Consider the following 288,358-nt stretch of genomic DNA (forward strand, 5'->3'; position numbering starts at 1 on the left):
TATAAGACTTTACCAGAAACAGTTCCACCACTCTACAAAAATTAGTGTAATATGTTTATGGTTTATGCATAACTATCTCTACATTTTTCTGAAAAACATATAGGTTTATAGTAAAAATACATTTTTTACCAAATTTTTAAAGTACTGATACAAAACACTCAAAAATGGCCTGCCAGAGGAAAAAATTACTGCCAGTTTGAAGGTTAAAACAATTGAGAATTTTCTTAAATATCCTCTTAGTTATATTTCAAGTTTCTTTTACATTAAGGAGATGGCATGATAATACTGACAATTATGCTATTTTAAGAAGTATGAGTGCAATGATAATATTTTGTCTAATGTAATTATTGTAAAAGTAATTGTTTTCCCCATAAGCTGTAATGAGTAAAATATCCTTTTTCACAACACAATGTTTTTCTTGTTAATTTCTTGCAAACTTTACACACAATTAAATATTGTTGAGTTATATTTACCACAGGTTAACTGGGAATCATCAGTGTGCATCATTGTATCGTTTATATAGCTATGTATCATAGTCTGACCACATTATTATGTTATATTGTTGCGTAAAAAAGACACGCTAGAAAGTAAATAAAATATAAATTGGACTCCCATTATATATAGACTATGGTACATTGTGTCACATTGTTGAGAAAAATAAATATCTATTACCTTGCCTCCTAATCTTTGAATTATATCTGAAGTAAAGCAGTTTATATGAACTCATTGAGTTATTTAATTAAATAGTAGTGTGTAAAATGTATTAAATCCCAAAGATAATAAACAATTTGTCAGTAACATAAATCATCATTTTAGTTTTTAGTGATGAACATCGATTAAAACTATAATTATGTAAAGTAGAAAACTCATCTAAACGCTTTATTTTACATTAATGAGCTTACTCCACCATAACAAAGTAAAATTTAGTATGAAATTATAAGATGCATTATGTTATTCCAAACAAAGTTACAGCAATATGCAGTGCGTATATTTCATAGGAAGTTGGTCTAGTTTAAAAGATAATTTTTAGGAACAATTCAAACCTTATATAATCTTATTCTCAATAATTATTAATTTTAAATAAACAAAAGCAGGTAAGAAATAAACGCAAAAGAAAAAATCATATACACGAAAATCCACATTCTGACATAAACATTAAACACCAATAATTGTGTTATAAGGTTCCATTCTATAAAAATCGAATTGCTAGTTTGTCTTACAATACTATTGTAGATAATTTGGAGAAAAACAGTAACCCTACATTTAAAAATGGAAAATAGTTACAAAATCACTAATAGTAGCACTAATTTTGTAAGAATTAAGAAATATTCAGAAAGAACTTTAGGACTCCTTAATTGTAGCTCAATGGAATTATCCAACTAAGAATTAACTGTTGCAATCTTTGTGAGCAAATTAATAAACTTTAATTTAGATCCCAACAAACTAAATTTCAAGCAACCCAGAATAATAAATAAATTAGTTGTGTTATAAAATTGCAGATTTTAATGATCAACAGTACACTGTAAAATCTTCAAACCAATCTCAATCAAGTAAAATTTAATTTAATAAAAAATTGTGTTTATAAAAGAACAATTGTACTCAGGTTTATGAAATTTGTTAATTACAGGCCCTCACTATCACTTATACTCAAGTTTTCCCAATAGCAGAACATATATTATTTGCATATAGTAATTATTATTCTATCTGTATAAATTTTACTGAAACATTTATACAACTCTTATATTTCTCAATTATTTACTTAAATAAATACAATAACGGGGTTTGAATCAAAATACAGCTAGAAATATTGAGTTCAAAGTTGTGTCATATATTTATGTAATCCTAAACATCTAAATTCAAGAAACATTAGGAAAAATATTTTTATCTAAAATAATAATTTTTTTGTTCTTTCATTAATATGATGTGTAAAACTTTTCAAATATGTCACAAGATATGTAAAATTTAGTAACCATTAAAAATGTAAATAAATTGGACTGTTTCCATCACTTATCTGTATTATAAAAAAATACACTACTAAGTGGATGATGAAAAAATTATAAAAACTTAAGAAGAGAAAGATGTATAGCCATTCCATCTTGACCATACAAAATAACATGGTAATAATCTAAAGGTGGTTTATCCTTAAGTTGGGTGGTTAAAACACCTATTTGTGCATAACAATCTGTAGAAACCCCATCACAACCCTAACAAAATATCTTAAATTACAGATTATATGTTTGTGGCTCCAATTCCTAAAAATGTTCTTTAAACAGTTTGTTTCTATCACAGCAAGTTTGATATGACAGGTTTTTCAATAACACACAGCAATCTGTGGTTTAGTTAAAATTTTTTAGCTCAGCAATTATATGTTGACATTGTATTTGTTTGAGGAGTTAGCTGGTGGTATAGCATTGAGTTTATAACTGTAGAGTACTGCAGATTCAGTGGCCATGCCTCCTCACTTATATTTAAAATAACCTCTTTGTGAAAAACTTTGATAACTCTGGTATTATAAAAATCAAATAATAAAATTAACTTAATGAACTAAACTTTGATTATTAATATATTTATTTATGTACATTTAACTTGTTTTTGTATTAAAATGTAAAATTACCTGTTACAGTACAGATATAGCTAACTAAAACCACATTGGTTCTCCAGTACTGGATCCGCCCTTGTGCAGAATCTCTAGTTCAATCTTTCCGGGTCAATGTCTGGGCATTTGCACTTACTCATATAAGTTTTAAAATATAAAACTTCTTAAAATTCACAAACTTATCACGGTAAAGACCAAAAATTAACGTTTAATAAGAAATTTACCTAACATCACCCTTAGTTGTTTTATATTTACATAAGTTTAGTTAGGCATTTTTACTGCCAGATTAATATAGTTGTGTCTTTAATATATATTGTTGGATTGAACAGAGAACAAAGTTTATTTATCAGTAGAACCTGTTAACAATGGAACTATTAATTGGTTGTCAACGTATTCATGAGTTGAGAATAAAATAATATTGAAAAAGATAACATTAAGTATTATTTTTGTTATTATTTTGTTAGAATTCAAAGATGTTTTTTTTATATAGCTAATACTTTAACACATCTAATGATTAATTTCTCTTGTATATTTGAAAGTTCATTATATTACATCCAGAACTGCCATCAATATCACTATATAAAAATATTTTAAATTTAATCAGTATCAAATCAGTATACACATTTCAACTTTTCACTAAGCTGTATCCACTATTAATCCATTATTTGAAGAGAATTTTTTCATTTCTGTCTCGTGTAAATTAGATGAATTTAGTATTTGTACATTGAATTAGTTGTAAAAGTATTAGTATTTGTGAATTAATAAAAATTTGAATTATATTTTGAATAATTTATCTTCATTTACTTCCTACAATGTTATTGACATTTCATTACAAGGGTTTGTCAAATATAAACAGAACATGTTCTTTAATCTTTACTTTGTTTAACTAAGTTTATAATATATATTATTTTCTTCATACTCTACCAAGAAATACATTATTTCAATCAGATTGGAAATTTCTTTGATTAATCATTGTAAAGGCTCTTTATTCATTCTTGTAGCCAATGAAGCATAAACACTTCCATAGCATCATTGTTGAAATTTTAGTCTTAAAATGCTTCCATGAAGAGTCTAAAAAGATTAAAATCAGAGAGTTCCAACATTTCCCATCCTAATGTAACCAATTTTTTTACTTTTGGACATTAGTAGTATGAGGTTTAATATTGTTGTGTAATAGAATAATAGAATGACACTTCTTCATTGCATTTTTTACCTTCAAATAATAACTTTGTAGCATTCAGTAAATTACAGTAATATTGTACATTGTTACGCATCAGCCCAATTGTGCATGCTAGATAACTATAAAGATTCACTTCAAACTACAACTTCAATCCTTGGTATTGTACCTCATTACTTTTGCACCACATAAGGTTCCAATATTTATTTCCTTATTGCAAGGCCTTTCGGAATCAATGATTCCATCATCAGGCACTTCATTTATTACCAGTGATAAGTAATAATTATTAATTTAACAAATATTTGATTATTATAAGCATTTATGTTTTTTAATACAAAATATCCCTTCCAGCTCAATCAAGAGAAAGGTAGAATTCACATGTAGTATTCACATGTACATCATCAATGTAGTCAAACATGAAGATGTATTATTAGTTTGGATGTTTAATTTACGCAACACTGATGGGACAATAAGTCTCAATGTTGGCATGTCAGTATAATTGTAACACTTTCATAACCATCCATAACCTTGAAACCTTAAAATACAAAACTTTTTATGAGTACATAAACTTCTTTGGTTTACATGGACTTATTTATTATTAAATACTTGAAATTCACGCATAATTCAAAATTAAGATTCACGCATAATTCAAAATTAAGATTGTAAAAATAATCACTTATAACGGTTTAATTATGTAGAAGAAAAATCATCAAAATTGCTAGGTGCTACATTAGACACCGATCTTAGATGGACTGACCACATAAACAATAAAATAAGTACTGGGATTTACGTTATGAGAAGAATTAAATAGATTGGTGATCTAAATGCAGCGAGGACAGTCTATTGCTCACTTGTGGAGTCCCATCTTAGATATGGACTAGTACTCTGGGGAGGAAAAACTAAAGGTAACCTACAGCAAATTCTTGTCCTTCAAAAGACACCCATAAGTGTGCTGGCAGATCATGGTCCAATGGACAGCTGCAGAGAGTCAAATCCCTCGGGATCCTAACAGTCATTGCACTCCATATACTAGCTGCTGTTCTTCATATTGATAAGATGGAGCTACCTACAGGAAGTAGTGTATATACACACAACACCAGAGATGCATCACAATACATCCTACCCTTCATCGCAAAAGCGTTGTATGAAAAGAAACCATCCTACATTAGACCTAAACTCCACAATGCTCTTCCAGAGTGACTTCGATCTCTCAACAGTAACAAGCTGAAGAAGAAACTTGCAGACCACCCTGTCAATTTGTCACAAGTCCGGGTGTTTTTTAAGATTGTTTCACACAAACAGCGTTAAACTTGCAGGTAGTACTCCTTACTGACTGTTTGACATTGTGGCAAGAATTCATGATGCACTATGCTATTATAATCGAAGAACACAGTGAGCATAACCTTCACGTTCGACTGCACTTGTCGAGCCTTGGCGATCAGCAATCCAGAATGTCTCCACTGATTGAGCATTTGTTTCAATGTCATATCCGTAAACTCATGTTTTGTCACCTGTTGAAACATGTTTCAGTAATTCTGCATTGTCATTGACTTCATTTAGTGACTCCTGAGCAACTTCCATATGCCACTGTTTTTGTTCACAATTCAACAATTTTGGATCAAATTTTGCTGTTTCATGTTTCATATCCAAAACATTCTAAAAACATTTCCTGGCATTAACTAATTCATGTGACAACATGAACTGGCTTTTAATAAATTCTCTTATCATAATTCGGCGATCGTTCATAACCATTCAAGTTCCACTTTTTTCAAGTTTTCACCGATTGTTGATGTGCTGGGGTGTCCAGACCTTTAATATATTCACAGCCATCTTTGAAACGTTTATACGTTCTTTGATTTAATTTATTTAACATATGAAATTTGCTGAGTCTATAAAATATGTCTAACTTTAGCAGTTTTCACTGAAAAAACAAACAAGTAATACAACTTGAAATTTTATTACACAAAAGTATTAACTTTTTCCCTCCATTTTAAAATGCAATGTCTAAAACTTTTCCTCTGCTTAGTGATGGTATATTCCGCACTTCCCCGACCTTTTATACTAACAATAATCAGTAATTTAGAATAGTATGTCTATAATCACTATTCAAACTGCCTATTTCGAATTGGTGCAGTGTCACCAAAAATTGGTGACCGATGCTTCTAGATATTATTGAATGAGGCAACTCATAAACCTCGAAATCAGATTATGATTTCTCATAACCAGTGATAACACAAAAAACAGGCAAAATAATAAATGTAAATTGTTAACCACCCATATCTTTGATTGTATTACACAAGAGATAAATCATCCAACACACAATAAACTGAAGCAAGGAAAAGTGAATGCTCGGACTTCACTCTGTAATGAGAAGACAGGTAGCAAATATTTGAACAGTAACAATCAAAGTTATGTTTTGCAGCTCTAGCGTCTGAGGTCAGAACTAATAAAATTAATCCTCTGAACCTTGGCATACCCCTGTCCATATGAATTATTTACCTCCCGTGTAACTGATATAATCAAAGATATTATGTGGCTCTTCCCAAAGTTGCTAGATTGAATTGATTGCCTATAGATAACAAAACTACTCTGTTTTAATTTTCATAAGACCAAGGAAAGGAAATATAGGATTTGCATGTTGTATTAAGTGCAGTAAACAAAGTTATGTTTTGTATTTGTATTAAAAAATATTATTTATTTTTTATATATGAAGAATTTTCATAAATACATATGACGTTAGTAACAGTGAATTAAATTATTAGAAATAAATAAAACACAACAAGTAGTGCATACACACAAACAACAAAATACTATTTTACACAACAAACTAACCAACAAAAACTTAACAAATTTACAAGAAGTAGCACTAATCATTTAGTTCAACATGAGTGATAAAACAATGTGTAACATCATAAAAAAGAGGATATGATCCATGTTAAATAATGGTAACAAGAAAATGTATAAAAAAAATTACTAAAGCATCTAATTTATGTAGCTGCCACAAGCCAAATGTGGGAAGCATTAGGTCACTAAATAATGTGCTAAATAGGATGTAGGTCTGTGACTTTATGAGCTGAGGCAGTTGCATCAAACAGAAGTTTGCCATCGTTAGACACCACAGAGTTTATGGCTGTTTTGCAGAAGAAACAGTTCTTGCAGTCCATTAGATGATGTGTTATACAGGATCTGTAGAAAACACAATTTATTAGAATTATACACTACAAACACAAGATAATATGTGTAGTATAGTATAACAGTACCACAACTATAATAAGATGTGGAATATATATTTTCATGTGTTGGCTATAGTTTATAGATATTCCCATCCATGAAATATTGGCTGGGTTAAAATCTAAGAATCCAAGACATTATGACGGATTTGTTACAAGTCTGATGTTTCATATCTATACCAGGGGTTCCCAAACTGTGGTACGCGAACCCCCTGGTGGTACGCGAGACGTTGCCAGGGGGTACGTGAGCAGGACCACGCCAGTTTGCTATTATGTTCCGGCTGATGCGAGGGAAATTTCGGGTTGCGGGAAAAGCGAGAAAAGTTTTGTTTTGCGCGACGAGTGGCTACATCACTGACGCTCTCCATCTTCTAGTTTCTTTGTCAGTTTGTCTATCGTCTGCTAGTCTGCAAAGTGTGTGGTTTTAAGCGTGTGTCATACTGCCACATTATTTGTGTTATTTTGTTCATTATTTCATAGACAGTGTTTGTTATAGCGATATGGATAAGTGGTTAAGCAAGTCTTCAAACGTTAAGAAAAAGCAAAGAGTTTCATCATCACTTGAAGAAGGTTATTTTACTCTTGTACCTAGTACGTCTTCATCAAAAGTCAAGGTTCTTCTGTGTGTTCTGCGAAGCCATTAGGTAAACAAACGTGCGTACAAAAAAGGCGTAAATATGATACCAGCTACTTTTCTTATGGATTTACTTATAATGAAGTCCATGACAATAAAGTTAGGCCACATTGTGTAATTTGTTTGGAAACACTTTCTCATCATGCAATGAAACCATCTCTTTTAAAACGTCATTTCCTAACAAAATACGAAAATTACAAAGATAAACCATTAAATTTTTTTCAAAAATAAGGAAGCTTCATTAAAAGGCAGCAAGACAAATATTAATTTTTTACCAGTTTGAATTTAAAAGCGGTTGAGGCTTCCTATACAGTTAGTCTTAGAATTGCTCAAGAGGGCAAACCACATACCATTGGGGAAACATTGATACTGCCAGCAACTAAAGACATTGTGTCAACCATGTTAGGAAAAAATGGGACTAAACAGATTGATTCACTTTCGCTTTCTAACAATACAGTTTTAAGAAGAATAAGTGACATGGCTGCTAATGTAAAGGAAACATTACTCATGAAAATAAAAAAAGCAAATATTTTGCTATTCAAATTGATGAAACAACTGACGTAACTAACATGGCTCAGCTAATATGTTATGTTAGGTACGAAGATGGAAATGCTGTCGGAGAAGACATGTTATTTTGCCAAAACTTGCCTTCACACCGAAATGCAAATGAAATATTTGGAAAATTAGACACATTTATTCGAGAAAACGAGTTGAACTGGGAAAAATGTGTAGGAATTTGCACAGATGGGGCAAATGCAATGGCTGGAGTTCATAAGGGAATTGTTACTCAAGTGCAGCAAGTAAGCCCAAAGGCTAAGTTTATTCATTGTAGTCTTCACCGAGAAGCCTTGGTTACAAAGAGATGTCCAGCAGAGCTGAAAAATGTACTGAATGAAGCAGTGAAGACAGTAAATTTCATTAATGCCAGAGCACTGAACTCACGCCTTTTCCATAATTTATGTGATGAAATGGATAGTATTCACAAAAAATTACTTCTGCACACGGAAGTAAGGTGGTTGTCGAGAGGAAGAGTGATACCTCGAGTTTTTGAACTTCGACATGAAATATTGATTTTTGTATCCGACACAGACTTTCAGTATCGTGACCGTTTTTCAGATGAATTGTGGTTTAGCTTATTGGCTTATTTGGCAGACATATTCAGTATGTTAAATGATGTTAACAGGAAACTAAAAGGAAGCTATAACACCCCATTCCAAGTTATGGACAAAATCAATAGTGTGAAACTAAAACTAAGATTTGCAGAAGGGGAAGCAAAGAAAAGCCAAGTGTTATTGTTCCCATCTCTTGAATCTTTTATTAAAGAAAACAAACTTCTCCTGAGTCAAAAAATTTTGAATGACATATCAGATCATTGTAGCTCCCTCCAAGCTAGCTTCACAAAATACTTTCAAGAAGATCTGAGTTCATACTCGTGGATTAAAAACCCCTTTGCTGAAATTGAGAAAATTGTTCCATCAGCTTTTCTCTGAACCTCAAAGAGGAAATTTTGGAGTTAAACTGCTATTCGGATCTGAAAGAAGTATTTAACAAAACCACTCTTATTGATTTTTGGATCACACGACGCTCAGGGTTTGGTGAAATATATAACATTTGTATTTTAATACATTACGGATCTGTTATTCTTATTGCATTTTATCTTTGAAATTCAGATTTTATCACATATGAGTGATTATAATTGCATATAAAACGAAAATAAAAAAGGCAAACTAATAATGCATGTATAATTTAAAATATATGTGTTATGGGCCAAGGGGTACGCCATAATAAATAGTACAAACTAAGGGGTACGTTACCAAAAAAGTTTGGGAACCGCTGATCTATACCATGTATTATTTTTGGTAAATTACAGATTAATCCATAAAGCGCTTAAGAAAACGTTTCCTAGATACAATTAGAGATTAGAACATTTATATTTTATTTTAGTTATATATTTCATTAGCTTTGAAATGAGATATTAGGACAAGCATGTTTCTTATATTATTAGTATTACAAAAAACACTGTTATAAAACCAATTGCTCACTAATTTTGAGCTTTTTTATAAAAATTACTGTAAGGCCTTTATTTGTATTTTATTTCTTATAAAAATCCTTGTATCAACACTCAATGAAATTGTGTTTACTTTATATATCTCAGAATTTTGAGTGATCTGTATTTCCTAAATAAAGTGTTTTGTCAGAAACTTTCTTCATATACAATTTATTTTTCATTTCAAATTCCCCAATATGCTAATAGTAGAAGTCATTATTTTTACAAATCATTATTTTACATTTCACCTGAAAATGTATTAAAACAATGGACTTTGAGCAACAGATGGATTTGTTACGAATTTTAGGAAAAATGCAAACAGGCCAAAATTAGCTTGGTGCTACTCACTGGCAGGTCCAGGGTTGAAACAATCAAAACCATAAATCACTGGATGTGGAACTTACTTGCAAGATCTATGGTGACAAGGCATGAAGGTGACTGCTAGTGGCATTGCACAACAGATGGGGCACAGCTCCTCCTCGTCAACTTCACTGACCTCACTCATACGAGTCTGCTGATGTGTCAGGAGACTGATCACCTTGTTAACAGTGTCCAACTCCTCAGCACTCACTGCTTGTGGATCTGTAAAACCAATGAGAAAAAATTGTTCATTTGTATTCTGATTAGATTTAACTATTTTCTTTACAGCCAATAACACTATGACCAATAAGTGATTGCTGCCAAATGATGTTTTGTAGTTCATCTTCTTCAAATTGACGAAATAGCTATACCTCTAGAGCATCAAGATAAGAAATACCATTTACAGTTCCTTCTCCAAAAACAAATAGATATGGCACACGAAACATTCAATTTAGGGGTATTTCACTGCAATTGTCGCTTCTTGTGAGGGTTTTCTGAGCCCCAGACACGCACATTGTAAGTATTCACATGTCCACTAAGGTGAAATGTCGATTCACCACTAAAAACAACATGATCCAGAAAATCTTCATCGTCGTGCAACATTTAGTTTGCAAAATTGGCACTTACAGCATAGCCTGCAGCCTATAGAGCATGTAACAACTGCAAACTATAAGGACGTAGTTGTAAGCATTTCTTGAAAACATTCCAAACAGTCCTCCGCGATTTCTACCAAATGGTGGAAAAAACATTGCATCTGCATGAGCACAGATGACAACAAACAAAGCTGTTTGAGTTGCTCTTTGATTTTATATATGAATTATAATTTTAAGTTACATGTAAAAAATAATACAAAGTGTTACAACCCCGATATTCATTTATAAACACCCGGTATATAACTATGTAAAACTACTCTTACTTTTGAGTATTCAAACTTTCTTACCATCATCCAAAGTGCAATAAAATTCATCATTTATATTGTGACTGTTATAAATTTGCAACTGAAATCAATGTACATAACTAAGAAATTGTGTAAACTTTTTCAAATTACAAATTGTATATACTAATTATATTTGTACAAAAAATGCACTGAATAATATCTTAAGTTATATAAATAAATTATGAAGATATATAATTCTATATTGTGTTAACATCTATAGTAAAATAATATTAACTACAACATAATACACACAATTGAATAACACTCACAATTTGCTAGTGAGAAATTCTCCTGGTCGCCTGTTTTTCCTAAGACGTACTTGAATGTATTCAACTGGAAGGCTGGTTCATACAGAAGGCTTTTTATTGCTGGAGACATTACAGTTTTCTCTAGAACAATAATGAGATTTTGTTACAACATGCTCTGTCCTGTAACATTATCTGCCTAAAAATTACCTTATAAATCTACATAATTAGGTTTCATTGTGTATAATTTAACAATCAAATAATAATGTTTATATATTTTTTTAACATTATCTTCCAAAACTATTTCTATAAGTCTTATATTTTATAATTTTTGTATGTATTCCTTTACTAATTTTTACTAAACTCATTAAATTTTAATAAATTAGACACTATTTAAATGTATGCCAGAAAGTTTTCCACTTTATTTTTCTTTAAATTGCACAGTAACTGTTAAAACTCATATTTTACAATAAAAATTATCTCCCAACTGTTACAGGTGTGTAAATACTTTAAAATTCAAGCTTCTCAATTCTGGTTTAAGCATTGTTAAACAAATTAACTTGAAAATATATGAAGCAGCAAGAAGGTATATAACCAAATGTATGTCTAATAATAGATATATAAATGTTATGATAAATTAATTAGTAATAATTATATATTTTTATATCAATTGTACAATTTATAAGACATATAACAAAACATTTTGGCACATCATCAGACCCACATGACTCCTGATGATGTGCTCCTTGAGCACGAAAGGCCTCTCAAAAATAAAAATGTATATTATTGGAGTGTTTGTTTTAAATTTATAACTAATACCAATAAGAACAGAGCTTCTAGAATCTATGTGATTTTCATATCTTTAATTTGAATTAACTGATCTATATCTAATCTTTTGAATAACTATTTCAAAATAAAACAACACCATATTATATATTAAACATCACTAACAGAACAGTTTGGTAGAGTACAAATATTCACCTGGATCTTTCAGATCTTCAGCTAAGAGTGCAACAATAACTCCTACAACAGCTGATAACACCGGGAATTGGTCGATAGAGTCCAAATCGGGTACTTCCAGGGAGATGACATGAGTGAAACAGCCTGTGGGTGATGTTACTCGCAGCAAGATCTGGCTCAGCAGCTGCACAAACAATGTCACCTTTCTTGACTATTTACCTTTATTTGTAAATGGTTTCAAATTTAAATATCTGTATTCCTTAGAAATAAAGAAAAATTCAAGAAAAGAATTAATTCTAAAAAATTTCCTTAAATTATAAACATGCTAATAATTTGACAAATAAGTGTTCAAGAGAGTCTAAAAAATAATGAACATCAGTTGAAAACGAAACAATTGCTTGACTATCTTGTTTGTTTTAATAGCGTTTTAGTACTGTTTTGTTCCAATCGTATAAGTAATTATTTGATGAAATAAGCACTTATTTCTTTAACAGTAGCTTTATTTTATCTGTTCATTACTTCACAGACAGTGGTTTACTAGTACATGTATAAAGGAATATCTGTGAAATCATTAAATTAATAGGCCTTTTTAATCTAGGCTATTAGCTGGTGTTATAATTTTAGGTAAGGATTAAACACATATTTTGGTTTAATAGTGCATTTCACACTCAAAATGTTAATACTTAAATGTTGAAATAAATTTGTTGTGTCCATTTTAGCACATTTCTGTCCATAGATTTTGTTATACTAGACCCACATTTACATGCATAAAACATACACAAAATTGTAGATTTTTTAACTACACAACATTTAGAACATTTGGGCTATTTCAGATTTTAATTTTTATCATTATATGTTTTTGTCAGATAAACCTCCACTACATTTAAAAAATAACTTCAGAACATACTTGACCAGGATAACAGTGTATTCATAATGTCTAATGTTTTATTCACCCCAATAATCTACAGAATTATTTTTGAAAAATGTAGTATAATAAATAAAAATGTATGGCAAATATGTCGTAATATTTTAAAATGATGTGTGCAAAGTACCAAAGAATTGTTCCCATTTAAGGAATTTGCAGTTACTACTTCAAGGATTAAAACTAATCAATTAATTGCATATGGTCAAACCTGACTTAAGCGTTCCAGCAGGTTCTCGGTGCCCTCCCTGGAACTGTCAGTGAACACTGGCAGGCAGATGGTACATATCATCTCCACCACCCGCAGCAGGCTTATCACAAAATCAAAACATGTTGCGCAGATTTTCAGCTGGCGTGCATCAATGATCACCCGCTCTGGCCTCTTCGACAAGTTCTGAATCTGATACAAGTTGTATTAGCTGTTGGGGCTCCTTTATCTTTAAATTTAAATAGCCCATTTGTAAATGTGGCAAGAAAATTTCTTTAATCATAGCGAAATGGAAATTCTGTTCATCATCTTACTTAAAAAAATATAAACAAGAAACACGTTTTAAATTTATTCTGCAAACTTACGAGGGCTTTTTTTAAGTAAGGGCTGTTCTCCCATACACGGTATTAGTTCGCGTTCCTGCCATAACGAGCATGTGCCCCGCCTCCCGGCATTCCTAGCGAACAACTTCACGTCAGTTGCAGCTCTGTAGCTAACCTTTACGCATTACTGTGGATCTTTAAAATGTTTAAGATTATCGAATCACCCGCCACGTGTGAAATTCGGTCGGTGATAAGATTTTTGACTGCAAGAAACATGTCGGCTGCTGACATTCACTGTAAGCTTTGTGAGATGTATGGTGCCAAGGCAATCAGTGAAGGTAAAGTGCGGAGAAACGGGTCAGAGAATTTAAAGATGGCCATGAAGACGTCCATGATGAAGATCGCTCAGGCCATCTGTGATCACGGAAGATTTGGTTACTGCAGTTGACGCAAGAATTCATGAGGACAGACGGTTCACAATAACCACTCTCTTTATGAAATTTCCACAAGTGTCCAGGTCAGTACTGTACAAAATTGTGTCATAAAACCTAAACTTTGAAAAATTGTGCTCAAGATGGGTACTCAAAACTCCTCACTGAGGATCACAAAAAAAGAGATTGAACAGTTCTTTGACTTTCTTGACACGCTACGACGAGGAAGGAGACAACATGTTGAGTCGAATTGTCACAGGCAATGAAACATGGGTATCCCATATCACTCCTGAATCAAAGCAACATCCCATGGAATGGCAGCACACAACATCTCCAGTCAAAGTCAAAGCCAAGCAAACGCTGTCGCAGCACAAAATTATGGCAACTATGTTCTGGGACAGGCGCAGTGTTTTGCTAGTGGACTTTATGCCGCGAGGAATGACGATTAACTCAGAAGCCTACTGTGCAACCCTGGCCAGTCTCCAACACGCCATTCAGAACAAAAGACGCGGCATGCTGACAAACGGAATTCTGCTCCTCCACGACAATGCAAGGCCTCACACCGCTGCTCGGACACAGGAAATGATCAACTCTTTTGGCTGGGAAGTCCTGAATCATCCGCCGTACAGCCCCGACCTTGCTCCGAGCGATTTCCACCTTTTTCGGTACTTGAAAAATCATCTTGGCGGGAAGCGCTACAATGATGACGAAGAAGTCAAGACGGTCGTGAACTCCTGGTTGTCAGAGCAGACGGCAAATTTCTTTGAAGAGGGATTTCAAAACTTAGTTTTAAGATATAAGTGCCTTAAAAAACAAGGAAACTGTGTTGGAAAATAAAGAAAAGTATGTAGATTCTGAAAATATATGTATTTTGAAAAAAATAATTGTCGTTTATTTAAAGAAAATAAAATGGCCCTTACTTAAAAAACAGCCATCGTATTTAATAAGAAACAATGTTTTAAAGATTATTATTCTCCTATAAACCTCAGCGTTAGCTATGCCAGCTTTGGAGTACACTGTTTATTATTAGCAAAATACACTATATTTATCATGACTACACATGATCAGTTCTCTCCGGGATTTGAACCCATGATCTCTCAGTTAGAGAGCCGAGACTATAACTATTAGTCTACAGAGGAGGACTAATAAGAAACAATATTATATCAAAATTATAATTTAAAAGTATACTAAAAATGTATTCAAACATATGAATTATTAACAATTACAGTCAACATAAATATTTATCTCCATGTCCAGTCAAATTAAGAGAAAGATTATAATAGTTCCTGATCATTGTTTTGATGGCTAATTGGTTGGCCTACCAGTAAAAAAACTGAACTGAAATAAAAGTACAATCAAATTATAAAACGTTTATAAAAATATTTACTAGTATCAGAGAACATCAACCTAATGGTTAGATAGATGGTTACCTCTTGCATCATGCTGATAAACTCAGAAAAGGACCAGTTGAGTTGTTTGAGAACTGAATTCAAAAACTCTGTAGCCATTTCTTGGTCGTAATATAATATCTTAGCAATCAACCTTTGATACTTCTCTGATGGACAGGGATCTGTAACAGTATGATTGTATTAATCCTTAGTGAGCAACCTCACAAAACTCTGTAGCCATTTCTTGGTCGTAATATAATATCTTAGCAATCAACCTTTGATACTTCTCTGATGGACAGGGATCTGTAACAGTATGATTGTATTAATCCTTAGTGAGCAACCTCACAAAACTCTGTAGCCATTTCTTGGTCGTAATATAATATCTTAGCAATCAACCTTTGATACTTCTCTGATGGACAGGGATCTGTAACAGTATGATTGTATTAATCCTTAGTGAGCAACCTCACAAAACTCTGTAGCCATTTCTTGGTCGTAATATAATATCTTAGCAATCAACCTTTGATACTTCTCTGATGGACAGGGATCTGTAACAGTATGATTGTATTAATCCTTAGTGAGCAACCTCACAAAACTCTGTAGCCATTTCTTGGTCGTAATATAATATCTTAGCAATCAACCTTTGATACTTCTCTGATGGACAGGGATCTGTAACAGTATGATTGTATTAATCCTTAGTGAGCAACCTCACAAAACTCTGTAGCCATTTCTTGGTCGTAATATAATATCTTAGCAATGAACATTTGATACTTCTCTGATAGACAGGGATCTGTAACAGTATGATTGTATTAATCCTTAGTGAGCAACCTCACAAAACTCTGTAGCCACTTCTTGGTCGTAATATAATATCTTAGCAATGAACATTTGATACTTCTCTGATGGACAGGGATCTGTAACAGTATGATTGTATTAATCCTTAATGAGCAACCTCACAAAACGCTGTGGCAATTTCTTGGTCATTGCACAACATCTATGTAATCAACTACTGGTAAATCTCTGCCAGACAGGGAGAACAGTATAATTCTATTAAGTACTTTAACAGTATATCTATATTAATTTTTCAAGTCACATTAAAATCAAATTTATGAGAATTCATATAAACCATGCAATTATTTGGAATACCAATTGCTTTTTTCAAGTACTTATGTTGTTTAAAGTTTAGTTCTGTACATCAGAAATGCTTTCTTAATAACACAGAATAAATTTAGAAGCATACCTGTACAAGACAGAGTATGAAGTTTGTAAATAAGCCAGATAAATGTGTTTGGTTTTTGGTGATATCCTCTTGAAAACCACATACATGACTCAGTAAGCGCAATAATAAATAAAAATGTTTATTTCTTATTTTATGAACAATATGCTATATGGTTACTGGAATTTAACTTGTGGGTACTTGTCACAGAGATTTATATAAAACTTGAATACTAGTTTACCTATGGATATCAACATTATTTTTTACCTTATACAATAAACAATATTTATTTCTAAATAGGAGTTACAAGTCTACCTTGTTTATTTTTCAAAAATAAAAAATGTTCAACGCCCCAACATATATTTTTTGGTTGTTATTACAGTTACTGATAGTAAAATAGCACAGTATGATTGTAAAAAAGTCATTTTTGTAATACATTTCTTTTAAAAAATTTTAGTGGTTTACATTACTTTTGGTGGTAATACGAACTTTATTGATAAACTAGGTTAGTCTAAATAATAGGAAATTAAATGATCAAAAATAATGTTTTTTATATATATATTGCTGTGATGTACCATCTGTACATAACTTATTTTGAATTGAATAGAAGCACAAGTTAAACCTACATCAAGGGCTATGACTACTAGACAGACATATGAACAAACTGGCTTTTCATCCTTGTGATGTATTTCTTTCTGAGAATGGCTCGACAATATTCAATAATTTGAAATGGGACCTCATAATTGTTTGGGCACTTTCAACTATTGTCACTGAACTTATCTCACAAATAATAATATGTTGACTGCGGCAGATGCACTAATGCGCAGTAGCCTCTACACACAAGACAAGGACACTCTGTATAGAGCCGCAGTGAAGGTGTTAACTACTTGTATTATAGCAGAAGTTATTGTACAATAGTTTAACATGTTGACTGTGGTAGATGCACTAATGCGCAGTAGCCTCTACACACAAGACAAGGACACTCTGTATAGAGCCGCAGTGAAGGTGTTAACTACTTGTATTATAGCAGAAGTTATTGTACAATAGTTTAACATGTTGACTGTGGCAGATGCACTAATGCGCAGTAGCCTCTACACACAAGACAAGAACACTCAGTATAGAGCTGCAGTAAGGGTTTTAAGGAGTTTATTAAACAAAGATAATGTCATTTTCATTTTCTCCCCTCTTTCCCCTTTCCTTATAAAAAATGCCCTTTCCTAATTGCTAAGAACTTCTTGCACCATTTATCACACAAAACTTCAACTTTATTTTCCTCACTCTGCTAAGGAGTAAACCATTCTACAAAAAGTGTTACAACTTCATGATAAGAACATTCAATTTCAACTTTGACCACCACTTCTTCTGCCAAAAAGCTACAAAATAGAAAAGATCTAACAAGTAACACACACCAAAAGATTGATGAATGAGGAGACCAGATTCACTTGACGGTGTCCGAGGCCCCAATTTCCGACTGAGATGAGGAGATTTCTTGTATCGGAAAGCAAAGCCACAGCCTTGCCACATTCTCATCAGGATCCAATTGGTTTGGCCCCAAGGTCGATTATCATATGGCTTTAAGAGCATTCGTATAAATTTATCCTGGCTGCAACATCACACAAATATTTCATTACAAAACTCACATGTTCATGTGAATGAATATTCTCTTACTCTACAAAATAATAGTAAACACATAGTAATAGTAAATAGCATGCTAACTTTGTAAGGTACGTTGTCTCATGTTATTAAAAAATAGTTTGATGCTAACTAATATACCTGAGATCAATCAATAATGACTAGTTAATACTGGTCCCAAAAATATGTTATACATTACTTAAAAATACACTCATCACAAGTGGCAAATCTTGTTAACCCATTGTGGATCGTATTGTTTTGGTGCGCGGGCACCAGCGGGCACGAATTAATTTACAGTCAGCGGCCGAACGAACAGCAATGGTGCGCCACATCGTATCGCTCACTATTGTATACTAGAATATTCAGCTGTGAAGGTATTCGTTCAGATGGAATAAGGACCTGCTGGGGTATCCGTGATGTAGGAACGATACGCGAGCAAGGTTCCGGGGTGGCAGGGATGATGTGAATCATAGTCTAAATAAAGCGGCTCGAGCGAAACGATTACAACATCTGCTCCATTGTCTAGACTAAACCCGCCAATATATACGTCTGCGTCGTTTAGTTGTGTCACTAACCTCAAAAGTATTATAATAACAACTTAGGAAAACACCCAATCAGAAGCGCTAAAAAGCAGAGAGTAAACTCATATGAATGATTTTTCAACTTCGACGTACAACTGCGATCTGTAGGATATTTATAAAACTTTTGAAAACTCTAAACGTAGACCGTTGTTAAACACTCTTAGTAGACAAGTGAAGACGATCGCCCGATCTATCAGACATTAAAAGAACTATTTGGAGGGAAATTTAAAAGCAGACCGCTTTTGCGACCTGAGCTTGTCATCGTGCCATCGTGCATTGTTAAGCCCGGTCACCGCGTGACGAGCCCAGCTCGTCAGTGATCCGCAATGGGTTAATATTACACAACACTTAGAAACTACCTGTCAAGCAAGTAATTCAAAATTGAAGTAATAAAAGTGTTATACAAATTTACCTATACAATGGCATTTTTTCAAGACATTCCATTGTCACTTTCTTGGCAACAAAACCTGCAAGTGCTTCAATGACTGTGTCTTTGCTTGCCAAATTCACTACCCTAGTGTCAGCTAAGAGGTTCACCAGAAACTCAGCCACCTGCGTTAGTATCTTGTTGATACCTGAAACATAAAATACTATGTTATCAGTACTATTTAATTATAAATATGAATTTTACAATTAGAAGACATGTGATAAGGCAGTTGGGTTTGGTTTATACGATTAATAATGCACTAAATTAAATATATTCTATCACTATATACAAGCTGAGTATAAAAATATTGGATTATAAATTAGGGATGGGTCGATACTCAAAACATTCTGTTCCAGACGCGATACTGATTCCAAAATTGTGGCCTCGATTCTTCATTCTCAATTTAATACCCATTCTTGTATCATTTGTAAGCAAAAATATAATAAGCTACACAGTTTTGTTTTATTGCTGTTAAAACAAATCTGATCCGTAGAGATATACACATACATATAAGAATATAGAGGACGTATTTATAGAACTACAAAAATTATGAGACAAACAAAAAATTAGCAAACATCTTTTTGATGAACGCTGAGCAGCAGATGAACAGCAACGCACGAACACAGGATATAAGACAAGAAATAGGAGCTGCAGTAAATATTATTTACTAAACTACTTGTTAATTTCATAATCTATCTATGTCTTGTCATACACAAAATACAAACAATACATATTTTAATGGTAATTGGTGTACTGCCTTTTATAAAGCTGCTATTTATACACAGCAGACTCACAGTGATGCATGATATAAAACACGACTTATAAGCAAAATATTATTTTTTTAATCATAGAATTATTTTATATATCTTACACTCCAAAAAGTGACTGTACAACAACCATAATATTTATAAATGCAAATTATTTTAAAGATTAGGTTTTATTAGTAATTATTTCTTCCTGTAAAGCTTAACATATTTTTACAAATAAAAAATAAATGTATGAGTAAAAGAATTAAACATTGTAATGAAAAAGTACAAGATAGAAATTACGGCCTTGTATAATATTTACCACCTACTTAACCACTATTCACACTTGTTAGCTTTTATCTAAAAGAAAACGTGCAGTATAACCATATATTGTAAATGTATTGTAAAAAAAATAACACCAAACCATATATCCACAAAATCATGAACATTAACTTGAGGTAAAAGGGTCATTTCATTAGGACAATGAACTTACTACTACACATTAAATTTTTTTTAAAGATACGTGTTTGCTTAAAAATTATTTTTGTAGTGTCAAATCTGGAGTAAACTCAAAAGTTCAGCTTGAAATAACAGACTATAATAATTTTAAAAAATGATTGCATTAAATATTCATGCACATTATTAGACACAGTAATTCCTTGCTTTGAGAAACTATCAAATTGAAGTGTATTTAATATGCTTTAATGTATAACAATCACGGACTTGTTTTCACTGGAAAAGAAAATCCAGGGTATAAAAAAGTTCAAATATGTTAGGCTAAAAAATGTGTGCTTAAACATACAACAAATGTCACATTGAAAATATGTACAACAAATGCCTTTAAGGAATTGACTGTACTGGTGGCCACCTTTATATTAACCTCATAACAATTTTTATATTTAAAACACTTTTTCTTACTTATTCTACACCATAGTAATTACCGATGACGGGCACAACCCATCATGCTAAGTTTATTACTTTGTAGTTGAAAAATATTCCTCAATATTTATTATTTAGGAATTCGTCAATACAACAAGGCCTAACCTTCAAACTTGGGAATGGACACGGGAAGCAAATTATGCACATAGTTTTATTTTTAGTGGTAGAGATCTGGTATAAATCCAAAAGGCACCTACATTCTGATCTTTTTGGACCAATGTTTCCAATAACTAATAAATATGCTAATGAGAGTTTGGACACAGACCTAGCTGCTGGGGATAACCATGATGGTCCTTGTCTCTGTAGATAAAATTAGAACTTTTTTAAATGTTATAATATTGATAACCCAAAACCCAGGAATTATTGTCCACAAGAAGCATTGATCACTCCCCAATATGTGACATGTAACACATTTAGCCTAACTACCCTGAAACATACAACATCATGTTTAGATGACTTGGTTTGCAGACTTTTATTATTTGAACAATTCTAACAAACCAAATTTAATGAACTAAAATGTTAAACTATCACACAAGATTGATTTTAGATGTAGCAAGATATCTCAACAAAGATTTAATTTGTAAACTTTACATTTTTCATGAAACTTCATTTCTACATAGACCAAAATGAATTATATGATGGTGAATATCCATGAATGGAATTTGACTGAGGATCATTGAAGGTTATCACTCAGTGGGCTGACACAATTTCTCTTTTATCAGCAGGAGGGATGTAATTGTTTCTTTCATGTATGATTGTCTGTCTGTTTATATATCTCGAGAATGAAATGAACTATATAAAGTAGAGTAAAGATGTCTTATTTTATCAGGCGAAGTTAGTGCTGAGAAGCTCTTTCTAACACTTAACCTGGGAACCAACAACTTAAAGTTGACTTCCGGACCACCTCCAACGGCCCGAACAGGCGGGATGCTTGCAAAGACAGGATCGCTCAGCAGTCACCCATCCAAGCAGCAGCCACGCTCCACGTTACTTGATCTGGTTATCTTGCAATAACCGTTGTACCCACTACACTGAGCTATTGGCAAAACATAGACTTGACATTTTGCAAGTAACCTCAGTAAAGTTTGTTACACGACACATGGTGCAGCGTACATCTACCTTATCATGTAATAGTGAACATCCGCAAAACTCCAGTTATAAGCTCTCTGGTAAAACTTTAAATTATATATAAAATAATGTTAAAGCGTAAACTCTAAAAATATTGACTGGGTCCAAAACACTAAATATTTTATTCAGTGAACTAACCATTTATTTCCTCCAGAGGTGCAGTTGGACTGAAGTAATTTCTGAGTGCTGTACAAATCTCCACCATTGATTCAAGATAGAAGTCTGGCACAAATGCAAACAAGTCTCCCTTCTTGGAGGCCCTCTTCAGGGTCTCAAGAATGGCTTCAAGCAACCAAACCAACTTGTTTCTTCTCTCCTCAGTGTAAACTGTACCTCTTACCCAGGCCATTCCAATACGAGCCTGCTCATCCACCTTGCGCTCCATAGTCTGGAAATATATCATGTCATCAACAAGTCAATATCTGAATGGTCTCAAGTTATACAAATAGTGATAAAATTCAAACAAGCTCCTTTCTATTTTTCTCAGTATAAATAGTATAAAGGACATTACAATACCAGTTTGCTCTCCCACCTTGTACTCCATAGTCTTCAAAAGCAACAAATATACCTTTCTGAAGGCTCCCTTTACTTTCTAAGATTAGTCCTGAGTAAACAAAATAGCATATCATTCCTCTCCTTGATGTTGACTGTACTATGAAGTCTGTCAGAACCTATCTTGAAATCCACCTATTTATCCTATTTAGGTACATGCTTTGCCACGAGTCAGATGTATTTGTGAGATGTGGATATCACCTCCTCTGCACCAAACAAACAGAAATCGCAAATTATTGTTTATCTGGGAATTTGCAATTGTGTACATATTTTTCTTATACAAATATATGTATGTTTAAATCTTAATTCTTTTATCACGGGCATTGAATTTTTTAAGTTTAAATATGTTTTATATGCCATATAAAATATTTACTCATGTTGTTACAAATAAAAGGCATACTCTATGAGCCTATTTTGTAATATATCAAATAAAAATAAAAGGTAAACGATGTGACTTAGTTCTTGAAATATAGCACTTTCACTGAACCTCTGCACATCCCTTTAAATTATTCTTGAATTATTTTTGTGTTATTGGGCAGTCCTCAAAGGTTTAAGAATGGCAGAAATTGGTTTAAAAATTATTTTATTTACATCAAACTTGGAAATCTATTATAATTCAAAATGTGAGAAACAGGAATCAATTTCTCAAGTTTTGGAATTGGATTTGAGATTTGAAAGTTCTGGATTTGACCCTCACTACTGTGAACCGCAGTGATTCTTACGCCATCCTACTCATCCATCTTGCTATCTTGTCTATAACAGTTTGTTAACATATCCAAGTTTCCATTCATAAAGATTTCAAATTGTCAGTTTAATTTATTTTAGTATGCATTAGCAAGAAAAATCCCAGAAATTGTTAGTATTATTTTGTGAGTTTCAAACTCTACTCATTTCCTTTCAAAAAGCATTCTTGAATTAAATTTAATATTGTTAAAAATGACATAATTTTGATGTCTTGAAATTTACCCCAATGGATGCTTCTATTTCAGCTGCAGCCTCAGGACAGCTGTCTTGGGCTAACTTCAATCTTGCCTTCGCCTCGTCTATTGTCTTTATATACTTGTCCATATCATCTCTCAAAGTGCTAACCTGTAACATAATTAAACCATTAAAACTTGTGGTTTCATCAATGTAACTTAGTAGTCAATTAGAGGTGTAAACAAACTGGTTACAAATGATTCCAGCTGGTTTACTAGCTCTATTTTACAAATATTATTATCCCAAAAGAGTACAATATACATTGCAATCAATGAAACTCATGCTCACAAAAATAAAAGAACAGATTGATGATTATTTCACAGGGACTTAAAAGTCTTATCCTTTGGTGCATTTTGGTGTAATCCTTACATCCTTCACATTGTACTTCGTTCATGTTTTAACCAAGAATGTCTGTGGCATTCAATGGAGGAAAAATAATTCATCGGGTTACATCTGGTTTCAATTACACAACATTTTTGGTAACTAAACATGCTGTTGAAAACTAATAAGCAATCAATATATTTCAAAGTCCTATCACTATATTTCTTAATAAAAAAACTTTGCAAAAATCAGCTTTTGATATATGACAGCTGGAAATTTCTTATGTCACTATTTACAACAAAATATATAAGTTATATTGATTGTGTTAACATTTTAATACTTGAAAATAGCTTTTCGATGCTAACATCAAGGAAGTTTCTATTATTGGAAATTATTTCTTTGTTTCATGATGTGATTTGAAGACTTCATTACAGTAAATAGTATCTCTAGTTGGTCTTATTGTTAATTTCATATTTATGTACATTAAGTTTTACATATTGTATTATTTCATAATAAAACTAAAAATCTCAACAGATTGAAATTAAAAAAAAAATTAAACTGCAAAACCTACTAGTACTATAAACAAGACACCACAAAGTCCTAATTTAAGATCAAATGTACAATTATTTCCACTAAACTTATTTCCACACGTAAAACTCATGTACTAGCTGCTGATCTAATGTATTTTTTTCTCCTTTCATATACAGGGGTGCTGAAAAGTCTAAGGACAGGCAAATGACTTTTTAATTGATTATAATGCAAGAATCAAATTTTATATCCAGCTTTGGCCATATTAAACTATTATTTTATGATATGATATTGTGCTTATTGAAAGCGTTCTGTTAAAGTTTGGTAAAGGTCCTTAAATAGAAGCGTAGGTGAAGTTGTACATCACATTAAATACCTTTTTTGTTGGAACATTTTGGAGGAAATCTAATTTCAAAAGGTTAATGCATAACAAAAAAGACAGACACTAAATGTTTAAAAATGCATATTTGCCAAGGCTGCATTTTTTTAATAGGCACCATCACTACAATCCACCATAATTGTTGCTACTGGAGTATACAAACCCACACTGGATGGCTTGAACACATAAACAGCATCCAGAAGTTTGTTTGGATTAGTATTGTGAGGAGGCATGTGGTATGGCCACTCTCTGTACAGAGAAATTTTAACTCTGAAGTGTATGGCTACAGAACCGAATAGTTCCTGCAATCCAATGTGTTTCTGGTGATATCTTCAAAATTGTTTTATTTCAACAAAATGAAGCCTCTCTACACAATGATGTAAATGTAAGACAGTTTTTGGACAATGTCTTTTCCCTAATAATAATAATTATCCTATCGCTATCAGCTTTTCATTCTCCATTCACTCAACATCCAGTGGCAAGTACTGAGCAAACCACTTGAGACCACGTATACAGGCACAAACCCTGTAAAAACTATGATCGTATCGTTGTGCTTGATGTATGAGGAGATTCTGACATCAAGTAGGGATGGTGAGGGGGAAGAGACTGTTCCGCCATTCCCGTGTCATTGACCCTTGAATTTATTATCTGCTGATTTCATAATGTACGTTTTTCAGTGTATTATCACTTTCATTATAATATTATAAAAATATATTACATTAATATTGGTCAGTTAGTATTTGTAAACCTTTCAACACCTACACTCCCCCTCCCAAAAATCTTGCAAATATAGAATTTTATAACTTTAGGACAATTTGTATAATATATAATAATCCCTCTATCATAAGTTAAAAAATATATGATTTTAAAATTAGACCCCAGCCAGGGCAGAGTACAGGTCTGAAATAAGTCAACACTTGAGGGGTTAAGAAATAAAAACTACCATCATCTGTTCCAGACGGCATATAAAAAGTAACTACCTAGTGGAAACAATTGTATATTCACCTTGTGTCAATAAAATTTTATTACTTCATAGTGGCTTCTGTAACTATTTTCTTTTCTATTCACTTCACCCAATGAAAGCAAAGTATGTTGTAAAGTACAAAAAAGGCATGCTTGGTGTACATGAACAAGAACAGGTGATGGCTGTCATCTATATATATATATATATAAAAGAAAGTCGTGTTAGTTACACTATTTATAACTCAAGAACGGCTGAACCGATTTGGCTGAAAATTGGTAGGGAGGTAGCTAAGACCTGGGAGAAGGACATAGGATACTTTTTATGCCGTTCCCGATTCAGGATTCCGCCCCACTGGTCTCTAAAAGTTACAGAAATACCCGTAAGAAATGCATTGCAGCAAACATATGTTATTAAGTGAAAGAGCCTGTTCAAATTTAATCAGCTGTTCTTTGTAAACATATATAATGCGAGAAAAGAAATATATGTTTATATCATTTAATTACTATTTTTAAATTTCTTTACACCTATAGTTTGAAAGCATAGAGTAAAAAAACTGTACCTTGAAAAAAACAATTGCCTGAATTCCAAAATGTAAACAAACAACTGTAAATTTAATTGACACTTTGACAGCTGCCTGTGTCATTTTTCTGGGTTACTCAGTCAAACAAAATGAAATCATGGCTACTGACATATAGATTGTCCTTTCAGTTTTACTTAATAATCAGTCAATCATGAAGTGACTTTTTTTACCTTTGCAATAATCTGTTGGTTTTTAAAAAAGACAAACAACTTATTACTTCGATTGCTTTCGGTTCGGATAACTTTGTTCCGCACGAAATTAAACGATTTGCGAGTGTTAGTGAACATTGAGAGGATTATTATAAAGATGCCGTGACCCAGAAGATCAAATCTGTCTCAACAAAGCCGTAATGCAAGAAGGCTTCGTAACGTTGTGAACAATTCTACTGAAGAAGAACGTGAAATCGGACGACAAGAGCGTCGTGTTGGTATGGCCCGACTTCGTGCTTCTCAATCTCAAGAGCAAAGAGAGGAAGCCCGTGAAACAGCTCGCTTGGCTATGCGAAATCGGCGAGCTAATCGTACTGATCAACAACTAGATCAAGTTCGACACGCAAGAAGGAATACATCAGCTGTTGATTTGAATAGAGCATCATTTAGTTATGATTGCACTTATGATTACAGTTCGCATGTATCTGTACTTATTGGTCCAATGGATGTTGTTTGTGGGCATTGTAGTGCATTGAAGTTTGTTGGAGAGTCGCTTGGATTGTGTTGTCTTAATAGCAAAGTAAAATTGCCAATACTGACTCCCCCTCTTGATCCATCACTAATCACAAAAATAACAATTGGTTGAGTGAGCGAGCAATCTTGGCAGCTAAGAACAAGGATGTGGATGACTTGAACTTTTTAACTCAGAGTCAAATTGATGGTACTCTGCAAACATTCAAATCTATTGATTGTGTAACAAATGAAGATGAGGCCACTAACTATCCAACTGAATTTTTAAACTCTTTGGATGTGCCCGGCTTACCACCCCATAATTTACTTTTGAAGGTTGGTGCAGTAGTCATAATGCTTCGCAATCTAAATCAACCAAAATTATGCAATGGAACGCGTTTGGTTGTAAAAAAATTGATGATAAATGTGATTCACGCGACGATTCTTAAAGGAAAATTTAAAGGTGAGGAAGTTCTTATTCCAAGGATTCCGATGATTCCTACCGATATGCCTTTTGAATTTAAACGAACTCAGTTTCCGATTCGTCTTGCATTTGCCATGACGATCAATAAATCACAAGGCCAATCTTTGAGCGTTTGTGGACTAAATTTAGAAAATCCATGTTTTTCTCATAGACAACTATATGTGGCATGTTCACGTGTCGGCAAACCATCTGCTTTATTCATTCTTGCACCTAATAACAAGACAAAAATGTTGTATATCACAAGGTACTCGACGGAAGAAAGAGAATCAATATTAATAAATTAATGTATCTGTGGCTTTGCTGCTTATTGCGATTTAAATTATTTTAGATAAATTACGAATTGTGTTTTTTATTTTGTTTTTCTATTTAAATTTCAGATTAGTTGTGAAGGAAAAAAATCACATAGGACCTAATTTGATTTATTTTTTACTTTGTCTTTTATTCTGCACATTTCAAGCACCAATGTGGATGCTGTGGACCCTTTAAGGCGGTACGAAGTTCGCCAGGTCAGCTAGTTCCCCATAATGAAACACTCAGTGGAAGCGTACTAAAATTCTTCTTTTACCTCATGAACTTTATGATAATACTTCACTCTACTACTTTTTCACTCTTAATACTTTTATAATATTTATAAAAGTAAAAAAATTAAGAAAATGTATTTTACTGACTTAAGGCTTAATTTAGTTCAGCAGCTTTTGGCAGTAATATTCCTATCAGCACACACTACACCAGGTCAAGCTCCACTGTACCTCCAAGCAACGTGATGGAACCCTAACCCAATTTAAGTACATTTACTACTTGAAAAATTTCTCCAGCAAGAGCATGCACAGTCTGCACATTCCACAAAAAATAGCAGAAACCAGGTGGATAAGTGAATAATGAGAAGTGTCACTGCACCTTAAATATTGTTTCAAAGCTTTTCACACTAAATAGTAATTTACTAAAAGTAAATTACTAAATACACAACATAAACCATACTGTAAACACTACTACTATGTATGTATTGTGAAAACAGCTTCATCCTTTACTTGTGTAATTTACTTAAGTATAGAATAATTAAATGGGTCTGCCGAATAACATCATAAACACCATATTATTAATTTCTAGAAATCTCATTTTTAAGAGCACACTTAAAAAGATAGATAGATCTAGATACGAGGGTCGTCCAGAAAGTAAAGAACGTTTTGTTATAAGTCAATAAAAACAAAAGATAAGAGCATGAAAATTTATTTATAAATACTTATAAACTTACTCTATTTTTCTACAAAATCGCCGGAACTGTCAAGGCACTTGTTGTAGCGTGGCACCAGTTTTTCTATACTGTTCTGCCGCCAAGGAATGAAGCCACGTTTTTACTCCTTCTTTGAGGTCTTCGTCACCCAAAAAGTTTTTTCCGCCTAAAAACACTTTCAACTTTGGAAACAAGTGATAGTCACTCGGAGCCAGATCTGGACTATACGGAGGGTGTCCGAAGATTTGCCATTTGAAAGAATTGAGTTCTGCTTTGGTTCGTGCACTGCAATGAGGCCGAGCATTGTCGTGGATCAGCACCACTTTCGACGACAGCATTCCGCGTCGTTTGTTCTGAATAGCGCGGCGAAGCCGATGCAAGGTCTCGATGTAGGCCTCTGAGTTGATTGTTTCGCCTCTCGGCATGAACTCCACATGGATTAGGCCTTTTCGGTCCCAAAAAACTGTACCATCAATTTCCTGGTGTTCAAATTTGGTTTTTCTTTCCTGTTTTTTGTTGGTGAATTCGAGTGATGCCATTCCATTGACTGGAGCTTTGTCACCGTAAACTGCCTTAATTTGCCTATAAATTTCAATAGGTCGAACATTCTGTGCATTCAGAAACCGTATCACACTACGCAGTTCACACTTGGCGGGATTTTCAATTAACGCCGCCATTTTAAACTTTCACAGGAGACGCAAACGTGACCTCACGGTACCGCTACTCAGCTCACACTGAGGCAGAAGGTGTGGCTAACGAACAAGCTATCTACCGCGGTGGTGGGTGAACTGCGCCGCCCGTGATGCGCAATCGTTCTTTACTTTCTGGACGACCCTCGTATAATGTACAGATAAACCTATTTCTCACTTTTTAAAGCATACCTATAACCACTATAGCAAAGAGATATATAACTTTGATTTTTTTCTACCAGTATAAATACAACACAGCATTCATAACTATATAATACAATTTTATAACTAAATAAATAGGATAGTAAAGGATAACTTTTGTATAAAATATCTTGTTACAAATTATATAAATAACAATGTTAATAGTAAACATTATATTTTGTGTTGTAAATAAAGAAGGAAGTGCGACTAGTAAGGGGTAACCATTAAAAATAGAGCCTACTTAGAGTAGTTATCATTGCCTTCTGAACTTTCATATTGGCAGAAAGACCTGAAATTTAACAACAAAGGTTGTTTATAATAGTTTGATGTGTCACCAACAGGTTCCAGCACTGTTTAGACACCAAAGTGCAATAGAGAATTTACAGTAAAAAAAATCAACAACTTCACATTTATCTAGCACTACTGGACAGGAGAGGGTATCTAGTATTTTAGTTTTGTCCAGTTGTACTGAAATGGGGAGTTGAGAGGTCGACTTGCATGCAGTTAAATACAAGCAGCATGAGAAAATGGTGCTGTCAAGCAGAACCGGACAGGAGAATTGATGAACCATCTATGAAGATGGTTAACAAAAGAGAGCGCAGTGTTAAAAAATATCTTGTTTTTATTATAATTTTGCTTTTTATAAAAGTACTGAAGTTAAAATATCTGCACAGGTGTGAATGGCCACCATCTAGAAACTCTTTATTGGTTAAGACTGGCCAATGAACTCATCCAAACTATATACAAATACTGTTTCTTTACCAAGTTTTGTCTGAATCTATTAACATGTTTATGACGTGAACCTCCTCAGATACACGTTATCTTCAACAACTGCCATCGTGTAACCAATCGGGTACACACCGGGCTTTCGTTAAGCGCGTTGTGCGCCCGATGGAATACACGTTGATATGCATTTCCTTATTGCAATTTTATTGTTTCCATGTCTTGGTTGTTTGTTAAATTTGATTCTGTGCTTAAATAAATACCTCAAGGTATCATGCATCCCTTCAGGCACACGATTGCCTAATTGTTATAGTGACTTAATTTTTTTGGGCACCCATTGGGGTACATGGAGAAAAATTGAAAAAACATATTGAAATAAAATATTTTGTGCAAAATTGTGAAGTCTACGTACTTTTTTGTTATACATAGACGTTTAAAGTAAAATAAATTACGGTTTTTTGCCATAAATAAGGAAAAATTCGACGGCAAATAATAAAGTCTGGAAAAAAGCTGTTTTTAACATGTTAAAAATTAAATTAGTTATTATTTCGTGCTCAAAATAATTTCTAGAAAGTTATTATGGCATACTACTCGAAACTTTGACAAAATCCATCACTGTAAACATTCTAAGATACCAAAAAACACATAATAAAAAAAATTATTGTGAAAATTTCTAGGTGTCAATAAAGATAAATGATTAATGTATATGACATCTATCACAGAGCTTTTGTACTCTAAGGGTATGCATACACAGATAGTGACACAATGCAAAGTGATGCAAAGCTATGAAACAGATGTTAAAAATTGGAGTAAAGTAAACAGAGCATGACACGATGCAATCTGTGTAATTTATTTCATTATGTTAACTATATTTGATAATTTCTCATCTCATCATAATTTGAAACCAATTATTTTTAAGAAAATCAATAAAACGGACAACTTTCTATTAAGAACCATGTAATTCAGAAGCAGAATCCAAATTATTAATTCATTTCAAATCTTGAGAGTATCTTGTTACCTTGTAGAGCTGTTTGTGAGCTGCCAGATGATACAGAAGGATGACACCATCCATCAGTTCCATGAGAGACGTTATGCTGCTGATGTTCCTGGGAGCGACTTCCACTGTGGGGGGCGGCTCGGCTTGTTGCTGTACTGGCCCTACACTAAACCAGCGGGTGAGTTGTGAAGCCACCCCGGAACCCCCATCCACTCCTGTCGTCACCTGGATCTGTAGACCTATAACAAAAATTTAAACAAATATAAATCCATGTTTGTAATAGCCATGAAATTGTAATTCTGTACAAATATATGATATTGCACCTTGCCAACAGTTCCAAATTTCCCTTTAGTACAATTGTCACTACATGTTTTGGGACAAAATTCCCATCACTAGGTGTATAAAAGTGTAAAAGTCAAATGAGGTTAAAAACACATTATAAAACATACAATTCAGTAAATAAAACATATACACGATAATTCACGAAACACATATATGGTAGGCCTACCACACATGCACAAGCAAAATCTATAGTTTTTTATGGATTCAAACCTTGAGGTACTCCAGAAACAGCACTAATGACAAAAAAATCCATGCAAGAAACAGTATGTTTGATGTAAACAGTCTAATCAAGGGAAATGATGAGCCAAAATAATTTAATCTAGATAATAACATCAATGATTCACCCAAATTAACAATTTCTCAAAATCAGTAGAAATAGCATCCACCTCCTCACCCATGCCTAAGTATGAAGTAATCAGAAAAGTTAACAAAATAGAAGTTATAAACCTACAAGGGAAAACTCATGCTGATGATACTAATAAAACTTCCACTTACACATAGACTACTAAATAATGTTAGATACAAGATTCTATCATGTAAAATAAAATCATCTCAAATACCTTGTTGAAATAGAAGCTGGTGTATAATTTTAATTTCTTTACATTTTATCCCGTTTAAACATAGGTATAACCGTAGCCTTTTCCATAATCTAGAGAAAATGGACAAGGCCAATAAAAAATTTTTAGAAAATTAATTTTAGTCTTTATTCATAGACTAAAATTTAGAGTAGAGGCGACATCAGAAATTCTGCACAAGTCTTGAATGTATAAGGATGCATACCATCTGGTCTAACGAACCTTTTTGATTTTAATTTTTGTAGAGCAGACAGAGCCTCAGAGTGGGTGACAGTGACAAGACTCATGGTTACCATCACAGGAGAGAGAAGCACCCGGATACACAACTCCCAGTTGTCCAACTGACATGGAAGCAGCTAACTACCTCTAAATCTCATTAATACATTTTCTAGTCATTGAAAAATTAGTACTGAACAGATTACTGGACCACCTATCTACTAACTAACTACTTACACCTCAGCAGCACAGATTTGTAAAAGAAAAATCAACCTCTACAGCACTCATTAGTCTGAGGGAATTCTTAATTGACCAATTAAGAGGAAGACAACACTGCAACTGCCATACTAATTGACTACAGCAAGGCATTCAAACATGATGGTGTAGAGTGTCCTACACTGGGGTCAGTGTTGTTTATTTATACACAAATGACTTCCCTAAGTTAAGCCAACTATGACATATGCCAATGATACGGTGCTTGTGCTAGAGAAAAAAGACAAAGAACACCTTGAAGTAGCTGCTATTACGCACTAAATATGACAATACATTACTGCCAAGGAAACGATATTCTTGTTAATGAAATTAAAACAAAGAGCTAGTTCTATGAAGAAACAAAGAAACCTCGGCAAGATTACCTGATTTGGAAGAAACTACCATCTTGAAGTACATAGGGATTACAAACAGATGACCATCTTACATGGACTGATGAGATAGATTCCATGTGCAACAAACTCAGTACAGCACTATATGTAATCCGCAGGATAAAATATACATGTGGCACAGCAACAACCCAGATTGCCTACTACACCCTCTATGAATCCCACCTTCAGTATGGAACTGCACCTTGGGGAGGTATTACAGTGAACAACATGCAACGAGTGTCAGTCCACTAAAAGAGAGCAATTCAGATTCTCAAGAATCTCCGAATAAGAGAATAAGGCAAGCCTTTAAAGAACTGAAAATATTCACTGTGATTCATTTTTACATCCTACGAACTGTCACCTTCCTTCATCTTGTAATTTGAAGCAGCAAAAACAGCACACAAAACCACAATTACAACAGACACGCATCCAGCTACCAACTACCTGTGCACAGACTAGTTGCCACAGAGAAGAAACCGACTTATGATGGAGCAAAGCTGTGGAATGCCCACCCAGAGGAGCTGAAGAAGATCGATAAACTACAGTTTAGGCACATCTTAAGAACTGGCTGCTGGAACATCCTTTCTAGCATCTGAGTGAATTTTATTAATGGACTGACAACTTGGAACAGTTGCATTCATATATTATTTGCAGTTGGAATTAATACTTTCCCACTTCTAACCTTACCTTAACAAATAATATGATCCTTTATTATAATTAAAGTATATACTTATAATTATTTGTGATTTAAAAAAAAAACGATTGAATGTCAAAATCATTTCTTTAAAGAGTACTACTTTATTTATATATTTTGTATTAAGTTTTTCCATTACAATCCCTCAAAACTTACTCACAAAAACCATCTGATTTTGTAACAAAACAAACAACCTACATACCTGTAATTCAGCTTATTTGTAGACTTCTGCAATTGAAAGTCTTTATGTCTACTTTTGTAACAATAATACTCAAAATACTTTAAATGTTCCTAGTTTTATTCTTAACCAATGTGCATTCTAAAAATTGCTTTAACCCTTTAACTGCTAGGTTGTCTACTAGCCTAGTAACGCCCACTGCTGGGTTATTTTCGATTCAAACGTTTTAACACAATTTGCACTGAGTTACAATTATATATCATTGAAATGCACTTAATAGTGTTTATAAATATTATGGTGGTTATGGGAGGCGGGTATGGAGTTGGTGGGGGTTGGGTAGGGGGGTAGTAGAAGAGGGGTAGGGGAGGGGTTTGGGGGGGGGGTGGTAAAAAAAAATAATGTAAATTGTAAAATGATTTATTTTTTGAACAAATTTACATCTAACATAATATTATCATGTAATAATGTACCTGTGAATAATAAAAACAATTAGAAATGCTTTATTTCATGGTAATCTGCAAAACATGGAAACGACGCAAAGCGCAACATCACAGTCCTTACACATATATCGAGATTCACGCCTTTTGGGCTCTCTCCGTGACGTGTTCTTGCAGACATGACAGGCCCTCATTGCATCTTTCCTCTTAGCAGTTGGTGGCACTACTGACGGGAAATGTCTTTGAGTAAGTCTCAACGGTGTTTCCCCAGGTGATGGCCGTCCGCCTGTTTTCTTAGCTCGTGGCTCCATATACTTTTCTATAATAGAACGTGTTAGAGCTAAATGAAACTTTTGAAGAGGTGGATTATTACCGGTTTTACATAAAAACAAGGCATGGGAGTTCAAAATTGTCAAAATCCAGGAGGTGGAAAAAAAGTTTTTTTGTACCACCTAGTCGTTCTTCGAACGCATTCTAAGTGAACAATCATCATGTCCGACCGGTCAATAGCTCCCATGTTGACATTGTAGTCCAAAACACAAGAAGGTTTTATGATGTTCTCTTTTGTTCTTGGATCCCTCTTTCCTGTATTCTTCATTTCATGTGAATGCTCAGTTGATAACATATGTACATCTCTTTTATCGGTCCACTTAGTTGCTAAAATTGTGCCATCGTTGAAACATTCTACCTCACCCCACTTGCAACTTTTTCTCAAATTTTGGCATTCCTAACCTTGTAGATTTAACTGTTCCACAGGCATTAGTTTTTCTACTGTGGAGGAAAGCAAACAGGTCTGGGCTAGTATACCAATTATCTAAAAATATGCAGTGCCCTCTGTCAAGATATTGATTTAGTAATGTTGTTACTACAGCTCCGGATATACCTAAATCCTGTGTGTTGTTTATCTCAGTCTCCTTCCCAGTATAAACAATTAAATCTAGCACATAGCCGGTCTCACAGTCACACAAAAGGAACATCTTTAATACCAAAACGACTTCGTTTTGACGGTATATAAACTGTTTGAAGCCGAGTTGGCCTTTGAAAAGAAGGAGACTTTTCATCAATACAGATGTTTCTAAATGGCTCAAAAAGTTGTTTCGGAAAGATTCACGAAATATATCGACAACTTCTTTTATTTTTGAAAGTTTACCGTTTTGAGCAGGAACGTTGTTATCTGAGAAATGAAGCAAACTCATAATGTTCAGATACCGATCTCGGCTAATCATATCTGAGACACACTATTTTTGTGAAGGGGTCATTGGACCAGTACAGTTCTAAATTAACTTTTTTATTGTGTACCATTAGCATAGTAGTTCCCAAAAAAACAAAGAGTTCATTTTTTGTCAAAGGTTTCCAATGATTTATTCGTGATTTGTCAGTAGGCGTCTTAGTTGATACTAAGTAGTCAAAATTGTTTGTTTGTTTCACGAACAATTAGTTCAAACTAATTCATCTGGAAATAAATGCTCGAAACAATCCAATTCCGTGCCATGTATTAGTCAATGCATTACTTACTCCTGAATTAGAGTTATCAAATTTATGAACAATTGGTTCAAACTGACCTGATTTCCAAATGTGTGGATACTTAGTATTTGATAGTTTCTTTTCATTTGAAGGATTTCTGAAACAAGCTTTTCTTTTTCGCATTGGCGGCTTACATTGGTGGTTGTTGTAGGCCTACTACTTGGTCCTGGTTCATCAATGCTGTCTTTGCCATTTACCACTGAATCAATAGTCTTAGTTACTAATATGTCACTGTTTTCAAAAAACTAATTCACAGTCACTAATATTTATAAATTGTTCATTTACTTTCATCATTAGTATCTGGAAGATAATCTGGATCGTCAAAATCGTCGTCCTCCGAATCTAGGTTATAGCCTAGTTCTGAACTCGGTAAATCTAGGAATTGACGAATTCGTTGGTCATCATTGTCTTTAGACATTGTACCAAACCCTAAATAACGTAAATAAGCACTAACAAAACAAATAATAACAATATAACTAACATATGTCAATAAAAACAAACAAATAAGTATAAACGAAGCCGGAACAATCTGCCGACAAACTAATCACGTGTTGGTGTCGACGTGAAACGTAACTCAATATTCGGCCGCAAGATAGTTCCACTATCTGATGTTAGTTGTCATAACAAATGAAGCGTAATGTTGCAGAAGTGACCGATAGATAGCAGCAAACATCAAATATTACGTTCTGATCGGACACGGCACCAACAGAATGCGCCAGATGTCGGAAAAATAACAATCGCGTAGACGCGTGAGTAGCAGTGACGGCACGATTACGATATCGCGTCAACGCGTTTACAGCAGTTAAGAGGTTAACTAATTGATAATGTTTTAAAAGTCATATTTACAACTTATTAACTGTAATATTCTTCCATCTCTAACTTCTTAGAGTAAAATACTGCCACTGACTATAACTACAGGGAGGATTACGAAACCCTTATAACATAAATTCTTGCTTTAAATATAAGAACAAAGTAACCTTGAGGTTGTATTGGTGGTTGTGGAGGAGGTTCAGTCAGGATTCTGTGGTTCTCCCCAAGCTCTCCTATAAGCGGTGCACGGAAAGTCGTGATCAGATGACTCAAGACACCTCCCAGTCGGTCCAAGGAGAAGTAGTCGACAGAACCATCGAAGAACAAAGTGATTGACACATGAGGGGTCTCCCACATGTACTCCTTCCACAGTTCAATCAGCACATTCATGAGACAGTAGAAGTAGCTCAGTGCCACCGGCAGAGGAGTCGGTGCAATGTTCTGGTTGTTCTGTACAGAATCCAATTTACTATAAGTCCTGCATAGTTTGTATTTCAGACTGTACATAAATAAACTGTCAACATTTAAAAACAAATACAAGGAAAATTTATTTACAACCAAACAATGATATTTGCAGTATTAGTTATGTACTAAGTTCATAGAAAACGATCGTGAATCTACTATTCTCATTCAACGGGAAAAGATTTATTTTCAACAAGATGTTTGAGGCATTTATTTTGAAATTTCAAATATAAAAGAAAGGAATAAAGAACATTGTGTGGTATGATAAGAGTAAAAGATATATCTTTGAATAAAATTTTAAAAGATCATAATTAATTATACAAAACAGATAACTTAAAACAGATTTCACATTGTTTGCTGAAAGAGAATGAAGTAGCTACAAATTATGTGCCACATGACCCTCTTCCTATTTGAACATTTCTACCTAAATTCAAGACAGTGTATTCCAAGATGGCCGCCACTTAAGTCGTAACTCATAATAGTTGCATTCCCACTTGCAGACACCCAATACCAGATTCCTCCCAATGTTTGACTTTAAGTGGGGTGTATCCAGACTTTTGCATTACCCTGCCGGTTAGACTTAAGTAAGCATTACTACTAAAACTAAAAAGATATCTTAAAACAAACTTTATGTTTATATTCCAGAGAATATAACAGTTCTAAATGAGGTACCACATGATCCCATTTCTATTTGCAATACCCTATTAAAATACAAAATGGTGGATTCCAAGACGGTCACCATTGATGCCATGTAGGTCTTGAAAATTGCACCCTCACTTCCAGACATTGCATACCATATGTAATTATAATTCTTCACATTATTCAATTTGTGTAAGGATGTATCAAGACTTTGGCCTCAACCTGTATTTTCATTGTGAATGTTGAGTTCAGCTCCAATTCACCTTCCATTTAGTGCAGCGTCTGAAATCTGATGCTGTTACAGATTTGACTCCTGGAATCTGGAGTCCACATCCATCTGAAGAGGTCCAAAAAAAGTCAAAGAGAAGAAGGCTCAAAACAAACTTTTAGCATCTTTTCGGAACCAGAGACACCTAAACTACAAAATCTAGTGTCTCTTAGCGAAAGCTGAAATAGAGCTAATCTCAACATCCACAGTTAATCGACCTTCCCACCATATCTATGTTGTGTAGAAAGAAAGGTTGATCTACCATGCTTTGGGAACATGCCTAAATTGTGCACCTGATGAGACCATCAGAACACCTCTTCATATAAATTGCACTTGATTCAACATTCTCAAGTTAACCCCAATTCATTATTTATTCTCAGTTTTTTAATTCCTTCTCAAACTAACTCATTAGCATCACAATATTTCTGCACTTGACCTCTGTGAATGGATTTAATTAAAAATTCCAGAAATGCAAGGGTTTGCTAAATAATTTATTTTAAATTGGTTTTAATTCAATTTTGATGCCATCACCTGAGATCAGTTTTTAAACAGATGATAGGAAAGACCAACATTAAAGGGTATTTTAAGGGCAATGAAAAGAAAGAATACAATATCAAGGGAGTGTATCTAGTTTAAGAAAAATTATTTTGGACCTAGGTTTCAAGTGGAAGAGGGCAGAAAATAATCGGAAACTCCTCGTAGAAAAGTCAAATATTCGGAATATGAGGTTAAATTATCTGAGAAAAATTCAAGAGTTTCGTGAAGCAGGGCATAACATTGTATATATGGATGAAACTTATTTTCACAACTCTTCTGCGGTCTCCAAAACTTGGACAGAAAGTGAAACCAAAGGCTTAAAGAACCCAATAAGTAAAGGCAAACGGGTGATTGTTCTCTATGCTGGTAGTGAAGATGGGTTCGTTCCTAATGCCTTGGTAATGTTTGAATCTGGAAAGAAGACAGGTGATTATCACCAAGATATGAATTCTAAAAATTATAAGAAATGGGTAGAAGACAAACTTGTTCCAAACCTAGAGAAGAACAGTGTTCTAGTTATTGATAACACGCCCTACCATAATGTACAGTTAAATCTAGCACCAACATTAACTATTTTAAAAAAGGATATGATCAAATGGTTAACTGAGAAAAATATTACTCACAACTCAGCTAAGTTAAAACCTAAACTGTACAACTTAATAAAAATTAACAAGCCATCATTTAAAAGTTTTAAAATAGATCATATATTAAAAGAAGCAGGCCATCATGTTGTAAGGTTACCCCCATACCATCCCGACCTCAACCCAATAGAATTGATATGGGCCACGGTAAAAGAGTATATAAAAAAGAAAAATATTAAATTCTCTACAAAAAGTGTTATGGAAATAGCAAAAGAAAAGTTTGATTCCATTACTAAAGATGATTTCCATTACAATGCCTAGACACGCGCATCAGCCCAATGACTGCAGTAGTGCTAGTAGCTGCCGGCCGCACCTGCCGCCCCGCTCCTCTTACCCACCCCGGCCCACACTTCTCAAACTCCTCACCCCTCCATGCGCGAACCATTTCATGTCTGAGTAATCTATCTGTAAATAGTTTTTGTTTTCCTTTCATTTATCTTTCAACTTTACTGCTCTGAACAGTTATGTACTGTATGCAAGAAGCCAACATGGCACCAACCTTTTATTATTCGTGACATTTGGTTTATCTAGTAGAATCTGTATTATATTCTTTTAGGTTCTCCAACATATTTAAGCAGGTAAAATTATTTTAATCATAAAAATTATATAAATGAAAGATAAAAGAAAAACTTCAAACTTACCCACAAGAAACTCACCAAGCCAGATACGTGGTTGTCCTTCAGAAATAATCGGAACATGTGCAGAAAGTGTAATCTTGACGTTGCTTCGTTTATTGCATTTCCATCAAACTCAGTTAGAAGCAGCTTCAAGAAACTCTCTTGTTGTTTTTGTAATTCTGATTTTAAAATATAATTAAATTAAACCTTTGCATTGTTAAATTAATAATATTTACAGTTAAAATTATACTTTTTTAATTATTATAATAGAAATAGAATACACTTGGCAGTAAAACAGAATAATAATTAACACACACCTATAGAATATTGCTACATCTTTACAATATTATACGCAGGAGTTGAAATATTTCATCAAAGAACACTAATCAGATAGAAAGTCAGCTATGCCTTCATGTGACTCTGAACCGGATTAGTCTCTGACTCACCGCAGGGGGTGCAGTTCCTAAACTCAAAACACAACCCTGAATGTGAGCAATTTGCTAAAGCACGTGCCATTGCAATTGACCACTACCAATTTGCTCAAGTACCTATTTCTGCTACTTAATATTCTGTAGTTCAGAAATTTCGTATTATGCACATTTGCTATTGTCAACGTGTTTTGTTTGTTTCAAGAAAGTAAGAAAGTATTCTAACATCAACAGCGAAAATTCATAGAAACACAGCACTTTGCTAATAGTGCTTGCAACAGCATAGCTAAATAAAACAATGACTGTGCACGATGTTGGGATAAAATTTACAAAATAATATTTAATGAGTATTACCGAATAATATCAACACATTAGTATTAATGTACAGTACCAAACAATACTCAAAAATATTATAATACTAAAGGATATACTATTAGGATGAAAGACAATCTAAAAGTATATGAGCAAATTGCCGCAGTGCATTCCATCATGGAATTAAATGAGTGCGTGTAAGTATTTCCTTTAAACATAACCAAACCAGTCGAAACAAACTTTAAAAGCTTGTAAATAAATTTTAAAATAATACAATTTCCTAACGATTGTATATTGGAAGTTGGCAGTTTAAACAAAAATAAGGGAGGTGCAAAGATTCTTTAAGGATAAAGTCTCTTGGAATCATCCCTTAGTGACAAAACATTTGTCGTACATGTAAAACATGTCAATGGCAATAAAATATTGATTAATTGAAGAACTCCACTCTACCAGAGAGTAAATAACACATCAATCCCTCCTTCTGATTCTAACGTATCCAACTCTTACAGTGCTAATGTCAAGTTTGATTAAACCAAACTTTACAGTTGTAAGCATTTAGAAAAGGTACAGTAAATTTAAATATAATTAGTGTATCACTTTACATTTTCTAAGGCATTTTTATGACTGTAAATGAAATTAACATACATTTTCAGTCGGGAATGGGTGACACTGCATGGACAAAATTGATTTGTGAGTATTATAGTAACAATCTAAAACGGAATAGATTTCTCTATACTATCCCACAACTTTGCTCTAAATATTATAAGACATTACCAAATGTTTTGGAAGTTATAGTCCAACACCACAAAAGATAGCTGTCTCGTTTCTCTTCATCCACTGGAGTTAAGGCTTTGTTATCCATTGGGCCCCACCAAGTGCGAACAACAATATGTTTAAGTGCTTGTGTATCCATCTGTTTCAGATCCATGAATTCAGGAACACTGAAAATCATGTAAAATATCAACAAACAACAAAAACCTTTAAGTATGTTTGCATTAAATCCCAAACTGATGATAATATTTTCTGTATTTAGATGAAAAAGTAACAGATGTTTGGGACTAGCTCGGCAGGTGTTTTTTTATTCAACATGAATACTTAAAACTTTCTCAAATCTCAGCAAACGCCTGCATGCATGCAAGAAACATAGAACAAAATTAATAAAATTTGTTTACAGCAGGATATTTATACTAACCCCTGACTCATTATCCTAACATTTTTTGTTAGGTTTTTAGATTTGAACAAGAGTTGATCATTGATCTCACTGAAAAATTGTTTCAGCACATGAAATACAGCATAGGTTTTAAGTTCAACATAGGTCACTCTTGAACCAAACCATTGATCATTGGTTTTTTTTTATTTATGGTCCTGTTTTGCATTTTTGTGCAAAGATATAAAAGTCACTTTATGGCTTTAATATAAATCAAACACAATATAAATTTCAGATCATCTTGCAAAATGTTATATTAAAGTATAGAGATCAAATTCAGTTAAATTTTATGAAATTGAAAGGCATGTTTTAATTTGAACCGCTTAACCTGTGTGGTGAACTGACAGTTATACCCGTCTACCTGTCTAACGTCTACTAGAGTAAGTAAAAGTATCATTAATGAATCTCAAGGAGTAAAGAACACTTTTTAGTTATATATTTATTCAAAATGTACTTAATCATTAAAAAAGATCTACATTTATTACCTTATTATTCCAATTGCCTTAAAAATACTTTCTTGGCTTTAAAACTGTACATTGCTTGTTTTTTTGTTTTTTTAGAATTTTGGCAATGTTTTATAATTTTTTAAACACAGGTACATGCGAAGTGCTACTTCACATTTAAAGCACTTATAAGCATTTTCTTTTCTTTTACTCTCAACCCATGTTGTATTTGAGCATACAAGCAGCGTTTAGATTTTTTTTTTTTATCGTTCTGTCACTAGAAGTCAGCACCTTAAATCAATGACCAAAGAACTGCAAGAACCAAGAATAGCATATAAACGAACTTGGCATGAGAAAATTACAGGACATTGGTGACAAATCTGGTGATTATATATTCTGTCTAACTAGGAGCCAGCACTTCACAGCAACAAGTACTTTGAACATTTCACAGTCAAAATAGTACTGAAGAACACCACTAGAGAATGTAAACAACCATAGTATAATATATGAAAGCCAGTGATGGACAATTAAAACTGTCATTACTCTTTAAGAACCACTTTCAGCTATTCCTCAACAGGTTAAACATTAGAAACAAAAAAATTAAAACTAATAAAACTTTCAGAGCCACTAATAATTTCATAAAAATGAGTGAACTGGTAATTCATACATTAAATTATTATACTGTTTATGAACAACATGTTTTATTAGTATAACCAATAATGTTATAACCAATCAGCTGTTACGTTGGTTAGTAGATTCAGAATAACTGCCCGTGAGGAACATTTGTGTTTTAGTAATCAACTGTTTACCCATTAGTGCATAGCATCCGATAAATAAGAGGCAGGGTACTTTCATTATATAGTAATGGTAATTTTAGTTTTAAGAATGTTATGTTGGCATTCCTAGTTCGCAGACAATGTAATAAACTCAATGAGCATATGGTTTGCTTTTGTTCCCCTAATCTCACTTTCTCAGATGCAATTATGTCAAGGCATTTACAATCACACATGAATGGTAAGTTTTATTTAAAATTACTACTAATAATGCAATATTTTATATTCAATATTTCTAATTTGTCTTGAAACACTGCATCAGACATATTTTATACCTTATCTCATTGAAACAAGACCGCTATAATGAGATTTATACCTGTAGAGTATATTGAATGCCATATAATTTTACAACACAGCCTCACTTTGTATATCTGCATATCTTTAAATTGTTTAACTGTACTTGGATTGTTACATATTAAAATTATTATTATTATTTAAAACAACAGTAAACAATGGGGATTTAAAAATATAACTTGCAGTTGATAATATTGTTTTAAAACATACCTCTGGAAAGAGCCACATGAGCATTTTTAATACTCATATCTATGTTTGTAAGTTACAATAGCCTGGACATTATTTTTAGTTTATTTTTTAACTATATAAGTTGGTCAATAGTTAGTTTCGACTCTTCTCAAATATTTACATTTGTGTACACTAATTATAAAATAAAAATAATCATGCTTTCTGATTTACAATAAAATTGGTGAAATTCTCATTGAGTTTAAAAATGGTAACAATCGTCCGGAGAGATTGATCTACATTATTAATCCAAATAAGTCTGATCAAACTGATGTTGGTAGCAATAAATCATAACTCCAACAAACCACCATATCTAACAACAGTACCTAAACCATTACAAGAAGTGTGCTCAGTATTTACACACCCAATGCCACCGAAAGCCGTTCTGCAAACTCCCCACAAAAAGCCAAGTTCAAATCTACCACAGTTAATGTAGGACTTCATCCAAAGTGCTTAATGCAATAACCACAATCAGTGAAACAGACTTTTAAGACTTGTTAATTTTACATTTTTTGCATAGTTCCATAAATATGTGTCTATTTAAAACTTATTTTAGTTCAATTTCAAATGTATGATTTATCAGTTTTGTATATCAAATTGTAACTATTAACAGATAATTTCTCAGAAGAATTGCTCAATTAATTCCTCTAATTTGACTATTCTAGTGTAATATTAAGAGTCATACAATCAGAAAATAAAATACTCAAAATGCATAAGATTGATTGGATTCCCTCTAAGCACGCATGTTTCTAACTGAAAATGTTTTACTATTTTTTCCCATGTTTGTAACTAACAATATTTAAACAAAAACCTAATTTAATCTTTAGAACATCATTGACCTCAATCCCTGCAAACTCCATACTTGACCTCCATTAGATTGACTCTTTTTCAATGGTATCACACATTGTATAACTATCGTAAGTGAGCTATCAGCACATTAAGAACATCAAGTCAGAATGGCTTTGTGGTCTAAGGCGCTACTCTTGGAAGTGTGAGTTGGCCTTGGAGGCACCGGTTCGATTTCTCAAGAATCAAGAATATTTTATTGCCATCCCACACAAACGATGCATTGACAAAGTCATAGAGTTTAAAATATGTCCTTAAAACATATATAATATACAATATACAAATAAAAACACATACACAAACCTTAACATAGCCTACATGGTACAGTTATATCCTTAATGCTGAGCATACATGCATGAACTACATGAAAATCCTATTACTTATATTGTAAAGATACATTTCTTCGATAGAATAGAATGCATTTTGCTTCAACCATTTAGACACAGCTATTTTAAAATTATTACATGAAATTTCCCTAACTTCTAATGGTAACTTGTTAAAAAGCTTTATGCCTATATACAGATAACTATTATGGGTTTTGGCTAGCCTAGCATGTTTTTGGTTGATTGAGTCTTGGCTTCTTGTATAATGAGTATGTATTGAGCTTCTTAAGTCAAATTGTTCTAAATTTTCTTTTACATATATCAAACTCTGCAATACAAAAATACAAGGGAGTGTAAGTATATCATATTCTATAAAGTAAGGTTTACACGAGTCACTATTGCTAAGATTAAAAATTTTTCGCACAGCCTTCTTTTGGCACAGAAAAACCTCTCTAGCTCCGCTGGAGTTACCCCAGAGAAGGGTACCATATGTAAGGTGGGAATGAAAGAGGGCAAAATAAGCCTTTAAAACCAAACTAGGACTAGTACAGGATGTCAGTTTTTTTAACAAAAAGATCACTCTCGATAACCGAGTACATAAGGCATCAGTATGTGTTCTCCAGGTGAGCTTAGAATCAAGATAAAGACCTAGTAACTTCACAGACTTATTCTCAGAGTTGGCACCTAGACTAAATATAATATGCTCTGATTTATCCTCATTAACATATAGGCTATTTGCAGAAAACCAGAGATGTGATCTCTCTCTCATATAATTGATCATTACTAGATTAAGTTGAGAAAGTCTATTGGAGCACATCAAGGTAGTGTCGTCTGCATAAAGGACACACTTGTTGGGAAGAAATTTTGGGAGGTCGTTAATAAAAACAGTGAACAAAAAGGGACCCAGGACAGAGCCCTGGGGTACCCCCTTGTCACCCTCTTGAGATCAGACCTCTGGTCACTTATTCTGACATACTGGTACCTGTCAGATAAATAAGAAGTCAAGAGAGACAACTCAACACCTTCCAGCCCATAGTGGTTTAGTTTTTCAATAAGTTCTGAGTGAGGCACCACGTCAAAAGCTTTACTAAGATCTAACAGTAAGGCACTAATCTCTTCTTTACCTTCAAAGCCACCAATGATATAGGAGACAATGCTTTCAACTGCTTTGACAGTGGAGAGACTATGTCTAAATCCATATTGTTCAGAGGAAAGCAAGTGATTGTACTCAAAATAACATTCAACCTGTTGTTTAATTAGGCTTTCAATTACCTTGGATACTACAGGAACCAGCGCAATCGGGCGGTAGTTGTTTACATTAGACCTGTCACCCTTTTTGTAAATTGGCACTGTTACAGTTGTCTTAAGGCATTGTGGAAAAACACCAATCCTGAGCATCCAGTTAATAAGTATTGTTAAAGGATATAAAATTTCACTTAAAACTTTCTTTAAGACAAAGTTTGAAAGTCCAAAAACATCTTCTGATTTTGAGTTACTAAGTTTAAGTACAGTGTTATAAACATCGACAGGGTAAACATCATTCCACTTAAAAGGTAATGTCTGGGGATTTCTTATACCAGAAGATTTCAATATTTCAATAGCACTAGCAGTATTCAGATTGGCCCCATTATTATTTACATTACTACACACATTAATAAAATAGTCATTAAAATCATCAGCAGACAATGGAAGCTTGGACAGAGAAAGATTTTTAGATAACCGCCCAGATTCGGCATTGATTACATTCCAGGCAGCTTTGCATGGGTTTGGAGATTCCAATATGTATCTATCATTTGCACTTCTTTTTGCAATTTCAACCTGTTCTTTATAAAATTTCTTAATTCTTTTATGTCTTTCTAACAAAGTAGGATTATTTTTACTCACTTCATAGCTAATATCCAGTAATAACCTAATTTTCTCTAAAAAAGGAGTGTACCAGTTTTTATTTCTACATCTAAGTTTTCCTTCAGATCTAGTTTTAGTCATTAAAGGACAACAATCATGAAAGTTGTGAGACAAATGCTGCAAAAAGGAATTAAAAGCATTGTCAAGGTCATCAGCACCTAAAATCACATTTGACCAGTTGCTATTAGTTAACCTACACTTAAATCTATTAATATTTACATCGTTCAGCACCCTATAGCTGTATGTTGTTTTTTCACTCACGTTTGGCGGTGAAGGACCTGCAGCAAGAAATTTAGTCTTTAACAGCAGGCCAAGATGATCCGAGAGATGAGGCTGTACAGTTCTACAAGTGTAATCAGTTGGGTGAAGATTGGAGATGAAGTTATCCAGGCAGGACTCAAGACGAGTTGGTTGTAGATTCACACAGAAGCAGTCATAAGATTTGAGGGTATTAATAAAATTTACAGTTTGCAGACTACTACTCCTAGGATCAATATTCAAGTCACCTGCAATAACAGTCTTGCACTTGCGGAATTTAAGGCTACCCGTTATAAAGTTAAGAAGTTGACACAGTCTATCAGTAAAAGCTTCTACAGATGAATCAGGTGTACGATACAGTGTCACAATCAACAAACCAACAGCACTGGACATAATCATAGCAGCCTCAAAAACCTTGCACTCACAGAAAGTGTCAATATTTACTACTTCAAATGGGTGCAGAAAGGAGTTCTTAACAAAAATTGCAGCTCCCCCGTAGGGAGACGGTCTACAGTAACTAGTAATTAGGGAGTATCCTTCAGGTACATATAACCCTAATTCGTCCTGAGTGCACCAATGTTCGTTGACACAAAGCACATCACACAAAGTATTGCGATTAAAAATCTCTAGTAGGTTCAGTTTATTTTTTATTGACTGAAGATTAATATGTACAAGTGTGAGTTCACTCGACAATGTAGTTTGAGCACTGGGAGTTAGCCTATGCCCACTGTCATTAATCAAGTGTGTAGGCCCATGACTTATGTATTGTGTCCATTTTCCTGGCCGGTTTCCAAAAAAGGAGCCTCATGGGCATTTAAGGGATTATTACGTGAGTATTTGAACCGACTCACATAAGTTCCTTCTGGCCAGAAATTTTCAGCATACACCATATTCCACAGAGACAGTGGAATACCAACTTTAAAGGAACTATATCCTGGATACCTATTCCTTAGCTTGGTTACTTCACAATCATTATTGCCCTTCACACCTTCATTTACATATTGTTTAATGTCTACACTTTCCACATTTTCTGCAAATCTAGAAACAAAAATATGTCTTTGTTTTTCAACAACCCTCAATTTATCATTTGTTACAGATGCACAGCCCAATATAAACTTGGTCTTCTTGATAATGGCACTTCTCTGAGGTTGAGTTGAATAATTATTGCGTTTCTTGCGTTTCACTTCAATAAATTCATTGTTTACATCTTCACTACCCAAGTCCTCTTGTTCCCCGTCCGAGAATCCAAGTCCGAGAGCAGACGGAACACCAGCTGCAGGACTGCAATGCGAAATAGACGGCATACGTGGTTTGTCATGTAACCTTGCTTTCTTAGCATTTTTCCTATGACTGACAGGCACAGGTGCCTTCTCAATCCTGTCCTTCATAGACGATATTTTTTTGCTACCGTCCAATGTATTGGGTGACAGCACTGAGTTTGTATTGCCTTGATCAGAAAAATCAGAAATGACCGCTGAAGTCAAAACACGGTCGTAATTTCTAACCTCACTAACCCCGACACTGTTTTCTTGTCGAACAACTTTAGTCGACAAAATTGAGTTTGTGTTTGGCAGAGTAGATTTTAAAACACCAGCGTAAGAAACATTCTCGCCTGACGTTAGGGATTTTTGTGGCCTGGTGTGCATTTATGAGTCACTAGTCTGTAAAGCTGGACGGAGGGCCATTTTAAATTAATGGCTTGGATGGAAGTTGGCAAGATCAGTGTATTCTTATATAAATGTAGCAGACGCAAATAACCTGTTTTGCATTTGTTGTCTTTATTATTACAAAATTATTTACATTTTAGTTATTTTATGTTTTACATGGCATTTATTATTGAAACATGATGATAATAATAGCTTTAAAGAGTTAAAAGTCATTTAAACCATAATAACACCAAACCAATGAATGGGTTAATTTCAGTGATGTTTAAAGAGTTAATTAACACAAAAAATATTTTATGCACAAATGAGTTAGTAAACAAATACTTTCGTAACATTAACATTTGAACTTTGGACATTGGTGAAGCAGAGCCATATAGTTGGATGTTTCTAAACCCCATAAAAGGCACATCTAGAGTGCAAGAGTTTTCTTTTGATACCAAATATACACAAAACAGTTTTGGATACATAAAATTGCTGTACAAAAATCAAGAAATTCTTTTAACAATATAGATAGATGATAAGATTATGAGATATTAGCTTTTGTCTATAAATTACAAATTTTATTTAACACACTTTTATAATGAAGGAATTATTGACTAAATAGGTAGTGAAATTTCATGAAACCAAACATTGTATTTTTTCCTAACTAAACATGTATTTTTTCTAGTAGGCTTCATATTTGTAATTTTGTTTAATACTTATAAGTAAACTAATTTTCAGAAAATTATCCTTTGCTTTAATTCTCTACTAGAATCTAATATCAATTATTTAAAACATTATATTACTGTCAAAGTTAAGTTTTTTAATGGAATGTATAGAAAGGTTGTACATAGTTTATTCAATAAGAAGATAAGAAACCTGAATCCAAATATAGTCTTCTAAACTAAAACTTTTTTAACACTATGATCTAAAATATACGAGATCTGTATGAGTAAATTATTACAACAAACTGTAAACATTAAAACTCACGTTTCACTGTTGTTAAAAAACCATTTTTGAAAAAACGATTGCAGAACCAACTTCATATGAAAAAAAGTGAAACTTTCATCACTTGCCCAAATGAATTTGTTATCATTCATTTTTATATTATAGTAAAATCAAAACATTTACTTGCAAAATAATAATGGAATACGTATTGCATGATTAACCAACTGTAATGAACAAACAAATTGGTGGAATGTCAAGGCCACTGGTTAAAATAAAAAACACATACAAGTGCAACAGGTAAAACTAAGCTGTATCAGTTATAGGCAGGCAAAGAATGAAAACTGCTAGACATGTACATTTTAACTGTAATAGTTGGAACACTGAAAAATCTAGAGAAAAGAAAGAGTATAACATAACTATAACATCAATGTAAGCAAATATGACACTTTTCACATTAAATATGGACTGTCATTCACAGCACTTCTGCACTAACAGTGTTAACAATTTTAATATAATTTAAACTTTTTCCAATACGCCAAACAAACAAAATCCTTAATACTACTACAATAACATCTTCTAACCTTATTTTGAGAAACCCCTGTTGTTTCAGCAGGATACGTCTCATGTAGTTGTTTTGACAAATGTCTGACAACATTTCCAGCACAGCAGTCTGTTTTGGATAATCCAAAGAGTCTGGGGTTTGGTTAAATTGTCGTAAAAGGCACTTGCATAATGCTTGAATCAGTTCTTTTAAATCATCTGGCTAGAACAAATTTTTAATTGATATTATTTTTAAAATGAACAATTACGATGTCTGAGTTATTATGAGGTATGTTTTACTGTGCCATGCAAGTACCGTTTTAACATAAATATTAATAAACAAGTAAACTGTAATAAATTTATTTTTACATGAAAGCCCACACTTTTATCTACTTTTCAACATAGTTTACACCAATTTGTGATTAACCACTTATCACATAGAATAATGATCTTTGGTATAACACCATCACAGAAGTTTGCCACATTTTTTGACATCTATTTGTGTATTTCTTTAAAACACCAGTTTATTCTTTACTAAATATTTATAATTGAAAGAAGATATATTAAAAATGTAGATAAAAAATTTAGGCCAATTTATATGCAATAAATATAACCCTAAATGACTATCCCATTCCTAAGAATTGAAACAGGCCTAGCACTGTACATAAAATGACATGGAAGGATATGAAAGATCATGAGGGTGAGTGAGAACTTATAGATATGTAAGTGACAAAAAAGTATGTTTAGCGTTTTTATTTGTAAAAATAGTAAACATTAAAAAGTGTATATATTCTGTTCCATGTTTTACCAGAAGATATAAACTATTTTATTACCTGTTATTTATACCAACATTTATACTATAATTTTTAAAATATTACAAACCTCAAGGAAAATTCTGAGGACATCACAGAAGAAATTGAACTTCCAGAGCGTCCGCCTGCCACCAGGTAACCCTTGATTGTCCGGACTTTCATTTGCGATTTTGTGTAGGAAAGGCACCAAACAGGCTTCAATTACATAGACTTTACCCAGCAGATTAACAAGGTGAGTCATCAACACCTCACTGAATAACAAAACAGTAGTCGCAAATGACTGCTTTAGCGACGATTGGTCCTCAGCTTTTCCCTGGAAATAATTCATTATTAAATTAGGATTTCAGAAAGTTATAACATTTTAATAAGTTTAAAACTAAAAAGAAACCAAAACAATTTAAATATATTATTTTCTAAAATAAGAGAAGCATTAGCTGTATTTAGAAGTATTTTGATATTTTGTAACAGATCATCAAGCATCAGTGTTCGATATCAATGACAAAGAAAGCCATATGAAGAACAATAAAGTAGGTAATTGGGTTAGTTTGTGGCCCAACAAGACAGGGCCTTATGGGCCTAAATTCGTCTTTTGTTACATTCAAATTCACACAATATTAATTGTCATAAATAATAACATTTTAACAACAACATATTAGAATCCAACACCTGCAAAGTTTACAAGTTTCTAACTTCATTCATATATTATTTGTTGCTAAGCATGAATTTCAAGTATGAAGAAAATGTATATCATTAAAGCTGCTATTTCAAAGAAATGTATCTAATAACTCTTGTGTAGTAGCAAATAACAACCAGGTTTTTTATATTGATTTGAATTTACACTAGCAAAACACCATAACCTACCTTAGGTCTAGACTGATTTGCAGCGGTAATACGTTAAAACCAATGAATTTACACTAACAAAACACCATAACCCACCTTAGGTCTTGACTGATTTGCAGTGGTAATACATTGAAACCAATGAATTTACACAGACAAAAACCATAACCCACCTTAGGTCTAGACTGATTTGCAGTGGTAATACGTTGAAACCAATGAATTTACACTAGGAAAACACCATAACTCACCTTAGGTCTAGACTGATTTGCAGTGGTAATACGTTGAAACCAATGAAACAATTGTTCAGCTCTCAAGACAGCTCCAGTAGGAGGTTGTTGGGCCGGCAAGTAAGGTGATATGGGGTATTTAAAAGGTGTCGAGCCAAAATTAGCCTGAAGTTTCTCTTCATACGCCAGACTGACAGCTGGGTAGTAGGCACAACCCGGACCCAACGGGATGAACGAGAATGCCTCCCCAAGATCCCTGCCATTCCTGGAAATGATATTATTACTCTTAATCATATTCATCACTATGTCATTGTTATTAATCTCACTCTGTGATCAATAATATGACATATACTTAGACTACGAAAACTATAATGATTGAAAATAGTCTAAATCTGTGATCAATAATGACAGTATTCTTATACTATCAAAATTATAAGGACTGAAAACTATTGCTAATACTACATTTACGTTATGAGCAGCACATTACGCACACCACAATATATTCAGTAAAATGTTTTGAAATTAAGAAACATTCAACAAAATTTTTAAACTATTTCATTTAATAAACCTCTCCACAGATCTGTAGTGACTGATTAATCTTTCCATGTAATGATTTACAGATCATTATCATCAATGATAATGTCCCCAGTGTGAAGCAACTTATATATATATATATATATATATATATATATATATATATATATATATATCTTAAGCTGTAAGCTAAGATTTAGATGCTGAGCACTTGGAGCTAGCAAAGGGATGAATATGGGATCATGTAAAAATGATAGAAGGAGATAATTATTTATTCTGTTACTTTTTAACGTAATTATTTACAAATGACAATAAATTGTGAAATCAGTTTAGTTTTAGGTGTAAATTATAACAAATAATACATGTATAGGGTTTATTTTATAACTTATAGGATTAAATAATATTGAATTACTTGTTACTTATTTAATTTATACGTTAAACTATTTGATCATTTTCTTTATAATATGTAATGTAAATATTTGTTTAACTTTTAAATGTGTAAGCATATTTAATTTTTTCATCTTAATTTTCTTATTTGTGCAGGTTAAGTTTGCGAGAGGGCAACTAACGTGACAATCATTTCTTTAAACTAACTAGTTAAGTTAAGAGGTGTAGAAGCTGGCCCCCTCTACAGCCAATGTTTTGCTTTAACATATATATATGTCAAATTTTTTATTATATGAACTTCCAAGTACAGTAATGTATCAATTACAATAAATATATAAGGTTGTATAGGTGTAAGAGTTTTATGTTGTTGGTTAAAACTAAGTACCTTGAAGAAAATGGACCAAGTAGTTGTTATGGTCTATGAATCCCTCCAAAGTGTATATCAGGTGGCTAACATAGAAAAACTGAAGATTCTTCTTCACCAGATCATATTTTTAGATTTGACACGCACCCAACCATTAGACATGTAAATAATACTTATAGCACCGTCATCTAATGAGAAAAGGGACAAAGTCACCATTTTATGCCAATTAGTTACCCTCCATGTAGTTAGCTAATGATGCTTTAACCCTATAAGTGGCGGTCATTTGTGGTCTCAGTGGCAGGCCGTTTTTGGGTAAATTGCCGTGATCGTTAAACTTATTTTTAGAAAATATTATCTAAGTGATAACCTAGCAACATTATATATTTTTGTTTTCCTTATGAACTATAGAATAAGAATAAACATAATATTTGGTGCCTTACCATTATTTTCAGATTAATATCATTGTAGATGTGTAAAAATATTTTTTTAGAAAAAATAATTTTTAAGTTCTACTGCCCGTCACTTTGAAACTACTGGACCTACAATATAATGTCAAATTCACAGAATATACACAATTTTATTCTAAACAAATTACTACCTATGCATTTTTTTCTATTTACAAGAACAAAAAAGTTAGAAGGGAAAAACTAAATCAATGTACAAAATGTTTTTTTTTGTTTTTTTGTTTGTTGTTTTTTTACTCCGAGTCACTAGAGTCACTAGTCACTAGGGCTTGTCTTTTACTCCCAGTAGTGTAGGGCCTATAATAGTGGCTTAGTTTGTCATAGCACAGTATATTTCGTAAATATAAAACAGGAATTGTCTTATCGCAAACCCCTCCCCATCCTCAGACAGAGGTCAAAGTCGAGCGTAGATAACGTGATTACAGAATCTCGCCGCCCGTTCAGCTGGTGCGCCGCATTCTTGTACTTTCGTGTTTTACTGTGTGTGTAATAGATTAGTGATGGATGACACTACGAGAATTTGGGATTTACCCAGGAGGAAGAGGGGACCATTCGTTTTTTACGAGATCGTGACTAGTTGCCTAAATCTAAAATATTCGTGGCGGTCGGCAGTTGCGGCTGAAGGCGGAAATCCACTACACTCACTCATCCTTGATATTGCTGCTTTCTGGGCGTCACAGGAAACCCATTAACAATTAATAATCATTGTAAGTTTGTAATTGAAGAGTTGCTTTTTCGTTCTATAATGTTTTTTTTAATAAATTTATTTGTTTGTGTTCCTCATACTGGTGTAGTCGGTATAATCCCAAAGTACCCCAACATTTTCCATGACGAACGAATAACCTAAACATTTACCGGTAACACAAACAACGCGATAAACAATAAGATACTGATAACCAAAGTCGCCAAACAAAACAGTGACGAGACGAGTAGACAGCTGTTCTCTCGTCTGCCGCCAGGTCAAGCGAAAACCGTCGGAATCATTTAAGCCAGCAAACATTAGTAACATGAATACACACTATACTATATGATATGTATAGGAAATTTCATGGAGAATGCGATAGTTCAAACTAGGCCTAAAAATAATGGATGGTTGCGGAGCAACGGCCTTAAATGTGAAGCGATGGCTGTGACGGCGCTTGCCACTTCGCGGCGGCGTAAATCATACGTCTCAGACGGCGCTTGCCACTTAGAGGGTTAACATATCTGATTATTCACATATCTGACAATTGATTTTTAAGTGTATACAAAAATATATGATCTGAGCAAATTAGCCTTCAGCTCCTGGATTACTATTGAACCTTTATAACAAGGAATCTGAAACATAAAGTCAAAAACGCAGAACAAAGAGGTCTGATTGAACTTAACCTGAGAATACCTGTAGAAGTGCATATTTCCCACATCCAGGTCAATTGTGCAGCCAATGACATCCCCAACTTGCCACGGCTCTCCGTACTCTGCGGTTACAAGATTCCACCTGCGTACTCGATTGCCATCAAACGAGTATGAGTAAACTGTGTCACCTTCAACATTCAGTGATTATAAATTTACAATTCATGATACATTTTAAAATGTTGGAACCCTTTTTTAGCTGAATGATAATTGTACAATCACACAAAAAATTAACAGAAAGAAAATATGGTTGAATCTTTTGGTTTAAATATTTATTATTTATTAGTGTAAAAACTGTAATGCTTTCAATCTTATTTGAATGAAATAAAACAGAGATATTTAGCACATGAAGGATCACACCCATTTCCTGGACATAAGATATCACACAAAAAGGCAATTTGCTCAAACTTACATTTTTTATTATTTGTGATTTTTCCAATGGGAAATTTTTTCTAGTAAACCATATGATTACTTTGAATAACTGTCTCACGGAAATACTAATAATCTACATATACAACTTTACAAAAAACAGACGTACATACCAACACCAGACTCTGGCGAAAACTCTCCCAGTGCCATGGACCATCCTACTTGCATTACCCCTTTGCTCTCCAGGTGCAATTCATACTGCCATTTACCTGTGGACAAAGCAGTATAATGTTGACTGGTATTGTAAGTTCAATGTAAAAGTCACATATATGTGGTCTCAGGTTGGTATTATCACACAACACATCATAAGCACTAACACAGTGACAGCTGAAATTTGCTGTCTATCTGTGTCTGAAGAGACAAAACAACATTGAAACAGCTTCACTAGACAGAGTATCTACTCCTTTGCTCAAACCCGGTTTCCCAAGCAAGCCAAGCCACATGGCAAAGGAATTGTGCCCCTATGCCTTAGCTGCCGATATAAATCATATGCAGTATAGTTTTTGAAGGGAATAATCCGTTTTAACTCTAAGGAGTAATTTACTAAGATTTAATAAGATTATGGAGAAAATCCATCTAGTAAGCAAGAGGAAGGAATCCATCTAGTAATCAATCAAGCACAACCAGGCAAGGAAGGAACTTCCTACTGCATAAGCTACATGTACTGGAACTGCGTCGCCACGTGCTGACAAAGTGAACCCACTGATATACTTGTGTAAGTCCAAAATTGTCATGTTTCTCGGTCATCTCGAGAAATCCTCCATCTCATAAATGTGCAACCTTTGTTGACCACGGTTGTTTCACTCCCACATCGTTGTTTCGTCTCTTCAAACACAGACAGACAGCAGATTTCAGCTATCACTGTGTTACAGTATACTCAGTTGAAGATTGTGTTCTTCACACAGTCGTTGAATACCATCTCAGATAGTATAGGAGACTAAACTCTACTACTAAAACTTTCCTGGCTAAGATGATCTGATAGACACAACTATTCTATCTCTTCACATTATAAAGCATTACAAAATACTTATAGTGACAAATCTTAACATTTATTCATGACCGATTATTCAGAAGCAATGCAAATATAAACCACAGAAATATAAGACAACAGAAACATCAAACTCCAAGAACTAATACCCCTACCAAAGTATTGAATCACACTCTCTTTCAACATCTTTCACTTAGTAGTCACAGTAGTTGTGTAGATAAAAATGTTAACTAGGATGGTTTTTTTTAAGAAAATGCAAACATGCTTTACAAGCTAGAAATGGTGATAACCTGTTAACTAGTTACACTTAGTGTTTTAATACAGGAATTTTGTAAAAAACGTAAAGCCAAATACCAGTTCTGTTAGGGTTATACATATAATTTAACTTTTATATGTATAATAAACAGGAACAAATATACTAGGGATAAAATTATCCAAAGCTGATGGAACCAAGCCTATTTCGGATAGTTGAAATTTCGGATAAGGTGGACTGCTATTCAAAACTTGACAGTTGACACTGATATCTGAAAAGTGATCAATGGTGTCAGACACACGTACATGCCTGCAGCACGAGTTAGCGTTCACTACATATAACCTTAGAATGTAATCAATTCCTAATGGAAATCAAGTTAACAGCATACTAATATATAAAGCAAAGTATAATTTATTCTAATGATGTACTTCGGATAACAGGTACGTGAATTTGTCGCATGGTATGGAAACAAAATTTTAAATTATGTTAAAACACCAAAACAGTGTATTGTAGAAAATTGTTTAACATATCCTGTAATTACTAATATGTATTACAAATGCAAGGCCATACTAATGACATATCATCAAGATATGTTACTGGAGTAATAAAAAAAGTTATACATAATAAGGCAAAACATAAACTGATATTAAACTACTTCTCACATCTGAGAAAACTGTTATTAATGACCAAATATTACTATTTATTGTGACTTATTATGTGTACATTTTCCATTTCTCTATGTTTCTTATCTATTGTTACACACGGGGCAATTCACAAACATAAATTCAGAGGTTTTTGTTTAACATAAAGAGAAAAGTGTTATTTTAAAATGTATAGCTAAAAATTTTATTTTAAAATTGCTGTAGTTTTTAAATTGGCTATTATTTATAACAATAATTTAATAAAACAGATGTAGTATTACTTCATATAGTATAATAGGTAAAGGTGCTTTATAAAATGAAATTTATCACATTGTAAGGTACAAACAACCAAAAACATTAAACATAAAAGAAAGACTGAAGTACTCGACTGATTGACTACTACAGAAACTGAAATGTACCAGGGTAGCAGAGTGAGAGCAATGAGCTGAGCAGGACTAAAATAGCTTGTCAAATATGCACAGGGGGTGTACCCTCTGCCTTTCTACCTCCTCTATGCTATTGTAAAATTGTTAAGATTATATTTACAATGGTGTAAGTTGACATCACTGAATACAATACAATATATACAATATTTGCTAAATATTTTCTAAGTACAATATAGATAGATATCAGATAAAGAAACTCAATGCTTTTCTCTTACCATGTAGGATAAAACAAGACAAAAGTGACATATTTCAAATTACAAGGTAATAGAAGTATTGAGGAAATCCGCTATTATTAATTTGTTAAAAAAACACAAAATTCAACATTTTTAGACCTACAATCTAATCTCTTCCTTGAGTGGAAAAAATTTAACACAAACATTGAGTATAGTATTTTGTTTTTCCAACCAAGGAAAACACATTACTAGTCTCAAAACGCTAACTTTTTTTACTAAGCAGTTTACAATGAAGATGTTTCTTACAATGCAACATTATAGTACAACGATTTGGAAACAAGAAAATACAAGATTTAAGTCATTTGCAACTCAAAAGGAATCCAAACACCCTTCACACAACAGACAATAACATAGAAAAAACAAACAAAATATACATATATCATAAGAAACAGTTTAAACGAAAATCAAAATGAGGAAAATGCTATACGTATATACAAATATTGTAATAAATATTTCATCTGACCAAAAAAAATTTAATTATTAATTATAGTCATTATACAGTTACCAGAGTAAAAGCAGACATTAGCCTTGACAGTGCTGAAGTTGCTCTGTGACTGAGCACGTAGTCTGTCACCACTCATAACCAGTGTCCCCACCTGTGCTGTACTGTCAAAAATCACCTGCAACAAAATTGTCAATGATAATAGTTATTTCACAGTTACCAGAGTAAAAGCAGACATTAGTCTTGACAGTGCTGAAGTTGCTCTGTGACTGAGCACGTAGTCTGTCACCACTCATAAGCAGAGTGCCCACCTGTACTGTGCTGTCAAACCTCACCAACAACAAAATTGTCAATCATAATACTATTTCAGAGTTTTTAGTGTAAAATCAGACATTAGCCTTGACAGTGCTGAAGTTGCTCCAAGCCTAGGCACTTAATCTGTCACTGCTTATTATGCAGTCCCCACATGTGTAGAGTTGTCAAACCTCACAAAGTCTGCATACAGAGTACATCCAATCTGCTAGAACTCCCAGGTGGACTTCCCGGTTTACCATTTGACAAACTCAACAAATTGAGCAATGCATTTGCAGTTAAAAAACACAACCAACATAATTTGACCTACTCATATTATATGTTTTTTCTTATTTTCTATATAAGATATTTTCATACCTATTAAGGCGTCTCATTTCCTATCATGTTCTTCAGGAAGATTTTATAATCATTTTATCTGACCAACAGCCAACAAAGGAGCATGAATTTTGCATTAAATCACAATACATCCAAGCTGGACACTAAAAATTTGATTGGATGATCCAATTACGCTCATGCTCACTTTGACAGCAATTTCTCAAACACTTTAATGATTAAATCCAAGTTACTTTAATTACTGTTTTTTTTTAATGCGAATGAAGTCCCCCAGGCTTTGGATCATCAATGACCAACATTATGGCCCAATTTATGCTTGGCTTAACAATTCAAATGTCTGTGTACAAGTTTGTAGAAAAATTTCAAACACGCATACATTGTTCTTCAAAGTCTTTCACTATCACTTTGACATATACTCACTTTCACGGCTTTGACTCACAACTAACAATTACATAAAAATATGGTAAATACCAGTTTCTTACCTAAACCTTTTACTATATGCATCCACTAGCCATAGTAAGCTCCCTCTACTGGTTTACACACATTTGTAAAATTCTGTTTTTGTAAACAGACCCTTTAAGAGTTATTAAATCATTTGCATACTTCCCCCATGCTTTATACATTGATTAGGAGCAAGTTACCTGAGGAATACCTAGTCGCCCAGGTCTGGTGTCTTTCTCACATGCAGCAACGGATGGTTCAATGGCATCAAGCACTCTGTGTATGTACACATTTGTGTTTTGAAGTCTGGAAATACACAATGTATCATTTAGCACATCACAATTCTTCATTGATGTTTCAACAATCGAAAGAACTTCAATGTATATTAAAGAGAAATTAAATTTGCACTTATTCTGATTGAAAACAATAGTTACTATATTTACACATATCTATGGGTGTGTGGCTTATGCAGGAAAGACCAAAGAAAGATGAAACTCCCTTAACTACCTTTAACAACCTTGGTTTGATTTTAACACCATCTAAACATGGTGACACAGGTTGAGATAGTCCGACTCCCATTTGGCTGTTTGAGTTTAGAAGTGGACCTGAGAAGGTTGATGTGACAGAAAATTAGATAAAAGATTATAAGTAAGATGATTTATATTCTGCTTAATGATGCATATTTTTACATGATTAATCTCCAGTATATTTCCTCTTTAAAACCCAGAACCTTGATCATTCAAGTTGTAAGCTATCAGTAATAGTTGGCATTTAGAATAGAATTTGTTTTATAGTGAATATTAAATCACTTTATTCAGTTACAACAATATCTTAATACAAAAAGCCAGTTAATGAACTGTCAAATTATTTATCAAGGCTTCTATTTTAATCATATCACACAGATATTATCTACTAACAGCTTTTCACGAACTTTGTCTTGCAAGTTTAAATTTATTTAAATATTTCTTTACTGTCATATTACATTATTACAAACCTGACAAAGCCAGAAAAATTGATAATTAAATAAAAACTATTAATACAGGTGCATACTTAATCATTAATAATGAACTGCCAGGACAATTAAATTAAAATTAATTAAAATTTTATTTCTACAATTTACTAAATTAAACCCTTTAAATTTTTATCAATTTCTTTGTATGCTGTCACCAGCTTTCTGAAACTACAGTGACAAGAGAAGCAACATTTTAATTATTAATATCTATCAAATCTTATCAAGTGGCATAGCAATTTCACAAATAATATCTGAACACCTTCAAATGGAAATACAATACAGTATGTAGTAATATGGCCTGGATAAATACTCAGCCGGAAGGTGTGAATTAGGTATTCACCAAATAGTTATTTTAAATACTCAAAAAAAGAGAAATTTTTATTGTAATATTAGTTTTTTAACTTTATATAACTACTTTGATTGTTTTATGAAGTTTTCAGTAAAACAAGGATTGAAACATAGTTGTTATATGTCTTAAATGGAAATTATCAACAATATTTATTCTTCAAAATTAATAAAGTAAAAAAGTACATTCAGGTATTTAAAACTATTTGCCTGGTATTCTCTTCCTTAGTTCTCGAGATGCTTTTCATGTTTTATTTCTTGAACAACAATAAAATGTTAGGGAAACCCTTTTTATGTTTTAATATATACTGTTCAGTATGGTATAGGATTGGTAACATTTTATTGCGGTAGTATTGTACCTGTACACAGCAAAGTACCAGAATTATTAAATAAGAACTTAATTTGTTACATGGTCGGATTACACCAGCCCTCTGTCAATTTTTTTCTTCAGATATCCCTTAGAAAACAAACAGACAGTCAGACAAAAGAAGTATTTTTCCAGGACATTTTGTGATTGTTAAGCAAAATATATAAAATTTTAAAGCCTTTAGTTCAATTCATTCTCGAGATATCACCCTGAGTTATAGATTTTACTAATTCTCAACCAAACCTGATGGAAGGACATGTACCATCTCATGCCTTGTATATATACAAATAAACCATTTCAATTTTGGTTTGGTAAAATTTCTAATACATTTTCAGACAGTGATAGTTAAAGCCTCTGATATCTCTTGTTTTTGTCATGGACATGTCAGCATATCATTTATATTTTTAATCTATATCTGTATATTGTTTTTACATTTTTATACAAATGTTTGACATGATTGTGTATGTGTATTATAATGATGTAAAGAAAATAATAACAAATAAATCGACACAACTGAGTATCAAAAGGACCCAAAAGAAAATAACGAAAGTCTTACCAACCAATCCAATAAAGTAACCCTCATAACATATGTTACTATATATCACATGTTACTATATATCACATGTTACTATATATATCACATGTTACAATATATATCACATGTTACTATATATCACATGTTACTATATATATCACATGTTACAATATATATCACATGTTACTATATATCACATGTTGAAATTAAAAATGGCTGTACTTAAGTTTGTTTAAAAATCTTTGTACCCTATGATTTTTTTCATTGTCATTATGGTTACCCATAAGACCAATCTAAAAATGTTTGTTTTTATGTTCATCCAACCAAATCCAAAACAAATTAAGGTTAATGCAAAATTGTAATTAAAACTTTAAAATCCTTTTATCAAAAGCTTCACTTTAATTTATGGCAAATTTCAACTAAGATGTGGGAGTAGGGTGTGCTTGCTACATTCATAATAAGAATAGGTCTAATAAAAATAGTAATATTTAAAGAAGTGCAGAAGAATCTTAAATTTTTTTTATGTACAGAGTAAATGTAATTTATGAATCTTTCTATAAATACTTAAAATGCATTGTTTACTTCTAAAGCAATATTTCTGAACTGTTTATAGTTTAGACCTATTTTATTCTATTTCCTAATTTTTAACCTTAATGCCACCCCAATTGTAATTTTATTTCTGTTAGTATCACCAAGAACACTTTATAGTGTTTTAACAACTGTGAAAAATGAGTTTCCATACATGTCCCAATGTTTAACTTAATCCAAGACAGAATTTTAAATTAAAATTCAAAATATCCAAGTATTTTTTACAATTGGGTATTTACCTAAATTCATAAAAACCTAGGTATTTTACATTCCTAACAATATGGAGCTTAATTAAATTGTGCAAACAAAATTATATTATTATTCTTTAACAAATTGATTTTCATTTATTTTTATTCTAATTTTTTACAAATTCTCCATGTTCAGACTGTTTATGATTTTGGATTTTTAACTGATCAGTGGTTTCATTCTCTTTGTGCACAACATTTGTTGTGAATAAATACATATACGTAAAAGTGAAGTAAATTATGTCATATATTATCTCTAAGCTTGATAAACTTTCAACCAGTTTTACTTTTTTTTTAATCTGTAATAAATAAATAAGAGAGTTTTTATCATTAAATTTTAATTAATTATGAAACAAGTACATTGAAAAGTTTCTTAGTTATTAACATTTACTACAAAATATCAATTATCAATTTGACATTCTGTTACAGAATTAAATAGAAAGGGAAAATTAATTATCTGTTTGCTTTTAATCTTACATTTTAACTGCTACAGAAATTTGCACAAACAAATTAAATACATTTTTATACATGCTATAAAAAGATATTTTTATTTGTTATGTACTGCTTCAAAACCATGCAAAAATTACTAGTTGAACTATATGATGTACTCCTTTATGATCCAGTCCCAACCAGTATAGTTAGGAAACTCTACTGCATTAATAACTCTTACATTAACTTTTGAGAAACACCCTCGTTCTGTTGACTTGGAACGAAAATTGTCTTTAATCCTTCATCTCCAAAAACATGAGATGCGATGATACCAGCATCAGATTCTGAAATTAACATTTAGTTTCAATTCATGTCTTCTTGAAAATACTCTTTAATACTTACTTTAAACAAATATAAAACACAATTCCTTGTACAATAAATAGTAAGATTAAAATATAGAACTAACTAAAAACTTCTTGCTTTCCAACAAAAAATGGCATGAACTCTGAAAATTACACAAGTTACGTATTATCATCTAAATTAATTACTTACAAACTATTTGCAAAACCACATTTTTTTCCATGAAAATTTAGAATTAGTTACTTCAAATTATGAATTTCTTACAGTTTGTTGAGTATAGATGTACAAAATTATGTAGCTACTACCAATGTGCATGTACAGCCGAGAAACTAACAATCTACTACCTGTGATTTAGTTCAATCTACAATAACTAACTTAAAAACATTTTCGGTCAGTCCCCTAAGTCATAGTACCAAGTTTACAGACACCAAAGCAACAACTAGAAGAAACTAATTATTAAATATGTATACCAAAAGAAACATTATTTTGTTAGGTTGTGAGTCAGTAAGATCGTCTACAGACCTTTTTTAGCTGGCATGATTATTTCATAAGTGCAATCAGCTATTTTATAATCGTTCAGTATAAAATTGTTAGAATCAATATATCATTTTAGTTCTTGGGCTTACATGTCAGTGACATAACCAACATCCATTCTTCTGCCTCACACCACATCAAAACATTTCTTGGGGGATGGCCCGCAAGGAGTCAGAAGGAAATCTTAAGTGACTCCTTGTGGGCCATCTCCTTGACATGACAAATATATGGTAGTTACTTCAAAAAGTACATTTAAAGGTGCAGTAATAATGTACCAAGTTGTATTGCTTTACCTGTAATCGTTCGGGAGTTACCAAGCCAGTGCGGGACTTTTTACACCCTGTATATGTAAAGGTTAAAACCACAGTAGTGGTATCACATCACTTTTAATTTTGCAAGGATTTTTTTATTAAATCATAAATAATATACTATAATAGTACTTCAGCAATTATACGAGTATATTGTACATATTTTTTACTGTAATTATTATAATTGAAATATATATTATCTGTAAAAATTGTGCAGCTTGAATAGAGTTGTAAAACATTTATAGTAATTGGGTGGGACCATTCCACAATCTGGTAATTGGCCTACTCTATGTGGTCTGCTTCTGTTCTGTAGAAGAGCCGATATGAATTTCAAATCATGTTGAGTTATTCAATTTTTTTAACATCTTTTCAGGCATTGTACCTAACAAAAAGTAATACATTCAAATTACAAGAATTGCTTTTTCTCTCCTATATAATAATTATTACTCTCAATTATAATATATGTAATTAATTAAATAGTAGTTAAATAAAGAATTTTGCGTATTTAAATTATTAAAATACTACAAAATACTTTTTTTTTGTTTGCAAAATATTAGACTTTTAAGAGAATTTTTAATCTTACCTAACAGCTGATTGTGTAGCTCAAGATTAACTGTCCTCTTTCCAGTCGAGACAGGTTCTTTCTTTTTCATAATTACTTTGAGTACAGTTTACAGAATAACTTAAGGATTTACAAGTCTTGTCGTTAACTACAAAAGAATTTACAGTATGTTATTCTTCACACACCATAACATAATTCATGCCAGTCAGTTGTACCTGAAAATTTCAAAACAATATGTTATAAAATCGCAACAAAAAATGTGTAAACAACTATTTAGAGTAGCAACTTTCAGGGAGTTTTGTATGCTGTCATTGGCCTCACATCAGATGAAGAAGAAGTGCAACAATTGTGGTAAAAGTGGGATACTAACAAGAAACTCAATGCCGCTACTTCCTGTGGCCTCGCAACGCGTCATCTGAAACAATGAGACAGAAAGCAATAGTAGAGAGGGAAGGTTTATTGAGGCTTCATACATGTAATTAGCAGACCTACTGCTAAGACAACCTTCGGTTAAGGTTATAGTCCACTTTCAGTGCCAATATTTAAAAAAAAGAACCAACTAGGAAACCTAAAAAATGTTAACTTTCAAACGAACCTCAACCAACAAAATTCCTACACACACCATGACACTAAGGTCTAGGACCAAAACAGAGACGGAGGAAATTCACTTTAGCATTGAAGTAAATGGCACATTCAGGGGAATGTCTAAACTTCAATTTATCAAGAATTCGGTATGTTAAAGTTTCAGTTTAATGATTTTATTTTATTTATCAGTGCAAAGAACTGATGTACAGTACCATATTTTTCATGTCGAGACTTGAAATCCCACTACCGACACTTTCTGTTGTTGCCAGTAGTGAATCACCTCTCCACAATCAGTTTTATTTAGATGTTACCATGATTCAAGTGAATTTAAGTTAACTCCTTGAACTGCATTTGTTAGTTTTTCAAATTGTGACATTATTTTGGGAAAAAAATGCTATGGCAAAAATATTGCATTTATATAACTTTTTTAATTATTATTTTACATTCCCATTTATACTGTAATACTGTATTTCACGTTAAAATTAATAAATTTAATTTATATACAAATACTTGTTATAATTTCTTACAACATATTTTTCAATAAAGTATTCATAATCAAGCCTACATTATTAATGTATTTGTTATGGACCTCTATATATCGAAGTCTGCTGAGTTAACCTTGATATAATGAATAACACAACGATTGTAAACCTCTATATATCGAAGTCTGCCTCAAATAGCCTTGATATTTCAAACCTCATTATATTGAAAATCTCGATATATCGAAGTTTTGTATTTCCTCTTGAGGTTCGATATATTGAAGTTCCAATGTACATTTAATAAATAAAATACCATGCATAGTACCATTCATCAATAAAATTATTACTTTTGGGTAAACTTATCTAAGCGGCCTAGACTTGTTGTTTGGTTGTTTTTATCTAAAATTCTGATTCTTTTTATCTGAGTGAATAATTCAATATTACAATCTTTAACTTAACTTACAAGTTTAACTTATTAATTACATTTAATAACTCTAGTGAAATTATAACACATATTCTAATATTAATTTAATTTTGTAAGGCCTTTCAGAATTGAGTATTCCATCGTCAGACAACTTCACAAAATTATTACTTATTATGTTGCATCTGAAATTTTCATTAACTTGTTATCTTGAACAATTGCTCAGTAAATAGCTAGCTCTACTAGCTATCTTATTCACTTTCAACAATCAAATAATTGCCAAAAAAAAGGACCCAAATAGGAGCAATTACACTCTACATTTTATTCACTATCTAATGAACTGAATACAAATTCTAATACTAGGTTACTTGTTTAAATTTGATAATGGGAGTTTTTATGGTAGCCTGATTCTATATTTTGAATCTATTATAGCTGGTAATTTATTCTAGGAAAAGAGGAGGGTTACTTATTTATTTATAAACACTGAAATAAAGGTAGATAAACAATTAAAATATTAGGAACTAACGTGTAGCCTATTTACTAAAAATAATATTGAACCAATTACCTTGTTGAACAGTATTATAAATAGTATATATCATAAATTTATTGCATATTATTATTCACGATATTATAGCAATTATCTTATATTACTGTAGATATTGAAATTTAATATAAATGTATGTCAATGAGACCGCCTGTTTAACAATCTAAGTAATGTTGTTATATGAGGAACATCAATAAACCTCTGATGACAGTACCTCCTGATAAAATGTACTTCAATTCTCCGGCACTAACCAACAACCAACGAGCAACTGAATGAACAGCTGCCTGCCAACTACAATCAGCTGTGATTTTGATACAGTTCAGTCAGCTAACAATCAAAGTTAACAACAATATATGCCAAAGAGTAACAACAATATTGAATGTATATTTAATTATTCAGTTAACCCTTTCAGCCTCAACAGGACGACGTGTTCCAGCAACTATTTAAAACCTCTCTACGAATAATGTAGAGGTTGAAGTCAGCAGACAGCGCAGAGCGACTGGTTTATTCGCTGTGTTGGTCTATATTACGAGTTGATATTTTATTTGGTATATAATTAAAAAGGATATTTTATTTATAATATGGCTAGTTATATTTAGACAATTAAGTAATAGGACATTTATTTTTCAGACTTTAAGCTCTTTAGTGTATTTCAAATTTGGATATCTTCAACACAAGTGTAGGCTTTAAATTTATGTTACCATGTTAGTATAATTTTGTTGTTATTCGTAGGACACCTCAGCCTACCAAAACGTAAGAACATTGAAAGAGCCATTATACGCGATGTGTACAAAAAAATTATGGTTGCCTGTAAAGTCGGTTTTACGGGCGAAGATTTTACGTGACAACGTCTTTTTCTCGGTAGAATATTTATTGATATGAATATTATTAAATTGCACAATAGGAACAAGGAATTGAATGAAAATAAGAATTGCACAAATTTTAACTATAGAAATATATTTTGTTTACTAAAACATTGTACATAATTTGAAATTAATTAAAATTTGTTATTGTAAATGGTAAAGTTAAATAAAACATTTACTAAAATTGGAATTTGAAATTCTTGCTAAACACAGTTAAATTCTAACTCCGCGCGTGGTGATTGGTCGGTTTAGTTCGTTTGTTTGGTCGCACTGTTATGACAGGTTAGAGGTTATAATTTGTTATTTTAAATGTTTGACTAGCAATACGCGCTGTTTCTTCTCAATCGACTGAATTACGATTGATTGCAGAGTGATTTAAACTAATAATTTACTTAACACTATCAACATTTGTCAATAGTATGACATAACCTATAAACTCAATTTCTCAACTTTTGAGTCAATCTAACAATTAATCAATCAATCATAGTTTACGATAATGAAATATCAGTGTACAATTATTTACCTTTATTGTTGTAAATGACGAATCTAAGCACTCCACATTTTCACGAATAAACATAGTTATCTGCTTTATCCCGTGCGGCGGACCCACAGTTATCTGCTTTATCCCGTGCGGCGGACCCACTGGACGGGCATCGTAACGTTACCGGGCGTTACACTTTTTCATGAGTGACTCCGAGCCGCAACCTAATTTAAGACGTTGTCACGTCAAAATTGGTCTTTTCCCCTGGTAAACTGTGTAATTTAACCACTGTGCAGGATTCAAATTAGATAACCGGTGTCAAATAACACGAAGCACTGTAACGGACTGTTTTTAGCTAAACCGTAATCACAGGTCAACATTTATTATAGGATTACAAATAAACCAGTGAAATGTGTAGTGTTTTAAATATATAATCCATTCTTGTAATGGATCGACCGCTTCATGGAGTATATAGTAAATTCGCTTAATATGAATTTTCAATTTGTGAAAGAATGAAACTACATGGTTAAAAACTCAAGCTTGCCATAAGCAGTCGAATCAGATAAAAATGAATAGTACAGTACACCAGTACAGTAACGTTTTTGAGCATTTTATTTTAGTTAGTAGGTTATGTCATTACTGTTTTGTTTGAATGGTTAGGATATTAAGACTATTGACGCTTAATATTTTCTAAGATGTGTAATAAAATACTTGTGAAATTCGTACTTAATTCGAATTCTAACGTTTGGGGTGGTTCTTATTCTAGTGCTAACAGAAATTTCAATTTCATGGTGAAAAGTGTCCCTAACCTCAATTACCACTCCTCATCAAGAAATATGTGCCTTCTTATTCAAAGAAAACCTCTCCTTTCAAATGGTTATCACAATCCAATGATACCAATAAAAAGCTTAATGCTTACAGGATTGCCGATCTTAGGGTGTAGATCTTACTGTTCAAATAAAGAACAAGATTTACCAAAAATAATGAACCTTCCACAAGTTGTATGGCCCAGTGTGTTCAAGACTGTTAGAAACTGGATCTTATCAAATTTTATAATAATGCGATACTTCGATCATGAATTTAATCTACCTGACTTTGTTGCCGGATCAAAGCAGGTGAGATCCTCTAATCTGTATGGGTATACTGACCTAAACAATTCATTTTATTTTTATCCCAGAAGTAAACAAGCCTAACCTGTCCTGTGAATAATATTTTCCATCGATTTATAACTAATCCAGCTTGATATCAATGGATAACTCCATTTGTGAAATGGAGGAAAGAATTCTCCCCATGAGTTACCAGGAGCCAAACCCACATCTTAAAGCCACTTAAACAAATTTCGTCTCGTCTGAGAAATATCTCACATATTTTCCTCGTATTCATCACCATTTTCAAAATCTCAGAAATTAGTTACTTCTTGTTGTTTATTGTTTACATTAAAATTGCTATAACTAATAAGTTGAAATCATATGCTAAGTTAAATAAATTGTAATATTGAATTATTCCTTCAGATAAAAACAATTGAACCAATCGATAATTGTAATTGAAAAACGAGTGTAGGCCACTTATTGAAGTCTATCCCAATGTAACAATACAATGTTGTAGAGTACGATAAGCGGGCCTGGTTTTTTATATCGATTAGTATAATCATTGATACCTAATATTTGTTGGTACTTTGGGATTATACCGACCACACCCAGACATGAATCGTTATTTCACATTTCGTTTCTACTGATTACTAGATTAGCGTAGAACAATATTTCGTCAATATAAAACAGGAATTGTCTTATCGCAAACACCTCCCCATCCTCAGACAGAGGTCAAAGTCGAGCGTCTAGTAGATAACGTGATTGCAGAGTCTCGCCGCCCGTTCAGCTGGTGCATCGCTTTGTTGTACTTCCGTGTTTTACCTCTACATTTCTCCAAACACAAAAATTCAACAAAAACAAACATTTACCAAACTAAACTTTTTATTAAAAAAACACTCAAAACTTGTTTTTATTCTTGATCACATTCCGCCACCCAAAATGCGAGTGCCTCCGGCCATCAGCGCGGGCTTCGACAGCACCTTCGGTGCTGCCCCGCGCTGATGTCGACGAAAGAAAAACATCCCTCGAGATAGTACCTATCAGTAAAATATCAAATTCTAGAGGGGCTAATCAGAAATATAAATTGAATTGTAATGGAAAGGCAATGATGTACCGTGCAAATCACGTGATGCCGCGCGGCCTGCCGTAATCAGGATTCTCGAGAAAGATAAGATAACAGCGACAACAATACCGATCACAATACCTGGAAATGCTTGTAAGTTTGTAATTTTGTAATTGAAGAGTTGTTTTTTCGTTCTATCATGTTTGTTTCTATAAATTTCTATTTTTGTGTTCTTCATACTGGTGTGGTCGGTATAATCCCAAAGTACCTATTTGTTTATTGAGTACTAGACAATCAACATTAAAATATTTATAACAATATTCATAATTAACCCTTTAAGTGCCGCAGCGTCTACATAGTAGATGTTGTTAAATGTGCATAAATTCCCGGCATCTACCCAGTAGACGATTTGTATTTAATTAATATCACATATAATTCATTTTTGTTTTGACAAATAACTTATTTCACGGCAATCTACAAGTTTCGAACAATCGATTGTGATTGATTTTTATTGTTCACCGCCCCCTTGTAGTTATTTGCCATCAGAAAAAAAACAGATGACGCAATAGTTGGTCAGCTGCTACTTGTTGCCATTAACTACACAGTTTCGTTTGTTGTGTGTTTACATTGTGCTAGTTTCGTGTGTTTATGCTGAAAACTGTTGTTATTACTATTCTGCAATTGTGTTCAGTAAAACTTACAATGCATTTATAAACTTCTTTTTTCGTGTTTAGTGACGTATATTTTATTGTTGGATTGGTGATGAAGTAAAACGCAAGTTCCAATCAAACTATTGATTTTAGGTGAAGTAAGGTTTTATTGTAGGCCTGTGTATATTTTTATATACTTTTTATATAATTAGTATTTTACAGTCGTCTTACTTCATTGAGTGAAATAGGATAGTTATAATATTGTTTCTAAACTTTTGACAAACTTGAACAAAAATTGCTTTCTGTTGTATTTTGTATATATTGCAGTATCTGGTTAAATATTACTGTAACACACCATATTATGCATGATTTTTGTTCAGTTTTTCATGCTCTTTCATATGGTATAGCTAAAAAAAATTTAAAAAAAATATTGTATAAATAAAATTTTAGTTCAAACTTGAAATTTATTTTTTTTCATTTTTTAGTTTTTTGTTATAACCTATATTCTTTTTGTGTAAATAAAAATAAAATTATAATATTATATAGAAAAAATACCTTGTTTTATAACACACAAACTAAAAAAAATTATTCAAATCGGTTGAATAGTTTTTTTAATATAGTTTTTTCCACACACGCTTGCAAAACAGAAGGAAATGCTCCGGCAATTTATGCGTATGACTTGGGAAAATATGCCGTGGCACTCAAAGGGTTAATAAATGAACCAGAATGATCAAACAAATAATTTATAACCAAAAATAGGAAAACTCATAAATAATTAAGAAATAATAACAAAGCATCAGAATAGAAAAATAAAATGATAACATAACAATATTTAGAATCGAAAATGGAAACTTGTGGAACTATCCATATATGGGTTTCTTCCTGGGTAGCAATTTTTAACTGCTTTCAAGAAATGCTTGAATGTGTCGTCTTCAGAAAACTGTACCTCTCTTCTTCTGTATAAATTTCACAGAGATAATCTGTGTGCAGGTCGGCTAGTATGCCACTTTTCAATGGCCCTCCACAAACTTTTAACTGCTAGATTTAAAAATTATATGTTCCTTCCACCCATGTTAACCACATGTCTTCCTTATATGTTGTTTTTAACCACCCATTGTTATATTTTTGTTTTCTCATTTTGCATTCATCTATTTCCACCACCACTCCAGGACATGCCAAGCTTTTCGTCCTCATTAAATTGTTCATCAATCTATACAAAACAAACCTCCCTACAAATTGACAGCCAGTCAGATATCCTAATTCTTGATGGGCTGTGTAAATCGGAACTGCACTCAAAAATTAAAAAAAATCATAGTTTGCCTGATTTCTGGAAAAAAGTACATGAAATCCAAAAAAGTACTATGTTGCAGTCCAAACTTTGGTCCTTTGAAAAATTGTTCTTCAGTGCATTTTTACATCACAAAATCATCATGAAATTATGCCCAACATCACCTTCACTTTTACAATCTGAACATGATCAAATTTGCTTCTCTCACAATAAAATTGAATTTGTTTCTTTTCCAAAAATTTTATATAATGGGATTTTTGGTACCAGCCCAATGTCTTGAAGCCACAAAAACATCTTTTATCATCTTTTAAAACAATTTTGTTTAGTGTTCTAAAATTGACTGCTAAATTAAACAAAGTCACTTAAGTAAATTTAAAATATTCCTATATTATCTGAAACTGTTTATAGCTGTTGATACAGAGGATTTAAGTTAATTGTTCAAATTATTAATCAATATCTATTGATTATATCAATGGTTATAATTTAGTAATATAGTTTGAAAATTTTATATAAAAAACCGGGTCCACTTATCATACTCAACCCATACAATGTGATAAAGGTGAGAGGTTGTTCTGTAGGAAAATTACTCTCTTAAATTCTAATTTTGTGGTTGCAGTATTAGTAAGCAGCCACCACCACAATTGAATCAGGGTACCAAATTATTGATTAGAAATACCTAAACTATCGAATTGAAAAACATTATAATTAATTATTGTCAACTCATTTTATTTTATTGAATAATAATATTGTTCCAAATTAATTCAAACAAAGTAAACTCATTTGTATGATATTTCAGTTATGGCAACAAGTACAATTATTGATATGTGTTATTTGTCACAAGCTGTCAGACTTGTTTATCTTTCACAATAGTAAAAAGTAACTAAATGCTATACCGTTGTGTTTGTTACATTTTATTAATATACCCATAGTGTAGATAGTTTTTTATTTATTATTAAATTATTAGTTTTTTTAAGATATACTAACCGCTGAACTATACTGAAATTTGAAGTACCTATAACATAATTTGGATTGAAATTTTTGTTTTGGTAGTTTAGATATGCATAAGTATGGATGATTTCATTGTTGTGGTGGGCACTTATTATACTGTAGCCAATTTAGTTTATCATCCAATAATTTTTAAGCTGTTAGAAATATATTAAAATATATGTAGCTAGGTAATTATGTGCGTTTAATTTGTAGGTCAGAGTGTCCTTGACACGTTTACGATGACCGTTGATTTCCAGACTTTTTTATGTGCCGTCAAAATTATTGTTAATAACAACAACCAAAAACTTTTATCATTTTTTTACATTAAACGTATAATGAAAAAGGTATGTGGGCTTTGCAATTTTATATCAAACAAATTATTTCAATCTATTTTTTCAATGTTTTTACAAGTACCTCAAGGGATACCTAAAACATTAATTTAACTAAAAAATTAAGCAATTGTGCACCCGACATGGTACACGATAGTCTGAAGTATTTCTTGCGGGCTCATATTTCACAAATCATCAAGACAGGAAAACAGTAAAAGCATTAATTTATAAGAAATTCTTAAGAATATTAATCCATAACTCACATGTGCCTCATTGGCACAGATATAATACATCATTATGAGTCACCGGTAACTTACGTCACAATGCGAAAAGAATTAAAAATACGCATTATTTCAGAGGCAAAGTTTGCATCTATTTCACTTAACCTCCAATATGAGAAAGTTTACAAATTTTAACAATGCAGAAAATGTGTAAATAATCTTATTTCAATTTGGTTTATATTCACTTCTTATGTTCTATGAGCCAGAATCTTAATACTGTATTACTATTTATTTTGAACTGTGTATGAAACTGGTTTGTAAATGTGTAAATTTGATTATTTTTACATAGTACTTGTTTTAGGCCGTGGAATCGGTCTCGGGGACAATCTCAAGGGGTGATCTGGACAATTTATCGGGACTGGTAACTCCAGATGTTATCACACTGGTAAGAGACAGTTTGACCACCTTCTCGCTTAAACAGAGACAAGAGTTTGCAATAAAATCAGATGACATTTATTTCTGCTTTCCATATGAAGTTGGGGTGATGTTTCCTAATGAAGACAGTGAGTATCCGAATATATACTTATATAATCTACTAATGAAATAATATATCAAATTGGCAGTTAACAATGTTCATTATTTAATTATATATCTACACATGCACAGGTGTACTTGTAATTCTATAGATATTAGACCAGAATTTGACATATTGTCTTTATATGCCAGATTTCACTGAAATAATTATATTTATTGTCTTGCATGACTTCAATTTTAAATCTTAAAAACCTGAATTTCACAATTAGAGCCTAGAATGTTTTTGTATCAAGTTGTACTATATTTATTAAGTCGGTTATCATCATATTTTGCTTAAATCAAATTTTTAGAAATACTTCTGAGAATATCTTGATTTCTTTGTTTAATGGTTTGAAATGATAATAGGATTTCAGACATTTGCCATTGTTATGTTTTACAAAAAGTATAACACTGAAGTTTACACATATAAAGATAGCAAATGTCCAAAATTTTATAAGCCTATCTTCATTTCTGTATAAGAAATGTGTGTTTTAGGGAGAGGAATTTATTTCATAAAGAGATGAAATCATAGCAGTTATTAGAAATGTTTTGAGTGAAAGAGTAAACTAAATCTGTTTATGACTAAAAATAAATTGTAAATATTTCTTTCAAAAATATTTTATTTTCTCTGAGAAGTACCCATGAAGTGGAAAATTACAATTATAATTTCTCAAACCTGTGCATGATTGCACATATAGAGCATGAGAGAAACTACCAAATTTCAGGTTCATTTGTCATTCTTAAAATACAGTGATCAGTCAGTGAATGAGTGGTATTTGGCTTATGACCGGTTTACATAAGGCAGATAACCTACACTGGTTACATGAAATACTGATGTCACATATATCTGGACAACCCATTGCAATAGATGTTGAGATATTGAGGTAAAAGGATTGATCGATACGTCTAGTCTACTGTGCAGGATGACTTCCTTATTGTTAAAGGTGTTAGCAAGTCTAAACACAAGGGAGTATCTTCCAGCTTTATCTGGACGAGGTTGGAACAGAGCTAGCCTCTCCTTCTGAGGTGACATGACTGAGATTCATGGACCACTAACCGTTCTCATACTGGATGTAACATGGGGATAGGTACCCACAATCTTACTCATCCTGAATATCCTGTCACTTTGAAGCAACGCAAAGGTTCTTTTAAGACTAAGTGCACTGAGAGGTTTCCTCAATTTCTTATCATAAGTGAATGTAAAAACTTTGTTTCAGCATTGATTTTTTTAATATATAATAATAACAGTTAAAATAACTGAAAAATGCCTGCTTGAAAAATTTCTTTTTGTACAACGATCCTGTTTAATAACTCTGTAAAAGGTAATTCCACAAGTTTTCATGTTTTACTGAGATAAGATTCCTATCATTACTACATATGGTTGGATTTTTTTTGTGCTTTAAACTTTTTAATCGTAGAAAACACATAATATCATACTTGTAAGAGTTCTGAATCACATCAGCTATTTAAATATCTTTTACTTAATGGCTGGATAGTCTTCACTATTCAAAGATAGGTAATTTCTGGATAGTCCTCATACAACATCAAATATCATCATCTTTATATGAGAGGAGATAATTTAAGTTATTATTACATTTTGCATGAATTGTTTTTCTACTCCTTTTATATTTTAAAACGCTCAAGTTATTGGAAAGTTCTGTGTTTGTAATGAAGTATGCTGTTAGGATACACAGATTAAAAACTAATTGTTTGTGTTATTCCCAGAAAATGATGGTGAAAACCAGAGCAGATTTGTGGAGATCACAATGTGTTATCATGCACTACGGGGTCTGCAAGAACTGAAGGATTCAGGAGCGAATCTACCTGTCAACTTGGGGATGATGCCAGAATATCAGGACAAGCTGTATATTTGCAACTACCGTTTTATACGGGAATTCACAAAAGGTGTTCAGGACGACTGGACTGTTAATGCCATCAATCACTTCAAACCGGTAGTTCACATGTAGCAATAGTGACATTATATTTGTATGTTTAATAAAATCCTTTAGCAGTTTTATTTCACTTTGATTTCCCTTCCAATAGTGTAGAATATAAAAAGTTTGCGTAAATCATGTTCAAGAAAGATTTTATTGCAATTCTGTCGTAGAACCCTGTTTAATCTTCAAGGTTCTAGAGTGTTTTATGGAAAGAGTTTATTGTCTTTAAACATGAATGAACTGTATTGAACTGAATAACCTATTGTGAAATACATATTTACAAGTGTGTTAAATCAGTATAGGGAATAATGTAATAGTTAGTATTATTAAATACTTTCAATATCTCTTCAAATTAACCACTACATCATTCTAAAATATGAAAACTTAACAACATAGACTAAACACCATTAATTCAATTTTTTAGATAAAAAGGTTGATAAATAAATAATTATAAAAACAATAACAAATAAACAAACAGGTATTACATTGTTTAAAATCTTTAGGAATTCGTTTGGATAATATTAATGTTTCATATTAAACATCTGTATATTCAAAATTTAATAGTTAAAAATGTATAGTTTTTTCCAGTTTTTACTAATAATATTTCTATAATATGGTTCTTTCTAGTAGTACAGCTGTGTATCTCTTGCCTAATCATTTGTTGTTAGAATTTCTTTAATTTCAACTAAACAGCAATTTAATGTACAAATTAGGTAGAGTCATTATTTGTTATTCTCTAATAAACAGCTTACATAACACTTTCTAAAACATTTTTATTGCCTTTAGAGCTCTATTTTGCCATATAAGAACTTAAAACACTTTTTTGAATTGGCAATTGCAAAAACATCCCTTTTGTTGAAACCAGGTGGTACAGAGATGATTAATAATTTCTTTTGGTCTTCAAAAAAATTGGAATTTTTTTTATTCTACCAACTTTTTTCATTTTAAAAGGGTTTATTCTACATTATCAAGAAATCTTAATGGGTTTACTGGACTAAAATGTCTAGTAACCCCTAAAGCATCATCACAAACAATTGCATATCACTATTTCCTTATTTGATTTTATTGTGTACATTGCAGTTTACTAAAGTATCACTAATTAGAGGCTTATAGATTAATCTGACAGAGCTTCTGAGGAAGTTGTTCAAATGCCAACTTTCAAGTTGTACTATAATTATAACTTTTATCTTCCCCCATATCAACTCTGGTTATTGCAAACAGCATTTCAAATCCAATCCCAGCATGAAGAAACGGTTTAAAGTTATCAATACTTTTATGTGTCACACAAAAACTATTATTCAAATATTGACAATAATTTGTTCAACTTCTTTAATTATAGCCATAGCAAATATACTTAACTTTTTATTTATTTAGTTATACAATGTAACATTAAATAAATAGGTTTGTTTATGTAGTGAGATGTTTCTGTGGATTAATTTCTATACCATTTGAAAAGTTCTCTGAATATTTTCTATCATAGATATCTATTTTATTTCAATACATGATTATTAACAATACAAGTTTGGTTTTGTTAGCAATGAAAGAGAGGTATTAATTTATTACATTGAATTTATAAGTATATAAAAGAAAATATTTAATTACAATAGGAGAAAATATAAGTTAGGTCAAAAGTTATTTAAGTTGATAGTAACATTTATGAAATTTAATAACACCTGTGTTCTCAGGGTATAGTTGATAGAATTAATGACAAATAAAAAGAATTTATGTCAAATAAAATATTGGATGAGAAATATGTCCATATCAAGCGTGCACATAAAATCCAATAATTAAGATTCAAATTGTAAATTAATAATGTAATATTTTCAAAATGTTTAATAGTATTTAAACAGTGATCGTTTTATATTAATACAGAGTTTAAAATTTAAAAAGTTCAAATTGCTCTTTTCCCAACCTGAGTTTGTATAAATCCAAAATGGTGAAGTTTAATTAATGAAAAGTCTTTCTCACCAATGATGTCTTATTTTCCACAGATCATGTAATGTTAAATTTTATTAATCTTCAATTTGCCAGTTGTTTTCTGTACAAAACTACTGAGTATCCCCAAAAATAACCTAACACACATCTTCCTCTGCTGGTGGTGGTGGAGATCAAGACTGATGGGACTCTTGATGGGACTGATGATATTCAAGAAACAGTTAATGATTCCATTTTCCCAATAATATAAAAGGAAGTTGGCATAGGCTGATCACATCACTGGTTTCTTTTAGTCACTGCAGTGTACAATAACTGGTTGTTATTAGGAAGTAGGTTTGGAGAAATAGGTTATTAGAAATATATAAATATTAATTAAATCGAGATTTGAATAATAAGTTTGATGACTTATTAATTTTATGACTCTGTAATTTAATTAAAATTACAGAGTCTGATAATTAATTAAATGTTGTGCATATGTTAATGTTATAATAGTAGTGTTATTACATATTAATACAATATTGGAGTAAATACTGGCAAGTCAGTAACGTTTTACAACAGATTGGCTCGGTCAAATAAAGTAAAATTCACCAACCAAGAATTATAAAACCAATTTATGCATCAATTAAACTGAAAGAGTACTTATTATGTTCAGAAATAATAATAGTGCATTGTGCCTATGTGTAACCAATTTCTGGAAGTAGTACTATAGCATGGGGTGGTGTCTATAAATCGATAGTTCATCTTCATGTAGTCCAAAAATCCATCTTTAAAAATTTAGCTAGGAGTTGGTTGATACTCTTCAGACCCTTTTTGATGAAATGAAAGTGCTAGATACGAGTATAAGGAAACTTTTCATAAGAACATTAGTCTTGTTCACTTTTAGGAATTCAAACCATGTATTCTTAATTATAACACATGAATATTCTAAAAGAAATGATGTTAGATGTGAAATATAAACACTTAGATACACTAAGATGTAGATTATAATGATTAGTTTTCCAGTCAGGTACAATGTTTTTATTGTACATTGTATTTTATACTTTATTGTGATGTATTGTTTTATGTCTGATTTTGTCCATTCTGTAAAGAAAATTACAATAAAAAGTATTTTAATTCTGATAGATTAGTAAAATCTTGTTCAACGACAAATTCATGTTATCTATAGGAAAATGTCACACGAATTATGTGACATTACTAAAACAAAAGTATTGTGCACACAAACACAGAATATTCATAACTAGAGTAATGGAATGGTTGAGATCCACAGATAGGGTAAATTATATACAGTTGATTACGTCAGAATACAAGTAAAAATGTGTATAAATATTGATCACATGGAAAAGTGACTCAAAAAAACACAAGTGTTGGAACTTTCTTGGCTGAATTTAACTCGACATGGTGAGCGGAAAGGGTTAGTTAATGTACCAACCCACTGAGGTGGTTTAGGCTTCACCATTAGAGACTTAATACTTATAACCAATATGTTTATTAAATATTTGTTTTCCCAAATTTTCAATAAAATATCATATTATAAATTTAATAAAATTTCACATACTTTCTATCAGATACAGTCCAGTTGACTTAATGATGTCCCCTATCAACTTTGGCACCTTATAGAGAGCACTAGTGATATGAATGCCAAATTTAAAAAAATTAAAAACTCAATTCAGCTCTCTATTAGTTTCTACTGAGAAATAAAGTCGAACACTGAAAAACCAAAACAGCATACTATAGTTTTTATCTATCCATTGAAGATAGTTAATTATATAAAATGAATGTCATACATTGTAAAAAAAATATTTTACATAGTCTATTGTATGCAAATATCCCAATACTTTATAAATAGCAATATTTCTTAAATTTTTAGAGTATTTAAGCAGGAAAATACTTTTAAAAGAATCCATAACAGTTTACATAAAATATTAATATATTTCATTCAAATTTAATAAATGTACATATATACTCTTCATAATATTTTTAAAAGAATCCATAACAGTGTACATAAAATATTAATATATTTGATTCAAATTTAATAAATATACATATATACTCTTCACAAAATTTTTAAAAGAATCTATAACAGTGTACATACAATATTAATATATTTGATTCAAATGTAATACATATACATATTTACTCTTAACAAACAATTTAAAATTACAAAATCTTTTTATTTACAATAACATAATCCTCAGGATATATTCATTGGACCCATAGTCATCTTGAATTGTGCTGAATTAACCTGCCTAGTGCTATCAGTATGGAATTGCACTATAATCACAGTCCAGCGAAGAGCTGTAGCTTCAAATCCTTACCTGTAAAATAAGCATTTCATTAACATACACATTGTTGTATTGTTAGTATAGTATTTATTTAACTTCTTATCAGTATTAGTACTGTTTGAAAAATATGTCACAGAGGATTGACATCATAAAGTACTTACTTTTATACATAAGGTCAAACATTTTTGGTATTATTCCTTTACTATGCTAAAATTATAATATACATTCATATATTATTATGAAATATGGCTGAAGACATTGTTAGATTCATTATTTCATCATAGCATTGTTACTATTTTAAATACATGATATTGTTGAGTTGTCTTGATTTATTTTGTTCTATTTGGACAAGAAGCTAAGAAACCTCTCATTACACTAAGCCCTATAAGAGCCTTGTGCTTATTTCTGGAGCGACAGAATATTCAGTATAAGTAAGATTTGGTATAGAGGCAGCCTCCTTTTAAGATCCATGAGGAAGGATTTTGGGCTCTAAATCTCCTAGGGGAGGCCAACCCTGAACCAGCCTCTAATCATAGCAGGGAGAGATGGCAAGCTCTTATGTCTAGGCTAGAATCAGCCTTTAACACTTAGGGAGCCCCAACAGTGATCCTCCATAGTAGACTAGTCCTATCGACATACCCTTGCACCCTAGTATCTCAACATGTGCAGTTAGTGAGCTGCCATTCCTGGAAATCCATACAATTGCCTAGATATAAGTTACACATCCATTTAGCTGTACCCAGTGTGTACATTCAACTGGAATGTACAAAAGTAGCCAGAAGTAAACCCTCCAGGGGGAATTTGTTTGATTGCTTACTGAAGATACAGCAAGCTGTGAGAAAGTTTAAGATTTGAGGTCAAGAGTGAGTGTTTCACAGAGCATGTGATATGAATTTGAGGACATACCGGCTGTTTTAAATGAAGCAGGCCAAGGTGGCAGCTCTCACTTTCTGTCCAAGTCCCAAACAACCGCTAATGTATCTTTAATGAGCAAAGGACACCTACTTTAAAGTAATTAATTTTATTAAGGTAAAATATATATATATATATATATATATATATATATTTACAGAAACAGGTTATTCTCCTCCAAAAAATAAACCACGGTATATTGGTTCAAAACATTTATAAATTTTCGTGTATCTAAGTACACATCTTCAGATAAATATAAATTGTATTTAGAAAAAACAAACATTGTGTGAGTTCTTACCCACTTTTTATGTCATAATTTATGTAAATATTTATACAATTTATATTTATCTGAAGAAGTGTACTTAGATACACGAAAATTTATAAATCTTTTGAACCAATATACCGTGGTTTATTTGTTGGAAGAGAATAATCTGTTTCTGTAAATATATGAGCCATTTGGCACCTAACCTCTCTTTGAAGATCGAAAAAACCTTCTGGTATATATATATATATTACAACCCTACTTTTTCAAGACCTTTATTATTTTGTAAGTCTTGGAACCTCTTTTCACATAATGCTTCCTTCAGTGCACCAAAAAAAATAGAAATCACTATTGTAAATCAGGACTGTAAGGAGGATGAGGCAGTACTTCCAAGCCCATTTTGTCGATGGTTTCACGGATTAGTTGAACAATATGAGAACGTGCATTGTCTTGCTGGAGAATCACATCTCTCCTCTGAGATTCACGACTTTTCTCTCTCATGGCTGTTGGTGACACCTTGTTTTAAAGCAAGTGTGAGTAGTAATGACTTTTCATTGTACACTGCTCTTTGAGATAATAACAAAACTCAAGCTTCAGCGTCGGCATAGATACGTCATCAATTCGACTTTCAAGTGAGGGAGTTGGGACTGCAACTGGTGGACCAGAGTGGTATTCATCAGTCACTGTCACATCCAATTATTGAACAGTTTTAACCACTTGTCAAAATTTCCACTGTTAATGCAACTTTCACCATAAACTTTAGACATTCTACAGTCTATATTTACTGATTTCTTGCCTTTATCAAGTAAAAAACTAATAATAGAACGTTGTTAAACTAAAGTGGAAGCGTACTGAACGGCTGCGCACGCCAATGTGAGAATAGCAGCGCTACCCCCACTACTTATCGCGCCACACCCAAACGGCGGTTACTTCATAGACGACCCTCGTATATATATATATATATATATATACACACGAGGGTCGTCCACAAAGTAACCTCCGTTTTGAAATAAAAAATAAACCAGTTGAGAAACAAAAAGTTTATTATATAAATTTTAAAACTACAGCTTTTCTCTACTTTTATACAAATTCAAGCACTTATCATATCTTTCAACAGTTTTTGAAATTCCGTCTTTAAAAAAATCTGTCGCCTGAGAACGTAGCCAACCTGTCACAACGTTTTGAAGCTCATCACTAGCAAACCTCTGAGATGCAAGCCACCGCTTCATGTACGGGAAAAGATGGAAATCACTGGGAGCCAAGTCCGGGCTGTAAGGGGGGTGGTCAAAAACGTCCCATTTGAACTTTTCCAAAAGTTTTGTTGTTCTTTCAGCTGTATGAGGGCGGGCGTTGTCATGGACAAACACAACACAAGATGTCAGAAGACCTCAACGCTTGTTTTGAATCACTCGTCATAGCCGTTTTAAGGTTTCACAGTAAACTGCAGCTGTAATGGTCGTACCACGCTCCATAAATTCAATGAGCAAGATGCCCTTAGCATCCCAAAAAAACTGTAGCCATCAATTTTCTCGCTGAGAAAGATTGGCGAGCTTTCTTTGGCTTGCTTGGCAAAGCGGTATGACCCCATTGCATTGACTGTTGTTTTGTTTCGGCATTCACATAGGCTACCCAAGTCTCATCTCCTGTAACGATCCTGTTCAAAAATGTTTCTCCTTCATCATACCGAGTAAGAAAGTCTATGACAGAACTCATTCTTTTCATTTTGTGATCATCGGTGAGCACTTTTGGAATCCAACGAGCACAAAACTTGTGATAGCCTAGTCACTATCTCATGCACAAGACTTCGAGAAATTTCAGGAAAATGATCTGAAAGTTGAAATGATTGTGAAGCGACAGTTCTCATGAATTTTCTCATCCACTTTGTTCACCAAGTCATCACTGACGAGAGATGGCCTACCACTCCGGTCTTCATCGTGAACGTTCATTCTTCCATTTTTAAAAAAACAAACCCATTGACGGACTACACCTTCACTCATAATGTTTGGACCATACACCACACTCAATTCACGATGAATTTCAGCTGCTGTGTAACTTTTCGACCACAGAAATCTTATTACACCACGCACTTCACACTTGGCGGGATTTTCTATCACGGCGCTCATGTTTTTACGTTGTAAGCGTACTGAACGGCTGCGCACACCGTTGTGCGAATGGCGGCGCTACCCCCACTACTTATCGTGCCACACCCAAACGGTGGTTACTTTATGGACGACCCTCGTATATATATTATAAGACCCGACACATAATCCTCTCGCCTCGGAGGTTTGGACTATCACCACTAACTCTACTCTCTCAGATCAAATTCAACCATGCTAGAATGGGTGTTGCCCTTTAGGCTTTATTGTAATTTTGTTGGTTCTAATAATAACTCCTCCCCATCCGCATTTCTGAAGTTTTTGGACGATGCCGAATTCTCACAATAGCAGAATATGATGTATGGTGGGACCTGACCTTTGGAATTTCTCCCAGAGGCCTGGGATTTATAATTTTATTTCTGTCCGCACCCCAACATATGCTGTACGTCACATATGTCAAGAGATTTTTCCTGTTTGGTCTTTTGTGCACCACTATTACAAATGCCTATAAAATAGCAAACTGTATAAAATTCGCTAATAAATATGTATAAATTTTACTTTCTAACATACAATTTGACATATAAGAGATTTGTAATAAGCCAATGTGGAATCACAGTATGGTTTCAGAAGTTTATCTAGAATAAACAAATAATAAAAAAGACCCACTCCGGTTCTTTTTTTTGCTGCCACATTGTTTCTGCTGTAATGATTACCATTTACTATTGGCCTGTGGTAAGTTCTCTGTGGTTGGTCATTCATTGCAGATCTATTGTAACCTGTATTCTTTAGTTTAGTTTTTATAATTAGGGTTTTGTTTATATTAAGTGCATCTAGTGATAGTGTGCATAGAGTTTACAGACAATATGGTTTTCTGATTTCTGTCTTATGTGTGTCACAACACTGTGGTATAATTTGTTTATTTTAACCTAGACTGTAGTTAATTGTTAAGTTATTTATCTATCTGAAGAAGAAATGAAATTTCAAATCTCGAAATATAGTGTAACTGATTTTCTTTTTGTATCACTGAACAATGGCAAATATCCGGAAAAATCCTATTTCCACATAACACAAAGCATATAAACATGTGAACCTACAGGTTTTGTAGAGTCAGTGAGATTCCACATTGTTCTGGTGCCAGAGCTGTCCCTTGGTTATGATAGGGCAGTCCACGGTGAACTGGTAGATATCATGAGGACCAGCTACAAACCCATCATCTGCCCGTCTTAGCCCATTAATGCTCACCGTCACAAACAATGATGACTGGAACAGTATATACAATACAACTACGGTTATTTGTCCCCTTAATACTACTTTAACCTAATTAAGGTCATAATAATGAAGTTCTTGTTTAAAAATAATATAAAATACTTAATAGCACTAATTAAACAACAGGACAGTAATACATTTTGCACTCAAGAAATTTTGATAATTCAAGAATAAAACAGATTTTAGCACTCACTGTACAGAACAAGTACTTTAACCCTTTTAATGCCAGACATTTTTTCAGTGACCATTCGAAAAATGCCAACCTGTTTTCAAAAAGTACATGCGAAGAATGCCAGGCCCTTTTTCCATAATTTGACAACTATTTTTTTAAAATGTATAACTTTTTTATTTATTGAAGGAAATTATCCATTGAGGTGTTGTTTTTTATGTCATAATGTGAAGTGTTTGAAACAAATGAGTATTAAAATTTTTACAAATTTATATAATTTATATTTGTAAAAAACAAAAAATAAAAAAAACAAAAACTTAAAAAAAATTTGTTTGAACATATAAAGGTACCTTTATTATTAGCCTTAACTAAAAAGTAGTTACTGGCAATTGTACTATATTTAATTGTTAACACACACACCATATTTGAAGAACTTGCCTTGAAAAATAGTGAAGTTACAGCATTTTATTGAAAACCTTGTAAAGTCCACATTTTACAGTAAAATTCAGTAAGACATATTTTGGTCAGTTTCATTCAAAATCACTTTATTTACACGTGTTGTTTAGCCCAATGTATAAAATTGTTTGTTGAAATAATAAATAAAGTAGTTTACATAAAATTAAAATTAATTATTTACAATATAGATATAGGGTACATAATTTAAAATTTTTTAACACTTGTGTTTGCCGAAGCACAAAGTATGAATCCCCCTCTTTTACTCATGGTCAAATCTATTTACAATAATCACAAAACTAATAATAATATAAGCAAACTGAAATAAACAAAAGAAAAGCACGAATAATTCCCATTAAAAAATAACCTAGCAACAACGTATTACCACAGAAACCAGACGCTCACTGAATGATTGGACGTAAATGAGGTTGAAAACAGCTGATAACGTCATCACATGTTGAGTTTGTATCAATAGTAGTAGTGTCTAGATACAGTATGCAAAGTTTAGTGGCATTTAGTCAATAATTAAAACTACAATATAACAAAAACCGGATGAGCGCCCCCAGCGCACGTCGGCATTTTTCGTAAAACCTAATGACGTGCACTCGCGGCGCACGTCGGCATTTCTCAAATAAACAGTGACGAGCGCTCGCGGCGCACGTCGGCATTAAAAGGGTTAAATATGTATAAACAAATACCTTAACAATCATAGGAACGTTATGTAATTAAAATTTAAATAAGTCATCACAGCACTAGTTTAGTAATAAAGATCATTACTGTGACTAGTTAGAGACAACTATTTAATCCATTGGCCTAGTTGTTGTTTTAAGTCTTTAGGGTACCTTCACTAGTAATTAAAATGTCAAAATTACAGCATTCTATTAAAATAATTGTGGTTTTAGTTGGGATTGTTGTAACTAACTCTATTCAGGTTTTGCTTTTTCATTCAGAATAAAAATATCTACAAATTAATAGCCAATATGTTTAATACTTGTAACTTTTTTGAAAAGTAAAAATGCTTATAAGTGTACAACACATATTCTTTTACTTGGTTTTTGTAAGAAAAAACAATACTGGAAATTCAAATAATTTTGTACACAAAATCAATAATATGAAAAGTAATGAAAAACCCTACATATTACAGCATTTTTTCACATGCAAAGTTATTTTTTATAATTTTTCCTAAGTTTTAAATCAAGAGTTAAACTTAAACAAACTAATTAGGCATATAATATAATGAATTAATTCCCTAAATGTACAATAATGTTTTTTAAATAAACAAATAAATAAATAAATATATATATATATATATATATATACATATTAAATACATAAATACACACACGTCCACACACGCACGTGCACACACACACACACACACGGGAAAGATTGCCATACTTGCAGAATGTTATGTCAACAATGTAAATTTATATAATAATTCAATATTTACCTTACTAAACATTACTATTTACAACACAATACAAAATAGATAGTGTAGCATTCATACAGTTCAGTGTGAATTCTGTGTAAACTGCATAAAACACTAACCAAGTAAATAGCTTATAACTACCCATTTCTCCAACTATAATTTAAAAATACAACAGAAACTATGTGCAAACCAAAAGTTGATTTAAAAAGCTTTAAACTATGTTAAATAAAACGTTAGGTAGAGGACTATTTGTTTTATGATCAAGATAATCATGTATATCTAGAAATAGGATCCATACAAATAAAACGTACGTGTAGGCCAATGACTTAATATGTGGGGGGAGAGGGGTTGAGATAAATAGTTTTAATTAGATAGTTGGATTCCCCTGGTCTGTGCCAGTTCTGAGTTGATCATTGAATGGGAACTGCGGAGACAGAAGGCCCGAACGCACAGGTGCTCCCGGGCAGGACAGACCCGCACGCGACCAAACAGCACAGTAAATGTACATCGTAACTATTCTCTTGAAGGAAACTCATCATATTTTTAATCTGTATTACATACTAGTTCTTTATTTAGTTTAATTTGATCAAATTTGCATATTTTGTCATTTAGACACAATTTCAGACAGTTTACTGTAGGATAGTACACATACAAGTTATTTTTACTTTAATAATATTCTCATTTACAGCATACTAGACTTCACTCAGGGGATTCACACTACAGCACAGTACTTGATGATGCAGGACATCACTAAAATGCACATTGTGCCAAATTCAGAGCTGAGAAAAGCCAGTTTACCAAAAATTTGAGCACAGTCATTTACCAATACCATTTTGTTTATTGTTTTCATTCAACCAATAATTTCAACTCGTACTGGAATATAACTTTATTTTTACCATACCTTTACTTTCTGTATATTGTATACTGTCACTACCCTCTGCCTCACTTTCAACTTAACGTCCTGAAAAAAGAAGCATGTGTGAGTCTTTTAAAATATTACTTAATCATATTTCCAACTATCGTAGTATATAATAATATAGATTTGAAAAATACAGATCATTGCTGTCAAATAAGTCTTTTTAATATTCAATTGAACTTTTAGTATGTGTGTTGTAGTCACTGTATTACCTGTTGCTCTGTAAGTTGACACAATCAGCCAACCATAAATCAAATGCTAATTGTGTATATGGGAGCCAGCTCCTCTTCAATTTTTTTTATTACTTTAAATTTGTTTTTCAATCAAAAAATATTATTAAAATAGCTATGCAGGAAAATATTTTATCCACATGTTTTCATTCTGATTTATGTATTGTTTTTAAGATAGGTGTCCTCAAACAAGTGTATTTTCATTGCATAAATATCACATATGTATATTGTATTGCATTAAAAGTTCCTAAGGCTGGTTACTAGATACAGAAACAACATACTCACAGATGGATTGACCTCCACAGTGAAATTATATGCAAAGTCGTCTGGAAATCTTAAATCAATGGAATTCAGAAAGCAGTTCTTGTGCTTGCTTACATGAATTTTAAAATGTTCATTAGTTTTACTGAAGTATATCTCTTGTTCGTAACTCTGGAAATTGAGCTCAGACCGGAGTTTCTCTTGTAGTTGTGGATTATCTATAACAACAAAAATTTATTCTATTCATGTTTATAAAACAAACTATTGTTCAATTATAGGATTATTATGATCAAATATTGATAAAGAAATACAATTTTACTAATAAAAAAGAAGGAATGAAGCTTAGGGAATAAAGATTTATAAATACATCTAAATTTTATTTATAATTTTATATTTTACTTTCTCCCTATCAATATACAATTTAAACACTAGCAGTTACCTGCGGTTTCACATGCAATTTCGAACGGAAAAACAGGGACACCATGAGTATTCTTTTAAAATAACATTTCAATAATAATCCTTAGATAAGCGGAAGATTTTAATATCATTGGAAGATATTAAAATCTCTTAATCCATAATATATATTTTTTATAGGTACCTTTAAAATTTCTTGAATTTCTCTCCAATATTTCAAGATATTTGATTGTTGAAATGCTTTAACGATTTAACTATTTTGGATCAATGTAGAGAAATCTTAAGAATAAAGGGAGACTAAAGTCGAGGCCTTTAGCTTTTCAGTTAACACACTTATGGTGGAATAAATTATGGCATTTTCCTGTAGTTCCAAAATGTATCTGACTTTGCCAGATGAATAACAACAAACATTTACTATCGCCGATTTAAATGTGTAATACTGTGTTATGAGTAGTAAATGTGTAAATTATTATAGTCATAGTTATAGATCTTTATTCAAAGCTGTAATATTATAAATACAGTCAGAATAGTGTCACAAATACAGATAGACTAATATCATCACAGATACAGGTTAACCTATCTAAAATCTTATGTTAACTTAACATAAATATTGTTAATTTAAACAACTAAAATCAACTCAATTTTTATTTTTGTTTAATGGCCCAAGTCCTCAAAAAATTCTTCAAAAGAATAAAATGATCGTGATATGAGATAATTTTTTAATTTATTTCTAAACAGATTGATTCCTTCAATTTTTTTTACGTCAATAGGAATGTATTGAATAAATCGTGTACCGGCGTATTCAGTTTTCTTTTTAAACAGCTCTAATTTATGATTTTCAAAAATTATACCACTCCTAGTATTATATCTATGAGTGGTATAGTTAGGTATATTTTTAAATTTTGTGTAAGTTATTGTATCGTATATGTATTGACTGTAAACAGTTAAAATTCTTATTTGTGCAAATAAATGTTTAACGGTTGCTTGCCATAGTAAATTTATAATTAACCGTATTGATTTTTTTTTGTAGTATAAGAATTTTTTCATGGTTTTTATTTGAAGTAGCTCCATATACACTGATCCCGTAGCTTACATGGGATTGTATTAAAGAAAAATAAATTTGTTTTAAAGTATCCTGGTTACAAAGGTTTGCCATTTGCCTAAGGGCGTACAGGCCAGATGATGCTTTTTTTATTATGGTTTGTACATGTTGATTCCAGCTTAAATTTTGATCTATTATTAGACCTAGGAAACAAGTTTCCTCTACCTCCATTATATTTTGGTTATTTATCTTAATGTCATATTGAAAATTAAACTTCGATTGGTGTGTTTTGAAGGGTATAAAATGTGTTTTGCCGGGGTTAAGTAACAATTTTTTTTTAGTTAAAAAAGAGTTAATTTTATTCAAACAATTAAGAGATGATGTTTCAATTACCTTAGGATCCTTTCCTTTGACAATTACGCGTGCATCATCAGCGTGTAAACACATTTTGTTTTCCTCTGCTACTGTAGAAAATCCTGTTATATAGCAAATAAATAGTAAGGGACCCAAAATAGAACCTTGTGGTACGCCATACTTTATGAGCTTTTTTCGGATACAAAATTGATTTTGTCTTTATTAATTAAGTATGATAATTCAACGTATTGATTATGGTTACTGATGTAAGAGTGAAACCAATTTATTTCTTTATTTTTTAAGCCTAAATCTTCCAGAACATTTATAAGTTCGTCATGAATTACGCTGTCAAACGCTCTAGTCAAATCCATAAAAATTCCTAAAGGTTTATTACCTTTATCTAATTCCTCTATTAAATTTTGCACAAATATACTTAGTCTTGACTTTGAAAGGTGATTCAAAAGACATTTACTATTTGCTCATTAAGCCCAAGTCCATAAATATAATGGATGATGGAATGTAAGGAAGTTTTCAGAACCATTGGAGTGTAGTCCGGAGGGATTTTCAAAATAGAAATAGGTGTATATGTTAACCTGGGACCCTAAGAATGTCCATGTAAAATGTCAGTACAACCAATATATAGTAGTAGTCTTTACATAATTGAGTAACACATGAACACATAGAGACACTATTAGATTTTTATACAACAGTATAGAAGTATACGAGGTATGGCTATTAAATAACGGGACAGATATTGTAAAAAAATTTATTTTCATTTTAAACATAATTACTTATTATCACCTTCAATATACACCCCTTCTCTATCCCTGCAACGCTCCATGCGAATTTTCCATTGTTGGAAACAATGCTGAAAGTCATCTTCTGTCAACTCTTTCAGGAGTCTTGCCGCTTTTTCTTGAACAGCTTCTACGGATTCAAATCTCGTACCTTTCAATGCAGATTTCACCTTAGGGAAAAGATAAAAGTCGCATGGTGCTAGGTCTGGCGAGTAAGGTGGATGTTCTAACACTGGGATGCTGTACTTGGTCAGGAACCGCTTGACAGATAACGCGGTATGAGCTGGCGCATTGTCTTGGTGCAAAATCCATGATTTGTCCTTCCACATTTCGGGTCGTTTTTTTCTTACTCTTTCACGTAGTTTATTAAGTACCTCAAGATAGTAATGTTGATTAATTGTTTGACCTTCAGGAACCCAGTGAAGGTACACAATCCCACGAATGTCGAAAAAAACAATCATCATTGCTTTAAATTTTGACTTGCTCATTCTTGCTTTTTTGGCTCTCAGTGAAGTTGAGGTCTTCCAATGCATGGATTGGCGCTTCGTTTCCGGATCATAAGTAAAACACCACGATTCATCACATGTTATTATTCTTTCCAATAAATTTGGGTCATTTTCAATGGCATTCAAAGTGCCAGTACAAACATTTTTACGAGCTGCTTGTTGATCAATCATAAGAATTTTTGGTACCATTTTTGCACACACTTTTCGCATGTTCAAATTGTCATGTAAAATTTGCCGTACACATTCTTTATCAATGTCTACAGATTCAGCAACTGCACGAATGCTTAATCGTCGGTCAGACCGAATCAAATTAGCAACTTTTTCGACATTGTCTTCCGTTTTTGATGTTGAAGGATGACCTGGCCGCGAATCATCTTCCACGTCTTGAAAAAAAAGTGGCTGAAATCTGAGAAATTAAGCACTCTTACCTGATACCTAATATGCGCAATGTTATGGCTGGAAATAGATATTTTGAAAAATTCAGAAAACCCGTTTTTACTCAGTAAAATCAAATTGAAGCTTTGAGATTTGCTCATTGAAGATATTATTTTCTCAATAACCAGGCACTCCTAGTTCAGCCAAAATTATTAGTTAGTTATTAGTATATGTCAAAGTGGTGCCTAACAATGTTGAACACCTTAGGACACAATATGAAGATCCGTTCCAATACCAACACGAACATTGGTGACTGTGTTTGTATGCATAGATTACTCATAAGTGATTATTTTCTTACAAAATAATGTCATACAGAATTGCTTCTATTTTTAAGAGAAATTATTAAAATATTTAAAAAAACATTTTTTAATGTAATACAAATAATTCATCCTACATTCTTAGTCCTTTTATATTGTACTAAAAATTCTAATAGTGATTTTAACATATATAAAAATACTAGTAAAATACAAAAAGAGAGGTATTTACTGATAATTATTACATGAATAACCACCAACATGCCCCATGTGTTTAATGAGTTGTTCAAGTTTTTATTTTTATATCAATTACAATCACTATTATACATTTTTAGTACATCTGAATGAGTTTATGAATGTTTGAATGTTGAATAAATTATTTTATTGTTCTCGTCTGTTTTAATAACATAACACTCTTATTAATAATTTAGAAAAAATAAAACTGGCTTATTTTATTTTTTTACATTAATTAGTGTTGCATTACAGTTTAAAAAATTCAAATTCTGTATACCTGTTTACAAAAGGTACAATATTAATTAATAGTAATTATACTGAAAACTGAAATAAGGTAGCAAACAAAATCAGCTTTATAAAAATGTTTATAAATTACATATCACGACTTAATGCATTAATGCAAAACCAATATTACAATAAACTAACAGATCAGTAGTATAAAAAAATCAAAATTCTTAGTAACAAATTTTAAATACTTGAATATTTTTTAAAGTTGCAACTTTAGAATTCACAATTAATAAACTTATCATAATACGTATTTGTATATCTGCACAGTAGACACAAGCTGTGAAACCATGCAACCAAATAGAAGCAAGCTAGTGACAAACATCTATTCATTTTCATGCAGTAGAAGATATTTATTTTGTTTTAGGGGCGCAATCGTAGACATATGAAATCACTTATATTAGTATATACATATGTATGTGTATACAGGGTGTTACAAACCACCCATAAATAATAACAGCATGAGCTATAACTACCAAATAAATTTACCTCCACTAAATTAACTATCAGCTGTGTAATAAAATTAGTTTTAATTGTTTCAATTTACTAAGGGATGTTACTGAAACTAAAGGACATGGATTTGTATCTCGAAAACTTTAAAAGTTAAACATATATTAAGTGATCATAATTTTAAAGCTCGTTTCATGCCCCAAATTTTAAAATTAGTTTTACGTGTTCTTATTTGTTTCACAATGGCAGCCAACATAAAAAATTAGTATGTTTTTTAAATTGTTTCCATCTCTAAAATATACTAATGTTTACTATATATACTATATAAATATAGTGGACTCTTAATAGCCCGACATTTATAGGACTGGGGACGGAAGCTGGATTGTAAAAAACATCAGGCTGCCAATTTTAAGCTCTATTTCATAGAATTTAACTGTAAAACCGTGCACAATAAAATTCTATGTAGGCATATAATGTATTATGACATTCTCTTCAACTGTAAACAATTTTGGAGTTACATTTTAAGAAAAAGTAAAGTTTATTTAAACATTACAAAACAAGTGTTACATACTATCATGGTGATTCGAGTTACAACTGTAAAATGTTACAGACTATCAGGAGTAAACAGTATTTATAAATTTAATAATTTTGTAGGAATAAATTATTGTTTTTGTTAAATAGAGCAAATGTTTACGTTGTTATAGTTTCCAATAAAATATTTTTCAGTTCAATACAAAAATGCTGTGATTACCTTTTTTGATTATGTTATAAACTAGAATGAATTTCAGATGCTCTGAATAATTTGTAGATTGTTTCATTGTCCACTGTTTGTAATGATTTAAAAGAGACACAAACCACAGGCCATCTACTGATGGCGGTATGTATTGTACGGCTTTTGAAACATTACAAAAAAAAAAAAACAAAAGGCTTAAAGAAATACACACATTATGTAGAATATAAAAATGCACATATAATAAAAATGTACAAATTACAGGTGAACATCTAAAGTATTTACCAATAAATCTAGTGAAGTCTTGTGGTTCATCATTGTACGATCTTGTGGATACTGTTCCATGATGTGTCAGATGGTTTGAGGTTCTCTCAAATCACAAAGTGGAGATTGTGAGATTATTGTTCATCCCGTTTGTGTAACAGGCATCCGCATCTGCCATGTCGGGTTCTAATTCTGTTTAACTTAGACCATGTACTGTGTGTCCTACTGTAACCTGGTAGTTTTTGAGTAATATACGGCATATCATAGATTTTATTGAATATTATTTATGAGTCCATACACTTGTGAGATTGAATTAATTTTCCACATCTATCATCTATTTGAGCAGAACCCATTATGCTTGACATCATTGGTATCTTAATTTACATGTAAATTTATATTTTCCATGATCTTTTTGTAAACATTTGTTGTGTGTGAATTTGTGCATCGTTACTTGGGTGGTGGAATGTGGCTTATATTGATAACCATTGTGTAGGAGTTTTGATAACAGCAATCATTCTTATTGTGTTATGTAACCAGGCATCTATTTGTTGTGTATACAGTTAATTAATTACTGTGAATTAAAAATGTATCATTATTATGTACTATTAATGTATATGACCATAGCATAAGATGACAAATGATTTAATGTTATGTAAATCTGGCCCTCAAGGAAATACAAGGAACACAAGGAATTAAACATGTTTTAAATATAAGAATTGTGATAAACAAATAAATTACATCTAAGCATATGTTTACCTTTAACAGGATCTGTAAGACTGCAGTTATCAGCTCCACTAAAAAATATTGTAGGCTGCTGTTGTTTCTCACGGAATTCTAATAACAAACAAGTATTCAAGATTAGTCTTGTAGAGGAAAGGACATTAATCCATGATGTAATATCAAACTTCTAGAAATAATAGGTTGATGTAATACAAGGGTCATTCGGAAAGGAAGATGTCAAGGCAAATGATCACCACTGAATTGGTGGAGTGGCACGATCTGGGTGGTGCTGTGTATGTTCAGTGCGCTTCTGATAGTGTCCTACTGAAGGCCACTAAAATACTGACATTGTACTTTGTTTATTGTCATGGTAAAACATAACGTAACAGGAAACTCCAGCTGTTTAAACTGAAAGTGGTAGTTGGTTGAATTCAAGGGAATTCTACTTAGAAAACTGTTTCTCTTGCACTATAAACTGTAAAAATGGTTGCTTTAATAAAGTTTCAGTTTAAATACCTATAGTCACTTGTTATTGCAAAGTTCCTGAGGAATTGGATTACAGAGAAGTATCAATGAGGACCAACTTTCAACTGAAGATTTGAGGTGGAATTTTGGGTGGATTTAAAGTGTAGACTCTATAGGTTACTGCACTGTATCCTTCAGCTCTACAATAGAGTCCACAGATTTCACTAGCTCAGTAAGAAGTTTGCCCAATAAAGAATCATGCATGCTTGCCGCTTTGTCATTCTTTATGTAAGAATCGATCTTCCTTTAACCATTCGAAACTATCTGTGTGTAATGTGCTTAAATTGAGATTAATGTTTTCATTTGAGCTATTTAGATCCTTGATTATATTCAGGTTTAAAGCCATACATCAATCGAGTTTAAGCCAAGCGTGTTAGCTCAGACTTTAGAAAAATGTTTTCCATTAAAAGTATTATTTTAAAATGCTGCAAGACTGTATTTGAACAGAAACGTGTTTTCCATTTAAAATACAAATACAAATAAAACTACTTCTTGAGTAATTTATATTAATACTTTAAACTCCGCAGCAAAAATATAAGCAAAACAAATTAGGCAACACATCCTACTTTTATGCAATATATTAAAATCAAACAGTGGAATACAAAAAACTTTTAGGATAATGTTTTGGTGTTATTTTGATAATAAAATCAAAAATTTTAGGATCATCAGGAAATTTAAAAATTTGAATTGGTGGTTGTTTAGGCCAAAAACAATTAAGGAAAACTATAATATTGAGTAAAACAATTAGAAGGACAACATAGGTCAAGGAGAAGAGCATTGCAATTTTGTTTCATATAGTAATTTTAAAATTGACATATTATTCCTTAAAATATATCATTTTTATCAAATTTAAGTATGTGGTATGCTTCTAATGATCAAAAAGAACTTATTTAAGACATTTCAGCATTACAGTTCTTTATTTCTTAAATTTAGTGATAACTGTGATCTTAGCTTTATATATTTTTAATCTGCTTAAATGAAGAATTTTTTACATATCTTCTTATAGCACATTTACAGCTTAAGTGAAACCACCAAGGTTCAAGTTCATAAATTTTGTTCTTAAGAAATAACAATGAATGAGTAATTGGTATTTGGCTTACATATATAGAAGTAGAATTTGAAAAACATGTATTAGGAATAATCAGGTTTACGAATAAAACTGAAAACTTGTGAATTAAATAAGATCGAAGAGTATTAAAAATGCTAAAAAGGAATGACAAAATCATAATAACAATATTAAACGTTCAAAAGTAATATACTTAATTGTACAATTAATTTTCTTCTTTTTTTGTTGGAAACAGCCAATATAGGTGTATAACCTTTTATTACCTCTTTGATTGGCCCGAAGTACTTCGATAACAGGTACCTCTTCTGCTAAATGAGATTTTAGTTGGTTGACGAACAATCCGTTTGCATCCTTGTTACTCTCGTAAGCATTCTGATGGTTCCTTGTTGCTGTTCCCAAAACAATGTTACAGTTTCCTAGGTCATGCTCAAACTCTGTCCTTCCAATTGACAAGTCTCTGAAAATATTTTGAAGTTTATAACTCTTAGCTGAGAGGACAGAAAGTTGAGGTCTTGTTGTCAAACTTAGGGAGGTGACGCATATATTTAGTAAATTAAAATAAGCCAACATTAAAAGTTAACCCTTTGACCACCATGAGGTGTACTATAGTGGTTGGTGTGTGTGTGTTACCTGTTTTATATATATATTTTTTTTAAATCACAGTAGATTTAACCCTTCGTACGCTGAAAGCAAGTTGTATAAAATTGCTCTAACGCTCAAATAAAAAAAAAAAATAATTTTTAATTTTTTCAAAGTTATATTTTTTTTAGTTTTATTGGTCTTGCAACTGATGAAAACACATGATGGTTTTTGTATTGCTTTTATTTTATTTACATATGAGTACATATACATGTAAATATACAAGGGAATATAAAGTCCAATAAACTTTTCTGAAAGTAGCAAAAGTTAGCACAACAGAAATTTATATTATTTATACAAAATTAGTTGATAATGAAGAGAACAAATCCATGACAAATATGGAATATATAAAGAACACAAAATGGTACAAAAATAAAAAAAAGGCACACTAATATTGGACTTGCGTGTGGTAAATCTCAAAACATTAATCTGGGTGGAGGGCAGGCTTGGAGTCACATGTTTTACATAGATATATAGTCTCTTTCCTCAAACCCCTCTTCAAACAAACCACACATCTGGCTGATCCCTTTTCCCTTTTCTTGATGAAATGCATTTTTCCATTCAGTCTCTGTTCAGGAGGTCCTTGAGAAGGTCGTCCACGTCTCCTTGGGGTTGGCTGAGCTCTCATCTTGTCTGCCACTAGTGCTCTCACTAAACTCTTTCTAAAACCTAAGTGGCTTAGAGGTTTTCTCTGGCTGTCTTTTTGCACTTGTTTGTACAACAAATACGAGTCAATAATGCAAACCTCTAGAAGCCAGAAAAACATTTTTCTGTACCACTTCTTGGTACGTCGCATGAATTCATAGGAGGATATAAAATGATCACTCTGATCCACAGCCCCCATATGTTTTGTATAATCAACAACATTGGGCTTAGTAACTGGTGGTTTGTTGGGCCATCTGCTTGCTACATCAGTAACATCTGATTTGCTGCCCTTTCCATGTGTGCTAAGCATATGTACAACTCTTTTGTCTCTCCATGACACTACTAGGATATTACCATTTCTTTGAGAAATTATCTCGCCCTTTTTTAGCTTTTTGGTTGTAGCTTTTAGGTTCTGGGGGCATTTGTTTTCTAGTTGGCATTACTGTGCCAGTGAGATATGTGTTCATATTCAATAATTCACTGGCCAATTCGGGACTGGTATAGTACCTATCGGTATATACATGTGAACCACTTGCAGGTGCTCCAGGATTTTTCAAAATTACGGACTGGCAAAGAGACTTCACTATTTGGGTTGTTTTGAGGAGTTCAGATCCAGGTATGACGTCATTTTTGCCAAAATACGGGATAAAATCATAAATGTAGCCATTACAACAGTCCGATAAAACAAAAAGTTTCAGTCCAAACTTTGTTGGTTTTAGAGGATTGTAGATTTTGAAACTAACTGTTCCCTTGAAAGAGATGGTGCTCTCATCAATAGCTACTCTATTACTAGGATAATAAAACAACTGAGTCATATTTCTTACATGTTCAATTACAGGCCTTATTAGGAAATCTTTTTGACCACTGTCTCCTTGTCCTTGATGGTGGTTGAAATGAATATTCCAAAAAATATTCAAGAATTCATCTTTTGAAAAAACGTCCCTATAAAACTGTGTGTGACTCTCCCAATTAGTAGTAAAGTACGATTCAAGTCTTGGCAGTGGCATTGTTCCCATATTTATAACAGTGCCTATGAAAGCTTTCAGATCAACTGAAGATAACTCAGTCCACTTATTCAACCTTGCGTGTGGAGAGTGCCTGTGTGTTTTTTTTTCAAGTTTGCATTGTAGTTGGTTTCAGTACAAATTAGGTTAATCAGATTGTCATTGAAAAATAAATCAAAGTAATCAACAGGTAATGAGTCTGCATTTTTAGATGATGGCAAGTTGGGTCCCTGGTTGACATTGTATACAGGTATAGTTGTTGATGGGCCAGGGTCATTATTTGAAACATTGTCCCATTGATTAGGCCTACCTGGAATATTTCGTTGCACTCCTTCTTCATCACTAATATCCTCTTCCTCATCACTAAAATTGTGCAAAACAGTGTCTTCCAGATCAGATGCAATAATGTTGTCACCGATTTCACTAGAAACAGTAGCGTTCATTGCACCAAGTACAAAATCATCAAAGTCTGAATCATCAGGACTCGCCATAATTATGCAATAAAAATCGATGAGAAATATATATGAACAATATAAAACTATAAATAGTTTATCACATTATCGTTATGGATAACCTCACACAACAGACAGCTAACGCAGTATAGCAGGTTATAAACAATACACAGCGGACGCCGGCAGCTGACTGACACGCTTGAATAGTTCCGCGTAGAGCGTACAGCTTGCTCACTGGCGATGGCGCGGACTGACAAAGTAAACAAAAGCTTCCATTGTGATTGGTCCCAGGTGTTTTGATGAGTCACGCTTCACATCGTGTCATATTAGAACACCGAATACTCACTCTCATGCATTCTGGCGGCAATTTGTGGAACTAACGTAAATATATTGCGTTGTCAGGGGATTCCGTGATCTATTCCGCTTAGAACGTTTCGAGTTAGATTTACTCGGCGGAATATTCCGCTTACAGCGTACGAAGGGTTAAATATTGTTAAACCATATGTTTTGATGTTTTTAAATTGAATCAAACGAGTTAGTATGGCAATTAAAAGTATATCTAATCCTCTAAAATTCTAAACAAAATTTAAGATAGTAGCTCAATATTGACGAAAGTTTTGCTATTTAATAAGTGATTGTATAGAAGAGACCACTTACTTTTTGTTGGTCAAGGCACTATATGATACTGAAATAACTGTTATGACAAAATTAAAATAAATAAGAACTAAACTGAAAATTCAGCTGAATCTTTATCTGAATTTCTGTGATTATACAATTTTCATATATTGCATACCATTTTCTTTTAAAGAGTCAGATAATAAGACTATACAAAGAAATTGAAAATATTGAAATAGTAATAGACATTTTTATTTGAAATAAAAGATGTTTAGGAACAAGTATCCACATACAATTAAAATATTACATCCATGCGAAATTCAGAGGAATATACAAAAAGTACTCTGTATTTTCAGCATATAATATAGACAGAGTAGGTACATTAACACTAAAATCATTAACATAAATGTCACATATTCCATCATTTTAAAATTTCAAAGATCTTCATCCTACATCTGTATACCAATGACTGTGATAGAATGATATATAGTTCAAGTGAAATATAAAACCGGTTTGTTTTGGATGTGTTCAATTGGGTGGTTGCTATACTAATATTATACCATATCAATATGCCAACAATATTCAATTCAATACAACTTTTATAATTATGAGAGTTATTGTGCACAATGACTTTTTTAAATCATCACGACTGTCATGAAAAAACAGGAAATTACATTAACAAGTAGCTTTTCCTGATGAAATTGTAGTAAAATGCCTTCATTGTATTTGTCTATTTTCCTAAACTGGTATAATGGTTACAACAGTCATTAGGAAACCAACATTCCCACCAATCACAATAGAATATATTCTACCTTATACAGATTAAGTGGATGCACCAAAAAATATTGGCATAGGTGAATAACGAAGATTACTTACTCTAAACTATAATAACTAATTACCTTGACTCAATGAGACAACAGTCAAAAAGCATTACCAGAAGCTGGAGTGGATTTCCTTGTGATAATATCTGAGTCAGTTGCTCATCACATAAACAATCGTTAAGTCGAATTTCATCTTTGGGACAGTCAACAGGCATCATAAACTTAGATGCTAACTTAGAGAATCCATGGCCGGCAAAATAGAAAAATGCTGGAAAAATAATATTAATAAGCATACACAACAATAATGGAGAGAGTTCATTTAGTTGTATTAAATTTAGTGTTACTCTTCTTTATTGAGTAAATTACTTAAAAGTTACAGATGTAAAAACACAACTTACCAATCTGTCTCAGAGTTCTGTATTGACAGGGCATTGGTCAGTCCTACATGACAAAGTCTTGAATAGTAGCTGACCTTTATTCATGTACAATAAAGATGATCGAAATTGGTTGTCCATATAATTACAGAACCGTGGGAAAGAATGGCAAGTAAACCTTGGCAATGTTGTTAATCAGTCTAAGAAGCATATTTTACAATGAATAAAATAAAAGTTCTATACAAAAAACCACAAGAGAGTGCAGTTGAGGGAGGAGCCTATTTTGCCCGTGACCTTGGAGCGGCCAACGAGAACTCAGCGACGTTGCCAAACTTGTTTCCCGCTGAAACCACAAGCCGCGCGAGTCCAGCGTTCTTAAAATACTTAACCGTTACGCTCGAAAGAAATGTTAGAGCTGTCTTGAATTAATTAACTACGTATTACAAAATGTAATTTTACGGTCATTTTAAAAAAAAGTACATCTCTGTAGCTTATTTCCATGTTGAGTTACATGGATTGAAATAAATTATTGTATTATATTACTCATATACGAAGATCGTAGGATTAAAATCTTTAGCCGAAATATAAATTAAAAAGAAAACATAAAAATACCGCAAAAACGTTAATTTCCCGTTAATATTCCGTGAAAATGAAGAAGACTCCGAGGTTTTGGCTACGATATTGCCGCCTGAGAGCGAATAAATAATATACAAGTGCAAAGGTAAGAATATTATTAAGTCAATCATGCTTTTTAACGTATATCATTTTAAAATAGTAGGCCCTAAAAGCTATTTAGTGGAAATTGGATTATTTCAAATTTTAAAAATATAATTGATCCATAATTTTAAAATTGATTATATTGTTATATTTTTTTAATTATTTTTAATCAAGCAACACGTCATGCAGTGTCCAATATAAGCAACATGTATATTAATTTTGTGAGTGTTTAGTAATCATTTAAAATCACTGAAAAGATTGTTGTATCGTATGGAAATAAGCAAATACTTTACTCTGACTAACTGACGGGACGATTTGTTTGTTTTAATCGATAGTTAGTTTGTAATAACATTAATAAACTATACAAGTAATTTAAATATAATATAGCTGTCAACACATTTTAAATATTGTTTTTCAATTATAGTGATAAGTTTTAAATGTTCAGTATCAGTGTTAGATGTGACAGCGCAGCTGTTTATCAGCCACAATGCGCCAGCCGTGCCGGGCGGCAGCGGCAGTTGTGTGGCAACGTCGCGCAGGCCAGTCCATTCTATTGGTCGCCGCCAACTGCACTCTCTGGTGGTTCCTTGTATAGGTTTGATATTACTTCACACAGAAGTAAGTTGAGAAAAAATACCTTTGTTAAGTTTAATACTTGTCAAAGTATTGAACTGTACAAGTGTTACAAGTTTTGACAAGTGTTACAATAATTTGTACTACTTGTCAAAGTAGTCAATTCTTTCTTATGCAAAAATATAGGTTTGCACACCCGCAAAAACTTCATAGACTTTTTTATTTAGTCTCTAGACTATTTAAATGTTAAAATATGATTATCTGTAAATACTTATTAAATTCTAGAAGGTATTTATTTATTTATTTATTTTTGCTGTATAAATAAAGCACTTTTCCTTTCTTTTAGTCCTTCAGATTCAATTAATATACGCAAAAAAGGGGTATAGATAAATTCTTAATACCATATGCATTCTCCGGTAGAATTCTGCAAAACCATTTGAAAGCATTGGACATCTCCGAGTATGTCAAGTTTTGCAAGGCTATGACATGAAAGCCTAAATCCTCCAAGATCTCTGCCAAGGTTGCCACATCATTACTGGGAGCATGCAGACCTTGTAGCTCTCTGTCTCTGTAGTCCTCATTACCAATCAACAAAGCTATCTTGGCACTGGCTGCAACATTTACATCAACACGTTAGTAATTTATTCCTCATTCAATAGTTCATTGAGTCCATTATCAAAATTTTCAAATTTTATAAAAAAAAAAAAACATCAAAAAATATTATATGAATTTGCCAATTAAACTTTAATCTGTAATTACTACACTAAATATCCTAGATTTGTATATTGTGTAACATTCGTACAAAGAAAATAGTTTTCTGCATACATAAAGGCATGTGTATATATATATATATATATATATATATATATATATATATACATATATAGATACATATATCTAATAGTCTGACACAAGAAAAGTTGATTTGTAGTTATACTTAAATATTTAAATACATGTTCTTTATTTAAAGCTCATTAATGAAGATTTGAAAAATCAACATAATTTTGAACATGTACTATCAGTAAATGTTACAAAAACTTAAAGACTGGTAAACACAATATTTCCGTTATTTTACTTTTATAATAGCAATTGTCAAAAATCATGTTATTCTTTATACAACATTTAATGATTCTGATATTTTGTGATTTGAAAATGTTTATATTTTAAAAGTTCAACATTCTCCAACACTACTGATCCCAGAAGAGAGGTGGAGATAAATAAAACCTTATTATGTCAAGAGCAATGCTTAAGTTAGACGAAATTTATAAAAATGGTTATCAAAGAATAAAAACTTGTGGTTATTTTGGCACAAACAATAATAACATGATAACAGTCCTAGATCAAATCTGGATGTAAATGTATTCCTAATAATTTCAGAGTCAACATTCCTCAGCCATGACTAATGTGCTGTTTATCTCCAACTGTCTACTAACATCAGACTCTTGATCAACTTTGAAATTATTTTATTCTTGTATCCAGATTCATCTTATTGGTTAGTTCCATGCACACATGCTGAGATGTGATTCAAGCCACACTCTTCTAATACAATGAATGTTGAGTTATCCGATGATCCATGTAGTCAAAAGATTTACAAGACATAAGACTAGATCACATGTACAATTATTCAGCTCCATAAAACTGTGTTTCCTCAGGAAATGTTTCTATAAAACTACATCATCATCATCATCAGCTTGTTCAACAGATTAAAATTGTAGATTAACCAGAAGGCTTTGTCAAGTGAATAAAAATATAAAACATAACAGAACGTACATCACACGACACTATAGTTAAATACAACAATATGATTTACAAGATAATGTAATTAATTACGATTGTGCGCTGACAAAAACAAGGTCATGGCAAGGCGCAGACTAGAGCAGACTGGTTGGATCCTTATTGAATCAACTAGTTTGCTATGCTATGACCATGTTTGTGTCCATAGGCCTATAATTATTTATTTAGTGAACTGTTTCATGTTATTTTTTTTTTCTTTTTTTTTCAAAAAAGGAGAGACCGATCCCCTTTTAAGCCTTATTCTGTCCGTCCTCATCGGCCACTGGCCTGTGCGAGGACCTTATCAAACAGAATAAGGGGGAGAGTCGATACAGTACAAGTTCGATGGTACTGATAAAAAGTGCAACGTCACAGACAGGATTCGAACCTGCGCTATCTCTAACTCATCCTCAAAGTCCAACGTCTTAGACCACTCGGCCATCGGCACTCCCAACAAAAACAAGGTTGTGATATTGTGTGATCTATCATATGTTGTAAGTTTTGTAATGTGTTATATTTAAGTCACCAGACAAAGCCTTTTAATTAATCAAAAGCTTCCACCTAATGAATGAGTACAACCTGTCATACTCAGTCCTGCAACATCGGGCACCTCTGATATCCGGCCAGGTGACAAACAATAAAAGGTTATTCCGACTACTCTAAAATTTATGTATAAAGAATGTGACACAAACAAGCTCAATCACTTTTGGCCCACATGTTGGCTGACAGGATGAGAGTGGTTGAAGAATGGGGCTTATTGACCATTATGAGAATCTCGCTCGCTTTTGAATGTTTGTGATTAAAAATATGTGAATACTAAAGTGAGTCTATTGTTTTAATACTTCAAATACTACAATTATTGTAAGGAATAACAGCAATTAGAATAGACTTCAATATTCATTTTGAAACTTAATTTTGTTTTTTGTATCTATATTTAATTAATTACATTAACTTAACCAACTTACCTATATAGTCAGGAGGGCGATCAAATATCTGGAAAGTATAAAAGGATAATTAGTTTTAATCACAATTTGACAATATCCAACTATCCTACTACAGTTTGAATTAATATTGTTAAATGGCAGGATTGTTTCTAATGGATAGGAAAATCAGGTAAGCTTACCTTGAAAACTTCCTTCCAAGATTTATGTGTTTCTTTAAGTCAGTGGAGCCTAGAAATAATTTTTCAAGGTATTCTTGCTGCTTTTCTTATCCAATAGAAACAGCTATCCTACTTCAGTTTAAATTAATATTGTTAAAAGGCAGGATTGTTTCTAACGGATAGGAAAATCAAACAACAGGATTTTTCCGGATATTTGCCATCGTACAGTGAAAGAAAAATCAGTAACACTAAGTTTCGAGATCTGCAATCTGATCTCTTCTTCAGGTAAATAACTAACCTAATACATAATTACAAACTAGTTAAAATAAACAAATCATACCAAAGCGTTGTGACACGCCTAAATCAGGAATCACAATCACCATGCTCACTAACTCTAAAACATGCACTGCACTTAATAAAAAACTATACACAACACTAATCATTAAAACTGAACTACAGAATACAGGTCACAATACGTCTGCATTCGTCTACCAACCACCTACGACTGTATTTTTATGTATTAAGTTCTTTACACCCGAGGAAGAGAATAGATTTCAATCCTCAAAGGCAGTGTTATAAATTTTTTAATATATAACGATAGCAAATATCCAAAATTCTGTTATTCTTTCAAACCATCTATCATCAATAACAAACTTCAAACAAAAGAAAGGGTTTCTGAGTATTATGATTAATTTTCTATTTGGTTTGGAAGACTTTTGTAAGACAATTTATAGAAAACCAATATTTATTCATCTAGTACCCACAGGTACTCCTGGTGTATGCACTGTCAGTTGCTTACTGTTATTACGAGATACTGGCCACAAGGATATATATATATATATATATATATATATATATATATATATATATATATATAGAGAGAGAGAGAGAGAGGCATATTTTTCTCATAGAAGAATAAAAAACTTTTCACCAGTTATCAACGGATCATCCCTACACTTATCTAAGCCTATGGAGAGAAATTTACTTGCATTCTTAACAAAGCAAGACAAAACAAACCAAAATCATTTTAAATGCTTAAATACAAAGAAAAAAACAAACACACTGCACATGAAACTTCATTTTGTTCAAAGTTGTTTATTCTGTTAATGATTTGCATCATATTTTAAACTATATTATAATGATTTCTACTTACAGACAAATTGCATTTAATGCTGAATGTTTCTCCAGCTTCATTGTACACTCTGCATCGATACACGCCTTCATCTTGTGATCCTATGTTTTTCACCTGTGGAAGAGTGGATACTCTTAAATAATCTTACAATTCCAAAATATGTAAATGAATTTGATTTGTACTATAGGTGGTTTCATGTAGTTTTTTGTATATTTAAAAAAGACATCTTAAACAAAATTGCAAAGATATTTATTTATTGTATTAATATATACAATATTTTGACAATTGAAAATATTTAACAGAAGTCTCGGAACATCTGATGAAAGGGAGATATGACAGCCAAACCTAGGGCTACCATTAACAGAACCAAGCAATACAATGCAACCTCGTTTATCTGGATCTCATTTGTCCATTTATTTTATAAAGTGTAAGATGTCCAATTATTTAAAGAACAAACCAGTTTTTCATTTTAGTTTCATTTGTTTTTTCCGTTAACAGATGCTCAGCATTTAGAATAATGCATACAGCACAATAAAAATTAGGAATGTTATAGTTGGCCTTCAAGATATTAATAATTGTACATTTGAAAGACGTAATTAACTGGCTATAGACTGACGTAGAAATCATATCAGCAGCTTGTTCTTCAAAAGTAACAGAGGATAGTAAAAACATTTCTGACAATGAAGAACCAGAAGTTTCATGACTTATTCTGATGCCATGGAGCACTTAAGCTGTGTTATTATTTCGTGTGACAGTCCGACAATTCGTCACCAGAAATTATTGGCCTTGCTGATCGTATATCCTGGAAGCTGTACACAAAAGTTAAAGAGAAGATACTGGTTTTTTTTTACGAAATAGTAAACAACATTTTATTTATTTGTAAATCTATTTGTTTGATTTACAATTAATCTATGTAAACAAAATAAATTGGCTCTTTTTTATTGTTATATTTGAGAACGTTCTTTATTATGTATAATCTATTGCGTTTTTACTGTGTTTACACATTGTTAATTCAGATCACTTCTGGTCCCAATTCTGAATAAACGAGGTAGTACTCCATTAGTAAGTTCTGTTTTCTGCTTCTAGTTACTAACCTCATTAAAAAGTATAAGTTCATTCTGCCTTTCATTATAACCACGTCTTTAAGTAAGTTACTTGAATCAGAATCAGACAGTAAGATGTGTACAGATGTGTACCTGTATAAAATAGAATTTTTCTCATTTTATGCACATGTTTACATGTACAGAAATTGTTAAACTATACCGGAAAATATCACGAGCATGAACCTTTTACATTAAAAAATATATGCTTAAAATATAAATTATAACTGATATTACATATAACTTAAATTTTGTTTGGTAACCCCCTATGGACACTACTAAGAAATTGTACAGTAAAATAAATGTTACTAATTTTACTGTAAAATTAATGTTACTAATTGTACTGTAAAATACATTTTAATCTTTACATCTTCTAGATCATCACCTGGGGCTCAGATAAATTAACAAACTTGAGTGTACAATTATTGCAAAAAATCAGTGATTGAACCAGTGTTTGATATATTTTATAGAAATCTGGCTATTGAAATCACCCTTATGACGAAATTTCTACGAGAATTTTTGCATTTTCTCCAATTACCCAAAAACCCCAGAACCCAAGACCACCATAATCTGAAAAGATATATACACATATGAGCTTATCTAATATAACATGAGCTTGTAAACATAGTAACTGCCATAATTGTTAATTCGTCAGAATAAACTTGGTATAAATGCAGTATTTGCACACATATTGGATGAGTTCATTAGCCAGTCTTAACTAATAAAATATTTCATTAAGGTAGCCATTCACATTTGTTCAGAAATTTTAACTCATCTACAGTATTTCCCAATATAGACCCAAAACAACATATTCACAACTTTACTCATATTAGATAATTATAAACAAATTCTATTCTTTCACCTTTTTTCTATACCTCTTACAGTTTCAAAGAGGTTATAATATATGTTCTTATTATTCTAGATCTTCAGTGGGCGGAGGAGTAATGATATTATCCAAAACACATCTCAATACTAAAAAATTAATAATTCCTTCAGTTCAGAATTTGTTAATTGACAAAATATTTGAATGCTGTCTGGTTGAGGTATTACTAGAAAATTTTAACTGTGTATTATGCTGTATCTACAGATCCTCAATACCAATGTTTTTCCACAATTTTATGTCAAATTTTGAAGTTTTATGTTCTATTTTAACTAACAAATACAAAAATGTAATATTAACTGGGGACCTGAACATTAATGTTTTAAAAAGAGATAATTATTACAAAGACTTTGTGAGTGTACTTAAATCACACAATTTAGAATATAAAGTTGACTTTCCGACAAGAGTAACATTACAATCAGAGACAGCTATAGATAATATAATTAGTAATATTAAAGATTATGAACAGCAAGTAACAGGACTCATAACACACATCTCAGACCATGATGCTCAATTACTTGAGATTTTTAACTTAAATATAAAAAAGAAAATTTCAAAAAAATATTGCAGGAATTTTAATCCAAATAATATTGTTACCTTTAGTAAATGTTTATCTCAGGAATCCTTTATGGAGGTATATCAGTCAACAATTAACAATAAGTATGAAACCTTTTTAAATATTTTTATGTACCATTTTAGTAATAGTTTCCCAAAACTTATGGTAGATATCAAAGATAAAAAAATTGATCAATGGATCACTGACGAAATAAAATGTAAGAAAAACGAAATCCATCAACTTGAAAAAGAATTTAGAAAAAATAAGGATGAACATTCTAAAGTTTTAATCAAACATTCCAAACAAGAATTAAAAAACTGTATAAATAGGAATAAGAAACATTTTTTTTATAATAAATTAAGTAATTCTAAAAACAAATCTAAAATGACTTGGAATCTGATTAAAACTGAGATAAATAAAGAATCAACTGCAAAGCATAATATTAACATTGAACAAGATGGAATTTTAGTAAAGAACCCTATTCAGATAGCAAATTTATTCAATGATTTCTTTTTATCAGTAGTTGAAAAATCTGTTTTACCAAAGATTCCTCAGGGTAATAGTAACTTACTGTTAGAAGACAATTTTTCAATCCAATCTAGGTTTAAGTTTAAAACCATAACAGAAGAAAATCTTTAAAAAATAGTTAACTCCTTTGAAAATAAATTTTCTGCTGGCAATGATGATATTTCCATTGATATTGTAAAAAAAGTCCTCCCTGTTATATTTAAACCCTTATTGCATGTGATAAACTCTTCTATTATCTCTGGAATATTCCCTGAATCATTAAAAATTGCTAGAGTAGTTCCCATTTTTAAAAAAGGAAATCCTAATGATGTGTCATGCTATCGTCCTGTGTCATTGCTACCCATCTTTTCAAAAATACTTGAAAGAGTTGTTCACTTTCAGTTAGTAGATTATTTAGTAGAACACCAACTCCTAGATAAAGAACAACACGGTTTTCAGTCAGGTCGATCAACAATTACTGCAGGAATTGAGTTCATCCAAACAATAATCGAATCAGTTGATAAAGGGGAAAAAGTTTTAGGTGTATTTTTAGATATGACTAGAGCCTTTGACAGTGTGTCTCATAAAAAACTTTTAAAGTCATTAGAAAAACTAGGGATTACTGGAAAACAATTGGAATGGTTTGAATCTTATCTCAAAAATAGACAGCAGTATGTTGAGATTGAACATTCAATATCAGAATTTTCAGAAAAATACAATTACATCCGCAAGTTCAATTCCCAGAGACGAATAATTAAACATGGTGTGCCGCAGGGGTCTGTCCTGGGACCTCTCTTGTTTCTTTGCTACTTGAAGGGTTTACCTGGAGCGATCCCTGTTGGTAGTACTATTTGTTTGTTTGCTGACGATTCGAATATAACAATATCAGGAGACACTAAAGAAAATTTTGAAGTTTCATCATTTATTACTTTGTCAATTGTCAAAGAATTTTTGGATCATAAAAATCTCCTACTAAACTCAAGTAAATCTAATTTTATATCATTTTGTACAAAACAAACAAGGAATAAAATAAACCCACAAGTAGCTATAAATAACGAAATAATAGAACAAGTTGAAGTAACAAAATTTTTAGGGCTTTTAATTGACGAAAACCTAAGTTGGGATAAGCACACTGATCATGTGGTAGGCAAAATGTCAACAGGCTTATTTGCTCTGAGACAATTGGCAAAGTACTGTAGCTTGGAAACATTAAAAATAATATATTTTTCTTTAGTTCACTCACATCTTGCTTATGGGATAAGCATATATGGAGCAACAAAAAAGGGAAATTTAGATAGAATTTTAATACAACAAAAGAAATCATTAAGAATTATGTGCAAATTAAAAAGAGAAGACTCAGTTAAACCTTTTTTTTGCTAATCTAAAAATATTAACTGTATATGGGCTCTATATTTTAGAAACTATGACTTACGTAAAACAGAACTTTGACCCGATTTTATCTGTAAATAATCATATTCACAACACTCGATTAAATAGACAGGTTGAAACACATCATTTAGATTTTTTTAAGAAAAAAACTAAATATATCAAGACAAAGTTTTTGTATATGCTACCAAGGCATATTTTACTGGAAAATAATTTATCTAAATTCAAATCTAAAGCAAAAGACTACTTAATAAATTTATCTCTTTATTCGCTAGATGAATATTTTCTCAGCTAGAATTAAGCAATTCTGACCTAACTGTTGTAAGGAATCTAGGAGGGGCCATTCTATGTTTGGTATATCATAATATATTTTAATATAAATAAAATCTATATTAAAGTCCTATCTAGTATTAAGTCTTGACCATTTGTAATTTGACGCTATTTATTGTACCTTTGTACATAATATGAATAAAGAATGTTTGAATCTTGAATCTTGAGGTGGCTACTCAAAATTTGAAAAAGGAATGGTTAAATAAGTTATTATGCATTAAAACAAAATTTTGCTTTAATTCTCAGATCATTTACGTTAATGGATGTTCTAACAGGTTTCTCATTAGGTTTTTAGATAGCAACAATATAAACTGTATAACAGAATTGTGGAAATAATGGTGAACATTATAATTACTGTAAATTGTAATCAATTCAAACTAAACTTGGTAATACGCCAGTGATTATACAATACATGAATAAGTTCGTTATCTAGTCTCAAACAATGAAGATTTCTAGAAGACGAGCAATTGCACTTGTACAACATTTTATCTCAGGTATTTCACAGTATAAATCAAAATTGACACTTTTTATAAAATTAACAAGGAATTTCATGAAACATTTATTCTCACACATTTTTCAATAACTATTAAGGTTACAAGACAGTGGCCATTGAAAAAGTTAGTGTATATAATTGGATCATTGTATTACATTATAAGGGAATAAAAACACAAACATAATTTTTAATTGATTCTAATTACAGTCCACGTTTTTACAAACAAATTTATATACTTATAATGTTTTTGTCTTTTTAAGGTTTCAAGATGATGGAATTTCTAAATATTTGAAAATGTTACGAGTATAATAACATTCCAACATTGAGATATATCGTCCCATCAGTTCTGTACAAATTAAACTTCTAAAAACACATCTTCAATTTAACATTTCAAGACAACAACCAAATGTGAAATCTACCTTTCTTCTGATTAAGTCCAAAGGGTTATTTACATACATTTGTTTCATAAACATTGAATGAAAATATTACAGCCCTGAAATATAGGATCAGTCTGGAACTGATAATACGTTCTGACTAATGTAACTTCTTTGTTTGATATGAGAAATATCCAAGCATAGTTTTGTTTAATACAAAGTGTTTACAAGGAACAATGGATTTTAATAGTTCAAATAATAATAAACAGACAGTAAATTGTCAAACAAAAGAGATTAGGAAATATACAGATACAAATGAAATTTATATTCTATTTTAATGAAAGATTAAAGTTAAGATATAAACATATACATTTACAAGACAAATATATATTTGTAACATTTTTAATTAATTTCATTCCTGGATTGAAACATAACAATATAGGTTTAAAAAATACCTTGTTTACAGTCAGAGTTATGATTTATTTATATGTTTCATTATAAACAAGGTGTCCAGAAAAGGGTGTCACAAACTTCTGTTGCCAATTGTACTTATCATTTAAAACAAAATATATACTATAAACATAGGTCGAGAACTGTATTGTTTTTCTGTTAGTTTTGTTTTTCTTTTTACATAAAAATTATTTTCTTTAGAACTAGTAAAGCTACAGATACCAAACTTTGAACATAGGTTGTGATAAATAAGAGCAAAACCCAAACAAATTATTGTATTATCTGCTTTATATTAACAAAATGGCGTATGTTGAAAATGTTTAAAGTCAAATAACAAAAAAAAAAGAAAAGAAAAGAAAACAGTATTGTTATACAAAATTTAGAAAATACCATATATTTTGCAATTTTTATTACAATTTTAACGGTACTTTTTGGATGCAATCTGTTAACACAAAATCGAGCAAGACCATTTGCTCAAGCCAAGAATAACAACCATTTTGTCACTTTAAATGTATCAGCTGTTTTGACATGTTTCAACAAATAAATAAAACTTTTTCAATATCTACTTTTATATTAAGGCAAATTAAGGTAATAATTACATTCTAACCAAAAATTCCGGGAAAAAATAAAGAAAAATGTTCTTGGAGATGTAGTTAAGCTATTTTAAATGGTAATGTAGTTACAGTTAATAAGAGCTGTTTTGAACATTTTCACTTTTCTACATAAAAAACTACAATCCATATCAGAAAATTAAATTAATATGCAGAGGCTGAATAGTAACCAATAAACCTTTACTTGCTGAATTTCATCAAACTCTTACTATTCAATTTGTCTGTTGAGAGCACTTATACAAAAAACCACAAGAGAGTGCAGTTGAGGGAGGAGCCTATTTTGCCCGTGACCTTCGAGCGGCCAACGAGAACTGAGCGACGTTGCCAAACTTGTTCCCCGCTGTAACCACAAGTCGCGCAAGTCCAGCGTTCTTAAAATACTTAACCGTTACGCTCTAAAGAAATGTTAGAGCTGTCTTGAATTAATTAACTACATATTACAAAATGTAATTTTACGGTCATTTTAAAAAAAAGTACATCTCTGTAGCTTATTTCCATGTTGAGTTAAATGGATTGAAATAAATTATTGTATTATATTACTCATATACGAAGATCGTAGGATTAAAATCTTTAGCCGAAATATAAATTAAAAAGAAAACATAAAAATACCGCAAAAACATTAATTTTCCGTAACAGTTAGGTAATGCCATTATCACTGATATATAATAAGGCATTACATGTTTGCATAGTATAATCATGTTATGTTAAATGGATTTTCAATTTGGTAAGAAAGTTATCAAATACATCTGAAATATATGTTCTTTTCCATAAATATACTTATTCAGTACTTAACGGTGGGAATTGTTGCCGCAACGGTTTTGTTACGCACTTTGGTTCTCATAAATTTATAACCATTTGAAAGCATTTTTCCTACCTGGCTATTAATAGTCTTGAATCTGTGTTATGTAAAATTGTTTTCACACGTGGGTGATTTAAATATTTAAACTGGCCATAGTTTAAAAATCATACAGCACAAGTATTTTTATAATATGAATGCACTTTCTTATACAATTCTAAAGTAACGATTTTCTATAACATCCAATGAAATTTGAACACAGTACATAATAGATGATGTCAGACGAGTGAAAATGTGGAGGAAAAGGGTGAAATACCTGTAAACAAAAGCCGCACCAGCCAGCAGTGGTGGTAATACCAGACGGATGAGTCATACTGTTTCCAAGAAACAGCCCCTTCCACAGTTCCCTTCCGGTCTCTGACCGTCAGTCAGCGCCTATTGTCGCTTAATCAGTGGCGGTTGAAAATACTGCATTCTCTTCAATTCCAGTACGAGTATATTATTTTGTGCTGAATTTTACTGTTGATGAACGTTTTCGTGTTTTTAAGTGTTGTTTATTGGTAGCTATTATAAGTGTACCGATTATTTTCTGTGTAGTGTCATTAAATTGTAATATACTTGTTATTGTGATTCCTTATTTGGACTAAATGGAGTGTGATGATGTTTGTTCAATTGCACAGCCATCCGGAAGTAAGAGCGGTAGTGGAAAAACCCTACGTAGTGAAGAACGACGTATTATTTACAACGTTTACAACTTTTTCAAAAAACTGTCGTTGACAAATTTCCGAGAAACTCTAAACTTTAAGCAAAGTGGTAAACTGTGTGCTGAGGCCTGCGGTGTAAGTGAAAGAACCGTTAACAAAATAAGTAAAGAAGCTAAGCTGTCCGAAGAAGATGGACCTTCATCATCAGAAATTAAGTTTTCAATGCCAGGAAAACAAAGAAGTCAAAAATCAAAAATAACAGGCTTTGATGACTTTGAAAAAGATGTTTTGAGACGAACTGTCCTTTCGTACTACGACAGAGGGGAATTTCCCACATCAACAAAAAGAATCACGCAGGATCTCAAACAAAAACTTGATTACAACGGATCGGTAACTTCAACAAATAGGTTATTAAGGCATGTTGGTTTCAGGTATAAGAAAACCAATGATGGTAGAAAGTTTTTATTGGAATGAAATGATATTGTAGCAGCTCGTTTAAAATTTTTGAGAACTATGCAAGAGCTTAGAGAATCTGGTGATTGTAGGCCCATATATTACCTCGATGAAACATGGGTTAATGAAAACCATACTCGAAAATACATATGGTAGGACACGACTGAGTCTGGTGGACTAAAGGTTCCTCTCGGCAAAGGTAGAAGATTAATAATTTGTCATGTCGGTTCGGCAAAAGATGGGTTTTTGCAAGAATGTAAGTGGGTTTTTCGGTCTAAGACATCATCCAGTTCGGACTATCATGATGAAATAAACGCTGAATCGTTTAGAAAATGGTTTAAAAAATTGCTATGCATTTTGGAAGAAGACTCGATCATCGTCATGGACAATGCTCCATACCACTCAGTACTCGCCGAGAAAATTCCAAATTCATCGTGGAGAAAGGAAGAGATTCAAAATTGGCTGTCTCGAAAAAACATACAATACTGTATGAAAGAAACGAAACCAGAACTTATAATGAGGGTTCTCCCATATAAAACCCAACAAAAAACTTGTGAACTCGACGTATTAGCCAATGAAATGGGACATACAGTTGTCAGGCTCCCTCCTTATCACTACCAGTACAATCCCATTGAAATGGTATGGGCTCAAGTGAAGGGAGAGGTAGCACGTAATAATAAGACATTTAAAATAACCGACGTTGAGAAACTTGTTCATGATGCTCTGGACAAAGTGACTAAAGAAGACTGGCAATCAAGAGTTCAGCACGCAGAAGCCTTGCAGCAAGCTGATTTTGAAAAGGAATGTATCCGCACAAGTGTTGTAGAGCAAATAATTACAAACTTAGCAGACAATTCTGACACGAGTAGCAGTGAGGTAGAAAGTGAAAATGAAGAAGACTCTGAGGTTTTGGCTACGATATTGCCGCCTGAGAGCGCATAAATAATATACAAGTGCAAAGGTAAGAATATTATTAAGTCAATCATGCTTTTTAACGTATTTCATTTTAAAATAGTAGGCCCTAAAAGTTATTTAGTAGAAAATTTGATTGTTTCATAATTTAAAAATATAATTCTTCAATAATTTTAAAATTTATTATATTGTTATATTTTTTAATTATTTTTAATCAAGCAACACGTCATGCAGTGTCCAATATAAGCAACATGTATATTAATTTTGTGTGTGTTTAGTAATCGTTTAAAATCACTGAAAAGATTGTTGTATCGTATGGAAATAAGCAAGTACTTTACTCTGACTAACTGACGGGACGATTTGTTTGTTTTAATCGATAGTTAGTTTGTAAACTAAACTACAACCTAGTTTGTTTATTAATACAACTACTATAGTTAGTTGTATTAATAAACTACACAAGTAATTTAAATATAATATAGCAAACTGTCAACGCATTTTAAATATTGTTTTTCAATTATACTGATAAGTTTTAAATGTTCAGTATCAGTATCAAATGTCCGAAGATTTTTATGGTTTATCAAACTATGTATTAAAGCAATGTTACAGTGTTTTGCTATGTCCTCTGGCCTATTTGATAAACTGGATGTTTTTTGAGGGTATCTATCCTAAGTGTCTGAAAATTACCATTACAATACCTGTTTTTAAGAAAGGAGATATTTACTCTCAAAGTAATTATCGTCCAATATCACTAGTCCCAGTTATGTCAAAAGTTGTAGAAGCTATAATTAAGGAACAACTCAATAAGTACTTTTAAATAAATAGATTTCTATCATCAAGTCAATATGGTTTTAGGAAAGGTCTTTCTACCATCAATGCTATAGAAAATATAGTGTCCTATGTATTTCAAGGATTCGAAGAAAAAAATTATACTCATGCAACCTTGTTGGACCTAAGTAAAGCGTTTGAAATTGTGTCTCACGATATTCTTATGACAAAACTTGAATTTTTACGGTATTGTGCAAAATGAGCTAAATCTATTAAGGTCGTACTTGATGGATAGATATCAAATGGTTAAAACTGGTGAACAACAATCAAGCCTGCAAAAAGTATTAAACGGGGTTCCCCAGGGCTCAGTACTTGGGCCATTTCTTTTTATTATTTTTACTAATGACCTCCCAAGTTTCTTATCCAGTAATTGTGCTTTATATGCTGATGACACAACATTGTTAAATGCAGGAAAAGATCTTAATATATTACTCGAAGACAGTGAAACCACATTTAAAAAGTCTTGCATATGGCTTGAAAATAATAAATTATTACTTAATAAAAATAAGACTGAAAGAATTGTTTTTGGGCTTAAAAACACTGAAAATAGATCTGTTAAACTCTTAGGAATAAATCTAGACTGCAAGCTTAGTTGGAATGAACATATAAATCAATTGTGTAAAAAATTGGCTAAAGTTCTTTTCTTATTAAGGAAACTAAAAACATGTACCAGTAGGGAACTTATTTTAAATGCTTACTACTCTTTTTTTCACTGTCACCTATTATACGGTACAACTCTTTGGGGAAACTCCTCTGGGGCTCAACAGGTTTTTATATGGCAAAAGAAGGCGATTAGATGTATAGTGGGAATTGGGGACACTGAATCATGTAGACCGCATTTTATTGATCTGAGTATTCTAACGTTACCCTGTGTGTTCATGTTTCAATCAATTATGTATGTTAAAGACCATTATGCAGAATTTAATTTACGAAGCAGTAAACATATATATAACACCAGAAATAAAAACCTTATTGATGAAGAATTTGTACGTCTAAGTAAGACAAAAAGTAATTACATACATATTGGCATAAAGCTTTTTAACAAATTACCTCTAAATGTAAAGTCTTTGTCTGTAAATAGTTTTAAATTAGTTCTTAAGAAATGGTTTTTAAAAAAAGCTTTTTATAGTTTAGACGAATTCTACAATGTTTCATTAGATGACATAATATTTTAGGTGTAATATTTATATATCATAATTTATTCTCATATTTTGTAATTTTGTATTATTTGTTGTATTTATTGATTGTTAATTTTATTAATTGTTATGTTTGTTAATTGTTATATTTGTTCATTGTTATATATTGTTAATTGTTATATTTAGATTAAGACTTAAGACACATTGACAAACAACAGCTATCTTACATCAAATTTTCACTGAAGTCAAATGTCTGCTATTTTATTTGTATCATTGTGCTACCATTTAATTGACTAATGTGACAAAGCCTATTGTAACATATGTTATTTAACGGCAATAAACGAATTGAATTGAGTGTTAGTTGTGACAGTGCAGCGGTTTATCAGCCACAATGCGCCAGCCGTGCCGGGCGGCAGTGGCAGTTGTGTGGCAACGTCGCGCAGGCCAGTCCATTCTATTGGTCGCCGCCAACTGCACTCTCTGGTTGTTCCTTGTATAGATGGACAGACTAAAACGTTTATAGACTGTTTATAAAATTTAAATTTTATAAACACATGATAAATATATGAAAAAAGAAAATAATATAGTTTTCTAGTAAACTCAACATTTTTCAGCATAGTAGAATATTTACTCATATCCTGCACACTTGATATAAGTATTTTTGCATTTAATTTTTTACTCTACAGTTATTTACATGCACTAACCTCAAGTGCATTGGAAGTTTCATTGTCGAGTACAATGTTTGGCATAAAGCAATCATTTACAGCGTCTTCACTCCGTGGAGGACTACGGTACCACTCATACCTGGAATGTAAAGTAGAGTTAAAATTTAATCTTTTACATTCAAAATATTATTATCTATTTTTTCACCACTTTTTTGGAAAACTTGTAAAATATTAATTCATTTTTCTTAAAGGAATCTCATTTATTTTGTGCTTTTTATACATCAGTATCTTGTTTCATAATAGCAGTACTTTTAGATGCTTAATGACACCGCTGCCTTACCTTGGCTCGGGATAACCCTCGGCCTGCACGGTGAGAAGCAGTGTCTGGCCGCGCAGTACCGAGCGTATTCGAGGTAGGTTACTCAGTAGAATTGGCCGCTTAGACAGCCTATCCACTGTCACCTCAATCGAATTACGCGTAGCAATATGGCCTCGTATTTCCTGTTTCACCACACAATAGTAGACACCTCTTAGCTCCTCACTAGCAATAAATATTTGTATGTTAAAATCGGTGCATTACTTGCATCTTCTGTTGAAATAGTAAAAATATTTTGACAGAAATCGTAAGTGGAATAAATGATTTCATACGTGAATGAAGGTATCGAGAGGAGTGAACTTGTCTGTCCAGGGATTAGCCTGTTATCTCGGTACCACTGATAAGTAGGACGTGGCAGGCCTGAGGCAATGCACGTGAGTTGTAACACCTCACCATTCTCAATTCGAACATCTTCCCCATTTCCTGGCTGAACTTCTATCACCATGGGTTCTATAATTTTCAGAAAGGCACTCAATTTAATAAAGAATTAAAATTAAACTTCTACAAACAAAATTAAACTTCTACAAACATTTAATACAATTGCGTTTTGACTGTAGGCTACATGTATTTTGCAAATTATGTATTGGAAAGTATGTACAAGCTGCAAAAATTATGAAAATGGTCTGTAAATGTAGTGCTGCATAATTACATGTTGTCTTGAGTGTAATATAATATTATTAACAATTCTGAAGATGAATATCTCTTTAGTGCCATATAGGATGTGTCATATGTAGTGATTCAATTCACTATTCAATAAGAAATAACTAGGGTGAAAATAACTAGTCAAGTGTATCTTAATGGCTGAGCTAAGAAATTAAATTAATTTGCATTATGTTTAACATTTATTTAATTATTAGGAGGATCATTGTCAATAATAGCAAACTCGTGACTAACTAAAGGTTCATACACATTTCATAATGCACCATTACATAAACTTGCATCTATACAAAAACTAACTGACTTTATTGTGAGAGAGCTCAACCAGTAACATTTTGACACCATGACTTCAAAATTATGATTAAATGGAAGGAACAAATTTGGTTAACAATTTTTTCCTCACGCAAGCGCTTATTTCAGAATTATTACACGAAAAATCAACAGCTGTTTTTAAAGTCAGTTGTTGTATGTCAATTTGTAAAAAAGATGTTTTCACCTTGTGTCAAAGGGGTACTTACATAATTGTGCGACAGATTTTGCTTCTATTTTAGAATATAACATAATTTTATAAATAATTTGAATTAAAGCTATCAATTTAAATTTTTTCAATTAATTTGGATTTACAATAATGTTTTGTATTCAATTCAATTCGTTTATTGCCGTTAAATAACATACGTTACAATAGGCTTTGTCACATAAATCAATTGAATGGTACTTGATACTTGATACTTGATGTCTTCGTCTTTGACTGATAAAACCAGATAGACTGTGTCAATTTTGTTTAAAAAACTGTTTGCAATTTGTTCAGAACAATTTTGTCAAGTATTTAAAAACTATATACACTATTTACAAAGGTTTATGGTGGCAGGACTAGAACAGTGGGTCATCTTCAAGTTCCTTGAGTGCATAGATAGGCCTACTTGTAAGTCCGGACCATATTGGCTTCCTTGAACTTAATAGTGTTCATATTTCTGATGCTTTCCCGGTAGGCTGTTGTATAGTTTGACCGCTGCTATTGGAAAACTGTTCAACGATTTTGAAAGTCTACATTTTAGGGTGTTTAGGTCTTTTGCATGGCGGTGTTGTAGCCATGGACATCTTGTCTTCTCCCAAACAGAGATTCATTCTCCTTTACGTATATAAGCGAGTTCATTACATATTGGCCTTGAACCGTTAATACCCTGGAGGCGTTTGAAAAATAGGCCTACAATGCTCCAGATGGGTCTGAAGATGTAATGATGCGTAGCGCCTTCTTTTGGAGAACAAGTATTCTGCCTGCATGCTGATGCATGGCCCCAGAGCAGAATACCATAGGCTAGGTGGCTGTGAAAAAAAGTGCGTGGTACACCCGTTACCAGGCACCGCTCTGGGTACCACGTTTCTCAGTTTTCTCAGCAAGAAGATAACCCTGGAGAGTTTTGTGCAGACTTTGTCTATGTGGCAATTCCAATTTAACTTCGGGTCCAGCCAGAAACCGAGTAATTTAACGGCCTCATCACAGTCCTCTATGACATCTCCATTTTTTAGAGTACAGAATATCAGTTGTGTTTTTTCTTCGTTTAATTTTAGTTTGTTTGTGGTGAACCACCTCTTGGCATCTGCTAACAAGTCCTCGGCTTCCTGAAGCACGGAGTGTATCAGCTTTCCTCTGGACAGGAGCGTAGTGTCATCTGCAAACAGCACTGCCCTGCCTCCCAGTCTTAAATCATTCACAAGAATTAAGAAGAGCAAAGGTCCCAGGATGGAACCTTGTGGCACTCCATGCATGACTTCTCTACTTCCTGAAGTAGCCCCACCAAGCGATACCCTCTGTTGTCTATTTTCGAGATAGCTGGAAAATAGTTTTGTGAACTGTTCCTTCGATCCCAGGAATTTAGCTTGCTAATCTTATGCGGCACACAATCGAATGCTCGGCTCAGATCAGCAGAGCGCAAGAGCCATTGATTCGCCAGCCTCGAAAGCTTCCATTATCTTTGATGCTATGGATAATAAGGCAGTGGTTGTAGAACGTCCACTTCTGAAGCCATGTTGGGTGTTGCTGAGCAGATTGTTGGACTCAAAAAAATCAACCAACTGTTTTTTCATTATTGACTCCATGACCTTAGACACCACTGGCAGAACTGAAACTGGCCTGTAATTCGCCAGTTCCATCAGGATTTCCTTTCTTGTAGATGGGACTGTGCGTGCAATCTTCAAAGCATCTGGAAAGATACCTCGACTAAGACACTTGTTTATTACTACTGATAGAGGGTTTGCTACTTCATGGATCACCGCTTTCAAAACAAAGCAAGGAACACCATAGATATCCGGGCTTCTAGAGTTCTTTAGCCTATTTACTATTTTTATAATATCTAGTGGTCGCACCTCTAACCAATGGTCTAATATAGGCTTAGGCCTATTTGCAATATACAGAGGGTTAAAGTCCAATCTCCGGAAGGTTTGTCACTATCTCTTCAACAGCCTCTATGAAGAAATTGTTTATGTTGTCAGGACTTTCTGAGCAGGAAGCATATGGCTTCTTAGGTCTGTGTGAGTTTATAATATCCCAGGCCGCTTTACACATGTTGGAGGATGACCTGATGGTGTGGACGTTGAAGGCCTTCTTAGCTTCTGTTACTTCCAGTCTGTATTGTTTATTTGTTTTACAATATAATGCATAGTACTCATCACGGTCTTTTGGTGAGACTGCTGATTTATAATGATCATTTAGAAGAACTACTAAGTATTTTAAGTCTGCGCAAGTCTGCTGTATACCAAGATTTATCTTTAAAATGACATTTAGTTCCGTTTTCTGGATTTTTTTTTAAAGGTTTTAATGGAAAAAAATATATCAAAATTGTAATTAAAGGTTTGAAGAAATCTATCAAAGGAGTGCTCAGATAAATAGTGATCACCCAATTCAATTGGCCAGTTTACGTTTTTTAGAGCCCTCCTTAGTAAAGGCAGCTGCTCATCCTTGATGACGCGCTTTGTAAAACTATACTTATCATGCCATGAAACTTCTTTGTGTTTACCATTTCCCAAACTTGACTTTATTGTCATAATAACTGCACTATGGTCCGCAATCATAGGTTCAATGACTTCCACCTTATAATCCCAAGAAGAATCAAAATTGTAGCCATGGAATCTAGGCACGCTGTGCCTCTTGTGGGTAGTCTGTTTGAAATGTATAGGCCATGACTAATGAGCATGTTTGTAAAAAATGTTCTCTTCCCGTGATTTTTCTTCCAGGTGTACATTAAAGTCACCACAGACCACAAGTTTTTTTCTTATTTCGAGAAAGAAAAGTAAAACATTTGTCCAGAAGTTTGAATAAACTCATCAAAATCACCATCAGGAGAGCGGTAAAATCGACATGATGATCATTAAAGAGTCCAAGAGCTCAGTAGCGGCAATTTCTAAAGTTAGTTCTTTACAAAATTGTTCAAGGTTAAGTTTTTTATATCTAAGATTATTTTTAACATAAACTGCTGTGCCTCCATTTTTATGTTCCTGTCTACAATAGGCATCCGCCAAAATTAAATCTTCAATTTGGGTGTACACATCAATTTCATCTTTAACTAGCCAATGCTCTGAAATGCACAGTATATTTGGTCTAGTTCCAATATAAAGAAAGATAGAACCTCCATTTTTGTCCTTAAACATTGAACATTTATTGAGGCTATTACCTTGTCTGAGCTATAATTTTTCATAGGCTTTTTTAACTTAGGCCTATGTCTAGTTTTGTTTGGGAGTTTAAGCTAGGAAGAATAATATCACTAGACTGAATGTTAGACAAATGAGAAACTAAGTTACACTGAGAGTTTGTGTGTTTCTGAATAAAAAACGCTTCAGTGTTACATTTCTGGGCCAGCGGGTACAATCCATAACCTTATCTTTATGTAAAAAATCTACTCCTAGCTTGAAGCTCTTGTTTACTCCCTTGTTTTTCAAGTTTTTCAACACTAAAACTAATATTACGAAAGGCTTTACTTACAAAACATTGAACATCCTCTTCACTCGTTCCCATAGCGACTTTTCCCAAATGAAACCAAGCCTTCTTAGCACCGAGAAGGCTTGATGAGACACTATCACCTGTACCGATTATAATAGAGTGTTTCTTTTTGTATTTGGATGACTCTGGGTATGGGCTTACCCTATTTTTGCTTAGGCCTAGATTAGCCTTGCCAAGTCCATTCCTAACCTCACTGTCCCAGCTTTCCTATTTTATTTCTCACATTTTTCCTTCTAGGCCCAACAGCTTGCCAATCTTTATTTAACATATTTTCTGTCTTAGAAGGAGAAACATCGTCACTTGCAACCAAAGAGGTTTCAGATCCCGAGTAGTGTCCGAGTCACTATTTGAGCCTAGACTTACTTCAACATTTTTGTTATTTACATCTTGGCATATTCTATTTGTAAGCCGTTTAGAAGTTCGGGTTTTAACAATATCTACATAAGATGGGGTTTTAATTTTGTCATCGGTAATTTCATTTACATATTCACTAAGATTAGGTTCCATTCCTATTTCTGGATTTATTACGCTGTTCGATGTATTGGAACAACTCTCTTTCCCTGAAACCGTTCTCAGAACGATTTCGGTTCTTTGGATTCCGTTTGTGGATGTTTCAATTTTTGAGTTGGCATGGAAATGTCGCATAATTTCATTTAGCTGTGTCCTAACACATTATTTTCATTTTCAAGTTCACTTAACCTTTTTAGACAAACTTAGGTTATTTTTGGTTATTTCTTCCAATTCCTGTCACTACAACGTTAAGAATCGCGGAGCAGTCAGATTCGTTCGACGGATGCAGATCAGTTCCCGACGCAGACTCGGTACTTTGTTTTGATAACAGCATTTGGAAGGCAAGAAACACAGTACCATTTTATTCCTGGCATACTTGAAAGTTTTTAAAATGGTCGTATTGAGGCCTTTGAAATACTTGCACAAGCAATATGCCACCATTTTTTACAGATTCCATAACACATTATCGCATTATGCCTATCTAACACTGCTTTTGAGCACGAGCCACCACATATACACTTTTCACCTGCCACCATCTTGCAGACGACTTGTAGCACAACGATATAAATAAATAAAATAGTAGTCATTCGACTTCAGTTTAAATTTGATGTAAGATAATTTGTTGTTTATCAATGTGTTTTAATCTAAATATAACAATTAACAATATATAACAATGAACAAATATAACAATTAACAAACATAACAATTAATAAAATTAACAATCAATAAATACAACAAATAATAAAAATTACTATATATGAGAATAAATTATGATATATAAATATTGATCTAGGCCAGCATAATGAGTTAAATTGGTGATAGGTGATATGATCATGCTATACAGTATATTCTTTCTTTGTTTCCAGTTTGTAATAACAGCTAATCTGGACTCAAACTCAACTTCAATTCTTACTAACAGTTTTACATAGGAATCATTGAAAAACACTTGGAATGGTAACATGACTTACCAGCAGGTGTTAACAAAGTCAACTCTTCCAACAAATCAAATTCTCTCAACATGACACAGAACTCATCAAAGGAACACATTCGATCAAACAACTCCTCCAGCACCCAGTTTGCAGGATTCATTCCTCTGGCCATCATATCATTCATTCTGTCTACGTTTAAAAACACTGGAATTCTGAAACAAAACAAATAATATAATAGATAAAACCTTTTGAACCAAGGTAACACAATGTTGGTAGGTTTACAACCTGGAAAAAATGTTTACTTCTTTTATTTTCACATATTCATAATCACTCATAATTTAACCAATAACCACTATTTGGAACCACATTGTGACCACTATTTTTATCACCACTTCTCAGGATTAACATAAATACCATTTTAAATCTCATACGATTTCGGACTATCAGATTTGCCTTTTGAGACTTATGTACAAAAATTATTAAACAAATTGGTATGATTATGAAAAATTTCAAGGTTGTTGAATGTTTCTCCACTTTAATTCCCAAAGGTTAAAAGAGGGCACCAACTTAGTGTTATTCCATATTATTATATAGTGATGTTCACATTGTTTCATTCTTTAGTTTGCTCTTATTCTAATTTTGATTCTTTTTTTCTTTCAGGAAAACAAAACTATTTTAATTCTTCAAAACTTTATAAGTATTAATTTTAAAATACAATATTTATATATTTTCTTCGTGTTAACAGGTTTTGATATTCCTTTCAAATTTATTTATTTATCTATGGGGTATAAGATGACATTCTACATTTAGAAAAATATGCCATAATTATTTGTAGCAACAATACTGTTTCATATAGACATGCAGTTAACATTTGTTAATAATATATTAAGACAGATAATTACATAATTGATTTTAAAAAGGAATGATACATCAATATAAGTTTTTACTTCCTTTCACTGATGCTTACAACATTTAAAGCCTATCACCAATTTAAAATTACATCTAAGAAACACATGGTCTGCAAGGTTTGAAGATAGGTTTTTATCATAACAAAGTGACATTTTGTTTATCAATAGAAGAATTTTTCTGTGTACAGATTTTCCAATACTAATTCCACAGCATATTTTCTTTTACTTATAGCGATAATTAAATAATAAAATAATAAATAAATAATAGTGATAGTTAAAAGTCAAAGTCAAACATTCTTTATTCATAAATTGTACATACATACAATAAATTGTGTATACAATGTTACAAAACTAACATACCATATCAATCAAATTTTTAATTCATAGAAAATCCTTTCTTAGCAAAAATATTTAAATAGTGTTTTGAGCTTGGTAAAATTCCTCAATCGACTACAGAGATAAGTTTATTAAATTTTCCTAAAGCCTTATACTAATTTTGTTTTATTACTCTCATTCTAAATTTGTAAAGGAATGTAATTTAAATACTTGTTGCCAGCATACCTAGTCTTTTTTCAGTACAAATTAAACCTGATATTGTTTACAATTATTTAATTGTTCTTACGGGTATTAACTATTGTTTTTTAAATTAAGTTTTCTTGATTACTTCTTACAAATATTATAGTCTCATAAACCATGAGACAGTAAAAATTGTTAGCTCTCCAAAGTATCTTTTGCCAGATTCTAAATAATTTAAATTTAATACCACCCTCAACACTTTCTTTTGAACTAAAGAAATTCTCCCGTTTTCTTTTTTTGCTCCATAAATGGAGAGACCATATGTAATACAGCGACCACATACTGAGGCCTGTAAGTGAACATGGAAAAAATATGTTTGAGAATTTCTATACTAGAATTGAAAAAGAAGACATTTACTGGTATTGTAATACATGTATGACTAAAGATATCAACAAGTCATCACATTTGGTTAACAAAAGTATATTCAACGAAACTAACAATACAGTTGAGTACATTGATGATGAATATAGGAATACCACATTGGAAACTATTGAATTAAATAAAGAATTGACAAAGGAAGTTGTAAATCTTAATTAAATTATAAAAACCTTGAGTGAAGATTTAGCTCAGGCTAATGAAGAATTTATAAGACAAAAAAATAAAAACTCTCAACTTGAAGAAATGGTGCTAACCAGAGAAGAAGAGGTTATTAAGTTAAGAAGACAAATGGAAGAAATTAAAAGGGTAAACATGAAAACTACAACACTGGAAAAAAGACATAGTCTGCCGCCTTTCCTGAACATTTCTCACAGTTTGAATGTATCAACCTATGCTGAGGTGGCTGTCAAACACTGTCACAACAAAGAAAAATGAGCCGTTCTCAACAGTTGTACTCAAAGGTGTAAATAAGAAAAATACGTCACGTTCTCGCAAAAATTATAATAATATTGAACAAAATGTTTTACTAGAAAATCGTTATGGTGTACTATCGGAAGAGGAAGATGAAACCTTGGAAAAACAACATGATGTAGCTAAATCGGTAAACAAGAAGAAAAAAATTCTTCTGTGTGCAGACAGTCATGGGAAAGGTTTGACATGGAACATAAACAACTGTCAAGATGAGTATGAGGCAGTAGGCTTTGTAAAACCAGGTGGACTAACTAGACAAGTATTAGTCTATCATAATATAGAAGGAGAAAAGTTAACCCAGGACATGTGCTTGTGATAATATCAGGAACCAACGATGTTGCTGTAAATGAGGCTCATGCTGCAGTTGAATGCATTAAAGAGACTCTCGACAAAACTAATGATGCCAAAATAGTCTTGGTTGACTTGCCTCTTAGGTATGATCTAGAAGAGTGGTCTTGTGTCAATGAAGAAATTAAAAAGAATAATAAACTTCTGAAAGAACTTAGTGATAAGTATGTTAATGCTACTCTAGTGGAAGCAAGTAAATCAGCCAGACATCTACATACTCATCATGGCTTACATTTAAATTTTAAAGGAAAACAATGGTTAGCAGAGAGAATAAATTATGCATTGAAGGAAACCAGATCTTTTACATCAACACCGGAACCTCAGCTTCAAAATAATGTTGGAGCAACCTGTTCGGGAAACGAAAATCAAGAAGCACTTCAGTCTCCGATGTGACTGGGCTAGCATTTAGTGTATACCACCAAAACATTCAGTAAATTAGGAATAAGTTAGGAATGTTAGAACTATGGCTCGATAAATTAAGTTGTGACATTTTAACACTAAATGAACACTGGTTAAATGGAGATGAAACCTCTTTGTATGTACCAAAGGGTTATAATTTAGCCAGCTGTTTTTGTAGGCAACTTCCTTATATTCGAGGAGGATGCAGTATTTTTGCTAAACAAGGTATAGATTTTAAAGTTATTAATGTAGATACTTTTTGTTCCAATAATGTTTTTGAAGTCTCAACTATATTTATATCTTCAGTAAATACGGTTGTTGCAACTATTTATCGCACTCCTGATTCAAATATTCATCTTTTTCTTTTTTTACTTGGAAAGTTTCTTAAATTTTTATTTGATAAATATAAAAATAACTTAATTCTAACAGGAGACTTTAACATTGACATAATAAAATAAAATCTTCAAACTGTATCATTCCTTAACTTGTTAAGATCTTATAATTTATATTGTCTTAATACACAGTGTACACGTTACAATGCTTGCCTGGACAATATTATAACGGACAAGCCAAAAAATAGTGTAAAATATCATGTACTACAACCTGACTTGGCCGATCATGATGGTGTTTTTGCTCTATTTTATGATAGTACATCTTTGTATCAAATTAAAGCTCTAAATACAGTACACAAGGTTAAAGTTTTGAATTCTACTGCTTTAGAGAAATATAAAGAAAAGCTGCTGGAGATAAATTGGCAAATTTTGGCCAGGTATGATAATGTTGACGATGCTTTTGCTTATTTTATTAAACTGTTGACAACTTCTTATGAAGAATGCTGCGTTGTAAAAAATTTTAATTCTAACTCAGTTAAAGGCAAACCATTAGTTAAGCAGTTTACACCAGAATTTAAAAAAAATAGGGACTATACTATGTACTTTTATGATGTTTTTAAGAGTGGTAAAGGTACTGTCAATGAAAGGGATCATAAGAGAGCATATGACTCAGCTAAACATGAGTACAAAAAACAAATAAAACAAGCTAAGATATCAGCAAATGAACACTATATTAATAGTTCAACAAATTGTAATATCCTACTACTATTATACACTTTAAATAAATGGTTAAACTTAATTTGTATTCTGATGATTATAGTTAGAAATAACAAATAACTCAGTATGATATAAATGTGAACTTTAATGATGATAAATTAATTGACATACAAGTTTGAATTTTGAAACAAGATGGAGGATACAATAATGGTAAATTTTTAAATACAGTTCTTAAATTTTAGGGCAGGGTGGTTGTGCTGGCTTAATGAAATATAAATATTGGGTTTTTTTTTAATAGAAGATATTGTAATTTTGAAAAATAATTGTTGTTAAATTTTAATTAGATTAATTTTGAATTATTAGCCAAATCGAATGTTCCTGGGTTTTATGTTCTTCCAATGAATCACTATTAAACTTAAAAGGAATTTTCTCACCCAATGTCTGTCTTCTGCTTCTTTGTACTTCAGTGATAATAAGAATTTAATAAAGTAACCTTTCAAATACTGCTGAATAAATGTAACCAGTTTCTTTATAATAATAATCTTGCTTCACTTCTTCCAGATCCCTCTCTCCTCTCCACCTTTCAAATCTCTGTTCTCTTCACTCTTCAACAATCATCCCTGCACACTGTATCACTTAGTTCACTTTATAACCTTTGAATTTTATATGTAATAAGGTGAATTTTGATTAATTTTGATTTTGTATTTATTATTGTTTGTAGTTAAATTTGAGACAATTTATAAATAATTATTCCTTAATTATTATTACTAATAAATTTCTAAATTAAATTAGGCCTAAGTATTGAAATGAATGTGAGATGGGCGTATGAAATGAGTCATTACAAAATAAATGTAAGGCAGCATGGAGGGTAATAAGATCTGAGAGTAATAATGAAGTAAAAATGCATGACGTGCAAATTCCATCTAATGATTTCAATAATTATTTTATTAAAGTTGCCTCCCAAATTAGTAATACAGATATAACCTCTTTAAATTACAGTCACGCTATTGAAATGGTTAACGATTATGTTATAGGACATGGAAGTGTAATACCTCATTTTAAATGGAAATATATTCTTGTAAAGGATGTTTTATATTGTGTCAACAAACTCAGCTCCTCAAATAGTCAAGACTTACATGGTTTTTCTAATACTCTTGTTCAGAATATTATACACATAATAGTAGAGCCTTTAACTATACCTTTATAATTTAATGTTGGAACAAGGTGTATTTCCATTAGCTCTTAAAGTTACAAAAACAATACCTATCTTTAAAAAAGGTGATAAAAAATCTCCAGAAAATTATAGGCCAATATCTCTTGTACCTATATTTAGTAAGATATTTTAGTACTGTATCAAAGAGCAATTATACATTTTTTTCCACCATAACAAACTCCTTTGTAAAGAGCAATTTGGTTTCTTGCCAGGACTAAATACAATCAAGGCTGTAGAAAAAGTTGTTGAAAATATATTGTTTAATTTTGAAGAAAAAAGTATTACATGTGCCACACTAATTGATTTGTCAAAGGCTTTTGATTGTCTTTCTCATGAACTGTTAATAAAGAAGTTACATGTGTACGGAATAAGAAATAAGGAATTAGAGTTGTTTAAGTCATACCTTAGTGATAGGAAACAAATGGTTGTTCAAGGTAATGATAAATCTGAATTAAAAAATGTAAACATTGGGGTCCCTCAAGGTTCTGTACTTGGGCTTTTTTTATTTATAGTTGCAATTAATGATTTTGCTTATAGTATGCCATGTTTTTCTGTTTTATATGCTGACGACACAACATTCATTAATAAACAACATAATCTTAAAAACCTCATAACGGAGCAAGAACACTCTATGAGGATAGCACTTGAGTGGTTTCAGGCAAACTATTTATCAGTAAACAAGAACAAAACTGAACAAATTGTATTCTCTCTAAATAGTGACATATATCGTAATTTTAGGCCGGTAAATTTGCTTGGGCTATATTTGGATAGTACCCTTAGCTGGTCAAGTCATGTCAACCAGCTTTGCACAAAATTATCAAGAGTGGTTTTTTTGCTCCGTAAATTGAGAAATTGTGTAAGTTTAGAGAGTCTCATAAGAGCTTACTATGCATTCTTTCATAGTAACTTAAACTATGGAATAACACTTTGGGGAGGCAGTAATGAATCACAAAGAGCTTTTATATGGCAAAAGAAAACTGTAAGAGTTATAACAAATGTAAGTGATAGGAATTCGTGCTTACCATTTTTTAAAGAACTTAAAATTATGACCTTACCATGTATGTATATTTATAACTGTGTACTGAATGTTAAAGAAAATTTAAGTAATTATCAAAACCGTCAAGATGTACATAATTATAGAACAAGGCAGAGACATATGCTTGACCAATTCTCTATAAGGCTACAGAAAACAAAAATGAGCCATATATACATGAAAATTAAATTATTTAATAAGTTACCTGAAAGTGCATGGGAAGTTAGTATTAATAGGTTTAAAATTATTATAAGCAAATGGCTAAAAGAAAAGTGTTTTTACAGCATTGATGAGTACCTGGTCTGTGATATTAGTGACTTAAGATTTTAATTAATATTAAGTATTTATTATTCTATTTATTATTTTGTTATTTGTGTTTATTTGTTGATTTTTAATTAATATTAAGTATTTATTATTCTATGACAGAATGACAGAGACGACTTAGGACAGAATACTGTGAAGCTAACAGAAATACCAGAGTTGGTACTTAGACGAGCGAAAAGAGACTTCCTAAACGGAAAAACTTACCAAGGGCTGAGAATGACAGAACAGCAAATAACGCAAGAGATTTTTACAGAACAATCCGTTTTTTCAAACAAGGCGTCTCAGCAAAAAGCTATGGCATAAAAGACAAAAATGGACAGTTAGTGATGGAAAAAGAATCAGGGGTTAAAGTGTGGAAAGACTACTTTGAAGAACTCCTGAATTGTGACCACTGTACAAACAGAAGCGTTGACGATGAATTAAATTTACCAACATGTACAACCGGAGGTGATGCCACCCTCTACGCAAAGAAGTAGAAGACGCGGGGGGTTGGTAGCGAAGCTTAAATGCAATAAGGCTCCTGGTGAAGACGGAATTACAAGTGAGATTATTAAAAGTGGAGGAAAATTCCTGATAAAAGAAATACATAAACTTATTACAAAAGTATGGGAAGAGGAAATTATACGGAGGTATGGAGAGAAGCAGTGGTAATTCCTCTGCACAAAAAAGGGGGATAAACAATTATGTTCTAATTATAGAGGAATATCTCTTTTGAACACACCGTCTACAAGATATTTTCAAAAAATATTACTATCAAGATTAAGTCCTTATACTGAAGCAATAATTGATGAACAGCAATCAGGATTTATGAAAGGCAGGTCCACAATAGATCAAATTTTCCTACTTAAACAGGCAATTTCAAAATATTATGAGTTCAACAAAGGCTTCTATGGAATTTTTTATAGACTTCAAGAAAGCTTATGACAGCATAGATAGGAATGCTCTATTCAAGAAGATGGAAAAACATGGAATCCCGCAAAAACTGATTAAGACTGTCAAAAATGTGTATAAGTGACTCAAAGGCCAAAATAAGAATAGATGGAGAAATGTCGGAAAACTTCCTTATCAACACTGGAGTAAGACAGGGAGATGGGATTTCTCCCACTCTCTTCAACTGGCTGTGGAAGAGGCATTACAAAAGTTAAAAGACTACAAAGAGGGGTTAAATTAGGAGTGGACCTGAACATAATGGCATTTGCGGATGATGTAGTGATCTTGTCAGAAAGTTTGGATGACCTCTCCACACTAACAAAAAGTTTTATTAAAGAATGTCAAACAGTAGGCTTAGAGCTAAATGAAGATAAAAACTAAAATTATTCATTTTGGAAGACATGCTGGAAATGTGAGAAACAAACTTAAGCATTGACAAACTACTCGATTGACTGTGTAGAAAGTTTTTAAATATTTGGGTGTAACAATAAACAGCAAAAACGTGGAGGATATAGAGATACAAAGCAAAATTAGCTAATGCAAATAGGTGTCTTGGGGCGTGTACAAGACTCTTTACGTCAAGATTGTTGTCACAATGCTCCAAAATAAGAATTTATAAAACAATCATTCAACCAGTCCTAATGTATGGAAGTGAAACATGGACATTAACGAAAGAAAAAATGAGGGGCGGTTGATTGTTTTTGAGAATAAAGTTCTCCGAAAAATATTTGGACCAATATGTGATGAAGGGGGTGTGGCGAAATAAGAAAAAATAGAGAATTACGCGATGTATACCAAGATCCTGATATTGTGGCTTTGGTGAAGGCAAAGAGAAATTAGCTGGCTAGGACATGTACATCGGAGACAGGAGGGCACAAGGTTTTAAAAAGAGGTCTACCAGGCGTGGGGCGGTACCGACAGGAAGGCGCCCTTTGGGTAGGCCAAAGATAAGATGGTGCGATCAAGTGGTCGAAGATGTGACCCGGTGTGGAGGGTCTGTGGATCTGGCGGAAGACAGGGTGGCGTGGAAGAGGCTCATAGACGAGGCAAAGAATCGACTGAGATTTGTTACGCCCCGGCAGTAAGTAAGTAGTAAGTAAGTATTTATTATTCTATTTATTACCTTGTTATTTGTGTGTATTTGTTGATCTTTTGTTTTAATCTTGTTATGTTGATGTTGTTAATTTATCTTTGTTAAATAATTGTTGTACTGTATATCTGCTTGTTGACAGTTTTTTATGAGTCCATGTTATAAGATAGAGAGTTGTTGTAAGAGTGTGAAAGATTTTTTAAGTTGTAATAATTGACAATAATTGTAAAAATTTGACCATGTCTATTGCACCATTGTTGCCTAATGACAATAAAGATCTGAATCTGAATCTAGACAGTGGTTTTATCCTTCTAATTGAAAATAACCCTGAGTTAATTCTATATATTTAGTTTTTTTATTAAAATTAGGTTTCTATCTTTGAAAAAAATATTTAGACTGTACAGGCTATAGCATCTGCATATTTTCCGACTTCATCAAATATTTTCCCTGATCTATATATTTTAGGTAACACAGGAAGAGAAGAGGTCCAAGATTTGACACTTCAGACACTCCTACTTCAACATTTTGTAATTTAGATTTACATTTTATGAGACGATTTGAATTGTTTATTTGTAATATTTCCACATATTGTTGTCACAAGTATAACAAATGAATCCAATTAATTTATTTTAGTCCCCAACAAACTTAATATTGATAGTAATATCTGATGATTAACATTGTCAAATGCATTTGATAAGTCCAAGAATATTCCAATGATTGTTTTGCATTAGTGTCAATTGATTTAATGATAGATTCGATACAGTTTACAGAGGCAATGATAGTCGATTTACTTTTCCTAAATCCGTGTTATACAGTACAGAGTCTTATATTATTAGTTTCTAAACATGATGATAGTCTGTTGTAAGCAACCTTGTCATATATTTTTCATGTCCTGGAATCAAAGGGACGTTTGACTTAAGGATAATTTTTTATGCATTGGGATAACTTTTGAAATTTAAAGTATTTCAAGAAATTTACCATTCACGAGAGGTTAATTAAATGAACCAGTATTGGCCATAATTGCGATTTGGCATGTTTAATTATAGTAAATGGTATTTCATCAAACCACAAGAGTTTTTGTAATCAAAGGATTCAACTACCTCTTTGAATTCCTTCATGGTGGTTGGAAAAAAATGAAAAATTGTATTACCTATAACTACAGTTATTCTCCAACACGAAACAGTTGACATTGGGGCTTGATGGATTATTTAGACCAAATTAACATCTATATCACCTTTTTAGCCACATTCACAAAGTAATTGTTAAAAATATTACTGAATAAACTGGGATCGTTTAAAATTGAATTATTTTCTAATAATGTTAATTTTTGTCAAGCTTTAGTTGTCTTATTTCCAGTTTCTAATTTTATTATTTTCCAAGTAGTTTTAGCAAAGATTACAAGACCTTTTAATTTTTTCATCAAAAAATTTATTTTTATGCTCTGGTGTATTTTAATAATTTCCAGTTATTTTTTGCTCTTGCAAATTTATTAAAATGTATTAGTTGTTGTTTTTAAGATTTAGGTTGCTTATTTACCCTATGTTTTTATTTCTTACTTTAAAGCTTCTATAAGGAAAGGAGGAATCAAAGTAATATTTGAATATTCTATTAAAAACATTATATTTTCTCCTGAATCAGAATTACATACTTCTCACCAAATTTCCTCTGATAAAATCTTTTTAAAATTGTTTTAAATTTTCTGCTAATTAAATTATCTGTCTGAGATGAATGTTTTACATTTAATAGCTCAATAACTGTCCATCATCATCCGGTATCATGGTAATGACACCACGATAATCACCGATAATCCCAGCTCGTAAGGGATTGACATAAACACAAATTTATCACTATTATTAGGAGGGATTATTGGAGAAAATTAGAAGAGTAGGTCGAAAGTACAACATTAGAACCGTGTTTAAAACACACAATACTCTTAGACAAAGCCTCAGAAAAACAAAACCAAAAAATGGCACAAAAGATTACAAAAACTGTGTTTACAGTATAAAATGTAGTTGGATACAGTATAAACATAAGGATAAAAAATCACAAAGAAAACATAAGAAAGTGTCCAACAGAAAAGTCAAAAATTGCACACCATTGTTGGTCCGAAGACCATCATATAAATTGGGATGAATCCAAAATGATATATCAGGCGCCTCATTTCTTTAAAAGGAAATTAATAGAGGCAACATACATTAAATTAGCAGACCAACCAATCAGTCAACCATCAGTCAAGATTAGGCCACTTTGGTTGCCAATTCTGAAAGAACTAAAAAGAAAACCAAAAGTATCAAACAGATTAGATATTTGTAATAAACCAAGTCTTTTTAAGTCACAGTATGGTTCTAAGAATTTTATCTAGCCCTTAGATAATAAAATAATAACCAATAATAAAAAAAAGGACCCACTACTGTTCTATTCCTTTTTTGCCACCATCTTGTTTCTGCCGTGACGATTGCAATTTGCTATTGGCCTCTGGTCAGTCGTAGGTGGTTGGTCGACGAATGCACCTATTGTGACCTGTGTTTTGTAGTTTAATTTTAATAGTTAGCGTTGTGTTTAGTTTTGTGTTAAGTGCATGTTTAAGACTTGGTGAAGTTGACACACAACATGGTGGTTGTGATTCCTGACTTACGCATGTCACAATGCTCTGGTATGGTTTGTTTATTTTAACCTAGTTTGTAATTATGTGTTAGGTTAGTTATTTACCTGAAGAAGAGATCAGATTGCAGATCTCAAAATGTGATGTTACTGATTTTTTGTATCACTGAACAATGGGAAATGTTCAGAAAAATCCTGTTTCCTTCACAATCATCTATCGTCAAAAACAAACTTTAAACAAAGACTATCACTTATCTTAGGAGTGTTTGGAATGCCATTTACATAAAATATGCTCATGGTGTTTCTATTTTTCAAAATGAAATTACGAGCGAATCCGCAGGTGCTAGTATGCATATAAAATTAACATTGGACAACTTAATTTCATTATATACCAACATTGGTGTGGTTTGAGTACGGAAATTAAATTATATGATGAATATATAGAACAATAAATGATGATATTATACTAAACTCTTAAGTTACCTGTATGTTCTCAGTCCATCAATGATACGATTCCACTTGTCATTTGTATTCAGACTGTTAACTAATTCTCTACGGAGGTGGACGGATAAAACATCTTCCAATAGACGTTCCTCCATCATCATTTATTCTGTAAAAATCAAGCACAAGGTAAAATGTCATACCACAGCTACGGAATAAATGGTATAAAGAAATAGGTATGTTTAAATTTCTAGTCTCTAGTTCTTTAAAAAAGTTATTTTAAAATTTATTTTGAAAATTTCTATAAGACAAACAAAAACAAGATAAAGGAAAAATGGTTTAGAACCAGCGCACATGGGATCCATGCTCTCTGAATCCCCCATTTTCATCAGTAATGCCTATGAGCAGTCATGATCAGACCTCTATAATTTCAATCTGTTATCTAAGTTTCAATCAATGTGTGAACTCGTTTCCCACATCTTTAGTCACTTGTTTTCCCTCATTTCCTCTACTGCTATAATGTAGTTAATGATATGAATCTCTTTGAGGAATAGATAGCAGAAAATGATCATACTTTTAAATTTGTTTCTCTTTTGTTTTCAAAACTGTTATTACATTATGTTATTTTATATGTCTATTGGAAGCAGTTATTGGTAATTTAATGCAAGTAAGTAAGTTTAAATATTTTGGTTCAAGTCAAACCATGGGATTTGGCCTATCATTAATGAAGCCTATCACTAAGGAATCATAGAAAACGTCTTTTGGATGATCTCAAGTCTACCAATGGAACTTGGTAGGAAGATCATACTATGCTGGCGTATTCAAGTAGCTGACGGACAAGTGGCTTGTACAATATTGTTGCTGCACTGGAGCAGACCATAGCTTGTAGTGCTTTTATTTCCAGTAATTTGAAGGCCCTGACACAGATTTCATTAATGTGAGGACAAAACTCAAAAGTATTCATGGTGATGCCAAGATCATCGAAGACATTGAATCTCTTGATAACGGATAACCGAGTCAAAAATGACAGCTGTTCAAAGATGGCTAGAGTTTGCAACTTAGTTTAGTATAAAAAATACACTGATGAGCTTTTTGATTTTAATTTTACTAACCCAAAACTGTTTACAATTGAATCAGTCATTTGAGAAACACCTCATGTCCATTTTTTACCAATAATGAGTTAGACTTGAAATTTGTAGCTGGTGGCAGCACTGTTCTTGCTAATATTATTCTAGTCTAGAACAGCTGTTAAATAACTACACTATGTTTAATAATTAATTGTTGTTGTAGAATAATAAGTTTCATTATTTCTGAGGGGTATTCCCGCAGGCAGTAACCATTCTTGCTATAGTTAGACGTTATTAGTGGCATTCTACTCGTTAGTAAAGACAGACCATAACAGTTTTTTACTCTTAATTTGTTTCAACCTAGTTTTATCTTGTCTTTGTTATGGCACTTAGTGAACGTGAGAGAGTTACCATATTAATGATGCGTGGTTGGGGGGATTTAACACGGTCTCACAGTGAAGTTCAACACCTATTCAATGACTCATTCCCAAACCGAAACCCAATATCAAAATCAACAGTTACGAGAACAATAGACCGTTTTGTAACTCATGGAACTGTCTCTGATCTTCCTAGAAGTGGTCGTCCACCAAGTGCAACCAATCAGGATTCGAGTGTGGAAGTTCTTCAGTCATTCATTGAGAATCCTCATGAAATGCTCAGATCGGCTGCAGGCAATCATGATATGTCCAAAAGCTCTATTCAAAACATTTTGTATAAAAATGGTTTCAAGCCATACAAATTGACATTGCATCAAGAACTAAACGAAGACGATTTTGACAGGAGTCTTGAGTTTTGTGAAATTATGATGACCAAGTTAGATACAAATCAAATCCTTCTAAATGACATTGTATTTTCAGACGAGGCTACATTCATGTTAAATGGCAATGTAAACAAACACAACTGCCGTTACTGGACTGATAGTAATAAGCACTGGATGATAGAAGGTCACACGCAACACCCACAAAAGTTGAATGTCTGCGCCGGCATATTACGTGGAAGAATTGTGGGGCCGTTTTTTATCAACGGAACTTTAGACGTTCTACCTTGACATGCTCAGAAACCGTATAATACCAGCTCTTCGAAATATTGTTGGTGAAAACTTTTGGCTCAAATCTGGTTTCAACAAGACGGAGCACCCGCGCACTACAGGAATATTGTAAGGGATTACTTAAATGATATGTTCCCTCAAAGATGGATCGGAAGGAGAGGTGATATTGAATGGTCCCGCTCGTTCCCCCGAATTAACTCCTTTGGATTTCTTTTTCTGGGGTTATCTTAAAGACAGGGTGTATAAAAGAAAACCACGGGATTTGGAAGAATTGAAGAACAGGATCTTAGAAGAAAGTGGTTGTTTGGAACGTGAGGAAACAGGACTACAACACGCTGTGGAGGCCTTTTATCACCGATTAGCTCACTGTCAAACAACAGAACGCGGCCACTTCGAGCATCTGTTGTGAAAAAGCTCTCTGTAAGTAGTAATCTTCTAATGACTAAATCATTGCAAATAATGAAACTTATTATTCTACAACAACAATTATTAATATAGTTTTATAATCATAGAAATAGTTAGTATTTGGGTCAACAAATTTATAAAATATCTACTGAAAAAGTGTATGTTAGTTAATCTTGATTAGGTTTAAGTTAGTTATCAAGGGTGATTGGCGTACTTTTATATCAATATTTTCATTGGCACAATAATATAAGTATTTATAATATTTACATAATAATTTGACACTATTCTGTACTACATGTGTATACAAATGAATAAAGAATATTTTGAATCTGAATTTGAATTTGAGGTCGGGTTTGCGGCTCTGTACTCTACTAATAAAGACCTTTTATTTGATATGCATATCGACCTATGCTTACATTTAAGATTTTCTTCCGACTCCTAACGGGCCGCTCCCCTGAGGATGTAGCGGATCACTGAATATGTGATAAAAATAGATTTTTATGTCCAGTAACTTTGTGTAAGGTTTTGTAGCTCTATTTTAAATATTTGGAAAAATATTTAACCGACCTTAATTTTTATTCCAGGTTATTATAAGGTTATTTAAGGTTAAATATTTAACTTTTTGGACCCAAACTCTAGCCATTTTTGAACGGCTGTCATTTTTAACTCGGTTATCCGTTTGAGGCAAACAGACACTCTGCCAGAGCCACAGGAAGGACAAGAACTCGCCACTACATCATCTCCCATGGTACAGGAGCAGGAGCAGAGCAGCAACGGATCTTTTAAATACGACTTAAACACGAGTGACAGTGAGACTACCTCTTTCAGCGGCTAGAACTTAAGTGACATTCATCGACCAGTTAACATCCAACTAAGGACTGACCTGAACAAATCGAATGAATCCTTGTCAGCTTCTCCAGGCACCCCTTTAAACTTACTACACAATCACCCGTTAGATACAATGTAAATAACTCTTCTAGGGTCATCTTACCAACAAGTTCTTACCAAAATAATAGTTCAGATAAGACTGTTCAATCCAATAGTTCTACTAAAACCATTCCTTCAGTTCCAAAAAAAACAGTTTTTCAATCTAAAAATAACACAATCTCAATTTTTCATCAAAACATACAGCATTTACCGTCTAGGATCGATGGGCTAAGTTTGACCTTGGAAGAGTTGAAACCTGACTTTGTAGCTTTAAGCGAGCATAAGGTTTCGCAGCACGACATAGAAAGAGTAAATGTCAGTAATTACAAGATTTGTGCTAGTTTTGCGAGGGAAAAATCAGGGGGCGGGGGAGTAATGATCTTAGCAAAAAATAGTATAAAAACTCAGGCGTTTATACAACCTAGATGTGAATCACTGTTACAGGAGAAAGTATTTGAATACTGTATGACTAAATTTAAAACTGAACAAAATTACATTACATTAGTTTGCATTTATAGATCTCCAATAAGATGTAATGAACACAATTTTCTTGAGAAACTAGAATTGTTGTTAAACTGTTTATTAAAAAACAATAGTAATATAATAATTGTAGGTGATTTTAACATAAATGTACTGGTTAGGGATGTATCTTATACCAACTTTGTAAATGTTTTAACTGCTTTCAATCTGAAATACCTGGTTAACTTCCGGACAAGAATAACCGCAACATCCTCAACAGCCATAGATAACTGCATTAGCAACATTCCAAATTTAGTTACTACCGGCATCATAACAGAATTGTCAGACCATGACGCACAAATTACCGAAATAATTAAAAATACCGAAAAAAACAATGTAAATTACAAACAGCTAACTAGAAAAATCAATAAAACAAATAAACAAAATTTTTCCAGAGAAATTGCGGTAGAGTCTTGGATGGAAGTTTACCAGGCTGCAGTCAATTTAAAGTATGAGATATTTCTCAATTTTTTTATGTTCTATTTTAACAGTAATTTCCCTAAAATGTACGTTAGTAAAAATTCTAATAAGTCCAATCAATGGGTGAATCAAAGTATTCTGGAAGGCAAGGAGGAGATCTTACAGCTTAGTAAATTGTTTAGGGAGACAAGGGAGGAGGGAATTAAAAGGGACCTTAGGAAAAAAACGAGAAATCAAAAGTAAAATCATTGAAGCAAAAAAACAATACTATGATAAAAAAAATAGGAAATTCAGATAATTGCATGAAAGATACCTGGGAAATAATTAATAGGGAAGTCGGTAAACAACAAAAAGAAAATCATAATTTTAAGATACATTTGAGAAAGGAAACTGTAAGTGATCCTAAAAAAATATGCACGGCATTTAACGATTTTTTTATTAATACGGTTCAAGAAAAACTAAAAGAAAAATTAGGTAACCTCATAGACGAGTCTGGTACAGATAATATTGCTTTGATAGATAGAGCAAATGAGCTGGGGTTTTCTCAAACCCGTTTTAGATTCACTCCTGTAACCGATGTAGATATTCTGAATATTATTAAATCTTTTAAAAATAAAAGTTCTTCGGGCTTTGATGAAGTACCTGTGAGTCTGATAAAAGAGACAAAAGATTATTTATTAAAACCATTAACACATATCATCAACTCATCTTTAATTTCCGGAATATTTCCAAATCAACTAAAAATTGCTAAAGTGGTTCCAATCTTTAAAAAGGGTAAAATGGAGGAAATAGGAAGCTACAGACCGGTATCTATATTACCAGTCTTCTCAAAAATATACGAAAAAGTGGTGCACAATCAGTTAGTTCATTATCTGGAGGAAAATATGCTGCTGGACAACCAGCATGGTTTCAGAACAGGTAGGTCAACAGTGACGGCAGGAGTTAATTTCGTAGAAACAATTATCAATGCAATAGACAAAAAAGAAAATGTTTTTGGCGTATTTCTGGATATATCTAAAGCCTTTGATAGTATTTCACATGAACGATTATTCAAAATTCTAACTAGACTTGGTATTGAAGGTAAAGAGTTAAAATGGTTCCAGTCATACTTACAAGACCGCTATCAGTATGTTGAAATAAAACATCAACACACAAACTACATTTAAAGCTATAGGTCATCACTAAACAAAATTATGTGTGGCGTCCCACAAGGTTCCATTTTGGGTCCTCTACTGTTTGTGTGTTATTTGACGGGTCTCCCTTCTATATGTGAGGAAAATGCCATTGGTATGATTGTCTATGGAGATGATGCTAATGTTATCTTTTCAGGAAGAAATAAACAGGAAATTGAACACAAAGCAGAAACGGAAATGGCAAAAATAAAACAATTTTTAAATTCAGCTCATTTATTATTAAATACCAGTAAAACCAACTTTAATTCTTTTCACACCAAACAAAATAGACAAACAATAAATCCATTGATAACAATAGAAGATTATTCAGTAGAACAATTAACTAGTACAAAGTTTCTTGGCTTAGTTATAGATAATAATTTAAGTTGGGATGATCATGTAAGCTTTGTGTCAAAAAAGTTATCATCTAGTATTTATGCATTAGGCAGAATGAAACAATACTGTAACCTCACTTCACTTAAAACTATATATTTTTCTTTGTTTGATTCCCATATGTCTTATGGAATAGCAATCTATGACGGAACTTCAAAAAAGAATTTGAATTACTTATTAATATTACAGAAAAAAGCAACTAGAATAATGTTAGGCTTGGCTGGTAAAGAGTCAGTAAAAATGCATTTCCGAAAACTAGGAATTTTAACGGTATTTGATAGGTATATTTTAGAAACAGTTAAATATTGTAAACAAATTAATATTACCACTATATCACAAAGTCACACATATAATACAAGGCATAATTTTATTAGTGATAGACATAATTTGTAACTCTATAAAAAAAAAACAACTTTTGCAGGACTAAAATTTATGCAGTACTTACCTCAAAACATTACCAATGAACAGAATATGACAATATTTATCAGAAAACTAAAGACATTTCTTACCACCATATCTTGCTACTCTTTAGAAGAGTTTTATAATCATAGAAATAGTTAGTATTTGGGTCAACAAATTTATAAAATATCTACTGAAAAAGTGTATGTTAGTTAATCTTGATTAGGTTTAAGTTAGTTATCAAGGGTGATTGGCGTACTTTTATATCAATATTTTCATTGGCACAATAATATAAGTATTTATAATATTTACATAATAATTTGACACTATTCTGTACTACATGTGTATACAAATGAATAAAGAATATTTTGAATCTGAATTTGAATTTGAGGTCGGGTTTGCGGCTCTGTACTCTACTAATAAAGACCTTTTATTTGATATGCATATCGACCTATGCTTACATTTAAGATTTTCTTCTGACTCCAAGCGGGCCACCCCCCTGAGGAAGTAGCGGATCACTGAATATGTGATATAGTAGATTTTTATGCCCAGTAACTTCGTGTAAGGTTTTGTAGCTCTATTTTAAATATTTGGAAAAATATTTAACCGACCCGGGACTTTTTGGACACCCTGTATATAGCGAATAAGTGAAGACCCAACAAAGATCCTTGATACACCTGAAGTTGCACAGAAAGCAGATGGAAGTGTCTGATGATATCTGTTCCATGAAGTAGCTTTTAAACCATTCCAACATCAAGCCAGTAATTCCATAATCCTCAAGCTTGGCCAATAGGTGTCTGTGCAATAGTTGTCTGTGGTTAATCCTATCAAAGAGAGATCAATGTGGACAGCATAAATTTGGCTACTCCTGCCTATAGCTTGTAACACTTGGCTTTGGAATGATAAGAGATTCGTGACTGTTGATCTATCAGAAGTGAAACCATGTTGCTCATCCATAGTGTATTACTTGAAGAGAGGCCTCACAACATTAAGAACCAGGCAGACTTTACTCAATAATAATAATAATAATAATAATGATATCTTTATTGCATTCTTTTAACAATTTTTACATTGTATCACAATTGTCAATAGTTTAAGTCAATTTACACAGTTTCATCTACACATTCACACACCTTCAAACTCACAATTCATACAATCATTTTGACACAATCGCATTGATCTCAGATCCAGCACTCTCAAATATCCCAGCGGTTTATCATGAATTCATCAACAGAGTGGAAAGCTTTGAACACCAAAAGGAGTTTGAGATGCGTTTTAAATTGATTTTGATTATAGGACATTTTGATTTCCTCAATGAGCCTGTTGATTAATCTGACGCCAACCTCTTGCAGTAGATGTTACACTAATGTCAGTTTGCGTTGATGAGTTTGAAAGTTGTCCCTGTCTCTAATTTCATATTGATGAACGTTCCTGCCATGAATTAAGACGCACCTTGATCTGCAGTACTTAATCACCTCAAAAATATAGAGGCAGGGCAAAGTCACCAATCTCAACTCCTTGAAAGATTTCCTACATGGCTCTCTGTAATTCAAATTTTCAATGACAGCCTTTTTTTGGAGTCTAAAGACATACTAAATTTTGTTTTTTGCACAACTTCTCGAGTCTTATTCCACACGCAAAATGAGGATGGATTAGGCCAGAGTAGGCCATTCTTAAAACTTCTAGGGAACAAAATTTTGCTAGATTGCACCGAGCATAGAGAGGCCTAAGGATAGAACCCTGAGGAACAATGTGGGCTATTTTAATTTTGTTTGAAATGATGTTTGAAATCCCCATGTACTGACGTTGATCCTTTAGGTAAGAACCGATCCATAAGTCCGGGAGACCCCGTATGTCACATTTCTCCATCTGATGCAACATCTCGTGGTGCACACAGTTTTATTTATTTATTTATTTATTATTATTTCAACGGCATCCGCCAATATACAATAATTTCACAACATTTTCATGCAACTTAAATATAACATCAACAAAATAAATAACAACTAATTAAATTACAGAAAGTAGTGATTATGCAGTGGAATAATAAATAAGTATTAAGATTTGTGAAATAATGTTACAATAGTGAAAAATCACAAACATCATCTCCAACTGATATTAAGGGGAAAAAAACTCTATCACTCATTACTGTTGCAGTCTCTTTTTAAGGTGTGCGATGCTGTCATAAAACATATCACCATCGGAAGGAATGCTGTTTCCACGCCTATGAAGTCTAGCAATATGACCGTGATAGCTGTAATTGTTTGAGTGGTGGCAGGTTGAAAACATATTCCTGGATCTGGTTCCAGCAGGCACCAAGAGGGATATCCTACTCAGAAGCTCTGGTGAATCGATCGCCCCGTTGATAAGCTTGTGCAGGAAAATAATATCAAACATTCTCCTTCTGCACTCCAGCGTAGGCAGAAGAAATTCCTGCTCAAGTGCGGGGACAGAGACCTCCCGATAGGCTGCACCTCTCCGGACTCCTTGAAGTCTGCAAAATTTGTTTTGAATACTCTGTAGTTTGTGAATATGAGATGCGTAATGAGGGGACCAAACAAGAGTACAATATTCCAGATTAGGCCGAACTAAAGCCTTATACAAGAGCAGTAGTGTCTCGTCACCGAACGTCCGTCTTTGGACAGTCAAAGGCTTTGGACAGATCGAGAAATATGCTAAGCACATGTTATCGCCTATCCAAACCATCGACAACATTGTCCAAGAGGTTGTTCACAGCGTCAATTGTGTATCTGTTTTTTTCCTAATCCAAATTGCTCTGAATTCAGTATTTTGAATTTTTCTAGAAAGCTTTCGTAGAAAAGTTTTTCAAAAATTTTGCTAAAAACTGGAAGAATTGAGAATGGACAATAATTGCTTGTGAGACAAGGATCATCCTTTTTGAAAATTTGGGTGATCTTGGCCGTCTTTAAAAGAGATGGAAAACTTTGTATACTACATTACATGTTGTGTGAAGGAAACAGGATTTTTCCAGACATTTGCCATCGTTCAGTGAAACAAGAAATCAGTAACACTATGTTTCGGGATCTGCTATCTGATCTCTTCTTCAGGTAAATAACTAGCCTAATACATAATTACAAACTAGGATAAAATAAACAAATCATACCAAAGCGTTTTGGCACACCTAAGTCAGGAATCACAACCACCATGTTGTGTGTCAACTTCACTAACTCTAAAAACATGCACTTAATAAAAAAATCTATACACAACACTAATCATTAAAACTGAATTACAGAATACAGGTCACAATACGTCTGCATTATTCTACCAACTACCTACGATTGACCAGAGGCCACTGGCAAATGGCAATCGTCACGGCAGACAGAAACAAGATGGCGGAAATAAAAAGGAAGGAGGACAGGAATGGGCCCTTTTTTATTATTATTATTATTATTGGTTCATGCTAGATAAACTTCTTAAAACCACATTGTGACTCCGCATAGGTTTATTAACTTACAAATATCTGATCCGTTCGTTCCTTTTGGATTTTCTTTTTAGTTAATTTTTTAGAATTGGCAACCAAAGCGGTCTGATGGTTGACTGATTGGTTGATCTGCCAATTTAATGTATGTTGCCTCTATTAATTTCCTTTTGATGAAATGTGGTTCCCAATGTATTATGTTGGCTTCATTTCAATTCATATGATGGTCTTCGGACCAACAATGGATGCAATTTTTTACTTTTCTCTGAGACCCTTTCTTGTGTTTTCTTTGTGCTCTTTTATCCTTAAGTTTAGTGGTCTTTTTGTCTCACCTATGTATTCCCTATTGCAACTACATTTTATACTGTAAACACAGTTTTTGGAATCCTCTGTGCCATTTTTTGGTTTTGTTTTTATAAGGCTTGTCTAAGCTTGTTTTTTATTAAGTGCATGTTTTTAGAGTTAGTGAAGTTGACACACAACATGGTGGTTGTGATTCCTGACTTAGGCATGCCACAACGCTCAAGAGGGTAAGATCAAATAATCTGCCAGCTGCCGATAATACTCAAAACATTTATAATGAGAAGCACAGTACTCAACAAGAACAAAGAAATTAAATTCCAATTTTCAATATTATAAAACACTGATATTATATTTATGATATTCATCCATGTAGGCTACAGTTTTCTTAATGTGGATAAGAAGAATATATTATATTGAAATTATGATAGGCAGCTCCGAGCAATAATGTGACTGTTATCCTAAATGTTAGAAAGAAAATAAATAATAATATATTTCAATTTTGCAACTTAACACTAAGGTGGATCTAAGCTATTCGTGTACTTGGATCGCTACGGGTTTAAAAGCTCCAAAAATGTGGAGCATGTATGGAGCTTTTATGTACTACCATAAAATACTAAAATGTTGTAGGCTGTAGTTCCATAAGTGACCAACAAAACAATTGATTGTAAATATATATAATAGTCTAAGGTGAAATCAAATGAAAATATTGATCTTATCAAACTAAACCTAATACCTCTATTTCCACTTTTTCAATACATTCATGTCGGCTAATTTCTGGATTTTTAAAAATATACCATCAAATTTTCAATAATAATGGAAAAAACTGTAATTTTGCATTACTGTTTACGTTAAACGTCCAGTATGACGAGAAAAGTATGTAGGTTTTGCAATTTTATAAATTTTTCTCTGTGTACCTCAAGGAGTGTCTAAAATATTAAGCAATTGTGCGCCTGACAGGGCACACGATTTTTTTTATTTATTTTTTTTTTTTTTTATTTTTTTTTTTACTTTAGGGTATTGGGGTGGATTCACAGATCCTCACACGTCAACCTGAGCTTATTGTGTGCCCCTTTGATGTTAGAGGGGTAAGCCTATCTTTGTGCCCTTAATTAGGCTAAGAAGCTTTTCCCCGATACTAACATCTGGTTCGTCGCCTGATTGTTTATCACCGAAAAGAGCCCTTCTCCTTGCTCCCAGTCTCTCACAGTCCAGTATTATGTGTTTTGCAGTCTCTTCAGACTTATTGCAGAGTCTACACTCCGAGTCCTCATTTCGTAAACCTAGAGTGTTTAGGTGTTTCCTGAAGTGGCCGTGTCCAGTGATCAAGACAATCACTTGCTTAACCCGATCCCTGCCCAGCCCCATCAGCCATCTGGTGAAGCCGGAGCTAGAATCAGTGAGCAGTCTTTTGCCGAGTGCTTGTCCTTGATGACTCTGCCACCGCAAGCGGGGTGTGTCTTCCTGGACCATTTGTTTATACTTTGGTAAGCGGCTCTGACTTGCTTATACCACAACTCCGGTTCTGGACCGGTGTATGGCATGCTTGCTCCGCTTTTGGCAAGCCTGTCGGCGTATTCGTTGCCACCTATGCCTGTGTGTCCCGGTACCCAACCAAGACGTACAAAGTTGCGTGATCCAAGCTTGCAGAGAGTGTTGAAGCACTCCCACACAAGCTTGGATGAAATGCTGTTGGAGTCAAGAGCTTTAAGAGCTGCCTGACTGTCTGACATTATGCAGATGTTCTTTCCTTGGGACCCTCTGGTGAGGCCTAGGTTGGCACAGGCCAGGATACCATAGATTTCGGCTTGAAATATGGAGCAGTTCCGTCCCAAACTGCCGCAAAGGGCATTTCTAGGGGATTGACTAAACACTCCATATCCAGTTCTGCCCTTAATAAGCGAGCCATCCGTGTACCAGACAAAGCTCTTTCTTATTGTTGGGATGTTATCTTGCGATTTCCACTCATCTCTGGAGTAGAAGTCAACAGAGAATGGCTTATTGAATACAAAACTCCGTTCTCATTATGTCTGAGACCATTTCGAGAATAGTGTTTGGGTTTTACAGCTTCGGTGATGGTGCCGTGGCCCGTTTTAGACGTGCCATTCCTCCACAAGTCAGCAACATTAGCCTATAAGCTGACTTACGCGCTTCAGCTTTTTATATAGACATCAAGAGGTAGAAGTCCTAAAGCCACCTCGAGGGTCGCTGAGGGACTGCTCCTAAATACTCCGGTTGCAAAGATTGTGCCAAGCCTTTGTAAGCTTTCGAGCTTGGCTTTAGCAGTTACCTGATTCACCTTTGTCCACCAGACTAATGAACCATAAGTGATTTGGGGCCTTACAACTTCTTTGTAAAGCCATAGGGCTATATGGGGTTTTATGCCCCATGAGATTCCTGCAAGTTCTCCTGGACGTCATGAGCGCCCACTTTGCTTTGTGCAGGATATTTTTAAGATGATTATTCCACGTAAGCTTATGGTCTAGAGTCAGTCCTAAATATTTTTGACTGTCTTTGACCACTCATTCAGCCTGGAAAGAGACTCTAGGTTCTTTTTCCTAGTGAATGATACAACTACTGTCTTAGAGGGATTACTTTCAGTCCCTCTCCATGACACCAGTTGTGTACATGTTGAAGGTTGGTATTCATGATATCAACAACAACATTTGTATGTTTTCCCTGTACCATAAGGACTATGTCGTCTGCATATCCTTGGACATAGATTCCATTGTTAGTAAGGTCCTCAAGTAGACCATCTACTACTAGATTCCACCACAGTAGAGGTGACAGGATGCCTCCTTGAGGGACATCCCCTTGTAAGGTGCGATCACAAGCGATTCTTCATTGAGATCGGCCCTGATCCGTCTGGAGCACAGCATGGCCCTAAGCAACCGGCACAGAGCTGGCTCGAGGCCACGTCGCTCTGCTCCACTTACCATCGCAGTGAATTTAGCATTGTCAAAAGCTCCTTCAATGTCTATGAAGGTGCACACAATGCCAATTCCTTGGCGCACAAGGCTATCCTCAATCCTACTGACTAGTTGGTGCAGTGCTGATTCACAGGATTTGCCTTGCTGGTATGCATGTTGGTTGCGATGAAGGGGAGTGTTTGAGAGAACTCCCTTTCTCAGGTGCCTCTCCACCAGTCTTTCTAATGTTTTCAGTAGAAACAAAGGGGCACACGATAGTCTTAGGTATTTATTTAATCGTGAGATCAAATTTAACAAACCACCAAGACAGGCAAACAATGAAAATGCAATAAGGAAATGCATAGCAACATGTACCTCAGCGGGCGCACAACACTTTACGAAAGCGCGGTGTGTACCCTGTTGAGTACACAACAGCAATTGTGAAAGATTGTGTGTACACATCCTAGCGAATGTTTTAAATATAATTTGTTTACAAAGCAGAGAAGAGATTATTTGTTCCCGTTGAACAACGTGACAGGGACACCCTGCTCTAGGTAATTAAAGAATGCATTCTGCCAGGTACGACAATTGTTTGCGACTGTTGGAGGGCCTCACGCTGATGGTCACAGGCAGTCATAATTAATTTTTAACTCAAAATTAAGAAAAAACATTGTTCATTTGGGTCAAAATCATTTCAGTATTACTTTTCATTTACGTTTTCCATAGATGGCACTACATCCGATGACGTCATCACGAGGTTGAATCACGGTCACAAAAGGTCACATGATACCCGACGCGGATGCACAACATGGAAATATTGCTCCGTGCGTGAACAGTTGTTCCATTTTTTATGTTATACAACATTGTTATTTCTAATTTCCACCTCGTCAAACCTTATATTATTGTTTTGTTCTGTAGGACAATTCTAATAACGCGAAACTCCTATTTTGCCGCTTTGGCTATTACTTTCATAATTACCATTTATTTTTCAAGCCGATGAGGTCATTTATAAAATGAAGTGTGTTATTTGTAATTTATTCTATATTTTTATTGTTTTTCATAAAAACCTACTTTTAGCTTTCCCTTTTTATTTTGGTTTTTTGGTATTTTTTCTAAGACTTCTTTAGAACTTTTATTTTTTTCCTACTCTTTTTATAGTGAACAAATATTAATTCAAAATATAAAAAGGACATGAATATTGTAATGCAAAAATTTACTTTGTTTAGAGGTTTCAATAATTATGTGCAGAAAAACAAAAAGTGCCTGTCAGTACAGGATTGTCATATGAAAAATATAGAGATAAAATGGGTCACTAATTTTATGAAATACATCAAGCCTAACATGGCTTATGTAATTAATCCTATGTCCACCTAATATGTAACTAATCTTAAATGTAATCTTTAGTATTATAATAATAAAATATATTTTTTCCCCTTCTTTTCCTCCTAAAAACCTATATTTAATTTAGCCGGAAGTAACTTAAAAAAATTAAATTTAATGATTATTCTAAAGAATATATTCTACAATTTTTCAAAATTTACTCCTAAGCTCACCATAAAGCCAAGCTATACAACAAAATATGATTTAATCATTTCCTTCAACTTTGATATAACGTCTTCATGAAGGACCAATACAACTGAACATAGAGCCAAGTGACACTACACAACTCTGGCTGGCAGTCTGCTTCTGCTTGTGCTTAGCTAGCAGTCTGCTACAGTGACATCAGACATGACGTAACAAGTGGTGGAGGGAATATCAGAAATAACTGGTTAGTTCGGTTAATTTAATATAACCGATTAGTCGGTTACTTTTGCTGCTACCAGTTTAATTAGTATTAAGACTAATTTTCCTACCGACTATTGTTCTATAACTGATTGTCCAGACTTAGTTTGTACTTGAATTAGTCGTTTATTCTAATCGGTTATTTTAGTTACGCCAGTCTCGTACTTTAACGATTATGTTTCAGTTAACTTTATTAATTCGTAATTGAAATAAATTATAATATTGCCATTTAAAAAATAATTATATTGCAGCTTATTATAATATAACATTTCAAAATTATATAACTAAAATGAATAAAAGGAAGTAATAATTCGATTATATATTTCGTTTTCAAATCCGGTTAAGCCGGTTCGGAGTTAGTTTGAATTTCTTGAACACTACTTGGGAAATGATAATGTTAAAGTATATGTGGGGTTTTCAGTTTTTTGTCAACTGATCGTTTTTATTTCTTAAATTCATTACATTTTAAGGACTGAATCTACTTGAGCACTTTTTGGCTACCCACAAGTCAAAGGGTCTAGCTGGTATTTAAACCTTGTAAATTACACTTGCTAAACACTAAACGTTCAATTAGAATAGTTGGCTAATAATTTTCAACATACTTATAACACTGAGCTTATTTCGAATGCAGTAGGAAAAACATAGTCCTATTAAAGATAATCGAATGTACTTTGTGTTTAATATCTATGTTATGTAAAGCGTGTATTACCTAGTTTTGTATCATTAAGAACATTATTATGTAGAAAAAATATTTTGCTTGCAATATATAACTACTTGGATTGTAGATATTAATATTCCAGAATATTAATATTTAAATTATTAATGAGACACCCAAAACTATATAAAATATTTTTTTGTTAGTAAGCTCCAAGTGTATATTCAGTACAATTTATTACTAAATTGTTAACTATTAAATATTATCTGGTTTGTCTAAAATAAAAATCACAGTTCTAAATAAAAATAATGGATTTATTTTACACTGGCAAATTAATAAGTTCACAGTTTCTGAATTTTCATCACTCTATTTTCCACAAAGAATTGACAAATTAAAATTTAGTAATTTTAAAAGGTCCTTTGGCAAGAAATCAAAATATTAATAAAATATATCAAACTAAAAATCAGAGCTCTCTTCTAAAATAAAATAAAAAAGTTTCCAAATAAAAATTAGGTACCACTTGGAATTACCTAAAATACAAATGTTCACTTCTAAGATCACTCATAATTCAAAAATAAAAATGTAAACTTCTCTTTCCACTAGTTGAACCTTAACTTTCAAGTCTCTGCAATTCAGATTACAACTCTCTCAAACAATTATTAAAGTTCAATTAATTACCAATTAACAATTCACAATAAAACAGTTCCAATTAAATATTAATAAATTACTAAATTTCCAAATTTCAATTAAAGTTATTGACAAAGTTCAATTTTAATTCACTTTTCTTGCAAGTTTGAACCAAATGTGACTTGTATGATTCTATTATGCTCTATTGTTCATCGAGAATTAATTATGCAGATTGCTCTGTAGTTTCTATGAATTTAATTTTTTCCTATAAAAAAGACAACAAAATTAATTTAATATCAGATCTGGCAGAATATTTCAATGTACAATAAATTTTGTGCTTACCTCAAAGTCCTTCGCTGAAAAAATTAGAAACGCGGCGCACTGTAATCAACTTAATTCACGAAAATTACCAAAAGAAGGGCGAAAATTATGAGCTGGCGCTTATATACTCTCCCTTCCAACCAATTCTAATGGACATCCGATGTGTTTTTTTCATTGGCCCAGCTGTATCCAACTAAGAGAACAATAGCCGTAACAAGACAAGTTCTGATCAATTCAAGGCAGTGAACCGCCTTCATAACAATTTAAAACTACCAGTACTAACTTGCCAAAGGATTACATATTCGTTTTTATCCTAACTTCTCACAATCTAATATTAAATTAAATCCCAATATTTCGTTCCCAAATTTTTAATTTAAAAAAACCAATGTAGCTTTAAAAACGCTACACAATACCGATACTATTTTAAATATTTAAATTAACTTAGTTTGAATTTGTACTATCAAGATCTCTATTTTATTGAGAAGATATTAAATGCTGTGTGTCACTTATATAAGCTATAGTTTTTTTATCTAACCAGTATTTATCAGTAATGCATCAAGTTTAAATTCTTATTACAATTGTTAGATGTATTCTAATACCAAATTATCATTTGTAATTTCGCAATCATTTTATGTACTACTTTTTATGAGCCAATCAAATCTAAATAACCTACTTTGAGACATCTGCTTTGTTATCAGATATCCCCTTTACTGTAAATGCGTTAAAATTAATGTTATGGAACTTCAAAGACTATTTCATTGACCTAGATTTTCTCTCTAGCATTTTCATTGTCCATGAATTTGAAGTCCATAATTAATTGTATAAATTATATATTTTCATTCGACTTAGTAAAATCTCAAAGTGCTTTGTAAAAAAACTCATTTTTATCCATCCTACATTACCCACTCAAAATAAGAATAAATGAAAAGACAAGAAAATACTTCTCTATATCCCTTTTTTATTACCTTTTTGTTTTTGTTTTTTTTACCTTTTCGTTGATTATTTGTTAACTTATATTTATTACTAATTCGCTGTTTTTTTATTACTTATTTTAACACTGTTTGTTATTTAATTATATACCTATGTATACATTATATTAGTGCTATTAATAGTTTATACTCCTTTTAACTTATTACATGTACAAGTGGTGTAATTCCGTTGGAAGAATAAATAAATAAATAATGGCCGTTTTTTCTGATGTTGATGACGTGTCGGCCACTCTTCCATTCTGGTCCAAAAAAGATTGCCAGGTAAGGATTGAACTTACAAGCAGCCACTCCGTTCCTCAAAAGTGGGATTGAGACTGAAACTCTGGAAGCACACCTCAATCATTATACACAACTGGTTTGTGACGTTTGAGAGGAAGCAATATGTTGTGTAATATTTTTAATCGTGCAGTTTAATTGTTCTTTAATGTGTTTTCACCTCGTATTGTATTATGTATATAGGTCCAATGATTTATTATTATAGCACAATAATGGCATGAAAGATAATAACAAAATATTAAACAGTTAAAAGCACCAAGACCTCACTGCATAGCGTGTAGTAATTACAGCTCCTTGTAATTTTTATGGACCTTTCACTGCCCAAGATACTTCATCTGAAACTTCTAGTGCCCAAGAAATACTGCCTGGTTACTAACAATCATAGGCGTATATAAGAGGGCTCAGCAGGCTAAAGCTCCACGACATTTATAAAGATAAACATTAAAATTGTGCCCAGTAGCTTGTTTTAAACTACATATTATTCTTGAGGTCTTACAGCTCAACTATTTCCTAACAAAAGATTTAAACTCATATTGTGGAGGATATTTTATGGTTTCTAAACCACGTACTGTGTAACCTAACATCCCAAGAAATAATTGTTTATATACGCCACTTCTGAAAACTATTCGGAAATAGAAATAACTGGGCACATAATATCAGGTATTTCTTAACTCATAAATGCTTAATTATACAACATACTCTTCTTTATTAAATACTAGCGGGCCCGGCGCGCTTTGCTGCGCATTTCAATAATTTTTTGCAAAAGTTGCCCGCGGCTTCGCACGCAATTTCCCGTTGAAAACAGTACACTATATTCACTTATTCTTTTTCTATCACATTCTAAACATTGCTGAGATAATTGATAGTCGTTCCATCGTGAGCCTCTTGGGCGTATTATGAAGGTATGTACCATATTCCTGCCTCTATCTAGCTGTTACCCACGGCTTCGCACGCAAATCTTAAGAACCGAAGTCCTTATATTACTTAGTAAATTTTTTTTTTTTTTACTATAATAAATTTTAGATTAAATTAGTTATATCTGCGATGCCACGATTGAGCTTGCTTTGTTGTCTCGATCGAGAGAATATGTACACACGGAGTTTTGAGAACCATACTTCTGTCAAAAAAAACAACTAAGGTTGATTTTATAACATTCTTTATATTTGTAGCCAACGTAAGATAGTAATTATGATATCTGCATTACTCTTCTGATCAAGCATGAGCATGGTTTATATTAAATAAATATTGCAGTTAAAGGTGAATTTTTACGTCAAATTTGAATTGTATTATCTGGATAGTAAAGTCTATGTTTAACAGTGATTGCAAAAACAGTTTAAACAAAATTTGTCGTTTCTCTTAAGCTTACTCTATGCTTTAAAACTATAAGTGTAATATATGTTTACAAAGAACAGCTGATTAAAAATTTGAAAAGACGTTAACATATGTTTGCTGCAATGCATTTCTTATGGGTATTTCTGTAACCAGTGGGGCGGAATCCTGAATCGGGAAAGGGATGGGCATAGCTTATAAACCTTCTCCGTGGAAAAATACATATACGTACAAATTTTCATCATGATCGGTCCAATAGTTCACGATTCCATAAAGGACAAACATACAAACATTCATTTTTATATATATATAGATATTCTAATGCTAATGACATTTATTTTTTCGGGTGATTTATTTCCATTGATATCATAACATATGTACTCGTAAAAGGTATTGTGTCAACATATTGTAATTGATTAATGTTTGATGATTTACCATTAAATAATTTGAAAAAGTTTATTTTAAGCGAAGTGGTTGAAAGTATAAAGTCGGTCTATTGTTTTAGCTGTAAGGCATGAAATGCATTTTTATAGTTTTTATTTTGTTCACTCCACCGTTATACAAGAACATTATTACATACGTCTCTTGTATAGAAATTCAATTTACTTTCACAGGAGATGAGAGATTTTGTTCAGTACATATTTCTTGAATTGCAGATGGTGAGAGTGAAAATGTTTACAGATTAAAAATATCACTGTTTATCAGCGCACTCTGTTGTCTATACTACTTATAAGAAACGATTACTAACGCACTTAGTTATTCATATACAAGTGAATATATTTCAAGAAGTACGAAAGTTTTGAAGATTTTTTTTTAAATCCGACATCTTACAAGGTAGAAAACTTGAAATATATTTAGCACCCTAAATAACATAAAGAACTTACATGACTTTGTCACATCATTTGACTATTATAATTACGCTAGCAACGGATAGTTAATGTAAACTGTAGTAAACGTAAATTACTATTTGTTGCATTAATTAAATTATCTCAGCTCTGACGTTAGTAGTATAACAATAAATATCTTCAGCCACATGGTACATTCATTAACGCTACTTTCGGTATAGGTTTTGTTACGTATCAGTCTATGGAAAGTCAAAGGTAGTACCCAACAAGCACCCATAGCAACGAATAAATAAGTAATACAAATATGTTATACTGTATAATATTGCCCTCCAAAGCCAAAGTTAAAAATTGGGTTTTGTTTTGAACCATGAGAGATTAAAAAATATTTTGATTTAAAAGCTGTTTTTGTAACTGTTCCAAAGATATAAATGAATGAAATGACCGTATAAAGTTTTACCGTTTACTAAGCGCTACATCGAGACAGAGAGCATGTGCTTCGTACTAGTAGATTCGATTTTTTGACTGTATATTTTTCAAATACTGTCTACTGGTTTAATACAGAAGTAAAGAAAAGAATGATCTCGTGCAGTTGTTGTTTTCTTCATTTAATGTACTGTAAATACAATAATATTGAGTAAAGACACTGTTTACTACCTGGTAATTGATTTTGTTTAATTAATTATTTATTTCGTCAATTAGTTTGAAATCAATACACAACAACAAAAAGTAAACATTATATACAAAATGAATACATATACATTACAACATAAAACATTTGCCAACTAAAGTCAGTATAATATAACGATATTTATAAGGTGAGTTATAATATAATATTATTCTGAACAAATTATAAAGTATGTCCAATACGTCTAAATTATTCGAGTGAAATATTGATAAAATATGCTCTGAAAATTCAGATTTTGGAGTAGTCCCAATGTACAAAATTGGAATTTTCTACAATTTTCGTTTGCACATTCAAAAATTAAATTGTTAATTCCTTGACTTACTTCCCCCATATTCACAATAAGTTGTAAATTACTATATAATACGTGTCATGTTACGTGTGACAATCACCAGTCTGCAGAATAATCTATATAAATAAAAATGAATTTCCGTTCGTTAGTCTCGCTAAAACTCGAGAACGGCTGAACCGATTTGACTCATTTTGGTCTTGAAATGTTCGGGGAAGTCCAGGGAAGGTTTAAACGATGAGAAAATATGTCAAAATTGCAAGGAAAATACTAAAAACGACAATTTTATTTTCCCATACAAACTGTTCTTACCTGTCAAACGTTTGATTGATGTTTATGTATCGATAATTAGTTTAACAGCTGTAACAAATACAAATGACGAAGAGTCTCAGTATCATATGTTTACTTACTACTGCATGCAATTTTGGGTAAAACAGCTGTCGCCATTATAGGTTTTTTTTTTTTTTTTTTTTTTTTTTTTTTTTTTTTTTTTTTTTTTTTTTTTGACTTTAATTTATTTACAATCTGTTTATATACAACAAACAATAAGTAAATTTGATGATAAATCTTAAGGACATGGTTAATCAAAGTTCATTAACCTTAATTAACATAAACATTTAAGAGATTGTTCATCTTTAAAATCGATCAGCTAAGTTTAAGAAATCATGTCTTTTTAGCCGAAATTGATGGTCACTGTTGTCCAGCAGATTAATAGCCAAGTAGTTAGGATGAGAGTTTAATTTGTTTTGATACTTGATGCAGAACTTTGGAATTTCTTCAGTAACAAAAGGGATATTCGTGTCTCTGTGAATGACTTCATTACGAACATACCATGGGGCCTGTAATATCTTTCGGAGAACTTTAGATTGGAAACGCTGTATAATTTCAATATTTGATGTAGAAGCAACTCCCCACAGTTGAATTCCGTACGTCCAGATGGGCTTTAGAACAGTCTTGTACAACAACAGTTTGCTTTCTATTGATAAATGGGATTTGTTCCCAAAAAAAAAAAAAAACATTATTAGTGCAAGAAAACATTAATATCAGATACTGCTTACAATGCCGATAAGAAAACGACCTAACATAGGTCGTCGAAGTAGATCGAATGTGCGGCGAGCTACCTCACGCGCTAATCGCACTGATGACCAGCAAGAGACTGATAATGATAACAGTCGTATTGGTATGGCACATTTGCGTTCTACAGTAAATCAAAATGAAGTGGATAGATAAAGAATGCAACGAGTTCGGGCACATCGATCACAACAGCAGCGAGCCCGGGAAAAGCAAATTGACCGATTCCGCAAACGCAATGCTCCTGTGAACCTGGAACGAGCAGCATTCTCCTACGATCCAGAAATCGATAATAGTGCTGACAAATACAGTACATCCAAATAACGCTGAATGTTATTATCTTAGATTGTTATTGGTGAATGTTCGTGGTCCGACATCGTTTCAACAATTGAGAACAGTTGATGGACATCTGTGTGCTACTTACCGTGAGGCGTGTCAACTATTACAGTTACTCGAGGATGATTTACATTGGGATAATACGCTCAAGGATTCCATCATATCTTCACCACATCAAATTCGAACATTGTTTGCGATTATAATATCCACATGTTTCCCTTCGAATCCGGAAGATTTGTGGATGAAATATAGGGATGACAAGTCTGAAGATGTGCTACATCGTGTGCGATGTCAAACTTCGAATCCTACACTACAAATTAATGCGGAAATTTACAATTAGACATTGATCATGATAGAATATATTTGTTTATTGATGGCAAATAAAGTACTGTCGTGTTTGGGCCTGACAGCACCCAATATTTTATGTCGAGGATTTTGTTACACATGGTAAAGTATATCTTTATATGTTTACGCACCGCAAAAAAAGACAAAAAATATAGTTTACCAGAAAGCTTTAAATTGATTACCTGTATTGAATGACTTTTGTCCGATATGATAATGATGATAATTTGACAATAAATGTCTTATATTTAATGTATGAAAAAATGTCATTGTTTATCATGTCTGATTCCAGGTGCTGAAACCAACAAAAAAGTAGCTCTATGAATTTTTATTCATACAGATTCGTGATGCTATTAATGCCGTGGCAAATGCAGAAAATGTGGAAAAAAATCACAATTTTGCCGGCCACTTACATTGGAAGCCCGCGCCACATGCACGAATACGCGCAAGATGCGATGTCGTATGTTAGAAAATATGGCCGTCCAGACCTATTTATTACATTCACCTGTAAACCCACAATGGATGGAAATTAAGAAAGAATTGCTACACGGCCAAACACCAATTGATATGCATGACATCACTGCCAGAGTGTTTAAGCAAAAATTAAAATCTTTAATGAATTTCATTATAAAGCATCGTGTGTATGGCCAAGTACGTTGTTGGATGTACTCTGTTGAGTGGCAAAAGCGTGGTCTGCCACATGCGCACATATTAGTTTGGTTAGTTGATAAATTAAGGCCAGAAGACATTGATTCCATAATTTCAGCCGAGATTCCCGATGAAACACTTGACCCAAAATTGCATGCAGTAGTAAGTAAACATATGATACATGGACCTTGCGGAGTTTTCAACAACAACTCCCCCTGTACGGTCGACGGCAAGTGTTCTAAGCGATACCCTAGAGCATTGATTGCTGAAACCATCTCGGGAAATTATGGTTACCCGTTGTATCGTCGGCAATCAGTTGAGGACGGTGGGCGATCTGTAATTGTGAAGATAACAGGACAAAATTTTGATGTAGATAATCGTTGGATTGTGCCGTACTCGCCAATATTGTCCAAAACTTTTGAAACTCACATCAATGTGGAATTTTGTAACTCTGTCAAATTGGTAAAGTACATATGTAAATATGTTAACAAAGGTAGCGACATGGCCAAGAGGTAAGTTAAACGAAGTTCACCGGGTTAGCTAGTATTATTATATTTATCCTGGTTCTTCTTGCTAACGTGAACCATAGAGGTGCATGAGTTACATTTTTTTAATGAAACCATTGACTTCATTTAAACTGGGATTGAAAATTAATTTTTCCTGCTAAAGTTATTTAATCCGAACATGTAAACAAGCAGATAAAGACGTTCGATAGCGGAGCCATCTACAAGATATTTAATTTATGTATAAATATTAATCGTATTCGCAGCATACTTATGTAAATTACGCCAACTTGAAAACCCTGTAATAATTACATTTTGTTTTAGCATTGTTTTCTGTAATAGTTTATATTATTATTAGTATAGAAACTGAAACGAAATAAATTGTATTCAATTTTTTAGAACCTGGGCAACCTTCATGTAAGCAGACAATTTCTTCATCAAATGACCGACCTTAGGGATGTTTATTGATTATTCTAATGCAGTAACTCAAAACAGACCACATTTGAGGATCTGGCTCACAGTGACTTCTTTGCTCTCTGATTACTCATCTTCCAACAAAATATTTAAATTATATTTTATACAATGTTTTGATAATTTGGAACAAATAACATTATAAGTGTAATATTTTGATATGCAATTCTAAATAAGAATTCATTCTTTAAATATTGATAAAAGATTATTAGATTTCCTATATCAATCATTTGTCAGTAATGAACATTGTACAACCACCGAAAATAAGTTTACCTTACGGTGTACTTAAAATATAAAAATGTTTAAACTGTTTTACCTGTTATGCTATCTGGTAGACAGGACTTATTAACGAACTTGCCTACTACCAAGTGTCTATATCTAATCACAAATGGCGATAATTATTACAATTTTAAATATTTTAAAATTAAGTGTATTAGTAACATCATATTCGAAAATCCATCATTTATTTTCTACCAACGGCATCCACCATATTAATAACATTACAACCTATAAATAATGGACAAGCAGTTTTGAATTGTTCTGTGTGTTACTTTTAATTTGTATTTTACGGTATTGCTGTTTATGCAATATAACTTTAATGTTATATTTAAAACATATACATTGAAAGGTATATTGGGTTTGTATTGTATAACATATACATTCCAATATATTTTGCTTAAACCAACATACGAATATCTGTTCAAAACTCTATCTTAAATTAAATAATTGATGTACACAAAATACATTATATTATATCCTATGGATTGCCTTACAAAATAGAATATATTAATGGATATTATTAATATTCATAAAGTAAACTAACAGATATCGTTTTATAGCTTATCAGTTAATTCATTGTATATATAAGTAGAATACAAAGCTAAAAAAGAGTACCAAGTGCGAAACTTAGGTGCATATACAGTTTTTTCTTTGTATACAGTAAAACTGCAACTGAATTTAAAGTTAAATTACTAAAAACAAAAACTGCTTTTTACTTTTTGATTTTATATACTTTTTAAGCAATAGACTAGCTATTTTCTCTAGTTTTTTTAACCATTACTAATCTCTATGTTGTACAAAATAATAATAACTAAATACCTGTTAATTTACCACAATGAGTAAACTTGATAGTGTATATGACAATGAACATGAATTGATAGTTACCCAATAGTAATATAAAAAATTATACATGTAATTAAAATCTTAAAGATAGATCAATACTGAGTAACGCTTGAGTTTGATATGAGATTTCACTGTTGTTGAACAGATTAGAGCCAAAAACTTTATATGGTTATCAATTTAATTAAGTTATTTTCTGCTAAATCAAGTAATCTAGCTTGTAAAATTGGTAATCTGCAAATATTGATGGAAAGTTCTATTTTAAACAAATTAAGTAGGCCTAGGTATTTTCTAAAGTAGTTGTGATTCGAATATTTTAAAATTTAAGTTGTTGGTTGACTCATAGTTCTCTTCTGTAGATCTGACTTCACTTAGTACACCATTCTAGAAGTGAATTTGAGTGGATTTCATTTGAGATTTACCTGTTGTCTCTTACACCAAGTATGAATGTGCCAGATCAGTCTAATCTTTTTGAAGCCCGAAATATCTTACACCTTCAGCTTCTGGAAATATAATATTATTTAGTGAAACATGATGGTAACTTATTTGCTTAATATAAATGTGATGTGGACATATATGATTTAAGATGGAAAACAGTCACGATCCATTGATCTAGTAGGCCTTGAATTGTGTAAGTTTTCTATTGGTGTGTAATGAACTGGGTGGGCTAGCCTAGCCTTGGCAATCTGTCGTTGTGTTGTGGTGGGAGGTGGTTGTGTTCAAGTAGAGCCATTGTGGAATAGTGGAATGTCGCCATGACAGTTTGGTGAAGATTGTTCGGGAATAGTGTTCATTACTTTTATGTTTGTGTGTGTTGTTCGATGTAGTAGTGGTAATTTTATGTTTTATTTTGTAGGTAATGTTTAAGTACATTTAATGCACGGAATTTCTGACAGTGAGAAAAAGAGAATAACCGTAAAAATTCGCAATATGAAAAGAAGCCCAAGCCGTGGTACTCCACCATTGAGAAGCAAAAGGTCCCGTTCAAGCATTGGACGATATGATGATAGTTCGGATGAGAGAATAACGCCAGAGAGAATCCGCCGTAGAAGTCGAGGACGGTCTCCTCCAAGTCCCCGAAGATATCCATCTGATAGTGCTCACAGAGACGAATTTTCAAGATCAAGAGAAGTAGAGAGATCCTATCACAGTTACAAGGTATTGTGTGTTAGTGCTTTACATCCAAAAGCGAGTGATGAAGTTATAAAAGATACACTGTATCGAGAATACAAAAAGTTTGGTGATTTGAGCATCAGAATATCTCATGATTTAGATGAACGTGTTGCTTATGTGTGTTTTCGCAGTTCTGATGATGCAAGAGATGCTAAACATAGTAAGCCTAGAATAATTCTCTTTGATAAAGTCGCGTTGGTAGAGCCTGTGTATGAAAGTAGTCGCAGTTCCACTGATATTTACCGTAGTCGTAGTAGACCTAGATCAAGAAGTCTCAGTCCAGATTATGATCGATATTATCATCGATCACCTGGCCCTGATAGGCATCGTCCTCCCGCCGATAGAAGTTATGAAAGATTATATGGCCCTCCTCCAGTACTTCCTCACAGAGAGTTTAGAAGAGAGGGTCCACCAATGCCTCATCATGATTTCATTAGGGGTCCTCCTATACACCATGGTCCTCCACCTCACATGCCCCCAGGACCCCCCCATCATTATGGCCCTCCAAGGCATATGGTTCATGGATTCAAACCGCCCCCACCTCACTTTGAGAAAACTGAAAACAAGAAGGATAAATTTCCAAATTACCTCCATCATGTCCCTCCAGAAGAGGATCCATTAGCTACCAGAACATTGTTTGCGGGTAATTTGGAGATAAACATTTCAGAAGAAGAGCTACGGAGGATATTTGGTCGCTATGGTAACGTTGAAGATATAGATATTAAAAGACCACTTCCAGGAACTGGAAATGCTTATGCTTTTGTCAGGTACCAGAACTTAGATATGGCTCATAGATCTAAGGTGGAACTCTCAGGCCAATATATTGGGAAATTTCAATGTAAAATTGGTTATGGCAAAGCTACCCCTACCACACGTATTTGGGTAGGTGGTCTTGGGCCTTGGACATCTCTATCACAGTTGGAACGGGAATTTGACCGGTTTGGGGCTATAAAAAAAATAGATTATATCAAGGGAGAAACATGTGCTTATATATTGTATGACTCTATAGATGCTGCTCAAGCTGCTGTAAAGGAAATGAGAGGATTTCCATTAGGAGGTCCTGAAAGGAAACTAAGAGTTGACTTTGCTGACGTAACACCTGGGTTTGGATTTAAACCAAGACCCTTCCCTGATGACATGGGTGCAGGAGGTGATTTCAGAGTCAGAGTTCCTGGAAGAGAAGATTTCCCATACGAACCACCATATGAAGCTTGGGGTGAAGGAGAGTTTGGTTATGGTGCTCCTAGAGGTTTTCGAGGCAGAGGTGGTGGTCCTTGGCAAGATAGAAGAGGAGGTGGAAGAGGGGCGTATAGAGGAGCAGGATATCCTGGTGAAGGATACAATAAAGATGATCCTGAATGGCCTGGGGGACGAAGACCAGATGGTGAATTTGAAAGTAGAACATTTAAACGTGGATCGGGTGAACCTGGTGCAAATAGGTCTACTTCAAGATCACCTCGACGACATTCAGTTGATAGTGATTCAGGATCAGAAGGACGCCCCAATGGTGTTCTTAGTTCGGCTAGAACTTTACCAGAATTAGCACGCAAGTGTGTAGCAATGTGGCAGGGAGCTCTTATTCTGAAAAATTCCCTTTTTCCAGCAAAGTTTCATCTTACTGATGGGGATACTGATATTGTGGAAAGTTTGATGAAAGACGAAGAAGGAAAACATTTACTTCGTATTACGCAACGGCTCCGTCTCGACCCTCCAAAACTAGAAGATGTATCAAAACGTATTGCTACATCAAGCTCTCATGCTATATTTTTAGGACTTTCAGGATCTTCTGCTTCCATATCAGTTGAAGATACGTCAGTTCAAACCCGTCCTCTAAGAAATCTTGTGTCATATCTTAAACAAAAAGAAGCAGCTGGTGTAATTTCTCTTGTTAACAAAGATACTGAAACAACAGGCGTACTCTATGCATTTCCCCCTTGCCCATTTTCAACAGAACTCCTGAAAAGGACAGCACACAATCTCTCAGAAGAAGGATTGAAAGAAGACCATTTGGTTATAGTAGTCGTTCGTGGTGGCACTGCTTAGTTAACTCTAGAAGCGAACAAAAAAGATACAGGTTTGTTCAAGCTATTTTCTTTTGTATTTGTTAAGTTATCTGATACCTCGTATAAAATAGGTACAGTACCTCATTGTTTTCTCAAACTTACCTCTCTCGTTAGCTTATTAGCATTTTGTACATAATAATACAATCTTGTCTTTTAAAATAATGCCTCTTCTACATGCTAGCTAGTTCAGTGAAATTGACGGGTTTTCTTTCTGAACAAAATTTTAGGCTGCAGTGTAATAAGCGGCCACCAACAAAGTCAGCTGATGAGAATCAAATGATTCAAATCATCGATTTTCATGACTTTTCTAAAGACTGAAAGCAATATAGCCAAAATGGTCGAACTAAATAACGTAATAGATATTTTTTCAGAAAACAATATGGATTTCCTAGTTTTCTATTTTGGAAATTAATGTATAAATATTAATATAATTTTCAAATTAAAATACAATATAATCATAACAAAACAATCACTTTTACTTACCTTATATATTTTTAAGGATAAATGTGACTGATTGTGAAACAAAGAAGACACGTATGTCACTGTTCTTGCCACCATTAGTTAATACGAAACACATGATTTTAATTTTAAATTTATTTCCAAACATGATTTTATTTTGAATTAATTTTGAGCAATAATGTTGAACTGAATAAAGTTTTATGCTTTCAAAATCTTTTAAAGTGTTATAGTGAAGCTATACTTTTATATGTAAAACAGATGTATTTGTTTCATATTACATAAAATAACTAAACTTTATTTAAACCACGTTTGAGGAGCGTAGTGCTTAGGATTACTGTAGCCAATCTGAAATGGTATTTCTGCAGGTACTGATGCCGTATAAAGTACATTTATAGTCATAGTTTGTTTGATTTTAACTAAAATGGTACACGATTTTTCATTATATTCATAATGCCAAATTTAGAATGTTCAAAATAAGTTTTCTCAAGATTGTTTTTACATATGTCTTAGGCATACATTGCTAACTATCCGTTTGTGTTTGTTTAACTTACTTTTTTTGCAGCGAAATACTGTTTGATTTCCACATTTAATTCTAGTTTTCATCTTGTAAATACAAACTGGACAATTCAGATTTAAAGGAGCAAGGTCATTATCTTGTAACCGTTTAAAACGTTGCTCAGTGTTAATAAAAACATTTTGTTTGAGCCAATATCTGCATATTCATCGCCATTGTTCTTGTCGTTGTCGCTAGCTTTCTTCCACAGAAACAAAATCACAAAGCTGGTAATGACGTCACTAGGAACAGGTGGTAATGATGTCACTAAGTCTAAATAAAGAAAGCTGGCAATGATTAATTATGAATATCTATAGGTCAAATGTATTATTCAATAGTATGGATATTTAAAATCAATAATCATAATCCGTTTGTGTTAGTGGCTGCTTATTATACTGTAGCCAAATGGTATTTGATTTATGAAGGTTGAAATCACAAATAGTATTACTTTTTAATTTTTTTCATGGAAAATTCATTTTGTAGCAAGTTATATTTGTATACTAATACTTCTTATTATCCATGTATTTCAGCATTAACTACTCCTGATAGCTTATTTTAGCATTCTATCGTCAATACTGCATCAATTGTCCGGAGAGGTGCAGCCTATCGGGAGGTCTCTGTCCCCGCACTTGAGCAGGAATTTCTTCTGCCTACGCTGGAGTGCAGAAGGAGAATGTTTGTTATTATTTTCCTGCACAAGCTTATCAACGGGGCGATCGATTCACCAGAGCTTCTGAGTAGGATATCCCTCTTGATGCCTGCTGGAACCAGATCCAGGAATATGTTTTCAACCTGCCACCACTCAAACAATTACAGCTATCACGGTCCTATTGCTCGACTTCATAGGCGTGGAAACAGCATTCCTTCCGATGGTGATATGTTTTATGACAGCATCGCACACCTTAAAAAGAGACTGCAACAGTAATGAGTGATAGAGTTTTTTTTCCCCTTAATATCAGTTGGAGATGATGTTTGTGATTTTTCACTATTGTAACATTATTTCACAAATCTTAATACTTATTTATTATTCCACTGCATAATCACTACTTTCTGTAATTTAATTAGTTGTTATTTATTTTGTTGATGTTATATTATTCCACTGCATAATCACTACTTTCTGTAATTTAATTAGTTGTTATTTATTTTGTTGATGTTATATTTAAGTTGCATGAAAATGTTGTGAAATTATTGTATATTGGCGGATGCCGTTGAAATAATAATAATAATAATAATAATAAATCAATAACCGTCCCGTTTAGTAGTGCCTTGTAGACAACCATGCTGTCAATTACAACTACCGTGCATTATTCACTAGTCTAATTCCTTCATTTACATTGTTAAATTATGTGTGAGTGTTAATTACATGGAGCAGTTTCAATTTTAAGAAATTAATTTGTAAATATTGAATTGATCAGAGTGGTATCTTTACAGAAGGAATTGTGAGTTGTATGATAATGTGTTGTTTTTAAATTAGGAGGCTGAAGTATAATAAGAGGCCACCACGACAATCTAATCAATTTATTGATTAGAAATATCTAAAGTGATCTAATATTGACCCATAGATATTCATGATTAGTCATTGTCAGCTGTTTTTGTTTTACAGACTAACAATATTGTTTAAAGTTAGGTTAATTCTAACAAAGTAATATCATATTAGTAAAGTAAGGTACAAAATAATGATCTTACTGCTTTAAATCCTATGTATTCAGTTTGAGGAGATGAAAACTAGAATTAAAGGTGGTAATAAAATAGTGTGACTTTGCCAGAAAAGTCTAAACAAACACAGCATTACAAAAAAACTCTCTTGAGGGTACTTTTTAGAACATTCTAAATTTGGTATTATGAATATATTAAAAATTATGAACTATTTTAGTCGGGATCAAACAAACTTTGATAAGTACCTCAAGATGAATTCATGGAATTCAAAATGTACATTGTACACAATAAAATTAATCAAAAAGGGCAAAAGGTGTATTGTATATTACAAACTATGATTTTCTAATAAATGAATGTAGTTTTGACAGCATCAGTACATGTAAAATACCATAGCAGATTGGTTATCACCTGGAGATTAGTTTTATATGGTTATAAAAATATAACTTAAGTATTATTTTCTATAATTTTAAATACCTATATTTCTTTTACATATAAAAATACAGCTTCACTATAATACAATCTTGTTGGACGTTATTGTTCCAAATTAATTCAATCATGCTTATGGTATTTGAGGAATAGCCACAAGTACAATAATGAAGGTTGTGTGTTATTTGTGTCACAAGATGCCAGAATCATTTAAATCCTTCAAAATAGTAAAAATAAATTATATGTTTCACTGTTTTGTGTGTTGATTTTACAAATACACATAGCCTAGATAGTTTTTTTATTAATCATTAAATTATTACTTTTAAAGATATAACAAGAGCCGAAATATACTGTAATTTGAAATACCTAAAATATAATTTGGTTCGACATTTTGCTTTTGGTATTTTTAGATAATTTTGAATATCGATGATTTTATAATCATAAATATCTTATGATTAAAATAATCATAAGATATTGATTCGATTGTCGTGCTGGCTGCTTACAGTATTATACTGGAATTTAGGAAAGTGATTTGGATGTGATCGGAAGTGACCAGGTAGTTTTTTAAAAATAGGTCATATAGTCTATGTATGAAATTAGGAAGTTACTCCTGGGTTAATTGGCTCACTCATTAAATTAATGAAAGTTAATGGTTTGGTATTTTTACATTATGTTTTATTTTTGTTGAAAGTTATGGGTAGATTTTTAGGTTTAATAAATGGGTTTTTAATAAGATTTCTATACAAAATCAGCCTATTGTCTCCTCATAATCACTTGAACATATTTGCATAACTTCACTAAACATGAAGCAAAGAGTTAAAAAAACATTTATTGTTAAAAATTTTATATGTTGCTCCTAAAAACAATAACTTTTCCCAAAAAAATTAATTTGGTACAAAAGTTAACTTATCTTGGCTACGTTCATTGGTCAGCTTGGTATGTCTTTTCATTGTAATATATGGTGGTTGTTCAAACTTCGAAAACGTTTTCGGAGATACTTATAACATTTACTAACCTTTTTGTTATAAACAATTTTTTTAAATCTCAAAACCGTTTTTGAGATGTCAATTACATATTTTAACTTAAATCCTTAAAAATTTGTTTTATCACCAAGTACTGTTGGTAAGAATGCATAAGATAATTGTATGAAATCAAATTATTGGATGTGACTTCTTTCATCAATTATTAGAATATAATGCATAAACAAGTTTAAATATGATATAGAAATGATTCTTTTAAATATCTTGACTAACCAAATACAAATAAATTAATATGACCAATACAGTAAATCATCTGTATCAATTATAAATATATTTTCAAATTGTAAACACAATTTCTTTCAAAAGTGATTTCACCTTTAAAACCAAATGAAACAGTATTGAAAGATGGTTGTATATTTCTTGGTTTCAAGACGTTTGTTTTGGTGTTATGGTTTCTTTATTGTATAAATCCGGCAATCAACAAAAACAGTTTGTGCATCAAACACATTGTTCTTTTAGAGATTTCATTATCAATACAGTTTCAAACCAAAATAATCACTTAAAAATACCAAACAGTAGCCTACACACAGATGCCATGGCATAACGTTTCATTCAAAAGAAATTCATTAAGCCATATGTCATTGAGTCTGAACCCTATAGATTAACAAGAGTCTGAATTATCAACATAATATATTGAAACTGGTGGTCAAATTTCTCTGTACTTTTATTCATCTTTATATATGAAAAATCAAATTCATCTATAACATTGATTTATTATAAAATTGACATTCTTTCATTCATCTTATTAAAAAAAAAAGTATAGTATATACTCTTCTTTCATCCAAGAATGTTTAAGTAATCTTTTTTATAATGTTTACTCAAGCCTAATGTTTACAAAACAATCTAAAATCACTTTTAATGATTTCTTAAAACAGTATACTTCGCCGAAAATGATTACTTTATTAGAATTGAGGTTATATCTCAATTTGTCCATTGATCTTGGGGAATTAGGATTTCTAGGTGGAGGAGTACACCTCCAATCTGAGTATAAAAGGGGGGACGAAACAGGGTTATCAACATTCACATGAAAAAAGAAAAGAAATTTGAGTGGGGAGAATAGTCAACTGCATTTGAGGGTAATTCAAGAGTTTTTTTTTTCAGCAGCTTTTACTTATTTTGGCCATAGTTTTAACTCTATGGTGAAGTTTATTCAATGTTGTAATTTTGGTCTTGTTTTGCCAATGCATAATTTTATTTGGCATTTTTGGGTTGAATTTCTTCATTGGTTCGATTTTGTTTCGTAGTTGATTTAAAGAAACAGACGTCCTTTCTCTTTTGTGGTTCTAGTGATTGAATATATTTGTGCATATTCAATGTAAAAGTTAAGTCTCGTGAGTTAACTTTAAAGTAGAATATTATTGGTGAGAATCGACATAAAAGATTTTGTGTTGGTTTTGTTTTACTTGATAATGGAAATTTCAATTCTTTATGTATTTCCTATTAGGTTTCGGCCATTATCCTCATACGTAGAATAATATGATTAGATGAGTTAATAATATTTTTAGGTCTCAAACATTAGTGATCAGCCATCTGAAAGTTTCCTATTTTACTGATTGGTACTATCTTAAGGTATGTTTTCACTATCAGTACAATATGGGGCAGCTATGAAGCCACAGACTTTGCTGATGGGCGGAGATATTACTATCAGCCCGCTGTTTAACTACTAATTCCTTTTACAAGGTTAAAAATAAATTTTGTACTATCCGAAACTTAACTGTTGTTTTTTAATTGACTTTTTAAGTATTTTACTTCTGAAAAACATTAAATACAATGAAGTGGCTATAGTAAACATTTCAAAAAATGAATTTATTTGAAGCTTTTATTATTGGACAATATTAATGATTGGGTGTATTAAATAAATAAAATATACTAAAGGTAAAGTATTTAATTTTAAGAAAACCTTACAAAATTTATAGTTAGAAAACTTTTATGTATGTGATAAATTAAAAAAAGTACATAAAATGAGTAAGATGGTCAAACTGAGAACTGGCTATAAATAGAAAAACTTCAAGCTTCACTTTCGTTTTTTCAGTCTCGTAACAAATAATTTTAAAAGTAATTTAACTTATTAAATGATTCTAAAATAGTTTCAAACAAAAAGTTATCAAAACACAAAAATCTATTTACATAAGTTTCTTGATCACTAGATCATGATCTCACAAATTATAATCCATTGTCCTTTGTAAGTAATAGTAACATTGACAAAAGACATGTTCAGAATAAAACCAAAGGCAACAAATACTGCAAGTAACACTCATAAATAAGAAATATCAATATCATATTGGTCGAATAATAGCTGAGTTGTTCATTTAGTATTATTACTGATTCTTTATGAGGACATTTTAAAGATGTAATAAAAAAATCTGTAGGTCATATTAATAGACTTCAAAATAGGTGCTACCATCGAGAATATGAGAAACACAATATTGAGCCTGTTGCAGGGTGAGACAAATTTTTAAATATATTATTAGTACTAAAAATGTATAAACCATTTTTTCAGCATAAAGTATTTTTTTAATTTTAAGTTTATCCACATTTTTAATAATTATGCCTTAACGTAACATACTACTGAAAAAATTAAATTTGTTATGCGTATTTTATCATAGTATAATGTGTGGAAGATTCGTGGATCGTGTTGTTAAATATGTTTTTTACAATACTCAGTATGGAAATTTATATTTTGCTTTTTTGTTTACTGTTTTTAAGAATGTTTTGTGATTGTTTCAGAGCTGTAGTTCAGTTTTGTGACGTTGGTGGCTAACTCTTGTGGGACTTGGTGTTAAGTTAAAACGGAATTTACAGAACGCTTTTGTTGCAACTGTCAGTGTTGTGCACTACATGTCATGTTTTTCGAGAAGAATGTGTCGGAGTTGGACTTTTCTTGACCTATTGTTTAGGTCAAACATGTTATAAAAAAAGTGTTGTTCAAGTTATGTTTATGTATATTGTGACAAGTTTCTTTTCTTTTTGATGGTATTCATTTATAAATAATAAAGGTAGACTTTAACTTGTAGACCAATACCTTCTCGTAGCCTATTAATAATCTGTAAATTAAAATGTTTTTAAGTGATTTATTTTGAAGTTTTATCTATTTGAGAGTTATTATATTATTTAAAAGCTTTTTAGATCAACTGTTTCCTCAACAGTGCAGTGTGATGTGTATTTTGCTAGTGTAGGAAGTTGTCAAATAGAAATTGGTTCCAGAAATTGTTGTATATTTATCAAACCCTTCTTCTATAATAACTAGTGTTAGAGTATGTGTGATATTCGTGCTATTTAAAAGTGTGTGTCTAATCTTTTAACATAAATATGAAATATTTTCATGTTATGATTGATTCCATCTATGGATTTATTTTGTGAGCGTGCCAGTGATTTGCTCATCTTTGGTGATTATTAGGTATTTGGTTCTTATTGATAATGTGAGAGTTTTACCCAATGTTAATTGATACGGTTGCCTCATTTAAAATGAATTTTATTACAAGATTTGCTACGTTAGTGGTTTTGTAGACTAACTGTGAATTTTCAACCGGAAGTTAACTAATGTTTCTGTGAGTTATTTTCGGATCTTCTTATAAGAGTATCTTTCATACTTGGTACATGTGCAGTGTTTAGTAATGGCTGGTTATGCTGTATCACTCGTGCTGTGGGTGTCATTGTGTACTCAAAACCTATTCAAATTTGTATGTGACAAACTTCATAAAACGTGCTTTAACAGTTTTTCCTTCAAACTATTGGCCCGGCCTTATAAAAGGTAAGTTTTTAAAATGTACCTTATGTCATAATTATTATATAATTGTTTAGTATTTATAAATGTACTAGGTCTTCATCATTTCTGATGAAATGCTGATTGGTCAAATATATCAGGGCAGTACGATCTGGCTTGAATTAGCAATCAACTTAAGTTGTTATGTAATGTTAACAAGCACGGCCTTGCCTGGCTCAAAAAAATAAAATCCACAAGTATAATTGTAGTACCTACCATTTCTTTTTTATATTAAAACTTTACTCCTTATGTTTAATAAGAAAGAAGAAAAAAATCTACTTTTATTCCCTTATCCTAGTATTTAGTGATTTTGTGTTTGAGCTTGGAAAAATTTTATTTGTATGTTGTCTTAAAAGTTATTGATTAAGAATAGAGAGATATATTGTATAAAAAAAATCTTTCAAAGTATGATGAAGTGTGATGGGGTTACTGAGCCCATTATCACCCTTTTGATGTCCTTTGATTGTTTTGACAGCCTTAGTGCATTAATTATTGTGCATTAGTGTTGGTTTTTTTTACATGTGCTGTTATATCTATATTGTTTCAGAATCATTTTAACACAGTGTGATTGCTAAATAAACTAAAAATTGAAATGTTTGTTGTCATATTTCTTGGGAAACTCTCAACAAGCCTAACAATAAAATTGTTCATTGTCTTTGATGGCTTACTACTCTGATATTTTGTATATATGTTTTTTTATAATATTGTTTGATTCTTGAAGAATAAAATAGATGGCAATTACCATTGATTACTCATAAATTCAATCGTTATTATTTATCTTAGGGAATTCTTTATCAGTGTTCTTAAAAATATTTTGATTTTATAGATCTAATTTATAGTTTTTTCAGGGCAAATTGCTTGTGAAATTCGTGAAATTTTAACACAAAGTTTTAAACTAATTCATCCACACACAAAATTAAGATGAAGGTTGTTATGTAGTAAAGTTGCACTAAACAGTTACATACAACAAATAGAAAAGGAAAGTTTGTTTCGTTATTTGTTTGTTAATGAAGCAGTTTGTTTTATTTACTGTCATTCTTCTATCTAGTTATAAGAAACAATCCAACACTACAGCTTTTCAAAAAATGGAAGGAATAATTATTTTAACTGGAAAATGCAGTTTTACACCAAAATTAGTAGGTATCAGTATCTAAAAATTATTAGTAGTTATTTTTTTTGTCTTTGGAGCAAGGAATAACAAATAGTCCATAATCAAAATTTTTGATAATTTTACTGAATAAAGTAGTCTCATTCATCTTTCCTTTGCCCTACTAGTGGGAGTCATTTTATCAAATAAGAACCAATGTATATGGTGTTATATGTATTTTTCAGGGTGAAAAGAGGTATAACATTTAGGCCTAACTTTGAAACAGACAAAAAAGTTTTTATTTATATTTACATTTAGGGACCATACTTGTGAAATAAAGTTGTGAGAAAATTAGAAAGTAACTGAGATAGCCTTTTTGTTTCAAATTTCGTTTACCTTCAGAAAACATGAACTTCATTTTATATATATATATATATATATATTTCTTGATATATATATTTATCCCTTATAGTGCCAGGGTCTCCCGTAACGGGAGACCTTATATACTTCCGAAAAGTGCCGAGTCTCCCGTACCGAGGGACCCCGTAGTAGTGCGCCGGGTCTCCCGTAACGGGAGACTTCGTATTAATTTATTATATAACAGTGTCATATATTTACTGGTTTACACTACATACTTCTTGGATATCCAAAGTGTACAAAAAAAATAATTTCCTTTGTACTACGGGCAGATGACGTGCTTGTTTTTGTTTTGTGTTCAGCTGTTTTGATGCAACGACGATTGCAGTGGCCGTTGTGTGTTTTTGTTACTTTGTGGCTTTAGAGAAAAAAATCCCCAAAAAAAACAAGTGCTGTTGCTATCTTGACTTAGTAATGCTACTACAACTGATATTCAAAGAAAGGGTAGAAATGAAGTTATAAAGAAACCAGACATCATTCTACAATACAACAAGCACATGGGAGGCGTAGATGTGTCAGACATGATGCTCTATGCCTACTTAGATGAGCGTAAAAGTTTAAAATTTTGGAAGAAAGTGGTATTTCATATCATGTCAAGGATGGTACTCAACGCTTATATTCTGTATGTATGAAATGTGAAACCAACAATAAAAGCTCTACAGAAACCAATGAGCTGTTTTCGATTTACCGAAGTTATTGTAAACAAATTAGGCAATGAATGGCTAAATACTAAGTCAGAAAATAATACTCCCACTGGAAAAAACAATTCTAAAAATATAGGAGTAATAAGACTGCCTGATGAAAAAAAGAGGAGATGTGTCCCGCTTTGCTTTTTCCCGATGAAACAAAGGATTACATCCAGAACCATAAGTGCTATTAAGATACAATTGATAAACCGTGTACATAGTGTAAATAACTTAGTTTAGGATTAGGCCTTATAACTCTAAGGAAAAAGAAAAGAAAAGCGTGTCCCGCTTTGCTTTTTCCCGATGAGACAAAGGATTACATCCTGCATGCATCCAGAACCATAAGTGCTATTAAGATACAATTGATAAACCGTGTACATAGTGTAAATAACTTAGTTTAGGATTAGGCCTTATAACTGTGTTGAACAAAAGTGTAAAATTTTTGAAATCAAACAAAATCTTCAAATTGGCCACAGGAAGTGATTTTTCACATTCACTGGTCTATAATTAATTAACAAGGTATGCTCATCAAAACTATTTAGCATTTCTATTATAAGCTACTTGTTTTACACTTCTTACAGGATATATTAGGAATTGAAGTAAAAAAATGTAGTATTTTTGTTAGAAACATTGTTGCCTAGAGAAGAAAATTTAATTAATCCTTACAAAAAAATTGTAATTGTTTATTATTTTCAGGTAGTTTTAGTTCAAATATAATGTTATATATTATATAAGTTTTGTTTGTTCTTTCACAAAAAAATCATCAAAATTTATGTTGGTAAACCAATGCTTAACAGCATTGTAACTAAATATGGCATAACCAACAATTTGTCATTGTATTTCTTTTTTTTTCAGGAAGGTTTTAATTCAGAATTATGTTATACATATGAATTTTGATTGCTTTTTAATGCTGTAAAAATATTTCTAACTAGATAAAACAAAAATTAGTTTATGTTTTTTTATTTCAAACTTAAAAAAAAGTGTTTATAAAATTTTTTTTAAGCCTATCGATTTTTTATAAAATTTAAAATTTGTACAGTTCTCTGTGTACTCTTTTATGATAGGTAAATTAGAACAGTCTTTTACCAACAAATTTAATAAAGAATCATGAAAATATGTTGATAAACCAATTTTTACAGTGTTTTTACCAAAGTCTTTTTGCTGAAAAATCCCAGCACTTCTTGCATATACCCCATAATTTCACCTGGCACTCTTACAATGTGAAAAATCTTTAGAGCTGTGGCATATATATATATATATATATATATATATTTACATAACCTACTCTGTAACAAACTGTTAACACTATTAGTGGTAATTGACTTTTATCTATTAATGACGTTATGTAGAGTTCAACAGACTTATTTTTTGTCAAACGAATACCACTGGAACACCACTGGATTGGGAAATAATTGAGCTATCGAAAGTTATATACAATTTAAAATATATTCATGTGTATTCAATATATTTCTAAAACTGTTATTTTCAAAACTTAAATACAGTGGTGTAGCTACCGTGGGTGGCACCCGGTGCAGAAGTTGGTGGTGTCACCCCATCGGAAGTAAAAAGCAATAAATTTTATGTGATAAACGTCATGGATATAATATTTTTTTCTTTTTATTATCTAGAATAATACACGTTGAACAGTTCATGCCAACCAAACACAACACACTTCACGAAACAAATGAGAAATGTTGCAACTGAAACGTCAAAGATCACGAGTATGGGACGGGGAATCCCCCACGACAGCGTCAGGCTCTTTAGGGGGAATCCCCGAATTATACATAGAGCTGAGTAAGTGCTAGTGGAGGAATTCCCAAAAAGAAATTTTGTGCTAGCTATTTATTTTTTTGTTTTGTTTGTACATGTTCTTAAAGTTGAAAGACTGGGTGGGTGACACCCCCAATTTGCTACGCCATTGCTTACATACACATCTGTCTTTCATAATTAATGCACATCACTAGTTTTTTTGTTTATACCATTGATATGATTTTATAGAGATGTATATTTATTATAAGAAATAATTATGCTGTAGTATATTTGTTTGACAAAAAATAAGTTTTTTAACACAATATAAACGTCATTAACAGAAAAAAGTCAATTAGCACTAACAGTGTTAACAATTTGCTACAAATTATGTTATTTAAATATATGTCAGATAAAAGGGAATATAATTAAAATCATAAAATTATTCATTTTATGAAAATAATGAAATATAGATGCCATACAACAACATAAAGCCTAACAACAGCTACAGTCACGGCCACCAAATACGGCGGGTGGGTGGATTTGCGCGCTGCTGCCACGTATGGGACCGGTGAAGCGGAGGAAGGTCGAGAATCGGTCGCTCTCAGGCACAAATTGGCAACGCTGTGTGCACAGTGTTGCCTAGTCCAAGCGTCGGGGCGCGCCGGTTGCAGCTTTCACTTTCACTCGCCACCCTGCCAGTGCCAGTGCCAGTCGTATTATACTGTCTGACTAGTTAGTGAGTGTAGTTACATACTGAAAATGGAGAAAGCTGGTAGTTCACGAGAAAATGAAAAAACACCTGTGAAAAGGAGACGATTAGAGGGTATTAAAAAAAGTGATTTAAATAGTCAAACTAAATGTGTTGTAGTTAACGTTCTGAATTTTCTGAAAGGTTTAGCTGATCCTGGTGTTCTTGGAACAATTAACTTCAAGAAAAGTCAAGAACTTACATCAAAAGTGTGTGGATTAAGTCTCCGTTCTGTTCAACGATGTGTCCAGGAACAAAAATTGTCACCAACATGTGATTTCTCATCCCCAAGAAAACGATATTCACGAGAGAAACTTATTGGTTTGTAGGTATTTAGTATTTCAAAATTACATTTTTGTATTTACATTCTAAAATTATATACTGTTATCATCAGCGGACTCTCCTGAAGCCAATAATGCGATTTTCATCTTTGTAACTTGTAAGATGTCATCAGAATCTCAGGAGAAAGCAAACAACATCATGCTCTAAAATGGATACAATTCAGGGATTATTCTATTTCACGATGTTTGCACAATCTGGCAACGGCGCAATTCCACCCACCCGCCTAATTTGGTGGCCCCGACTGTAGTATGAAGTGTGGTGTGTATTTGTTAAAACTTAGCAACAAAAACATGTATCGTATACATTTTTTTCATATGTACATAGTGTTTTGATTTTAAAATACAGCACTATGTAAAATCTGAATAACAAAACTCTGTACCTTATAAAATATTGTAATGACAATTAATTATCAGTAAAAATCATTTAACTGGCAAACGCTGTGTATAAGCAGAAAATTGAAATTTGGGACATAGGTTATTTTGAATAGTTATGGCTTTAAAATGAATTGTCTCACAAAAGAACAATCAGTGTAACTTAATGTTGGTTATTATTTACTTCTTTAAAATTCTGTTATCTTTATATGATAGAACATCTCTATGCAAATAAATGTTTTACTATGATCAGCTGACTGGACCAACTATCTCAATATTTAGTACTAGCTGTTACCCGCGGCTTCGCACGCAATTTTTAGAACTGAAGTCCTCATAAAAAGCAATTATGATGTAATATGATGGGAGTCCTACAAACATTTTAAAACGTAAGTAGGCATACATCAGGTAGATATTATTAAGTTCATGGTAAACAGTATCAGAGTTTAACTTAATTAATATATTATGTTTGGCACGTGTAGGAGCATTTCTAGTTCTAATTAATTACATACATAACGTCACAGCTGAATCTGCCTTGTAATCCCGATCAAGAAAACACAAATCTCGGATTACACAGGTCTCGGAAACCTACTTTGGTCAAAAAGCGTATATTTCCAGTCCTTGTCATATATTTCAGGTCTAAGATATTTCCAGTACCATAGTAGAGTTTGCCTTGTTGTTCTGACGAAGAAAAAAAAATATATATATATACTTACAAAGGACCGAGATGCCTACTTCGATTAAAAAGTGCCTACTTAAGACTGTTTAAATTCACTTATCTACTATGTCACAGGTTAGCTTGCCATATTGCCTCGATTAAAATTCTATATATGTTTGATTATACAGTTCATGGAAATCTATTTTGGTCAAAATCGTGTTAGCATAGTTAAGTTTGCTAGGACTGAAAAGCCTATTATGACCTATGGAGAAGTCCTACCTACTTCTTATGTTATTCCGGTATAAAGGGGAAATCCTTATTAAGGTTATGCAACATTCCAAAATAATCGTTATTAAAGTTTTGCGTTATACTTGTTTTTTGGATTGTAGCCAGGGAAAGAATGAATCGTTAAGGTATGTTAGTATTCATTTCTCTGTTTTTCCGTAAGCCATTGTTAAAATGTAATATCATAATGTCAAGGAAGCCCACCAGTTTAAAGTAACCTATGTGAAAACATTCATAACTTTGTTTATTAAGGTTAGTTTTATAACAGTATTTAATGCATTAGATGATTTTAATTCGTCACTGGAGTAATCTGGAGTAAAATTTATATATTAATGTTTTATTTACTATCTGCATTACACTACCGATGAAGCACTGTTTACTTATTATTGATAAAATTTAGATGTAAACAGATGTTTCAGAAAGTTTGTCGAATTATAGCTGTCAACAGCTGTTTAGTGCCAGTTTAATTTGAATTTTGTACGTTTCGTTCTTATCATAACATTCGAATGTAAACAAACTAATTTTTCAATTTGAATGCCACTTTATTTGGTGAAATGAATGTGTTACGGGTAGTAAAAAGCACTCTAACTTCACCTCACCGGGCGTAAGCAAAACGAACTGCGTGTTCTAGCCAAGAAATAGGGCTACCGGTCGCAGACCGGAGACCCTGAATGTTAATTCAGACCAAAAGCTATACCTGTTCCAAATCCGTATAGCAGTTTCAGTGTGATTAGAGGACAAACCTCTAAATGCCCAAACATTCAAATTTTCGCATTTATAATATTAGTAGAATATCTCAATATTATAGTAGTGTTTTAGTGTCTGAGATTCATTTTTAGTTTGTTTTGGTTTTTATATTGTGTTCAGCCTAGAATTTTCAGTGAATTAAGATAGTTTTAAAACAAGCCTAAAAATAATGCCAGTAAATTTGATGAAAAATATTTAAAATTAAAATATTTTAATGTAACTAAATATATTTTTGATCAGTGCAAAATCTAGCAGTTTTAGTGTTGCATTTCTCTCTCTCTCTCTTGAATTATGATGTTATTTGGACAGCTGATGAAGTGATTGAACTTGTACTTTTTGTCCATAGAACACCATAAATGAGTTATTTTCAAATTAAAATTGTGTTAATTTCACTGCTTGTTTCCAAGTGATAAAAGTTCTGTCTGACAATTGTTAACGTACTTTTCAATATATATTTTTCTCAAATCAATTTTAGAAATATATAAAGAAAACAATTCCAATTACTAGATTAGTTTTTTCAAGTAGGCTATTAGACAAAAGAGTTTTAAAACCATTTTTTACTGTTGACCGGGCAATTGTGTCATATGTATTTTATTAATATTTATCTGTTTTTTAATATCTCAGAATCATATATTTATTGTACATATGAATTTTATTTAGATTTTATATTGTATTACATAGTATGTTTGTAATAAAACTTAAAAGTAATGCACACAAGATTTTATGAAAAGTGGGGATACATCTTGTGTTTGGAACATCTTTGTTTCTATTGTAAAGAAATAATTATCATATTTTACAAACTATACTGATTAAATAACAATAAAAAATAGTTATTTTATAAAAACTTTTCAAGACTCTTGGATTTTAAAGTAAACTTTTACTTTTTATTGAGTTACTATATTATATAGATATGGCTATGATTAACTCAACATTATGGACAGTAAATAGATGATAACGGAAAAATATACTTTAAAACTGACACTGGCAGGTTGTGAAGGGGGGGTGCGTCATTCTTCTTCTTCTATGGGGTGGTCTACTGCCATGAACTTAAGCCTCAAGGGCCTTTTGCGCACCCCGGAAGCACACTATGAGGCCTACCAGTCTATGATTTCAGCAGTTCCACAAACCGCCGAAAACAACCTATCAGGTTCTCCTGAGGAAATTCACCACCCTTGACAAAACTACCAATGATGGCATACCGCTTCCTTGCTATTAGAGAACAATCAAAGAGCAAGTGTTTGGCAGTTTCATCCTGCTCATTACACATTCTACAGAGCGGATCCTCCTGAAGGATGCCGACTCTGTGAAGATGCTTCCTCAGGTGACCATGTCCCGTGATCAGACCTATAACCCGAGAAGACTGATCTATTTAGTGAGAGAAGGTCAGACGCCACTCTGGAGGAAGACAACTGTAGTACCATTCTGCTCATTCTCATGCTCGGATGCAACCTCCACCTTCTCTCATGTTCCGTGCGAACCCATTTCGAGACAGCTCCAAAGGATTCACACCTTGGAACTGCAGAACGGTTGAGAGCCTGTCACAATTGATGCTGAGTCCCGGTTGGCCAGGGCATCAGCTCTTACATTCCCAGGGATCCCCTCATGACCAGGAACCCAACAGTCACATTGTTGATTCTGGCAAGGGAAGAAACGACTTGATAGCAATCCCAGATAAGTTTGGATTTGAACACTCAAGAGTCCAGTGCCCTCAGTGCTGCCTGACTATCCATGAAAATATTGATCGTCTTACTCCTAAATCACAGAGAGATTCTCACGAGCACATTCCATAATGTCTACGACCTCTGCCTGAAAAACTAGGATAAGGACCCATAGGGACCACCAGCTCCTTGCATGTTTTCACCCCCACAATTCCAGTGCCTGTGCTGCTTTTGTTTTAAAGCCATCTGTAAACCATTCAGGGTACCAGTTAGTTTCGTTTCAGGGCCAATGTCAGTGTGGAGCAACCATTCAGTAAACCGAGTCTTAAATATTAAAATTAATGGAGAATTAAAACAAAGAGAACTGAGATTAGTGTAGAGGGCATAAGAAATATAAAATATGTTAGTTATTCAGAATCGTTAACGATGGCTCATATTTTGAGAAGGAAGTTCAGAGATGAATTGAGGAGTGATGGAGAGGTGAGTCTGGATGTAAAAGGACCTCATTTCTGGTCCTGTAAGGCCCTTCATGATCTTTCAAGCATAAATGCATGCAATACATCTGTGCGCCTAGATCAACTTCTGACGAGTGCTAAAATCTATATCCTATCAGACAGTCAACCTTGACTGGTATCTCTCAGTATGTTCACTTTTGTGTCGAAATTGGTCTGGGATTGTCTAATACTAAGTACAGCTCAGGTTATCCATAACAAATTTATTCTGAAGTGGGTTTTGAGGCAGGAGGAGATTGCAGGCAATGAGACGGTGGTGGACAGGTTGGTGTGAGTTGGAACCATGTCACAACTCAAGTTTGGAACTGTTTATTGGCCTTGTTAAGAGTCAAGTCATAAATACTGTTACAAAACGGGTGGCTGCAGTTCTCTTAACTGGCAAAGTTTTTTAGGTCTGAGATAAGGGAAAGCTTGTCGTAGACCTTTTATTGATAAACAGCAAAACTTGGACTCCAGTCTGTTGACTCATAAGATTGGTACCTCTGTTAAATATTTGTCGTTTTTGCAATGAATCCAAGGAGACTGCTATCCACTTCTAATGTGATTGCAAAGTGATTGCCTTAGCTGGGTATATACATCCTTTCAGGGCTTTTCTAAAACCACCTGGGTTGTTATTTTTAGCTCCTGGAGACATCTTGAGGTTTACCAAGAACCTCAAGAAGAGAGCCGAGTTGTCAAGATACCAGGGTTGTTATAATAGATCTCCAGGGTCGCAGTAACAGATGTATTTTCTTACTCAATCAATCCTATTGTATTGTATCATAGTTATCTAAAAAAATCTTATAGACTGTGGCGGCAATGCATTTGTTCATATTCTCACACAACGGTGTGGTACCATCTCATTTAGCTTTAGAGAAGTAGTGGTAGCTTAAACTTTATAGAGATTAATCTGTGCACCCACACGAGCATTACATGGCTGTAATTTACAGTTCAGCAATTTGTAGATAGCGGTATGATTTTAAATTATTTATTAACAACAAAAAGATTCTCTTGTAATCCTGTAGTAATTACATTATTTTGAATAATTACTCTTAAATATTGATTATTTGATATTGTTATGTAATATATTTGTTATTAGTGTTTCGTTTATTTGCCACTAGATGGCATGCGATCTACAGTTGGCAACAGGTTTTTTTTTGCATTAGATGAAATATCTTCTCATTTACTACTACATAATCTGAAATGGAGCGACTAGGCAGTCATCAGTTAAAAGAAGGGGTGGCATTATCCCATGGGAAGGCAAATTTTCAAATCAATTTTTCATATTTTATAAGTTAGTCTAAGAAACCCAGTATTTTCTCCATACCAGATTAAGGTAGCTTTTAATTGTATTAAATTATCTATGTTATTTTTTATTTGTAATGGAGGCTCCAGGCTGTGAGCTGTATAAATTATGTCACTTCTTATGGGACTAGACTAATAGACAAAGTAACATGAATAAAATAAAATAAGTTTGCATAACCCTTTTAAAGCCCATGGATAAAAAAAATTGAACTTAGCATAGTTGTGTATGCTATGTTGGCAGTTTATATACAGGGTGATTCATGAAGTTCTCCCCCCACTTCTACAGCACATTGTACTAGTAAAAATAATGAAAAAAATGTTATATAAACATAGGTCCGAAAATGCTTCGTTAGCGAGTTACAGCTAGCGAAAGATTTCGCCCTGAATTCCTGGGTAAAGAGTAAAATAAAGCCATACTGAACTTTTGGAAAGGTTAATTAAGTAAGAAATATCGTGAATTCTTATGTATTTTTACCTGATAAAGCTAATAAAATAGGTTTCAGAACTGTACCTGTAGCAGTTTTTGAGGGATTTCAGGGTTAAATGCAAAAGATTGGGGCACGAAACAATGTTTTTTTTTAAGTTTGATGTACAATAACTTTGTTAAATTGGTAATAAAATACATAAACTCAACAAACATTAATTGTAGAGAATTTAATTCTGAGAAAATTGATATAATCAAAGTCTAAAATAAAACAGAAATAAGTACCAAACAATCGATTTTATTCAGTTACAATACATTACTAGTTTTAAGCAAAATTAATCAGGTTGGGCCAACCGTACGCACCTTTTTACAATAGATGTTCGAAAATGAGGCCATCATTATCAATACATTTTGCAGCACGTTTGTGTATTGCTTTTGTTGCGTTTCTTAATTTTTCAGGACTTCCCTATATCTGCACAGCTGAATCCATAATACGGGCAATTAATTCCTCACGAGAATTCACTTTTGTCTTGTATACAATGTCTTTCATCCATCCCCAGATGCAATAATCCAATGTGGATAGATCTGGTGATCTTGGTGGCCAAGGGTGAGGCCCTCCACGAGCAATCCAGTGTCCAGGAAATTGATGATTTAAGTAAGCAGAAACGGCACGTGAAAAGTGGGGAGAGGTGCTCCGTCATGCTGGAAGTACAAATTTTGTCTGAGATGTAAAGGAAACATTCTCTAACAGCTGCGGCAAAACTCTTCTTGAAGGAAATGCAAATAGAACATTTAGGCGTCCAGGTAATATGAAAGGTCCAATCAGCCGATTGTGCAAAGGCCACACCAGACATTGACGCTAAATCGGTGTTGAAAGTTCTGTTCCACTACCTCATGTGGATTTTCTTCTGCCCATGAGTGTTCATTGTGCAAGTTATTGACACCATCCGAGAGTGAATTGTGCCTCATCCGTAAACAAAATACGCTTGTAGAGTTGATTAATTAATATTCAAAAAGTTGCAAAACTCCAAGCGAAGCGGACCATCCCCTAGCTGTAGATGTTGAACCTTTTGTTTATGAAACGGATAAAATTATGTTTCGATTAAGTGACCTCCACACCGTTGACTGCGAAACTCCTATCCGCCTAGAAATACGTCGTGTACTTACACCTGGACTGCGATGAACAGCATTAATAACAATATCATCATCAAGTTTGGACAGCTCATTCATAATTGGTTCTATCCTGGTAGTGATCCTGTTTCCCGAAGAGTACGAAAAGTTCCTGAAATTGTTTTGGTATCTGGAATCCTCCTATTAGGGTAACGTAGTTCATATTCTTCTACAGCAGCTCTAGCATTACCATTACAGTAACCTAAAATAAAAAACCATATCAGCGTATTCCTCTGATGTAAATAAGTAAGGCATTTTTTCGCTGAATAAACAATCGAATTATAACTCACAGAAAAATTGCATTTAATAACACGATTCACAGAACCCGATCTCCTGCTGTAGCTTGCAAAACACCACTAATACACATTTCTAACGTAACAGTACAGAATACCATTGTTGATCAGCTGTTATTCGTTGCGTTACCAACTTAGAAATTAATAAAACAAAAAACTGCATTTCGATGATTAGTAAACAATAATGGGAAAATGTTTGCTTCATTTATTTTTCGAAACATTTTGATGTAAATTTTTATTAAAAAAAAAAAAAAAAATATACAACGTAATAAAACATGATATTTTTATTTACAAACAAATTTATTTAACAGTTAATCTTGTTTTCTCAATTTAACTCATCATTAAGGAACAAAACATTTTGTTTTTGTTTTATTTTAACTTAATACCGTACGGTATTTCGTTTACAGTGCTAGTAATGTATTATACTGAATAAAATCGATTTTTTGGTACTTATTTCTGTTTTATTTTAGACTTTGATTATATCAATTTTCTCAGAATTAAATTCTCTACAATTAATGTTTGTTGAGTTTTATGTATTTATTACCAATTTAACACAAAGTTATTGTACATCAAACTTAAAAAAACATTGTTTCGTGCCCCAATTGTTTGCATTTAACCCTGAATCCCTCAAAACCTACTACAGGTACAGTTCTGAAAACCTATTTTATTAGCTTTATCAGGTAAAAATACATAAGAATCCACGATATTTCTTACTTAATTAACCTTTCCAAAAGTTCAGTATGGCTTTATTTTACTCTTTACCCAGGAATTCAGGCGAAATCTTTTCGCTAGCTGTAACTCGCTAACGAAGCGTTTTCGGACCTATGTTTATATAACATTTTTTCATTATTTTCACTAGTACAATGTGCTGTAGAAGTGGGGGGAGAACTTCATGAATCACCCTGTATATAAATGCCAGCATTTGATTTTTTTATGTGTTTTTAGAAAAAATATATTTCCCTTTTAAAGCCCATGGATAAAAAAAATTGAACTTAGCATAGTTGTGTATGCTATGTTGGCAGTTTATATATATAAATGCCAGCATTTGATTTTTTTATGTGTTTTTAGAAAAAATATATTTTAAAATTGTAATAAAACTATTTTTTACAATTACTTTATATAGTTTATAATATGAAAATTATATAGCTGTAAACTCATGATTACCATGAAGTATAAATAATTTTAGTGATAGTCCCCAAAATGTTTGAAAAAATAGTCCATAATAGATACTTATAGTATAATTATTCCTAACAGTTTATTATATTATTTCTCATCACTTTTAATAATTTCCATTATAGTTAAGTCTTTCACCAATTTTGTGTTAAAATTACTGTATCCAGCCATGTATTTAATTTAATTAATGACTACATAAATTTAGAATTATGTTCTTGTTGAATGACATGTAGCAGAACAATATTCCCATAATAACAGATTATCCTTAGTGATTCAAAATATTACCTTTAGAGATCAGTACTCATCAACTCAAGTTAGCAAATCGAACTGAGTTGTTTTAGTATTTCGATTTGAGTTTGAGAAGATTATGATATAATTTTCTAATGGTTTAATCATGCATAAAATGGCCCAATTCGTATTAACTTTTTCAATAAAAAGCTAAAAGTATTAACTTCCTGTAATGTTTTTAATATTTCTGTAAGTTATTTCATATTTATATTGGATTACTTGTCTTAACTAATCAATTTTAGGGTAAACTTTAAGAATCAACATAAGACTTTTCTTTTTAAGCTCACCAAAAGTTGGACAAAATATAGTATTTAGTTTTATACATATAAATTTATTTTATTATTATCAACGCAAAATTTCTCATTCTACATTTTTTTTTAAAGAGATTTCAATTCTAATATTGAAAGTGAGCTTTAGCTGCAGTTAAGTAATTATGTCCCTCCGCCTAATACCTTGAGATTGCAATAACGCTACTGTCATGATAGTTATTTTTAGCAATATTGACCAAAACTATTTTTAGATTTATTGATTAATAAAGAGAGAAAAGATTCTTTATATTATCTTCTTTAAGGTAGGTGTACTACCACAGAATGGATTTCCAGACACATATTCGTGCTACAAAAGAAATCTGTTTTGGTGTCCTGAAATCATTAAGAATGCTTTTCAAAACATGATGATGAAAGGAAATTTAACATTAGTGAGTGCAAAACCAATAAATAGCTAATATGAAGGATGATTTCAGCTATATTAACTATTAATAAATTTGAACATTACCCCCCTCCCCCTCACCATGTAAACTTCCTTGAGAGATAATCCCTCCTAATCTGAACAAATCATAATGGCTGACCAGTAAACTCTTTTAACCCTAACTATGTATGGCGAAAACAAGAGGCTGTAGCTCAAATCTGGTAGTAGAATTAATGAAGTTCTCAATTTCCTCCAAAAATGTTCAGTAACTTTCTCTTGTATCTCCTATGGTTAAGCCACAACGCCCCAAAAGTCAAGACTGGTTAGATCCAGAAAATTAAACAAACTACAGTTTATTTTTAACTCATGGAAAACTTCATCTTAGAATTCAAACTAATCAAATTCCTCCTATCCTCGAATTTGGCTAACACCAAAATAGAGGCCTGGGGATATAGTCCCCCAGCGAGCTGCAAGTGAGTATATATATATATACACACACACAGTTTATCCAAAAATCTGTGACCATCCCTGTCATTTCTAGATGGTTCGACCAATCAAAACAAAAATTAAGGGTAATGGGACTTACTTTTTGGTGTAAGAAAAAATGACGGAGGGCGCTCCTCCTTCCCCACCCTTGGATACAAAGCAACAACCCACGTGTGACACACCATTGATGCAAATCAGAAGTTGCTGTCCATCACCATTTCAAATGCTGGTCACTAAATTGCGGAAAATAAAGTTTTGAGCTATTTACCAATATATTTGCACGAAACTTGGTTTGGGGGTTTTTACAGGTAATGAAATGCGTACCTGATATAAATTTTATAAGTTAGGCACTTTATTACCTAGATGATGGCATCAAACAAGAGGGAAAAGGGGTTATTCTTTGTCTCCCACTTATTTTTTGGTGGATTTAATGAAAATCGACATCTCTGGGTTTTTCTAAAAGTTCTTACCTCTTGTTTTTACATTTAATTTGCATTTGTGATGAATTGTTTAAAAGCTAATGACAAAACTCACCACAAATTGGTAATAAACTAATCGCTTAGACGCTATCCTTCTGTAGATATAAAAAGGAATATATTCAATTTCTGGCAGTGGTGTAGATCTCACATTTTTGAGTCCAACCATTTATTTTGTTAAACTAAAAGTGTTCCTCTTCAGTTTTTTGTTTGTTTTTTTTTTTAGTGGATTTTATCACCCATTTTCTTGGTGTATTATACGACTGATTTGGGCTTCTCTTTAGTAGGCTTCTCCACATTTGGTGATGGGAACCCTGATATACTTGTTTACTGTAGAGAGCATTGTTACTGGGCGATGGTCACATTATTGCACACCAATCATACTTACTCGGTTGCGTACTACCCATTCTCCTTTTTCCATAATTTAGGCAGATATGCCATGTCTTTTCTTTGATCTACCTGCATTGATCAAGGTGTCATGTTCACCATCACCAAAGATGTCATCTAAATGAAGTATACTTCTTCCGTTTTCAGTAATTTGATCACTCTCATAATGTCAAGTATCTAATCTCTTCACTACGAAATGTATTGTGTGCAAAAACACTCGGCAAACTTTAAAAAACTAGCAAATAAGTAGCAAAGTAGGTAACTTGATATAAATTTTTGGATAGTAACTGGGTAAAAATGAGTGATTTTACTCAGCAGTTCCAACGCTCTATAACACTATCAAGCATCTGCATTTAGTGTTTCTTATGTTGTTTCTGATAAGTGGTGTTAGCTGCATACTCAAAAATAAGAGGATTGACAGTTATTTATTCTGCCGATTATTCTTACTACATAAGCTGTCTGGTTGATTGTGATTTATTATTAATTAATTGTTACCTTAATATTATAACAGTCATGATTAATGTACTGCACATGAAAATGGAAAAAAGTGAATTTTGTGTGCTGATTAAACATTACTTTTTTACGTAAAAAATCCATCACTGAGACTAAGGAATGACTTGACAAATACTATGGGGGCTCAGCACCTTCAGTTTCAATGGTTAAGAAGTGGTTTACAGCACTCCGTTTCCGTTGTGGTCGTACCAGCACTAGTGATGCCGAATGTTCTGATTGCCCAAAAGTAGTGATCACGCAGGAAATCATCATAAAATCCATGGAATGATATTGGACGATCAGGGAATGAAAGTGAGTGAGTTGGCTCATGCTGTAGGTATCTCAACTGATTGAATACTTCACATTTTCATGAATATTTAGACATGATAATACTCTCCACGATTGCTCACACTTGACCATACGTGCAATTGTGTTATCACTTGAAACTATTGTTTAGCGATGTTCAGCCGTAATCTGGATAAGTTTTGCCGTCATTTTGTAACCGTGGACGAAACATGGATTCACCACAACACGCCAGAGATCAAGGAACAATCGAAACAGTGGGTTGCTCGGGGTGAACGTGGACCAAAGAAGGCCAATACGAGTCATGTCAGCCAACAAGGTCGTGGACCCAGTATTTTGGGATGCACGGGATGTCATTCACATCGATTACCTTAATTTTTACCAGGTAAAACTATCAACCGTGAATGTTATTCAAAGCTTTTGGACAGATTCGACGTTGATTTGAAACAAAAAAAACGGTTGCATTTGGCAAAGAAGAAAGTTCTGTTCCATCAAGACAATACATGTGTGCACACTTGTCTTGTCACAATGGCAAAGATCCATGAATTGGGCTACGAACTGTTATCCCATCCAACATATTCTCCAGATCTAACCCCCTGCGACTGTTTCCAAACCTAAAGAAATGGCTGGGCGGTTGGAGATTTTGTGTCGAATGACGTCATTACAGAAACAAACGCCTATTTTGAGAGCCTTGAGAAAACCTTTTTTTTTAGGGAATAAAAGAATTAGAAAAACACTGGACTGAATGTATCGAGCTAAAGGGTGATTATATTAAAAAATAAAATAATTATTTGCAAAAAAAAATTTGTTTTATTCAAAAACTCACTGACATCAAACCGCCCTTGATTTTGGATTACTTTTGATACTTCTCAAATGGTTCAAAGAAATTATAAGGCTTCCCTGGACTCTAGACTGGAGAAAGTAATCATTTAAATTAAATTTTTAGCTGCCTGTCAAATCTCTTTATCATGCACAGACCTTTGGTAACAAATCTTCCAGTTCTCCCTTGCTCTTCTACTTTTACCCGTCTCCAATGAAAGCCGCTGACTCTTGAGAGATAGCGATGGCCAGATATATATATATATATATCCACTGGCTACAATTTCATCTCCTAGGCCACAAGAGATACACTAACCTTCCCCTGAATGTTTTGATAGAATACATGTTGTGTAGCAGCCTCTGCATCACATTTTTACACCTCCATGAAAGCAGCATTTAAAATCACAGCAGTATAAAGGAGTTGCACTTCTTAATCTTGTAGTATAGTAACAGTATATTGATTTTCTTACCAGACAATAATTGTAAGATGACAGTTGGATTGATAAACCTATTCCCAATTTTAGACTTTGTTGTATACTCTGCTGCAACTGAGTTTGAGGATAGGAATGTCTTGTATGGTTTTTTGCGGTATCCACATAGTGTACAGGATGTACTTTTCTTAAGTCTTACCTCCATTTTATATACCCATCTTGACTTTACAACCTCAGTCAAAATGGTACAAACACTTATAAATTCCTAGTTAGGACACAACCATGAATTTTTTATAGATAACTGTATACAAGCCTAAACTTGATTTCAGCAGCTCTGAGAAAATGGCATACATACTTTAAGAACAAACGGAGAACGGGTAGTTCGCAGCCGAGAAAATATGACTGCTGTGCATTGGTGTGATTGTTCCCCAGTAACAGTGCTCTCTACATTAGGCCTACACAAGCATATTATGGATTCTGTCACTGAACATGGAAACACTACAGAAAAGTCCAAATCAGTAACAAAATGCACCTAGGACATGGGTGCTGTAGATAAGACGAACATGATGTTTAATGATACAACCAGAAATACAACTAAATAATACAGGAAACTCTTTTTCCACTTGATAGGTATTACAGTACTAAATTACTTCCAAATCCATGGCCTTTATAACAAAAAAAGATAACACTCTCTGACTTCAGAACATTTATAAGACAGCTATTTGAAGTGCTCAGGGGAATGCTGACATGTCAAATGGTGACAATCCACTCTACCTGACAGCCTGCCCGCTCTCTTAACTTAAGGTTAAAAACGGAAAGTTCAAAAGTGGTGTTATGTAATGCTATAGCATGGGAACTGGTGAAAAGAAGAAATGTATAACATTTTAATGCACAGACAGTAGTGTAACGTTGTGTATTAATTCTTATTTTGAAGATTTTCACACAATTCTCCACTATTTGTGTGATTTTAATACATATTTATGACATAAGTTTGTGATACAACAAAATTGTATTTTTTTCTTACTCCTAGGAACTATTTTTATGTTAAAACTGTTATTTCTCTAAAAACACCAGCTAATGATGACGTTCTAAGATGTACCATCATTCAAACTCACTGGTCACGTCTCTGGATGACTCCTGGAAGGGTTATGAGTATTCATAAATGTGTCTAAATAATTTAAGAATTTTGTGAAATTTCTTATCTGTCACTTGTTTTTTAAATAAATAAACTTGGTAATTCATAAAAATTGAAATAGTTTGATTTAATATCCCTCTAATCTTAAAAAGTTACAACCTCGGTTATTTTGCATATTTTATAACAATGCAGTGATAAAAGAAAGCAAGGTTTTTTTCTCCATATGTCTCTGCATTTTGCCTTCTCTTCCTCCCAATCTTCTCGGATCCTTGTTCGCCTGGTCCCACCACCATAACCTTGGTCGTCCAGAGGGGTCTTCTACCTTCCAGGTTATTCTCTAGAACTCTCTTGTGATGTCCACCTTCCTCAAAATGTACCCTACCCAGCTCATCATTCTAGTTTGTAACTCAGCTACAATATTTGGCTCTGTATAAAATTCTTTCAATTCCTGATTGCTTTTGATCCTCCATTCTTCATCGTCAAAGGTCGGTCCATATATTCTCTCAATATTTTGTACTCAAAATCTATTATCTTTTTCAATCTAATTCTAATCTCATTCTAAATTTTAAGTATAGAATGAGATTCCAATTAAGTTAATTAATTAAAATTTGTGGTATTGGGCTATTGTTGTGACTTTGTCTTGTTGTTAATATCAATAAATAAAATATTAATCATTGAAATATTTATCTTATATTTAATTTCAATAGTTTGATATATTCAGATTTTAGTCTAAATATAAATTATTAAAGTTCATTGTAGAATTTAAATTAGTATCATGAGAAATGTTCACTTTTTGATGAAACTGATATTGGTTGTCTGTCATTAACATTTAAAAGTTCTTCACTACAAATTTTCTTATAATTTAACTGGCAAAAATTTATTATAATAAAATCTGTAACACTTGTAATCTTATTAAACATTCAGCTTTTCGTGTTAAAAGGTCAATTTAATATTGGAATTAAAGTTTGGAAATGTGGCCAAAATTAAGTTCTTAAAACAGGCCAAGTTTATTGTAGAAGGATTATGGAGGAAGACCATTTTCACTGCCATTGGGTAAGTTTAATAGAGTTAGTATATTCTTTATAGTAAGAACTAAGTGTTTTTATCATATTCTCCAATTGAGGTGGATAAGAATAAGGACAAACTAGTTAGCAATTTAGTCCTAGTAATATAGAAACATAATAATAAATTAGTTTGAAAACTATGTATGTTATGCTAAAGATATTAAAAAAAACTAAACTGAACAAATGCTTAAAAACTTAAATTATTCATTTAAAATTTTAAGATGTACAAATTCAATACAGAAAGTTGATTGTAGATTAAGTAGCATGGTTTCAATAATTTTTTTTCAATCAATGAATTTTTAATAATTCATTAGTTAAAAAACGAAACATGAACTCGGTAAGATCTGTAGAAACCATTACAATTGTAATGTAGCATTTAGAACACTATTCTAACTAATATTATAACATGTAAAATTCAATAATTTATTAATACAAAATTTAAAGTATGAAACATTTATATAGTTTGAGTTACATGTATTTTTTATTCACATCATTAAAGGACTCATGTGAAATATTATAACTATACAAAGGATAGAAATAGTCTGTAATCATAAAAAGCATTAAAATATCAGTCGCAAAAACTGCTTGTTGCCGTAGTTATACTGAAATTCAAATAGTACATAAATCATATGATTGGTCACTTGCATATGTACTGTAACAAGTGATAACAGCAAGCGATGAGAATTTATGAAATATCTGCTGATCATCGATTCTAGGGTTATAACATCAGATCTTGAACTTGTGCACTGCATCAATTGACAGAATGTTCAAATTTCCAACTTCAGCATGTCTTTTGATTGATTTAATTCTGTTGTCACTTTCAGGATTAACACGTACGAGAGGCAAATAATTCTATTTGTTATACATTTACATAACGATGATAATCAGGTATTAATTGGAGAGCATTTCTCCTGTAGACCTGGAAAAATGTAAGGAAAATGAAGGTGATATTGAAATGAAAATGTCTTAGTTAACTCATTATAGAGTATAAACTGTCTTACTTATGCAACATTTACGACCAAATGAAGAAAACATATTGAAAATACAAATTTTATTTTGAAATGTATCGTTAGAAACTTTAATTATTATTCTGAAACTTTCAAATTTCTAGTTATCATTTAGGAGTGGAAAAACTATATGGTCTACAACGGCAAGCAGACACAGAGTCTGATTGTATTAAGATTTGTTGCCCGTACCCTATTTCAGAGAAACAGAGATAAATCTAAGAAGAGGTGCGGTCTACACTGCCATGACGAGAACTACAAGATTTAAATGTATTAATTACTCTTAATAAGCCTTGTATTGTTGTATTAACCCATACACTCCTAAAGTCTGATTACTGATAAGACGGGTTATAACACATCTACCACCAGAGTAGGAGTTTAATGTTTAAGTACCAAAATCTACTTCATTAGAGTCCCCTTGTAAATGAGTTTATTGTGTTAATGTAAACAATGTTATTGGCTGGGTAAAAGGTTGGAACATTTAATTCTCAAGGTTTGGATTTCGAATTCATTTAATTTTCTCTCAACCAAGAATTATATATATATAACTTCCCCGACTCTTTGGGAACATTTTCCACTACGGCCAATCTCATTGGATGTTAATTAGATTGGAAGGGAAGGATGACGTGTTCCTTTTGTTGGAAAGTAGGGATTTTTGATAAGGAATTAAATATAAGGTAAATTACAAGAGCAATAAATGACAAATCAATTATGGACATTACAAATATTTTCTTATAGGATAAACTTTTCATGACCAGATGACTAGGTTTCTAAGAAACGTTTGTGGAAAAACTTCACCACTTTGCATAAACTGTGCATGCAAAATACTTACACATTTTTCTGTATCACACCATGGCCCTTATTTCATCTTAAACCAATTTATAATAGTTTTTTAAGTTTGTGGACTGTACTTTACAAATTCAATGCAAGTTCAAAAATAAATAATGAGTTGCAGCAACTTGTATCTCCCACTTCAAAAAACGAGGGCAGAATACAATTTACAACATTCAGTTGAATTTGTTCATATCTCAGTTTTGGTTACTTAAAAAGTCAGATACACACTGTCTGTGAAGTAAAAACTTAACAATAATTTAAATTTCAACTGATAAAAATCTTATTTTACTTATAAAATTTAAATTACTATTTTTTTTAACATGAAGATTTTTAAGTTAGATACAGCTTAGATACACATTCAATTGTTACTAAGCTTTAAAGTACATATAATCAAAACCAATAAAAATTGCTTGTTTCATAAATGTTTTGACTAAACCCCTAGTTTTATTAGTGAAAACACTAAAATACCATTTTAAACAATTCAAATGCTATAAAGAGGTTTTTACAAACCATACCTTGCCCCCAAATGTCAGTATCGGTCTATAACCCATGGTTTGCACGTCATATACAAACTTTTGCAAAAATAATTTTTATTTTATTCTGTTGGTCACAAAATGTATATTTCCATTGACAACCAAAATTAATGTTTAAGTAATCAATATACAATATATCCTCCAACACTATAGGAGGGAAAGGAGTAAAACTGATCACATACAGTATAAGGGAACTTGGAATTAATTTTAGGTCTTATAAATTTATTATAATTGAGACCATATCATTAACTCTAAACCTACATTTATTATTGCTTAAGACCTCCCTTTTTATTTGATGGATCACATTTCAGTGATCATGCCAGACCATTGGCAGATTTCAGAAACTTCTAATGCATCAGCTTTCTTTATTAAATTTTGTTTAATACAAAGTGTTATGCAAAGAAATTTTTGTAGTGAATTTCAGTAACCTAGAAATTCATCACTTAACACCTTCGGAGGAAGCCTCTATTGAGATTGAGAGCACACTAGCTGATACGTCAATAATAACAGCAGGGTGGTGGAGGCCTCTATTGAGATTGGGAGCACACTAGCTGATACATCAATAATAACAGCAGGGCGTGATTAACATGAGGTTGACACAGCAGCTTTAATGAAGTTAGCGTAAAGACGGAAAGAGAGGTGGCCAACTTTATATTTAAAACAGAAGCATCAGTCAGAGACGAATTGAAGGAATTCAGTGTAGGCCTACAATTTATTATTGTTATATTTGTCATAAATTTATAATAATTTACGACTAGTTTGAGTTTCATCTAAGAATTATTAGTATTAACCGAAATTTTAGCATTATCAATCTCCCTGGATACACCTCTGAAAAATAGTGACATATTTCATATAGATTATTTCCAATTAAGTCACAAACTTTCTTTTCTTCAGTGCCTATCTCATCGTACCATCTTCCAGCAATGTAAACATTTTTTCTTTACTATTATTTTATTTTTATTATCTTCATTCGTATAATCCCACAAACACGGATACGATTCAACAAGTTCAATGAGCACAACTACATCGTACTTTAACGAAGCACTTTGCAGAGTTAAAGGCGAAGACTGAACTGCGACTGCACAGCAACAGCCATGTTGGGGAACAGCAGCTTGACAACATGTCCCAACACGTCACCAGCACAGCACCGGTGTGAATGTACCCATAACATTATACTGCCAAAGATGCTGTGCTGTTGCCGAGATGTGTAGTGTGAAAACGCATAATAAAAGTTTTAATTTGTAGTTAGGTAAAAACATACAGATTGTTAACATGTCATCAACAATAACTGAGCATTTCAACCTTAATCAGTAAATATTTAGAATGAATGAATCTCTAGATTTTGCCTAATTAGTTTTACTTGTGGAGTAACTCACAAAAAAACCACTGTAAAGACATTGTACAGGGTGATGTCAATGTATCGGAATAGTTCTGTTTTCAACTCATATTTGATAACGAAATTCAAATTAACTCTAATTTAATTTTTCAAAGCTATCTGCCTAATAAAGTGTTCCGTCATTTGTACAATAAATAGCAACTGAAATTAGAGCTATTCCGATAGTTTGAAGTAAAATAATAACAACTTCGCATACGTAATTGTATAAAAACAGTTTATTACAATAAAATAAAAACTTATGATAAATTAAAACTAAATTAGACTATTTTTAACAATAAAAATAGTTATAAACACTTCATATCCTTATACTTAGATCATTTCTGTTACTGCCTTTATGACACTGGAAGTTTTCTGAAATCTCGTTTAGCAAATCTTGAAGTGGGTTTACCAGAAGTATGTGCCAAGAAAGGAATAGGGCCAACAGCTTCATTTACTTGACTGAAGTGCAATGACTCAGGAAGACAAATGTTACCTTTCACTATGCAGTTGATTTGTTTCAACACGTCCCTCGGCATGGGGGTTATCAGATAGATAGTACTAGTATGGTAGTCTATTCCTCGAACGATTCCTGTAAAATTAAAAATGGTTTACTACAGGTGAATTCAAAGTGATAAAAGAGTTACAATTTGTGCAAACAATAAATGTTGCCAACGGGTTGTCAAATAAGGTTTATTTATCATTTTGGTTTTCAAAGCAATAAATTTGTGTAAAAATGCAATGAACATTATTAGGACAACATTTGTTTTCATGTATTAACTCTGTTTCACGACACGAATGTTCACTTGGAGTGGCCAACAACTGAGTCTGCATGCAGTTATATTGTTTGTTTCTCTTTCCCCCTCAGTTTGTTGATAGTCAATGTAAATACATCATGGAAGTTATATCCATTCAAGTAAACATCCCAAGTTGTTTACTCAACTCTTATGAAAAGTTTATAGAGTCTCTACATAAAAATGAAAGTAAGTATTCATGTCAGTGATTCAGCTTTAACTTTTCTAGCTTCTAGAAATTCTTTTTAACTAACTTTGTATATTTATAGAGAACGCTTTAAAAAATTTCAAATGTTCATATTTAAAATCATTCCTAGTTTCTATATTAAATATTTAGGACGCAATGTATTTAAAAAATTGAATATATTTAAATATCAATTCAATATTTTACAAATATGTATATTAAACTAATAGTGTATTGTATGTTTTTGCTGGGATGAATCAGTGTTAATATCCACAGTTATAACCAAATTAGTTGGTTCAGTACTGTCTGTGGATTAAAACTTAAATACTTACACTCATCTAATTAAACCTTGAATTTGCTAATTGTGTCAGCACAGGTGAACCGAAGATTACAACTTTTCTATGGTTAATTATTTTTAGCTGTGATTTTTCATCATAAGGTACATTTCCGATTTGGTATCTTCACTGAGTCCAATGAGGTACATGCAACATACTGCAAATGGCCTAGTACATTTTGTAAAGGTGAATAATATGCCTTACCAGACATTTTGAGTAGTTATGTATTAAATGTGCTACGTTCTCTAACAATTAAAATGATCAGTTTTTGGAATGCTTATCATACTTAAAAGTTTCAAATAATTTTTTTAAACTAATACAATTGTATTTCTTCACAAATTTTAATATCATACAATTAAACAGCGCATAAAAAATAAAACACTACACAGCTTTTACAGAATTTTGTCTTGCTTATACAGTTTATATTTGGAATTTCATGTATTACATGTATAAAAATAATATCCTTTCTAAGTCATTCTGTTAGTTTGAGATTTAAATACTTCTGACTACACATCTAACGTTTGATATAAACACTAACCTTTCATGCAAAAATAAATAATAACAATAGTAGATGCTGCTTATTGTTTTCAGAATACATAAGTTTGTTATTTACAATTTTTGATCGGAATCAGATAATATATTTTCTTGTGGGAATTTAGAATCCATTTTATTAATACTAATCCATTTTATGGTTCAGCAGATGTGAGTTGCTACTTTAGCTTATGCTTTGATGTGCTCTGTTACAATGATTTTTATCTTATTAAATTCATAATTAATACTCAGTGATATACGAACTTATTATGTTATTCAGTTGATATTTATTATTACTTATCCTTTTAGTGCCATTCAATATAATTAATTCCTGTGCCAAAAGTGTGAACCATTTTATTGCTGGCAACAAATTATACACAAGTAAAAATTTTTCGAATATTTCCAATGATGTTGCCATTATGGATGTAGCCATAATGGATGTAGCCATAATATAGATAAGTAGTAAAATAAATAAAACACAAAATAAGAAAGAAAGAAAAGAAAGAAAGAAAATATTTATTTCCCAAAAATAAAACATAGTTAATACATAATAAACAATAACAGATATGTATACAATAAAGTCCTTGACCTGCCAGGGTGTCGACCAGAAAAAAATATGCTATAAGATTTACACTAAGATAATTGAAGCTCACAAAATTAAAATATTAATATTTACATAGACATCAATATAATCTAAAAGTTTAACTTAACTGTTTTCCTAGAATGTACTAAAATTAAAATCCTAAAATAGTAAACATTGTGGTGATAACTTTCTCACTGGAAATCAAAAACATTTGCAAATGGGGTTTTATTAAGAAAATTGGCATATTAAGTTAAAATAACATGACGATGACAGAATACTTTTTTTAATAAAATATTTAATTCTTTTAGTGTTACTGCCCGAATTTGTAAAATAAAAATAAAAAGTACTTGAACTAGTAATATTGAAATACAGTAATTATAATGTTTTATAATCTCAGTATCAAACGATCTATCCGACAATTACATTACCATTAACTCTTTGGGTACCAGTACCAGAGGCTACTGCCTGACCCATGACCGCCCGCACCCCAGAGGTCAGTACTACCGAACACCGTCAAGATCTATGCTTTACGTTCTGCTTCATACTGACCTTAGTTTTAAAATATAAATTTTCTCTTTTTTAGCCTTTTCAGATTTGCTATTGATTAGTGTGAATTAAAAGTGCATTATGTATATAACGTTTAGTAATTACTACAAAAGGAAATTTACATAAATTAATCTCTTTAAACCAAAAATATGTACAAACATTTTTTTTAATCATTCGGAAATACTTTTTTTATTGGTAAAGTTTTTGTATATTATTTACAACTATTTAAGAATAAATCATGAATTGAACTTAAAAAGTAGTGGAGTTCCAGATTTTTACAGATATACAGCACAATTTAGTCAAAAGTGGCTGGCAATTTTAGTTCAAACATGCCTGTGAAGGCTTGGCATTCCTTGTACAAATATAGAAAATCTCACACGGCAGTAAAAAAGTTAATGAATGCTTCAGATATTTCAAAAAATTAATCAAATGCCAATTTGCTTATTACTTTTGATGTTTCTAAAAAATTACTTGTATAACATTTTTTTAAATACAAATAAATACATTTTTACCACTAACATTTCTTATCCAATAGAACAAATTAAATACTATAGTTACCGAATCCAGGGCAGTGAGGAAATTTGTCGCCTTCATTCATAATACAAAGTGCAACCAAATTGCCATTCATTGTTGCACACAACTGAGCTTTTGTGAAGTTGTATTTGTTGGTGATTTTTAGGTTTATCTGGTCCATATTTATCCTAAAAAAAAAAATATTTAAAATGTTTACTAAACACAACTATAAGTGTATTTCTTATTAATTTTATAAAAGCTATTATTAGCAGAGGCTTTCATTGTATATGGCACTATGAACACAAGACTAAATCAACATAACTTATTTTCTCTCTATACAAAGTACTAATTTGGTGGTTTTTTAAATATAAAGTTGAAGGTTATGTGTATATAAGCATATGTACAGATGCAATCAAAAAGCAGACAAGCCTTTAAATCATCTTGTAAATCGTTGTATATACAGGGTGATTCAAAACTAAACGGCAATCTCTCGAGAGCTTATTCTATAGCTAAAAACAAGTAAAAAAGTTCATATAACCATATGCCCGGAAACGCTTCGTTAGCGAGTTACGCCTAGCGAAAGATTTCGCCCAGATTTCAGAACCCTTGGTGAAGTCAGGCCGTATAAAAATGGTAAAGGTAGTACAAAGATACAAATACGATTGTTTTTTATGTTTTTATATCTGACAAATTTATTAAAATTCGTCCCAGAGCTGTAAATGCAATACTTTCAGAGATATCTTACGTAAAACACAAGAATTGGTGCAAAGAAATAACACATTTTTGTGTTTAACGTAAGATTACTTCCATAAATGTTAAATAAAGGTCATTTTTTTCTTAAACAGATTTGTAGAACATTTAATTCTGAAAAGATTCATGTGAATTACTTAGGAAAAAAATTAATAATAGGTATTGAAATTTAGCTTTATTTAAAAATAAAACAGACGCACAAAAATGCATATTCTTATCTGCATAAAATATTAACTAATGTTTAGGTTGTGAGTAACAGCTGATCATTTATTCAACACTTTTTATCGTCATATTTTCTTTGCAAAGGTTGGCAATATCAGCTGATCAACAATTAAGTTCATGAAGTAATATTTGAATAACCTTTATGGAGGTTTTTGTATTGTGGCGTGTGAAGATTGTATTTTGTGAGATCCTGTGATTATTTGGAAATATTTTATACAAGTGTATAAAAGATTGTATTAAATATTTATTTTTAAAATATTTTATTAAATATTTTTATAAAAGTGTATGTAATTATCTTAGTAAATAATGGCAGATAATGTAAATGGTATGTATTCGTTTGAAGAGTGTACGGACATGATACTGATTTACGGCAAAGTTAACAAGAATGGTTTAGCTGCAGTTCAGGAATATCGTGATACTTTTCCACATCGAAGAACACCTGATCGCAAAACATTTGAAGCTGTGGAGAGACGACTTAGAGAAACTGGTAGCTTTAAACCGAAGCGAATAGATACTGGTCGTCAACGTAGCGCAAGGAACTATAATAATGAACAAGCAATAATAAATGCTGTAGAATTATCACCAACCACAAGCACCAGACGATTATCACGTCAGTTAAATATTTGCCAGTCAAGCGTATGGCGGACACTTCATGAAGCACAGTTGTACCCATTCCATATAACACGTGTTCAAGACTTATTACCGCAAGATCTTAATAAACGGAAGATGTTCTGCCGCTGGTTAAGAAGAAATTGTTTACGACATCAGTATTTTCTTCGGCGTATTCTCGTTACTGATGAATCCTGTTTTACTAGAAATGGAATTGTAAATTTTCGTAATACCCATACTTGGGCGTACGACAATCCACATGAAACTGCGATTTATGCATTTATTCTGTTTTGAACAGGAATATCTTCCAAGAGGGTAGGCAGGTTTGTTCTTAAAAAATTTAAGTACGCTACTCCATTAAGTCGATTAGGGAGGAAAAATGGACCAATCAAATTATCACCCAGAACACCAAGCCATACATTGACTGAAAATGTATGTTGAAAATGCCTCGTCGCAGTTTCATGTGGGTTGTTGTACGCCCAAGTATGGGTATTACGAAAATTTACAATTCCATTTCTAGTAAAACAGGATTCATCAGTAACGAGAATACGCCGAAGAAAATACTGATGTCGTAAACAATTTCTTCTTAACCAGCGGCAGAACATCTTCCGTTTATTAAGATCTTGCGGTAATAAGTCTTGAACACGTGTTATATGGAATGGGTACAACTGTGCTTCATGAAGTGTCCGCCATACGCTTGACTGGCAAATATTTAACTGACGTGATAATCGTCTGGTGCTTGTGGTTGGTGATAATTCTACAGCATTTATTATTGCTTGTTCATTATTATAGTTCCTTGCGCTACGTTGACGACCAGTATCTATTCGCTTCGGTTTAAAGCTACCAGTTTCTCTAAGTCGTCTCTCCACAGCTTCAAATGTTTTGCGATCAGGTGTTCTTCGATGTGGAAAAGTATCACGATATTCCTGAACTGCAGCTAAACCATTCTTGTTAACTTTGCCGTAAATCAGTATCATGTCCGTACACTCTTCAAACGAATACATACCATTTACATTATCTGCCATTATTTACTAAGATAATTACATACACTTTTATAAAAATATTTAATAAAATATTTTAAAAATAAATATTTAATACAATATTTTATACACTTGTATAAAATATTTCCAAATAATCACAGGATCTCACAAAATACAATCTTCACACGCCACAATACAAAAACCTCCATAAAGGTTATTCAAATATTACTTCATGAACTTAATTGTTGATCAGCTGATATTGCCAACCTTTGCAAAGAAAATATGATGATAAAAAGTGTTGAATAAATGATCAGCTGTTACTCACAACCTAAACATTAGTTAATATTTTATGCAGATAAGAATATGCATTTTTGTGCGTCTGTTTTATTTTTAAATAAAGCTAAATTTCAATACCTATTATTAATTTTTTTCCTAAGTAATTCACATGAATCTTTTCAGAATTAAATGTTCTACAAATCTGTTTAAGAAAAAAATGACCTTTATTTAACATTTATGGAAGTAATCTTACGTTAAACACAAAAATGTGTTATTTCTTTGCACCAATTCTTGTGTTTTACGTAAGATATCTCTGAAAGTATTGCATTTACAGCTCTGGGACGAATTTTAATAAATTTGTCAGATATAAAAACATAAAAAACAATCGTATTTGTATCTTTGTAATACCTTTACCATTTTTATACGGCCTGACTTCACCAAGGGTTCTGAAATCTGGGCGAAATCTTTCGCTAGGCGTAACTCGCTAACGAAGCGTTTCCGGGCATATGGTTATATGAACTTTTTTACTTGTTTTTAGGTATTAGAATAAGCTCCCGAGAGGTTGCCGTTTAGGTTTGAATCACCCTGTATATATAATATATCTAGCTAACAATTATGTTAGTGAGTTAATGACCCAAAATAGTAACATTCATCTTCTTAATCTCAGTAGGTTTAAAGGTTCTGATTACATAACACATAGTCTAAACTTAAACAATAAAGGTAAGAATAAAATTATGCATAAAATAATAACCAGTATTTCGTGGTGGCACTCTCAAACCAGAATTTACGGAATGAGTCAGAGTAACGGTATTGAGATATCTCTTCTGGCTGAATAACGATAATTGAAAATTTCTGAAATAGAACACATTAGGACAAACTCTTGCATTGAGGTGGTTGTGGACAACATGTCAAATGTCCACAGGCTTTGTAGATTGCATATCCTCAGATTTTGGGGAGCCCAGGCAGAAGAGTGCTTGTAATGCTGGAGGTTTCAGGAATCACTTTGGAAAACCCTTCCCCTATCAATATCCTAGCACTCATTTAGCATGTCAGACAATATTGATGTTGGCACTACCATACACAGTTTACTAACTAAAATAAAGTATGGGAAACCAACAGAAAATGATTATGATTACTTTAGTGGATCCAAGTGATAGGGATTTTCACGGATCTGAATAAGACATTTTATAGTGTCTTACAGACCATGTTAATCTATAAACTTTAAAATTTTGGAATATATGGCTCTACTCTTACATAGTTGCATTCCTATTTAGAAGGTAAAATGCATTATATGGAGCTGAGTTATGCAAAGTATCATCAGTTAATTTCTATTAAATCCAAATTAAATTTAATCATACATTCCACAGGGCTTGATTCTAGGGTCTTTATTGTTCCTTTCTTATCTTACGGGATTGCCTAGAATAATATCTGAAAAATTTTGTAATAATGTGCTTACATATTTTCCCAAATGCAGATGATGCTAATTTTATAATAAAAAAAAATGTTGTTCAGAAATTCAAGCATAGAAAATTCAAAATTTAAGTAGAATAATTACATTTTTTCTAATGGCTACAATATTTACCTAGTTTATCAAAAACTAATGTTATCCAATTCACCACAAAATATAGTATCTCAAAGAAGTAAATGTGTATAAATTTAGAAGGAATTGATACTTAGAAAATAACTGAAGAGAATACGATTTTGAAGAAATAAATAAAACCAAATCTTTTGGTTGAATTATGGATAATGCATTGAGTTAGGATCACCATGTAAAAAGTGTAGCAAAAGCAGTTTCTTTCAGTATTTGCGCCTTCTATAAATTTAAAAATGTTGGCAGGAGTTTAGAAACCTTAAAAAGTAGCAAATATCCAGTCCCATATATCTTTTGGAATTGGTATTTATGGAGTCACCTCTAAAAATATACATGGATTATAAACTTAAAAAATAAGATATACAAACTATGTTAAAGTTTAAATGGCAACATTCTGTAAATGAATCTTTTTAACACCTGAACATACTGCCTATTTATAGTCTTTATATTTATCATTACATTTTTTCACAAAGCAGAATCACTGTATTTTCTTTTTCAATTTTATTTTTATTATCTATCTGTTAAAATAAAATACTTTATTTTGTTATATTTATAGGTAATAAGGTGGAAGGTCGGCATGGCAGTTAAAAGTGTTGAAAGGAGATCAATCAGTCCTTAAAAATTGAGAAAATTTTAAGAGGTTCAGTTTAAATGTTATTATACTATAAATAATACAAAAGCAATCTAAAACTTTAGAGAGGTGTTTACGTAATATTTGATTTTTATTACAAATTCTTTAAAGTTAAGAAAAATCTCCAAAATATCAAGCAATATTCGACTAATTACATACTATATTTGCATACCAATTTTGGCAACATCTGGTTAGTTAGGCATGGCTGATGTTTAAATATTCAAATATATTTATATAATGGCGTTTTTGAAAATACATTTTATCCCTCACATATCAGTATTTTTTGCTACTCTAAAAAAAAATTAGAAATAGATAATGTTATCATATTTTAACGTTTAACGTTTTTGTTATCATAACAAATCAACGAGATGGAGAGAACTCATTGGTACAATCATGGCTGGACCCAGTGGTTTTCTTGGGAGGGAGAGAGACAACTAAGTTTTAGTTTACCATTATCTTTATTTTAACAGGTGATATTGCACTTTGGCACACAAAAAATAAAACGTTAGAAAGAAATTTATTTAATTTTATTTTTAGTACAATGTGACAATAATTAAATTTTTCTTCATAAAACGTCTTTTTCAAAATCTTGGAGGGGGCCATGGCAGCAACAACTGCAGGAAAGGGGAAAATGACATTGGATGTTACTTGTACACAATATGATCAGGAGTTATCCTTATATCTTTTGTGCTCTAAAAGCCTTTGCACTGTAAAATAACTAAAGGACTAAGAGTGTGGCAATGTTATTGTACAGTATTTAGTATCAGCTTGTACTTTTTGCAACATCTGTTGAAATAAAAAAAATCTTTGAATTAAAATTATTAATAAATTTGCCCAAGTTTTTCAACTTTGATGTTTCAAAACTTGATCTGAGGTGCTCTTCATTTGTATTCATTGGCTTTTCACCCACACAACTACTTATTATCAACTAGCTATTACCCGAAGCTTCACACGCAATTTTTTAAATTAAAGTCCATAACATGATGGTAACGATGGTTCCTTATAATATTTTTCAAACGTAAGTAGACATACGATCAGATTCATATTATTTCAGTGTTTATGGATGTACGATAAGAGGTTGAGGGTCTAAACTTGTATAAGTTTTGTGTGCATAGGAGCATTTCTGGTTCAAATTAATTATATTTTTTATGTCGCACCTGAGTTTGCCTTGTTGCCCAATCAAGAAAATGTATACATATGTCTCAAAAACTTACTATGGTAAAGGAAATTGCATATTTCCAGCTCTTGTAATCTACTTCTGGTTTAATACATTTTCAGTGCCATAGTTGAGTTTGCCTCGTTGTCCTGATGAAGGAAACATATTTACCTACTTAGTACTAAAAATACTTTAGAGACCGAAATGGGATTTTTTGCTACTTTAGAGACCAGTGGGGCGTAACCAGGAGGGAATTTTGAAATAATAATATGCGTATATTCATACCAGAGACCTTAAGAATGTCCATGTAACATTTCAGTATAATCAATTGAATTGTTTACGTGTAAAAGCAAAATAAACAAAGGCATGCTCACATTCATAATATTATTAGGATTAGAATTACAAGAATCACTAAACAGCTTTTTTTATTTTATATACATTTAACATTGTTGCTTTATTACAAATTAAATCACAAATTAATAATTAAGATTCATTTTATGCTCTGTATATGGTATTTATAATTAAATTGAAGGCTTATTTAACAATTATAATTTATTGTAACAGCACAGTACCAGACATTTTTTCGGAGTATTAGTAAAAAATGCCTAGGGTTTTTAGAGGTATTATTCACAAATACCAAGCTATTTTAGGCAATTCATGTACAATCATAAAAAAGTAATAATTTTGTTATTTATTAGCTAATTTTCATAATTATATTTGGGTTCAAGCAGATTAATTGTTACAATTTCTACATAGATTTTTTTCTGAATATACGTGCGACCTTTTCCAGCTGAAAGACTAGTGCAAGACACTTAATACATGTGAACTATGCAGTTAATTCAATGTAAAGGGTTTACTTGATTATTTGCTATTGTACTGTATAAGAATTATCATGCTCTCTGTTTTATTTTTACATGACATTTTAGTTTAACAAGTGTCTGTTGGTGGGGGGAGGAGGTTACTAGCAACTGAGAGTTATTCACTTTATACTTGTAAGAAGCAGATTTAGTATACTTACATATATGGCGTAGCTTGTGTCAGACGTAACATTTCAGGACTCAACACCTCACTAAAATATGCAAGTATCACCAAGTTTCTTGCTTCTGCTGGACTCATGCCTCTGAAAATAAAATGTTTGATTCAGAAAACATCCAGGATTAAAATGCAGGGTTTTTCATTACATTTTATGTTTAATTGACATAAAAATCATCATAAGTAGATCTTAAGATAGTTACAGTACCTCTTCAATCATAGAGTATACACTAATTCTTTTGTAAATATAAACCCTGGTAGTGACTATATATTTCTATCCAACAGGATGTTCATTGAATTACAATCTACTGGTAATAGTTTAACTACATTATAATTAATTTGCATAACAAAAAATATAAATTAATTTATTTAAAGTGACTCTTGACCATAGGCTGTTAATTTACTTTTCAGAGTGTCCACAGTCAAAACTGGGCATTTAAAATGCAAAAGAATACAATAAAATTAGTTAAAAAACTACCTCAGAAATATTAAATCTTATAAGTTTTCTGTCAACTATAACTTAATATATATTTGTTGTTTAAAAAAAAACAGCAACGACCAGTAGTACAGTGAGGTTATTTAGTTCAAATCTAAGGTTTTATCATCCAGAGCCATTGTCAATTTGAAGTAAAGGGAAATGGAAGAAGAGAAAGTTTAGGCACAAAATCAATTGAACCATTATTGAAGCATACTAACAAACTTATTCAATGCCTCAAGGAACAGGACAATGCATCACTTTGAGACAAAGCTGGAAAAGAAACAAGAGGAAGGTGGTAGAGTATTGTTTAGATTAGAAAATGTTCCACAATAGTTTTATTTTTGTTATCTTCTTTTAAGTCTAATCCCACTAATATTATAAATGCGAAAGTTTGAATGTTTGGATATTTGGATGTTTTGAGGTTTGTCCTCGAATCACGCTGAAACTGCTATACGGATTGTGCTGAAATTTGGAACAGGTATAGCTTTTGGTCTGAATTAACATTTAGAGTGCTTTTTACCACCCATAACACATTCATTTCACCAAATAAAGTCGAATTCAAATTGAAAAATTAGTTTGTTTACATTCGAATGTTATGATAAGAACTAAACATATTTTGACAGCTATAGTTCGACAAACTTTCTGAAACGTCTGTTTACATTTGAATTTTATCAATAATAAGTAAACAGTGCTTAATTGGTAGTGTTAATGCAGATAGTAAATAAAACATTAATATATAAATTTTACTCCAGATTTTTATTTATTTATTTCCTTCCAACGGTCAAAAACCAATTTACATTTATTAACTTATAATAGATGATTAAATCATACTTAAAACAAAGGGCCAAACCAAACATGCAACTGGACTCCAAATCAGATCTAGGCATAATTAACGTATAATTAATGTAATAAGAAAGTATAAATTATATTAAAAATTAGTGATAATATTAACTTAATACACTACTGTAAGATGTGATACCATGTGGAGAAACAAACAGACAAACAATAACAGTGCAAATAAACTATACAATTATTAACAACAATGAAAGATAAACTTTAAATGAATAACAAGAGTAAAAAAAATATTAACATTAATGACTGATAGTGGTAAATAAAAAACTGAAAAAATAAAAAATATTTAACTTAAATGCATATTTAACTTAAATGCATGCACATTACTGTCTAAGACATGACATATGAATAAATAATAACAGTGCAAATAAACTATATAAAGTAAACAACAATGGGGAAAATACTGTAAATAAATAACAAGAGTAAAATATATATAGGTACCAACAGAGAAAAAAAAAAACTATAAAAACAACAAATGCACGCAATAAATGTAAATATATAACCAAGAGGCACAGTCGTAATTATAAATGTGTAACAAAACACAAGCAGAAACAATAACAGAGCAACACAACAAGAATAATGGGGGAAAGTTATCAGACGATATGTAAGTCATGACAGGCTAGTCTCAACTCTCTCCTGAAGGCATCACAGCTCATATTAAAACAACGGGAGGTTGTTTGCCAGGCGTTGAAGACGTGGAAAAGCACTGTGGAACATGTACTGTGTGGTGTAGTGCCGCCTTGCAAACAGCTGGGGGTGACGAAGATGACGTGATGCCCGGAAGTCCAGCAATTCGAGCAGATCAGGTGCATCAATGACAGAGCAGATCAACTTCTTCAAGAAAAGCAGATCATGAACTATACGTCTTGAATGGAGAGGTTCCAAGTTAAACTGAACTCGAAGGCCATCAGTCGGCACATTACGGTACTCAAAGCCCAGCCGCAGCCCAATCAAACGAATGAAGCGGTTCTGTATGTTCTCAAGCCTATCTATGTGACCAACAAGGTAAGGGTTCCAGACAGTAGAAGAATATTCAAGTATGGGTCGAACAAGGTGGACGTAGAGGATGTTCAGAGCTCGGACAGAAAAAATATCACGACTGGTCCTAATAACAAAATAGAGTGCTGCATTAGCCTTTTTAGAAATGTGATTGATATGCTCATGACAACTTAGGTCGGAAGCAAGTATGACACCCAGATCCTTTATTTTAGAACAACGTGCCAGGGGTTGATTATTAAGGTTATAATGATAAAGAATAGGAGTATCTGACCTAGAGAATGTCACAATAGAGCACTTGGAAATGTTCAGAAGCAAATCATTAACGTCGCACCATTCTGCAAGCAAATCAATACTCTCCTGTAGGGACACACAATCCTTCACAGATGCAATTTCTTTGAAAATTTTAGCGTCATCAGCAAAAAGTAGAACATTTGAACCCACACATTGAACCAGATCATTAATGAAGATTGTGAACAACACTGGCCCCAGTAGGGAACCCTGAGGTACACCAGAAACAGCTGGGAAAGGTTGGGATAGTGAGCACGCCACTCGCACCTGAAGAAAACGGTCCCGTAGATAACATCCCAGCCAACGCAAGAGCGCCCCACCGACACCAACAGCTCTGAGCTTAGCAACAAGGTGGTTGTGACTAACTCGATCAAATGCTTTCAAGAAATCTGTGTAGATGGCATCAACTTGGTGTGAGTTAGAAAACGCTTTGAGGATACTATTTTGAAAATATAAGAGGTTTGAAGTGGTCGAACGCCCTTTGACAAAACCATGTTGTTCAATGTTGATAACATTCTTGAGGCTGAACATCAATCTTCGAAGGACAAGCGATTCAAAGACCTTAGCCAAGGTTGACTGGATAATTATAGGGCGATAGTTCTTAATATCAGAAGGAGATCCAGACTTTAAAATAGGTGTTATATATCCAATCTTTAAATTAGCAGGGAAGATGCCAGCAGCCATAAGAGCGTTGAAATAAACTGTGATATGAGGCGATATTACACCGCTGCAATGCCTCAGGATCATAGGAGAGATATCATCGGGGCCAGCACCCTTGTTTGTGTCGAGCGACTTCAACTCAGCCACCACTTCTTCACAGGTGAATTGACATGAAAATATAGAAATTGTTGCTTCAAGGTTGTACACTGGTGGATTTTGTGACGAGGGCCTGTAGACCGAGGAAAAGAACTTTGCGAACAAATCACAGATACCTTGCGGGTTGTCCGCAGATTCATCATCAAGCTGCATTTTTGAGGGAAGAGACGGTACCCTCTTAGAAGATTTTATATGATTCCAGAAGGCACGAATGTTTCCTTGAATAGACGAGTCAACAATGCGGATGTATGTCGAGTAGCATTCTCTCACCAGTCTTTTGCAGGTAGCACGAGCACCACAGAACTGAAGATAAGTCCGATCATCAAGACTCTGTTTGAAGCGCCTATGTAAAGTCTTCTTTTTGATTATCATCTGTTTGAGATCGGGAGAAAACCAAACAGGGAAGCGCTTGATTCCCATATATTTGGGTGGGCTTGCTTTTCTAATAGTGCAACTTAACTGTGAGCAAAATTCAAAAAAACCTATGGTCAACAGAGTCTGTAACATCAAGTAGAGGGTAATTTAGGCGTTGCACCCATTCAAACACGAAGTTAAGGTCACATTTTCTTATATTGGGAGTAAAGACACCATAATTCAGTTCTTCTTTGGGGCGCACGAAGATTTCCATTTCCAAAGCAGGATGATGGCATTCGGCTGCAAGGAGCGGGTCAGAGGCATTTAGGACGCGTAAGGCTTCAGAAGAGAAGACCAAATCGAGAAGAACACCTCGCTCATTTCTGATGTAGTTATATTGGTTGAGATTTAGGAAGGACATAACATCGTATACAGTCTGTGCAGATAGATCCAAGAGGCAAGAAGAGGGATTAGACCAATCAACATTTGGTAGGTTGAAGTCTCCCACCACCAACCTGATGTTAAAGATAGGATTGGCAACAAAGAGTTCCTCAAGTAGGGAGGAGAATTCAATGTATTGATATGAGTTCAGGTTGGGGGGTGATACACACCGCCCAGGAAGAAAAAGGAGTTATTGAGCTTAATGGTTGTGAAGACACACTCAATACAGCCACTGGACGGGTGGAGCTCCCAAGAATCGAGATCCTTTCTGATTGCCACCAAGACCCCCACCGCCAGTTTTGAGACTCGATAAAGATGATCTATCGCACCTGTATACAGTATAGTTGTCAAATCCAAGTTCAGAATTACTGACATCGGGTGTGAGATTGGTTTCAATTAAAACAACAATATCGTAGATCGAATGACTTAGAGACTGGCGAAGTAATGAAAACTTTGTTCTTAGACCATTAACATTTTGGAAAAGTATGCAGAGTTGGTCTTGACCGTTGAAAATTATGCGTTTTTTGGCTTAGATTTAACAATTGTAGGTATGCCATTGACATATCTGATTGTGATATCGGCCTCACCACTACTCTGCCTGATTTTAAGCTGTTCCCTTCCTGTTAGGGCATTTAAGTGTTTAGTTTCATTGGGTGTTCGATCTCTGGATACTTTTACATCTTGAAGGATACCATCAACAGTTATAAGGCGCTCACTTGAAAAGTTACGAAGTATTTCCGAAGGCGTCACTCTGGCTTTTCAGCATGGCTTTCAGTGGCCGGGCCTTGTTGGAAGCAGCCTTTCCAAGACGAACGGTAGGGAATTTGTAGGAGGTAAGTCCGGGGCAAGTAGCTTCAAAAAGCTTAGTGGTAAGTCTTTCATCATGGGATTTTTTAGCCTCAGTATCTCTGCTGCTAGATTCCGTCAAGTTATAGACCATAACATTGCAAGCTCGCCTGGAACGATCATTCATCTCAGAAATGATGTCCTCGGGTTTTAAAACCTGTGACGCCTTTGCAGTCTCAAGAGCATCGAGGCGCTTTTCCGTACATGCAATTCTATCTTCAAACGCAGTTAACTTAGTGTTAAGAGCATCAATCTTGGTAGGAAGTTCCATTAAGGTGTCCATCTTGGTGGAGAGCTCGGATAGCAATGAGGCAAAACCTGCTATTTGTGATATAAGAATATTAATGGGTTTCTTATTTTCATCTCACAGTCAGACCTAAGACATTCCCACTTAAGACTCTGGTCGGCTGCCAAACGATCATATTCAGCCTTAGATATTTTAACACAGTCCCTATGGAACCATCTACAACAAAAGTCATCGCATTTGATTCCCTGTTGGCGTTCCGTAACCTCTCGAAGACAGACGCCACAAGGGTACTTTATCGGTGTTGCCATTACAGATATAGCAACCCAAGCAGTGGAGATAGCTGATTCAAAAATTCAAAAAACAAAAACAAAACAAATCCACCCCTAGAAAAGAACAAGAGAGCAAATAATAACCCTTCAAAAAAGGCGAAGAGTTGATAGTGATGAAGACAACAATGAAAACTATTGATGATATGCAAATTGCAATAGAAAGTTAAAAGGACAACAATATCCAAAACAACATCCAAAACCCGCCAGCTACTCAATCCACCAGCGGGGGGAGAAAAATTGTTATAGTAATAAAGCGGAATATATGGCAAATGAATAGAAGAATAAAAAAAGATTTGATCTAGAAGGCAGTGGCAGCAGAAAAATTTAACGTAGTGGCTATTATAATATCAAGGCAGTTTTTACAGTTGTTATTGACGTTACAGAGGTTAGGGTTGTTAATTTATGCGGAATAAAAACCAAACCACAGGACAAATTGAGGAACACATCCACGACGGACACTCACAGAATCTGGCAGATGCAAGTAGGCAAACACAAAAAGTACACAAGTTAATATAAACAGACAAATAAATCGGAAAAAGTAACAGAGCCCAATTCAAAGTTGCAGCCAGTTAAGCGATCTTGAGGGGAAAAAAAAAGATTGCGCCAGTGACGAATTAAAATCATCTAATGCATTAAATACTGTTATAAAACTAATCTTAATGAACAAAGTTATGAATGTTTTCACATAGGTTACTTTAAATGGTGGGCTTCCTTGACTTTATATTACATTTTAACAATGGCTTACGGAAAAAAAGAAAAATGAATACTAACATACCTTAACGATTCATTCTTTTCCTGGTTACAGTCCAAAAAACAAGTGTAAGGCAAAACTTTAATAACGATTATTTTGGAATGTTGCATAGCCTTAATAAGAATTTCCCCCTTATACCGGAAGTACATAAGAAGTAGGTAGGACTTCCCCCTAGGTCGTAATAAGCTTTTCAGTCCTAGCAAACTCAACTATATCAACACGATTTTGACCAAAGTAGATTTCTGAGAACTAGATAATCGAACGTATACAAAATTTGATCGAGGCAATATGGCAAGCTAAACTGTGACATAGTAGGTAAGTGAAGAATTTAAATGGTCTTAAGTAGGCACTACTTAACCGAAGTAGGCATCTCGGTTCTACGTAAGTATATACAGGGTGAGTTTTTTAAAGTGATCCAATAGCTAACTTTTTAATTAGACGACTTAGCACCACACTTTAAATTTGGAACTTGCTCAATTTTAAGTTTCACTCAGGGATACACTTTCAAATTTTTTGAAGATGGCCGCCATTTTCCAATATGGCGGTCAACTTTAAAATATTGTATGGAACACCCTGTATTTTATGTTGTTTTTATATTCTACACTACAAAATAAGACATTTTTGCATTTTAGAGTTTTTCTATATCTCATAAACCACTTTCAAATTGAACAGTTATTCATGTTTTTCTGTATTCGAACCTGGCTTTTGTGTTTTCTAGAAGACTGAAAAACATGAATAACTGTTCAATTTGAAAGTGGTTTATGAGATATAGAAAAACTCTAAAATGCAAAAATGTCTTATTTTGTAGTGTAGAATATAAAAACAACATAAAATACAGGGTGTTCCATAAAATATTTTAAAGTTGGCCGCCATATTGGCAAAAATTATGAAAACTTCCAGTCCACGTAGCTCCTGAATCATTAGAGATATTGAAAAACTCTCAAAAGCAAAAATGTATTATTTTGTTGAGTAGAATCTAAAAACAACATAAAATACAGGGTGTTCCATAAGAGATTTTAAAGTTGACCGCCATATTGGAAAATGGCGGCCATCTTCAAAAAATTTGAAAGTGTATCCCTGAGTGAAACTTAAAATTGAGCAAGTTCCAAATTTAAAGTGTGGTGTTAAGTCGTGTAATTAAAAAGTTAGCTATTGGATCACTTTAAAAAACTCACCCTGTATATATCTTCTTCGTCAGAACAACAAGGCAAACTCTACTATAGTACTGGAAATATCTTAGACCTGAAATACATGACAAGGACTGAAAATATACGCTTTTTGACCGAAGTAAGTTTCCGAGACCTGTGTGATCTGAGATTCGTGTTTTCTTGATTGGGATGACAAGGCAGATTCAGCTGTGACGTTATGTATATAATTAATTAGAACCAGAAATGCTCCTACACGTGCCAAACATGATATACCAATTAAGTTAAACTATGATACTATTTACCACGAACTTAAATAATGATCTACCTGATGTATGCCTACTTATGTTTTAAAATTTGTATAGGACTCCCATCATATTACATCATAATTGCTTTTACTAAGTAATATAAGGACTTTGGTTCTCAGATTGCGTGCGAAGCGGCATGTAACAGCTAGTAGTTTTATAAGTTCTTATGAACTTAAAAATGATATACATAAAAAGAGGATTGTAACCACTAATAAATAATTACCTAAGATATGGATGTTTTTTTCAATGATCACCCTATAAACAATATACTAGTGATTTTTTTTTAAGTTACCTTGCTTTTGGTGAGTTATTTCCTTTTTCCTCAGCTCCTGACCCTACTATAAAGAACTTGTAGTCTAGAGGGGTAGCACAGTTACCAAAATTTTGACTGTGCACAAATCCAGGGTCCAACCTCATTGGAAAGTTTAAGTTCCTTTTTTTACTCTCAATTTCAATCACATGTGTTGGTTTAACGTTTTTAATAATGTCACATATCAACTTCACACCAAAACCTGAAAATTACATTACACACAAATTATTCCACATAATTCAATTATTCACACAATATACCTTGTAATGTTGTGTAATAGTTTAAAATATTTATGAATCTGTGGCATTTTCTATAATAATTATTAAGAAAACGTATAAGCGAATTGCTGAGAAAAGTAAATTGTGGCTTAAAATAACTGTAAACAAAGTACAATAAGCATTTTCTCCCTACTAGTCATTTGTACAGGTTGTACTTAATAAGACAGCTAAGTAGCAACTACCATATTAAGTAGAATTCACATAAAGCAAGTGGCGAGCTACTACACTAGCACTTTATACTAACTGCTATTTATCATTTACACAACACTAGGTTACTAGATGTGGTTACACAATATTTCCAGAGACGTTGTAGTTAAACACTAATACAAGATATTTCAATTTCCTCTCATAATAAATTCTTACTTAATTATTATGACAATCACAAATGAGATACAATAGTTGGCAAAACAATAAATGTTGCAAGTGTAATGCAATGTAGTGTATAGACAATGGATGTAAGGTATAAGATGTGTCAATGTTTGTTTACAAACAATGCGTTTAAAATTGTAGTGTGGTATGTAAGAGTAGTGAGGGGATGAGTGTTCAAGATGGCCGCGCGTCGCTTGGGGACGCTACCTTTTGGCGCTACAAATACTAGTCTCTTACACAATGGAAACACAACGTCTTATTTTCCAACACCAAATAAAGTTTATTTCTCCATAGTCTGATGAAAATCCGGCTCGAAGGACCAAAAATTATGTATAATATCCGGTCAGAAGGACCCAAAGATATGTTAGATCCGGCTTGGCGGACCGCAATTATTCAAAGGACCAATAAAATGTCTAATATTTTAAAACTCATACTTCGATAGCTGAGCAGGTGGAGCCCATACATTGATTTTCTAAGGAATAACTCTTAGTCGTTTGGGAAAAATAAAAAATACGAATGAGATCACAAAACATAATATTAGGAAAAAAGGGCACACAATTAGAGCAAAATACAAGTGTTAAAATGATTTTCTTCTTCCGTTAAATTGTCCAAAAATGTCCGAATTAGTTGAGGATTTTTAAATCTTGGTTGAAAAGAAGATTGTCTTTAGTTGCGAAGGACCATAATAAGAATGATGAAACACTGTTACCTTGCACCGTCCATTGTCTGATACCTCGACACACATGAAGTTGGGTTGATTGTAGTTCGACCTGGGTTGATTCCAAGGAACGTTGCGCTAGTGGAGTCCTTGCTGAGGGATGAAGATTCCACCTTCACTTGACACTGTTTTCGGTTCACTCACGAACGTTGCGACAAAGTTACTTTTGGCTCGTTAACCAAATAATGTCCGGCTCGAAGGGACTGTTAACTGCCATAGAACGGCTTACGGTTCACAAGAGAAAAGACAAAGGGACACGGCCCGAACTTGGTTAGAGCTGGTGTTGACGTACAACCTAGCGAGACGGAGTCTTAAGAAGAACTGGAGAGATGCCTTGGGGACCTTTTCTTGTCCGCGTCCTGGACGCCTGATTGGTCGGCAGAAGTCACCTCATACCACGTGACGATCGGACCACTATAGATTTGGAATGCAGGTGGGTGTGTGTGTGTGTGTGTGTGTACAAAGATAAGTGGAAATAGATGGCTTATAATAAAAATGGTATCGGACAATGGTGGGCAAAGAGCAGTTCTAAATAACATACAATTCTAATTATTAGTAAAAACTATATTAATGCGTAAAATTTGATTAATTGATATGACTAAATATGAAAACCTAACAAGATGATTATCAAGCATTAGTAGCATAGTGTATGGGCCATTAGGATATATAACATGAAACACATACATTTTCATCCCTTATTAAGAACAGAACTAGTTATTTTTTCCACTTTAATATTAAGTCTCTATTTAATTGGACCACACTGTTTGTAGGAAACAGTATAGTTAATGTTGTATTGAATTAATGAATATTTATTTCCTCATATAAATACAGATCACACATAAAATTCCTTGCTTTCAACATTACAAAATCTTTAAATGGCTACCATTTTACTAGGATGATCATAAAGAATAATTTTTCCCACCTGAAATGTATGTAACACCACTTCCTACCTTTTGTAAATCCCATTGTATTGATTAGCCATGGAATATTACTGTAGTTTTCTCTTGCAAAATGAATCAGTGATTTGCAACCTTCAATGTAGTTCTCGGGACATTTGGTCACATCTATCTCTCCTAGAAACACAGACCTGAAACAAGTAAATTTTACTAGATGGCAAATTGCAACCCATTTCGTCTCGTAACAGGAGACTAGAACCGTAACAATCATGTTAGAATCTTACATCTCATAGAAATTGTAAAGTCTTTGGTTAAAATGATACAACTTTTAATCCAATTCAAGCAATAATTATTGGAATTATGACGAAAATAGTAAATGATGTTTAATACAAAAGATTACACAAATTCCAGTTCACAAAGGGGTAAAATGCATCACAAATTATGACTTTGCCAGTTCAAAGGTTCAAGTAGTGTTTCAGCACCTATTAAAACGTTTAATAGGCTTCAAGAGGCACAGATACAATTATAAATCCTTTTATTCTAATTAGAAGAATGAGTATATATATATATATTTTAACTCAAGACAAAGTCACAGCGATAATTGAGCTAATATTCGTTTTAGTAAAGCATCTGGAATCTTTAACACACAAGGTGTGGACTATAGATGAGCCGCTTTGAAAGTGACTTACTAAGTGAACAGTGCGGATGGGAATGTGAGTGAGAGAGATATGTGGAGAGGGAGAAGAAGCGCGGGCTCACTTCCCCCTCCATATTCCTTACCAACCAATCAGTCGCCACTTTACCACTCGTAGGGTATGTGTTACATAACAGCTGTTTTACAAACAGTAATTATAACAGCTGTTAACAATAAACATTTGTTAAAATATTTCTTAATTATACTAACATATTAAATAGATGCAATGCACTATTTTTAACATAAATAATAATATTTGTTATTACGTAACAACGAGAATAACAAAACATAGCGTAATGCTCGAAAACACCAACACAGGGAAGCAGATCACCAGCAAGAAATAGATCAGCAGTGAAAGAGGGCGTGGTCAAGCTCCTGCTCCTCCCTTTGCGCAAGTCGCTTTTAATGTGGCTCATCTATAGTTTCCCTTGATTCGCTTTTGATGTATTTTCAAAATATGAGTCTGGAATGTGTGGATCTTAATATCAAGTGCTTGTATTGGGCTGAGCACAACACTCTCAAATTTTACTTGCTGTTTAAATATTATGTGATTTAACTCACACAAGGTGAGGGAACCGATAGAACTTCCTTGATCCATGTTAAATTTAGTATTTAGAGTTTGTCTTTCGCGACCCTGGACTAATGTGGTATCTCGCGTAATTGGATATTCCTATTTTTTTATGTCAGAATGTAAAATGTGCTCTCAACTCTAATGTGCCTTTAGTGTGACGACCCTGTGACAGTCTTTTGGGAGGGTAAGAAATCTCAGCTGTATTGTGCTGTGCATGTGGTAAGTGAAGACGACTTCGGAGAGTGGCATCATTCTTTTATTCAACCCTTTTCTTTCTATGTACACTTCCCCTTCTTTTCCATATTTGTTCTAAACTATCAACAATGTGGATTGGTCTGTCAGGTTGGATTTTAATAAATTAGATATATTCATTGGTCCTTCGAGTTTGTTCTTAACTCTGTCTCAATTTGTAATAATTAATGGTTTTATTTTATTTTACATGTATTAAAATAAATAACTAAATTATTGTTGTATGTTATAAGGGCTTTGATTATTTCCACTTGAAAACTACAATTTTCACTTTCAAAATCTTTTATATTAATCTAGAATATGATTGTTGAATAAACTTCCTGAATGCATAGATAATAAATTTGCTGAACAAATTTTTTTTAATAATGTACTAAACATAGATTTTAAAACTTTGTTATATAAGATAGCTAACTTTGTAATAAATAAATAAATACATACATACATATACATATATATATATATATATATATATATATATACTCGCCTTCAGCTCGCTGGGGGCTACGCCCCCAGGCCCCCTTTTGGGTGTTTGCTAATTGCAGAGATAAGAGGGATTTGGTGACTGGTAAAATTCGGACATGAGGTCATGCCAGGAAATTCCCTGGGGAGGATTTTAATGTTACCGGGGGTTAAGACTTCAGGGGGTTTAGTTTACCCTGGAGGTTATTTGGTCATACCAGGAAATTTCTGGGGGGGGTTAATGTTACCTGGGGTTAATGACACATGGGCTTATTTTAGAAGGTGTTGTGTCTGTGAACATAATAAAAATTCACTTTATCCCTATCAACTATTGACGCTTAGCTAACGTTCAGCCAATTTCTAATGTGGGGTATATTCACTCGTTAACTGGATTAGCGGTATTCAGGGAGAGTTTATGTCCGAGCATTAGATTAGGGATCTTGGAGTTAAAAGAAGACCTATTTTATTGAATTATCCAGATTTAACCAAAGTTTTGAATTTAAGGGCATTTTGCGGCTAAACCGTTAGAGATACGAGAAAAAGTTATTGAACCTTTCTTGTCGAAAATTTAATTATCTCTTTCGATTATGCCATCAGATTTAAGCTACGACCTATAATTTAGGCAGTACAGAGCTTAGGACAAAAGACTGCACTGGGCAGTTTAAAAATATCACGTAAAACCTAAAAAATCAATACTTTAAAACACGTTATGCGGCCAAACCGTTGAGGATAGGGTAAAATGTTACTGAACATTTTTTGTAGATCACGCAATTTCATAAATCATCCTTTTAAAAATTTGTTTTGAGCTACCACCCACAGTTTAGCCGCTATCGAGCCCGAAAGGTAAATTTTTAGGCGAAAATTTCTAAATATTTTCACTTAATCGCGTTTTGCGGCCAAACCAGTGGAGATAGAGTAAAGAGTTACTGGCACATTTTTGTATATCACCTCATTTCCTAACTCCAACGCTTGTCTTATTTCGACCTCCGACCAATGGTTTCGCCGCTATCGAGCCCGAAAACAAAAGTTTCACGTAAAAATTACAAAACAATTGCACATAATCACGTTTTTCGGCCGAACCACTGGAGGTAGAGCAAAAAGTTACTGGACCTTTTCTGTAGATCGCGCAATTTGCTAATTTGATGGGTCAATCAGATTTGAGCTACGACCTACCGTTCGGACACTATCAGGTTCGAAACTTTATTTTAAGCAAAAAAATCTCTGGAATGTCAAACATTCCCGCATTTTGTCGCTTAACCACACGAGATAGGACAAAAAGTCACTAGACCTTTTTTGTAGTTCACTTCATTCCTGACTAACGATTTTTCGTCAGATCGAAGCTAGCTCCAACGGTTCACCCGCTATCAGGCTTACAAGAAATGCCTGCAGGGGTAAAGAATGCGTGATTTTTGAGGAATTTTTTTGAGGGGTTTAAAAGTAAAAAAGTCCGGTTTTCAGACTTTTCCTCCGGGTCATAGTGTGAAAGGAACCTGCGTGCCAAATTTCAAGTTTCCAGCACTTCTAGAACTATGTTAGAATTTGTATCTATATATATCAGTCAGTGAGTCAGTTACACATGCGGCTGTATAGTATATTAGATATAATTCTAAAATTACTCGAAAAGTTTCAGTGAAACTATAATTTATTACTATTGTATTCATAAACAATATTTTTACTGTCAAAAGCAAATAAATTTAAAATCTTAAAACAGTTTATTGTCCTTATGGGCATTCATACTGCACCTTCCTCCTCCTACATTCATCTTCGTCATAAAATATATACTTAATTATCAGAGTGTCTTTAAATTGGTAATTAGCTGGACATTAGTGAAGCCTGTTACTCGAGGAGATGGAAAAATGTAATTTCTATTTATCTACTATCTGTCCACAGCATGATATCTCGGAAACAAACTGACTTATAAACTGGAAAGATTGCATGAGCTTCTTTTCTCTAAAGACAACACATGACACACAAGAACATGACTAATGGGTACTTCCTTACAGTTTTGAATCAGAAAGAATTAAAGTAGGTAAAACACCTGAAAAAATGTATTTTTACTTTAATTAAAAAATAAAAAGATAATGAATACAAATTTTATTTTGCATTACTTCACTTTTTACTTCCCCCTAAAAAAAACCAGAATTTAATACAATTTATTTGATTACTAATTTACTCCTTTCTTGTTATAATCTGAAAGAAAAGTAATGATAAAGAACTAATAAATAATCCTAACACACTTAAATATGGAATCATTTTAATTAAATGCTAAGATCACCAAAGACAGACAAACGTACCTCAATGGTTGTTTTAAATGCGTGTAGTTGGGACCAAAAACAGGATCCTCCACTAACACTGCTGAAATACAACCTCCAATTGTAAATTCACACTGGCCCGGGTCAAAATCAAGAACCAACACACCACTCCATTTTTGTAAACACTTGTTGATCAGATAACGTAGCAAAGTTGACTTCCCAACAGATTTACCTCCGCAGAGGATTGACTTTGGACAATCTGTGAACAAATCATTTGCAACTTGATATACTTTTAGAGCAATTAAATATGCCCAAGAAAATTAAATCAAGCCATATGTTACTGTCTAGAGTATTTTGTAGATTCGTATTGACCATGATAATTATTCTAATTTATAAAAATATTTTATTTTGTAAAATCTACAAAAATTAATTGTTACTACTACTTGTATTTGTTTTATTTCAATTATCTATTTCTATTTTCTATTATTATTATTATAGTTATTTTAATTATACGTTTTTATTCAGAGGTCCATTTTGAGATGATATTGCATGTTTCACACATTTAAATTCTAAAAGTTGTTTCTTCCGAAAGCTAATATTTTTCTTGTATAATTAAAGAGAAACTTAAATCTTAAATTAAATGTTTTAGTGAAATAATTGTTAGTTTAAACGTTGTCTAATACAATTCTTGGTATGGATTGTGTTGCAATAATATAAAAGAAAAGTAACTAACTAATGTATTTTGCTTGGTTGTTTTTGTTTTTAGTATTATTTAGGTCAAAACTAAATATCTATTTCAGATTAAAGTTATTTTTTTAATTTCGAACAATTATCACTATCAAACAATGTGTATAATTAAAAATAGATTCATAAGGAAAGTTTCATCTGCAATTTCATAACAAACTGCTGAGGTCTTCATCCATGTATTCCTCAAGAATCACTTTACAACAAGAATAAAATGAATAGAAACTGACAGTCTACAATAATAATAAAATAAGTAAACAATGTGTAGCTCACCATAAAAAGAACTATAAAATATGTCAAATGTTAATATGAATAGACAGTAGCTGTTATAGCTGACATATATTTGGCCTACTGAGCAAAGACAACAAGCATTTCTTACAATTATTTAGCAATTTCAAATTCAAAATAAATTTAAAAAAATAAAATAAAATTTAGTTTTTTTTTAAATACGTTTAAATTTAGTTTTTAAACGTATATAATAACATTTCAGAACATCTGTTACTTTATGGTTAGCTCTAAAAATCTAAAGGTGGTGTGGATTTCATTTCCCATAATAGCTCTCATTGAATGTCTGGGAGAGCATTGCAAAGTCTTTTAGACTAAAGTACACGCTCTTCTAGTTCAAGCAAATATAGGATTGATTAGGAATTATGGATAGTGATACTATTTGACAGCCAGGCTCTTATGGCCTTTAACTCCACAGAATTAACTTCAAGGCTGGTATGGGAATGCTTTAAGAATGTATCCATTCTAGCTAGCCATAATTCAGCTCGGTTCCTAGACACACCGGTTTTAAGGATAAACGAATTAGCAAGAAATGGCTTAAAGAAGCACTTTCTTGGACCTGAACTGGCTTGTGATACAAACAAGTCAACTGCCTACCAGCTATTATTAAATGGTTCAGAAATAGCAACTGACATCGGTGCAGAGTTTCTCTGAGCAATCATTTGGCAAAAAACTCGTTAGAGGTACTAACATCCAGTTCACGAACAGACTGATGAAGCTAAGAAAAGACCTTCTGATATAGGTCATTTCCCTTATTACTGACAACCATAGGTGTAGACTGTAATCAGTAGGAGTAGATTGCTAACCGCATCATTTTGGATTGTGAGAGGCTTGAGGTTAGTAGAAGAACCCTATTTGGAACCTTACGGCCAGGTGATGAATTTGACATCAGCATTGGGCAGCTCTTGGAATTGCGTTGAAGATTCAGGAGTATGCAGGCCCTACTAGTGGAACTTGTGGTGCATAATAAATGACCCGTTGGGAACTAAGAGTCCATAATACACCTCTCTTTAATCTAATCTTCTGGTTTACACTTGTATTACAAAATTTAGGCTAAATGTCACTAAATATAAAAAGCTCCAGATTAGATTTATTAGCTCAAGATTTATTGGTTCATATATCTGTAATAAAAACACTATTCTGATAACTATGGGGATACAAGAACTTATTATTGTAAAGGAAAGAATAGCCAATACGGATCTAATGGGGTTGAATGTAATGAACAAAGTGGGGAATGCAGAGTGGAAGTTTAAACTATTATTCTTTGACCACTTTTTCCTACAAGCCCAGCAACATGGTTCTGTTATGTGTGATGGGTAGATGTCTCTAGCCACATCTGACATCAGTCATGTTTAATAGGAGACACCCATTTCAACAATTCTTTCTTCATTGTAATAACTCAAGAAAATCTGGACCTGTATCATGAAATATTTCTAGGTCTACTTGAGGTCAGTTTTGGGCATTAGGAAGAATCCCTATATATGCAATTCATCTCTCTCCTTATAGGTCAAGGAGTGGCATATTATCTAACAATTTAATCTGGATGGTAATGTGTTCCTTGATATTCCTGATAGGTCTATTAGAAAAGTATCTAACCTCTATTTGTTAGCCAATTATTACAAAACCGATCTTCTCTGACTGAATATGAGGATGGAGAAGGACACTTCAGAGACAGCTACCAGGAATGAACTGCACTCTGTTTAGTGAGTCTAGTGAGTCACAACACTTGTATTTTGTGTGTTATTGCATTTGTTTGCAACATGTTTTGCTATGACTGAAGTCTTCAGCAAAGGGCACAAGGTATAGCAAGAAATTCAGCCATTCTGCTTTATAGATAACAATAAGAATATTTTTATTGTCGTTCAGGCTTACAAATGCATTAACAAAGCCTTGACATTAGTATCAATACTATGAAGAATGCCCATATTATATGCAAATTATCTATCCCTCAAGTAGATACATTGCACATTGTATACTAAAGACATTGTTGAAGTTCATTAAACTCCCAATAACGACAAGAGAGTCAGTGATAGTGCAAGTAGTGATCTACAGGATGCCCCTACTTATGCAAGTAAGGCTAAAAATAATTCTAAGCAGTACATGGCCTGCAGGCCTAAGCCTAACCTACATCAATGTAGTAATAATTCTGATGCAGACAATGAAGGCTTCTGCACTGTGTCCTATAAAGGTAGACGGCAAGTTAAACCATTACTTAATCATAAAGAAAAGACCACAAGCAAGAAACCTAATAAACTTATATCTGGTAAAAATAATAGCAATCAACTCTTAGCTGTGACTAGGCAGTCTTGGGTATATATCACCAGGCTCCAAATATCTGTAAGTGAAAATGATATTATAAGTCACCTTGAGGCCAACTTAAACTCCAAAAATTTTAACTGTGAAAAGCTACAAACACGACATAATTCCTACAATTCATTTAAAATAGGAATCCCTCCAGAACTTGAAAATGAAGTAATGAATCCTGAATTATGGCCAACTGGAATTTTAATCGGAAAGTATTTCCCTCCTAGGCCTAATAAAAATCACCAGAATGTAAATACTACCAGTAAACCCAATGAAAATGTTTTTTTTAGATCCAGTGACAAAAACGACTCAGAACTAAGTATGGCTGGCACACCAACTAAAATAGAAAGGCTTGTGCATTTTTCAAAGTATTGTGTGCTTGCAATAGTCTTTCTTAATATACAAGGAGTCAGTGATAAACTTCCACTTTTGGAAGATCTTGCAATGCAGGAGCAGTATGATTTCATCTGTCTTTCAGAACATTGGTTGCAGAGCGGGGAGATTGATTTCTGCTGTTTAAGTGGGTATAATCTAACTACTAGCTACACACGAACAGTCTTTGGCAGGGGTGGTACTCTCATCTTTGCTAGGGATGTATATGATTTTAAGCCTATAGACCTCTCTAGTTTTAGCCTTGAAAAAACTCTGGTAGTGTGCGCTTTTGAAATCGACTCACTTCAGCTCATAATTATTTCTATTTACCGTACACCAGAAAGCAACGAATGGGTCTTTCTTGAAAGCATAGAAAAAATTCTCCTCTATCTCAAGAAATGGATTAATTATAAAATAGTCATTGGAGGAGATGTGAACGCCCAGTTTGACGTCACCAAGGACAAAAAAATCAGTAGTAGATTTTCTCAATGTTCTTCGGCAGTTTAATTTCTACCACCACAACTACCAACCTACTAGAGGAGAAGCCTGTGTGGATACTGTGTTTTCAAACATAAACAAAAATGACATTTTTTTGCCATACTGTGCCCTGTTATTTCTCACATCATGATGGCTTAGTGTTTCGGTTTTTGTCTGAACAGTCTATTGGACCTGATAAGACTGATGATATTTTTGTTCTACGCAGATTATTTTCAAAACAGAAACTAGACCTCTTCAAGGTAAAAATCAGTAAAATCAATTGGCATAATCAACTTTTTCTGTACAATTGGACTACACATGAAAATGTAGTTAATAATCCTTTTACACTGTTTTTTGAAAGTATACAGACCGCTTTTGAACAATGTTTCCCTCTCTGTAAGTATAAAACTAAACCCAAATATGTTAATAAGTCAAATCAATCATGGTATACATCAGATCTTGTCAGGGTCAAGTTAAACTTGCATATTATAATTTTAAAATAAATCAGAACAACCTCAACAAACTAGCCTATAAGGATTTAGTACATAAATACAAGAAAACAATAAAAGAAGCTAAGCTTAATCACAATGCTAACTTAATTGAAAAATCTAACAATAAATGCATGACAGCTTGGAACCTAATTAGGCCTAACCTAAAATCTAAGTCCAACCATAGCTGTATTCCTTTACACTCCAGTGTTCTTAATGACTTTTTTATTGAATCTGTCAGTTCCATCAGAAATAACATTGTAAAACCTGAGACTACTTTTGAGCAATTTCTTAATTTAAAACAAATAGATCAACCTAATTTTAACTTTAAACTTGTAACTTGTTATGATGGTCATGGTCATCAAAAAGATGAAAAACTCCAAATCTCAAGATTACTATGGTTTCTTAAATTGGTTGATCAAAGAAATAGTACATTATATTGTAACACCTCTTACTTCCAGTATTAACGTTTGCCTTCAAGGAGGTATTTTTCCTGGATACCTAAAAATTTCCAAAATCTCTCCAAAATTTAAAAAGGGGGATAAATACAACCCAGGCAACTATCGGCCTATCTGTCTGGTACCTATCCTGTCCAAGGTACTTGAACACATTGTACACAATCAGGTAAACCACTATTTTGAGTCTTGGTCACTCTTTAATGAACAACAATTTGGCTTCAGAAGTGGACAGTCTTGCATGGATGCAATTGGGGCCATGGAACAGGATATTAGAAACGCCTTTGAAAATAAAAACTTTGCTTGGGCCTCCAGGCATTTGACTGCGTGGACCATGGCACTTTGCTTCATAAGCTTAGTTTCTATGGGATAAAAAATAAAACTCTTGAATTTTTCAACAGTTATCTCCATAATCGAAGGCAAGCGGTATATACAGGGGGTGTATGGTCCTCTATCGCTACTAGCAACTGTGGTGTTCCACAAGGCTCGGTCCTTGGACCCCTTCTGTTCATTATAGCCACTAATGACTTACCATATTGTCTAAGAAGTAATGTATACCTATATGCAGATGACACTACATTACTTACATGCAATAGAGACCTAAATCAACTTGAAAACATGGCTAATCATTCACTTAAAACTGTTTCCGAGTGGTTCTCTGCAAACTCGCTCTTATTAAATGAGGAGAAAACCCAAACTATTATTTTTGGACTGAGATCAGTACCTCCAATAAATAATTTTAACACTAGCAAAGAGGATAAGTTCCTTGGAGTTTGGATTGACCAAAGTTTGAGCTGGAAAAAACAAATAGAGCATCTTTGTACTAGGCTAAGTAGACTAATATTTCTTTTTCGTAGGCTAAGTGACATTTTACCTGATGACTATGTTAAGACAGTGTACTTCTCATTCTTTCAATCTGTTCTCAGCTATGGAATTGTTTTTTGGGGGAATAGCCCACACCTAAATAATGTTCTAGTCATACAAAAAAAGGTTTTAAGAGTTATAGCTAAAGTTAACCATAGAGAACACTGCTTGCCTATTTTTATTAAGTTTAAGATTTTAACTGTTGTTAATTTATACATATTTAATATCCTGTTAACTAGTTTTAAGAACCCCTGCTTACATGTAAAAAGGGCTGAGGTACACAACTTCAACACCCGAAATAAAAACAATTTTGATGTACCTTTTGTTAGACTTGGAAAAAATCAATCTAGTCATAGGATAGTGGGTATAAAAATGTTAAATAAGCTGCCTAAGGAAGTGCTTAATCTTACTTTTAAACAATTTAAAATAAAACTCCAAAATTGGATAATAAGTAATCCTTTTTATCATGTAAAAGAATTTTTTGACTTTCCTGCTGCTGAAATCTGTAAGTAAATAACCTAAGGTTTTCACTTCTCTCACTGCCTGTACATTGTTATTTAGTTATAATTTACCAAATAATTAAGGATGTTTTCTTAAATTTCAACCACAAAACTTTCATATTTGTGTACTTTCAATCTCAATTTTATAGTTCCTTCTGACAATTGTGAACAACATGTTTCCTGTTTTTGACTATACCTCAAAGTCAAAGTCAAAGTCAAAGTCTTTATTGCACATTACATTTGAACATTATTACAATTTGTAATACAAACAGGTGCATTGTCATAATTTTATAAACAATGTTAAATTTAAAAGTAAAACAGTGAAATTTCCTAAAAGTAAGACAGAAGTATTCAACATACACACTTATTATGCTTGTGCATGTTCTGGGATGTTTATATAAATTTATTTATTTAAAATATAATTGTCTTGTCATTTAATATCTCATCTGTACTATAATAGGCTTTTTTCAATAATATTTTTTTAATACATTTATGAAATTGAGCTTCTTCAAGATGTTTTAATGGTGTTGGCAAACTATTGTACACACAAATACCTATAAATATAAAGGACTTTTCTCTAATAAGGTAGTTTTATGAATTGGAAACAACAAAAGATCCTTATGTCTGGTGTTATAGGTATGCTGGTTTGTGTATGAACTATAAAGATTTGGATGTTTGTGGACCAGATTTAAAATGTCCAATATGTATAAACATGGCAGTGTAAGTATTTTTGCTTTTTTAAATATAGGACGGCAGCTTTCTCTGAAGTTTGCTCCCATCATTGCTCTTACCACTGCTTTTTGTGCTATGAAAACTTTTTCAAAATCAGGAGATGATCTCCATATTACTATAACATACTTAAGAATTGGCTGAATATATGCAAAGTATATAATTTTACACGTGTTTATAGATACGGATTCTACCAAAATCTTCATTGCAAATCGGAACGAACTCAATTTGTTTACAAGGTGGTTTACATGGCATTTCCAATTTAAGTTTTTGTCAATTTTGATACCTAAAAATTTGTGAGAGTCCACTAGATTTAATTCAGAATTTTCTAAGAAGCTATTACCATTGTTACTAGGTCTGAAATTTATTATATTGGTTTTAGTTTGATTTAACAGAAGTCCAGTAGAATTAAACCAATTTTCTAACAACTGAAGAGTTCTTGTTATAGATTCCTCCATATTGAAAAAGTTTTTTTCTGTAATAAGAACATTTGTATCATCTGCAAATAAAATAAATTGTTTGTTTGGTATGTCGATTGGTAAATTAGTAATATATATAAGAAAAAGGGTATGCCCTAAAATAGAGCCTTGAGGGACACCATAAAGAATATTTTCCCAATCTGATGTGACTCTATGCGAATTCTCATTGATAATGGTTCTTTGTTTCCTGTTATTTAGATATGATTGCAGATAATCCAAAGCTAGACCCCTAATTCCAATTTGATATAATTTTGAGAGGAGCAATTTATGATTTACGCAATCAAAGGCTTTTGATAAGTCACAAAATATACCTGCGGTATACTTTGACTGATCCAAGGAAGTTGAAACACTATTTACAAACGAAACCATAGCTAACTCTGTATTCATGCATGTAAATCTGTGCCTTATGGGTAATAAAGACTGATTCTTGACTATAGTTATACAACAGAATACTATTTAGTAATTTTATTTGAATAGTGATGTGAAGAAGTTAGCCATCCCAAAGCTCGGAAGTAGATAGTCTATGACAGTGGGCTTGACGACAGTAAGAAGTTCATTCCATAATATTTTTAAGAACACAGAAATCAACATGTTAGTCTGTCATTTTAATCTCTGGAGTTGCGGTAACATCAGATGCAATTCAGTAAATTAGAGTCGCATTCGCTTGAAGCTAGAGGCGAGTTGTTGTGGAACAGAACATTCTTAACCATAGAACTGCCATGGAATATAGTTGACTCGACCAGCTACAGTAGGTATCGTAAATAAGCTATCTGCACATTTAAGACATCACGTCAGGATGGCTGTGTGGTCTAAAGCAATACTCTTGAACATAGGATTTAGCCTTGGAGTCTCTGGTTCAATTTCCACTCCTACCTGACATTAGGGATTTTCTGGCTGGTGTGTCACTTATGAGTCACTAGTTTATGGTAAAGCTGGTGGGAAGGCCCACCTTAAATTAATGGCTTGGGTGGAAGTTGACGGGATCAGCGATTTTCTTATAAGTGTACCAGACCAAAAACATTCACATTTACATTTTGTATCTTTACTATTTAAAAATCCCACTTTAATTTGATGTTTATTTTATTAGGCTATTTTTTTTTTTTTTTTTTTTTTTAAGGAGAGGCCGATCCCCTTTTAAGCTTTATTCTGTCCGTCCTCATGGGCAACTGGCCTGTGCGAGGATCTTATCAAATAGAATAAGGGGGAGAGTTGATACAGTATGAGGTTGGGTGTACTGATAAAAAGTGCAACGTTCACAGACAGGATTTGAAACTGCGCTATCTCTAACTCAGACCCAAAGTCCAACGACTTAGACCACTCGGCCATCGGCACTCCCGATTATTATTGAATCATTACCATAATAATAGCTTTAAATATTTTAAACCACAATAACACCCCAACTGTAATATGCAAAAGTCCGTATTCACAGCAGCAAAAAATATGTCGTAAATTACAACTGTGCCATTTCGAGGGTTAAAGAGGGGGCAATGTAATGTGCGTGGGTCACAGAGAGGGACATTGATATTTAACAGCATGGGCAATAATAAACATATATTGAAGCATTGATTTATAGACCAGCAATTGTAAATAAAAACGTGGCAATTTTGTTGTAAATCGTAAATTAAAAAGTGTCACATTAATAATTAGCGGTAAATATTAAGATCAGCGACTACCGCTCTAATCGCCGTAATTTTTTGCATACTAACACAGGTTAACGTAATTTCACCGAAAAAAATAGTCCCGATTATCGCTAATATATAAAAACCAGTTTTTCGGCAGTACAATGTTGGCAATACAAAACACTTAAATAACAAGATTTTCGACTATCAAACTAAAAACAATGGCCGACCATGGTTGTTTTGATGAGTTGACAGTAGTCACGTGACAAACAGGAAAGTTTCCGATTGGCCCGGCGGATCACGTGACCTATAGGACGGCTTCGATAGACCGCCAGACGTAAACAAACAAACCCACATGGACAAGGAATAATTAGTGAAGTTATTGAAATGGCGTGCAATGGTTCTTGTCACACGCTAAAAAGAACCTAGCTTCCCTATTCAAAACTCAGATCACGCGATGCTTGCCCGCTGCGCAGCGCCTTGCTCTTTTAGAAAAAAAATTAACTCGAGCTTGCAAAGTCCAAGCCCTGATCACGCCATGACTGCTTACACACACAAAACTCAGACAGAACTAACGCAGGTTTCATTACAGGCAAAAGATAAGCGGCGCGCGTTTATCACTGATAAGATAAGACGAGTTTATACTAGGGGTAGTACCTGGACTACTGCCCTACGAACTAATAACACCAAAAAAACGAATAAATGCACTGTCAGTCAGGTTTTCTCCTAATTTTATTTTTTTCAAATTTTTTTGGGGGGGGAGTAAATGGCTACGGCGATAATCGAGACTATTTTTTTCAGTGAAATTACGTTAACCTGTGTTAGTATGTAAAAAATTACGGCGATCGGAGTGGTAGTCACTGATCTTAAGATTTACCGCTATCAGTTTTATTATGGCAAACCACTAGAAGCCTAAATATTACTTGGCAATTAAATCCAACTAATAAAGGATTGAGATGTACACAAAAACTATATATAGTAAAGTAGTAATAAAGTAGCTGAATTTAACAGATTTCTGTGTTTAAAGTAAAATTACCCACCTCTCTATAAACTAATTAATTAATATTAAATAAACTAGGCTATATCTTACCATTTAATGTAATATTCTCAACTGCTACAGACCATTCTGAAACTTCTATGAATTGCTTTAATCCAATTCTATTCAAATTTGCTTCAAATATGCAATCAACTTTCAGTTCAACATTATGGCAAGGCCTTTCTTCATCGTTCAGCAAATCGTCAGGAGGAAAAATGGAGAAAGAGTGGTGATTTTCGAAAAAATTAGGCCAAACAGAGGAACTTAAATAAGTTCTGTTTCTATTAATAACAATAAGTGTACATGTTTCAGATTGTCTCAACACTTGTCTTGACTTTTCTTCTGATAAACCTAATTGGATTAACTGATCAAATGACAAGTTTTGTGTATTTTGAGGAAATGATTCACTATACTTTTTTGATTTTATACATAAGTGACATGATCCTTGTGGAGAGAATATAACTCGCTTTTTTATTTTTGTATCAAATTTATAACCTAAAATTTCAAGACTTCCTTTCAACAATTCTAACTCGATAATGCCAAGAATATAAAAATAACACTCTGGCTCGATGACAACAAGAAACCTAAACCCATTGAGTTCGTAAATGTTTGCTACAGTATTTTTCTTGTTTATAGAGTTTACTTCAAGTGAGTATTCTTTCACATTGCGTTTATGAGAACTTGTCTCATTGTCAAAAGTTGTAACTTTATTTGTTGGTAATTTTTCATTACTATTTAAAGGTTGAACTTCCTCTGGATTTACTGACGATACTGTACTCCTGGTTGCATTGTTGTGGTTTAAACCATTATCCTCAGTGAGACTAGAGGTATCTTTTTCAGCGCCGAACATTAGACTTTTAAGAGGAATAACAGAATTGTTATTGTGTTTATTATAAAATTCAGTTCTCCACACATTATCAACCTTACTGACTGATGACATTTTAACAATTGACACTTGACCAAGTAAATTGGATTCACAATTTTCTAAATCTGTTTTTGAAGTACTTACTTTGTGAAATTTTATCTTGGGCCTATGTCCTTTATTTGTAGAACTACTAACAGCTATAGGTTTGTTTTCTTCCTTATATTCTGCTGTACCTTCAACACTATTTGTTATTTCCCATCTTTGATTTGGGACTTTATCTTTAACTAATCTCTTCAACTTCTTTTTAGTTGCCACTTTATATTTTCTTTTCTTGAATTTCAAAATCGGTGAAGATACTAATTGATTTATTTTAACACTTTTAGAATTCTTAATTTTCATTTTCCTTGATTTATTTTAACACTTTTAGAATTCTTAATTTTCATTTTCCTAATTCTAAAATACTCAAATAAAACGATATTGATTATATTTTATATTTATAACCTTAAATTCCAAACTTAACCAACGATATCTCTAAAAATAATTAATTATTAAAGATTTTCTAAAATTATGATGACAACACAGGCTAAAACGCCAGAATTAAGCTCAAATAAATAACTGGAATAAAATAAATAATTTAAAACGAATAGTCACTTCAAATTAATACTATAAAGGCATGATTTGAATAACCCCAAACCCCAAACTCATACAATACAACAAGCATGGTTTGTTGGACTTTGTTGACGAGCTCCTCACGCCTGAGTTTTAATGGGGCGATCAAGCCAGGCGGAGAGTAAGAGTGGGGACAGAGCCGAGCAGTACCGATAAATCCCGAAAATTCCTGACAAACTCTGTACATGCGGCTGATAGCGACCTCAGTTCGGAACGGTTCTGATTTCTATTATCTTACGAATTATACAAAAAACCACAAGAGAGTGCAGTTGAGGGAGGAGGAGCCTATTTTGCCCGTGACCTTGGAGCGGCCAACGAGAACTGAGCGACGTTGCCAAACTTGTTCACCGCTGTAACCACAAGCCGCGCGAGTCCAGCGTTCTTAAAATACTTAACTGTTACGCTCGAAAGAAATGTTAGAGCTGTCTTGAATTAATTAACTACGTATTACAAAATGTAATTTTAAGGTCATTTTAAAAAAAAGTACATTTCTGTAGCTTATTTCCATGTTGAGTTAAATGGATTGAAATAAATTATTGTATTATATTACTCATATACGAAGATCGTAGGATTAAAATCTTTAGCCGAAATATAAATTAAAAAGAAAACATAAAAATACCGCAAAAAACGTTAATTTCCCGTATTTAATAGTTAGATAATGCCATTATCACTGATATATAATAAGGCATTACATGTTTGCATAGTATAATCATGTTATGTTAAATGGATTTTCAATTTGGTAAGAAAGTTATCAAATACAACTGAAATATAATATATTTCATATTTATTTAAAATGTATAATATATTCATAAAGAACATATTATGTTCTTTTCCATAAATATACTTATTCAGTACATAACGGTGGGAATTGTTGCCGCAACGGTTTTTGTTACGCACTTCGGTTCTCATAAATTTATAACCATGTGAAAGCATTTTTCCTACCTGGCTATTAATAGTCTTGAATCTGTGTTATGTAAAATTGTTTTCACACGTGGGTGATTTAAATATTTAAACTGGCCATAGTTGAAAAATCATTCAGCACAAGTATTTTTATAATATGAATGCACTTTCTTATAAAATTCTAAAGTAAGTTTTAAAATAGTAGGCCCTAAAAGTTATTTAGTGGAAAATTTGATTACTTCATAATTTAAAAATATAATTGTTCGATAATTTTAAAATTGATTATATTGTTAAATTTTTTAAATTATTTTTAATCAAGCAACACGTCATGCAGTGTCCACTATAAGCAACATGTATATATTAATTTTGTGTGTGTTTAGTAATCGTTTAAAATCACTGAAAAGATTGTTGTATCGTATGGAAATAAGCAAGTACTTGACTCTGACTAACTGACGGGACGATTTGTTTGTTTTAATCGATAGTTAGTTTGTAATAATATTAATAAACTATACAAGTAATTTAAATATAATATAGCAAACTGTCAACGCATTTTAAATATTGTTTTTCAATTATACTGATAAGTTTTAAATGTTCAGTATCAGTGTTATTTGTGATAGCGCAGCAGTTTATCAGCCACAATGCGCCAGCCGTGCCGGGCGGCAGCGGCAGTTGTGTGGCAACGTCGCGCGCAGGCCAGTCCATTTTATTGGTCGCCGCCAACTGCACTCTCTGGTGGTTCCTTGTATAATGAGTCGTTTTATATCCGAATTGATGAGTCGTTTTATATCCGAATTAATGAGTCGTTTTATATCCGAACATATCTGCAAAACATAGAAATTATATCGAATTAATTATACGAGATTAATATTGAACTTTCTTTATAACTCCAAAGACACTTTACACTACAAAATAAACCAGCTAAATGAAAATGTGGTTCCTGTTATTGTAACTCTAGTGGTTATTCTGTGGTTATTTAAAACTCTGGTATTTATACGTTTTAATCTGAAAGCAATTTCATCTTTACAGTACCCATTACAAAATCAATTTCTCCAACTTACCTTTGGAAGTTATTAGCCGTTGATTAACATAACATTTAATAAACACTTCAAATTATTTAGTTTAAACATATATATAGTACACACTCCACACACACCACACCACTGCTACTGTCCCATGAGACGTTCTGAAAATTATTGATTGTTAGTTCTGAGCTATTTATAATTTTGGAGGGAAGACCAGTCCATTTTGGGATGAAACGGAAGTGGCTGGATAGTTTTGATAAGTCAAGCCAGCGTTTCTACGCCAGGTGCAGGGTTGCAGTATTGGTTGACTCATTTCTGTGGCATGTCCTTTGATATCTTATCGTATTTTCTTTTCAGAACTTTAGTATTTGAAACACTTTGTTAAGTATTCATATTTTAATAACTTCAAATTATTACGATCAAGTTTTAACTTATAGCAATAGCAATAGATTTCTCTGTCTGTTTGTTGGATATATCGAGAATGAATAAGCTATAGACTTGAAATTGTGCATGCAACTTCGACCAAGCCTGATAAGTGCCATGTGTCGTCTGGCGTACGCGATTATAATGATGATCTGATCTATAGTACATGGCAATTATCGAATAATTTCTAATAGTAATGTAACCTACAAATTATATTTATTTGATTAAGGCAGTTGGAAAATGTAATGAACCAAATATAATGTTACGAAACAATTTTATTGGTTTACATTTTAATACAAAAGATGCAATTAAAAAACTCAACTTAATTGTTGATTTTGTTTTTGGAGACCCTGAAGATCATTCTTTAACTACTATGCTAAGTGCTAAGTAGGGCTCTTTTTAATCCTCCTGGATGTTTAATCCACCCTCGAATGTTTTATAGCTACGCCACTGAATGTAACGAGGTTACTTTGTTACATTAGACTTCCTTACGTCTTTTTTGGTCTTTCGATACTCCGTTGTATTGGTTAATTTGTATGTAGACAAGAGTAATTGCCTGCCATTAATTACGTTGTAAAATCAAGGTTCAATGAAATAAATTTAATTGCGCTGCAATTATTGTTTAATTAATTATTATTTAATTGATTGCCTGCAATTTAATTGTGCTGCATCCTGCAACATCCAGCTTTGAAAATGTAATTTAAATATATGTATGCTGTACTAAACTACGGAAAGGGGTTTGAAAATACTGTGATACATTTTAATAGGTTTGCCAGGTACTGAACTAAATTAAATTCAGAGGAGTACAGAGCGAGAACGCGCGGACTGCTCATTCCACTATTCTAATACACGGGCTATCTGTAGTTGGTAGGAGGGGCCCCTCCATCCCCACTCTTTCTCTCCGCCTGGCTTGATCGCCCCATTAAAACTCAGGCGTGAGGAGCTCGTACTTTGTTGTGTGTGACTATGTGTAAGACAGACGAAACTGATCATGTGGTTTTTTTCTCGATTTAGCTCAGAATGCTAAAAGGCGTCGGGGAAACTCATGCTGCCTCGTAGTACAGATATTTTATTGTGGTTGTCCCTTTATTATTACAAAGTCACTGAAAATTTTATTTATTTAATAAAATATTTAATTTTTTGAAAGATTAGTGGTATGTACATATATGTTTCGACTATTCTAAATGTTTTGTATTTTATGTTAATTAGATTAAAGAAGGAATAAGATTAAAAGATTATAGACGGGATAAAGGATATTGTGAAGGTGTTTGGTTGCTTCTCGCCAGGGGTCTTTCAGGCATTCCTATCCCGAAAAGGAGAGCCTCGAATATACATAAACAACCCATTTCCAGGATACATACATGTATAGTGTAGTGTTAGATAGGCTTAAATTTAAATGTATTTTTTAATTAGGTTTAAAAATTTATTAATTTCTTTGTATACTTGAATATTGTTGGATTGTAAAATTTTGATCAAATTCTGATATCTGTTTGCAAAATTGTTTATAACTTGTTTAAAATTTTGATTTCTTGCATATTTGTATTCGGGGCAAATAAAAAAAAGTGTTCTAATGTTTCTTCCTGACCTAGAGTACATTTCAAACATAGAGGTGTGAAGTATTGTCCTATTCTAAAAAGATTACTATTTATTTTTGCATGACCGAATCTTAATATACATATATTTTTTAGGTACTTTGGGATTATACCGACCACACCCGGACATGAATCGTTATTTGACATTTTGCTTCTATTGATTACTAGATTAGCGTAGAACAATATTTCGTCAATATAAAACAGGAATTGTCTTATCGCAAACCCCTCCCCATCCTCAGACAGAGGTCAAAGTCGAGCGGTCTAGTAGATAACGTGATTGCAGAGTCTCGCCGCCCGTTCAGCTGGTGCGTCGCTTTGTTGTACTTCCGTGTGTACCTTCGGTGCTGCCCCGCGCTGATGTCAACGAAAGAAAAACATCCCTCGAGATAGTACCTATTAGTAAAATATCAAATTTTAGAGGGGCTGATCAGAAATATAAATTGAATTGTAATGGAAAGGCAATTATGTACCGTGCAAAAAACTTAAATAATCATGTGATGCACGCGGCCTGCTGTAATCGCGATTCTCGAGAAAGATAAGATAACAGCGACACAAATACCGATCACAATACCTGGAAATGCTTGTAAGTTTGTAATTTTGTAATTAAAGAGTTGTTTTTTCGTTCTATTATGTTTGTTTCTATAAATTTATATTTTTGTGTTCTTCATATTGGTGTGGTCGGTATAATCCCAAATACCGAAACTGATGGCATTTGGACATATTATTAGCCAGCTACATTAAATTCTCGAGACGTCCGGTATATCGGACGTTGGGCATTTTAGCTAGACCACCTCTGTCCGATATATCGGACGCCGGGGCTAAAAGGGTTAAGAGTGCAAGGGCTCACAAAGTGTTTGAGGCGAATGAGAGAATTATATTATGTTCCTTTGAATCTTAAACATTTTTGATCGAGATCCAGTCTCAGACTCTTTTGTCAGAGTGAGATGGCCAAACACATTCCGTATTCAAAACTGCCTTTATACCTGTTGTTTTTGTTAAGTTTGTAGTTTTTATTACTAGATTTTGTATCTATGAGGTTAAAGGCTGACCCGACAAATCACGAATTTGACGTTATTAACGTATTCTGCTCATCCTCCTGAACAAAAGTATATTATATGGTTTTAGTGGGCCCAAATGACAAATGGCGTTGTTTTAAGGAGTATATTCATAAATAGTTAATTTTTAATATTTTAATGCTCTAATTATGTGCTGTGTGTCTACACATCCTCCATAGGCATGAGATTGGCTGCTGTTGTAGAACACTGATAGAATAAGAGTGTTGATAAGCTGCAGCCTGAGGTTGCAAGGATCTGAACCGTTACAACCTCCTTAACTTCACCAGAGCGCACTGGTAGAAGAAAGTCACGTGATCTGTGAACGAAAGGTCGTTGTACCCAACACCCTAAGATTTTTCACTGAGTGTGTAACTTCCAGGCTCTCGCCATCAAACATTACTTGTCCATAGTTCTTGCCCTTACAAGTTGCAGCACATGAGGTGCTGCTATATGGAGCACTGAACGCTAACTAATATTGAGCTTGAGGCCTTGATTGACTGACCACAATTTTGTACTATTAAGATCGTAATTGTTCTCTGAAATGGCAACAACCAATTAATTAGGCGCATAAGAAAGATGCAATTGCACATCATCTGCAATGCATGGGGGGGCTCAGCCAGGCAAGTCTGCTGTGTGGAGCGTGAACAGGACTGGTCCCAAGCAACTGTCCTGAGGGACAACTCTAGTTTTCACTTGCGGCGAAGACAGCCCAGTCACCTGCAGCCTGTCTACCAGGTAAGAACGCACCCAGCAGATTGCACTCCCCGAAACCCAAAGTAGTGCATTTTTTCCAGTAGTATTGAGTGATCTATTTAGTCAAAAGCCCGAGAGTAATCAAACACGACAAGTGTGCTACACCTACCCTTATCACTTGCCTCAAATAGGTCAATAAACATATTTAAAAAGGCTCTTCAAGTGCTGTGGTACCTGCTAAACCCCGATTGTAGCTTCGGAAAGTACACTCTCTTTCTTCATATCCTCTGTTATTTGGCGTTCAACAATGTTTTCAATAATTGCCGAGGCAGACAAAACAGAGATAGGTCAGTTGTTCAACGCTGGTTGGCTTCTGGAATTTTGGTAGTGAGTGGGAAAATGTATACACCAAATATTCTTGGAACGGCGAGTATGGTTACGTAATTCATTTATTGTTAATTTAAAATTGATTGAGTTTGATTTAGACAGAACAGCCACAATCAGCTTCAATCGAGATAATTTTATAATTTACGCTTGTTACTCATGGCTTCAGTACAAATAAGTCATCTTCAGTTATAAAAATTTCAGGTTTAATATCACTGACTTCATTAGATATCTCATCAATATTGTTCAATTTCTCATTATCATCATCCAGTTGGCCGAAGATAGGAGCCATCTGAGAAGAAAGGTTTTGTAGAGGCAGACAGGAATACTCAAAGCAATAAGTTATGTAATAATGTGAATTTTATTCTCGTTATTGTTTCGACTAAGGTGGTGATATTAAGATTTTGACATGTTGAAACAGTTTCCATAGAGCCATCGCTGCTAATAGTTCCCATCACATTATATGCCACATTCAGTATCGAAGACCAATCTAACACAAATTACCATTCTGTAGTTTTATGTATATCAATAATAGATGTATGTGCTCTCTCAACAGCAGCTAATAGTTTTGAAACAAAATTACAGATCAAGTCACTGTCAGCTACTTAATCTACCAAGAGTTCAATGAAACATGTTTGTTTACAATAATAAGCTAAAGATTTAGAGAACAGTCGATTTTGTGCGAAGATCACTCCTTTATGGTAGCAGATGATGAACACATATGATACAGATTACAGAAGGAACAGGCAAAATTTGTTGAAATTTTTATTTGAATATTTGTTAGAAACCATGACAGGGCCGCAAAAAAGTAAAGACATAAAACTGATTTAAATTACATATAGTTTTCAATCACATTCCATGGAATAATTAATTAAGGATTTGGCACCAATTAAATCAGGCGTTCCTCAAGGAAGCGTTCTTGGCATTTTTTCTCTGTATGTACAACGGACATACCAACTTCGATTGACGATCACTACGTTTTTCAAAAGACACTGCTATACTTTCATACCATAGAGATGCTGCATCTGCTTCTGAAATCTACAAAACGTTCTTGATAATGTTGCCTTGTCGTTGAAAAAGTGACGGGCATGTGTCAATGAAAGTAAACCAATCCATGTTACGTTCTCGTTAAGACATGAAGAGTTTCCTCAATTCAGCCTTAACAATGTAATTCCAGAAGCTCCAAAGTGTTCAATATCTGTATAGGGGTTGCACTTTGATAGAAGGCTGAAATTATGTCATCACATATGGACCAAAATAAAACAACTAAATCTAAATTCACGTGAGTTGAATTGAATTTTTGGCGAAAAGTCCCATCTGCCAGTGGAAAAAATTGCTCTTGTTCAAATAAATTTTAAAACGATGTGGACTTACGGCATGCAACTGTGGGGTATTGCCAGCAACTGCAATATACAAATCATTCATAGGTTTCTGTCAAAAGTTTTAAGACAAATTGTAGAAGCAAGTTGTACATTTCAAATTAAATTTTGCATGACGATTTAAATGTTCATACAGTTAAGTAATACAAGAAATCACTAAATTCAGCACGAAATATTGAGGCAAATTAAATAATCGTCCTAATCATCTGACAGTAAATTTATTGGACAAGAGCCTGACTAAGACCAGACCAAAGATGTCACATACTGGACCATCCTGACCGGTCTCAATTAAAACAACCACCATAATTTTGATAATTGATGCTGTTGTGCATCTAGATTAATAACTTTTTGGGTACTTTGGGATTATACCGACCACACCAGTATGAAGAACACAAAAATAGAAATTTATAGAAACAAACATGATAGAACGAAAAAAACAACTCTTCAATTACAAAATTACAAACTTACAAGCATTTCCAGGTATTGTGATCGGTATTGTTGTCGCTGTTATCTTATCTTTCTCGAGAATCCTGATTACGGCAGGCCGCGCGGCATCACGTGATTTGCACGGTACATCATTGCCTTTCCATTACAATTCAATTTATATTTCTGATTAGCCCCTCTAGAATTTGATATTTTACTGATAGGTACTATCTCGAGGGATGTTTTTCTTTCGTCGACATCAGCGCGGGCAGCACCGAAGGTACACACGAAGGTGAACGGGCTGTCGCAAAGTTATCTACTAGACCGCGCTGACCTTCGGATGGCCGGAGGCACTCGCATTTTGGGTGGCGGAATGTGATCAAGAATAAAAACAAGTTTTGAGTGTTTTTTTAATAAAAAGTTTAGTTTGGTAAATGTTTGTTTTTGTTGAATTTTTGTGTTTGGAGAAATGTAGAGGTAAAACACGGAAGTACAACAAAGCGATGCACCAGCTGAACGGGCGGCGAGACTCTGCAATCACGTTATCTACTAGACGCTCGACTTTGACCTCTGTCTGAGGATGGGGAGGTGTTTGCGATAAGACAATTCCTGTTTTATATTGACGAAATATTGTTCTACGCTAATCTAGTAATCAGTAGAAACGAAATGTGAAATAACGATTCATGTCTGGGTGTGGTCGGTATAATCCCAAAGTACCACTTTTTGTAATGTCATATAATAATATACATACAAAAGTATTTACTTGATGTTTGTTGTAACAGATTGTAAATTAACTATTGTTACAATACAAAATTGACACATATAAATCATAAAATAGGTCGTATTTTATATGCTAGTCAACGAAACTTAAAATAACAATGAATTCTTTAAAGGTATCATCAAAATGTTCTTTAAAGGTATATCAAAATGTTGTTCTGATCAATAAAGTTATAAAGCACGTTCAATACCAACAAGTTATTTGAGTAAAATTATAACAAAATATGCATTGCGAATTCAACTTTTAAAGTAGCTAATGTACAATATATACAATTTATATGCAAGTGGTCCTGTGGGTGAGGTGTAAATACTGCTTCATTTCAAATTATATCACTTGTCGAAACTAATCTAACGCCTGGCCATCGGCGTATGAAATTATTGGTAGTATGTTTGTTTCAAAACCAATTGTTAAGTTAAAGGAGAAGGTCTTTTTAGTAAATGACATGTTTGATTACCTAATTTCTTAACTTGTATATATAGATAACAAAGGTTAGTCCTTAAAATTAAAAAAAATACAACGGCCTCATAGAAGGCGAAAATAAAAATACTTTGATGGGCGAGGTATTTAAAGTTTATTACAACCAATTTAGTAAACAAATCATTTGGCAAGTGATATAAAATTTTAACCCCTGTATATTGTGTATCGAAAAGCTCAATTACTTAACACACAATTATGGTAATGGAATATGGAACTAAGTGTAACTATTTGGATTTCTGTAGTAATAGGTCTATGTACACTCTCAATTAATATTAATTATTTATAGTAATAAAAAACATCGTTTTATCAAAAGGCAGCGAAATTGCCGATAATAAAGCATTGGCCAAATTGGTTATGAATGTAATTGTTGTAAGTTAAAAAAACCCTCTGGATTTTGTTCTAATTTTACAGAAAATGAGCCAGAAGCCTTATGAAAATATAGGAAGATATTTTTGAAGTAGTAGATGTAGTCTTCACATTCGGATTTCGAGATACATATATCACAAATAGCGACATACTGGATCAATAAATTGTTAGTATCTTTTGCCATGAGGATTATTTTTATCTTAAATTGGATTTTTCAAAATCGCATTGTATTTTATTGTGTCACAATGTGCCCTGGATACTTTAACCCCTTAATGTACTTCAAGGCAAAAACTTATTCAGTTGTCGGGATGCTGAAACTGAAGACATTTTGTTATTACTGCATTCTGCCTGTCCGGTGCAGTTCTTACAGAACTGTGCGGTTCTTTAGTTCAGAAGTACCTGCCTATACATGTATTAGTTTGTTGACTAGTACATTTTGAATCTTCCGCTAGTATAGTAGACAAACGTAACAAATGTTGAATAACTTTACAAGTCTCCAACATTTTCGCAAATAGCAAAATTAGTTAAATCTATGCTATGTTAACAGTATTCGCCTCTGTCCAAGTAAGAAATGTCACAAATAAATAGAATTTATTGTAATCTGTGCAAGAAATAAATAACAATTCTCGCAGCATTAACTTCGTTGAAGAATCGCGTCAACGCGATCATAGAAGAATTAATTGTGACGTTGAGGGATTATTTGATTTTTAACTAAGGGGTTTAAGACTCTAAGTGATAAATTAACGATGTATGGAACACATTAATCATAATTTGTTGGAGTGTGGTGCGACGAATATAGCTACAGGCTACTTGATCTACAGAAATATTGGAAATTTCTCAATCTGAAATTTCAAGGAATGCCGTTAACACAACATAAAAATCAAATAACAAATCGTTATGATCGATGGTGTGTGTGTGTGATGTGTATCGTTGATGTGATGATATCTACGTTCTGTTCAATGGAGTTGCGGCAGTCCTTGGCTTCTATGTTTTGATTAAAGTCATATCTATGGCTCACCGCTCAATATTTTACTCCCAGATACTTTCTCAGTTACCCGTCACTTATGTGGGCGCATCATCAATGAAAGATGGATTGCAGCCACCATGCAAAAGAGGAGATTGAACCCAGCGGAGGCGTCAGGGTCTACACAGTGTCCAGCCTAGTTTACTTCAAGATCATCTGAGACCAAGCTGCTGGTGGCAAAAAGCGTGTCTTAAAGTTAAAGTATAAATTTTAAAAGATTTCTTGATATCGAAGTAATGATCAGTAAATTTAATATTAATCCATGTAGGATATTAATTAGTTACAACATTAATCAACCACTACACAAATGTTCCCGTAGCACAGTTTTTAATATTTTCAGCACTGTTCGAGCCACTCTACATAGCTAAGGCCCAAGGGACCAATACGTCCTCTTCTGTAGACTGATGGTCATAATCTCGGCTCACCTGAGAGATCATGCGTCCAAATCCCGAGAAGGGCCCCAATCATGTTTAAATATAATAAATATGGTGAAGAATAATAAACAGTGTACATCGAAGCCATAGCTAACTGAGGCTTAAAATTAAAAAAAAACAAAGGTTGTTCAATCGATCCCATTTTTTTAATTAGACAATAATTCTGTCCACAGTTGTAATTTTATATTAAGTTTTGTCTTTTTTAGTTTCGGAACGAATTTCCTTCCTCTTTGGTAATAGCCTGTATGGAGATTAGACTTGTCTTAACATAACCTTCAAAATCTGATTCTGATTGACGTTTTTGTGCATGTATTTTGAGTGTTTTCTGCATAGGCTGAAATATATATTTACAAAAACCACTTGCAATCTCCATGCTGAATTTATTACTTCAATAAATACCAGTTTATTGTAGTAAAATGTCATGAACTTCTTAAAAAATTATAATTCTTTGATATTTTTATTTTAGAAATTTGACTTTCTTTTTTAAAGGAATGGCTCAAGAAGATGTTGATTCTTTTAATAAATTATTTAATCTTCAGAAGCAACTTTCTCTTGCAAGAACAGAAATTAACAATTTAAGGTAATTATTACTTTGTTTTGTATTGTAGCCTAATGTAAAATTTAATTTTCATTAATCCCACAACTGGCGGTCATTTCATCCTGTAGTGTCATAGTACAAGGTATTAAAAAAAAATGTATAAAATAGAAATTAGAAGCAATATATAAGTGTATAACATATTTGTTCATAATTATAAAAAATGAATATTTGCATTAATTAAATTAGACAATACAAATATTTTATTTTAACATTTTTAAAGAAAGACATATTTTACAAAAAGAATTTTTGAAATTTGGGTGGGGGGAGGAACTATGCCTTTCAAATCAAGTTATCGTCAGAAAAATGTAAATGTGAGATAGCCATTTTGTGTCAAATTTCATCTAGTTTCAGAAAACATAAACTTTATATACATATATGAAACCATTATTAAGCTATAAAACAAAAAGCGGTTATGTGGATAAATTTTGAAAACGAGTCTATAAGTAAGAGTTTGCTAATACAAGTTTTGCTATTACAATTCTACATGAATATGTGTCATATGCATATTTTCTTACTGAATATAAAATAAGCTATACAGCAACAATGAAATAAGTTCCATAACTCATTTTTTTAAAAGTTACTTTTTTCAGTATTTAAAAATTGTACAAAAAATTTTCATGCGGTAAAGTATAAGATAATTTTAAAAGTTTGAACTTTTAAAATTTATGGTTTATAACTGATGTTTTGTAGTTTTAGAAAACCATAAACTATATCTAAATGTATAAAATAATACCAAATATACAAAAAAATGCAATTTTTCGCTCCAGTTAGAAAAATTTAAATTCTTGACATACACTGTTACTAAATTAGCCAATTTTCTTTTTACATCAGCCTGAACATTGCTGAATTAGAATGAATATTAACATTACCGTGGATAATATAAAAGTGAAAAACAAAACTATGTGAAATGAATTTTAGCCAAACAAACTCCAATATCCTACTCAAAGCCGATAATTTATAAAATTTCAGTGAAAAGACATTTCTTTATTGTCAAATTTATTTATTGCACGAATACAATACCCAACAACACACTACACATTTAATACGACACTAAACACGAATAATACTAATGATGTGAAAGTTAACAATGCCGTCAAGTACGTACACAACAAACAGCTGATGTTTTCATTTACATTCTTAATAATCAACTTTTTACGTCACAACCATAATAACAAAGAGGGATAAAACTTTAGTTTTCGTTAGCGTTTTAATTCCCGAATCCAATGGTGCATGAATCAAATGTATGATGTTATCACTGGATGTATAAGAAGTGATAATGTGAGGGAATGTTTGAGCAACAAAATTATGTGAGTTAACACTACAAAAACAGCAAAAGGCAAAATATTGTTTTTATTAACACCATGAAGGTTAAGCACTTTTTCTGTGGGTGGTCTTAAGATCTACGCTGTGAACTTTTTTCGAAGTTACTTCAGGCTAAGCTCAGATTTGTCAGCACATAAAAGTGATTTGCATTATGTTGATGTGCTGAAACTAGTGATGGGAGAATTGAATACTTAAAAGAATCAAATACAGTGTACATTCGAAAACACTTTGTATTTGATTACTTTATATGCGCTGAGTATTTCTAACAGACAAGGCTAGACGTGTCTTACTTCCTTCTCGAAATATATTATTTCTTGTTCATTTGGAATTGTCCATGTGAAAAAAGTTGGGATAATCCTTTGCCTTTTTGTACCCCCTCAGAACATGTCGTAGTCATGATTTATGAACTTCAGAAGTAATATCTTTGTTTACCTGCTACTGCAGTTCTTGTTGTTCTTGTATAAATATATTGAAGCCAAAAACAAACCTTAATCAAATTTTGTTATTACATAACAACATAAATAAAACATCCATGTTGTCTTTATTATTTACAAATGTATTCATTAATTGAGTAGTTGAACAATTATACATATTTTTAAGTTTGAACATTTGTAATGATTTATTCCAAATTGTGAATCTTCCCTTATTTATTATTTTCAAAGTTCAGATATGCTATATATTCATTTAAATCCCTCCAATGAATACTTATACATGAATACGAATACAGTTGTTGAGTATTATTTTTGTATACTATTAATTAGTCTGAATGATTGAAAATTGTAGGTTTGAATTCAATTCTCCTAGATAAATTGTATTCACTTCAAAAGTATTTAAATTCATTTTGAGGTATTCAAATATGTGAATACCCAGGTTGTATTTGAATACTATTCAATTAGAACTGTATTCTATTCTCCCATTACTAGCTGAAACAAAACTCTTTGATACTAGAGGCAGTGTATGAAAAGATTATCTAGATCCTAGCTCATTTGCGATACGTTATGAAAACCTGAACGTATTTTAAATTTATCTTCGACACATTGAAGTAACATATTAGCCTACAAAATTATAATACAATCCCTTCCACTGTAATATTCTGCAGTGTTTATTCAAATTTGAAATTTGTAAGTACAACATTGTAAGTTAGTTATGAATAGTTGTTTATTTTGTTTAGAGCATTGTTATAAGATGTAAGTTTAAAATTAATTCTAAGCTCGGTTTTAAAATAAGAAATCCATAAAATGATGTAGTACTTTTTAATAGTAGAGTTTCAACCATCTGCTTCCTATTTATTTTCGTCTGCAAAATACTTTAAGAAAGAGTCAGAAATTTCCCGTGGGCTCACTGGAAATGTACTTAAAAGTTTCAGATCAAAAACTTAAAAATAACTCAGTAAGACCACTTTATGATTGCTATTAATGTCAAATTACAGGCTTTATTACACCTGATTGTTAGTTGAGAATGTTTACATTTTGAGTTTGTTTATGTTTTGTATAAATTGATGAATAAAATGTTTATTGTAAACAAAGAAATTATTTTAGTAATTCTTTAGTGGTGATGATGAGTAGACAGCATGATAAATACAGACATAAAAGTGAGATGTATGACTCATTTCAAACAAAAGTGGAAAAGTTTACATGTGATGGATTGATGAATCAACAAACGGGAAGATTATGAAGCCTACTTTCTGTTGCTGTGTAAGGTATAGGGAGGACTCTCACAGAGCAGAAGAAGGTAGAAGAGACCTCTTACTAGCTTATGTAGGTAGGACTTGGATCGTTGAGAAAAGTCTCAAATTTTCTACTTCCATTGAAAATACATCAGGCCTCCTGGGATGAGGTTCGCGGGTTTAGGTCAGTGTAAGACACATAGAGCCATTGACTGGTCCAGCTAGGTTAATGTGTACTCTTTCCCAAATCTTTCGTGGTACATTTCAAGGATCTAATGGATCTCTTCATGTTATCTCGATTCTCTTGGCAAAGAGTTTACTTTTTTATGAACATCTAAATATCATGATCGATGTTATGCCACCACACATAGACATAGTATTGTACAACTGATCTAAACAACCTTTGGAAGATCTCGTGAATTTCCAAACATTCGTTGTAGTGGTTTGTGGTCAGTCACTAGTGTTAATTTCTGACCGTAGGTGTATTGGTGAAATTTCCTAACCCCAAGTACAATAGCCAAAGCTTTGCTATCAATGTTAGAATATTGTTTTTCGGTAGGCTTAAGAATACGACTTGTATAAGCATCAGTTTTTCATCTCCATTTTCATACCTGTGCATAAGTACACATCCAAGGCCCATTTTCCGAGGCATCGCAGACCATTAACAGAGGTTTCAATTTATCGTATGGTACCACTGTATCTTTGCTGGACAATATTGTTTTTTGCTTCATAAAAACCTTTTCCTCTTTTTCGGTCCATCCCCACCTTGAGTTTGTACCTGTTAGCTTATGTAGACCACTACAAATAGCACAAAGTTTTGGGATGAATTTTTCATAGTAATTTAGAGACCCCAAGAACGATCTTAGCTGCTTAGTATTTGTCTGTGACGGAGCACCTCGTATTGCCTGTGTCTTTTCTTCTGTCGGATGTGTACAGTTTTGGTCGATTTTATGTCCTAAATAAGTTACAGACTTCTCAAAACATTTACTCAACATTGCTTTTAAACCAACCTCTTTCATTCTTCGTAACATTTCTCTCAAATTCCTGATATGTTCATTTCTATCGTTTCCTGTTACTATGATATCGTCTAGCAGAACTCTTACCTGAGATAAACCTTTTAAAGCTTTTTCATGTACCTCTGGAAAATACCTGGACTTGATGACAAGCCGAAAGGTAACTAGGTACAGGTGTGTACCTGTAGTATCCATTGTGGGTGGCTATTACTAGATATTTTCTGTCTTCCTCCGCAACTTGCATGTGGAGGTACGCATCTGTAAATCTATGATGGAGAATTTCTTACCCCCTACAATTTTACTTGTGAGTTCTTCAAAAGTTGGAATAAGAGCACTCTCTGATACTAAATTTGGATTCAGTGTTAACACAGAAATCTCCACATACCCGCACAGAACCCTTATTCTTCTCTATATTAACTATTGGAGTGGCCCATGATACAGGCGTTTCGGCGGGATTCACTTCCTCCTTCTTAAAAAGTCGTGATAGTTCATTGTCAATTCTGGGTAGAGAGAAAGGAACTCTGGGGGCTGGAAAATGCTTAGGTATCGCATCATCCTTTACATGGATTTTTGCTTGGTATCCTTTAATTCTTCCTAACCCCTCTGAAAATACATAATTGAATTCCTTAACAATCTCTTGAACTCTAGGAAAGAGTTCACATTGACCTAGCTGGATCAGTCAATGGCTCTATGTGGCTTGTAGGTATTGATGCTCTCTCTAAGTGAGCAGAAGTTGACTGCTTGAAGACGAAAACATCTACAGTAATCATTACAAGCATGGTTCAGTAGATAGGGACTACTAAATGAAATAGTCACTGATAATGTACCCCAGTTTGTTTCAAATAAGATTTAAAACTTTTTCAAAAGAAATGCAATAAACTAGATTAAGACTACTCCTTACCATCCAAAAAGTAATGAACTTGTGCAATGACTTATCAGAACCTTAAAAAGGAGATACTACTCGGCGAAAAATGAAGTAGGAGATGGTACATTAGCTCCCCAAAGAGTACCCTTTAGCTACAGATATTCCCCTCAAAAAACCACCGGAAAGGCTCCTTCTGAAATTTTTTTAGGACGTAGAATGCCCACGGTATTTGACAATATGAAACCTAATCTTAGAAGGAAAATTGAAGCAAAACTTTGGAGGGATCTAACTAGAGATACCCAAAAAGACCCTAGAGTCTTTGAAGAGGGAGAAGAAATTTCAATAAAGAATGAACATGGCAGCGGTAGGTCGGCTGGAGTTGTGGGAAAATGAAGTACGAAGTTGTTGCTGGTGGAATTGTAAAAAGGAAGCATTTAGACCAATTGAGAAAACGTGTGGGTGCCATGGATGAACAGGCAACGATCCAATGTTAATGGCGATGACAATTATTAAGGGGGGAAAAGTGCAGGATTGCTATTAATGTCAAATCACAGGTTTTATTACAAGCTGGTTGTTAGTTGAGAATGTTTACATTTTAAGTTTGTTTATGTTTTGTTTAAATTGATGAATAAAATATTTGTTGTTAAAAAGAAGTTATTTTAGTAATTCTTTAATCATCACCTGTCAGACTGTCACATGTACCATATATTCCAAACTGCAGTAGGGGTAAAATTCATCTTGAGAAACATCTACGGTAAACAATGCCAAAGGGTTAATTATATAACTGTGGCAACTATAGAGTTGTTATACCATCAATGTTGTACAAGTTAATCTTCACAACTAACAATGTATTTTCAATGTGTTATTTTAAGATGATAACAACACCTGAAATATGCTTTCTCGTCTGACTGTGCTAGAAGGGATATTTGACTCTTCGAATCATATTTAATCACAGTCGTCTAATACACCATTTTGTGAAGTAATATATATAGTAGCAAATATTTTTATAAAGGTTGAAGTTGTTTACTTCTCTTAATGTTTTATTATTACTAAGTAAGCTGTTGAGTTTAGAAGCAAAACCTTCAGACGTTAGTATTTTATTCAAGCACTGTAAAAATACATTTTTGCAGAGATCAGGTAAATATTTGTTACCCGTCAGATCACATATTTGCTTCATCACATAGCTAAAATATTTTGATTTTAACATGTGTTAATCAAACTTTGAATAAGTTATATATTATCATCTATTTTTCTCTATCTGTCATTGAAAAAATACTGTTACTTTGTTACAGGAGAGAAATCAAGAGCTTAAAATTTTCACAATCTAAAGAGATAAGCCATGTTAAAACAATGTTGGAGTCTTGGAAGTGCTCTTCATGTCAACCATCTGAAGAGTTGCCTCAGAATTGTGAGGCAGCAGCAGTTTCTGAGAATGGCGGGACTTCAGACAACCAAGAGAGAAACATTGAACTGCAGCCTATAGGGATTATTAGCACAGGATTTGTTCAGAAACGAGCAATACCGAGGCAACCCAATGTTAACTCTAATAGTCTTGGGAAGGTTTCTCTTTTCAACTACATTTTTACCAACCCTGAACACTCATTAGAAGGTTTAGATGGCTTTTCACATATGTGGTAAGTAGGGCTTACTATATATTTTTCTATATTTAATTTAAGAATGTTGTAATTTTTTGAAAAAGTTTAACTTTCTTACTCTGCACTTATTTTGTAGTTTTAAATGTGTTTAGAGAATTTAACACACATTTTAGCTTTACAAATACTGGACTGCTGTGACACCCATGAAGATAGTCAATTTTACCAAAATGTAGTAGTTAAGAAAAATACCTGTAATTATCTGAAAAGATAAGTTTATGGGTTTAGCTTTGTTTTATTCATTATAAAGTGGTAAGTGGACACATATATTTTGCCCAAATATAAAAATATAATCCCAAAAAAGAAATAAAAGTAAAAAATTCAGTGAGCAATACATTTTGAATTTCAAGTCTGTGTAACAGTATATCAACAAAAATACTTGCGTAATTACATACAATATTTTGAATAAAAACATTGATAATGATTAAATAAGACATCACTTTGGTAGGGCCACAAATGTATATGAAAATGATAAGGTTTGTAAAAGAGCTGTAAAGATTATTTGTGTATATGACATACTAACATAGAACTAAATAAATGTTATAAATAGTACTAAATGTTATATAAGCTGCTTTTGAACAAAAATATTGTTCAAAATAGAAAATAGACTAGTAGTATAGCTCTGTTTTATAATCATCCACCCCAAGTATGTAATGTGTAAGGAAATTATCATGGCAATAGGTTTGAGAGTAACATTTTTACAAAATATAAAAATTATTGATCTATTTATTCTTGTTACATGTTTTCGTATAGCAAGCTATCTGTTAGATAAATTGAGGATGGAGCCTTTACCAATTTTACAGATGCAAATGCTGACCAGTGTTTCACACTGTCTGCATCATTGTTGTCAGCATAACTTATAACTCAAATACGAGGGCTGTTCAGAAAGTAACCTCCGGTTGGTCACAGTGCGGGTAGTGGAGGGGAGTAGCGCGCCATCTGTGCATTCACGCACTAAGCAGGTCAGCCGGCATCAAGCTGTAGTCGAGTGAACATCGTACCTGCGCTAGTTTAGTTTTTGTGGCAGTTTGAAATGTGTGCTGCAATAGAAAATACCGCCAAATGTGAAGTGCGTGCTGTTATACGGTTTTTTACAGCCAAAGGATACTCTGCAGCAGCTATTCATCGTGAGCTTTGTGCCGTGTACGGACCACAAGTTATGAGTGAAGGAGTTGTCCGTGAATGGGTACGTTTATTTAAAAGTGGACGAGAAAACGTTCATGATGAAGAGAGGAGTGGTAGACCATCCTTGGTGACTGACGAACTCGTTCAGACAGTTGATGCAAAAGTTCGTGAAAATCGACGTTTCACAATGGCGGAGTTGTCTACTGATTTTCCACAGATTTCTAAGACTCTTTTGTACGAGATAGTGACAGCAAGATTGGGTTACCGTAAGTTATGTGCACGATGGGTGCCCAAAATTCTTACCGACCACCACAAAACTCAAAGAATGGCCTCTGCATTAGACTTTCTGTCACGTTATGCGGACGAAGGAGAACCATTGTTAAACAGAATCGTGACCGGTGACGAAACCTGGATTAAGTACGTAAACCCTGAGACAAAAGAACAATCAAAGATGTGGGCACATTCAGATTCGCCTACCAAACCAAAAAAAGCCCGGCAAGATTTTTCTGCCAGAAAACTGATGGCAACGGTGTTTTGGGATGCCAAAGGGGTGTTGTTGGTTGAATTCATGGAACGTGGGACGACCATTAATCAAGACGTGTACTGTGAAACACTAAAAACATTACGACGGGCTATACAGAACAAACGCCGTGGTATGCTGACTTCCGGTATCGTTTTTTTGCACGATAACGCCCGTCCTCACTCTGCTTGCAGAACAACAGCCCTTCTTAAGTCCTTCAAGTGGGACGTTTTCAACCATCCACCTTACAGCCCAGATCTGGCGCCAAGCGACTATCACCTCTTCATGCATATGAAGAAATGGCTCGGGTCCCAGCGGTTTGATGACGACGAAGAGCTCAAAGATGCGGTCACAGGCTGGCTCAAGGCACAGGCGGGTGATTTTTATGCAGAAGGAATTTCAAAGCTTGTGAAGAGATACGATAAGTGCCTCAATCGTGATGGAGACTATGTCGAAAAATAGTGCAAAGATGTAGTTGTAAGATGTATATATTAAAATATTTTTACTTAACTTGGTGTATTTTTTTCAATCGACCGGAGGTTACTTTCTGAACAGCCCTCGTAACAACTTGGGACACATATTTGGATGCATTATAATTATGTAGGTGAGCAAATAGAAATAACAATACTCTCTACAAAGAGGCCAGATTGCAAGAATACAATTGTGAAAGCAATGTTCTGACTCAGTGTGAACTTGGAAACAGATGTAATTTACGACACCGGCTATGTAAGCCTATGAATTTTAGATTTAACCAACACTAGAGAATACACTGTGTGAAATATTTCTCTTTTCAAGGATACTATTCTACTTCCATCAGAATCAGTCCAATCATATCAGAGCCAAAGTTGCTCCCCCAAGACTGAACGGTAGTCGTGTTGGAGTGTTCGGAACAAGGTCTCCGCATCGACCCTGTCCTATTGGCCTCTCACTGGTTCAAATCAACAAAGTTGAAGGTAGGGGAGTAAAAGTAATTTCTGTATTTTAGTATTGATATTATTTTCTAAACATTATTGATATTGAAACAAAATAACACAACGCACATATCAAAGAAGATTGTTGAACCCTTTTAGCCCCGGCGTCCGATATATCGGACAGAGGTGGTCTAGCTAAAATGTCCAACGTCCGATATACCGGACGTCTCGAGAATTTAATGTAGCTGGCTAATAATATGTCCAAATGCCATCAGTTTCGGTATAGTAGTCGGTGAAGAAACGGGCTACATGCAAAAACAATAAACCTTCCAATTGGCATCGTATTTCGTCGTCATTGAGCGTAGTTTATTTGTCGATGTCAGTTGTCAGACGACTTCAGTTGCATTGTTGTTGTATGCTGACTTATAACCTCAATTAGTTTGCGTGATTGAAAGCGGTTGTTTTTCGTGTGATTTATTGTATTATTAGTAAAAAAACATGAGTAAACGTCGTAGAGAAAAGTTACCAGTGAGTGAAAACACTTTGATAAACACTGGTACTTTGGGATTATACCGACCACACCCATACATGAATCGTTATTTGACATTTTGCTTCTACTGATTACTAGATTAGCGTAGTAGAAACAATATTTCGTCAATATAAAACAGGAATTGTCTTATCGCAAACCCCTCCCCATCCTCAGACAGAGGTCAAAGTCGAGCGTTCTAGTAGATAAGTGATTGCAGAGTCCCGCCGCGCGGCCTGCCGTAATCGGGATTCTCGAGAAAGATAAGATAACAGCGACAAAAATACTGATCACAATACCTGGAAATGCTTGTTGATTAATGGAATGTTAGTTCTGTTACTCAACTACATCGTTTTATAACGTTCTAAGTTCATTGAAAAAGGTTTAAGCGTTGGGGGCATATAACGGAATCTGACCCCATTCCCAAAGTACCATAAAATGTATATATTGTAAATATTATTTCTTTTACTTTTTTGAAAAATTAAACAAGTTTTAGTCTTACAAACCATTACAATTAGTTTGTGTTATTTTACAATTGTTATTATTTCAAAAGTGCAAAAACAAGTAAACATATCTGTATACTTCTACTGACGTGTATGTGGAAATATATATGAAGAAGTGCTTATGCAGCAATACAATTAATTGGATATATCTCCTGCATTTATCAAGGAAAGTTCTTAAAATTTTGTGTGTGTAGTAAGAAATATGTGTACAACAAAATTGCTTCATTTTTCAGGGGCTACAATTTTTTTTTTCTACCGTTTATGTATGTCCAAACTATAAAAAATAAAAAAAATTTTATGTATAAATACGCTAAAAAAAACAAATCATTCTGTAAAAGTACTTTTTAACTATTACATCTAAGAGTACACTTATTTGTGAACAATTTAAAACAAAAACCTAAAAATTATCTTCAAAAATAAGAAAACTAGATGAATTTTCCCTCAATTCTGCACTACGGTCCCTTATCGCCATGGGCTTTCTGGCAAGTCCATGGAAAAATGGCTGGGGTTAAAAGGGTTAATTATAATAGGAATTTTAGTTACAAATGCCATAAACAACCTACATAAATAACAATGCCACGTCACTAATAACAATAGCAATGCTAGAATAGTGTAGAATTATCATCATTGATTAACAGAATATAAGTGACTAATATTTTCAGAGTAATCTGTAATTATTATTCTTTGATGTTTAACAACGACAGGATTAAAATCATGAATGAAAGAAAAATATTGTGTGCGGTGTAAGCATAACATTTAGTTCTTCTCTTCCAACAGGCTGTGGTTGGTATTTTGAAATTTTCTCCCTTTAATGATACATAGTCCTGTATGATCTGAGATGCTGGTTTTTACATTGATTTCTTCTTTTCTGATATTGCAGCATACACAGTCGATGGATGTTTTTGATGTTGGTGCTATACAAGTAGCAAGAAGGTTTTTCATATGGAGGTTGTAGTTTGTCAGGGTCTCGATCATCAGTAGTGTTGTGTTGTTTTTAATTCTTCAGGCAGTCAATATTTTGCTCATCATACATCATATAGGCTACCATTGTGGAAAAAATTCAAAATTTAGAGAATTCCGATGAGGTTGACCTTAACCCTTTGGCTGTTTGCCTTTTTTTTTAATCTTGACATAAACTGTTAGGTTTTTAGCATGGGTCATACCCAGAACTGTTCAGCTCAAAATGGTCTTTTTGCAGGGATTTTCTTAAAAATGTGTAACTTCTTTAAAAATCAAGATATTTGCTTGAAACTTGTTGTGTTCTGTAGAACATAAGGCCGTGCTTTAGAAAAAAATACCTCATGTCAATTAAATTCAATATATTTTTTATAATATGTATTATTTTTTATTTATTTTGTTATTTTATTTTATTTTTTTAGTTTGGAACTATAAAACATATATTTGTTTTAAGGAGGGTGAATTGACAGTATAATATCCTAAAAGTACATTTAATTATGAATAGACCGTGAAAATCTTAAGTAATTTGGATAAAAACTGTTCAAGTTGTAGTAAAAATAAGTAAATAGTTACTTACATGAGTTTGATGCAATTTTCACCAGCTACTTATCAAGTTTCTTTGTCAATAATAAATAAAGTACATTACTGCAAGTGTACAAAAGCTCATTATTTATAGAAAGGACAAACAAATGTTTCACACTATTTACATTATTTACACTTTTTTACTTTTTAGTGACACACGTGCTTGACGAGGCATTCCGCGTGAACGCCCTGCCCACACTTTACACACACTGTGCGCGATCTACGTTTTTTTCCTTCAGGATGGTTGTCACCTGAACACATTCTACAGAGTTTTTCCTTCTTCTCTGGGAGCTTCCTAAGTCCAAAATTAGCTGAAGGGCCATCTCCACCGCCTTGAAGATTATGGGGTACAGATTTGACAGCCATCCATTCTGAGGCAAGTTCTCCCACAATTTCCTTCATGAAATCAGCTCTACGTAGCCGCAGTTCGGTGGTATTCAATTTGTATAGGATGAATGCGTTTAGCACCATGCAGCCCAAAACATTAAATATAACCTTTTTTGCATGCTTCATAGTTCTACGTTCATCCATATATACATACAACATTTGGTCAGTGGAATCGATACCACCCATACCACGGTTGTATTGATGGGCAATTTTAGTTTTAGTCTTTATAAGGAGACGACCACTTCTTCTAATAGAGTATGTCTCAGAAGCAGCCTGGCAGTCAGTTGATAGGATTAAAAATTGAGAGGAGTTGCTTTTTTTTCCCTATGCGCCATAATGAGCATTGGGCCTTTCCTTACATAGGTCTTTTGACCAACAGCATACTTTCCCAATAACTGTTTAGGTATACCTTTCCTGTCTTTCCTAATAGTTCCAGTAACAAAAGTTTGGTGACTGTACAAAGTTCTAGCAAGTGCAATTGAAGTAAAAAAGTTGTCAAGAAACATATGGTGCCCTTTTCCCAAACAATTTGCCATTCTTAGCAAGGTCATTACAACTGTGCCTCCCAAACCCGTCTCAACAACTCTTTCATTTTCTTCTGATCTTTGAGCTCCTTTATAACAGTAAAAAGATACACAGTAGCGTGTTATTGAATCGCAAAGGACCCACAATTTAATACCCCACTTGTGGTGTTTTTTTTTTGGCAGGTACTGAGTAAGTCCAATTCGTTTTTTAGTTCCCACCAAAGACTCATCTACAGATAGGGCTTTAGTTGGCTTGTAATGAAGCTTGAACAGCCGGTTTGCATGGTCGATTATAGGTTGAAACCTACCACAAGGGTCATACCCAGGATTTCCGTGAGGGACTAGTTTAGTGACATCTACAATGTGGAAAAATTTTAATAACAAAATGAATCTATTTGAAGTCATCACTTTGCCAAAAAATGGAGTGGATTGTGTGAAATGGGTATCCCAATAGCTGGCAATACTAGGCTTGTTGATCATGCCCATGTTCAGTATGATTGCCAAAAAAGCTTTCATCTCAGCTAGGGTAACATCTACCCACTTTCTGACTCGACTGAAAGGCGATAAGGTCTGCTCATTGTCAGCAATGTAGTTCCTAGCATACCTGTTTGTCTCAGTAACAAAAACATTCAAAATTGCAGTTGTAAAAAACAGTTTTATGTACTCTATAGGTTTCGAGTTTTGTGGAGGGCAGTGTTTAGGTCCACTTACTTCAGAAAATGTAAATTAGTGATTGTAAGGTGGATCATTGCCTTCCTCTACTTCGTCCCAACTACTATCATCATCGTCAGCTGGATCATTTTGTGGAACATTTTGATTATCAGTTGTATCGTTTTGTGGGACATTTTGACTAGCCCCAGTTCTTTCCAAACTAACTGTACAACGCCTACGACGCTTTGGAACTGATAGATTTGGCCTATGCCTAGGCGGAGTTTCATCTACCTCAGAGTCAGATGATGACACATCAGGCTGGTTACGGCTGCTAATTGGTAATTTTATTTTACCTCGTTGAAGTCCTGTTGAGGTTGATGGTTGATAAGGATCATAATTAGGATCCTCGTCCGTGTCATCTATGAAATCATTGCTAGATTGTTGATCAGAATCACTGCTATCTACATTAGAAGAATGTTCGGAGTCACTGTCACTTCGGAAATTCAAACCAGCAGTTTGAACAATGTTTATCAGAGTGTTCTCACTAACGGGAGATTTAGATCGTTTTCCACTCATTATTATAACACTTCACAGAGATAATGTAAACAGCGCACAATAACCTCAAAAGAACAGACAGGCAACCGCGAAAACAACAAAAGGTACCAAGCGAGCGATTCGTGTTGGCACTGCCAGTGCAAGCCCGCCCACCCGCCCGCCAAGGCCACTCGAATCGCGGCAATGGTCTTGGATTCATTACAGCGGATGTATGTAAAAAGAGCATAAACACTTATTTTCTTGTATAGCATGTATTCCTCTACTGATTGATATATAGTTACGCTAGTTTATTTAAAAAAAATACATTAAAACAAATTGATTGCGAAACAACGATATATCGTTCTGAAACAGTTTTCAGAAAAACTACCAACAACGATATATCGTTGTGAAACAGTTTTCGGTAAAACTATCTACAACGATATATCGTTGTGAAACAGCCAAAGGGTTAATCTGTCTCTAACTCTTACGGCTGAAGCAGGAAATGCCCTTCTGCAAGAGAATCTACAATTAAAAGCAGAAAAGGCCCAACTCCTTGAAAAGTGCACAAGACTCGAGGCAAAGTTGGCAGATACTACAGAAGAATTAGAGGAAGTGGACCAAATTAAGGAAAAATGTCAAAGTAAAGTTGAGAATCTGTACCAAGAACTGGCAAACTTGCAAAACCAACTAGACAGATAAAAACAAAATCAAACTCAACTACATCAGTTTTTTGAAGAACACAACATTAATCAACGTAAAATCATTGATAGCTATGAGATCAAGATTGCCAACCTAGCTAACACCATAAAATTACTCAGTACCAAGCTAGAATCAATGACAAACAACACAGAAATCCACCAAGTCCCACACAGAGATGTCGATACACAAACAAGTCCACCCACTAGAGATGTTTCCTTGCCACTGGCAATCACTTGTAAACCGACTGACGATCAACCAAGCAACCATTCCCTAATACAGGATTATGACCTATCTAAAAGCCCGACAAGATCAAGTTGAGAACTCTATTAAAATACTACAGAACCAGTTGCAGAATCATGCAGATGGACTCCAGCCCAGGCCAGCAAAGCACATACCGTCTAACAAAAATAAAATCACAACTCCAAACAACCACTTCAGTGTTTCCCTACAAGTTGCTAAAAATAGAGTGTGTAAGCAAAACAAAAAAGCTGCTCACATACCAGCAGTTAGTCCCCACTATATAGAGCCAACCGAGACTACACCAGTGTCTTCTGCAGAAAATGTCCAGAAAATGTCTAAAAACCCACCTTTGAACTCAAAGCAAAGGGCCAAGGATGAGACCTGTGAAGAGTTCTTCTCTAAACACATTGTGTTTTTCAAGAACCACATGCTCAAGCACTATGGCTACTTGAGTTCACCTGCTGCATTACCACACCTTAAAGATCCAGATCAACCATCCTTCACCTCAGTCGAACTGACACCTCCAACAACGTACTCTACCACAAATGACCTGCTACAACACCCAAAACATTTTTTAGACCACTACTTAATAAACAGCAAATTAAAGTAGCTAGGTCCCAGGCCACTACTTCAAAAACCAAAACAACTCCCATCACCATCTTCCACCAGAATGTTCAAGGCTTAAGAAAAAAGATAGAAAGAATAAATCACTTAATGAGTGACCTCGAACCTACTTTTCTGGTACTTACTGAGCATGGACTGAGCACAGAGGAGTTATTACTTACTAAAATCAGTGGGTATAATCTAATAACACACTTCAGTCGAAAAGAACACAGATCGGGGGGAGTTGCAATATACATCCAAGAATTTGCTAATACAGAGGTAGAAGAAGTAAATATCTCAAACCAAAGCATAGAGTTGATCATGGAAACGGCATTAGTAAAAATAAAAATAAAAAATAAAACACTTTACTTACTGGGTATTTACCGCTCTCCAGGAGGACAGACCAGACTGGCTGTTGATGTTTTATCTGAAATACTTGCCTCTTTTCAAGCAGAAAGCAAAGTCCTTGTTTTAATGGGTGACATTAATGTAGATAGGCTGACTGAAAATGCAGACAACATATACCTCGAAAATGAACTACAGACCTTTGGAGCAAGACGACTACCACTTCCAGCGACAAGAATCACCAACTACTCACAAACATCTATAGACTGTATTTGTACCAATATACAGGAGGATTTCATTGAATTTACAGTAGTTGAAGCTGGAATAGCAGATCACACAGGCCAAACATGCACTGTCACAATAGAAAAAGATGTACCTTTTATAAAAGAAACTACACAAAAAAGAATTTTTTCCAGAAAAAACCTAGACAGCCTAAAAGATGAACTCTCCAAAGAAAACTGGGACAGAGTTCATAGTGCTCCCGATGCTGAAGAAGCATACAATGCCTTTCTTACAACTGTAAGACTAAAATTGGATCATACATGCCCCTGTAAAAAGGTAAGAGCAAAGCGGAAAGGACAGAAAACCATTCAATATGATGAAGAAGCCAAAACACTAAAACAAGATTTTCTCGCCGCTCTACACAGATACCAGATCACTGGAAGTGAAAACGACAAAAAAATCAATGGTAGACAGAAAGAAAAACTATGATCTGAAGCTAAGAAATCTAAAGCGAAACACTGTAACAGAGTACATTACAAGTGCTGATAATAAGTCTAAGGCTATCTGGGAAGTAATTAACACAGAAAAACAATGTAAACAGAGGGAGGAACCAAATCTGCAACTAGAGATAGACGGAAACCTCGTAGTTCAGAGCCCTGCGGACATCGTTGAACAATTGAACAAATACTTTGTTGAAATAGCAGATGCAACTTTAGAAAGAAATAGAAACCAATTTAAAAATAAAACAATAACACATCCAATGATCCTACCACCTAGCAATATCCAGCCATTAATTCTAACACCTACAACAACTGAAGAAGTTTTAAAAACAATAGCCTCATTAAAATCCAAGTTCTCAAGTGGAGTGGATGAGATTCCATCAAAAGCTGTAAAGCACTGTGCCAAACAACTAGCAGCTCCTCTTGTCAGTATAATAAACAATACTTTCAATGTAGGTCAGTTTCCTTCTGCTCTAAAGATAGCTAAAATATACCCAAAACACAAAAAAGGCTCATACACTAAACAGGAAAACTACCGACCTATTTCATTAATCTCAACCTTTTCAAAAATAATAGAGAAGATCACACTTTCAAGAATGATGGCCCACCTGGAAAGATATGATCTAATTGCGAAAAACCAGCATGGATTTCTCAAAGGCAGGTCTACGAACACAGCTCTATCCACCTTAATTGAGCACACTATTGACCATCTGGAGGCTCGCAGGTACGTTTCAGCAGTACTGCTAGATTATAGCAAAGCTTTTGACTGCCTTGGTCATGACCTTATTCTGAAAAAACTGTCAACGCTGGGAGTAGAGGGAGTGGCTAGGGAGTGGGTGGTCGGTTACTTGAAGGGCCGCAGTCAATTAGTTGAAATTCAACAAAACATAAATGGAAAAAGATGTACATATCGATCCAAACAGCTCCCAGTCACCAGAGGAGTGCCCCAAGGCTCAGTGCTGGGACCCTTCTTATTCATTCTCTTTACAAATGACTTTTCCAGCTTCATCAGTAAGGAAAATGTGGAACCTATAATGTATGCAGATGATACAACTCTTCTGTTTACACATAACACTCCACAAGGATTACACTCAGATATCCTATCATCAACAGATAAAGCACTTCAATACTGTCTTCAAAATGATTTGGCCATCAACCCCTTAAAAACAACACAGATAAATTTTAGCAGAAAACAGGAGCAACTCCCAGAAATTCCAGAAATTACAGTAGAAAAAAACTATAAACTTCTAGGTCTAACAATTGATGCGGAACTTTCTTGGAACGATCACATACACAACTTGTCTAAAAAGCTTTCGTCTGGAATTTATGTGGTGAAGAGAATGATGTGGATAGGAGGTCTAGAAACAGCTAAAACAACATATTATGCTGTGATTGAGTCACATATAAGGTATGGATTGATCTCATGGGGAGGAACATCTGAAGGAAATCTTAACAAAATCCTAGTTCTCCAGAAAAAGGCTGTCAGGGCACTCGCAGGACTAAACTACAATGATAGCTGCAGGGAAGCTTTTAAATCCCTAAAGCTTCTAACTGCTCCAGCACTCTACATCCATGCCGTAGTCATGTATGCAAAGGAACTAGACCTTCCTAGGAATGAGGATTTTCACTCCTATTATACTAGAAGAGCAAACGACTACAGTCTTCCTGCCCATCACACAACCCAATACAGCAAGAAACCCTCATATATTGGTCGCAAAATTATCAACTCCCTTCCATTTTACCTGAAGACTACGCCAGTGAACAAACTAAAGAAAACACTCTGGGACTTTCTAGTGGAACGACCAGTGTACTCAATCAAGGAATTTTTAGATCAACTGGGACGCAAGCTATTATTATTACAAAATCATCCAGTTCTGAACAAAATCTGAAAGTTTGTAAAGCAAGAAATTCTTTTTTACTACTGTGAGGCCATTGTATTTCTTAATGAAATTACAAATAAAGATATTTGTCTATTGTCTATTGTCTATTTATGTGCCCATTAGAATGATAGGGTGTTGCTGGGACTGTAGGTTTTCTAGAACTTAAGCTAGCACTTCTAGAACAGACTCAAAAGTTATTATCTGGTCTGTAAGTACTTTCTGTACTAAAAAATTAACTTGCCCACTTTGAGTTTAATGGCAGCCAATTCGCACACCAGTTCTAGCTAGAGATCATCAATGGTGATGATCGCCTCACTGTTTTCCTTAAGATGTTCTCTCATGTAGATGGCTACTCCGCTCTCTAGAACATTCGAGTTTTGTTACATGTTCTCTTCTGTGAAATTTAATAGTATCTAAAATGTTTGTTTAGATCCCTTTGATTTTTCTTTGTGCAGTGTTGTGTTGGTGATGGTTTCTTCTAGATTAAGCTCAGAGGATGGGAGAGCAATGTGGCCTTGTACTCTGTGTAAATGATGATATAATTCCTGTTTGTTCTGAGATTGATTGGAGATCAATGCAGTCTGTACTGTATTGCTTCTTAAGGTTTCCTCCTCTCTCTATATTGTAATGTTTTTTCATCTTTCTTTAAAAAAGTTATATAATTTATTAAGAATTCCTCATAACAAACCTTCTTCACTGCTCTTTTGATTCTGAGTTTATTGATGGAGAGTTGCTAAAGCTGCATTAGTTTTAGTCTGCCAGGTACATTGGAGATAGTGGATTCTGATTTCAAGGATGATAAAGGTGTATTGTCTGTTAAGGTCATTGTTTCTGTCAAGGTGTTCAGATTTTGTTTGCAGGTTTGGCTGGTTCCTGAGGTCAGAGATTGGCTGGATTCTGTCTATTGAAGTGCTACTCAAAAAGATGGCGGACACTGAAGATAAACTAGGAAAGTGCTCCCTTAATTTGTGAAGTTTTGGGTGGGTTAAACCAACAATGCACCTCCTAACTACTCACCACATGACCAAGACATCTGTAACACACTATAAAGCTGCTAATCACCATTGTGTGATTAACAGCTTTATAGTGTGTTACAAACACACAAGTCTACAAGTCTAAAAACAATAGACATGTATAAACACAAGAAGAATTTTTATCTACTGAAATTTTTCTCTTATATAACACATTCTCATCTACTAACACTGCCAAACTTCAAGGTGGACTTTATAATAATAATAATAGTCATAAAATAAAAAAAACTTATATTTCTATATTATTGTTCTGACTAGCGTGAATACCACTGTTATTATGTTTAACTACTATATTACAGTCTAGTTATAATACAATAGTTCACACCTTCACTGTTGCTCTATACCAAGTGATTCTGACCAGCTATAAATGGGTCTTATGAAATAATGCTACTACCACTGTCATTGTTTTAAACTACTGCATAACCACTGAGTAATCTTGAATAGTTGTACTTAGTCTGACGTTCTAGTGCATCTTCTACATAGAACTAGACTGATCCTAGAGACTTTAAATTTGGCACATAGACTGCTTCTATTAGTTCAAGAGAACTCTATTGATTTTGAGGTCAGAAGTTCAAAGTTAAAGGTAAAAATCAAATTTTAGCATATAATTTTGGTCTTATGGGTAACTACAATGGCTATGTGAAAATCGCAGAACAGCTTTTTAAACAATTTTAGTACAATCAAATGGCATAGTGACACCCATAGAGGAGTTGCTCTGTTGGATTTGTTAGTAAGACTTGTTGATACATTCTGTTTGGTTTGTTTCGATTTACTCCATTTTATCATATGTTTTGATATGACTTAGGGTTCTGGCAAAATTCTTCTGTCTGTTTGTGTATCTGCTGGATGTTTTAAGAACTAATCGAGCTGTGGACTTGAAATTTTTCATGTAACTTCGTTTCTACTTAGGCAATGTCATATGTAATGATAGGACATGACCCTCTATAGGATTTGGCTGGGCATTTTTTTGTGTCTAACTATTAGGGTATCTCAAAAAAGATTTCATTTTTAGATTTTAAATTATATATGTTTCATTGGTACATAAGTTAATTTTTACATAAAAAATGAGTTCGATGATGGTGTGTGTGTCCTTTCATGAAATTTGGATGAGTGTCATTGAAGCCTATCATTTAGTAGGCTACCAATATTCTTTCTGTTTGAATGTCTGTTTATCTGTAGGATCGAGAATGACATAAGGTATATTCTTTAAATTTTGTATGTAACTTCAGCTAAGCCTGTAACTCAAAATGTGGTGCCAAAATGCTGAAAACTGAACTGCCACCAGAGACTAATGTAATTGCCAGCTCCAGGGTTAATTAACAATGTATATTGTAATACTATCATTACTATATTAGTTAGCAGTTTTTAATTTTCTTTTTAGAATAAATATTAAAATTGTTTTTGAGCTTGATTTGTAAAATGGACCCATTAAATGTTCACACACCAAACAAATCATTATTGCTTTGCTATATGGTTGTGAGTATTGTGTAAGTGCTTGTTCAGCACATAACGACAAAACATAGCCATAATGACCAATTTTGATACTTATGATGAATGCCTAAGGTCATAGGTGTCAATAATGTAGAGATTTTCTGAATTGTAGTAAATATCGAAATGTTACAGGATCTTCTGTTTATTTCTCTGGAGTAGACATGTTGGACGGCACACCAGTATTGGATCTGAAACCCTACATACCGCACTATGACAACCCTGTGGAGCTCAATGTGGACTGGGATGGGCAGTGTGGGGTTCCCACTGAAACTGAGAGGTTGGAACTGGACGGGCAGGAGTCTGACCCGGAAAGTGCAGGGCCCTCCACTGTCACTCTCCGAGCCCCTACTACCATAGTGGGGGGTGTAGATTCAGAACGGGAGGCTCCAGACGGAGAGGAGGGAGTCAACCCAGCAGCTTCTCTCCTGCTCGGCACCAGCTCCTCCCCCTTGCCAGCACATAGGCATGTAAGTGTTGTAAGACCACTGTCATTATGTCAGTTTATGACCGTCAAGTATGAGGTGTTTGTTTATGCCAATCTCCAAAACCAATAAACCAATTTCAATTAAATTTTGTAGATATGTATTGTTTGTCCAACTTATTTTGGTCTCTAAAGTTGTGGGAATATTAGTTGAAATATCCTGCTGAATGTAATTAACTGTTTTGTACAAACATTGTTTTATGATAGCACAACCATATGTTTAATTAATGTACCACTATTGTACTGATAATATTTTTTTCATAATAACCGTGAATGTTTAAGTGCAATATTGTCTAGGTACTCAAAAGACTGGTTGGCCCCCTTGACAATGTGATGTGGCATTTTTACACTAAGATGCTTCAACGAACCTGCAAAACAAGACTTCTCACTCAAAATCTCAGTATCATAAATAGTTACTGAAGTATTGCATAAACTTCCTAATGATTTCTCTCTTATACCTGAATAAATGTCTTTTGACCATAATAGACTTCTCAGAATCAGAAATATTTTATTGTCATTAAGCTTAATTACAGCGATAGACAAAGTCAGCTTATTCATTTATGTACATACAGATAAATTAATAAATAAAACACATACTATATCACGAATAAATAAAACAAATACAAACAAAACAAACAAACAATTACGGTTTATAATTTAACAAATCAATGGGACACACAACGAAAATTAATTTTAAAAGCATAAACATGTAATATCGCTGCTTAAGAAATCTGAGACTGAGTAATAAACATTATTCTTGAACCAGTTCTCTAATACTCTCTTAAAATTCTTTAAAGGTACAATCCATGCATTTTGTGATAATTTGTTAAACAGTTTAATTTTCATAAAAATATGGCTACCTCTAGTTTTTTCTAATCTTACTTTTCGTATCATACCCATGTACTTGTTCCCTAATTGTAAAGCTGCGGAGGACTTCTTTTACACTTACTAAACAACAGTAAATATAAAGATTTGGCAATATCATAATTTTATACTCTCTAAATAGAGGAACACAAATTTCTCTGTCTGATACATTTTTTATTGACCTAACCGCTTTTTTTTTTGCCATATGAATGCTCAATTCTAAGTACGTATGTATATTATCTTCCTCAAGAAAAGGCAAACTCAAATCTGGCACTGGAAATATCTTAGACTCAAAGAGACCTAAGACGACCCTTTTTGACAGAAGTTAGTGTCTGAAATTTGATTTCCCAATTCACTAACAGAATGTTTGAAGTGATTATTTAATTGTTCAGGGTCAAGTGTGATGTCTCTAGTAGAATTTGGAGAGTGTTCTTGAGATATAACCTCCCAATCTGCTTTGCACTTATTTTGTGCTTGGTATATCTATGACCTTTCACAGGCTATTTTTGTGGCAGAGGGCACATATTAACTTAGATGTGCCCTATAGCTACTTTTACAAACGAGATACACATTGTAAGCTAACTCAGTATTCTCTGATCCATTCCTCAACATGTTTTTATAAATATTATATAAACTTAACGTGTAATCTATTTCCTGAGCAAGTTCACAATTGTACCACTTTATTTTTTCTACTGTTTAGTTTACTATTAACCTCGTTTTTTTACTAATTAAGGGTGAGCAAAAATGCCACAAATTGATATAGTGCCTAAAAAAATTGACAGATATTGTCGAGACATTTATCTTTCCTAATTCAAAATCAGTGATCATATTCCACTTTTCTTTCTTCAATTTCTCAATAAAAAATTCAATATGTCTACAATTTGAGAACGAAAGAATGTTTTAGAAACTTTGTTTTTTTTAATGTTTTAAGATTAGGTTAACATATTTTAAACTGATTACAAGTGGAATATGATCTGAAAAGTGGCCATCTACAGAGTTTACAGTATATAAATCATTAGAGAAATTTACCAATATATTATCTATGCAATAGTTGGCTCTTGTTGGTGCCAAATAAGTACTGTAAATGTTGAGTGACCTTAATAAGTTTAGAAATCGAATAGAATGTTTGTTATTAGTTGGCAACATCTCTACATTAAAATTTCCGCAATCACTTTTGTTTCTTTAGATATAATTTTCTTTGCGGCTAATACAAATTTTTCAAAAAAATTATTAATGTTACCTTGAGGCAACCTGTAAAGAGAAATAACAAACAAATTTTGTGAAATTAATTTTGCACAACTTAACTCAATATCCATTTCCAAACAATACTCATCCGTTTCAATCACTCCAACTTCAGTACTAGTTTTACTAAAATTCCCAACCCCCCATTTTTGAAACATTTTCTACAAAAAAAATAACTGGAACATAACCTTGAGGTGTATATATACACAGGTGACGTGAGCCAGTGTTCAGACATACTGATAACTTCAATGTCATGTTCCTTACAGAAGCTTTCTAATTCTAGCAGTTTGTTTCTCACACACTTTATATTTACCTGAAGAATTTTTTAATTGTTTTGACGTTTTAATGTTACTAGCATAACATTTGTCATTCCCTATATTTCTATGAAACCTATTGAACTAACTAAACTTATAGTACTATTCACATTTGAATTATTATAAAGGAAACACAATGTTCTGAATTGCTCTCCACACCAACAGTGTGTACTCTCAGTTTATCACTCATTCAACAAAAACTTGTATTAGAAGCACGAGCACAACTCCTGCAGACTGATGAAAATACTCAGAAGTAGTGACATTAGTAGTTTTTGATTGGTCCATCTGCTGAGCTTCCTCTACTGGCCTTTGGGTACCAGTAAGATTAAACGCCGGGGCGGCAAATCACGAATTTGACGTTACCAACGTATTCTGCTCACCCTCCTGAACAAAAAAATATATATAGTACTATGGGGTGCAAATGACAAATAACATGATTTTAGGGGGTATATTGATAAGTGGTAAAGTTTCTAATGTTTTAATGTTCAGTTTGTGTGCTGTGTCTGGATAATCTGTTTACTTGAATATTATCTGCGGCCGGGACTGATAGCAGCCTGATAGCATACCTGTTATCTGAGTTGTCGGGGCATAGGTCAGTTCTACACAAGATATCGTGTTCAGTAGGTCGGATTGAGTGAGTGAGTTTACAATGATGAATCAACCATCCACTAGTTCAACCAACCCTAGTGAATTGTGTGTGTCGGAGTGTTTCGTAGGGCACGTAAAGAGCTTACGTTTTAACCGAAACGAAATTATCTCTTTTTTAATAGAACAGGGCATTTTTAAAAATGAGTGTATTTGTTCGTCGTGCGGTCGAGTGGTGTTTTTAAACCGGGAGACTGTGTCGTTTCGTTGTGATAGACCACTTTTTTGTTGCTGCTGTTTAGCTATATCCGCCAACACACTAATGGTAAGTGTTCTCTGTTAATATCCATCTATATATTTGAGTTTTTAATGATTTATTTAGTTTTTAAACTTTACATAATTGCCTTTGCATTACATTTCAATTTATATTTTTGATCAGCCCCTCTAGAATTTTATATTTTACTGATAGGTACTATCTCGAGGGATGTTTTTCTTTTATTGACATCAGCGCGGGGCAGCACCGAAGGTGCTGCCGAAGCCCGCGCTGATGGCCGGAGGCACTCGTAATTAATTTTTTTCTCGAAATTAAGAAAAACATTATTAATTTTGATCAAAATTCTGCTCATTTCTGTAATTTCTCATTTACGTTTGCAAAGATGGCGGCGCAACCGATGACGTCATCACGAGGTTCAATCATTGGCCACAAAAGGTCACGTGACGCTAGACGTGGATGTAGAACATGGAGATATTACTGGAAAGTTATTTAATTTTTTATTTTCTAGAACTTCGTTATTTCTCATTTCCACCCCATCAAACCTTATACTTTTTTTTTATATAGGACGATTCCAATAAGTTAAGAACGCAAAACTCGTATTTTTCCGCCCCGGCGGTTAATATGATAATTACCGGCCTTTGTATTGAAAACAGTTTTCTCAGGCTTCCTACAAACTCACTATGGGTGAGCCTATTCCACAGATCTCTTTGTGCTGTTTGGTCATAAGAAATTACAAATATACTGTGGCTCTTGTTGAGCGTTGAAACATCAGAATATTTTGTGCAAAGTGTTGCGATCGAATACAGTCCCTAACACAACTCATAGCAGAACAAATTAATGTTTTCAGTCCTTTTGACTTAATGTCTATATCGAGCTGGTAGAATGCATCATTGTCATTATTGGTAGGTTTATTGTAGTACTTCTGTTTTGTTACAAGGCTGTACACTGATGATGCATTAGGTACCTTCTGGTAAGCTAGATTTTTGTAAATGAGATCTAATACGTGAGACTGACTAAACTTTTGTATGAATACACCTGCTACCCTGACAGACATATGTTTTTTAGTGTCCTGGAAATCATAGGACATAGTGTGTGCAAAACCAACTGATGGGTCATCTTTATACTGCTCTATAATCTAACTCATCTCTGTTTCCAGCACTGTGATTCGATCATTTCTTGGAACATTTGTTTCTTTTACTAGAGAGGAATTATTTTGTAACAATTTTAATAACATTTCAGCAGTCTTCACCTTTCCTTTTTTGTTCATATGTAGTCCATAGCTAGTGAATACATGTCGAGGAAAGATATGTAGAGGAAGAAGTTTTAGTTCTGGATGATTTTTGGCTATGATTTCAATCTCTACATTAACTGTAGATATTTTTAGATACAGGTTTGGAGTATCAAATCTCATGGGAACTATAGCCAGTACAAGATTGGTGTGCTTGGAGTTTTTTATCAGCGTCTGTACTATTCATGTTGTGAATAGAACAGTTTTCTTATTATCATACTGGCCTGTTACTACATCAGATGAAAAGATTGATACATGCACTACTGGAATAATGTTTAATCCTTTGTGCTGCTCACAGAAGTAATGTAGTCGGAAACAAGAATTATGTTTGTCTAGGAAGTTGTTCATAACACATGTTTTATATACATACATTTGATAACAAGAACGTAGTGTTTTAATGATTAAAATTCATTTAAGACCAACTGCATAATAGACATCCAAAGGAAAATTTGAGCTCATGGTCAATGGCGATAATGGGTGTACGTTAATCTATGATTAATATTTGCCCCAAATGCCGTATAATTCAACTGTGTCCAGTGAATCATACGAGCTTCATAAAGACTAAAGTTGCCTGAAAAGAATGGTTAACGAGAATAAGTTGTCAATTACGTGCTTGATGTACTATGTTGTGTTTCAGATCCGTGTTCCAGACTGGATCTCTCAGTCATCAGTATCACAGCTTCAGGTGATGTTCACACCACAAGCAGAGAATATTCTTTCTTCTCTTCAAGGGGAGACTAACATACAGAGAATAATAACGGATGTTTTGCGTGAAGATCCTCGATCCGTGTACTTACGTGACAGATACGCTAATCAGTTCTATACGTTTCTAATTAATAACTACCATGTGAGTTGCAAGTTTGATGACAATAACCACATAGTGAAGGTGTTCCGTATCGTGTCTGCAGGAACACTCTGTGAGTGTGGACACCCGGAGTGGCAGTGTTCTACCCATGGTGGGAGTATTGAATCTTAACTTCACCTTAAGTCATATTTTGCTTGATTGTTACCTGTGATTCACATTTAATTTTTTTAAACATTCTGATCACTCAAGTGCAATATACACATTTGTACATTGTTAAAGAGTTTTACTTTCCTTGTACTGTTTATTTCTGTATTTTTATTTGAAATTATGCCTTTAGGAAAGTGCATAACTCACCAAAGGATTACTTAATCAAGCTTACGATAAATTAGAAGACTCGCAAAGTTGAGTTTTGACAATAAGTAACTTAAAATTAAAGATGACAACAAGGTAAATAAAACTACAATAAATTTATCTAGAGAACTAGAACGTCAAGATGAAGGTTATTTTGATTACATTCCAATTGATGATGTAGATCATATTCCTGCCTCAGATGATGAAGAAAAGAAAGAAACATATCACTCAAGATAAGATCCAAATTCAAGCTCAGATCATGTGAACGCTTGTAAAGGTTATCTTTAACTTTGGTGCTACTTGTAACATATTTATGACAACCTGCATGTAAATATGTGTACATTATGTTGGAAGAGTAAATAATGTACATATTGTAATTTTAACGTTTTTAGTACCAGGCCAAAAATGAAGTAATTCCCAAGAAGATGCCAGAGATTTTTAGGGCGTCTAGCGACCGGGAAAGTCTGGAATATTCAGTGATTTTAACAGTAGTGAGTAAGTGATGGAAAAGTAAGGGAATTTAACAATAGATCAGGAAAATTGTCCGGTTCTTACGGATTTCTACAGGTCACGGTATTCCCTGAAAAGTTATGTTTTTAATGACAAGTTCATGAAAATCACCAAAAAACCACAAATTATAACTTTCTCACAGAAATTTTCTGTTTAAAATATCAGTCTCTTGGCATTGTGATAATAACGAGTAGTGTGTCAAAACCAAATCTCGAAACTAACAGAGTCTTCAACAAAGATTCAATTGAAAATCGATCGAAAGGATTCGATATATATAGTTTTATATATATATATATATATATATATATATATATATATATATATATATATAAAAATGAATGTTTGTGTGTTTGTCCTTTACAGACTCAGAAACTATTGGACTGATTTTGATTAAATTTTTGTGTGTTTTCAGTGGAATTAGAGAATGGTTTAGATTCATAATTTGGTCCAATTTAAATAGTTTATTAAACTAATTTTTTAATTATAAATTGTTGTTGATGTTGGAGTGTTTTATATTGGATCCGACAGACTGTGCTACGACACGTAATACAAAGCGAACTGATACTTAACAGCTGTTAGTACTTTCAGCTGAAGTTCATCAAAGAAGCAGAAACATTTGTTTACATTTAAAATTTAGAACATTTTTATTGTAAAGTGCTTGATCAGTAGTGTAATGCAGGTTGCATAGAAGACGTCATTGCTAATTTTAAATTCAGATTGCACCAATGATCAATAAACTATCTAATGCAATGAAAATACTATTAAACGCTATTATGAAAACAACCTCATTGTACAAATCCGTGAATGTTTGCACATAAGGCAATCGAATTTGGTTACATCGAAGGTAAATGAAAAGAGCCGTAAGAAGACACTTTATGATCGAAATTAGGTTTCTTTGATACATTTTCTTGAAGGCACACTCCTAAATAATACTGGAAATATCTTGGACAGAAAATGAATTTTAACAGACCGAATTTGATTCTTTATAACCTAATTAGTTTACCGAGATTCATCCATATACATTAATTGTTCTGAATAACTTATCAACACCTAGCAAAAACCACGAAAGATAGAGACAGGAATATGGTACATACCTTCATAATGCGCCCAAGAGGCTCACGAAGGAATGACTATCAATTATCTCAGCAATGTTTAGAATGTGATAGAAAAAGAATAAGTGAATATAGTGTACTGTTTTCAACGGGAAATTGCGTGCGAAGCCGCGGGCAACTGCTAGTATATATATATATATATAAAATTTATAACAGTTTGGAATCAGAAGTCCTTGATGTGTGGTTTACAACACTCTCTAGGCTCACATTTTTTGAGCTCTAATAGCCTTCTGCAGATAATATTTCTTCAATCTTAGAGCAATTACCGTACAGTAACTAGTCCATTTCTAAAAACAGATTGGAAGGCAAAATATGCAGCTCTAATATAATGTACTTGGTATTATATCGTTGGGCCTTGCGAGCAAAGTCCTTGCCTTTAAAAGATGAGTGTACTTGTCTAACAAGCTGATCCAAAGCATTAAAAGTTGATTTGTCCCTTCCAAAGCCATACTGTAAAGGATTTTAAAAGGAAAAATTTTCCCAAAAAGATGTAATTTGTCTGTAAACCAATATTTCAATTAGTTTACCTAAAACAGTAATTACAGAAACTGGTCTGTAGCTTTGATCTTCGTCCTTAGGACCACGTTTAAAAATTTGACATATCCTGAGATTTTTAGTTGCTCGGGAAAATACCGTCCTGAAGCAGATAATTTATGGACATTGCCATGGACAAAGATTCAGCCACACCAACAATAATACTTTTCAGTAAATTGTTGGACATACTGTATACTTCAAGACTCACAATTGCTTATTCCCTTGACAGCATTTATAACATCATTTGGTGTTACTATGGTCCATTTAAAATTAACTGTATTATTAATAATTCTTTTTCGATAAAGTCATGAAAAGTAAAACCTGAGATGGAATTGTCAATTTTCTTTTTTATATGTTTTACAGATTCAAGAAAACATTTTTTTTAAATACATCAGGTTTAATATCACAAATCTCTTGTTTGTTATTTGCTGTGTTATGTTTTATCACATCCCAGGCAGCTTCACATTTATTTTTACTATTTTTGATATAATCATAATTTTTAGCACATTTAGCCTGAATTACAGCATTTTTGTATTCAGATTTTAGTTTGCGAAACATAATCTTTTAATTTGTATTGTTTTTGTCACTTGTATGTTTAATTACTCCATCTCCAAGAACAGCAGTTTTTCTTTCTTCATGGCTAGTTCAGTACACCAATTCTGGTTGTATCTGTTTTTATTTCCTGCTCTTTTTTTATTTAGGTTAGCAACAACCTTGATTTAATATGACATCAAACATCTTAGCAAATAGTGTTACAGAATTTTTTTGCTGATGTTGAATGCAGAACTGAATGCAGGTTTTACTATTAATTTGTTAAAATGAATGGCTTATCTTTTACAAATTGTTTTAGGAAGCATAATAAAAGTCTTTTATATTTGCCCAGTTTAATTGCTGATATAGTATTGCAGAGTCCTTAATAAATACTTCTTTAATGGGTTAATGGAAAAAATTATGTTTGAAATTCAACACAATTGTTTATTCTTAGAATACTCCCTACACTCTCCGAAACTAATCTGGATAAATAATGTCCAGATGGACAGAGTTTTTACTTTAAGTTCATTGTCTGCTTGGGCAAGAAATGGGTTGAACATAGTATTTGCTTTGACCATTTTATTGAAATGATAAATGTCATGTGTCAGATTCATAATATCACAACTAACAAAGAAAAAATATTTTGATTCTTGTACTTTTTTTTGGAAATATGAAACACAACAGATTTTATATCCTTAAACACATACAGTTAGGAGGAATTACTATATATATATATATATTATAATATTTTATTTTATCAGTTTGATATGCTTTTGATTGAAATACATACAAGTACAAAACAAAAATTCGTTTTCGTATTATGCTTGGAAAATAAGTAGATTTTACCTTTCTGCAACTTTGCGTCTGGTACTGACTATGTAAATAATTTAAAATTGTTTAAGTCAAGTGATGAGGTTTATCAGAAATGTCAACACCTATTTGTGATAGTTTAATTAATTGGAAACATGTACATATTATACAACTCAAAATGAGTCACTTACCATTACAGAGTGAACTTAGAACTCAAAATGGGTCACTGGCCAGTAGGAGGGTTAAAATCTGAAATACTCAACAAAAACAATCATATAATTATTTGTAAAGGCAACTTAATTTCTGACATCTGCCATCATTCAATGATACAATAAATAAATGATAAATTGAGATCTGAAATCTGAACACCTTTTCAGTTGGGTAACTAATCTTACACATAATTGCAATCTAGGTTAAAGTGAACAAATCATATAAAATCGTTTTTTTTTATAACAGAAGTTTTTATTGTTGTAACCATTTAAAGAATTCTAAAACAAAGTAAAGAGAGCATGCAAAGAGAACCTCTATAGGATGTCCGCCTCTATTTATTATTAATCCATACAATTGTCAGATTAGTATTACTTCTGCACAAGACATCTTGGGTTGATGTTTACCTCATTGAACCAATTGCTATATAAAAGAAACAAATGAATACAAAATAATACAACATCATTTATCTGGATCTCAATTATCCAGATCAGTTTTACAGAATGGATGGCATTTAAATTTTAGTTATTTAGTTAAATTTTAAGATTAAGTAGTTTTTTATTAATACATATTCATAATTTAGAATAATATTTATAATATAACAAATAAACAATGTTGTAGGCCTACCTCCGACAACTTGAAGAAGCTTTGTAGTTTCCTCTATAAAGCAATGCATGATGTTTTGGGACCAATTTATGCCTTTTAATGGAAAAGACATTTTTCATACTTCCACATAAAATTTATTACAAAATATACAAACCATATTTTTCTACATAATTCTTTTATAATTTATTAGTTCTTGGTCTTTACAGTTAGTTTTAAATTTTATTCTATTTTATCATATGTTTTTTTTCTATTTTACACATATGTTTTTTCTGTAAACAATATCAAACTGATGATGCCTTAACCGGCGAAAGCGCTTTTTAACTAAATTTAATGTGGAAGTATGAAAAATGTCTTTTCCATTAAAAACCTACTCACTTCCACCAAGAATACAAAGCAGAAAACAATGTATGCCTTTCTTTATTATGAAGGAGGAAAAATTATAAAGCTAACATTGATTACATGTGTTGATCATAGTTACATTATTTTGTAGACTCTTGGAGCAATTGGAAAATTCTTTAAATATTACTAAATGTTAATAAAAACACTACTTTTTTCCAAATTGTTTATTTTTTGGACGAGGCCTTTCGAAACCAAAAGTTTCATCTTCAGGCAACTCCACAAAAAAAATATTTACACATTGTTTGTTACAATTAATATTAAAATAACATAAGGTGTAAAAATGTAAATATAAAAATTTTGGAAATATTTCAGCCAGTATGAAAAATTAGATTTGACTAGAGTTGAATGAATTGAGAAGAAAGAAGATTGGAACTTTCAATAGGGCCCTCTTCTTTGTTCATGAGTTTTTTCTTTATTTCTGTTTATGTACTGTATAGTGCTTCCCAAGCATTTAAGTTCATTGGTTTTGTTATTTCATTTATTAATTTTAGACTTTTAATTGATGTTCTGTGTCCTGATTCAAAGCAGTGCTTGACTACAGCAGATTTGTCAACTCTTCCATATTTTGTGTGTGATAAATGCTCTTTAAATCGTGTTTTTATTGTTCTTTTTTGTTTGTCCAATATAAATTTTGTCACAGTCATCGCATCCAATTTCATAAATTCCCGATTTACTATCATTTGAAATTTTGTCCTTAGGGTTTCCTAAAATTTGGGATAGTTTGTTGCTTGTTCTGTGAGTGACAGTTTTATTTGCATGCTTTTTAAAAGTTTTGCATATTTGGTTTTGAAAAAGTGCTGTATGTTGTGCAAATAAATTCATGTTTTGTGTCTTGAGGTGGTCTTAATGTAATATTTTCTACTTCTTCTTTTTAAAGCTTTTTTTAGTATATTGTCAATGAGTTGTGTAGTGTAAACCATTGAACATAGCAATAGATTTGATGTAATTTAGTTCTTTCTTGTAGTTTTCTGTTGAAAGTGGTGTATTTAACAGTCTATAAATCATTGAATTAAATGTTGCTCTTTTTTGTGCAGATGGATGGTTAGATTCATTGATGATGAACCTATCTGTATGAGTTGGTTTCCAGTAGATATCAAATTCAAATTTTGTTTCATTTCTAATAACTAATACGTCTAAAAATGGGGATACTATTGTTTTGTTCAATTTCATATGTAAATTTAATAGTAAGGTAAAACAAATTTAGAGTTGTGATAAAATCTTGTACGTTTTAATTTTTATTAAATATTGCAAAAATATCATCGACGTATCGTATCCATTTTCTTGGGAAATATGTCATTTTAGATTTGGCTGTAGTTTCAAAATAGCTCATAAAAATATTGGCAATAAAACATGAGAGAGGATTTCCCATAGCCGTTCCATCAATTTGGGTGTAATAAGATTCTCTATATTGGAATGTGCTCTGATTCATACATAAGTTTATCATACGGGAATATTCATCAATTATTTCCTTTTGTAAATTTTGAGAAGTTAACCAATCTGTAATTATTTTAATTGTATCCTTAATTGGAACATTAGGATTAAAGCGATGTTACATCAAAAGAAACAAGATATTCATCTTCATAGTCTTTAATTGATTCCACAAAATCTTATCTGTTCTTGATGGAAAATGAAGGAAAACTTTTTAAAGTTTGAAGATTTTTCGACAACCATTGAGACAGAAAATATGTTGGGGAGTTTATACACACTATTGGTCGCATTCCATTCCCAGGTTTGTGTATTTTTGGGAGACAGTGTAATTTTGGAATGGTAGGATTAGGAACTATGAGTTTTCTATATAATTAGTTGTTAGTTTAATTTTTACAGTTTTTTAAGGTTTCTGATACTCATTTAGTGTACTTTTGGATTGGATTTTTTTGGAGGATATTATATTGTCCAGTGTTTAAAATTTGTTTAACTCTTTTATGATATTCTTCTTTGTTCATAATGACAATAGTATTACTTTTGTCAGCCTTCAAATAAAATACATTCTTCTGCTTAAGACATTTTATTGTTCTATTGTATTTTGTGTTATGTAAATGTGAGGAACGTTTTTCTTTTAGATTCTTGGAAAAGGTAGAGTATATGTCGGATCTTATGGCAGTCTTTGTACTTTCATCTAAAATATTGAATGTTTCTTTCAATATCAACAATTTTACATTTTCACTGTCATTTCTACTTGTTAGGTTAAAATTTAAACCTTTGTTTAAAAGATTCATGTCATCTTCGGTAAATGTTTCTGACGACAAGTTACACACTAGTTGTTGGTTTTTGATAGGAAATTGGGTTTCTTGATGAAGAAATGGCTCATTGGAATTTAGAAGTAATTTAAATTTGTTTTCTAACTTTTCCTGTTTCTTTTTGTATTTAAAATCAATACTATCAAGCATATTACAATATTTTTCTTGAAAAAGTTCATGATAGATTGTTGATAAGTTTTTACTTATGTCCAAATGTAGTTCTAAAGCTTGTAATGATAAAGTATCTTGTTTAGAGTAAAGATTTTTTATTTAAAGGTTAAGCCAATTCAATTTTGCATTATGTATAACTCTTGTCAGTGGTTTTGTTTTTAATTGGAATGTTAATTTTAATAAACTTCGGGAAAATCTTAAATTTCTTGCATTTTCTTAAAACTGAATATCTAATTCTAATAACCTTACTTTTGTTTGTATTTGTGAAGTCTGTTCAGCTCACTGGGCTTGAGTGCCATGTTCATTGTAGACTCTTGGAGCAATTGGAAAATTCTTTAAATATTACTAAATGTTAATAAAAACACTACTTTTTTCCAAATTGTTTATTTTTTGGGCGAGGCCTTTCGAAACCAAAAGGTCCATCTTCAAGCAACTCCACAAATAAATATTTACACATTGTTTGTTACAATTAATATTAAAATAACATATGGTGTAAACATGTAAATACAAAAATTTTGGAAATATTTCAGCCAGTATGAAAAATTAGATTTGACTAGAGTTGAATAAATTGAGAAGAAAGAAGATTGGAATTTTCAATAGGGCCCTCTTCATTGTTCATGAGTTTTTCTTTATTTCTGTTTATGTATACTGTTTCCCAAGCATTTAAGTTCATTGGTTTTGTTATTTCTTTTATTAATTTTAGATTTTTAATTGATGTTCTGTGTCCTGATTCAAAAGCAGTGCTTGACTACAGCAGATTTGTCAACTCTTCCATATTTTGTGTGTTATAAATGCTCTTTAAATCGTGTTTTTATTGTTCTTTTTGTTTGTCCAATATAAATTTTGTCACATTATTTGCCAAATCAAGAAATGTTTAAATAAAACATTAATCAATTTAAGATTGATTAAGATTGTTTACCATCTCTTTTAGCCTCCTTTTGTGTCAAGTATGTCATATGAATGTAGCTCTATTTCACCTTCCGCTTAGTGCAGTATCTGAAATCTGATACTGTCACAGACTTGACTCCTGGAATCTGGAGTCAACGTCCATCTGAAGAGATCTAAAAAAGTTGATGAATACATTCAAAAAGAACTGTCTGGTTACCCAGCAACCACACAGCGTGTAAACTAGATAAAAAGGTGTTCTCATTGTCTCATCAGGTGCACAATTAATTGTTATGTGAAGTATATCATGTAGCAAAGTTAATGACTGCTAAGAAACATGCTTGGATGGGATCTAAAAAGGCAGGAAAATCATACAATGGGTTTATGAAGAATACTCTCCTTTTGATAGAAAGAAAATGTAATATATTTACACATATGTTATATGTTTTCTGTACACTTCATTCACTGTATCACTTCAAAAATCCGTATCGTTCACGTTTTTCACCCAGTTTTTCTTCTTTAGAAAGCGCTTTTGCAAGCTCTTGATTTAATGTGAATTCCTGAGTGAGTATCGTCTTTTATACCTTTTAACGCTAGAAGAAGAAAATACGAAGAAAGATGTATGTCCAAACTTCATGATTGTGAGCTATGTCAAGAATATTCCCACTTTTTAAGGTTGATCACAAGAATCTTAGGAGCATTGCAAATTTAGAAGATATTTACTTGAAAGTTGCAACTTATGAAACTACAATGAAAATAAAATGTGATCCAAACTCTACATCTCGGTTTCTTGAAATATTTTTCAAGTCATGTTTGCATTTTTATATTGAGCCGGTTAGCCAAATAATACAGAGGCTTGATTTTAAGGACCCACTTTTATAGATAATTGTAATTTTTCAACCAAAAGTAACTCTGGACTTTTAAATTAAAAGAGGCAGGAGTGCAGCCCCTCAATTTGCACTTATGCTCAGCTGAAGAGGTGGGATAACCAACGGGCGTAGGCAGTCGGCCAAGTAGTTTAAATAGTTTATGTAGGACCATCTACCAGGTGGCATGTGATAGGTGCCTGACCGATCAGAACGGCGATGACAGGTAGATGGTCGAATGATAGGTCTGTAGGTCTGTGACAGCATCAACCGTAATGGTTACAGTAAGGTCGCAATGAATTGTAATGTTAGCTCGGTTGTTTTGTCAATTAGTGTAGTGGATTGCATACTCAGAGGCGGAGACCCTCGCGTGAGGACGATCATTTATTTAGTGTAGCTGGCGTCGACTTTCCGTGTGGCGACACAACTACGTGCTGTATTTTACAATCAAGGTATCCTGCAATAATAGATGGTCAACCCTAGCATAAAAGTTATGCGTAATAGCTCAGCCAAACCCAGAGGGGTGAGAAGACAGTGCGGTGACTGTAGCACGAAGAGATTTCGACATCTGGTCCACCGAAGCAGACAGTAACTGGAACTAAATTATATCGTCTAGCCTCGGCGAGGGGTGTACCGTTGCGGCTTTACGAGAGTTGTATTCCCGCCAGCATCCGCATTCTCACGGTCTTTTTTAGGTGGGTGGATGGTCTGTGCTGTTTACTGCGTGGTTGTAAGTTGCGAAAGTGTTTCGAGGGGCCAGGTAAGTCTCTTCCAGTAAGGTAATATTGATGCCATATTCACAAAGAAATTGTAGCAGCTTTTGAAGGTCGTTTCATTTTACGAGATCACCCAGTGGACGCCTATTTATGGTGCTGCGGTCAGCGACTGCAGCACGCGAATGACTGCAATAAGCTTCTCCATGTCGTAGAGTATATGTAAGGGCCATCCCTAAATTATGTAACGATCCATGTTGGAGAGAGGGGTTTTCGTCAAAGTTATGGGGGAGCACGGGAGGGTTCGGGCATTGCGTTGAATTTGTTTGATTGAATTTTCCTGGTTCCCCAAAATATTTTAAAGTAGTGTTATATTTTTCCTCCCTTAAAAGAAAGCAGAAAGAAGTTTGAATCTACTATCTCCAAGGAGGGGTACATCCTTATTATCTATACCAATTCATCGAACAACTACCTTTAGTAAGTCGTTTACAGTTTCTGCCTGCCGATTGTGGAATGCCTTTACCTATAAACATCAGAGCCATTGATAAGCGCGCTCGCTTTGGGGCGGAGGTCAGGGCCTTGATGCTGGGGGCTCAGGGGGTATAGCGGTTGGCGGCTTTGGAATGTGTTACTTAAGGCAACTGAATGCAAGTTGAATGAATGCATGCGTGTATGTCTTATTATAGTTTTGTAAATATTTATAAAGTTACATTAATTATAGATGTTGTTTTTTATTATTTTAAAGCTAAGATTCTTTTAATGTATAAGGTAAATAAATAGATTTATTTTTAGTTATTACATGTATATGTATGTTAGTTTAATTTTTTACGAGGTTAAGTGGTAGAGAGGACTTTATAGTCCTAACTTCGCCTCTAATAAAGACATTTTTCATTTCATTTCATTTCATTTCATCTCCTTCAATGGTTTTGCATTTTGTTTATATATCTTTGAATCAAGCATTTTATTACCGAGTTGGGAGTTTTAAGGTTTAAGCCAAATATTTACAGTATTTTATACTTTATTTATTGGAGAAACTGTTTCACTCACGCGCTCGGTTGTAAGGGAAATACTAAACGAACCCAAAAAACCACGAATGCAAGTCAACAGCATAAAAGTCTGACTATCAGGACATACGTTACCAAACGGTGCATACTGTAGGAACAGAAATTTTCATGCCGATAGACGTGTTAACAATCCGAGAGATGAAATTTACGCCAATTGAGCGTAAAGTTCGGCGAGCTGTAAGTTCACATATTTATTACACGAGTCAAACTCTAGAAAAAAAGTCGCGTCGGTGCGCAACGCTCCATGCAGAATCCGGTTGCTTTAGGTTTGGACACGGGCTAAAATAGACCAAAGGTAAAATTTGTTTTGTCTCGTTGTGTTTTAGTTTATTCATAATATTTTATTTTTGATACACAGGAGCTTATTGTGAAAATAGACCAACGTCCAACACTGTATGATGCCAACTGTATAGTAATACATATACTCGTAAAAGGCGGAATGATGGGATGAAGTTATGCAGTTCACAACTTCAGCACATCATACAGACAACTAAGTAAATGCGATGCACAGACACAAACGATTTATTCCTCATCTATTTTGATACTGACATCAAAAACAAATGGATGAGCGTTCCATCCGCCTAAAAACACACTCATATAGTAATTTTAAACGCTGAAATTCTGCCTAAATAGCCACGTTATTTTCGGCCGGGCAAAATCACTTTTTTATCGGTATAGTATTGCCTTAACAGTACAGTGATACCGCCACGTGACGGTGTAGTGATATTCTTGATACGTTATGGTTGCATTGCATCTAGATTTTAGATAAAATGTAAAACATAGACAGGAAAAATATATTTTAATCGTTTATATTACCCCCCCCCCCCCCCACCCCCCCCCCCCCCCACCCCCCCCCCCCCCCACCCCCCCCCCCCCCCACCCCCCCCCCCCCCCACCCCCCCCCCCCCCCACCAGAGTTGCAACAGTTACCCAGACTTTGTAGTCTTGCTCTATGTCTTGCAGTGAAGCAGAAACACTCGAGTCTGCTAGAAGTAATGTCACAGGTAGCTGAACAGGAGTTGCAACAGTTACCAGACTTTGTAGAGTCTTGCTCTATGGTCTACATTCCTGAGGCGGGATACATGTTGGCCATTCCTTACTGGGACACTGATCTCACAGAAGAACAGCTGCAATCTATGCCTAACCTCCAGTTCAAGGTAACCCTTAGTGGAAGACAAAGATAGTAAAAACTATAGTGGTATTTTAGAGTTTGATTTGATTTCAATAAAAACATTTAAAAAAATAAATATTAGTTATGGAAATAATAGGATTAATGTTGAAGAATTGTGTTTCTTTTTTAGTCAGCTTTAAGCCTCATTGGTTTGGTTTATAACTGGGTTAAAGTTTTATCTCCAAGTCTCTAGGAAAGACAGATTTTCCTTCAATTAATCTAAAATCTATTGAGAATCCCCCAATACATTACTTATGCATTTTCTTTCTTTTTTTAATTTTTAGGCTCATTTGTTTTTATTAAATTCTTTAAGTAATGTGTGTTCATGTACATTTTATTAACAACTTACATTCTCGATTTAGTTGATAAAGCAATAATACTTTGTCAGTTTATTTTATAAAACAAATTATACTGTTTTAATTTATTTTACTCAACAAAGTAAAATTTATTGTGTTTGGTGTGTTGTTCCAGTTCAAAACCACAGATATTGTCCATTACAAGAGTGCACGCTGTTACGGTGAGTATCATTGTGCAATTTCAAGAGGTACATTAAAAAAATTGTGAAAGATACTGGTTAGAGTTAAAAGACAACCCAATATGGCTAAGAGTTCAGGATCTGAAAAGGAGTTGATAGACCTACGTGTTATCGATGTTTGGTACTGGAGTCTCCTGAGTGAGTGGTTGTACACTGCAAAAGAAGTCAATTACCAGGATTAATCAGGTGTTGAGGCTGACTCTATGTAATTAATTCAATTTAGAATACATCATTCTCATATTTTCTCTGTTGCACGGTGTGAAATCTGGTCTCATAGCACATAATTGCTTGTATACTATTACAACTGCTGGCTGCTAAGGGAATCACAATTAAGATTTCCGAGACAGCCCATATGAAATTCAATAGATGGAACAAGATGACCACCTGAACTTGAAAATGTAGGAAGTTTCTCCATTGAAAAATATGTATGATGAGAATCAGGTAAATTAAATGCACTGTATATTAAGTACCAACTCACTTAGAATTTTATGTACACAATCACAATACACTAAACACAACAGAGAAAATGAACCAGATGGCAATCCAAGAACGGTCTTGTGTGGAAAAAAAAACAGTGGAACTGACACTATACACTGTAATAATGTAATCTTCCCTATCTGTTACTACTGGACTTACTGAGGGCAATAAGTCTGGGGTAGCGGGGAGCTGGATTTCAAGCCGGCTGCAGCAGATTAGTTAAGGTCCACTTTAAACTGTATAAACAGCACTGGAACAATCACTGATCCTTGAGGAACTTTATTTGTAGTTTATGGAGTCGATATCCCATTCTTTGTTTGTCTATTTGATATAGTGTTACAACAACGTGATTGCTTGCGCTCTTTACACTCAATAGTGAAAGGACCTGTGCATGAGTAAGACGCACAAGCCGCATATGGGATCGATCACATTCTCGTAATCTCAGTGCCTGATAGATTGTATTTAGACAAACATAATTTCTTTATCAGTTACTACTGTTAGGCGTATGTGCTGCCAAACTCTAAACTTTTTCAGAACCATATTAATAAAATTTCTGCTAAATGAATTTTAGTTTCGGAATGTTCATTGTTTGGTTACTCAATACACACACGTCAGCCCCAAAAAATTGTGCTCTCATGGTAACATTTGGCTCTCATGACATAATAGCAAGTGGTTGTAATTGTAACAAGTCATACATATGGTGAATCTGTTTTTATTATTATTGTAGACAAACAAGAGATCGCACTTATTGCAGTTTTCCGTACATTTTTGAATTTTATACTATTTATGTGATTAACAATATTAACAGCTTTTGGGAGCTGCTTTTACCATTTCTCAAATCCCCTTAAGACCTTGCCATATGTTAGCCTTTCGCTTGCTCACTCTGTTTTTAAAATAATTATAATTTTATTGTCTCATGAACCCAGTTTGGCAAAATTCCCTGAGATAAAAATTTAAAATTTCTGAATACAATTTCCTCACTCATAATCCATTCAAGTTCCATTTTGTATGTTGTTTCTTTTATTAACCCATTGCCATACCTCCCATATCTGTCGGTGCTGGGCCCTGTTAGACCAGCAATATTACACAAATTGTAGTGTTTTTAGATAAATAACCGTACAAATAGTAAATATTAACATAAAACTTTTACTAAATTGTTCAGATTTACACTGACTTTTATATAGACAACCTTTAGAAAGAATTTAAGAAACAACTTTTTTTTTATTTTTAATAAACAATTTTACAATTATATATTTTGAAACATAAAATTTTTAAAGCAAATATTTTTTCTACATTGATAAATTATTTATGCCCTTTAAAAACTAATTTATTTTATAAATTAAACATACCTTTATGCAAGAATAGGTGCACAAAATGATAATTTTTGCTATATAAAATAATTTTTTAAACATGAAATAAAAATGTTTTCAATTTTTAAAAAAATCTTAAAAAATTTTTAAAAAAATCAAAACTTACCTCCACATTGTTATCCAAGATCTAAATCAATTATTTGATAAACTATTTTATAGATGAATATCACCATCTCAAGTATCTTCATCACTAGAATCTGATTCACAATCGATGTCACGTTTACGCCTTTCAATAACAATAGATTCTTTCACTTTCCTCAAATTCACTATCTTCTCACTTCCAAAACAAAACATTATTAATCTCAAAATCACTTCTTATTCGTTCTTGACCTCGTTTTGAAACTCAAAATAAAAAGAACGTAAACAAATAACATAACTTTGTTTAGCGTGAACCGGCAACTAGAACTACTGAATTGCGACGTAGACGGCAACACAGCTGTCCGCTGCTCTCAGCTGACCTAGGCTGTTGCATTGTTTATACTTTATTGTTCTCATCAAACGACGTAATTTATTTCGTTTACAAAACTTTTTAATAGATAAAGTAATGTAGATTAACAGGACAAACATTAATTTTTATGTTTTTGTTTGTATTAATAATATATATTGGATTTTATTAAGGTATTACACTTCCAGTTGATCTGTAATAGATTCAACTATGTCTGTTATTGCCAACTTATGGTTGATCTTCCTTTAAGGAAACCCATGTTGGTTTTTTGGTTAATAGATCATGCATTTCAAGGTGATTCAAACATTCTTGTTAGAGCAATTTTTTCTATTATTTTAGAGAAAGTTTGAAACCAGTGAAATAGGTCTGTAATTTTTTGGGTCTGTAGTAGATCCTTGTTTGAATTTTGGATAAATTTTTGAAATTTTGAGAGCAGAAGGAAATTGACCTAAACTGAATGATTTGTTAATAATATAGACCAGTGGTGTTACTAAATTGATTCGCACAGAGTTTTATAGCTTTAGCTGAAACTTCATCTATGCCAGAAGATAGTGT

General features: G+C 33.0%; 7 protein-coding genes across 11 annotated transcripts in view; 4 read left to right on the forward strand and 3 right to left on the reverse strand.

Annotated features, from left to right (window-relative positions):
* Positions 1–6,556: 6,556 nt before the first annotated feature.
* Positions 6,557–67,312, reverse strand: LOC124355000 (E3 ubiquitin-protein ligase RNF123). Of its 3 annotated transcripts, none has more exons than XM_046805865.1 (24): positions 67,064–67,312; positions 65,035–65,228; positions 63,491–63,593; positions 59,929–60,034; positions 58,706–58,820; positions 55,753–55,848; positions 55,197–55,341; positions 52,091–52,334; positions 51,076–51,318; positions 50,235–50,416; positions 41,503–41,669; positions 40,028–40,167; positions 36,992–37,274; positions 31,429–31,646; positions 23,640–23,762; positions 22,260–22,509; positions 19,294–19,456; positions 18,078–18,271; positions 15,501–15,640; positions 13,320–13,508; positions 12,208–12,370; positions 11,251–11,370; positions 10,089–10,266; positions 6,557–6,959 (listed from the first exon to the last, which is right to left on the reverse strand). In XM_046805865.1, the coding sequence occupies exons 2-24, from the start codon at positions 65,102–65,104 to the stop codon at positions 6,815–6,817; spliced, it is 3,777 nt and encodes a 1,258-aa protein (XP_046661821.1). In that variant the 5' UTR covers positions 65,105–65,228; positions 67,064–67,312; the 3' UTR covers positions 6,557–6,814. The 3 variants fall into 3 exon arrangements, with proteins under 3 accessions (XP_046661821.1, XP_046661819.1, XP_046661820.1); XM_046805863.1 differs by having other exon boundaries at positions 40,013–40,167; positions 67,064–67,311; XM_046805864.1 differs by lacking the exon at positions 67,064–67,312 and adding an exon at positions 65,335–65,353 and having other exon boundaries at positions 40,013–40,167.
* A 1,652-nt stretch (positions 67,313–68,964) lies between these two features.
* Positions 68,965–76,602, forward strand: LOC124355001 (m-AAA protease-interacting protein 1, mitochondrial). The gene is made up of 3 exons (XM_046805866.1): positions 68,965–69,501; positions 74,374–74,575; positions 76,311–76,602. Exons 1-3 carry the CDS (start codon positions 69,082–69,084, stop codon positions 76,550–76,552), a joined length of 864 nt encoding a protein of 287 aa, XP_046661822.1. The 5' UTR covers positions 68,965–69,081; the 3' UTR covers positions 76,553–76,602.
* A 3,940-nt stretch (positions 76,603–80,542) lies between these two features.
* On the reverse strand, positions 80,543–151,762 carry LOC124355002 (mucosa-associated lymphoid tissue lymphoma translocation protein 1-like). Of its 2 annotated transcripts, none has more exons than XM_046805868.1 (16): positions 151,613–151,762; positions 137,104–137,230; positions 125,340–125,512; positions 119,483–119,660; positions 119,175–119,375; positions 118,874–118,973; positions 106,678–106,770; positions 105,388–105,415; positions 103,051–103,260; positions 101,064–101,253; positions 97,073–97,266; positions 95,255–95,332; positions 88,851–88,951; positions 88,228–88,287; positions 85,104–85,269; positions 80,543–80,772 (listed from the first exon to the last, which is right to left on the reverse strand). In XM_046805868.1, exons 2-15 carry the CDS (start codon positions 137,223–137,225, stop codon positions 85,117–85,119), a joined length of 1,881 nt encoding a protein of 626 aa, XP_046661824.1. In that variant the 5' UTR covers positions 137,226–137,230; positions 151,613–151,762; the 3' UTR covers positions 80,543–80,772; positions 85,104–85,116. The 2 variants fall into 2 exon arrangements, with proteins under 2 accessions (XP_046661824.1, XP_046661823.1); XM_046805867.1 differs by having other exon boundaries at positions 88,758–88,951.
* An 11,272-nt stretch (positions 151,763–163,034) lies between these two features.
* On the forward strand, positions 163,035–172,921 carry LOC124355003 (RNA-binding protein spenito). Its single transcript, XM_046805869.1, has 2 exons — positions 163,035–165,591; positions 172,442–172,921. The coding sequence occupies exon 1, from the start codon at positions 163,221–163,223 to the stop codon at positions 165,558–165,560; it is 2,340 nt and encodes a 779-aa protein (XP_046661825.1). The 5' UTR covers positions 163,035–163,220; the 3' UTR covers positions 165,561–165,591; positions 172,442–172,921.
* Positions 172,922–197,606: 24,685 nt separating this feature from the next.
* On the reverse strand, positions 197,607–234,719 carry LOC124355004 (polynucleotide 5'-hydroxyl-kinase NOL9). 2 transcript variants are annotated; one of them, XM_046805870.1, is made up of 7 exons: positions 233,179–234,719; positions 222,815–223,031; positions 218,602–218,738; positions 216,269–216,488; positions 208,109–208,210; positions 200,921–201,063; positions 197,607–197,981 (listed from the first exon to the last, which is right to left on the reverse strand). In XM_046805870.1, the coding sequence occupies exons 1-7, from the start codon at positions 234,386–234,388 to the stop codon at positions 197,746–197,748; spliced, it is 2,265 nt and encodes a 754-aa protein (XP_046661826.1). In that variant the 5' UTR covers positions 234,389–234,719; the 3' UTR covers positions 197,607–197,745. The 2 variants fall into 2 exon arrangements, with proteins under 2 accessions (XP_046661826.1, XP_046661827.1); XM_046805871.1 differs by having other exon boundaries at positions 234,134–234,713.
* An 11,141-nt stretch (positions 234,720–245,860) lies between these two features.
* Positions 245,861–273,082, forward strand: LOC124355005 (tRNA (adenine(37)-N6)-methyltransferase-like). Its single transcript, XM_046805872.1, has 5 exons — positions 245,861–246,188; positions 252,366–252,707; positions 255,166–255,323; positions 267,089–267,423; positions 272,642–273,082. The coding sequence occupies exons 1-5, from the start codon at positions 246,100–246,102 to the stop codon at positions 272,978–272,980; spliced, it is 1,263 nt and encodes a 420-aa protein (XP_046661828.1). The 5' UTR covers positions 245,861–246,099; the 3' UTR covers positions 272,981–273,082.
* Positions 273,083–282,247: 9,165 nt separating this feature from the next.
* Positions 282,248–288,358, forward strand: part of LOC124355890 (mutS protein homolog 5-like) — a 14,217-nt gene continuing 8,106 nt past the window's right edge. Inside the window, exons 1-3 of the mRNA XM_046807044.1 lie at positions 282,248–282,254; positions 284,769–284,962; positions 285,448–285,493. Of these exons, the coding sequence (XP_046663000.1) occupies positions 282,248–282,254; positions 284,769–284,962; positions 285,448–285,493 (247 nt within the window). The remainder of the gene's footprint in view (positions 282,255–284,768; positions 284,963–285,447; positions 285,494–288,358) is intronic.

The sequence above is a fragment of the Homalodisca vitripennis genome, chromosome 2 (genome assembly GCF_021130785.1).
Source record: "Homalodisca vitripennis isolate AUS2020 chromosome 2, UT_GWSS_2.1, whole genome shotgun sequence".
NCBI lineage: Eukaryota > Metazoa > Arthropoda > Insecta > Hemiptera > Cicadellidae > Homalodisca > Homalodisca vitripennis.

What these genes read in the sequence shown, in the direction of transcription:
- LOC124355003 (XM_046805869.1), top strand. Translation starts at nt 163,221, where the DNA reads ATGCACGGAATTTCTGACAGTGAGAAAAAGAGAATAACCGTAAAAATT.
- LOC124355004 (XM_046805870.1), bottom strand. Translation starts at nt 234,388, where the DNA reads ATGAAAATTAAGAATTCTAAAAGTGTTAAAATAAATCAATTAGTATCT. An exon ending in CATTTAAAACAACCATTGAG is followed by an intron (nt 218,739 to 222,814) that starts GTACGTTTGTCT and finishes TACTTGTTTCAG; the next exon opens with GTCTGTGTTTCTAGGAGAGA. An exon ending in AATAACTCACCAAAAGCAAG is followed by an intron (nt 208,211 to 216,268) that starts GTAACTTAAAAA and finishes TTTTATTTTCAG; the next exon opens with AGGCATGAGTCCAGCAGAAG.
- LOC124355001 (XM_046805866.1), top strand. Translation starts at nt 69,082, where the DNA reads ATGTGTAATAAAATACTTGTGAAATTCGTACTTAATTCGAATTCTAAC. An exon ending in TTGTTGCCGGATCAAAGCAG is followed by an intron (nt 69,502 to 74,373) that starts GTGAGATCCTCT and finishes TACTTGTTTTAG; the next exon opens with GCCGTGGAATCGGTCTCGGG. An exon ending in GATGTTTCCTAATGAAGACA is followed by an intron (nt 74,576 to 76,310) that starts GTGAGTATCCGA and finishes TGTTATTCCCAG; the next exon opens with AAAATGATGGTGAAAACCAG.
- LOC124355000 (XM_046805863.1), bottom strand. Translation starts at nt 65,104, where the DNA reads ATGAAAAAGAAAGAACCTGTCTCGACTGGAAAGAGGACAGTTAATCTT. An exon ending in TGCTGGAACGCTTAAGTCAG is followed by an intron (nt 12,371 to 13,319) that starts GTTTGACCATAT and finishes TTGTTTGTGCAG; the next exon opens with CTGCTGAGCCAGATCTTGCT. An exon ending in TGTCACCATAGATCTTGCAA is followed by an intron (nt 6,960 to 10,088) that starts GTAAGTTCCACA and finishes TGTTTTCTACAG; the next exon opens with ATCCTGTATAACACATCATC.
- LOC124355005 (XM_046805872.1), top strand. Translation starts at nt 246,100, where the DNA reads ATGGCTCAAGAAGATGTTGATTCTTTTAATAAATTATTTAATCTTCAG. An exon ending in ACAGAAATTAACAATTTAAG is followed by an intron (nt 246,189 to 252,365) that starts GTAATTATTACT and finishes ACTTTGTTACAG; the next exon opens with GAGAGAAATCAAGAGCTTAA. An exon ending in GATGGCTTTTCACATATGTG is followed by an intron (nt 252,708 to 255,165) that starts GTAAGTAGGGCT and finishes TCTCTTTTCAAG; the next exon opens with GATACTATTCTACTTCCATC.
- LOC124355002 (XM_046805867.1), bottom strand. Translation starts at nt 137,225, where the DNA reads ATGATGATGGAGGAACGTCTATTGGAAGATGTTTTATCCGTCCACCTC. An exon ending in GCATTAAATGCAATTTGTCT is followed by an intron (nt 105,416 to 106,677) that starts GTAAGTAGAAAT and finishes TATACTTTCCAG; the next exon opens with ATATTTGATCGCCCTCCTGA. An exon ending in CTGTGGAGGTCAATCCATCT is followed by an intron (nt 88,288 to 88,757) that starts GTGAGTATGTTG and finishes TTCTTTTTTCAG; the next exon opens with GACGTTAAGTTGAAAGTGAG.